This window comes from Mauremys reevesii, linkage group 5 (genome assembly GCF_016161935.1).
Source record: "Mauremys reevesii isolate NIE-2019 linkage group 5, ASM1616193v1, whole genome shotgun sequence".
Lineage (NCBI taxonomy): Eukaryota > Metazoa > Chordata > Testudines > Geoemydidae > Mauremys > Mauremys reevesii.
Genome location: NC_052627.1, coordinates 39,697,755 through 39,964,773, shown reverse-complemented (window position 1 = coordinate 39,964,773; position 267,019 = coordinate 39,697,755). Strand labels below are relative to the sequence as shown.

At 41.3% G+C, this 267,019-nt stretch overlaps 4 protein-coding genes and 2 long non-coding RNA genes across 16 annotated transcripts; 3 read left to right on the top strand and 3 right to left on the bottom strand.

The window, feature by feature from the left end:
* The first annotated feature begins 42,310 nt into the window (after positions 1-42,310).
* On the top strand, positions 42,311-136,690 carry PDE5A (phosphodiesterase 5A). Of its 5 annotated transcripts, none has more exons than XM_039540006.1 (21): positions 42,311-42,530; positions 58,002-58,590; positions 61,506-61,595; positions 76,096-76,167; positions 78,806-78,895; positions 81,012-81,149; positions 82,542-82,609; positions 87,901-88,009; positions 91,312-91,396; positions 99,246-99,421; positions 100,875-100,925; positions 109,618-109,764; positions 111,167-111,292; positions 113,391-113,485; positions 116,589-116,676; positions 117,869-117,969; positions 118,067-118,144; positions 119,167-119,230; positions 120,444-120,518; positions 127,052-127,135; positions 130,946-136,690. In XM_039540006.1, the coding sequence occupies exons 1-21, from the start codon at positions 42,427-42,429 to the stop codon at positions 131,081-131,083; spliced, it is 2,568 nt and encodes an 855-aa protein (XP_039395940.1). In that variant the 5' UTR covers positions 42,311-42,426; the 3' UTR covers positions 131,084-136,690. The 5 variants fall into 5 exon arrangements, with proteins under 5 accessions (XP_039395940.1, XP_039395939.1, XP_039395942.1 ...); XM_039540005.1 differs by having other exon boundaries at positions 100,875-100,934; XM_039540008.1 differs by lacking the exon at positions 130,946-136,690 and adding an exon at positions 128,827-129,408 and having other exon boundaries at positions 100,875-100,934.
* LOC120405971 lies at positions 55,565-62,333 on the bottom strand. Of its 3 annotated transcripts, XR_005599019.1 has the most exons (5): positions 62,286-62,333; positions 60,864-61,015; positions 58,336-58,564; positions 57,982-58,049; positions 55,565-56,354 (listed from the first exon to the last, which is right to left on the bottom strand). It is a non-coding gene; the product is annotated as an uncharacterized LOC120405971 (long non-coding RNA). The 3 variants fall into 3 exon arrangements; XR_005599022.1 differs by lacking the exons at positions 60,864-61,015; positions 62,286-62,333 and adding an exon at positions 60,198-60,242; XR_005599021.1 differs by lacking the exons at positions 60,864-61,015; positions 62,286-62,333 and adding an exon at positions 59,987-60,184.
* Positions 136,691-142,953: 6,263 nt separating the features above from the next.
* On the top strand, positions 142,954-152,052 carry FABP2 (fatty acid binding protein 2). Of its 2 annotated transcripts, none has more exons than XM_039540014.1 (5): positions 142,954-143,025; positions 146,638-146,766; positions 147,740-147,912; positions 149,614-149,721; positions 151,873-152,052. In XM_039540014.1, the coding sequence occupies exons 2-5, from the start codon at positions 146,700-146,702 to the stop codon at positions 151,921-151,923; spliced, it is 399 nt and encodes a 132-aa protein (XP_039395948.1). In that variant the 5' UTR covers positions 142,954-143,025; positions 146,638-146,699; the 3' UTR covers positions 151,924-152,052. The 2 variants fall into 2 exon arrangements, with proteins under 2 accessions (XP_039395948.1, XP_039395949.1); XM_039540015.1 differs by lacking the exon at positions 142,954-143,025 and adding an exon at positions 143,628-143,715.
* A 9,225-nt stretch (positions 152,053-161,277) lies between these two features.
* Positions 161,278-166,536, top strand: LOC120405970. The gene is made up of 2 exons (XR_005599018.1): positions 161,278-161,553; positions 166,211-166,536. It is a non-coding gene; the product is annotated as an uncharacterized LOC120405970 (long non-coding RNA).
* Positions 166,537-168,806: 2,270 nt separating this feature from the next.
* Positions 168,807-221,759, bottom strand: USP53 (ubiquitin specific peptidase 53). 2 transcript variants are annotated; one of them, XM_039540003.1, is made up of 16 exons: positions 221,641-221,759; positions 212,934-213,678; positions 209,961-210,053; positions 207,394-207,528; positions 203,725-203,838; positions 203,558-203,640; positions 199,599-199,704; positions 198,383-198,529; positions 196,669-196,818; positions 195,768-195,933; positions 194,298-194,447; positions 192,874-193,020; positions 191,816-192,542; positions 187,551-187,627; positions 173,904-174,003; positions 168,807-172,894 (listed from the first exon to the last, which is right to left on the bottom strand). In XM_039540003.1, the coding sequence occupies exons 2-16, from the start codon at positions 213,075-213,077 to the stop codon at positions 171,898-171,900; spliced, it is 3,336 nt and encodes a 1,111-aa protein (XP_039395937.1). In that variant the 5' UTR covers positions 213,078-213,678; positions 221,641-221,759; the 3' UTR covers positions 168,807-171,897. The 2 variants fall into 2 exon arrangements, with proteins under 2 accessions (XP_039395937.1, XP_039395938.1); XM_039540004.1 differs by lacking the exon at positions 221,641-221,759 and adding an exon at positions 210,685-210,790 and having other exon boundaries at positions 212,934-213,060.
* Positions 221,760-235,364: 13,605 nt separating this feature from the next.
* On the bottom strand, positions 235,365-263,705 carry MYOZ2 (myozenin 2). Of its 3 annotated transcripts, none has more exons than XM_039540011.1 (6): positions 263,543-263,705; positions 262,866-262,968; positions 251,066-251,235; positions 247,417-247,546; positions 245,268-245,451; positions 235,365-236,696 (listed from the first exon to the last, which is right to left on the bottom strand). In XM_039540011.1, exons 2-6 carry the CDS (start codon positions 262,939-262,941, stop codon positions 236,465-236,467), a joined length of 792 nt encoding a protein of 263 aa, XP_039395945.1. In that variant the 5' UTR covers positions 262,942-262,968; positions 263,543-263,705; the 3' UTR covers positions 235,365-236,464. The 3 variants fall into 3 exon arrangements, with proteins under 3 accessions (XP_039395945.1, XP_039395947.1, XP_039395946.1); XM_039540013.1 differs by lacking the exon at positions 263,543-263,705 and adding an exon at positions 258,028-258,139 and having other exon boundaries at positions 262,866-262,897; XM_039540012.1 differs by lacking the exon at positions 263,543-263,705 and having other exon boundaries at positions 262,843-262,921.
* Between the last annotated feature and the right edge of the window lie 3,314 nt (positions 263,706-267,019).

Below are 267,019 nucleotides of genomic sequence, written 5' to 3'. Positions count from 1 at the left end.
TGTTGTTTTATCTGTTAGTTTTGTGAGAGAGAGAGGGAGAGAGAGAGAGAGCAAACGCATGCACAGTGATTCTTGGGGAATTGTAGGGCTGGTAGGAATGTTGAGAGGTCATCTTGTCCAGACACCCCATGCTGAGGCAGAACCAAGTATGACCATCCCTGAAAGGTGTTTGTCTAACCTGTTGTTAAAAACCTACAGAGACTGAGATTCCACATCTCTTAGTAACCTATTTTAATGCTTAATTATCCCTATAGTTCAAAAGTTTTTCTTCATATCTAACCTAAATCTCCCTTGCTGCAGATTAAGCCAATTACTTCTTGTCCTACCACCAGTGGACATGGAGAACAATTGATTTCTATCCTCTTTAAAACAGCCCTTAACATGTTGGAAGACTATCATTATATTCCTCCCTCAACCATCTCTTCTCAAGATCAAACATACCCACTTTTTTTTTAACCTTTCCTCATAGGTCAGGTTTTCTAAGCCTTTTACATTTTTGTTGGTCTTCTCCAGACTCTAATTTGTCCACATCTTTCTTATAATGTGGCACCCAAAACTGGACACAATATTCTAGCTGAGGCCTCACCTGTGCTGAGTAGAGTGGAACAATTACCTCCCGTGCCTTAGATATGACACCTTTATTAATTCACCACCGAATGATATTAGCCTGTTTTGCAACTACATCTGATTTTGCTTATTCAATTTGTGATTTGTTATAACCCCCAGATCCTCTTTAGTAATACTACCCTCTAGCCAGTTATTCCCCATTTTGTAGTTGTACATTTGATTTTTCCTTCGTAAGTGTAGTACTTTGCACTTACCGTTATTGAATTTCATCTTGTTGATTTCAGACCAATTCTCCAATTTATCAAGGTCATTTTGAATGATGATCCTGTCCTCCAGAGTGCTTGCAACCCCTCCCAGCTGGTGTCGTCTGCAAATTTTATAAGCATATTCTCCACCCCATTAGCCAAGTCATTAATTAAAATATTGAATAGCAACAGCCCCCTGTGGGACCCCACTAGATATGCCCATCCAATTTGACCATTGATAACTACTCTTTAAGTACATTTTGTCAACCAAATGTGCACTCACTTTATAGTAATTTCATCTGGACCACACTTCCCAAGTTTGCTTATAAGAATGTCATGTGAGGCAGTGTCAAAAGCTATCCTAAAATCAAGATAAATCAGATCTATTGCTTTTCCCTATCCATTAGGTAAGTAATCCTGTCAAAGGAGATTAGTTTCAGAGTAGCAGCCGTGTTAGTCTGTATCCGCAAAAAGAACAGGAGTTCTTGTGGCACCTTAGATTTATTTCAGCATGAGCTTTCGTGAACATCCGAAGAAGTGAGCTGTAGCTCACGAAAGCTCATGCTGAAATAAATTTGTTAGTCTCTAAGGTGCCACAAGTACTCCTGTTCTTTTTAAAGGAGGTTAGGTTAGTTTGGCAGGATTTGTTCTTGACAAATTGGCTGTTCCTTATCACCCTATTGTTCTCTTGGATGGCTTAGTCATGAATGAGGCCTTGTAGTTCTATCTGCCCTATCCCAGAGCAGCCTGTAAGCACAGCTGAGCCACAGCAGGGCCACCTGGTTGACCACTCTACCTGACTAAGTCAGCAAACCTGCTCTTAAACCCAGCAGCATCAACTGATCTCTGGCTGCTCAATACACGTGCCTGCCTTATTTCTAGTCTGCTCCAGCCCTGCTTAGTGCCTGATACTGGCTATGACCACCCTTGTCCCAGTTCATGACAGCTATATAGAAAAGGAGTGTTCTACACTATGATATAAAGGCTGTTTGGTTTGGGCTTAGCTTGATTTTTTGGGCAAGCTACATTGCACAGCTGGAGTACTGCAGCTTAGAATGCTCAATTCCCAGTTCCTAATAGCTGGAACCTGCATCTATCCAGCTGCAAAATCCATATGGTACACAGTTGTCTTGGGGTATTGTGCATGGTAAGGCAGTCATGTCTCTGAGCATTAAGTATCCTGTGGATTAAAACCTGAGCAGATCCTCTATTGGTGCAAATTTTCAGAGCGAACATTATGTCAACTGAGCTATACAAATTTATACTAGCTGAGGACCTGCCACCTGGGCTTTAAAATACTTTTCTGAAGTGACTGGGCAGCCAGCAGTGTTTGCAAAGCACAGATGAGACATTATTGTACTTCATTGTTAAAGAGCTGTTCTATTATGTGCTCTCCCTCCGTTAAAGTTAATGGAGTTACTGCAGATTTACACTAGTATAGCTGAGTGTAGATCCACGCTGTAGTCTTTGTCCTAATTCCTGAATGGCTGACTTCACTTTTTTCAAAGTGTTGTAATTAGTAAACCACATGTCTATTTTATAGTGAAGATTAAGCTTAGAATTTACATTTTTAATGCCTACATATTCCAGTTTTAATATTAAATGTCAAAATTTAACAGACTTCTCTCTTTAGCTGTAAAACAAAAAAAATTGCTCTTTTTTATTTTGTTTAGGTACAGTATAAACAGGCCTTGGAATGTAGACACCAATCTGTACTAGGGGCAAATGAACTCTGAGCATGTTTTCTTAAATGTGTCAGAGTTAAAAAGCATCTGTAACTAGCACCATATGATAAATCTACCATAAGCTAGAACATTTCAGTAACTCTGGGACACCAAAAGTACTGTATATTGGAGTCAGGGTGGGGAGGGGACTAACTGTTTACTCACATGCAGAGTATTAGACCGATCACCAAATTTGGAGGAAGTTACCCCCTAGCATACTGTAAAGGACTTTTGGGGCTATTTTATTATGGTATTTCTTTTCCCCAGCTCAGGGTGAGTGAACTGAGGGGGGTCTTCTTTTGGTGGGCTGGATAGAGTACTGGGGACATTGGATCTATTTGTACTTCAGTATTTATTTTATTAAATTGTGCCTTGATCTTCACATAGGCACTCTTTAGTAGATTTTTTTTTTTTTTACAATATATAGAAAATATCTGGCAAAACCTTCTTAGAGAAATATTCACATTATGGCAAGTTTGAAAATAAAAGGAAAATTACACTATATTTCATACACTTGTTGGCCCGTATTTCTTCTTTTTCCACTAGTGACTTCAAAGCATTTGTATTTTGGTTAAAATCAGTCTGAGATTAATATTATTTTATGTATAAGAGCAGTGATGGCTCAGTGGGGAGCTGCTCTTGTGATCTCTCCCCCACCAGGCACTCTTTCCAAGTGACAGGCCTTGACCTGAACTCTCTCCAGTGTGGAACTCTGCATTCATCCCACTTTAGACTGGATCAGTAGGCTACACCTCTTCCCACCGACCTGACATAGTTACAGGGCAGTGCCTGATATCCCCTTCCAGCCCCTCATGGGTGCACCCTCAGGTTTTGCTAGCTTCACCTGTCTCAAGTGGAGTGGAACCCCAGAGCTCTACCACACTGGACTCTAAGGTGGCACCCTCTTGTTGCCAACAATGTTATTGTGGCAGCTTCTGTGTTAACAGAAGTTCTTTCTAGGAGCAAAGAGGAAGGACAGTGTTCTAATCTCTTAGGTAGAAAAGTGAGGCCTTGTAATCAGCATGTCAATGATTAGAAATGAAAGAGGGAGCTAAACATGGGATTTGAAGGAGACCAGTGAATGTTTAAAGGATTTATCATCCTTTTTACACAAAGATATACATCAGAAAGAAACAGAAAGGTAAGAATAGACCCTTTAAAACAAAAAAGGGATGTATCCATGACCTACATTTGCTGTGCTTGCCTGTGTAGTGCAGGGCACAAAGAAGTGGGGTAGTAATTAATGGTATAAAGGCATATAAATCTGTTGGCATTGATAGGTTAGAGCAGCGGTTCTCAAACTTTAGCAACTCAAGGACCCCAATTTTTATTTAAACATTTTTACAGACCCCCAAGGCCCCCGATCAGCTCCAGGCCCTGCCCCCACTCCACTCCTTCCCCCAAGGCCCCATCTCTGCCCCTCCTCTTCTCTCCCTTTCCCCAAGTGCACCCCGTCCCTGCTCCTCCTGCATGCTGGGGAACAGCTGTTCACCAGTGTGCAGGAGGGACTGGGACGGCAGGGGAGGAGTTGATCCACAGACCCCAGTTTGAGAAATGCTGGGTTAGAGTTTTTAAAATAGTTTAAGGAGCAATTACTCCCCCCCACCCCCATCTAAAATCTGAATGACATAATACCAGTTTTGAGAGAGGAGCTCTCTCTGATAGAATGCAAGATGCTTCTCTTTAACTGATTTTACTGATGGAAAGGCATTACAGAGCCAGTTCAGACAGCACTATCAAATCTAGAGCTGCAGGAGACACCCAGCAGGTCCTCTTGGGGAACAGGGAGCCAACCAAGGACAGATTGAAAGGATGTGTGCTATTTATTGTTCACTTTCCAGTACCATGTGGTGTGGACTGTGGAATGTGACCTTCTTCATTATGGAAGAAAATGCTGTGACAATAATTTGAGCTCTCTGGGGAATCAGGATGTTTCTTCTTTATCAGGAGTTCTGGGAGGGCACATCACAGGTTCCTGGGGCACCTAGAATTGGCTATTGTCAAAAGACAGGATACTGGGCTAGATGGACCTTTGGTACCGTCTGACCCAGTACGGTCATTCTTATGGTCACCATCCTCTTCTCTGACAGAAATTCTTCACCCACTCTTCTCCCCAGCTGGTTAAAGATTAGGAATCAATTCAGTAAATTTACCAGACTGAGTCAGATTAAAACATTTTTTTTTGAGCCGGATGTTGATTCCTGACTGACACTAATGATGCTGTAGCTTTAAGGTTAGTACAGAGACTTCAAGTGTCAGAATCACCAGGCAGCCAGCTGAGGCAGGAGCAGATGCAAGCTGGAGCAGGGACTAGTTAGTGTGGAAATGAGCATGGTCTAGAGTGGGAGCCGGGGCAATCTGTCAGAATTACCAGGTAATGGGAATGCTTCCAGCCAGACAGTGATGTTGAGTGGATAAGAGAGACTGATTCCTTTAGGAGCCTATATACTTGCGTTGGGATCATTTGGATGGGTCCTTGTCTGTGGATGTGCTGAACCCTGGTTGAATGGGATGGGGCCTATTACAAGACCTGAGGTACTTGCTTCTGACTCATCATGCTCTCTGGCTCAGGGATGACTTATCACACCAAGTTTCCATTTTTTCTTCTTTCAGTTAAGTGTCTATGAATAATTAAAATACAGGCAGATTTTTTTTTCATTGTTTTAGGGCAGCTGCATGTCAGGCCACAGAGTCAGTATTTTAAGTCTGGTATATTTCCTTGACTTCACTCTATGAATTAGATTGTATGAAAGGAATGCAAACAGGTGTACTCTGTAGAAAAAGTCTTTGATGGAATTACACAGAATTATACCAGCTGGAGATCTGACCCATATATCAACCTGATTTTCTTCTTTCTTACTCTAGTGTAAATTATAAGTCATTGAACTAACAGTGATGTAGAACTAATTAAGTTGAGAAAGTACATGATGGTATATAGTGGTATAAAGGCTTTATAGGCATAGATAGCAAATGGTTGTATTATTTGCATAGTGAGTGGTTTGAATTAATCCATAAACTCAGAGCACAATGCTGCAAATATATCAAAAAATTTTGTTTAGCCTCAGTACTGAACCATAAATCTCTCTCTGGTAACCTAGGTCTCTGAACTGTAAATGTGCCTGAAACGCAATCCATTTTCACTCATGGCTCAATCCAATCTTAAATGAAACAGTCTAGGTTTATTGAAAGGTTTTGGTATGGTAACAATCCTGAATTTCATCTGGTTTGCGGGGGTGCTCTAGAAATTTTGGCAAGCTCCAAGAATACTGTATGTACTATCTAGCAAAAATAATTGCAATGTTTTCTGTACTCAGGGAAGATGGTTTGGTGTTTTATGTATTCACAGGAAGTACCACTAGTCGAATCTTGGGAAAAAACCCACAAGATGTCACTGCATTCATTTAAACAAGAAATACAAGAGTTCAAGGACACCATCATGGTGCATAATTTAAGGAAAAGACTAATGTAAACACGACTTGCAATTGCATTAAAAATGCTTGCTCTTGCTTCACTGAAGCATGTATAATGTAATATGGCAGCACATAATATACTCCCTTTCCTCTCTTCTCTCAGATTCCCTTTGCTGATTAACAAAAACATATCGTAGATTTAAAAAAATAAAAACGATAATCTAAATTGCGCTCTTACTGCTCTTATGAGTTATAGAATGTGTAGCTCATTCTCTACAAACCACAATCTGTGCCCACAAACATCTTGCAAATGCAGTTTAAGGGGGTGTCTGTACTGCATCTGGAGGTATAATATTCAGCTCAAGTAGACATACCCGAACTAGCTCTGATCAAGTTAGTGTGCTAAAAATAGAAGTATAGCCTCACTAGTGAGAGCAGTGGGACTGGTTAACAATCCTGTCTGAGACCCTAGGTATGTACTTGGGAGGCTAGCTCCTCCTACAGCTCATGCTGCAGCAGCTACACTTCTACTTTTAGCATGCTAACTGGATCAGAGCTAGTATGGGTATGTCTGCTCAAGCTGGAAATTACACTTTCCAGCTCCAGTGTAAATATACCCTGAGAAGCCAGATTTGAAAATATGTCCCTCAGAGTCCTGGTAGACACTCCATCTTATTCTTCATCCCATTCCTTATGCATGCTAACAGCTTGTTAGGTTTCTTTTATTGCAGCTGCACACTGAACAGAGGCTTTCATTAGCTTTCTACTATGATACCCAGCTCCCTGTACCTTAGCAGTACAAGTAGTTTAAATTTTTCCCCTCCATGTGCATTACTTTGTATTTGTTGACACTGAACTTCATTTGCCATCATATTGCTGATTCTATTAGCTAGTTTAAGTTTCTCAGAAATTCCTCAAAGTCCTGTCTAGTCTTGACAAACCTAAAAAACTTTGCATCATCTACAAATTTTGCTACCTCACTACCCTCGCTTTTAAGATGATTAATAACTATATTAATCAACACAGGAACTCGTACAGAACTTTGAGACACCCTGCTGTTGACCTTTTGCCATGATGAAAATTGAACATTTAATCTTATTTTGCTTTCTGTCTCCTAACCATTATTTTGATCCATGATAATACTTTGCATCTCACCACACAATTACTTAGCTTCTTTAGTAGCCTCTTGTACGGGATGTTGTCAAAGGCCTTTTGGAAGTCTAAATAAAGGATAACTGGTTGATATAATGTATTTATTATTTTATTGACCGAATTCTTTGAATATGAGAGACACTTTTCTTTTTCAGAAACAACACTGGTTAAAACCTATTATCTCATGATCTTCCAAGTTTTGTTGTTATATTTCAAATTTTTGCTTCAACCTATTTGCCAGGTACAGGTGTAAGACTTATTGGAGTAAGATGCATCTAAACTCTTAAATATCCTCCAAATCGCTGAACTAATGGCTGTTTTTAATAAGCGGTTGCATATTTTTGTTATCAGCTCAAACCAGAGTTCCTTCAGAATTCCTGGGTGAATGACATCTGGCCTGGTATGCAGTATTGTTGTAGTCGTCTTGGTCCCAGGATATTAGAGGCAAGGTGGGTGAGGTAATATCTTTTGTTGGACCAACTTCTGTTGATGAGGGAAGCAAGCTTCGAGCTTACACAGAGCTCTTCTTCAGGTCTGGAAAATGTACTCAGGGTCTAACAGCTAAATACAAAGTGGAACAGATTGTTAAGCATAAATAGTTAACATATATTTCAAGGGGCTATTCAAGATGAAGTGCCTGTTAACACCCTTTCAGGCAGTAACGTACTGCATTTAAATTATTGTATGCAGTGTAGTTGTAGCCATGTCAGTCCCAGGATAGAGACAAGGTGGGTGAGGTAATATCTTTATGGTCCAATAAAAGATATTACTTCACCCACCTGTTCTCCGCTTTTTAATTATCAGTTTGCTCTAGCATCAACTTTTGTGACCCCCAACCTCTGACACTACTTTGTTACTAGAAAAAAAAAAGCAGAATTACTATTGTGTAACAGTCACCTCAAAGGAAGGAACAATAGGCATTCGGATAGCTAACCTTACCTCTACCTATGCTGCAGATCTGATCATGCAAAGGTACTGGAAATACTCACTTTACCTGATGGAGTATTTTCAGCTTCTCTTTATTCACAGTAACACGAAGCCCTTTGCAAATGCTAACTGAGCCTCACAATACTCCTGTAAGGAAGCAACCTCTACCATGCTATTTTACAAATGGGTACGTGGAAATAGAGAGGATGAGGAGCTTGCCTCAACCACAGAGAAATCAGTGTCAGAGACATATTAGCGTTCAGGCCTTCCTGGCATGCAGACCTATGCTGAAATCATTAGATCACCTTTTTTTTCTCACCACTTTTAAATAAAAATGGTATCTGCTGTAGCATTCTGGAATGTGCCTTGGAGCTTGAAAGTCCTTGGGAAAGTTTTTTGCAATATATCGCAGATAAACAGAGTGGCAAAAATTTGCAGAAGGGTTTTATGCTTCTATCTATGCGTGTTCAATTTGTGTCAGCTTATACCTGATTCTCAGTGGTCCTGAAGACCCATATCCTCCGGAGATGCAGATCTTCACTGCCTCTGAGAATCAGATACAAGGTATCTCAAGTTGGGCCCCCAAAATTTGAGGACAACAAAATGAGTGAACCCTTCTGAAAATGTATCTGTATGTTTATTGTTTGTTTGTACTAAATAGGGTGTAATCTCCATGGCCTGACATTCTCTCTCATTTATTTGAGCATTCTGCAGCAAGGTTATATTTCCATGAGCGCTCACTGTGCATATATTTCCCTTGAGTCAATTCTTAAGACAGCTCTTCTAATATGGTTTTGAGTTCAGCGTGTTTGCCACCTTCTTTGCAGAGTTATAGTATCAAATTAACAATCACTGGTCATTGTGCTAAAAATGAGCTTTTCCTAAAGGAAAATCTATTCAGTATTGTTAGGGAGAGTAATGTTTAGTAAGTGCTTGAGAGGCAGATTGACTGGAGACAAGGCACAGCACCTATAAACTCTACTCAACTCAGAGTTCAGCCTCTGGAAGCTTCTGGCTCGTAGTGGGCATTTAAAACACAGTAATTACAGTTTAAACACAATTTTCAAACGCAATTCCATGCTAACATTACATCACTTCATTAGCATAGTCATTTCCTTGCTAGTAACACAATACTTATCCTTAAAGGGGGGATTTTTAAAAAAGATTTTATTTAAAAACAAATATTGTTTTATCTTTATATATAACCTTTAGCTGTACAGTGTAATGTATACACCAATGTGTTCGAATAATCCTGTCAAACTAATCATTTAGTCAAAGAATCATTTTATTAAGGTAATGTAACACATAAAATATCAAGGCATGTGGCTGATTGGCTGAAAAGAGGAGAAGGCCCTTGATCAAATCCTTTAAGCTGTTCACTGAGGACTGATCGTGAAAAGGGCCGGCTGGGCACCTTCAACTCCCAGAACATTTCAGGGTCAGGGTTAAACAGTCAAAGGAATAAAGGTCCAATAGAACAAAGTGCTGTGCACATTCTGGGCTGTGTGTGCTGAGATCTCCCAGTTCTCCTCAATGTAAATGGGAATTGAGGATGCTCAGCATCTTGCAGAACCAGGCTGTAACTGCACTACATTCAATTGCATAATCTCAAGTGGAAGAGAACATCCGTCCCCCAATAGCTGCAGGCACAATCTGGTTTTGTGTCACTATATGCCAACAGACTGGAGCAAGAGAAGCTCCAGTGACATCAAATGTTGCTTCAAAGAGAAAATGAAGTGTATTTAACCATGTTGGTTTTGCCTTTCTGCACACGTTGAACAGCTACAATTAAAGGGCCTTTGACCACAACAATTTTTATTAGAATAGCTTCTCTCACAGCTGCTGTCTTCTCAGACTTTACATCGTTTTCACTTACCAGCTTCTTTGGGGCATATTCCAAACTGGTTATGGGAAGAAAAAGTACCTCTAATCCTCCTGATTGCTATTAACCAGTCACCTTATTCCTTTTTGTTAATTTTAACAATAACAACAAGGATGTTTCTTGGGTGGTTTTCAGCTTCTGTCCCCAGGATGAATGGCTAGGTGCAGCTATACTGCCCTCTGCTTTACCAGCAACTATTTCTATTCATCTTTCAAAGCATTTTTTTCAGCACACTCTCGCTGAGAATCATGAACTAGCTCTCTACTTGATAAAGATTTCTATCTTTTTTGGTGCGGAAACAAAAGGTCTGGAACATAGCATCTGGCCCAGGATCTTTTTAGTAAATCTAACCTAAAAATCTGGAGTTTTTACCAAGTGGAAATGACCATTGAGCAATTTTGCACTGTTTATAATTCAGAGTGACTTCTTATTAACATTTCTAGTGCTTGTTGGAAAATAAAATGGTGCTGTGCAGCATTGCTGGGGCAATAGTTAATTTTAAACAACTTCAAATTTGTCTGTCTACTTAATTTTTCCTCTTGTGACTTTCAATTAAGGTTGTTCCTTCTGACACTTGATTAAATGGCTAGCAGAGCATGTGCCCTCTTCTAAAGAAGCAAATGGTTACTTAGAATGCTTTAGGAAATCTATCATGTAGTGCAGAGGCGGGAAAACTTTTTGGTCTGAGGGCCGCATTGGGTTTCGTAAATTGTATGGAAGGCTGCTTAGGGGAGGAGGTCATGGCCCAACCCCCACCTCCTATCCTCCCCGTGAACTCCTGCCCCTGTTCCCTGACAGCCCCTCTGGGACCCCTGTCCCATCCACACACCCCCGCTCCCTGTCCCCCACAGCCCCAGACTCTCACCCGCCCATCCAACCCCTCCTCCCTTGATCCAGGACCGCAGCCCCATCCAACCACCCCGTCTCCCTGTCCCCTGACAGCCCCCAGACTCTCACCGCCCCATCCAACCCCTCCTCTCATTCCTGATAGCCTCCCCCAGGACTCCAGCCCCATCCAACCACCCCTTCTCCCTGTCCCCTGACTGCCCCCGGAACCCCTGCCCCTGACTGCCCCCTGCCACCCCATCCAACCCCCTTCCTTCCTGACTGCCCCCCTGGGACCCCTGCCCCCATTCAACGCCCTAATCCCCCCCCGACCACCCCAACCCCTATCCACACCCCGCCCCTGACCACCACCTTGAACTCCCCTGTCCTCTATCCAACCCCCCCGCCACTCCCTTCCCCCTTACCATGCTGCCTGGAGCACTGGTGGCTGGTGGCGCTACAGCCGTGCTGCCCAGCTGGAGCTGGGCCATGCTGCCACCACCGCCGCCAACACCACACAGCTCAGAGCACCGGGTCAGGCCAGGCTCTGCAGCGGCGCTGCCCCAGGAGCTCACAGCCACGCCACCCAGACTACCATTGAGCTGGCGGCGGAGCGAGTAAGCTGAGGCTGCAGGCAAGGGGGAACAGTGGGGTAGGGGCCGGGGGCTAGCTCGGGGGCCAGGCAGGATGGTCCCGTGGGCCGCAGGCCATAGTTTGCCCACCCCGATGTAGTGGAACTATGTAAATTCACTGATACAGTGTACATTGAAGAAAGTTAATCAAAACAACTTCTGTTATGATTTGCAAAGGCAGCTCTCAGGAGACAGATGCTCTGAGGGCTCAAAGAAGGGCATCCAAGTCAAAAATCAAACTCAGGAACTAGTGGTAGAAAAAAATGCTAAAGTAAGACAAATGAACAAAAGAATAAACACAACCCTTCTGAGATCTAAGCGGGGAACTGACAGAGAAGGAAAACAGGTTATACAAATCCAGAATGACACAAATATGTTTCCATGGGATCCTGGAATTCAAAGCAGATATGTTTCTAGAGTTTGATGAACTCAATAAGTGGGTAAGAATCTCTTGTTTCTTTATACTAGTTATAAATGTCAGTATAGTTTGTAGGAAAGTCTGTCTGCCTCCACCTATATACATGTGTACACATGCATACACTCTCTCTTTCTCCTTTAAGGAATAAAACACGTTTGGAATTCCTGGAAATTCAAAGTTAAGGTTACACTTAAAAAAAAAGACAAAGATTAGAAAGCATGGAAGTGCAGTCATCTAAGCATCTGAACACTGCACCTGTTTCCATCCACAGCGCAGTCTAAAACTCCAACTTCAAAACTCACAAACTCACTGGACTACTATTTATATTACAGCAGTCCTCAACCACTATCCAGGTCCCATTGTGCTAGGAATTGTGAAACTTGTATACTAAAAGATAGAACTAACAGTCTAAATTTACAAGAAAGACAAATTGTAAGAGGGGAAACAGAGGCATGAAGAGGTAAAGTGTCACACAGCAGGGCAGTGGCATAGCTGGAAACAGAACCCACCTCTCCTGACTCTCAGACCAGTGCACTGCCAGTGTCATCTTAACTGCATCTCAGATCATAATTTCTTTTCCCACTAAAGCAGCATTTGAAGCATTCTATCACTCCCAGAAAAGTACTTATGCTTTCTTTAAGACAAAGTTGCTAGTAAAAGACTTACCAATTCAGAACAATGATTTGTGATGATTCCCCAAAAGCATATATTATGGATTCCAGTGTCAAATGTTGTGATCTAGGCCTGGTTGATACCTAACTCCTAGTTATGTTGCTCGGCGAAGGGGGGGGGGGGAATTCACGCACCTGAGCAATGTAGTTAAGCTGACCTAAGTCTCAGTGTAGACAGCACAAAGGTGATGGAAGTATTCGTCCATCGATCATGCTACTGCCTCTTGGAGGGTTGGATTAATTACATAAATGGCAAAACACCTTCTGTCACTGTAGCAAGTGTCTATGTTACAGTACTTTAGTGATACTTTGTATCAGCTGTAGTATAGACATAGCCTCATAAGTCTACACATGCAGATACTATAAATCTGATCCCAGAGTCTATGCCAACTGCTTTGCACTGTTCACATCCAGTGTGTGTAAGAGAAATAGCTGGAAGGCATAGAACTGATACCCACCCCTGGGTGGAAGGGTGGTCCTAGGAGATTGGGTAGGTGACCATACCATCCTTATGCCTCAGCAATCCCTGGCCATTAGAATGGCCTTTTGGGGATATAGGCAGCAGAATGTAATTTAGAGCAGCACTGAGGATGCTCTAAATGACAATGGGGACAAGACCGGCCCCAACCCAGGCCTCACACTGGAAGATTGCAGTTGTAATTTTATCCAGCTTCCCTTCTTTACCCTAATTGTACCAAACATAATGTGACTGCAGTTGAGAATATGACCCATATCGGGATCTACAAACCTCCTAAAGGGCCCAAATCACAAGATGTTAAGCACATTCAACTCTCAATGTTTGTCCTTTGAAAGTATCTCACTACTCTGACTGCAGAGACAATGCTTGCTGCTAATCTGTATACCTCTAAAAACCACTGGTTTCCTAGAGGAGTTGACTGAGATGTCTGATATAGTGATGAAATTCCCAATTCTTATTTTCCTGAGAAGCATCAACACCCATGGTGACAACTTCCTTGATGCAATGGCCCCAAATCTCTTCTCCACACTTTCTGAAGATAATCTTAGAGAACCCCCACATACAGCTATTTATGTCCTGGAACTTATTCTGGACTGCCTGTGGCTCCAGAGAAGCCCCCTGTGATGGAGTAACCACCACTTCCTCTAGACAGAAATTAAAACCTTCCTGGTCTTCAAGTAAGAAGAAGCAACCATAGTGGACTGCTGCTGGAAGCTCAAAACATCCTTCCAGATAACTCCACCTTTCCAAAAAGCTTTGGGATAGAATATTTAGTAAATCTGGTAAATTTAGTAATGATTTGGTTAATCATTAGCCACAGCCATTAACTCTCTGGGACTCAAGAAACGCCTCCCTCTCCATCACCCCAATAGATCTCCATGGTTCTCTGGTGACCTGTGACAGAAGCAGAAAGGAAGAAAACCCAAGCATCAGTGATGCCCTGGCTGTGGAATAAGCAAAGAAATTCTTCTTCTCCTTCACCATAGCAGCTCACTAGAACATCTCCACTGAACTATTCTGGACCATTAACCACATTGTTAGCCCCAATGCCTCCATTTAACTCCAGAACCCAGCACATCCTACTGTGAATTATCAACCCACTTCTCAGAGGAAATCATTTTAATCTGAGATGGCCTTTCAGGACACCAAGAACCATTCAACAAATGAAGGCTTGATGACATGGTGCCTTCCCCTATAGCCCCTTCACAAAGCAGGACAACATCCTAGAAGCACTACAGGAAAACTGAGCCATCACCTGCAACTCAGATCCATGCTGTTCTTGGCTAGTGAAAGAGTCAAGAATATCTCAGAACCACTACTAGCTGAGATCACCACTACCTTCTTTAGAGGGAGGAAACCTACCTCACACTTTAGAATGCCATATTCTGACCAACATTTAAGTTTAAGAGATCATCACTTGGCAAAATTGACCTCTCTAACTAATTCCCAGTAACCGCCCAATCCTGATCAGGGCCCTAGAGTGTTAAGTAATGACAAATGCCTTGTTTGGCTGGAGTTGATATAATCAAAGCTAAACAATGACTGCTCTGTTTTGTCTTGCAAAAGAATATACTCAAATGCACTCATCAGTATAAAATGACTGCTGTGTAATCATATGTTAAGTCTGTAGAAAGTGGAGATTTTTAAGGAAGATTTTTTTTTTGCTAGCCCAAGTTTGTTTGTTTGTTGTTTACAGAGAAGACAATTTTGTCTGAAAACATTTCCGGATGGATTTCTTGGAAAGAATTAGAATTCTTTTCTTTTAACAACAGACAAGACTTGAGTTGACAATTTGATCCTTGAAGAGTTCAACTGAACATGAAGTTTGCCTAATATTTGAAGCCTTTTGACATATGTGTATTTTTTTTTCTGTTTGAATGGAAAAACTGGCTTTAGGCACATTGCAGAGACCACATTTAATAGCCTCTAATGGAGGACCAGAGTGAAGCAACAACCTTTCTTTCTCCATTGTCTGTAACTGATACAAACCAGAATCCTCTGTCTCTTTCTCTCTGATCTCCCTTACACTGATGAAGCCATAGAATTGTCTGAAATTGCTTAAAATATACAGCATTCGAAAAGAGATAGAGAGAGAGAACTTCGTTCACTGTGATGTGCGTGCGGAGGGTATCCTCTTAGTTATTCTGCCCTTCTGCTGTTGAATCATCAAATCTGGATTTAAAAGCAGGCAACACACTGTTACAGACTGTGGTAGTGGGAGTATAGCTCTCATTTGGCAACTTGCTGTTATCTGGATGTTCCCTAGAAAAGCTTAGATAAATTGGCAAAACCTTCTCCATTTCCTGTCACCAACATAATTTCATAGGCTGAATAGATTAATTATCACCATATGGGCTAATGGTAATTAAAACTCAGAGACGTGCGTATTTGAAAGGAGATGAAAAAACACAGTCATTAGATCAGGGGGCAGGTGAAGTGTGGCCTACAGATGGTTTCAGCCTACAGTGATACAATGCAACTCATTGCCAAGGCAAATTAGATCAAGCAGGGTAATCTCATGCTGGGATTTGCAGTGTGTGATGACTGCACTTCTGTGTATGGGCTTCTGAATAGATATGCTTTATTAGGGTGGGCCCATTGCCTTATTAATAATAGTTTGTTGAAATATAGCATGATTTATACAAGTATCTCAAACCACTTTATCAACATTAATGGTTTAAGTCTAACAGGGAGGAAAATATTAGTATACCTGTTCTCCAGCTGATTAAACTGAGGCACATCATTAAAAACTCCATGTCTGTGCTGTGAGAGAACTGCAGTATAGAGATCCCTGTGTGTGAAACTGTCTATGGGTGTGTTAAATACTGCTTTCGCTTGGGCCATTAGCCTCTCTTAATATCATCCCTGCTCCAGGACACCAACTCTTGCTTCTTGTCTTTTTGTAAGTATTATATTCCTGATCCTTGTACCACATCCTGAAGTTGATCTGTGAGATGTAAAATCTTCCTTACCATCAGCAGGGCCATTCAGACACACAGGAATGTGGTCTCTAAGTGAGAATGATCCCCCATATCCGGGATGAAGTCTTCATGCATCTCATAGGTCTGGCTACGCATGATCACTCTTTTACAATGGATATCAGAGAACAACAATTGTCAGATCTGGCTTCACTTCCAAGTCGTGCATGACCTTTGCTGGTGCATGGTATTTGCTTTCTGTGTTCTCAGACTGTCATTTCAGTACAGACCCTGACTACGAGAATAGTGCTGGCAGCTGGAATAGTGTAGGGTGAAGTGCTTTTTCAGTATTTCCTATCTATTACCTACACTTCACTCTATAACCTGACTTTGTGTGAGTGAGTGAGTGTGTGCAAAACAAAATCTCAAAATACTGTTTTCCTTTCTAAAGTGACTGCTTGTTGTTTTTCTCTCATATTTTGAGTCCATCTGTGTCTCCCTGGCTATGGATGTGCAGAGATGTCTGCCTAATTTTGTAAGAGTGTGTGTTTACATTGAAGGGGAAGTTGGAACCTGCCAAGGAATAATTGTCAAGGCCCTTTTTTGTTTTCATTTTTGTATCTGTTATTTTTGAACTAAAAGGGTTTGGCTCTCCTGTCTCACCAGTGTAAATCTGGATTAAATTCATGGAGTTACTGGTGTAGACACCAGTATAAACAGAATCAGGCACTTAAAGCATGAGACAAATGTGCCCCTGCGCAGCATATCCATGTACTTTATTTGATCATACACAAAGACTGGGTCTACACTAATTTTTTTCTTCCTCCCTTCCTCCCCCACCTCAACATATTTCTAACAGTACTGCAGCTCCACACATGATAGCAATTTCAAAGGGCTACATTAGACAAGTCCCCTGGGTACAGCCAGTCTTTTAACCAATGTGTCTTCTAGACCTGGTCAGGGCACAGCAAGATGAAACAGATGTCGTGTCTCGTATACTAGCTCTTCCACTAGAGCAAGTACCAGTGGAGCTGCCCTGGTATTAGAGTAATGGCTGAGCAAGTCCTGCACCCTGCCTGTGTAGACAAGGCCTAGAAAATTCTTTTTGTGCAAGCTGAATCTTTGTATAAAGAAAAACACAAATAATATTTCAGTAAATTTTTCAATCTGAAATAAAAAGAGTGGCATTATCAGCCAGAGTTGTCACTTATTGAGGGTATTGATCTTGGCATGATCTAGGGGCAGAATACCCAATGAAGTCAAATAGGCATTGAGTCAACGTCTGTGTTCTGCTATACTGGTGTAATTCTGGGGTAACCCTGATAAAATCAAAGCAATTACTCCAAATTTACACCAGGTCAACGGAGAGTAGAATTTGACCCATTGTGTGCAGATGATTACAGGGTCCGGTTCCTTTAGCTGTGACTGGACAGTAATTGAAAGGATAATTGTAAAGTTGATTGCAGTGATTAGTCCTGGTGTTTTTGAGGCCATTTCTTTTCCTAATCCAGGATGTGGTATATAATAGCTTTTGAAAAGTTACTGATAGCAAGGAAATTAGGCATCATATCCAGCTGTTATTCTTAATGTCTGACACAGTATGATGTGTGCTGTTCACAAAGCAGGACAGGTAGATGCCTAAACGACAACTAAAAGCAGGATTCTAATTAAGTTACAAGATTTTGAAAATGACAAACTCCCATTGGCTTCAATAAGAACAAGATCAGACACCAGATTTTGACATATACAAGCTTGCTCTTGTGATATTTCCAACCCAATTTTGTAGACCAGGAGGTTTAGGACTTGACATAGTTCAGATAAAGTTCAGATAAGTAACCAAACTTTGATGTGTTTATCAGAGCTCAAGCTCTGAAATTTTAGAGGGTCACTCCTCGGTACAAATTACCCAACTGACTTTTGGTTCTTTGCTTTGTCAGTTCAGTTCTATTGATCTCACTTATCACAAGGCAGCCAATAGTATTAAAAAGCAATACATTTTATGTTCCAACTCTGCAAGAGATGTGGAGCATTTCCTGAGAGAAGGGGCTTGCTTAATACCTATAGAAAACCATGTCACATACTGACAACACTACATGCTAAAAATTTTGCAAGGCCTGGCAGGCAACTCAATATGTGACTTAGCTGCTTTGTAGCAGGGAGGTCTGTTACTGTGATAATTAGGATTATGAGGTCTTGATGGAAGGCAAAATCTTTCATCCAAATCTCTCAGCTGTGTTTTTTTAAAAAAGAAATATTGCTCTTGGTTACATTTCCGCCCCCCCTTTTGTTTTGAAATTTGCATCTAGAAGCTGCCATTCACTCTTAACAAGTGAAAGTACAGTGAAACCCCGCTATAACGCGATGTTTGGGGTCCAAAAAATTCCATCGAGATAAATGCGGGGTCGCGGTATCGCGGGGTTTCAAGCCGGTCAGTTTAAGTCAGTGGTCCCCAACACGGTGCATTGATGTGAGCCGCCTAGTGCCCCTAGTGCCTAGTGCCCAGCAGGGGAGAGAAGCTGTGGCCCCGCGCCTGCCGGGGACAGAGAACTCCGAGGCTGTGGGTGCTGGTGCTCTCTGTCCCCAGTGGGCGCAGGGCCGTGGCTTCTCTCCGGCTTCTCTGGGGCTGCGGGCTCCGGTGCTCTCTGTCCCCCAGCAGGTGCAGGGCTGCAGCTTCTCTCTGGCCTGCTAGGGACAGAGAGCACCGGCACCCGCAGTCGCGGAGAAGCCGGAGAGAAGCTGCGGCCCCGCACCTGCCGGGGACAGAGAGCACCGGCGCCCGCAGCCTCAGAGTTCTCTGTGCCTGGCAGACGCCGGGCCACAGCTTCTCTCCCCTGCCATGGTGTTGGGGACCACTGGTATTAGGCCTTAAAGGGGAGCCAACTTATGATTGCGTTATATGCGATTTTGGGTTATGGTGGGGCGCGTAATTGCGAGGTTTGACTGTAGTTTATTTGAAATAAAAGGGCACTGTGACATGAGATGCTCAAGCTGAATAAAATGCAAATAGTAAACTAACAACATAAATGTTTTTGCTCTCTCAGGACCAAATTCTATTCTCAGTCACACCAATATAACATCTGGTTTAAATTCCCAGTGAGAGAACTTTGTGTATAGCACTAGAAATACAGAATCATGTGATTTAACTAAAACACTGGGGTAGATTCTTATCACAGTTATACTGGTGCATAGCTAGAGTAACTTGCAGATTTACATTCATCTAAATGTGATCACAGTTTGACCCAATATGTTTAAAATGCAAAGCTATCGCATCTTAGCTACCAATCGTATGCAACTGAGCATTACACAAGCAGGTTAGTATCTAGTAGTGTATCCTATATATAGCCCTTTCTAAGATTCCTTTCTGGATGAAATGGCAAGTCTTCTTCCTAGAGGTGTATTCCTTGGGTTTGCAAGAGCCCCTTCTTAAAGTCCCACCACCAAATGGAAGGCAAGGTTTCCTATGAAGGTGTCAGACTCTCTCTCAGTACTGTTAGATCATTCCTACCAGATAAAACTAATCTGCAGGATTCATGCTTTGAAGAGCACTGTTTTTGCTTTGGAACATACCTATGGCAGGTATTTTCGATACAAAATTAGCTTTCCATAAAAGGTTAAAAATATTCACTAGGCCCTCTCCTGTGTCAAACTACAAAGCTGAATACTGCCATGTTATCAATACAGCTAGTATATTTTTCAGAAACAAAGTATAAACATGTAGCTAATGCACTTAATATAACTTTGCTGAGGACATTTGCTTCCTTTCTTGGTTATGGTTATGAGAAAGTGTTTGTTTAAATGGGGGGAAAAATAGATTCCCCAGACTCCTTTCCTCTGCCAGCACACACATGCTTCTCTGCATGTTGTGTAACACAGAGTGAAAAGGAAAACAAATGTGGATCCTCTTTTAAAATATTTGCAGCATACCACTGCTTCTCCCTCCTGTAAATATACACTTAAGGCATGATCAATAGGAGTTTTACCACTGACTTCAAGAGAAGTCCGGTTTAGTCTCCCAGAATAATCAGAAAAATCTTTGATCTTAATTTTGCTTTCACACTGGCATGAATCCAAAGTAACTCGACTGTGTCTCTCCTAGTGCTTTCATGTAAATGTTGAATAGGATGGTGGAAGAGACAGTAATCTGTGGAACTCCACAGGTGAGAGCTCTGAAGGTAGAGGTACAGTTTCCCACCACAAGCCACTGGCATTATTAAGAATGGAATGGTTTGAACGATTCAAGTGGGCCACTGATACCCACTGTTTGGTCTCTGATATGCCCCAGCAGGAACTGATGATTGGCAGTATCAGATGCTATAGAATGATTCACTACAGTGAGTATGGATGTTGTCCATTGTCCATGGCTCATGGGAGATCATTCAACAGTGGGAACAGCACCATCTCTTTGATGCCTCTATGTTTCCAGTGTGAATCCAGGTTGATAGTACACTGCTATCTCGATATAACGCCACCTGATATAACATGAATTTGGATATAACGCGGTAAAGCAGTGCTCGGGGGAGGGAGGGAGCCTGCGCACTCCGGTGGATCAAAGCAAGTTCAATATAACACGGTTTCACCTACAACACATTAAGATTTTTTGGCTCCCAAGGACAGCGTTATATCAAGGTAGAGGTGTAATTAAAACTTGTTACTGTCTGAAGACTGTTTGGTAGCATATGGGAAATGAGTTTTGTGATCACTCTCCAGTGGATAAGTGCCACATAAAAAAGCTACTACCATAAATCTCATGAATTGGAAAACTTGTTGATAGTCCTTAGGGACACCGAGGATTTGGATAGGCCTGGACATTGAGCACTCCTTTCAATAATATAATTAGTACATCCAAGCCATTGTTGCGGCATGTTGGATACACCTACACTGCAACAAAATCCCTGTGACAGTGAGTCTCAGAGCCCGATTCAACTAACACAGGCTAATGGGGCTCAGGCTAGGGGCTAAAAGTAAGAGTGTAGATGGGCTCTGAGACCTACTCCCCGCCTCCAGATTTATGAACCAGAGCACCACCCCAAGCAGAATGTCCACACTTCTATTTTTAGCCCTGTAAGCCCAAATCAGTTGACCCAGGCTCAGAGACTCACTGCCACAGGTTGGTTGGTTGGTTGGTAGGTTTGCAGTGCAGACATCCCCACTCACACTACCGTGCACTGTGGAGAGGGACCCACAGAACTTGCTGTATCTGGTTTGAGGGTAAGTAGAGTGCTTCAGTCTTTAGCCATGTCAAACCAGCATCCTTCACAAGCACCAAAAATTCACACACAAATAAAACAGCAGGCTTGATGTTGATCTACTGCTTTTCCTTTTGTCTCCAATTTCCAGCCCTGGTGTCTCTCACGAAAGGTCTTCTAGTTACACCAGAGAGCGCAAAATAGACAAATTACTTTCTAACAGCCACATGGGTACTATCACCAGGTCCTCAGGAGTCTGATTCAGAAGACAATAAGACAACTATATTTATTAGCTCTGGATCCCTTTGAACTGAACTTCTATTTCATCTCTGTATGTCAAACATCTGTGGATGATGATCCCTTAAAAACTCTGGCAGCTGGCTAGAAAGCAGATGCAAGTGAATGCATCTGCATTCCAGATAGCTCAGCTGTATGAGTGACTCTGCTGATGTGTCTGAGGAACACACTACCTGTCAGCTGTTTGACAGGATGAATTTTAAAGAAGATCCAGGAGAGACTATTCGAGAAAGGCCATGGCACAATTCAAAAGCATTTTTTTCTTGCCACTCCTCTCTTTTTATATATTTACTCATACGGCTTGAGTTAATGCTCCTCCATCATATAAGGTCAGAGTTGGTGAAAATTAACAAAACAGCAGGTACAGCCCCAAGTATTGATTTTTTAATAATTTCTTTGGGTACTGAATATACAATCACACACTTTTTCAGATTATCTAACTACCTCTGTGTATTAATCCAGGAGTACTCATGCAGATAAAGCAGCAAAGAGTCTTGTGGCACCTTATAGACTAACAGACGTATTGGATCATGAGCTTTCGTGGGTGAATACCCACTTTGTCAGATGCATGCAGATAAAGTATTTCTATTCTGCTCTGCTCTGCTACTAATTTATAAGCAATATGATCTGCACTGCAACAAGCTTGTCTATGACCAATTATGTATTTTCCAGAAGATAACATTATTGTTTATTTTAGAGATGTTCTTTTCCTGGATTGTTTTCTTTAAGCTGTTTTGTTTCATTTTATTATACAGAGTTTTATTCCTATTGAGGAATAAAACATCAGCAATAGTTTTCTTTCCATTTTTGGGCTAAATCCAGGTTAACCTGAAACCCAATTGCCTTTTTAGACAACAACAAAGAAGGGCAAATAATGAGAATTATTTGTCACTGTATCTAAGGCTCTTGCATTTGAGTTTGCGGATATTTTTATTTCACTTTCATGGATGTTTGTGTGAACAAAGTTTTGTTGGCACAAATGGAAGTGTAAGAGTGAATTTCAGGCTCATAGCAGAGATTCATCTCCAAATTTGTTTCTTGATTAACTAAATTCATTCTGGCAGAATCAGCGATTTTTTTTAAAGGTCAAGTTATTCAGGCAGTGAACAGAAACACTACTATGTATATAATAAAAAGGCACAGTCCCTGCCCCAAGGATCTTACAATATCTGACAAGAACACACTGAGTTCAAGAGACTGGTGATAACTACTAGCCTTTTTATTAGGATGCTGATGGCATTATATTGATGTTAGTGTTTGTGAGCCTAATGGAAGTAGTATTTTTTTCAAGAGGAATTTGAATGAGAGAAGTTAGGATCTGGTATACAGGAATACAAGACTTTTTCAGGCCTCGGTAGTAAATAATGAATTAGAATAGGAAAAGGAAGTGAAGATGTTGAAGCTGGCATCAAGCAACAATAGAGATATAATGGGATGGAGTAGTGCAAAACCTTCAAGAGGTAGACAAGAACTTTAATCTTAATTTAGTAAGGGCTTCGAAGGGTGGGAGTTACATGATAGGAGTGTTGGACAAGAAGAAAAATTTGGCTACTTCTTTCTGGTAGGGACCAAGCTGGGGAACAAGGAGGCCAGTTAGATATCTGGATTCTAAGATATGGAGCTATGGGAGTGATTTTGGAGTGGCAGGTGTAAAATAGTTGAGAACAGTATTAGCAGAGGGAGAGAACAACTGAACTTCACCTTGACAAAAAAAGGCATTTTACTCCTATTTCTTTTTGCTACAGTATCAGCATCTTCCAGGAACTATTGTACTGCTCCATTCACTAGCATAGCTCTTCAAAAGCAGCAGGAATCTCGAGGAGCTCAAATAAAAGCTTTATTTTTGTGTAGGAGAGGTTGCTGTGATCTGACGTTTCCCTGCTGTGACAGAAAGGAATCCAACTGTCCTAATGCCTTGAGCCACTTTCAGTGAGAAACAGCTGAACCCCCAGGCAGAAACATAGTAAAGAAAAAACAGCACTGTATTTCAGCTGAGAGCTCAGCTGAAAGGTATCTGTGCCCAATCCATATTCTAAAATAAGGAGTGAGCGCAGCTCAGCTTCCTTGTAGTTTTCACTTCAACTTTACTGACAGGTCAAAAAACGGCTCTTTTTCTTTACTTTCCCTCGTCCCCTAGCCTTTTTCTTTTGGTTTCTGAAATAGTCTAAAAAGGATCAGGAAATGGAATTACTGTGTATAAACAGTAATACATCTTTCAGATAAATTACTCTCCGTTAGTTTAACTGCAGCCATCAATAGGGCTGCAGTTTTGTAACTAAGAGGAGAATTTGATTCAGTCACTTTAAAAGTGCTATGACTCAAGGTAACATGAAGGTTTATAACTCATTTAAACTAGGGATGGACAACAAAGTGGACTGACTAAAATAAGAGACCATCTTTCACCTTCATTCAAATTTTGGATTGTTCCTTTTCAGAACTTTCAATGAAGTCTGGTTGTTTTTTTCTTTCTTTTGCCATTTTTCATTTTCAGATCCCTCTGTGCTTGTGCTTCCAGACAGGCTGCTCTTGTGATATTTTTGGAAGTAGCAAGTACTGGAAAGGTAAGGGGGGAAATTCTGTTCTCGTGAGATTTTTCAGCTCATTTGGCCAAGCCCAGAGGTTCAGATTAGCATTGTTTTGTGTTAAGGCACACTGTGAGATGCAAGAAATTCAGGTACATTTCCTAGCTCTGCTATGAACTTCTGATATGAGCTTGAGAAAGTTAGATTTCTCTGTGCATCAGTTTTCCCTATCTATAAACTGGGGATAATATTTATCTCCTCACAGGAGTGTGAGAAGATAAATTCATTTATGTTTGCTAGGCACTCAAATATACAGTTATGGAGGCCATAAAAGTTAGGCTTTAATTGCACTAAAAGAATGTGCTCTAGTGACTGCTTGCTGGTTTATCTAGTGCCACTGGGTGCTTCAAGCAAGGCCTGAGGAAGAGTTGTGGCCCAGGCTGGCCTATAGTACAGCTTATGGTAGTCTTCTTCTTCCTGTACATACAGAGTGAGGACAAACCTGATCAACTGCAGATTTTTACTGCCAAGTTATTTATTTCCAGCTGTCAAGAAAGAGATGAGTTCAATCAAATATTTTGGTGGTGGTAACCTATTTTTAAAAAAATTAATAAACTTCAGTGCAAACTAAGTAGCTTTTGAAAAGTTACCAAAAAAGTCCTGTGCATTGCACATTTCAATCACATATTGTAAATCTGCCTAAAATCTATGTTTCCAACCCTTCTCTGTATGCTCTTAATCATTCATTTATATCAATGTATATGAATGTAAAGTGTCTATCTGGAACTCCAGAGGCCATAAAATCTTAATTAAACACATAGACATATCCATCTGGATCTATAGTTTTTTTGTGGTACTTTTTAATATATTTTTAAAAGTACCACAAAAAAATCTCACAACCCTCGACAAATAAAACCCTCCCTTTAGCCCACCCTCTATCTCAAACACCCCATGCCCTAAAGCAGTGTTTCCCAAACTTGGGATGCCACTTGTGTAGGGAAAGCCCCTGGAGGGCCAATCCAGTTTGTTTACCTGCCATGTCTGCAGGTCCGGCTGATTCCTGGACCACTGGCCACGGCTCACTGCTCCAAGCCAATGGGAGCTGCCGGATGCGGCAGCCAGTACGTCCCTTGGCCCACGCCGCTTCCTGCAGCTCCCATTGGCCTGGAGCAGCGAACCGCGGCCAGTGGGAGCCGCGATTGGCCGGACCTGCGGACGAGGCAGGTAAACAAACTGGCCCAGCCCTCCAGGCGCTTTCCCTACACGAGCAGCATCCCAAGTTTGGGAAACACTGCCCTAAAGGAAAGGGTGGGGAGAACTAGAGTGTATGAGTTACTCAGCTGTTCAGTGGCTGGAGAACTGATTAGTTAGGTCTTAGGTTTGTAAATACTATGCTGAAATCAGTTCATTCTGTGAATTGTGACATATTGTGTCATATTTTATTTTTTCAGTCTGCTCATGAAACTACTGGACCAAGTTAGGCACAACAAGCACTCCTGTCTGCAAGGGACTCTCAGACTCCTTCTTGCTTAAGATTTAGTTAAAACAAAAATTAAATTGTTTTTTTTTTCCAATCACATTTCTGGCTAAAAGGGAAGAAAACTCTGCAGAGTTTTCCTACAAACAATTGTCTGACATAGCCAGCATCTTTGGCACAGCTGGGGGGAATTCCAGGCTTCTGAAGAGTCTTTTTGACATTCCTAACTGATTCAAAACACCAGCTTCAACTAAAGTATATGCTTCTTGTGTATCACTGTCCAAGTGTATCCGTGGGTCTGATTCAGCTCATATTATTAGCATTATCATGATTTACTATTTGTAGCACAGTAGTGGCTAGAGGTGCCATCTGAGATTGGGGCCCCAGTGTGTGCTAGGCGCTGTACATGCACATGGTAAGAGACAGTTCCACTAGTAATACACGTGTGTGAGTCCATTGATTTCAGTGGAATTACTCCTGATTAATACCGGAATTATGGTCTTTCAGTCTTTGGTGACTTTGGCACTGGGTCCATTTTTATTTTATTTTTTTTTTAGCCATAGAACAAACCCTTTGCATGCACATTTATCCAATCTGCACATACAAGTACATGTTTCTGTGTAGATCCGGGACTTTAAGGGGAAAAAAACAAAACTTGTCCCCATATTCATTTTGTTAAGGGTATGAAAACATGACTCCTGGAGTGCAAGATTCAAAGCACAAAACTCCACCTGTAGACCCAACTGCAGCTCTTCTTCTCTGCCCTTCCTAAAAAACGGTTGTGCCGTGTTTCTCCTGCAGAACGGCAGCTCTATTTTCTTGGAAAAGGCAGCTTTCTGTCACGTCAGTGAATGATTTCTATATATTGGAGACCTGGATGCCCTCAACCCCTGCTGAAGTGAATGAGATCTGAGGGAGTCCAGTATTTCCCTTAACATCTGGCAAGATCCGGTCCACAGTCTGGGGAGTCTTTTGGGGTCCTGTGGACACTATGGCCCAGTCCTCAAAGGTATTTAGGTAACTAATTCCCATTTATTTAAAATCAATGGGAATTAGCAGCCTAAATACGTTTGAGGATTTGGCCCTATATAAATATCAATTGTTAAAGTAATTTATTGTTATTGGTCTAATGATAGCTTCTAGGTAACTTCATTTCTGCTTTATTCTTGAATGGACTTTGCCCTTCTGAGCTTTGCTGCTTGTGGATGTGTGCTGTTCATGTTAAATAACATTTTACTATCAATTGCTTCCTGTGTTGGATACTATGCTGGCCTATTCATCAAAAGTGTTTTCAGCCCAAATGAAAGGCTTCTTCACAGGACTCTGACATAACAGCTCTCCACATGTTTTTCTACACATGATTCTGCTACATTTCTTGCAGGCTTTATTGGTTTGCTTTAATGCAGCCATGCCAAACTGGGCCCTTTAAGCCATTTATTGCTAGTGACTGCTAAACTTGTGCCCATCTGATAAAGTTGCAGAGCTATCAACAGTGACAAAATCAAATTAAAAAAGGAAATGTTTTCAGCTTTCAGCACTCCTCTGAGAATCCCATCTGATCAATGTATAAAACAAGTTGTTATAATATATAAACCATTAGAGTATTTCACTTAACAAATACATCTTTGTGCCAGATTTCAAATCAGTTGTAATACTTCATAGTGAGGAAGTGTTTTACATTAAATAATATATTATATGATAATGTTAAGAAGCAGGGCCAGATTTTTAGCTGGTGCAAATCACTATAGCTTCATTGTAGTTAATGAAGCAATGGTGATTTACACCAGTTGAAGTGTGGCTAGTAATGTGCTAGGAAGAAAATTTGTAGTTATCTACATTATAACAGTTGATTTCACCATTGTAAGAGATGGCTAATTTATCTTCTTATAGATCCAAGTCTCATAGAGACAATTCTGAAAGGTGTTGAGTTCTCTCAATTTCCAGTGCAGCTAGTGGGAGTTGAGCATGCTTTGCATCTGACAAGATCAGGCCCTAAACAGCAGCACTAGTCATAAGTTCCCTTGAATCCCACGTATCATTTTATAGATAATCAATTGTTAATTCTGTATTGGGTACATGTTAATTGTTTCTTCAAGCTACCACTGTTGTATGTAGTGTTGTTGTAGCCATGTTGGTGCCAGAAGAGTAGAGAGACGAAATGGGTGAGGTAATATTTTTATTGGACCAATTTCTGAAGTTGGTCCAATAAAAGATATTACCTCACCCATCTATCTCTCTTCAAATTCAGACCTATGGAGCTGTCAGTCGCTTGATTTCTACTGAATCAAGTTGACCTAATTTGAACTGATCAGTATTTCATCTCTAAACAACCAGAAGTTGACATAAAAATGTCTACGGCGTACATCAGTCTAATACAGTCAACTCAGATTTTAGATGGAGACTAAGTATATTAAGCCATTGGTACAGTCCCTTCCTTTTATTAGTGCTTGCAGTTAACTGGAAAGGTGTACTTAAAAGTCTTGTCTCATGCGTCTATTTAAGTGAGATGGGACACAGGATCTGGCATAGAAGGATTATCCTGTCATCCAGCTGTTTCACAGCGTCAAGTGTTGCAAGCGAGGGGGGAAGAGGGGGAATGGGGCAGGCTCAGGGGTGGAGGTGGAGTAGAGGTGAGCTGGGGTGGGGGATAGAGTGGGGAGCTGCAGCCCCAGAGCACCCACGGAGTCGGCGCCTATGGTGTAGGGTATTAAGCAGGACTGGCAGCAAGTGACTTCTGTGTTATAATTCCACCTCTGACAGATTCTTTCTGTAGCCTTGGTCTAATCACTTAACATTTCTGCTTTAATTCACCCATCTGTAAAATAGGACTAATAATAACTACTTACTTACCTTTCTCATAGAGATATTATTATGATTAACATGGTTAACATAAGAGCTTTTTGAAAGCACAAATGACATTTAGGTGCCTAACTCCCAGTGAAAATCATTTTATCTTGCAATCTGTAAGTATATATATTACAACGGCATTCAAAGGCCCCAATTAGACTGGGGCCTCGTTGTGCTATACACTGTAGAAACACACATCAAGAAACAGCCCTTGCCCCAAAGAGCTAACAATCTAGAATGGGTCAGAGATGGAAGGTAAGTAGGAAATCAAAGAATGGACGAAGAGAATAAGCATGGAAAGACACACACAACCTTTAGGTAAATTTATATAATGTATCTCTATGTCTTTATTTGATGATATTTCCCTGGCAGACATCTTACATCTCTATTATGGCTAGGAGATGGCTGTCTTGAGCACTTACACTGTAATATTGCTGGCTTCTCTAGATTCTATACCAATATAACTGCAGAAAAATTAAAGACGGCCAAAGTCAGCATGGACTGCAGGTGTTCCGCACTTACTGAATTTGTCCCAAAGAATATGACCTGAAATTACAAACATATTTAGAAAACTCCCTACAACTGGAGCCTGTTTGCCCCCAAAACTCTGCCCTAATTGGAGAATTATTCTTTGAAAAATATTTCTAAATGTCAGTAACTATGCACGGATCCCAGCAAAGCACCTCAGTTTCAATACTTCTGCAGCAAGGGAGGCTGGTGGTGGCCCAAATTATTTGATGGGAGGGGCCAAAGAGTCACCTCACTAACCCTCTCCAAAATCATAATGCCAGCAACTTTTGCCCCCTGATCTGGAGTGGATTTAATTAGTAACCTAATAGTGAAAGGCTCTGTAGTCCACTATGATGTCCTGAACCAGGGGTAGTCAATAGCCAGATTGTGGGCCAAATACAGATCACTAAACGCTTTTGAACAGACCTAAACATATTTTTATTTACTTATTATTATCATTATTGTTATTATTATTTTCTCTGGAGTCTGAACCTTGACTATACGTTGACCAAGAAATTTGGAGCTTGACTAAAAAAAAAATTGAATTCTCCTGCTGGAACCATTCAGGCTCTAGATTCCCACTCAGCTAAAGCTGGGGTCAGCTAAAGCTGCGGGGGGGAGGGAAAACTGAGGCGGCAGAATGCACAGCCACTGTGGGGAACACCTCTCATCAGCTTGCAGTTGATCTAATAACAGCAATGGTGGGCTCTGAATAGTCCCTTTCAGACTCCCTTGGCTGAACAAATGTCTACACCACAGAAGTCTTTAGGGATGGGACATGAAAGCTGAAGGGGAAAATGGAAGGATCCTGAAAGGAGTACGCCATACCCTTCCAAAAAAAATCAAATAGGATCCAGAAATAGACACATATTAGTAGGTAACAACCTCTTTCCATCTTAACTGTTCTTGTACATTTTTTTGTTGAGTATAATTAAATGCCACACAACCCCACTATATACAGTTAGCAGTGCTGTGGCTAGTATTAGCTGCAAACTAATTTCTAAAACCTTTTGCCTATACTTCTTCAGAAGAGTGGAGATTTAAGTTCAAAACCAGTCATTCTTTTAATTTATCCATCAGAACATTATGATTAAGTAATCTGGCTCTTCACTTTGTTTACTGTTTTATTTCTGTTGTTAAGGGATTGGTAACTGGAAGTGTTTTCACTGACCTTTCAGAATCACAGATTAGTATATTACTTACTTATCTGAGTCTGTCACTCCATGCTGTAAAGTAACTTGATAACAATTTTCATCTCCACTGCATCGTACTTGTGTGGTGTACTGTGTGTTTAATTTTAAGCTCCATGTGGTTTTTTCCCACTTTGATTAAGAAGGTGCTTGAGTATTTGATAATGTGCCCAGATCAGCAAGAGGTATTTCATGGTGCAGCTTCCAGCATAATGGGTCCCTGATTGGAGCCTTTACACAGAACTGTCATAATTATTAAAAATTATGATTTTCCAAGAATCAGTGCAGCAGCATCACTTTAATGACCTTACCAAACCTGAATGTCATTTTACTGAAGTATATGTACTCCCAATGGTTTAGCCAAATAAACTGAAACCTTTTTAAAATTTAAGTATAGTGCGGGTTTGGTAAAGGGAACATTTCATCATTCAAAACTGTCTTCTAGATATATCTATAGAACATGTTCAATAGTTGATTACTTAGGAATTTGGACAAGATCAAGTCTGAGTTCTGAGTACCAGAGTAATCCCATAAGTCAGCAGTTCTCAAACTTTAGCAACCTGAGGACCCCCATTTTGATTTAAAATTTTTCGTGGAGCCCCAAATCCCCAGCTCAGCCCCAGATCCCACCCCTCACTTTATACCTTCACCCAAGGTCCCACCCCACCTCTTCCAGCCCTGGCTCCACCCCGTCCCTCCTCTTCCCTGCCTCTTTCCACACCCTCCCATAGGCACGCCCCGTCACCGCTCCACCCCCTCCCTCCCAGTGCCTCCTGCACGCTGGTGAACCGAGGGTACTCCGGGGGTCCGCTGGCCCCGCTGATCAACTCCTCCCTCTCTCTCCCTCCCGCAACTCCTCCCCCACCCTCCCAGTGCCTCCTGCATGTCGCTGAACGGCTATTCCCCGGTGTGCAGGAGGCACTGGGAGCAGGGGAAGGACTTGAGGGAGAAAGGGGGAGGAGTTGATCAGTGGGACCATCTGACTCCCTGGAGTCTGCGGGCCCCAGTTTGAGAAATGCTGCCACAAGTAAATAAAATCAGTCAAAGGGTATACTTTTAGATTCAGAATTGTTTAAAAACTAGGACACTGACTAAGTGTCTGTTTTTGCTATCAGTGGTGGACTACAGTATAATACAGTGAGTAGGATGACATCTACAAATCCTCCAGGCAAGTTGACAAGTGCACAGCAATATGCTTTACAATACATGTTTATTTTACAATGCAATCATTAGGTAGCACTTCACTCCACATGGTAATAGGGAAGAAACCAAACCAAATGTATACAAACATTTAGGCACCTTGTGTCTTTTATTATGAAGATTTCAAATTAATTTTAAGCTAGAGATAGGGCAGCCTTGAAATTTTTCCCTCACCTGGTAGTACATCTCAGGTAATCCACCAAAGTGTAGATTTGGAAGTTTGTTGCAAATCCCAAAAGTGCCAATGGGTGGATTAATTACCTGTTTATTAGCCCAAGCTTAAGTACAATAAAATTAAAGGGAACAGAAAGCTCAAAGTCAGAGAAACATTGCTTTGAGCAGACACTTAGAATACTGGAGAAGTTCCACAGGTCTGGATAAAAAGCTAATGAAAGTATATAAAAATGGGTAAATGGCATGACTCGGGTAACTTTAAGCTAATTAGCTGACATATGTCTCTGGCAAAATGATGGGAAGGGTGATATAGGACGCAATCAGCAAAGAATTAAAGGATGGTAGCATAATTAATGCCAATCAACATGGTTATATAGAAAATAGGTCTTGTGAAGCAAAGTTTGTATCCTTGTGGTAGCAAGTTGGTCCCAGGATATTAGAGAGACAAGGTAGGTGGACCAACTTCTGTTGGTGGAAGATAAGCTTTTGAGCTTATGCAGCCCTCTTCTTCAGGTCTGGGTAAGGCACTCAGGGTATGTCTACACTTAAAATGCTACAGCAGCATAGCTGCACCTCTGCAGCTGCCCCACTATAGCACTTCAGTATAGACACTACATACACTGATCCTCCTCTCAGTGTAGGTAATCCACCTCCCCGAGAGGTGGTAGCTGGGTTGATGGAAGAATTCTTTCACCAACTAAGTGCTGTCTACATGGGGATTTAGGTCAAATTAACTACGCCACTCTGCGATGTGGATTTTTCACACCCCTAATTTTCTAGTGTAGACCAGACCTCAGGGTGTTTCCCCGCAATACAAGATGGACCATTGGTTAGCAAAAGGAGTGAACACATATTGTAAAAGACCACTCAAGGTAAAGTGGGCAGTTAACACCAGAGGACAAAAGAGGGTTAATGGGTTATAGATTTTTGTAATGAGCCATAATCCAGTTTGTTTATGGAGTCCATGATTTTTAGTGTCTAACAAAGTTATTAATTTAAGCTCCTAGGCTCGTCTTTTGAAAGCGTTGTTTAGGTTTCCTTTGAGGATGAGAACTGACTGGTCAAATATGGTGAGATAATTTTATGAGAAGTGTTCATCCATGGGTGATACGGTGATTTTGTCTTTTATCATTTTTCTGTGAGAGTTCATTCGGGAACATAGTGATTGTCTCATTTCACCCACACAGTTGTTACCGGGGCATTTAATGCACTGGATGATATATACCACATGTTGTGACAGGCATTTGTACCATCCATGGATCTTGAAAGATGTGTGGTAAGGAGTACTGATCATGGTAGCAGTAGAGATATGTCTGCATGTTTTGCGTCTGTTATGGCAGGGTCTGGTGTCACTTTGAGTTGGTGTGTTCTGGTCTGAGGGGAGCTTGCTTTTGATGATGATCTTGATGAGGTTGGGGGTTGTTTGAAGGCCAGAAATGCGGTTCAGGAAAGATTTCTTTCAGGATGTGGTCCTCATCAATATGGGTTTTAATTGCTTGATGCCCCATATGGATTCCAGTGTGGGGTGGTAGGTGACAACTAGGAGTGTGCAGTCCATGTCCCCATTCCTCCAGACACACATTTTGAGTGAAATTTCATCTCATTGAGTCCATGGGAGTTTTTCCATTGATTTCAAGGGACTCGGTATTTCACCCCTTATTTATATCCAGCGCAATCCTGATTCCATATTCAACATGATCTAAATTGCAACAGTACCCAGTGGAGTCAGTGCATACTGACTATAATCTTTCAACAGAGATATTAACCTTCTGTATCTCTGACCCACATCAGAATGACTAGGACCAGGAGATAAAGAACAGTTTCTCTTGCCAGAACTCCTGTGCATCATACAGTGGAATGGCTGGGTTATTTGCCTCATTGCATTGGTTCAGTAGTGTGGAAGGTGACAATTGTGTGGAGGGCATAAGTCCTTGTTGGGTTCCCAGAGTAAAGGACTGAATCTATGACAGTGTTGACACAAAAAGTCAGGGGCTATTTCAGACATAATGTCAAGCCTTTTTAAAAAAATAAATCCTAACAAGTGCTTCAAGGGGTCAACAACATGCCAGATCTCATCTTGATTATGTGAATTAAGAATTCTCCCACACTTGGAGCCATGTGAATGATGGGAATTGCATGGAGCTGAGCATGCATCTGCACAGCAAAAAAGGAAGCTGAGAAAAGGTTGGCATTGCATTGGTTGGTGCACTCCTGAGTGATTTCTGATCACCAGTTTGACAGCCTTGTTATATCTACATTAAATGACTTCAAAACAATTATACAAGGCAAATCAGGTAATTACAAAAGTTTCTGAGAAAAAGCCACATATTATTGTTATCGCATACGCTAAGCTTCTGTGTGAATTTGATGCAAGGAGCCATATACATCATGTGCCAGCTTTGGGCTGGCCAGAATCTCACTGGGGAGTGCAGTGTCTGCTGCCTCGTGGCACCTTTGTAAGGAGCTGCTTGTTCAAAGGCAGTGGGAAGAGGAAGTCCTTCCCCTGTACCTCTCTACAACAGCCCAACAGGCCTCACTGGTTCTGGCATACAGGGGCGGCTCTATGTATTTTGCTGCCCCAAGCATGGCAGTCAGGCTGCCTTCGGTGGCGCGTCTGCGGGTAGCAGCAGCTCCAGGCACCAGCGTTCCAAGCGCATGCATGGGGCAGCAAGCCGTGGGGGGTGCCCTGCCAGATTCGGCGGCAATTCGGCGGCAGGTACGCCGAAGCCAGGGACCGGGGACCTCCCGCAGGCATGCCGCCGAAGGCAGCCTGCCTGACATGGTTGGGGCAGCAAAAAAGCTAGAGCCGCCCCTGCCTGCGGGAGGTCTGCCAGTCCCGCGCCTTCGGCGTACCCGCCGCCGAATTGCCGCCAAAGCCGCGGGACCAGCGCGGCCTCACAGCAGGGGCAGGCCTCACAGCAACCGGCAGGTGCCCCCCTGCGGCTTGCCACCCCAGGCACACGCTTGGTGCGCTGGTGCCGGGTGCCGCCCCTGCTGGCAGACATTCCCCAGGAAGAATTCTGGCTGACTAAACTAGAATTCCTCCTGGAGATGACATCTACAACCTGCCCCCTACATACACCATTCAGAACTCCCAAGTGAACCAAGGGCAGTATCTTGCCCTTTGACAGTCTCATAACATAAATGTATGGAGCTCTATATAAACAAGGAGCTTAATTCAGACCCAAGTTAAACTTCCATGGAGTTGTGCTCAGCTTCATCAAGTCTTAATTTAGCCTCAAAGTCACTTTTAAATGCTTTATCTGAGTCTGGCCACATTTCCATTGCACATTCTGTACTGGGTTGGAAATATTGGTGAAATTCCTTTACTAGCTTCATCCTTCATGAGTTTACAAAGATCAGAGGATTAGAACTGTTCCCTGCCCCCAATGAATTTACAATCTTGCTTTAAACAACCCAGCAAGATCTTCAACTCCCATGGGACAAAATATTTTTCTTAAGATTTTCAGTGGAAAGCAGAAGAGATAAAAACTAAACAGTAGCCATCAACTAATAAATTAAACTTTGAGCCCAAAGTCTAAGCCAAGGGTTCTCAGACTTCATTGCACAGCGACTCCCTTCTGACAACAAAAATTGCTGCACGACCCCTGGGCGCGGGGGGGGGGGAGGAGGGAGGAGGGCGGCGGGCAGTGTCAAAGCCAAAGCCCCACTGCCCAGGCTTCAGCCCCAGGCAGGGGGCCTGTAATATGAGCCCCACTGCCCAAGACTGAAGCCCTCAGGCTTCAGCCCCAGAGAGTGGGGCTCAGGCTTTGGCCCCTGGTGACCCCATTAAAACGGGGTCATGACCCACTTTGAGGTCCCGACCCACAGTTTGAGAACCGCTGGTCTAAGTTATTCTTTCCAGACAATGAAATAGGAGAGACAATTATGATCCAGTTGATAATCTGTATATTACAAACAATTTGAGAAGCTGCTAATTTCCTGAGGGTGAGAAAAATGTTGGCTGCTGCTTTGATGGAGGCAAAATACTGTATCATGTTCAAATCAAAATAGGAGGAAGCCACTACTTTGCATGGCTTCCTGTAAGATATATGCAATGTTATCCCAAAGGAGAAAGCAGTGTAGGTAGTGCGGTAGCAGCTCTGTGAAGTTGTGTTTATTTGGGAAGCATTTCCAGTCATTATTAGAAAGGGGTTGGAGGAATAAACTTGCAAGAAATTCTCATGAGATTATAAAATTAAAAACGTGCTCTTTAATTGCAAGGAGTCAGATTCTGGCCCCTTTTATCACTCAAGAAATGCAAAGGGTCTGGAAAGCTTGTGTAAGTAGCCAGCTAGGAATTCCCCCAGTGTGTGGAAAACCTCCTGCTAGTGTAGAGCCAGCATAGCTTGCTGCACCATTTCATCCCAGTCCCTCTGGTAGTTTGGAACAGCCCTAAAGTTACTATTAGTTGTGCTAGGAGCCAAAGCAAACCAATCACTGGCTAGCCGCAGGATCAGGGGATGGCAGGAAGGTGGTGAAAATCTACCTTGCCCCCAACTCCCAGCCCTGCCAAACTGCTCCAGTGCATCTGTGGATGGAGTCCAGTAACACCATTGCTTCAGTGAAATGGATTTACTTCTGTAAAACAACTCTGTTTATGACTTTATAAACAGAAACACACAAATAATGACAATCTCTAAAGCAGTCTCTTTTCTCTCATAGCATTGGTATTCTGTTTCTTTCATTTGTATATGTGTGGGTAAGAAACACATATATAATAAAGGGTTTCAACAGTAGGTAGCTACTTTCATGTTTTCTGGTACACTAGGCTGAATATTTTGTGCATCTCAAAACGAACTCTTAAGTGTTTTATATGTTTTTAGCTGTATCTCCTTTACACATTTGAAATTGGGTTAGAAATAAAAACTTCATCATACACATTAAAAAAGTTTTTAGGTTAGTAAAATAAAAGTCCTTCATTTAAGACAAACTCCTTGCAGAATTCAAGGAATGTGGGTCTGTGTCCAAGCAACTTGACTGATGCACCAAATGTAAAATAGCACACAAAAAATGAAGCCTGAACAGTTCAGATTCTCAAAAACTTAAGGACGTTTCTGGGTTTTTAATTCTTGCCTGATTTTTAAGAGAATCAGTTTAATATGACTTAGTTCTGCTCTAATATTTTCCAGTTGTGTGGATGTGATGAGACTGTAGTGAGGATGTAGTGAGACAAGTTGGAGCAGCCATACAATTGCTATGACTTACAGCACTGGGAGAATGCCTTAGGGTTCCAACACCCATGACTGTCAGAATGCACTGTGTTCCAGCTCTCTCCCCTTGTGCCCCTCACATGTCCCTCCTTGCTCTGGAACACCCTCAATGTGGATAGGGAGATCATGAGTGACATAAAGTGGGATACATTGGCTTTATACAGCTGAGCAGCATTCCCTGCTCTTCATGATTAAAGCAGTTTTACATCTGTAATGCACCAGTGGAGCAATGCAAAGTGGGCTTATCTAGGGTTGAGGATATGGCTCAGTGTGAAGAGCAATATCAGTAATGGAGAATGGTGAAGAGGGGCAGCAGAGTGTTTTAGCAGCAGGTCTTTATGTGCTAAAATCAGACAATAACACTGTTTAAATGTTGATAAATGACTGCATGCTGTACTGTAGATGGAAGCAGAATTTCATTTTGGCAGTGACGTTGACAAGTGTACAGATCACCTCAGTACAAGGATTATAGATGGCAATTTTCTGCAATGGGAAAAGAATCCTGCAGGCACTACACACCGAGAACTAAGTTTGCTGACAGTGTACCCTTTAAACACCTATAGCTGCCTGTGCTACATTTCAGGTGGCAATCAGTTTTTGAGAAGCAGATTTTCAGAAAGTGAGGTCACTGGATGACTTGCCATTTCTGTAGCTAAAGTGAAAGACTACAATACGCAGAAGAAAATGTTTATTCCCTTTTATGGGGAAACATGTAGGAATGACTTATTATTTCAAATGAGAATGAATAAACATAGACTCTCTTTATGCATAACATAGCACATGAATAGATCAGTCTCTAAACTATATACTTTTCTATTTGTTGTTGCTGACAAAGATGAGTTATCACACTCTCTAATTTATATATGTCAGACTAGGCAAAATCATATTCTTATCTTCTAATTGTCTCCTGGCTTTGTGTTATTTGCAAAGCATACCATAAGCAAGAATTCAGTACATCTCAAAGCACTCCCAAACCCTACTCTGGCTCCAGAAATCAAGCATTAGCACTTCTCTACATGCTGGATCTTATACCGAATGTGACAGATATTGCAATCCCCACGTAATACCTTTGGGGACCATAGTATTACATTTATGAATAGTTTATGTATGATTGTGTTCTACTCCATGGAGTATGGTAGCCACAGCTCCTCTAGGAGCTAAAACAGTAGAGGGTTGATTACCTCGAAGATTGTAAGCAATTCCAGAGATGTTTCACCCCCTTGGGTGGTTTGCATAGACTGGCTCAGGATGAATTTCCTGGAGACTAAGAAACAAAGAAAGGGCTTGTGGTATAAAAAGATAAGCTTGAACTGCCTCTTGACCTTCTTCCTGATCCCGCAAACAGACAGGCCCTTCTGTCCAAGGGGAGACCCTCCCAACCATGTGGAAGGGTCAGAAAGACTTTGGCCTACTAGGACTGCAAAAGACTGATAGGTGGGTGACTCCTGGTATGTTAGTGTGTGTTTAAATCTGTTTATTTTTATTGTGTTTTCTCTGTAATACTTTTACCTTACGCATAAATGTGCTTGCTTAGAGAGAACTGCATGGTAACTTGTAACTGCTGGCAATACACACTTCATACCCCTTGGAGAGAAGGCAACACACAGGCACTGGCCATTAGGCAGGCTGGTTTGCTGGTCAGTATAAGGCAGGGAGCTGTGCAGTCCTTAAACCCCTGGTCAGAAGGGAGTGGGACATGGTCTGCTCCAGGAGTACCTGACTGGGGTACTCCTGGAGTAGACCATGAAGGGGGAATATAGGTGCAATTACCCTGAAACTGTGATACTGAACACACAAATGTCCTGCTTTGCCAGAAGTAGCTTTTGAACTTGAATAGGGTTTACTTATTCATAGATCATTACTCAGAATCCTTTCCAAGCTCACAGCTATTAGTGCTGTCATCTGAGCTCTGGGAACAAACTGAAAAGCCTCCGTGTGAGCTGAGATGCAGAGTTCTTTCCTGTATGCTTTGCAAGCCAGAGTTTTGGAAGGCTTTTTCCACTTTTAGCCTTCACATCTTTGTTGTGTTTGGCTTTTATATCCACTTGTCATCTTAAAAATGAAAATAGCATGTTCAGGATAGTACAAATAGTATATTCATGAAAATATACAGTGACAATCTCCTTCCCTACCCCCTAGCAGTTCCATTTATACTTGTTGTGGAAAAGGGTATTCTAATTTCTGTTTGTATAGCATGCTTCTCGGCCACTAATGTTTTACCACTGTGAATGCAGGAAGATAATCTCCTGTACTAGCTACATTGTCTCTTATCTATGGGCTAAATCATGGCATTGTGACAAGCCGGAACCAGAATCTGCCTCCTGGATTTCCCCTTTCTTTGCGTGTGGGAAAATGGTACGCTCTCCTACCTGGTGCAGGTACCCTGATCATTCCAGTTTATACCCCATTGCTCCTGTGTGTCTGTGCAAGCGGGGCCATGTTTTAGCTCTACATTTCCACAGTGCCCAGAGCAATGGTGACTCATTCTCAACTGGGACCTTTGTGGGGAGCTACTAGAATATAAATGTTATTCCTATCAGTGCTACTTCTACTAATAATAATCTGAGATGTGGGATAGCATGTGTTGCAACTGAGATATACAACACACTGAGTGGGAGGCCTTTTGATTTAGAGGCAGATTGTAAAGAACATTTCATATTAGAGAGTGAAACATCCATAGGAGACCTGTGACAGTCTCCATAAGTGTTTGTGTGTTGTCTATGATTATTTACAATCGCATTATATTTCCTTTGTAGTACTAACTTGATAGTCCTCCCAAATAAAGCAAACCAGCTAATACAAACACACCACAATCATGTTATCATATACGTGCTGAAATATCACCCTGGATTTGGGTCACCCAGAAAAAAAAAAGTCACTGTGAAGACCTGAGCCTGTAGTAGCCTTCAGAGGGAAATTTCCCCTAGATTTTAAAATCAGCAAAATTTGTGAAAAAGAATTTTTAAAAATCATTATTTGTACAGTGGGAAGAAAACTGAAGGAAAACTGAAGAAAAAAGATAAAAGAATATCAGTATTTTCATGTTTTTTTCAGTTTGTTTTGTGAAATAATCCAAAATATTTAAACAACTTAAATATAAGTGAATGCTCATATTTCTTATCAGATGACAGACTGGAAACATATGTGCAGACATCGAGAAACATAGGAATTTCCACACGGGTCCAGACCCAACGTCAAACTAGTCCAGTGTCCTGTCTCTGGCAGTAGCCATTGCCAGATGCTTCTCAAGCAAGTGTAAGAACCTCACAGCAGACAGATGTGAGACAATCTGCCCCCACATTAGGTCTCCTCCTGGTCTAATAGTTAGAGATTGGCTTAAACTTTGAAGCATTAGATTCCTTCCAAAATGTGTTAGCATTTACTATGACAACTCTGGATATACTTGTTACCCGTATAACTGTCTAATCCCCTTTTGAATCACATTAAGTTTTGGCTCAATTATTTCCTTTGGCAATGAATTCCACAGAATTTCACACAGTGAGTTGTGTGAAAAAGTATTTCTTTTTATCAGTTTTGAATTTGCTACCTTTTAATTGTTCTTGTGTTATGAGACTGGCAGCACAGAAGTTCCTGACCTATGTTTGTCATACTGTTCATTATTTTATTCTTTTTTTAATGTCCTCTCTTATTTGATTCCTTCCAATCCCCTGGACTAGTGGCTGTTTTTAATAAGATTACATATTTTTGTTAGCAACACTCAGCAGCTTCATACTTTAGCACCTTCAGAACTCTTGGGAATATGACACATGAGCCTGGTAACTTATTGCTTTTAAATTAGTTATTTGTTTCAGCACCTCTTCCTCCAGCACCTGAATCTCTGAGAGTACTTCATCTTTATTATCAGAAGACAGCAAGTGTTGGGTAAGTTTCTCCTTGCATCCCTGGTAGTGATGACTGGTGCAAAGTTATCTTTTAGCTTTTCAGCAATGTCTTTATTTTCCTTAATTGCGTCCTTTAACCCATGATAATACAGCAGACCTGCTGTTTCTGTCCCAAGCTTCCCACTTCTGATGTACTTAAAGAATCACTTGTTGTTCATTTTACACCATTAATTTGCTTAGTCCATTCTTGCCCTTCTAAATTCCCTCCTACTTATTGCCTGCTGTAATTTCTGCTCCTATTTATTGGCTTCACTAGGGTCAGATTTCCAAATTTTGAAGGAGTTCTGTTTAGGTCGAATAGCCTCTTGAATCTTCCCTTTTTCTGAAGCTGTAGACATGCTTTCTGAGACTATTCTAAAACAAATTAGGGAAGTTCTTGTTGTTTCCCTTTCTGTGTGCCTCGCTTTATTATAATTACAGTTGAAATTCATGAATCCTTCACAAAGCCCAAGCATTTGGATTTTCTGCAGACATTACCTGAGAATGATAGAAAATCTGTTCTCTCAGGCTGTGTAGTTGCAAAGCCATTTTATGAGCAGGGCCAGTCACCACTACCTCAGCCCACACTCCCAAATTCTGCATCAACCTGTTTGGAACTGCAGTGGAGTCCCCCTAAAGAGCACACAAGAACTACAGAGGCATTCATGGGTATCTGTTCTATTCACAGCCTTCATCACAAGTTTATGTGCAGCTGAAAATATTGTATTGGCCTTCTGCAATGAGATGATATACACCTGATATGAATATATCTCTACCTTACTTGATTACAAAGTAGGCTACTCATTTTAAATTCCTGTTTTCCAATTTCCATAGAAACTTGCTGTTATATGTGAGATGTTGCCATCAGAAATTGAAACTGAGGACAGACAACTACACGTTAATAATTGCGCTTGATCTCCAGTCTCCTGTGGTACAATATTTGAAGCTTCTCATTCCTGAGTCTTTGTCACAAATTTAAAGCCCCTAAATCTCACATTTACCTATCCCTGTTCAAAGGTCTAACCTTCAATATTATGAGGGCTCTCTAGATAGAGAATCTGGGATACGAGGGCTGTGTGATTCTTGTGCTTGGGTCATACTAGGGGCCAAGCACTTAGCCCACAATGTTCAAACCTGGGCACCTAAAATTAGAGAAAATAGGAGCTGAAAGTGCTCGGCACCTTTGAAAGCCAGGCTACTGCTGTTTTGGTATGGATCGAAGAACCTAACCTTAGGAAGGCAAGATGGAAAATGGGGGCTTTAGAACCCTATGGCTAGAGCTATGTTCCAGTGAGTCAGCCTGGAAAGGGATTTCAATCTGCCACCTTTTATAGAAGGGTTTAAACATACCACTCTTTAAAAAATAATACTGTGGAAAACCCAAGGCCCTGAAGGCACACTCAGGATTCATGGTTCTGTTTTTTCAACTTACTTTTCTCTCTTTCTAGGGCCTCCTCCTGGGGTATCTGCACCAGGCTTCACCTTCCAAACAAGGAGCAGCTCCAGCGTGTGGCACACAAACAAATGTCTCATTTTTTCCTTCAGTCACTTAATCAAGGGCTCTCCTGGCACTGCCCTGGGCTGCAGCTGGGGGGACGCTGTGCCCCACGGACAGTAGGCTCCCTCCTGGGCGCTTCCCCCTCCCCTAGCAGAGTGCTGCTGTAAAGCCAGGTCCCTCGCGCCTTTGCCCCCGTTTGAAGCGGGGCAATCCCCGACCCCTGCACGGGGAGGTAGAGGAGCAGCCGCAGCGAGATATTTTGCGGCCAGCAGCTCCTGGGGTGCTGGCGCTGCGGGACAGGACCGGGGCTGGAGTCGCTCCGGAGCTGGCTGGCTGGCTGCCCGCCGCCTGCCCCGGGCAAACACCTGGGAGCAGGAGAGAGGCAGAGCGCCGGGGGGTGGGGCTGGGTGGGGCGCTGGCTGAGCGCCAGGGTCCGGGCTGTGCGCGGAGGAGGAGGGTCTCCTGAGCTCTCCTGTCCCTGATTAGACAAGAGGCCGCAGGGGAGGGGGTGAAATCAACAACAACAAGAAGCCGCGCGCGGTGGCGGTGGCAGTCCAAGAGGCGGCGGGCAGCGAGCGGACCATGGAGCGCAGCTGCCTCCCGCTGCCGCAGCAGGAAGCGGTGGAAGCCTGGCTGGATGATCACTGGGACTTTACCCGCTCTTACTTTGTTAGGAAAGCGACCAGGTAAGAGCGGGGGGGGGAGGCGGCAGAGCCCCCTTCCCCACACCCGAGCCCTCGGATTTCCCCGGCGCTGCCTCTTTCCCAAGCACCGTCCCCTCCGCCGCTCCCCTCCCGACAGCTGCCAAAACTGAAACCAACACACAGCCGCTCTGTTCCGCTGCCACCCAAGTTCACAGGCAAGCGCTTCCCGGGGCTTTGCTCCGCAGCGGGCTCTGCCTGCCCTGCCCCAGCAGAGCCGCGCTGCGCATAGGTGCTGGGTGCAGGGGGGCTGCTGCACCCGAAGCGCGTTTCAGCCTGTGCAGGGTTTGCAGTTTGCTTGGGTGGCTCTCAGCGCCCCCACGCTACAGGCTGCCCCGGGCGCTGCGAGGCTCTGAGCCACGGGGCAGTGGGGACTAGACATGCCGTGCAAGGGGGACTGGCGGGTCTGGAAACCCTAGGCCTGACCTGGGTCTAAGGGTCGCCCTGTAAACCTACATCGTTCACTTGGCACGAGTAGCCACGGGGACATTCCCCCGCAGAAATAGGCCGATCCCCCCCTGCTTTTGGGGGGTTGTGTCACTGGTTAAGGGCCACACAAGGCGCTGCGCTCCGGGCTCCGCACCGCGGGCCGGTTTTGACATCTCCGCCGCGGGCGGCGGCCGCGCACAGCAAGGCGGGGCGAGGCGGGAGAGGGGGTGAGCGGGCGCAAGTGCCAAGTGGGTTGAGGCGCCTGGAACGGCTGGTCGTGAGCTGTCTCGGCGCTGCGTTTGGGCAGCGAGCTGGGGGTGTCTCCCCACTTAGGGGAGTGTGGCAGGAGTGGGGAGCAAGGGGACGGGACCCGGGGGTGCTTCTGCAGTTGGGGAGGGAAGTAGGGGCTAAGGGTTGAGTGGCGCTGTGTAGCTGGAGGAAGGGGGGTGCATGGCGCAGCATTTGGGGAGGGGAGCAAAGTCTGCACACGTGGTGGGGATCTGCAGGATGAGCAGAGGGAGCGGTGGGGACTGAAGGGGCTGGGGGGAGCTGCAGCAGTTAAGGAGGGCGGTGGGGATTCAGGGGGGCTGGCTGGTGTCGGGGTGGTGGTGTCTCCACGTGGACCAGCTCAGCGCGGGGAAGCGTCCGGGGAGGGGATTGATTAGGGGTGTCTCTCGGAGGAGCATAGCCGGGTGCAGGCGATGGAGAGAAGTTCCCAGTGAGGCTTAGACGCTGCAGGGAGCTCTCGGCAGGGATATTCCCCGCCAGGGGGCAGCGCTGCGCTGCACATCGCGAGAAGCAGCCCGGGGACAGCGCCAGTGCTAAGAAGTTTTCCTATGAACTACTGTTGACGGGTGGCTTGGATTTTATTTATTTATTTATTGCAAAGATTTAGTGTAGAGATCAGAGGCGCTCGTCTGAGCTGACGCCCCTCTGGCTTGTCATGCTGCCGTTTGGAGATAAGACGAGGTATATTTGCTCATCATTGTCACTGACACCTCAGCGGCGGGATTGCTGTTGAAAGGGAGTAAAAGCAACTATTTTTAGAAGTGGAGTCGGGTTTCCAGTTTGAATATTTTCCTATAAACAAAGCAGTGGGGATGCAAAGTGCAGGCGGTCTGCCGCTCCCACGGCATACGGAGTGCAGGGCTGGTTAGTAAGTTGTGTAATTCGGTCCTTTGAGTGCACGCACCATCTCTGCGGATTCACTCTTTCTTGTTGCTGAGCTGCTTGCACCATCTGCTATCGCTGCTGATTTACTTACCTCCCAAGTCACTTAAGAGGAAAGGATGGGTTCTGAATGAGTTTTGCTGCTGCCCCTCTCTGCATGGGATGGGGCGGTAAGAAGAGAGATCCCCATTAATTATTGACTTGCAGCGAGCGAGAAGGCTTCAGGGGTCAGTCACCTGCTTCCCTGTTACCATCTGTGCGAGATCCCTTCTCCTCCCCTCCTGCTGCTTCATAGCAGACAGGCTGTCAGATTCATCTCTCTGGAAAACAGCAATCAAAATGTGCTATCTTAAAAAAAACCACCCTAAAAATAAGTTAAATAGCTTTAAGAAAAGTAAGAGCTGGATGGGGATAATTGGCATGTGTGGTTAACCTTTATATTTTTACAGAATACTGGTGTATGGTATATGAGTGAAGGATACTTTGTTTATCCATGAAAAATAGGGTGGTAGCATTTTAACCAGCTTTGAGAAGTAGCATTTTATCAGGTCAGCTTGCCACACTTCCTTTGGAAACTGGAAGTAGCACTGAACAAATACAAATGCTAATTAATAGTAACCATTATGTCGATTTGTTTTCCCCATGGAGTAGGTTGGCTAGTCTTTTTTTTTTTTTAGCACTCAGAAACAGTTGTATTTTTGTAAAGGTCTGAAAAAGGCAGTGTTTTACAAAATACAAATTAATCGGGTACCTGTGACTAACTGAAATACCCTTATATTTTTTTTAAGATTTCTACAGAAAACTGTCAGCTTCAAATGCTTGTTTGGCAACAATCCTGTTGTTGTTTTTTTGTAGCAATGGAGATGTCACATTATTTTCAGAACTGTCTGCCAGTCTGACTTAAGTGTAACAGCTTGTTTCTTTTTTTATTTTGAATTTATTTTATAAGTAGGAGTCTATACAAAGAAAAGGCAAGTTTTCAGTTATTTGAGGGCCTATCTGGTTTTCTTTGTATACTCTCAAATTACGCTTCATAAACCTTTAAGAGTCTGAAGCAATCAGTGTATTTAGTAAAAACAACGAGGAGTTTGGTGGCGCCTTAAAGACTAACAGATTTATTTGGGCATAAGCTTTTGTGGGTAAAAAACCCACTTCTTCAGATGCATGGAGTGAAAATTACAGTGTATTTAGTAAAAGGTATAATTGTCTATGTTGTGGAGTTATTTTAGAATATGGCTTGATAGAGAACCTTGAACTTGATTCCATGTTTTGTTATTTTTTTAAAAATTGCATCATTTGTGCTACAGTAATAATTACACTGAACAGAGGTGATTGCAGTTTACTTTTCATGTTTTGATTGCTTAACATTGTACTTGTTCTGTCTGGTAAATGGGATTTCTCTGAGATTCTGAGATAGTTTTTAACCTATACTTTTAAAATCTAATTTAGTTTGCACTTTTTAGTTTGTTTCATCAGTTTTATATATATATATATATACACACACACACACACGCATCTTGAATTAATTTGGTAACTCATGGAATAGGCACATCATGTTTTAGTCTGAATTCATATTTCTGTGTATAATTAACTTTATTTTGCTGAAGGCATCAGAGCTTTTCTGTTACATTTTCAAATATGAATACAAATGAGCAGAAACAGAATTGAGCTCCATTATTTGTTGCAAGGTTAAGAATCAGAATTGAGAATAAACATTGAGTGTGTGATTCAAAACCCAATCATTGTAACTCTTTCCATTGATTTCAATGAGCTTTGGCTCGGGATCTTATGGAGCAAGTAAGTATCTTTGCAATATTAAAATCAATTATACAAAATATTCCTCTCTCCCTTCATGGTTTAATTTGTGCAATTCCTTAATCGTAGAGTAATCCCACTGACTTCAGTAGGAGTACTCACATGAGTAAATAAAAAAAAAAGAAAGAAAAGATTAGTTTAGGTGGTTTTATCCCAAGTATTTTATAAATTTAGAGCCACAGTATCATACATATTCTGTAAAATACAGGTGATATTTGTCTATTTTTTATAGATCACATCATCATTAATGGATTTCTGTGTATGGTTTATGGGGAGACATTTCCTAGAAAACAACACTTTAAAATAAAATATATATTTCAGTTAATTTATAATTATTTGTAATCTACACAGCTATGGAAGCGTTGCTAGTCAGTATTCTGGACCCATGTCAGTATGGGCTGCAAGACTGGACCACCTGTGTGTTAAATTTGCATAGCATTGTTATCCTTTTTATAATAGTTAATTGTATAAACAACAGTTTAAACCTTATATCCGTTATGGCTACAAGCTATGGATCTAACCCTGCAAGATGCTGAACCATCTCCTGTAGGCTGCTCAGCACTTTTTAGGAAGTGCTCAGTGTAGTCCGTATTACTTCTGTTCCACAGTTCGTACTGATTTTGTAGATGAATGAATTTTGTGATGCAGTATGTTCTGATATGAAAGTGTACAACCTGGGCCTGATCCTACAAAAACTTATTCAAATTTGAAGCTTTTATCCACATATTCATTTCCATTGACTACATGGGAGTAAGGACTAGTCACTTGGTAATGGTTTATAGTATCAGGTATCCACAGGTATTTTATTACTTTGTTTTGTACAAGGCTATATGGGAAGTGTATAAATAAATATTAAATGTGAGGTTTTTATGAAAGCTCTGATCAAGATGCAGAACAATGGTTCAAATTTGTCCCTGGCATACTAACTTAAGTTACACCAGCGCAAATATGGCTCCGTTTATTTAGGCCTGTTTAATTTTGGCTTACTCAGATACAAAATTTTTAGTGGTAATAGTTCAGACTGTACATCTGTTGGTTTGTTGTACCACTTCTTCAAGTTCCTATTTCCTACTAAAATTAAGCTATTTCTTTTTTAAAGCATCCCTCTACTAAAATTAATCTTCCTTTTTGATGTTTTTTCCCCTTTCAGAATTTTAGAATTTTATTTGTAAAAGTGGCTTTTTCAGAAAGGGGAGGAAATGGTTTTCAAATTAAATTTAAGTCTTCTCATTCTTGTACAGCATATGGACTTGATTTTAGAAAATATCTTTTGATTACCCATACTATTATTGTAGCCTTTTCATAATTAATGTTAAAAATCATTCTTCTGTTACAGTTAGGGATGAATCTGTTATCAGTATCAGATTACTGATGGTATACTCTTTGTATTTCTTTTGTAAAACTGTTATCCAGGCAGTTTGTCACATCACTTTCCTCTCCCAAGCTTCACCCTTACTTAAAGCTCTCTTCAAGAAACCAGTATACTGTATACAATATTTCTGGTTTCCTTTATTGTTCCTCTTAAAAATACTGGTGTGACTTTCTCTTAGTACCTTTTGTGCTCACAGACAAATTCACAGTTCACTATTGATTCACTCAGCTCAGGGGAAAATTGCGTTCCAGCTATAGGCAACTTCATTGTTCCATAGAGGTTTTTTTTTTCTGGCTTCCTAAATGTATGGTATGATAGATAAAAATTATTAAGCTAAGATTTGCTTTTGTCCTAGTGAAAATAAGATTCTTTGCAATAACTATCTTGGGTTATTATAACACAGGTTGACTATATCAGTGATACATGAAAGGGCAAGCATAGTTTATTTCTCTTAATGACAGTTCCAAGTATTCCATTTGGGCTGGTTTCTCAGTTCAGAGGTCTTCAGTCTCCATCTTCAGGGAGATATTGGAAAATGTCTTTCATCTTGAGCTATCTATTTAGTGTTTTAGCTTTGTAAGCTTATGTTAGTTATAGTTCTTGGGTGTTGTCTCATAGTATTATTCATAGCAATATGCCTATGCTTAGTTTTTCTATATAAGAGGAAGTTTATGCATTTTTATAATAAGTGTACAGAAGTTCGGACTGTCAAACAGATTCTGAATGTGTGTTTTGGAGAGTTATTTTTGAATGATCAAATTTGAAAATACTTTGGTAATCCCCTCTGAAAAAAATGAATCCTAAAAATATAGAACATTTTTACAGGAATGAGTCAAATCGATCCCTGGTGTAACTTTGTTGACATTAGTCATGTTACACCATTCTGGCCACAGTATATTTTCTCCCATTTGCACATTTTGTTCACGTCATATGTATTTACAGAGTTTTGCCTGAGAAAGGAGTGGAGGAGGATAGGGTTGTTGTTGGGTTTTTTTTTTTTTTCTGTAAAAACCATGAAATGTGTTTTACTTTTAAAACTAATTTTCTTAAAATCCTTTTCCTCCAAGTAGCCCACACATTCTTAAACACTTTTCTCAGGAACCTCAGCTCCCCAAAGAAATGTATACACTGTGCATTAAGATCACTGCAAAAATTTAAGGCCCAAATCCAACAAATGCTTAGGCATGTGTGGAAAGTTACTCATATGAGTCAAGTTACATATATAGGCAAGTAAGTTACACTTGTGCCTACTTATTTGCAAGAAAGGGGTCTAAAAGGAGAAGGGCAATGCAGCTGCAAAACTTCCATTGAATTCAGAGAAAGCAGGGTCGACAGGCTTTCTCCCCCACACACCTTTTGTACAAAATGGAGAGAGCATGATTCTGCAGTGCCAGTGCAGGCAGTTCCCTCTTGGATTTTACTGGGAGCTTTGTGTGCATCAGAGTGAGAGGATCAGACCCTAACTTTTTGGTACAAGAAAATAAAGTGTGGGAAGGGGAGTATAAATTCCATTTGAAGGAGGTAGGAAGGTGTGATGGATAGTCAGAGAATCTTTACCATTGGGTTAGTATTTCTTAGCCATAGGAATTCACAGACATTTTGGCTACTGGCATCTTGAAGAATCCGCCCAGATTTCAGCTGATCGTGAATGAAGTTATCTCCCTGTGCAGCAGGCTAGCACAAGGCTATATACTCCTTAAATCTCACTTAAGTCTGATTAAACTGGTGATCAGAATGTCTTCAGTCCAAAGAGTGCATGTTCATGTTTTCATAGTGTATTTGCATGTTTTTGAATGTTTGTCTAAAGGTGAATTGTGTGGAGAATGTAGGATCCAGGTCAAGTACTGCAAACAATGCAGCTCAACCTCCTACAACGTTTCCTGAGTCAGACTAATACTGTACAATCTATTTTCATTTTGAACATTAAATTAAAGAAAAGCTATTTTGCTTTGTCATAGACAAATATAATTACCAAAGTCACACAATGTAAGTCTCCCTCTTTTTTTCATGTCCAAGAAACATAAATAAATTTACATGGAATAATTTGTGATTTATATGTATTGCTCAAAAAACATCATTAGATGCAAAAGACTATTTACAGAGTGCCAAAAAAAACCCCTTGTTCAAATGGTCCTTGTGAGTAATTCAAGGGTTGTCATTTCACATTAGGCCTGGCACCAGCCACAAAATATATTTACTTAGTAAAAAAAAAAAAATATTTTCCCATTTATTTATGTGCTAAGGGTGAATTCACCCCTGTACAGAGGCTCAGCCCAAAGCCTCTTCACCACTTAAATCCTACTTAAGTCCTATTTTGGGAATTGAAGTGGGACTTTAGTAGTACATAGCGGTGAATTTCACCTTTAAGGCTTAAACCTTTTCCCACTAGAATCAATGGCAAAACTGCTATTGGCTTCATAGGAGAGTGAATGGGTCCCATAGTTATTTTGAGGCTGGGGCAAGAAACAAACATATTAGCAGGAAAAATAAAAGATCTCATTTATTATTATTATTTAAAACCTTGACCTTTGCATCGCTGTAGTTTTGCTGTGCCTTTTTTGTATTGTGAATGGAAAAACCCTTCTAGGGCCAGATTGCTGTTTTTGAAAAGAAAACAAAAAAGGTTGGGCCTACAGTTTAGTTGTAAAAGATGACTTGTAAATCGCCAAGAATAATAAATTATCATAAGGACATGCACTTTTTGGTATCCTCACTTCAACCAGCTTATCAAATTGTATGTCCTATTTAAAAAAAAAACACCAATATGAGGCAAGATTTAAATTATTGCATAGCATTGAAAAATCATTAATTTTAGCTCTAACAATACTATATCTGAATCAGGAGCCAGAGTTCTTCATTTACATTTATACTTGGCAAAGAACACGTTTAATTTGAAAACCATGAGTTGTCCCATTCATTACTCACGTGTTTAAAGTTAAGCATGTGCATAGGAACTTTGCTGATTTGGGCCCATAAATCATCTTTAAAATCACACTTCTATCTTTAAAAAAAAAAAAAAAAAAGCATTTACTGTTGTTACAAGTAACACATCAAGGGATTAGAACAAAATAGTTTTCTACGTGTTTTCAGTTATTTGCATTTGACAGCACTTTGAATATTGTTGTTTTTCATTATTTCCGCTATGTAGTCATACAATTTCTCCTGTTTGTTTAGGTCTTTCACAAAGCAAGAGGTGAGAGGAAAACATTTTAAAAAATGTGTGAAAATGGGAAACCTCAACTCTTGGCAAGGGAACACGGGGCAGTTTTAGTACCAGAAACAACCTTAAACTGTCTTGTTAAAAATCAACTAGATTTCAAGTTGATGATGATCCTTAAAATTATTTCCACATCTAAATTACATAAAAAAACTGAAAAGAAAATTGTTGACGGCTAGTGGCTATTCTAAGAAAAGCACATTGATAAGGACTAATTATTAGGCCTATCTTGAAAAACTGTTGACTTCAACAGCAGTAGGATCAGGCTCTAAAAATTAATGCAACTGAATGTTGGCATTCTATACCAGATGAATTCAGGCGTGAGTGTCTTTCTTCTAAGGATCTCAAAGTGCTTTATAGATGTTAAGGCGATCACTTTGTGACCCTTATTGACACAGGTAGTATCACTACTAATGTGAGGACGGCAATCCTAATTTCTCCTTAACTCATTAAATATCACCATAGGTTTTTTGGGGTAGATAAGGATAATATCTATTTTGCAGATGGGTAAAATTAAATGCATGGTGGTGAAGTCACTTATCTAAGGTCACAGTGAATTAGTTCCATAAGAGCAGTATCGTCTGTGGGATTGAACACTTGACCAGGAGTCAGGAGAGCTCAGCTCTACTCTCAGATCTCCCCCTGGCCTGCTGTATGACCTGGGGAAGTCACTTCTCCTCTGTGCCTCTGTTTCCCCTTCCACCCACTTTCTGTCCTTGTCTATTTAACTTGTATGCTCTTTATACAATTAATAAATAACAAGAGTTGGGGTTATGTAGCTCTGTACAAGGGAACATTTTATTCTCCATTTTCAAAAGTAATAACCCTCATTCTCCCTCCAATAACACCCCCCACCCCAATCCTCTCAAAAGGTTTTCTGTTGGAAGAGGTCACCTGGCAAATTCAGTTCTCACCATACTCTAACATTCAACATCTTATAAATGAGAGGGAAGAGTGGATGTGACTAAATGCAAATGACTGTAAAAATAGCCATCACCTACTCCCATTCATGAACTTTGGGCTCAGTTATGGTTGCCACAGTGCAGGCTCACTGGAAGAAAAGGATGCAGGCAGGCAGTAAGGAGGGCGTGTGGCTGTAGCTGCACACCAAGCAATGTTTAAAGGGCTACGCTGGGGTGAGAGAATATTACAGTTTTGAAAGAGTGAACAGATTTCTTGCAGCACCTGGATATTAGTATTTGCTCCTGTTTTATACGAAGCTAATCTCTACTGTCACTGCTGCGACTTCTCCCTCACAGCAGTTCTCTGGCCCTAAGAACCTTAGGGCCAAATCCCGCAAATACCTATGCCTCTTGAAGACAACTTGTGTGATTTAGGAGTGTTTGCAGGATTGACCCTTAATTTGGTCCTTTTCACATCCCATTTGTCTCATAAATAGTGATTTCTCATTTTTTTCCACTGAACTCTCTTGTAGTTCAATGGGTGTCTGGGACCGATAGACCTTACTTATACGGCCTATTGTATGCTGAGAAAATAATTGTTATACTTGTCATGCATGGCTAAATGGAAAATGGTACTGAAAAAGCAAAAACAAGTCAAGCCAATCCTCTGATTGATTTTTAAAATAGATTAAAACGACTATATTTTGCATTTCATCTAAATAAAACATTAGTTCTTCAACCCATGCATATAGCTGTGTGTGAGAAAACGGAGCTGAATAATTTCTTTATAAGAAGTGTTACTCAGAACAGGTCAATAAAATTGTTGTTATTCCAGCTGAATTTAAACATCTTTACTGTTGCCTTGTGCCATTTCAAAGTGCTTTACAAACATAGAGTCTAATAGTGCAAACTCTCTCTTTCCAATGAGGAGAAGGTCCTTATTCCAAGGCAGTGGGACTACTTGGATGAGAAAAGTCTTACACAGTCAGGTTCTAAATCCTCCCACCATCCCTGTGAAGCAGGTAGATAAGTTTTGAAATCCCTACTTTACAGATGGAGAAGATGAAATGGGAAGATTCAATTACTCTTGGTCCATGGAGTCAGAGCTGGGCAGGGCTGCCCAGAGGATTCAGGGGGCCTGGGGCAAAGCGGGGGAGCTGCGGCGCTTGCACTCACCCAGTGGCCGTCCGGGTCTAAGGCGGCATTTCGGTGGCAGGAGGCCCTTCAGTCGCTCCGCGTCTTCGGCAGCACTGAGGGGCCCCCCGCCGCCAAAGACCCAAGTGACTGAAGGGGCCCCCCACCGCCGAAATGCTGCCAAAGACCTGGACCGCCGCCGGGCCAGGACTCACGGAGCATTTTGGTGGCGGGGGGCCCTTCAGTTGCTCTGTGTCTTTGGCAGCACTGAAGGGCCCCCCGCCGCCAAAATGCCAGCCAAAAACCTGGACCAGGGCTCGTGGGGCCCCAGCGGGACCCGGGGAAAATTGTCCTACTTGCCCCTCCCCCCAGGCGGCCCTGGAGCTGGGTTTAGAGGTTTTTGTTGTTTGTTTGTAATTGTTATTACATTAGTAAACCTGTGCTATGGCACTTTACAAACAAAGTGGCAGGTCTCTTCTCTGAAAAACAAAGTCCATGCTGTAACCAGTACACTGTGCACCTGATTCTCCACTGCCTTATATTTTGTAGTCACTTACACCTGTACAAATTGAGTGTGAAACACTACCAGGACAGAATGATAGCATTTTACTCTTCCTTTCATCACATGTAAATGATCACGCAGATGCAAGGTAGCAGAGAATCAGGCTCCGTGTGCCTCTTCTAATAAACTGTGGTCGTTCAGTAGGTGGGTACAAATTTATCATAGACTTACAAATGATAAGTATGTGAGTACATTTGGCTGATTAATGAGCAGGTTAGGAAGGCTATTCCATCTTGTTCTTTGCTTGTATAAATGCGTTTAAATTTGATTTTACAGGATTTCTAACCCCAAATGTTCAAAAATTATGGAGTCAGGTTCCACACAATTTGAGACTGGATTAAAAATCACGAGTTTTTAACATAATAATAAATGGGTTTTTTAGTTGCCTTAGTTTCTGAGCCTTCAGAGTGCATTCAAATCACATTTTCAAGCTTTCTTTGCAACCAGGAGGGCTAGAAGCTTATTTTTGTTAATAAAAGCAGAGATTTTCAGGTAATTGCTTATCTCCAGAGTTAAGGCTTAAAGAAAAACGCCAAATATCGCAAGTCTCATGCTGAAATCACAAGAGTCAGGAACACTGATTTTAATCCAGGGATGCTTGCGGAATCTTCTTATACAACTATTTATTTAATAAATCACCTGTTTATTTCCTCAGGGGATATTTTTGGCCATTTTCATGATTTTTTTCCCCCCCTTTAATTTCCTCCTTCCATCAAGAGAATGATTAGATGTTGGCTTCTTATGTTGTCTCTTACTCAAACAGCTTGCAGCGTGAATTGAAAAGTATGATTTCATGTATTTTTATTGTACAAAGTCTTCTCTCCCACATTTTAACATCATCTGTGGAAGCTCAGCATATTAAGTGCTATAAAGACGTCCTTGTTAAAATCAGAGTTATGATAATATATTAATCATTCTTCCTGTTGATGTAGTTTTTCATATGAAAGTATCATTTCATAAGCCATTTGGGTGAAACCAGATCTCTTTTTCAAAGAGAAATTGATGACACTGTAAAGAAGACAGATAATTGAGAATATTTATTTATATTAAATAAACCCCGAATTTACTTCCTAATAATTTTTTTAAATAATTAACCATAACCCTCTCTTTTACAGCAATAGTAGTGTCATTTATTGGTCATTCTATTGCATTTTATTATCCAACATCATTTTCTAGTAATCAGACTGGTTTAATATTCATGGGTGCTTTGTAATAGATGTTGATGTACACAATAATAGTAATTATTATTATTATTTCACCCAAAAGTGTGCTAGGCGCCTCACAGAAGAAAGGGACAGGATTTCATCCCACGTGTTTCCCCACTGAACTCGATGGCAACACTCCCATTGACTTTAATGGGGCCAGCATTTTATCCAAGTTAGTTACCCAAAAGAGCATGCAGTCTAAGGCCCTGATTCTGCAAAAGACTTAGAATTGTGCTTAACTGTATGGACTGTAGTCCCATTGACCTTGACAGGATTATCTCACAGTGTGTGAATAATAAGCACATGTGTAAATCTTTGTAAGATCAGGACCAAAATACTGCAATTGGGAGCCCAGATAAAGATCAGATTCTATTTTCAGTTATGGTGTGATTAAGAGCAGAAATTGGTCCAGCAGCTCTGTTAGATAATTTTAACCACCCACTGCTCTGAGGGAAAAAATATTCTCTCATATATGACCCTGAAATCCTTACTGATGTGTAGTCTGCAGTTACATCACTTCTTTTCCTGAACAAGTATTCACTACATAGACTCACCACATTTTAAATCTATCCTCATTCAGTGAATCAGTTTTTAACACCACATCTGTGTATTTCTTAATCCCAGCCAAGGCTTCAAGTCATATGTCAGTGCTCAAATCTTCGCAAGGGAAGACAAATATGCTTCTTTTTCAGGTTATGGCTTACCGTAATATCTATTGTTTTGAAGTGTAGTTGAAATAAAAGACTTTAGAGACGAATCAATCCCTTTAACTTTGCTTTGCCAATCATTTTCAGCAGCCCCTCACTGCTTTGTATTTTACAATGCTGTGGAGACCATCCTTTAAATAAGGAATATATGTATACAGAGATGGTCTCTTGGTTCTCTTGTATTTGTTCATAAAAATGTTCAAAACCTCTTGTTTTCATTCTGATGTGGAACAAAACCATGTTCGGAAACCTCCAAAATGTTTTGAGGAACAGAATTCTTGTTTTCCAGCCAACCTTACTTGTAACAGACCACTGACCAACTAACAGGATTCACTGTGCTTCTCAGTCTGCTGCACCTTTGAAATTTGGTACGCTCATTCTATGGTATGCTGAGTAAAGAAAAAAAAATCCCAAATTTGAAATATGACCTCTGACTTTTCCATCATAAGCTACTAAAAGATCAGACATTTTTACTGGGTTTCAACTGTTCAGGTGCCCACGTTATGTGATTTGCAAAAATTAAATTAATTTATTCTATGATCTGGTCATATACAGTATGATGCTTCCACTTTAGAAAAATGATGATCAGCTGAGGTTACAAATTCTATGTTTCAGATTTTAGCCAAGAAAATGTCTATACATGTTTATTGGGTACATAAGAAAAATTACTTTAATTTCAGAGATGATGCATGTTTTCATAAGTAAAGGGGTCGGATGACTGTGTCTTACTGTTCACATACCTTGGGGATCCACTAAAGACAAAGGGCAGCTATGTGCTGGCCTTCCTGATGACCCTTCCATTAAAATGACAACTGTAAATAGTGTCACTGCATTTAAAAGTCAGAGCTTGCAAAGGGCAAGCAAGTGCACCACAATCACAGACTCTCATTGCCACATCTGCCTACAGATATACTGCACTCAGCTTGAGGTAAATACATTTTTTAAAGAATATTTTTGAACCAGCTCCTCTTTATAATATTATAGACCTTGTTTGATAATCCTCTTGTATGTAACTCTCGTTCATTACAAGAGTGGAAAAATCATTCAAGAGGAGCTATCTCAAGGCCAAGTCCTGCAACCTGGGAGTTTAGGTGCTTGGTTCCTTGCAGGATTGGGCCTTTGTGCAGTAATTCTGTTCTGAAGAGCTCCATGTTATCTATTCCAAGTTTTCATTGCTGTCTCTCAGTCCAGTACCCCAAGTTCTCTTTCCAGAATTCTGTTTGTTCTGTCAGATCTTCAGTCTCCAAGGAAGTATCACACTATAATCTGGCACGTTGGCAGTCATTGCTGTACCATCTGTATGGAATAAAGTTCTGTACAAATTGGACCTTGTAATACTGTTACTGAATTACAAAAGCAGAGTTTTTTTTTTTTTTAGAAACACAGACACTGTATACTGTGCCAACAGCTTAGTACCTCTCCACATTTAGAGGGTGGAGGGAGTGGAAACTCTAATTAAAATACCAACATGTATGGTCCATGTGTCCCAAAGTTTATACACTGACGCTGTTGCCCCATTAAGATCAATGGTACTAATCACGTGAGTAGAATCACACGTTTGTAAGATCCTGACTTTAGTGAGTGAATAGGAACATGCATGTATTGGAAGTTCATTAACTGCATATCCACATGTCACTCCTCAAATATATAAAGACTATATCAAAATGTATATGCTCAAGGGGCAAAATTAAGATGGCATGTTCAACCTAAACTTTGTCTGACTTTTGAGTATTTAACTGTGCAAGCTTCAGTGACAATACTTGGGTGAGTAAGGATCATTCAAGTGAGTAACAGTCTGAACATTTAGGATCTAATCTGGCATTGCTGAGATTGATAAGAGTTTTGACATTACTGTCAATAGGAGCTGGATTGGAGCCTTACTCCTTAAGGTTTTTTTGTTTTTGTTTTCCTTCACCATGACTTCCCCTTATTTTGGGATAAAAATAAATAAAATGGTCAAGCTCAATTTTTTGTATATTGATTAATCAACCAAAATTGGATGTGAAATGTTTAAATTTATTGGTCAGAATTACAGTTGGCAAAAAATGTTTGGTTGAAAACTTCTGTTGAAAAATGGCCTTTTCTTTAAATGAAAATTTTCAATGGTTGAATTTTTCTAATTTTCATTTTTACTATTACTATTTTTCTGTCAGTTTTTTGGTCTTTTTCCTCTGAACCATCAGAGGGATGGCCACGACTGGAGATGGGATTTTGGGCAGGGTGAGTAGGCCAGGTCTCGGAGGTTGCATTGAGCATTCTCTCTCTCGGGTGCTTGGATGGCTGGTGGTTCTTCACATGCTCAGGCTCTAGCTGATTGTCATATATGAGGTTGGGAAGGAATTTCCCCCCAGGTCCAATTTAGTGTGTGTGTGTGTGTGTGTGTGTGTGTGTGTGTGTGTGTGTGTGTGGCGGGGGGGTTGCCTTACATACCCTGGTGCCGCAGATGATCATTTGCCAGGATTATCTGGATAACTCTCACTTAATTCCCTACCATTTCAGGGGCTTTGGGCATTGGTACACCTCAGTCCCTCTTATTCCCTCCCAGTGGCACATAATAGTCTAGTCTCCTGTGATAGGAAATCAGATGATCTGGTGGTCCCTTGTGTCCTTAAACTCTATGACATGAAAAGGATGAAGTATTTGTGATTAGTATAGTCATAATTTTCAGCTTTTATGCACTGAAAGCTATGTCATGAGTAATTTTCTGCCTTACTCAGCATCATTTATTTAATCAGAAATACTGCTTTTTTTATAAGACACAAGATATTAGTGCTTAAGTCTCAGCATTGGCTGGAGATGAACAACACCGAGTTAAAGAGAAGCAGGTGTTTCACTAAATGTATTTTATGTAGTATTGTGTAAAAAGGGTTGGTCCCTTTAAATTATTATTGCTTGGGGATTGTTAACTCATAGTATTTATTACCTTTCACTTCTGTTTTGCAGAGAAATGGTCAATGCATGGTTTGCTGAGAGAGTTCATACCATCCCGGTCTGCAAGGAAGGAACCAAAAACCACAGTGAGGATTGCTCTTGTCCTGCTCATCAGACTACCCGAGCTGAGAGCCCCAACCCTGGGACACCAGCAAGGAAAATCTCTGCTTCTGAATTTGACAGGCCTCTAAGGCCCATCATTGTCAAGGATTCTGTTGGAACCGTGAGTTTCCTTTCTGGCTCTGGAAAAAAGGAACAGATGCCTCTGCAATCTACAAGGATTGGGACTGATGCAGGGGATCAGTGCTCAAGACTCTTAGAACTAGTGAAAGATATTTCCACTCACTTGGACGTCACAGCCCTTTGCCACAAAATTTTCCTGCACATCCATGAGCTCATAGCTGCTGACCGTTATTCCCTTTTCCTGGTCTGTGAGGATAGCTCCAATGAGAAGTTTCTTATCAGCAGGCTGTTTGATGTTGCAGAAGGTTCCACCTTGGAAGAAGCTTCAAACAACTGCATTCGCTTGGAATGGAACAAGGGGATTGTGGGACATGTAGCAGCTTTGGGCCAGCCTTTGAACATCAAGAATGCATATGAGGTAAATATGGTAATTTTGTTTAAATAAAAAGAGGCCAGATCCTCAGCTAGTGTAATACATGCACTTCATTGGAGCCAGATTGATTTACACTAACTGAGGATCTGACCTCAAATATCTCTCTATTAAATATATGCATATTGAGGAATGGATGTTTGAAAACAAGTGATGGACATTTGAGAGTAAGGGTCAAGATTTCATCCTGGCCTTAACCAGGTTTCTATTTCTCCACCCACAGTTATTTGCATGTGTAATTCAGGTCACTTAGAAATTTATGATTTTGATTGTACCAAGAAATTGGGTATTTAAAGTGGACTAAATTATGGGGGCAAATAACTGTTTGCATTTTTTAAAATAAACATAGGCCAATATATGAAAATCTACTTCTAGGAATTGTATACCAAGGCTGCATAACTTGGCACAATGGGATGAAACTGAGCAAAGGAAAATGTAGGCTGAATATCAGGAAAAAACCCTGATAATAAGATATATTGGGCTGTGGAAAAGTCTCCCAACTGAAGTGGTAGAACCCTTATTACTTGAATGATTTAAGCCTAGACTGGACAGCCTGGAGAATACCCCATAAGAAACAACCCTGCTTGATAGATAAAGCGGGTTTTGTGCATTCAAAGTTAGGGATAAGGGAAGAGAAGGGTTCCCAAGTGGAACAAACACTGGAATTTTGACTTGCAAATTAGCACTTCTAGTTGGTCATCTCTTCATCCTCCTGAGTGGATTTTTTTTAGGATGTGTGATATTGCCAAACAATGTTTTCCAGCAACAGTACATATAAGGGTGATATAATCTGCTTTAATGGTCATCGTTCATGAAGACTGAGTATTTTCTGGATTTGGGCCTAAGTATATATTTCGCTTTAAGCACGTGAGATCAGTGGGAGTATTCATGTGCTTAAAGCTAAGTACATACGTAAATGCTTTCCTGGCTCGGGGTCAGTGTACTGAGCTTGAAATCAAATATTGGTGAATTAATCTTCCTTTTAAGAACATTTTGCTGTATTTTAGTGAGATGATTAAATAAAAATCAATGTTCCAGAATGATACACCATTTAAACAAACCAAACAAACAACAAAACAACCCCAAAACCAAACTCAAAATGAAAAGGAAAGAAAATGAATCTTATTGCACAATTTATACCTGGAATTTTTTGACAGTCTATGCTAATTCTCATTGCGTTTTATGTAAATACAAGGGGAATGATTTTTCTTTTAAACTCATGGTACATAGTCACAGACCTATACCATCTTTTTGCAGTAATGATAAGGGATTTTATACATACACAATACAAATGAGACTTTATAGGGGGTGTTGCTTTTTCTTCTGGCCACCTGCCCTATGCCTCACACTCAAGACCATTCTTCCTGTACAAGTACTAGCTTACCCCAAAGTTGTGGTGGCAGAGGAGCCCAGAACCAAAAGCTCTTTCTTTTCAGTTCCTATTGTAGTATGTATTCCTACAAATGCCATAATGCTTAAAGTCTGCCAGCTCCCTATTGGGCTGATTGCACTGAATGACTCAAATTGGTGGTGAGAATTTATTCCGATTGTCAATGACTATTTTTAGGTACACTACTGTAGACAAGAGGACTCACCCCTGCAGCGCCTCCTGCTGGTGACTCCTGGGAATTAGCTCTTTTTCCAGCCAGGAGCACCCTTTGCAGGCCAGTGATCCTCCTGTCCTCTGGCCCCCATGTCCCTCCCTGGACCCCAGTGCCCCTTTTAACTGAGATGCTGCCCCCTGGCAGTACCCCACCAATCTGGGTCTCCCCTCCCTGGGGAACCCCCAACCCACTACCCCCACTTTGCCTCAGTTTTGGCTACTGCCCAGTCTCCATCTAGCCCCCATTCACTGAGGTAGACTGCAGTATCAGCCACTCATCATAGGCAAAGGGGTTTGGACCTGATGCCTCTGCCTACCTTTGGGCTGCCCCTTTGCAACCCCAGTACCCAGTTGGCCTTATTCTAGGCCTACAGGGTTTCAAGGCCAGAGCTCCCCAGCCCCTCTTGCCTTCTCCCAGCTCTGCTCCACCTTCAGTACCCAGGTACGCTCCCTAGCAGCCAGGCCCTTCTCCCTCTAAAGGCAGAGAGTGAGTGTTTACTTCTGGCTTCTCTGGCCTTCTTATAAGGCCCTGTTGCTCAGTTTGGGGCATGGCCCCAGCTGCAGCCACTTCCCCCAATCAGCCAGGGTTTAGAGCTGCAGCTTTTAAGCCCTCCCAGGCTGCTTTTTAAACCCTTCAGGGCAGGAATGGGTAACTAACCTGTTACAATTATGAATTATTCTTCCAGGAGCAACAGTCAGTTTTTAGAAAATGGTTATTTTTGCATTAAAGCTGCTTTCTGAAGCTCATGGGCTTGACTGTTCAGTGAGCATGGGAACTTGTCAGCCTCTTCCTGCAAACGCTCTTCAACACTGAAAAGGAAAAAAAGTACATTTCCAATGTTTTTGGTGTATATTCCATAAAAGCCCATTCGCTGACTTTTTTCTCAGATGGGGTGTTATTCATTTTAACCCCCAAATGGAAATCCTAATCCTATTAATAAAATGTAGCCATGCCTGCCTGTCTTTTGGAAATTTCCTCTGAGAACAAAAGACATACTAAAAATGGTTATGTGTGAATATCTAGCCTGGACAAACAGCTTTTCCTAAGCTTACTGCATTTTCTGACATTTGTATTTATCCACAAGTGTTTATATTCCTCATAAGCAGTTTGTTTTGTACAGTATTGCTAGAAATTCACTCAGTAATAACATATTTACATAGTCATTGTCTCATAATGGAAACGTGACACTGGGTAACAGTTAAGACAAATGCTATAATTCCTCTATGGGCCTATAAACTGGGGAATTAAACAAGACATTTTTTGAGGGGGTATTTAATTTCACTTTTTCCCCCCTGTCAGGATCCCCGATTCAATGCAGAAGTTGACCAAATCACAGGATACAAGACTCAGAGTATTCTTTGTATGCCAATAAAGAACCACAGGGAAGAGGTAAGCTGCGGTATCTGGATCATCTTATACAATAGCGTTTATAGCTCTGTTAATTCCTTTAAACACTTATCTCACAGTAGAGAAAAACTTTTTTTTTTTTAATGTCCTGTCTGCATATCATTCCATGGAGTCAAATTTTATCTTTTCCACTTCATTTATGTTAACCAGAGTTGTTGAGAAGAGCTTACACACAATTTTTGTTTTTTTAAACAATGTTGTTTCTATTTCCAGTTAAGAAAAGGATTCTGCATTTGTTATGCACCCAAAACTCCCCGTTCACTTCAGTAAAATCAATAGGAGCTTTGTGTGTGAAAGAAATGCAGGAACAAGTGGTAAAATAAATGAGCTTCTTTCAAACTATAGCTGCTTATCATGTATGTGCTACTATCTTTAAACATGTAAAATACATGCCAGTAGTGCCCAAATAACTTCAGACCTAATTACAGTCCCACTGATTGTTCCATGCATTGTAATAAGCCATGAGAAGGGACTTTTTCCTGCAGAAACCAGTGATTATCTTATTTTGAATGAAAGATGATCTTCCTTTTCTCTCTTTTCTGAATCAAAGATACTCCCCAAATGTTCTACTGTGGCTTTTCACAATGCATATAAATCTTATCTTTAGGTGACACTTTTCAGTTTTTACCACTATGTAAAATGGTGACCACAACAGTCTACCAAACAACTCACAAGTTTAAGATATCGAGCAGGGGCTCCCTTTCATAGACCCAGGGCAACATTTTCAAAGTTATGTACCTGAAGTTAGGCACCTGTATCCACATTTTAAGTACCTACATAAAAATGGCATGATTCAGAGAATCTGAGCACCCACAGCTCACATTACCCTTAATTGATTTACAGTGGAGTGCATGCAATCAGAATCAGGTCTTCTGGTTCTCTGCACAGCTCTCCCCTCCATTCCTGTGTCACTTCTCACAGCAATATTCCTTTAAGGTCTGACCCTGCTACAATTAGAGTCAAGGGAGTTTTGTCATGGACTTCAAAGCATAAACAAAGTAGGTCTCTGTTGGGTGGCAATAGCTAAAACATTATCAAGAGGAAATTAGAAAATGGGAAATTAAGTGAGGAATGACATGCTGAGTATTCACCATCAGCTATCTGAGTAGAGTGATCCTGGTTTCCTTCTGACACTGAAGTAATTCAGGAGTGACTCCAATTAAGCCAATGCAATTACACTGGTGTAAAATTAGTGTAAGTGAACAGAAAATCAGGCCCATTGTGTTTTTATGTATTGCCAGTAACTGAAAGAGCTTCTTGAAGCTGGAAAGAATAAGATTCAACTTCTCAGGATGTTGGCACAGCATAGGCTAACCAAGGAGTGCCCCAGAAATTTTCAGACAGTGATTTGCTGTCCACTAAATCTTCCTTTTTCAGCAGAGTTCATGGTGCATGTCTAATCAGTTCATACTGTTAAAAATTGCTCAAAAAATGATTTGAAAATACCATTTTCCCTTCTTTCTAACCTTTCCACTCTCCCAGTCCTGTTGTGTAAGACACCAATCTCTCATGTTTAACCCCAATTCTCATTTTTACTTTGATTTATTTCATTCATTTGGGTCTGATGGTCCTGGTTGACCCAGTGATTAAATGTGGGATCGCCTACATCTGACTTCTGTTTCAAAGTGTTTTTTCCCTGCTCCAGGTCTCATAAGGAAAGTGTTCAAAATTTACAACCCACTACCTCACACTGGTCATGAACATGATCACTGTTCTCCCAGTCAGACATTGCTCCCACTTCAACATGCCTCCCCATGTTAATTGGCAGTAGATGCAACTGGCCATGAGCTAATCAGTGAGCAAGAAGAATGTTGTGTGCAGTGACGTCTGGCTGGGAGAGTGGCACTTGAGATATGATTGATGCAAGATGGAGCGTCTATGTTTTGTCCAGGTCACATGCTTTATTTATGTGCATTGGAAAAAACACAAGAATGCTATAAGCTAAGAACTTGGAATCATAAATTCATGACAAAATTCAGCTGGCCACAATACATGGGTGCTTACTTCTTACTCTGGTCATACATGAGAAAGAATTAAGTAGAAGTATTCTCTGCTCATATATATCAGCACTGACTTGTTGGGCTGAATGAACCTGTAACTGGCAATTTGCAGATCCTTAGCTGGGTTTCCCCTCTAAGCACAACAGGGGTTCTAGATGAAATAAAGCAGGCACCTCTTTATTATGAACATAGAAAACAAAGTGACAGATTAACAAATTGGTGAAGGCTTAAGGAGGAGGGGGGAAAATGAAGTGTTACTCCTATATGCTGTAAACTGGAAGATCTAAATTATGGAATTTCTCATAGAGGACTCTTTTGTTATTTTAAAGTCTTTTACCAGAAGGTTCTCATCACCCTCACTGTAATGCTTTGACACTTTTCTGGAATGAGATTTAATTCCATTAATCAATCCCTCAATTACCATCTGCGTTCAGCTGGTTTTTCTACTAAAAGCATCTCCCACCCCAAACAAAGAAACCACTGTGGTTCCTCCATGCCTCCCCAACCTAAAAAACAAAAAACAGACCAAGCCGTTGTAATGATATTGTATTTAGCACAGAGGTGGGAAAACTTTTTGGCCTGAGGGTCACATCGGGGTGCTAAACTGTAGGGAAGACTGTGCGAGGTAGGGAAGACTGTGCCTCCCCAAACAGCCCTGCCCTCCCACTTCCTGCCCCCTGACTGCCTCCTTCAAAACCTCCCCATCCAACCCCCCCCCACTCCTTGTCCCCCGACCGCCCCCTCCTGGGACCCCTGCCCCCTAACCACCACCCCTGGACCCCACCCCCTATCCAAACCCCCTTGCTCCCTGTCCCCTGACTGCCCCAACCCCTATCCACATCCCTGCCCCCTGACAGGCCCCCCGGGACCACACCCTCTATCCAATCCCCCCTGTTCCCCGTCCCCGGCCCCCCCCGAACGTCTGCCCCATCCAACCGCCCCCGTCCCCTGACTGCCCCCCAAGACTCCCTGCCCTATATCCAACTCCTCACCCCGGCCCCCTTACCATGCAGCTCAGAGCAGCATGTCTGGAGCCGCACCTCCCGGCCAGAGCCAAACTGTCCTGCATGAGCGCGCCACCCAGAGCGCTGCCCGCATGGCAGGGTGGCTGCGGGGAAGGGGGGACAGCAGGGAAGGGGCCGGGGGCTAGCTGCCCAGCCAGGAGCTCAAGGGCCAGGCAGGAGGGTCCCATGGGCCAGGTGTGACCCGCGGGCCATAGTTTGCCCACGTCTGATCTAGCAACTAAGGAAAACTGCTTTAGTGCAAAATGTCACTAGTCACAGTCCAACTATGTAGCCAAAATATGTCTCTGAGACACACCTGAAAATAAATACTTAGAAAGAGAAGCAGGTCTTTTCTACCTTGAAATTTGGCCCCTGGAAAATACGTATGATACATTTGTTGTTTGTTTTATATTATTGGTATGTTTAAAACTAAAAGTCAGTGTTTGATCTGCAGAAATATCATGGTTGAATATCAAACCTCTGGGCCAGTTGGGGAATTAAGATTTTTCCAGTAGAGATGAAAAATAGGCTCAGATTAGTCTAAACTTCCATGTGGAGCCTGAGCTGAGGAGCCTACTTAAAAATAACACAAGATGAGGAATAAGCTCTTCAAGAAGCAGATCCCATGGAGAAGGACTAATGAAGGACTGTAGTGGTCTTACCAACAAAAAGCACCATATGCAAGAGCAAGAACCTCAGTACTTTATAGACACACAAAGAATGGAAGTAGCTATGTTAATAACAAAGTAAACTTTTGTATAAAGCTTTTTTTCTACTTATTAATTATAGCTGATAGGCCTAGTTTCTATTGGCTCTCTCAGGCCCTGGACTAGAAAACACTGCTGTATGTACTCTTCAGGCTCAGAGCAAAGGGAGATTTATATAGGAGCTTGTTACAAACAGAGCTAGCACTATTTTCTCCCATGAAGAATTACAGATGCAAGCCGGCCAAGCTTTGAGTTGGACTTAAAGGGTTTTGAAGCAAGTTCTGATATCTGCAAGCCACTCCTGCACAATCTCTGGTAACTAAATGGAGCCTCTGTCCCATCCTACACAACCACCATTGCCACATAGTTTGCTTTGGCATTCCAGAATATGCCATCTGATGTTTATAACTATTTAGAAAAATCAAGAGGGAAGAAAGATGAGAAACCTCACTTCTACGCTACAAAGGGGAAAACAAACAAACTGGCCATGAGTGAAACCATTTCAAACTATATCTGTTTAAAACTGTCTATACAGCAACTGCAAAACCATTTGAAACATGCCATTTGGTTCCTTCTGGGTTTTTCTTCTGGCAATTCTCTAATGACAATAGATAACTATAACCTGATACCCTCTTAGTTTATGAAATCAGCCACACTAACTATGAAATGTAAGAACACACACAACTCTAAAATTGACTGAATTCTTATCATCAATGGTACTGTGACCACTAGTAGAAAGTTGGTATTAGCCAGCTGTTACCATATAATTACCATGGTTATTTCTTGTTTTATTTATAAGGGGAAACTGTGGTGTCTGTTGGCCACAACTGTAGCTGTAGATCTTGACCAGTTCAGTGCTACAGTGCATTTTCAGGAAGCAGGATTGTTAAAAGTACCTTCCTTCTGTTGAGAAGGTAGCTCATTCATTTTGGTTAGGAGAGCCATAACACAGCCTTCCAACATTCTTAGTGCACCAAGAGTACTCTTCACTGCAGGAGAGATGCCTACACCTATATTCCCAGGGCTTAAATTCTTATTTTCTGGCACCCTCCACACTCCCTCCAACATGCTATAGAAACTCCAGGGGGTTGAAAATATCTACCGGAGCTCTGCTCCGGACAGCTCCAGCTGAATTTAAGCCCTTTGTATTCCTCTGTACATGTGCTGTTCTAGATCAGCCGTGATCCAGCAAATAACTTAAATACATGTTTAACTTTGAGGCCAATAAGACTACTCACGTGCTTAAAGTTTAGGATATGTTTAAGTGCTTTGTTAGACTGAAGGCCTGATGCTCAGCTCTATGCTCAGCAACCTTTAAGCAGTATCTTTCTCTGCAAGTTTAGTTCAGTGGGAGTAAGGTACTACCCAACATGAGAAAGGATGGCAGAATCAGACTCTTAATGTTCTGTCCCAGGAACGGGAGTATGGGATAACTGCACATTTCATATGTGACCTTGGACCAAGTCACTTCTCCTTTTTGATCCTCAGCTGTAAAATGGGTTTAATAACACTTCTTTACGTCAGAAGGATGTTGTAAGTTATTTAATTTATTAATATTTGTAAAGTGCTTTGACAGCTTCGGATCAAAGGCATCGTATATATGATACATGCAAAGTATTGCTTATCATAAGCTAACTGTAGTGGACAGGCAAGCAAATACCTTGTAGCCTAAGATTTCATGATTTATCAGCAAGAGAGACCAGTAGCAGGAGCCCTGGGATGGTGGCAGCTCAGTACTTTGATCTCTACTGACTGCATAGACTGAGTCTCAGAAGATTTTTTCCATCCCTGAGGTATACCTTTTGGTCCTCTAAAATGACTCATGGACGCCTAAGATCACAGGAGCGTCACTGATTTAGCCTCAGGCACCTTTATGCTTGAAGTGAGTGGGTTCCAATCGCATTTGGATTTGGATGGATTTATAGATCTGAAAATGGACTACAGAAATTGCTGTAAATCGTTATCTCCACTTCTAAGCACTTCTCCATCTAATTTTTCAGACTTGTATATGACCATTATAAAACCATCCTTTCAGCAACATCCCGTAGAACTGCATAGTAAATTATTTTTTTGTGTAGAATTTTGTGGCTAGAATTCTAAGTCAAATTCCTGGTTGGTTTAGAAAGGAGAATTCTCTCTTAAATTCTATAGACAGTCTACAGTAGCTTCTATAAAATCTTATTTTGGTTTCACCCCTATTAACTGTATATAGGATTTTCCCATATGGGAGCTTTGAGCTGAATTAACTCCTAAGCTCTGAGCAGAAGTACGCGAGATTCAACTTCCTGCTAGGTGAATGTTTCATTCTGGAAAAGATCACTACAGTTGTTTGGTTTATTTAATTTTGTTTTTATTTTTGCCTGGTCTTCTGTCACTGGGAAGTGCTTTGCTACAAATCAGGGGTGCTATGCTTTTTATAACAGCTTTTTTGTTGTTGTTGTTGTTTGTTGCTGTCTTGCTGATTTTTATTTTTATAAGGCTTAGCCAAGGGCATTAATGACAATCAGCCTGGGAAGGTGGTTCTTACCTCCCTCCCACAATGTAGACATAGTTGAATTATGCTTATGCCCTGATGTTGACGTTGCCTAATGAGCACCTGTACATCTTGGCACTCCAACAGTTAGCTAAGGCACATTATGGTGAAGAGCATTAGAAATGAAAGTGTTGTTAGTTAAAAGCTAGAGTCTGTAAGTAAATATCTGAGCAGGACTGCATACTTTTGTGGCCATGAATCATGCTCAGCCTCAGCAGGGATGAGGAAGCAGAATAAACCTAAAATCACACAGATCATAATTGCATATCAGTTGGGCCCCCCTTTTTTTAAAAGCAGATAGTGTTGAATTTCCTCTTTCTGTCACCATTATTTGGTTTAGTGAATCATCTTTCTTCTGGTGCTGGCTTTATTGAATCATTAAATCTTCTCAGGAAGCAAAAGAATGTTCTTAAAGTCAGTGAAAAGGAAGTGACTGTGAAAAAGGGCACTGGCTCTCTTTGAAGTAGCTTTCACAGAATTAGGCCTGAGAGTGGCGTGTACAAAAATGCAGCAAGAAGCCATCCAGATAAAATAAAATTCAGAACACAGCCATCAGCACTGAAGAAATGTCTGCTGTGTTCCATGAAATCCTGAGGGGGTGCACTGCCACTGGTAGGTATAGAAGTCAGCTATCCATTTCAAACAGTTAGTGACTGTGGTGGCCTCTGATAATTAAAGGAATATTTTTTCTCTCTCTCCCTTTTTCCCTTTATAAGTTGAATCAGGCCTTATGAAAGGGGATAACTGACATTCCTGGAGCCAAAAGCCTTCCATCTATTGAACAATTAGCAACAATAGAAGCTTCCCCATACTGTCAGCTATGCTTTGGTGGGAGGAAATGAGTATAAAGGGTGGTTATTCCTATTTATTTCTTGGTCTCCCTTCTGTGACTGGTGACAAGGGAGCCAGCTGAATTACTGCCAGTTGTGAAGTTGCATTTGTTTGTGGTGTTGGGTTGTCTCCTATAAACTGGAGAGACGCTACCAAAACAGGTAGCCTCTAATCCAATAGGAGTATTTCCATCGACTTTATTGATAGCTGGATCAGAACCTTAGGTCCTCCCCCCCACATACTCTCTCTCCCCTCTCCGCCTCTTTCCCTCCCTCTCTCTCTGGGCCAGATTCTGATCACTTCTCTAGTGATGTGCGAAGGGGCTGCAACAGCCTGGGGGATAATTCCCCTTATATAGGAGCTGCATAAGGTTGGCACATGCAATCCTCTGCTTCCCTTCCTCACCACCACAGCATAAGGGCTGTGCTGGGGCTGAAAAAGGGAATAATTAACACTCAGCATTGAAGCCTATTGGCAACCATAGAGTGGCTGTGATAAATTAGAGGTCTCCTGATTATGGAGATTTGTTGTTGGCGGCCCATACCCCGGTTGGGGTGACGGGCATGAATGATGATGAATGAATGATGATGTAGGTAGGTTGGCTGTTGTTTCGGTCCTTAACCCTCCCTGTGTCTCAGAGCTTCCAAACCTAAATTCTTCCCTGACAACTTCTGCCTGTCATTCCCCATCCCCGCTCTTTCTAAACCCTCACTACTGGGAATACAAGAACTATACGGGACGTTTTTGTGGGCACGTTACAAGAATAACAAGAAAATGAAAAATAGCTAACTTGGCTTCTGTTGCTAAACTATTCAGCTTTCAACCCAGTTCACACATCACCTGCTTATTAAAGAATTAAGGAAGGTAAAATATTGGGCCTAAGCAACAAGACATTGTCTAATAAAACATGTTTTCTTCTTGTTGCTGATTCTCTTACACCAATGCAGTGTCTTCACCAGCTAAAAAGTGCTTGAATGTCTGTGGATTGTTAGTGTTTGCAGCATCCTTCAGGGTTTACAGAGAGCAGTAGAGGAATTCTATAGAACCTAAATATGCTAAGTGCAGTGTGGATTCCACTCTTCCAACATACATGCAATTCAGGCAGGCTTCCCACATTTTTGTGTTCATAGATGCATAGATTTCAAGACCAGAAGGGACCGTTGTGATCATCTAGTCTGGCCTCTTGTATAACATGAGGTATAGAACTTTCCAAAATAATTTCTAGAGCAGATTTTTTAGCAGTATATCCAGCATCATTGTTACAATCACGTTGGGGCTAGATTTCCTTCAGGTGTAAACTAGCCTAGCTCCTTTTGAAGTCAACGGAGCTAAACCAAATTACACCAGCTGAAGATCTGACCTATTTTCATTTATGATTTGCTCGCACGAAAATTTTTTGAGGTGTTTTGGTTTTATAATAAGCTTAGATCTCTCTAATATACAGATCCTATAGTCTTCATGACCTGTGGGCTGTCATATGAAGCACATTTGTCCTAATTACCTAATTACTCCAGAGACTGGAACGGTTCCTCTTTAGTTTTATATGTCTCTTCCTAATTGCCTGCCTGTAGGAACATTTCCCATAGTTTGGCTAAGTAGCTTATCCACCTGAATTTTTTTTCTCATTATTGTCACTGGGCCAAATCTCACAGAAATCAGTACAGTTTGTTGGAATTTATACTGTTGTCAATGAGGTCACAATCCGTTTATCTTGTATGTAGAAATGGCAAACACCTCTAAAACACCTTTAAACATTTATAGTGTCACTGAACCAAAAATTGAACCAAAAATTGCTAAGGTTTGTCATCCACTTCGAATTTTTATCATCATAAGAAAAGCAATGAATTTCTAACTGTTTTATTCCTTTTTCTTTTTTTAAACACCTATTAATGAAGGGCTTTACAGGGATCTAAAAAGAGCACAAGTTCTCTTGGTATGCATCCTTCTCTCAGTAAAAGAGAAATCTGCAGTGCTAATGAGAAGAGACTAAATGGTCTTTTTAGTATATGCTAACATAGTCCTTTTACTGTTTCCTCGTGGCTCTTTAAGCACCACAAGCTTTCCTTTCATAGAGGAAAGGTGTTTACACAGGATAAAAGTGCTCACCTTTCGGATGCCTCAGAGAGCGTGTGAGCTCATTAAAATTGTCTTAGCTCCTGTGGTTCAAAGCTAATAAAAATACAAGAAGGCTAGTGGTGTGAATAAAGACCTGAGCATCAGCCAGTGTGCCTGTAGGTTACTGCAAGAGCATGTGAGGGGGCTAGACAATTTACTTACTGTTCAGAGGCTGCAGCTGTACTTAAGGAAAGCTGCACCTCAGTTCAGCAGTGTGAATGCTCATAGGATAAGAGGCATCGTTCATTGTGTATAAATAGGGTTGCCAATTTTGGTTGGATATATTCCTGGAGATTTCATCACATGACAATCTTTAATTAAAGATTAATCTTTTAATTCCTGGAGAGTCCAGGCCAATCCTGGAGGATTGGCAACCCTGTGTATAAATCATATGCACACTCCTGTTCCCATTGAAGTCAATGAGAGTTTTGCTGTATGGAGAAATGAACCGCATGGTCCTCACAATAAAGTCTTTATTTAAAATGGACATTTTTGAGTCTATAGCTGGTAGTGGCCCATCTTGCAAAACAATGACCTGACTTGTGACACTGATATTTTGGGAAGGCTCATATGAGAGACTTTAAATTGTCTTCTCTCCCATTAAGAGAAAACTATTTTTCCATCCGCCTTAAGTACTGGCTTAACAGTTATAACTTTAATGAATAACAGTTAAACACAATTCTTCAGACACGTGCACAGCAAAGTTCTTTTGATGTTGTCTGTACTAAAAGCAGGATGGAAAATACCATTGTTTTAACCATTCACTGAACTTTACACTGCTAAGGTCACAAATAATGCCGTTTCTCTGGAGCATGGCCAGGACTTGCTGCAAATGTGCCAAAAATTCTGAATTGAATTAAAAGCATAATTTCAAATAAACCGCCATGCTTCTCACTATGTAACTTTTCAGATTCTCATGCTCCTTCTACACTGGTGAGTTACATAATCATAATTTGCCACCAGTGCAGCTCCACTGCAAGTAGCAATGGAAAGGTAGGGCAAATGTGACTACCAGCTGCTTTTAGTGTGTCTCTGAATAGGATTTGACATAGTGATAAAGTTCCTGGATCCTATCCTATCCTCTTCTGCTTCCACTCTTGTTAAATTTGCTCTCATTGGTGGAGCTGTATCAATGTTGATTTACAGCTATAAAGTGTTCTTGTATAGCAAAGACTAGAGCAAATTTTACTTTTGCCAGCCCTTTTAGGTCACAATTCTTGGTTGGTGTCAATTGGCATAGCTGCCTTGAAGGCAGTGGATCTATGCCAACTTATACAAGCGAAGAACTCAGATTCCAACCTTATCTGTCTAATAAGTGCTCTATGAAAGAGACTGATTAATTGATTACAGTGGTATGTAAAATATGGGGAGGGTAAAAGGATGTAGGAAAGATCTATATTTATATTATTTGTAATAGTAATCAATATAATATGAATCAAAGTACTTTTTAAAAATGGAATGGCAGAAGCATTAAGTAGATTCTCCTCTCATTTACAGGCAAATCAGGAGAAATCCACTGAAACCCCACTGTTTGTCTTCAGAACCTCTTTCCTTCTTATTGGAGCCTGCTGTTAAATCACTAAGTTAAACTTATGACACTGCCATCTTTCATGTGGCAAAAGATCACGAGCTCATAAGCACAATAATAAGTGTAGGTTCAAGAAGAAGCTAAGCTAGTTTGTGGGATGGAGCACTCTGTCAGCACACAGATAGTTGTAATAGTTGCAAGGGGAGCACAGATAAATACTGTTCAAGTGAATAATTTCTTTGGACAAATATTCTCTATCCTCACATTTGCTCCTGTGAAAGTCTGTGTTTAAAATCCTTTGTTTTTGTTGGCTTCTATCACAGACCCCAGTTTCTAAAAAGGATGTCCATGGCCTTCATGAAAGGCCAGGCTCTAAATTGGTCACAAATTGAGGATTAAGCTTCAGAGCAGCCCTGCAATTTCATTTCTGCCCAGGCAGCAGAATCACACCCTGCCGTAGAGAGCTGGAGTCAATACTAAGCAGTGGTCTCATTTCCACCCTCATCTGCGTGAGTAGTTTAGCCAGTTGCTGGCCAGATGGACTTTTGGTGGATAGGAAGAGTTAGACAACTCATGTGCAGCTTACTGCAGCAGCTGAGAAACAGCTTTATATGATCAGAGGATACATACAGAGTGGGGAACAAATAAAGAGAAGCAAATAAAACCAGAGGGGGAGCTGTTACAGAATCCAGGCTCGGGGTAGGCAGTGGGCCTGGGCCAGAAGATTAAAACTCAAAGTGAATTGCTAAATTTTAAGGTGGGGATTGTATCTTGAGTTTCCTTGGGTACTAATCCATTTAGTGATTTATAGGTTGGTAAATGGAATTAAGTGAGAAATTTTTGAATGCACAGTTTTGAATTTTCCCTCCCTCTGCCTTTTGAATCCCCATCCTCTGTTCAAAAGTATGTGTGTATGTGGGAGGGGGAGAGGGGTTCCCGCCCAAAACCAAATAGAAATTTGAGCCTTGATATGTCAATTGCATGTGTAAAAGGTCTCCGTGATTAAATTTTGTTATCCTGAAAGTGCAGCTACATTGGAAAATTAGGCCCTCAAACCCTTGGGCATGGTAAGAAATAATAGATCAGATCCTGGCCACTTCAGTGTCTGCTTTGCTGCTAGTCTGTTGGTTCAAAGCAGCCAAAAGCCCAATTTAGCCTCTCTCTGAGAATTCCCTTGGCACAGGCCTCGGGATGGCGGACAGAGGGTGTCATCCTTCCGCCTTTCCCAGCCTCAGGCTCACAGCAAAGCTGTGCCAGATTATAGATCTAATCCAACAAGTATCCCATAGAGGCAAAACTGCAAAACTGAACTACTGTTCCTTTTCTTTTACCCTTCCTTTGAGGTAGTTTATTCAAGTGGGGTATTCCTGCATTGTCCCATACTGTGAGAAATACATCATGCAGTTTTCACTTGCAACCTGTATTAATTAATAAAAATTGCATTAGCATTTAGAAATAAATTCAATTTTCTTCAGCTTTAGTGCTGCCTACAGAATGCTGTTAGTCAAAGAGTGTCTGAACATGCCCCGGGAGGTATTTGTTGAGAGGTGAGAGCATACAGCACCCCCAGGAGGCACGCTGTGGCTTGTCAAATTACTTAAAATTTCCACCATGTTTTGAACAAACACATTGCTCTTCCAGGTCCATTCTGCACCTTTTATCTAAATAAGCAGACTGCATCAAAAGGTCACTCTTTGGGCCGATTTTCTTCTCTCCGGTAGGTCCCAAAAATATGAGAAATTCAGATCTTAATTGACCTCCCTGGAGGATTATTTTCTGTATTCTAAGAAGTAAAGTTTTAATGTCACCATAGAGAGAGTTATGTCAGGAAACTTGAAATCAGAAATTCCCCCAGAACTGTTTTGTATACAAAAAAGATTCAGTTAGGAATTTAAAGTAACTTGAAGTTAAACAAGCTTTTATAAGAGTTCATCCTAGCAGGAAATAGAGCTGGTCTGTTGATTTCTGTAATCATTTCAGAGATTACAACAGAAAGTATTTTTCTGGTTAAAGCAACAAGGAGTTTTTACTATCTAGGGAGTGACATGATATATGCAGATTATATAATATGTAGAGGATCTCTGTTATGTGAGGCCAGTTGGATGTTCATTCTAATGCCTTTGATGAGACATCAAAATATCTGAAAGTTAGGACATTGGTTATGTCCAGAGCTCTAGTGAATAAGGGCATCAAACATGGACTCAGATGACCTGGTTCAATTCCTAGATGAGTCATAGACTTTCTCTGTGACCTTAGGCCTGTCACTTATCTATCCTGTGCCTGAGTTCCCCATCTGCAAAATGGGGTACTTCCCATGGCAGCTGTGAGAATGTAATCCATTAATTGTGAGGTGCCCAGACACTGTGGTGGTGAGGTATGTGGATAGCGTGTAATATTCACAGTGTTAACAGAGGAAAGATACTTTTGTTATGGTGCCTGCTTAATATGCTTTTAGGAAAAGCCTAACTTTTAAAAAAATTCCTTTAGTTTGAAGAATAAATGTGAATCCGGTAAGAATATTACATGTGTATTATATTTATAATCCTTGTTTATCATCAACAAGAAAAAATCCACGATAGCAAATTATTTGGGTACAAATTGGTGAAAATACATTCAGATTCTAAGAACAAAATCCTGGACTCTAGCAACAGCCCCAGGAAACAGGGGCTCCACCTCACAAAAACAGCAGAGTTACTCCCAGGCCACTACTACAGGCTTGTGGTTGAAGAAGTGCCTGTAGCTGTTGCTACTCCCTGGGAATAGCTTGGTTCTATGTAATCATGGATCTACTCTCCTCCTCTTCCTCAGACCTATCTCTATCTCATCTCAACAAACCCTTTGTGTGCTGACCTATAAGAGGTCCTCACCGAGCACAGAGTGCAGACCCCCTGCACAGGCTACTTACCACCAGCATCTCAACCCCAAGTAGTAGATTCCATTGTATTCAGGGCTTCCATGGCTGCAGAGGATTTGGACTAGGGCCATGCTTCAGCAAGGTACTACACTATGTGCCTATCTTTCAGCACCTGAGCAGTCCCACGAAGTCACCAGGACTACTCACATACTTAAGCTATGCAGGTGCGAACGTATCTTGTTGAACTGGGGCCTAGGTCTAGTACAATTAAATCAGCTACATCAACACAATATTAGTCAGCCTCAAAGGTAAGTTAAAAAGTAGTTCTGAGTACTGCACCTGCCTCTGAATCCTATTGCTAATTTTTGTGGCGATCACATTTTCTTATTTTTAAAAATGTTTTTATTATTATTTATTATCATCATTTGTCTTGTGGTAGCACAGAGGAGCCCCAGCCATGGACCAAGGACCCCATTGTGCTAGGTGCTGTACAAACAGAACAAAAAGATGGTCCCACTCTCTTGTGTGAAAGACTCATACAATCAATCTGAGTGACTGAGTATGGAAAATGTCATCAAGTGCACAAAGTAAAGAAACTGGCAAATATGGGAAAAACGTCCACACTCTTTCTATTATAGCAATCTTAGGTGTCAGTAACAATAGTAGGTAAAAACATTCAATCCAGTAGTACAATTTTTTTAGTTGAGAACATCCAATTCTAAAGAGCTAGTCAGTAATTTGTAAAAATAAATAAATTAAAACCATAGACCCAACTCTCTAACTAGCCAAATGTTGAGTGTAAAAGTACCTGTAATCAATGCTTGTCATCTTCTGTAAATATTGCTTTCCAGACCGTGCAGAGGCAAACTCCTCTTAGTTACCTAACTCTTCTTTATTTTCATTGCATTAGGTTGTTGGCGTGGCTCAAGCTATCAATAAGAAATCTGGAATTGGTGGGATATTCACAGAGCAAGATGAAAAGGTATAAGGGATGTGGAGAGAGAGAGAGAGAGAGAGAGAGTGTGTGTATCATCAGTGGTTTTCTTTTATGATAGCTAGAAATCTTGAAGTTATCCAAACTGCACTCATCTTTGAATAAGTAAAAAATGGTTTGATGAAACTGTAATTCTTTCTGAGGCATTGCAGAAATGTCAGTGTGAATCAGTTTAATTTCTGGGTCAGTTTGGTTTCTCTCTTCTATTAGGATTCACAGTGTTTCCATGCTTTATTGAATGTATTATAAAAGGGTGTAGGCTTAACAGCTAGTAGTTGAAGTCACCTTATCTCAAAGGAATGTCACAATGGACACTCAGTAGCAGCTTAACATTAAAACTAAAGCTTGCCAAGCAACTTTCAAAATTACTACATAACTTAATTTCTGTGTACACTAGTTATAGAAAGAAATAAAGCACTGGATAAATTACAGTCATGTCTGACATAATCAGTAGTGCAGAAAGTGCATAGATTGTGAACTCTCACATTGCAGGCACTTTAAGAATGCTCTCAGACTTAACATGCAAACTGTGGTGCACCACGAAAGGCTGAAGTCAGGCCGAAGAAGTTGACTTAAGCCTTGGCAATAACAAAGTAAGAATTTACTCCTTCCCTGTTCCAATGGAATGCGTAATGAACATCTGCAGGACATCAGAATTAATCCCTTTCCTGAAGAGAAACAGCCCTTGGCTTTGCTACTTAAGCAAGATTCGATTTCCATTTGTAAAAATATTCAATTCCTTCTATACTAGATGCTCATTTTGTGTGTTCAGTTTTTAATGGTGAGATTTTAGTTGGGTTGGTTCCCCAAACTGCTTCTTATTCCAATACAGTTCTACCAGGATAAAACATGAAGCTCAATCATTTGTTTCTAAAAAAGATGGGAGATTCCTGCTGGCAATAAGAGATCAAGACCAACCAAAGAAAACATTTTATGTATGATTACTGAAAATAACCTTCAACGTACCAATTACTACCACAAAGTGAAAACAAAAAAAACTGCAATGTGTATATCTTTGTTTAGATTTCAAGGGTTTTTTGTTTTGTTTTTTTCCAATGCTTAAATTTAATTGGGAGTATTACTCCTGAGGGCATTCTGCACCAAAAAAATAAAAATTCTGTGTACTATATTTTAAAATTCTGCAAATTTTATTTGTCAAATAAATGTGGAGGCTCCAGCATGGCACTGGGGAGCACAGGCCACTGGCTGTACAGAAGTGGGAGATCATTGTCCAGTTCCCCCCGGGACACAGACTCAGCAGTGAGGCTGCACCCAACCCTGACATAGCACAAGGACCGGGCCTGCCCCAGAAATACCCCAGGGCCCCAAGATTCAAGTGTGGGGGGGATCCAGGTGTGTTTTGAGAGGGTTCTGTGTGGTGCAATCTGGGTGCAGGCAGCTCAGTGGGGGATCCGGGGAGAGGGGATCTGGATGTACAATGGCTTGTTGGGGGGGTTCTGGATGCAGTGGCAGTGGGACTCTGCAGGGGGTTCAGGTGAAGGTGGTTGGGGCTCAGCGGGGGAGGGGGAGAGATCTGGGTGTGGTGGGGATAGAGCTTGTCAGGCGGGTCTGGGTGTGGGAGGCTCAGTGCAGGGTCCACATGCTGGGGGAGTGGGGCTCCAGGTGCAGCTGGTAGGGGCTTGGTGGGGTGCAGATTCGGGTGCAGGTGGCTTGTCAGGGTAGTCCAGGTGCAGAGGGAGTGGGGCTCATCAGAGTGGGTTCTGAATGCCAGGGGGTGAGGCTTAGCAGGAGGGTCTGGGTATGAGCGGGTCTGGATGCACGGGGGTTGGGCAGATGGGAGAGCAGCTCCCTGTATAGGGATCCCTTCCTCTGCAGCTAAGGAGCTATAGGCGCAAGAAGCGGGGTGAGGGGGAAGTTTGCAGAGCTTCCTGCAGCCTGGGGAGAAATCTCGGGGTGGGTCTGACCCGGGCCCAGATGCCATGCAGGGGACGAGGAAGTCCTGTATTCACAAGCCCAGTCAGGACTAGCAGCAGGGGGCCAGTAGCTTGGCTTGGGCTCGGCCAGGAGAGGGCCTTCAGATGTGGGGGGTTGGAGGCTCGTCCCAGTGCTGGGGCCGGCCCGGCGGTGGGGGCCAGCAGCTCGGCCAGGAAAGGGCCTTCAGGGACTGGGATGCTGGGGGCTTGGCTCAGCCAGGGTGGGGAGGGCCCAGTGTGGCTGGGATGGGTGGGCTGGGGCTCCTCTGGTCATGGGGGACCCCTCAGGGCTTCTCCTGTGTGTGTGGGGGGCATTTCAGGGCTCTGTCGTGCGGGGGAGCGGGGCCTTGGGCAGAAGGGGTAGAGTCAGTGCGCTAACCTCCCCAAAGCAGGGGTTCACCCACCACCCAAGACGGGAGGGTTACTGCATAAGTTGCACAGATAATAACGCACATACCAAAGACCATTGTTTCTTTCTGTGTATTTACAGGTTGACCACAAAACTGTACTGCCAGAGTTCTGGCCATAGCCAGGATGATTTGATGAACTTTTATTAAAAGATGTAAACAAACATATTTATATTGAAGCTGAAAGCTTGGAAAGAGAAAATAATAAAAACCTAGTTCTTCAGACACATTAAGTGGATGTGAAAATACAGCCTTGTTAGGAACATTTAAGTATCTGTTTTTCAGGATTTTGCTGCTTATCTGGCATTTTGTGGAATCGTTCTTCACAATGCTCAGCTATATGAAACATCACTGCTTGAAAACAGGCGTAACCAGGTATGTCCAACAGGTTTATTCCAGCCTGGGATGTGGCATTTGTGATGGGCAGGTAGTAGTTAGTACTTGTTATCTACAGCTTCTGGCTTTCACCATATGGTAGATGTTCCTTGCATATGTTAATTATTTATTTGTCTCTTTGTGGGGCTTCCTGTGCCTCTCTATTAAACCCTAGTACCAGCTGTCCTGCATAATGGGCTGGCAACAGAATATTGAGTAAATTTCAGATTTTTTAAAAACTAATGCTTAAATTTAATTGGGAGCATGATGCTTTAATACTTCATCTAGAGAGTTATTCCTGGACTCTGTGCACGTTGTGGAGGGCTGTGCATAAATACCTATAAATTGCTTCCCCATAAGTATCCTGGGTTCTGCATAAAGTCAGAATGTGTCTTGCTGCATGTGCATGTTCCAGAGTGTGAGGCTTGTATAGCTCAAGCATTTCTGCCAAAGTTATTCTCATTTAGCCTGTTAGACTCCCTTACACCCACAAACAACCACTTACGGTATCTGCAGCAACAGTGGGAAGCAGAGCTGATCTTTCTGTGTGTTTCTAATTGTGCATCTGACAGCCATCCTCTTTGTTAAAGAGTTATTTATACCACTGCTATTTATTGAGGAAAGTATCTGGATCCACCACACACAATATGAAAAAAGGTGTTTAGAAGCAAATGGGCAGAAACTGTTCCAAAGCTTTCCAGCAGGGTAGAATTTCAAAGTTGTTCCTTGAGTTTACAGATCAATAAACGTGTCAGGCTAGATTCTCACACCCTGGTTCCATACCCTTTGTGCCACCTGAGTGGGGAGCAGGTGATATAATCCGGCCACATCTGGCTGGTTGAGAATTCTCCCAGCAGCATCTCCTAAATCTATCAGGCTGTAGTTGGATACTGTATCCAGGGCCGTCTCTAGCTTTTTTGCTGCCCCAAGCAAAAAAACCAAACCAAACAAAAAAAAAAACAAAACCAAAAAAAACCTGCACGGCGGCCGGAGCAGCAAAGAGGGAGGGGCGGGAAACCAACCTGCCGCCCGGCTGGAGCAGCGAAGGGGGGGAGGAACCAACCTGCCGGCTGGCTGGAGCAGCAAAGAGGGTGGGGTGGAAAACAACCTACCTGCCGCCCGGCTGGAGCAGCAAAAGGAGGGGGGGTCGGGAGCAAAGGGAGGAGGGGCAGGAATTCCAGGAAACCTGCCAGCCAGTCGGAGCAACGAAGGGGGGGAGGGGCGTGAAACAAACCGCCCGGAGCGGCAAAGGGAAGAAAAAACAAAAAACCAAAAAGAAAAAAAAAATACCTGCGGGGCGGCGGGAGCGCGAGTGCAGGGGAACTGCCAGCCCTGCAGACCCCGGGCAGCGGAGTGCACACCCCAGCTAGCGGTGGGGAGGGGGAGAGAGAGAAGGGGGGTGGCCAGGGCTGCCTTAAGCGGGGCGCTCGCCATGTGGCCCCCTCCTGCCGTGCCGCCTGCGGGGAGGGCTACGCGCCGCTCCAGTGGGCAGGCAGGGAGGGACGCGGGCTGCCGTGCCGGGCTTGCTGCAGACCTGGCATCGCTCCCAGCCGCTCCCCTCTTCTGCACCGCCGCCCCCTAGAGGGCAGCAGGAGCAGCAAACCAAAAGAAAAAATCCTGCAGGGGCAGCGAATCGCAAAAAAAAAAAAAATGGTTTGGACGGAAGCCGCCCCTTGGAATCTGCCATCCCAAGCACCAGCTTGCTCGGCTGGTGCCTGGAGCCGGCCCTGACTGTATCTAGCTAGCTACACTCTTCGCCTCTTTCATCAAAGGTGTTCACAATGGATGCTATTAATGACATCTCACATAGCCTGTTGCCCTGCAAAAACTTAAAAAAGATAGTTCAGTGGTTTGAGCATTGGCCTGCTAAACCTAGCTAGGATTGTGAGTTCAATCTTTGAGGGGGCCATTTAGGGATCTGAGGTAAAAATCGGTCTGGGGATTGGTCCTGTTTTGAGCAGGGGGTTGGTCTAGATGACCTCCTGAGGTCCCTTTCAACGCTGATATTCTGTGACCAAAGTTATCAGACTGGGGAAAAAATCCAAGAGGGTAATAAATATAATTATCATTTAACTCCTAGAATTAGAATTTTCACAAAGGGTTTCTTTTTGTCTAGGTGCTTCTTGATCTTGCTAGCTTGATTTTTGAAGAGCAACAATCTTTGGAAGTAATTTTGAAGAAGATAGCTGCAACTATAATCTCCTTCATGCAGGTGCAGAGGTGCACCATTTTCATAGTAGATGAAGATTGCACTGTGAGTATCAAGTGTGACTTCGTTTAAAGGGAGTAATGCTTTTGTTCTTTAGAGGCCCCTTGGGTCAGATTCTACATTTCCCTCCTCCCATTTTGATTTGGTCACATTTTACACCCACTTTGCACAATTCAAATTACTACATAAGTGCAAGGAACTGGAGAATCAGCCCTCCACTGTAAAGAAGAGGGAAGACAGAAAGGCAATGGTTGCAGTGTACTCTTCGGTTCACAGTAGCAGATTCCTTCTGTCCACACTTCTTTTACTAGCCTTCCATCACTGACCCACTACAACATTTTCTTCTCCCATTCTCATGCCTCCTCACCTCTGTTTGTATGACATCCTTTCAGTTTGGATGTCAATTCTCAGGGGCATGACCTCTCTCAGGGTTAGATTCTGTGGTTTGGTGCAGCCATTTTGCACTGCCGGTTAGTGTAATCTGTCCCTCAGGTCATCTGAATCATCCCAGAGAGGATCACCTCCAAGGTTAGTATACTCCTCCCATGACAGAGAGCTGACATGGGCTGTTGCATCACTCACTCTCTCTGCGGCTGGTGTAGAAGGGAAAAGGCGAGTGGCCAGAGGAAGAATGATGTGGCCAAAACCAGCTACTCTAAATGAGACCTTGGCTTCACTTTGGGCCCTTTGTGGCCATTGCAGCCCAACATTAATTAGAGCATGAAGCTCAGGAGAAATTGCTCAGAGCAGTACTAGCATCACAGGAATGCAAAAGAGAGATTTATGTCACCTATGCTCCCATTTGCATATACACACTCTCTCTCTCTCTGATTTATGCTCTGTGCAGTTTAGCCAAAACCCAGGGGTCTGGCCCGGTTCCTCTCTCTGCCTCAATTTCTCATCTATACAATGGGGATAATGATAATTCCCTGCCTCACAGGGGTATGTGAGAATAAATTCATTGGTGTTTGCAAAATGCTCAGATACTACAGTGATAAGAAGCCATAAGGAGATCTAGCAATACACTTATTATTACAATATATTGTTGCTCCTGTGACTCTCTACATCCAAGCAAAGTGACATGACTGAGGTTGATCACAAATACACTCTTAGTCTGGAGTTGGGTAAATGTTAAAATAGACTCTTAGCTCTGGAGCTAACTATTAGCAATTTGTAAACATGCCTGCCCTCACTGGCCAGTGAATGTTCTCTGGAGATGCAAGGGTTTTCAGTGACACAGGGAGGTTAAATTTCCCTGTTCATGGGGCAGGCAGGGGGGAGGGAGTGTAAAATACAAGGATTTCTCTCTTTCCACCTTAAGGCAGACTCAGTATAAATAATTGCAGCTGACTTTCTCTTTATTACTATTGTTACTGTTAATCAGGATTATGAATATTACTAGTTTCCATCCAATAAGAATCCTTTTTGTATTTGTAGGATTCATTTTCTAGTGTGTTTCACATGGAGTTTGAGGAATTAGACGATTCAGCTGATGTCCTGAAGAGGTAAAACAACTTGATCTGAATTTCTATTCATTACAGGCAAATGGAAATGACTGAAGAGACTTTGCTTTTAATAACTTTTCATGACAAATAACTTCAGTAAACAGAATTAGACAGTGCATTATTATCTACTGTAGGCTTTTACCCTGAGATATGCATGCACTGTTTCCATTGGTCTCAGCAGAGTTGGTCACACAGTTGTGTCTAAGGGCAGCTTTGTTTAATTTTCTTAATTTCATGCAGTGTTTTCAGTGTTAAAGACCCCTGGACAATGTGTGCTCTAAACCTTTTTCCTACACTGTGCTATTAACTATCTCCCCAAAAGCCTGTTCATGTTCATTTTAAATATAACTGTTTTCGATTTTGATAAGTTTTAACATCACAAGCATTTTCTTCCAAAGAAAGAGAAATTAAAGCAATAGAGAAAATTACACCACCCAGCACAACCAACTTTCAATGGCCCCTGGAGTATGGCTCCCATAGTCCCCTGAACATGGCTCTAAGCACAGAATGGGAAGTATGGCACATTAATGCAACCTTTTTCTGTTGATTTAGAAGGGATATGAACTGAGAGGAGTATACAGGGCTCTCCCATGCCACCCTTTACTTGTCCTGTCCTGCTCTGCAGAGACCAGCAGAAGGATCATTGGTAGTAAGCAGCAGTATGTGAGCCAGAGTACACCGTACCATTAGCTACTGTCCTAGCCTGCATGCATACAATGTCATTCTCCAGTTATAGAGCCTTAACAGAAATATTGCCACCCTGCCACTTAATGGAATGCCTTGCTAGCTTACATTTCAAGCAGGGCAGGTATCGGAACTTAGGAAAAACCTAAGATTTTTGGGCGTGGTTTTAAATGCTGAAAATAATCTAGAAAATGAAGTTAGAACATCACGTAAACAAAATATTTTCATATAGACTTTCAGTATTGCAGGGGGGGGAGTCCAATATTAAATCAGTTTCATTCCACTGCATAGTTTTTGTGAGTTCTTAATAATTTAGTATCCTAGGAGTTCTGGTTAGGCCTTAAATTCTGATTATATGGCTTTGTATAACAGCGACACCTACTGGCTGAACATGTATTATTACTATTTTATTAAAAAGCGACAGAGTCAAACAGATCCAGACTAACACGGCTACCCCGCTATTATTTTATTATTATTATTTATTATTTATTTAAAAAATTGCAATAGTACCCAGCGACCTCAATCAAGATTACACCCTACTGTGCTATCATCATCATCATGTTCCTATTACGCCTCCGGCATTTAGGACAGTGACGAAGCTCCTTCTTTCCTGTCTATTTCTGGCAAGTCTTTCAGTGGTTCCCCAGCTGTGCCCCAGGTTTTTCAGCTCAGCTTCCACAACTCTCTGCCATGTTGTTTTTGGGCGGCCTTGTTTTCACTTGCCTTGAGGTGTCCATCTTATTGCTACTCTGGTGATGGAATCAGTTTCCATCCGAAGCACATGACCAATCCATCTCCAATGCCTCCTGGCAATGATGGTGCTCAGATCCTCTTGGCTGCACTGTGTCAGTAGATCTTGGTTTGGGATTGTTCTGGGCCAAAAGATATGGAGGTGCTAGGCCAGAGGTAGGCAAACGACAGCCACATCCGGCCCGCGGGACCGTCCTGCCCAGCCCCCAAGCTCCTGGCCCGGGAGGCTCGCCCCTGGCCCCACCTCTCCCCCCCCCCCCCCACTCGCTCCACCACCGGCACAATGCTAGTCTGGGCAGCGGGGCTGCGAGCTCCTGGGGCAGCACCGCTGCAGAGCCCAGCCTGACCCAGTCTCTGTGCTGCACGGTGGCAGTGGTGGCGGTGTGGCCCGGCTCCAGCCGGGCGGCACGGCTGTACTGCTGCCAGCCATCAGTGCTCCAGGCAGCGCGGTAAGGGGGCTGGGAGCGGGGGGGAGGGAGGGTTGGATAGAGGGCAGGGAAGTTTGGGAGTGGTGGTCAGGGTCGGGGTGTGGATAGGGGTCGGGGTGATGGGGGAATTGAATGGGGGCAGGGGTGCCGGGGGGGCAGTCAGGAAGGAGGTGGGTTGGATGGGGTGGCAGGGGGCAGTCAGGGGCAGAGGTTCTGGGGGCAGTCAAGGACAGGGAGAAGGGGTGGTTGGATGGGGCAGGGGTCCTGGGGGAGGCTATCAGGAATGAGAGGAGGGGTTGGATGGGGCGGTGGGGGTCTGAGGGAGGTCAGGGGACAGGGAGCGGGGGGGTGTGGATGGGGCAGGGGGCCCAGGGGGAGGGGGAGGGCAGATAGGAGGTGGGGCCCGGGCCACGACCTCCTCCCCTAACCGGCCCACCATACAATTTATGAAACCTGATGCGGCCCTCAGGCCAAAAAGTTTGCCCGCCCCTGTGCGAGGCACTGTACAAATACGCAAGATAACATGATCCTTGCCACAACAAGCTTATAAATATGGCCCTGATCTTGCAAAGATTTAAGTGTGTGTGTGTGTGTAACTGTAGGCATATGAAAAGTCCCTTGAAATCAATTAGGGACTACTCATGCCTAAAGTTACATACATACTTACATCTTTGTAGGGTCACAGCCTAAGAAAGAGCTTGCAGCCTACGAATAGCTGTACCTAAAGAGTATCCTGTAGGTCTGTGCAGATGTACAAAAAACAGCTCAGGTAGGCACAAACCTCTAGTCTAGAATTTACCTGTGAGAACCATTCATGAGAAGTGTGAACAGCTCTGCTCAGTTGTAGAGCAGCCAATAATCATTGTATAAGCCGTCTGTATTTAATTGGTGCTGTACTTTTAATCCAGGATCTCAAAATACTTTACAAAGGTGGGTATTATTCCTATTTTATAGGTAGGGAAACTGAGGCACAAGGTGGTGATTGGCAGACTCAGGACTAGAATCCAGCATCCTGACTTCCAAGCCCCTTTTGCAATAACTCAGGACACCATTCACTTAATTATTCAATTTGGGTAAAAAGAAAAGACAGAGGCAATAACTGGATTAATGTGCCCACATGAAATAGATTCCGAATTTAACCTCAGTCAGAGAATCTGTACATAAAATGCTGGACTATCATCCATTCTCCAACTTTTTCTATTTATTACAAAAATATTATTTCATGTAGCACTGAGGGCTGACTTTTCAAAAGCGTGAGATTAAGTTGTACACAGGGCACACTATTGGATATGCAACGTACAGCATCCAGTTTGAGCACTGTGTGCTCGACTGACCTCTTTTTGCTGTTGACTGTTTCACATATGCAATTTTCGCACATATATTTGAAAATTCAGCTCAAAGATTCTGGCTCAAAGTGGCAAAAGGTTTTGGTCTATTTTGGGACTTGGACTTACATGCCAGCACAAGAGAGTGAAGGGGGAATGCTTGCTTACTCCCTCCTCTAGAGCAGGTGGATGGCAAATGGGCAGGCCTTGTCTCCTTCCATTCATACTTCCCTCCTGCTTGCTGGTGCATGCTTCTGCGAGTAGTTTATTGCTTGTAGAGGCCAGCAGTGAAGTCTTCTCTCAGGCTGAGAGCAAGGGAAGCAGGGAGGGAATTTTGGTTCTCTGAGTCATAATTCCTTCCCTGAAATATTCTTGGGGCAGCACAGTTATATGCCGCCTTTTATGGTGGGCTGCCTTGTGATCCATCCAGCCCATTGAAGGCTGATGCTCTAAGGTCACAGTTTCAGGGGACATAAAAGGCATTAGGTAGAATAAATTATTATACAAGATACTCTCTGATACTCATCACATAATCTGTGCGCTGAGTCGTGCCCAAAATCAGGCCAGTCTTCAGAAGTGCAGGGTTTGTCTCTAAATAACAGAATTTGTTACATAGAAAAGAATGCTTTCCTGTCTCCAATGTTGTGCATGGATTCTTTGGACATGTGCATTTACATATGAAAAATAGACTCCTACTCACAAGTCAAAGAGAAAATGCAGACGCTGATGGGAACAGGTATATCGATAGGAGATGGGCGCTCTCCCAGCATGGGTGGGGAAGGACTAGGACAAGAATCAAAGTGCCTTAATTAAATACATAAGCACTAAGCAATTAGAAAAGAGATGATTGATTTTTGTAAAGTTATTTTAGGCCCTGATTTGAGGGAAACAGATGTTCTGTGTCAATAACGCAATCCCCATGCAATTAATTGTTCATTCATTCTAAGAGCACATTTTACATGAACTTAAGGCAGAAAATTCATAAATGTTGCCATCTGTTCTCAGTTGAAAAATATGTGAATTTCATCTATTATTGATTTTCTAATGTGTCAGATTTCTAGATGCACATTATTTTTGAAGTGTTCTATTTCTGTGAACACGCATTCAGCTGGTTGAGGTAACATCTTTTACTGGACCAACATCACCCTCTAATATCTTGGGACTGACATGGCTACAACTACATTGCATGTATTCATCTGTCATTCATTTTTATCCTTCATTCTTGTAGACTACATTGATTTATTTCCTAAGTTTAGTATTTTTAATACATCTCTAACTATCCTAACATTTAAAGAGTATAATTTCTTCTGAATGCTTACACAAGACATAACTAGGTTTTACAGCTTATCTACATCAGAAAGTTGCACTGGTTTATCTTAAATAAGTTTTTAAACCAATTTAGTTAAATTGGTGCAAACCCCTGTGTGGATGCTTATATTTCAATTGAAATCAGGCTTATTTCAGCTGAGCTTAAGTCAGTTAGGGACAAGTTTAAACTAAACTGAAATAAGCCAAACTTAAACCAAAATGTCGTCAGAGCGATTTTGCACTAAAACAGTTAATTTTTAAACTTGAGTTATACTTGTGCATCTTTTTCATGTAGACCAGTCCTTAGCAGAACCACAAATATGTAGAGAGAACTTGTATGGATTTTAATAGAAGTCACTTGCGTGCATGGAGCGCTAAATACACCCACACATCTCCCGTGTTTCATTTGTAATCGATTAAACAAAATAAACACGTGCATCAGAGATAAGGCTTATAATGTTACTCTCAGAATATTGTTAATTGTTTGGTCTTTTGTAACCTTAGTGATGTGCACAGTATGGAATGGCTGGACATTATCATCTCTGTTAGTTTAATTTAAATGAGATGTGGATATGCAAAATTGGACTGTCTGAGTCATTATAACTGTAGCACAGCCTACGATTGTGTGTTGGGTTGGAGATGATGGTGGATCTGTGCTTGGGAATTGATCACACCTTTCCCTTTGATTTACACGTTGATATACTTTACATTTGCTTAGAATTATTGCATGTGCCAGTGTCATAGAAAGAACACCATGAATAATAATAATATCTGTCTGTCCTTGCTGTTCCATCAGGGACTATGATGCAAACAAAATAAATTATATGTATGCTCAGTATGTCAAGAATACCATGGAGCCTCTTAATATACCAGATGTCTGCAAAGACAGAAGATTTCCATGGACAGTAAGTAAAATGAAATTGGGTTTGGAATCCAATAATAAAAGACACAGATGATTTTTTGTTTACCTTTCATATATGACCTAGTCTTGTGTGTTCTACCCTTATTACTACTATCATTGCTGTATTTACTGACTGCTGATGCTCAGAACTGTTTAAACTTCAAGGAAGATACACAGTCCCTGACCCAAGGAGTTTACAGACAATACAATTCTGACACACAGTGGGGCAGGATGGCTAGAAGATGGATTAATCGCAAAGAAAATCAGTCTAAAAATAAATCTAATTATACTTATTTACTAGAGAATACATGTTCCTAGGCCAAGAGAAAGAAGTATGTTTTAAGGGAGGTTTTAATGAAGACAGGATGGAGGCTTTCCACATCAATCCTGAGGATTGGTCACCACAGTTTGCTGTAAGATTTGGGAGTAGACTCAGAAGTTCTTTCTCCCACTTTTGGTCTCGGAGAGGTTAGCCATGATACAGATGTGAATAGTTTGCTGTTCTGAGGAAGGCACAACTGCACTTCTCTTCAACACCTCATGCTTCCCAGTCCGCAGAGCAGCATCAGGAAGAGCCAGCTTGTGTCAGGGTATCCCAGAGACCACTTGGATAGAAGCTGGAGGTTTAGGAAGGAAGGGACAATTGGTAACAGACCAGTGTAGTGGAAAGCCCAAGCAACAGCTCTAGTGCCCTGGCGTCCCTGTCAGCAAAAAGCAAACCTGTGCCTCTTACTCCCAGAACAGTGCCTGGAAAGCTGTCTGGTCTTCTTGTTACACTTTTGAAAAAGCAGGTTGGTTTACTATAACCTAATAAATTTGTTGGAAGCCTCTTAGACAGTGGATGAGGGAGAGAGTGGGAAGGGGGAGTGAGTGTATTATTGTCAGCAGATGGGCTTCCACTATACTCTCTCCCTTCTGGGGTCAAGCAGCAGGCAGGGCAGAAGGTACAATAGCCAACAAGATTGTTCCAGTAACTGGATAATAGGGGCTGCTGGAGAGCTATGCAGTGCTTCCACTTTCAGCTGTGCACACTGGGAGCTGAGTGCTGTGCACTTTGCAGAGTAAAGCCCACGACTAGCCCCATTTAATGTCTCACTGGAGGGGGTGGGGGGACAAAATGGATGTCCTAGATTAGATAGACAAAATAGGTGACTTTGGCAGAAAATTTAAAATACATAAAAGAAACATTTGGGGACCAATTTCAAACAGGTGTTTGTTTAGGACAAGCCCTTTGACTTGGCAGCAGAATTTGAATTTTGTGCTTATGCAGAAATGCATTGTTCCCTGGGCTCTAAATGATTTATTATGCCTAAGAAAAATGTTGACATGCATTTACTTCTAGATACGTGTGCATACATGGGTAAAGAGGAAACAATTGTACTACTGGAGAGGAATTCTGGATAATCTGTTTCTTCAGCACAATGACACTGAGTCCACACCTTATACTCCTTTCATATCTATTCTCCCTCCCTCCATCTCTCCAAACGTCTACTTTCTGTAAGCAGGGTGCATTGTGGGGTGCTCCAAAGTCCACTCAAGTCAACGGAGAGACTCCATGGGCTTTGGATTAGGCCACATATGAACATTACGTTGGGGCCATTGTTTCCCCTCCTCCTCCAAGCACTTAACTAGCTTTCATGAAAGTCATCCTTCAGTGTCTTTCAGCTGCAATTGCTAGAGAGTTAGAAGGGAAGGAACATTTGGGACAAATAATGGTTGCAGCTTGGAGAAAAGGTTAATGGTTTAAACATTAAACAATAGGGAAATCAATGGAAGAGACAGGAGAAGAGGAAACAGAAGAGTGGCAAGAACAGAAGGAAATATCAGGGAGCGACAAAAGAGGAGAAAGTGGGAAGGAAAAATGGAGTGACAATGGACAGAAGGGAAGGACATGCATGAAAAGGGAAGAATAAGAGTAGAAAACAGATCTCCATGGAGTGGATAGGATAATGTTCACCACTGACTCAAGTTAATGGAAAAACTTGTCAGCTAACCAAGTAGAAACCTTGTGCACGGCTAACACATCTTAGAAGGGCAGCATGCAAGGTCGCACTCCAGTCCACAGTGGCATAGAAAATAACAGATGTCTATTTGTCATTTTGAGGAAAGCAAGCAAATCTTTGGTTGATTGCTGATGTTCAAAGAAGGAGAATTGGTGTATGGGGATGAGAGACGAATCATGAAATCAAGACTCCCTGCCAGTTTCTTTTCTTTCCATCCCAGTTTGGGCTTTAGGACTCTCGATAACCCCCAAAGCGTTATCAGCTCATTTCTCATCAGCACCCTGCACCTGTTGCAAATTGTTGCATTTATAATGATTAAGCTTACCCTTGAGTATTCAGACAGACATCCTCATACCTGTGTAACTAGACTATTGAGCAAGTGTATAAAGTGCAGCAGCAGATCTTTGAAGATATGTGTCTGTGCACCTGAGAGGAGAGTTGAGACAATAGTTGTTACCACCATAAATTAAAACATTGTAGACAAGAGCAACACAGTATAGGTCACTGTGTTCCAAACTGTGGCCTGTGAAGAGCTGGCTGGCTTCAAGGGGCTGGTGTTCCTGCTTATTTCCAGTTAATTTCACAGGTATCCAAGCTCTTAATTGCAAAGAAGTGCCTAGAGTCATATAAAGCATTACACATTACATCATCCCTTTGAAAGTTTTCTACAAAGAATAGCATATGCTCTCCTACACTGTAGGCAAAATGTTCCTTTATTTGTGCAGTGATCATGCCTGTAAGGCTAAAGAGAAACTAACTGAGGCAGCCAAGAATTGAAGAAAGTTCAGAGCTGAAATATTAGCATGCTGATATTTTTTCCTTCCCTTATATGGAATCAGACATTGGGCCATGCTTTGTTCTTGTACTAGGTGCAACAGAGCAGAATTAGGTCCATTTTCTTTCATTACTTAAGAATCCTCACAAGTGGGGAAGTGGAGAAGGTATCTTAGAGCCCCACTAATTTCTCCTCAGCTACCCTAAATTGAAAAATCTGTCCCAAGTGTACAGTAGAGTCATTTTCATTCTAATGAAAGGAACTATCATAAAATGAAAAAGTAGACCCAAAAGACTGTAAATTCATCTTGAAACTTTGTTATTACTCATTTATTTATTTATTATTCCCTAGTCCCCATTATGCTAGATGCTGCACAAACACATATGAAGACATGGTCCCTGCCCCCAAAGAATGTATAGTCTAAGAATTACAGTTTTATAATCTGCCTTCCTTGCATGGCCTGCCAATCAGGGCTCGTGAATAGATCTCTCTGTAAGTTTTTAACTGTATTCTTTATTTGCTTAACAGAATGAAAATGCAGAAAATGTAAACCAGCACATAAAAAGTTTGCTTTGTACACCAATAAAAAATGGGAAGAAGAATAAAGTGATAGGTATTACCATTTTGATTTGTTTACATTTCTACTTGCACACTGCATGCCCAGTCATTAAACAAAATATCATAACATACATCTAACTGTTGTCTTTATGTGAGATAAAATGTATTGATATTATACTGCTGGTATGTAACTATGTAGGATTTTTTTGGATACTTGTGTATAATTGCTATACAGAAGTATTTCTGTACTCCAGAGTAAAATCTCAGCAACATGAAATCTAAAATCACAAGAGAAAATCCTTAAGCACAATGAAATAGTCATCATGCTTTTAATTCAGGGCACCATCATACTCCTGTCTGTCATTTTTTTTACCTACTATAGGTGAAAAAATACCAATAACACCTCTATTATTTTTTTCTACTTTTTCTATTTATCTCCTTTGTGCGCCTGACAGTGCTCTGTTGCTAATTATTTCCATGGTATCCCCTGTAGACAGTCAGAGTTCCTTGTTCTTTTTATGGGTCTTTTGCCTGGCAGTAGGTAAGAGAAAAGCTTTTCTTTAAAAAATAAGAAAATATAAAAGCCTGAGACACCTGGCATATAGACTAAGGGGAAGAAGCACCTGAAACTACTTTTCTTTTATATTTTATTTAGATTTCATGTTGATAGTTACTTTTTAACATTTACACATGCTCCATTAATGTGACAAATTATTATGTTAAAATTCCAGTCTAATCAATATTGTATGGAGGAACAGGAAGGACAGTCTGTGGGATGTACTCTCTAATCATCCAGCTCATTTGTACCACTCAGCTGGTGCAAAGAGGCCAGAACTGATCACAACTGGTCAGCTGAAAATCCCCTTGTTGGAGGGGAATGTCCAGGAGATGTTAAGTGTGCTAGTGTTGAAATCTTCACCTGTCAACAACTCTTCTGGCATGGGGGCATTTTGGGGACAAGGTGGAGCTGCACCCATTAAGCATCCAGCATCAGTGGTGCAAGTTGGAGCTGCTCTAACACTCATCAGGGGTATGACAGACTGGCCTGATTACAGATCTGGAAATGATTCTGAGGAAGCCCCCACACCCAGAGCAGGAAGCAGAGCTCAACCACAAGAGTGAAACCCTAAGGGTCAGACATGAATTTCTTCTAAGTCCTTACACAGAAGAATTCTCACTGTCCTCAAAGGGAGTTTGGACTGATTGATTGGAATTCACTTGGGTAAAAGCTCAGCCAAACCTAAGGAAGGGCCTCAGGATCTCCTCCATAGGCATTTCACATAACGCTAGTCTAGATTGGGAGTAAAGATGTATTTTTAAAACAACTAACATTTTAAAACTTCAATGTGGAGATAGAAAGATTTATTGTAACAGGTCAAGGTGGACTCTAGTGGGTAGCCTGGGGTTCATCTCAACTAACATACCTGTTAAAATACAGCTGGCAATGCATATTGGGATTTAGGTAACTTGGAAGGCTTTGTATAGATTTTTGCATACAGCATACATGATTATGGGAAAATAATGGATGGGATTCTGGGTGGCACCTCTGAGAGGGGCAGCACCAAACTTGCAGCCCAAGGGATGTGGGACGCTATGGTGGTTTTAAGCCACAATGTGGGTCTTGATATAATGTAGACTGCCTTGGAGGTCTATATAAGTTATGACAGCCTCCCTATGGACTGAAGCCCTACATGTGGTGACCATGCCCCTGATGTGTCCCTCCTGTCTCCAGCCCCGCCCCCATCACACTCTCTACTACCAGGCTTACAAGGGAGTTCTCTGAGAGCTGTTTTCCTCAGCTGTTTTCCTCAGTTCCTGCATCAGGAGAATCCTCCTCATGCCAGATCTGGGTGTTTGATGTCCCTTTACATCACTCCAGACCTTTTAGCCAGAGTACAGGGCTCAGAGTCTGGGTGAGGACCTTACCTTAGGTATTCTTAGTCATTAAAGTCTCCGTACCATAGGCCTTTAAATATGTTTACAGTGTGAAAATTCTCTAAAAAGAAAAGTGAATCAAAGGAGGAAAAGCTAGAAAGGTAGAAAGTGCATCTAATGAATGATCCAGTGACTAGGTAGTGCCAAAAGTCACTCTTCACACTCAGTACAACTTCATGACGATCCGGCCAAGCAGCTAGATGTTACTTGTATGACTTATTTAGAGTAATTATTATGCAGAATAATTCAGCATCTATATCCTTTAGCTAGTGGAACAGGCCCAAGGTAATAAATGACACTTCGTCACGTTTTTCATTTTATGTTGATGTAATCTTTTACTATAGTCTGTAACGTCTTATTACAAGATCTTATTTGTTGTTTGAACAAAGCTGTAAAGAGAAAATCTACTTCTATTCCCCATTACACTTGTGTAAATCTAGAGTAACTCCACTGAAATCACTGGATTTCACTTACTGATGTAATTTACTGTAAGTAAGCGGTGAATCAGCCCCAAAGAACAGAAAAATGTCTGCAAGTGGGTGAATATAATAAATGTATGGTCTTGTGTAAAGTTACAACAGGTTTTATATTTCATGCAGTTATGAGATATTTCTTTAAGAAATCAGTGGTTTCAATCGTAAGGTGAGATGGTTGGTACTGTGTTTTGCTTGGTGAGTACAATTGTATAATCCTTTCATGGGATCCACATAGCTCCAGATTTTGTCTCACTTTCTGATGTTTCTCCCATTTAGTGTAAGCATCTCCATTATTGCTATAGGTCAACCACCCATTCTTCAAGTGAGCAGTTAGTTTTCTTTAAAAAAAACTGAAATAGGAACAAAAATAAGCAGGGTTTTATTTATAATTTTTGTTGCATCTGATGGTGGTCAGAATGTTTCTTTGTGTTAGTAAAGAAGCAAGCTCCAGGAAAAGTTGATTTGGGAGTTAAAATGAAAATATTTAAAACATGATCATTTATCTCCTGCCACTTTCTCATTTCCCTGATGAGTTTTTACCCTAAGATTAACAAGGGCAGCTCATGTTCTCATAGTTTTTTCCCTGTATCCTGCATATTACTTGTACAGCTCTTAGAGCACTGACCCACAGTGTCTGCCCCTACTTACTCTTTCTAGGATTCTATTGCTTCTGTGACAGCACAGTGGCAATGCTGTTATTGGTCCTATAGGGTAACATTTTCGAAAGCATCTAAGTCCCATTTCAAAAGAGACTAAAAGAGGCATCTAGGACCTTAAGGCCTGTTGACTGTCAAACAGGATTTCAGTTCCTATATGCAAGTCATTTTTTTGAAAGTGGAACTTCAGTTCATACAGTGTATCTTCACTTTGAGCTAGAAGTGTAATTTCCAGCTTCGGTAGACATACATATGTTAGCTTTGATTGAACTAGGGATCTAAAAATAACAGTTTAGCTGTAGCAGGATGGGCTAGCCACCTGAGTAAGTATATAGGGAACATACTCTGGACAGCTAGCCTGTCCCACCACCCACATTACCACAGCCACACTTCGGTTTTTGGCATGCTAATTTGATCAAAGTGAGTGCATGTACGCTACCCCAGCTGGACATTCCACCTCCAGCTTGAAGTGTGAATGTACCCTAAAGTCACTTTGGTGCTTTTTAAAATGTTATCCCTGGTCTGTAGATTTGCAGGGTTAGAAACCATTTATATGTGCCTTTTCCAGCAGCAAGAAGTTACCCAAGACTATATAATGGGGACAGTTTCTGTCTCATAGACTTAAGGTCAGAAGGGACCATTATGATCATCTAGTCTGACCCTCTGCACAATGCAGGCCACAGAACCTCACCCACCCGCTCCTGTAACAAACCCCTAACCTATGTCTGAGTTACTGAAGTCCTCAAATCATGGTTTAAAGACCTCAAGGTGCAGAGAATCCTCCAGCAAGTGACCTGTGCCCCATGCCGCAGAGAAAGGTGAAAAACCTCCATGGCCTCTGCCAATCTTCCCTGGAGGAAAATTCCTTCCCAACCCCAAATATGGCGATCAGTTAAACCCTGAGCATGTGGGCAAGACTCACCAGCCAGCACCCAGGAAAGAATTCTCTGTAGTAACTCAGATCCCACCCCATCTAACATGCTATCACAGACCATTGGGCATATTTACCTGCTAATAATCAAAGATCAATTAATTGCCAAAATTAGGCTATCCCATCATACCGTCCCCTCCATAAACTTATCAAGCTTAGTCTTGAAGCCAGATATGTCTTTTGCCCCCACTACTCCCCTTGGAAGGATGTTCCAGAACTTCACTCCTCTAATGGTTAGAAACTTTGTCTAATTTCAAGTCTAAACTTCCTAGTGTCCAGTTTATATCCATTTGTTCTTGTGTCCACATCGGTACTGAGCTTAAATAATTCCTCTCCCTCCCTGATATTTATCCCTCTGATATATTTATAGAGAGCAATCATATCTCCCCTCAGCCTTCTTTTGGTTAGGCTAAACAAGCCAAGCTCTTTGAATCTCCTTTCATAAGACAGGTTTTCCATTCCTCGGATCATCCTAGTAACCCTTCTCTGTACCTGTTCCAGTTTGAATTCATCCTTCTTAAACATGGGAGACCAGAACTACACACAATATGAGGTCTCACCAGTGCCTTGTATAATGGTACTAACACCTCCTTATCTTTACTGGAAATACCTTGCCTGATGCATCCCAAGACCGCATTAGCTTTTTTAACAGCCATATCACATTGGTGGCTCATAGTCATCCTGTGATCAACCAAACTGTCGTGTGTTGGTTTCTGACAGCAGTTGTCATCCAGCTTCCTATTTCTCAACCACCCACACCATTGAATTCTGCAGAATCCCAAGTGTGTGTTGTTTTGTAGAAGGGTTTCCAATTACTACATTTGGGAAATGGGAGAATACTTCATAGTCAGCGCTCCTACCTCCATATGTATTTTTGGGCTTCATTTCATGGAGACAGATTGTTCTTAGCCGTCAGCTCCATGTAGCTGATGGAAACAGAAGGTCCTCAGAGAGGAATTATCTTTAACTTGTCTAGTTCTCAGGATTTACATTTTATACCAGCTGCTTTTATGGGACTGTAGTGCACTGGATGATCTCTTGTTTTGAATACTCTACCGATGCCCAGAAGGTTGAGTTGAAGATTGAAATGATTTGGGCACAAGTAGGAATTTTTCACTTTGCTTGTTGTCTAGGACAGACTTTTAACTCCTCCGACAGGTTTTTCTATTGTTGTTTGCTGTTTAAATTCATGATTAAACATCTCAGGCAGGCTGCATTATGTAGGTATATTTTTATTTTTAAGCTAAACGTCTCTGATAAGAACAGTAAATTTTTCTGGGAGAGCAGCTTTCTCCATCTGCAACAAAGAAAGAAAACCTTTCTGTTTGGTCTCCTTTTGAGCTTGCATACCCTTTAAATATGTGCTGAGAGCATTATAGAAACCTTCTGTGGTTTTATAAGTATGCCCCAAAAAAGAATTTGGGCTCCTTTAATTCTGACGTGCATGGAACCATTGATGCCTCATGGGAAAACTTTTGAAAAACATTCTATTTAGAGAGTGCTTTGGCTTATATATCATGCAGTATATTTACTGTAATTCTCTCCCCGTTTTTATTAATAGAGTCATTTACATGAAAACAAAATCTATGTGTTTCAGAGTTCATCTGATCTTCTGGTTTAGTCACTGCTGGAAGTCATCATCCCCTATTCATTACATCACAGTTGCTATGGAAATGATTATAATGTCATAAACAGCACTAAACAGAGAGCCGAAAGTGAGATCCATGAGATTGTCCCACACCCTCAAAAGAGTCTAATGATAGATCAGTTCCTCTTCCACAGAGGGAAACCAATCCATTTCCCAGTGAATTCTTATTCGTTGTTGTGTATTATCTATATAGCTGTAGTGCTGAAAGGTCCCAATGAGGGATCAGTGAATCACTGTGCTAGACACCATACTCCTACATCACAAAAAGACAGATTTTGCCCCAAAAAGTTTATAATTCAATTGCAACATTCCTATTGATCTCTGTGAGAGCAGGATCTGGTTTGGGAGAATTTCCCATAATAGGGCATAATTTGGCAAAAAAAAGGGACACTGTTACTGTGCTATAAGTAGATTGGAAACTGTTCTGTGTACAGAATCTTTACATTTCAAAGAACTCATTCCATATGTAGGTGCAGCAATCATTTTGTACTCAGAGTTGCTATAGACTGTTACAGAGAAGACACGTCAAGACTTTGATCTTTCTTCTTGTTTTTCCTTAATGTAAAATGAGTAATTTTAGACCATAAGTGTAGATTGCTAGCAATGGTGGGAATTTTCTGTAAACATTCTGTAGTTTATATAAGGCCTTAAAAAGGTGCTGATTACACCCGCTCTCGATATAGTTGCAAAATCGTTTCCATTATAATTCCCACCCCACCCCCACTCCCCTTTTCAGAAGCTGAGAGCAGCTCTGGCATTGTTGAGACTCTGACCCTAGGACTGCATATTATAAGAAACAAAAATCCAGGGATCCAAATTCTGCTCCCATTTACAGTGGTGTAATTCCAGAAGCAAGAAAATGCAAAAGTTACAGTTCCAATAGCAGTGTTAGTTGGGTGTCACCCAAAATAGTGTTTTGTATTCCTATTTTATTGGTGAAATATATAGTTTAATATATTATTGTTTAAACTGTTAAACGTGAGGCATAAAAAGCACAGAATATGCAATATGACAAAACTATATCTTCAATCATAACTTTTGCATTTCCTAACTCATTATAATTTTTAATTGTTCATCTGTAACTTCCCAGTGGCATAATTATTTACATTTGATCAGGCAAGTGTTTGCCCTCATAGTAAAAAATGTTAGAGGCGTATACACAGAAAGTTCTGTGTGTATATTACTGAACAAAGTCAGTAGAACTTGGTGATAACATCTATAGCTGTTTATTTTTAATAATAAGCCATCTGCAGTTAGGGCTTGATCCAAACCCAACTGAAGTCAACAGGAGGCTTTTCAGTGACTTACATGGGCTTTGATCGGGCCCTTTATTGGAGAGACCACATCTCCATAGAACAGCGATGGGCAACCTGCGGTCCATGGGCCGCACGCAGCTCATCAGGGTAATCTTCTGGTGGGCCATGAGACAGTGTTTATTTTGACCGTCTGCAGGCATGGCTGCCCGCAGCTCCCAGTGGCCATGGTTCGCTGTTCCCAGCCAATGGGAGCTGCAGGAAGTGGCAGCCACCACGCCCCTGTGGCCCGCATTGCTTCCTGCAGCTCTCATTGGCTGGGAACGGCAAACTGCGGCCACTGGGAGCTGCGGGCGGCCGTGCCTATGGATGGTCAATGTAAACACTGTCTCGCGGCCCACCAACAGATTACCCTTGACGGGTCACAGTTTGCCCACCACTGCCGTAGATCATAGCAAGCACACTTGAACTTTGAGCCTGAACTTGAAATATTTTCAGTTTAGTTTTTTTTTTTAACTTTCCGGTCTTGTTTCAAATAAGGAAGTGAAAACTTTATGTGCCACTATCCTGACATTCAAAACTGTTCTTTTGGCATGGTTACAAAAATCTAATTAGCCTCTGACTTAATCCCTAAAGACAATTTGTCCTTCAATCTTTTAACAATAAGTCAAGAAGAAAACTGCCCTGTAGAATTTTGCAAGATAATGCAGGCTATACAGAGCTACATATCTGCATTGTAGATCTTAATGAATACTTGTAAATCCACAGAACAACATATAGTAGTGTAGTTTTTATTCTTTGGCATATGAAAATAAATCTAGTAAAGTCCTTTTATAGCATTCTGATTTGTGTCCTGTATATATTTGTTTTAAAAATACATTGATTATTTGTTTTATAGACTATAAGAATTCAGAGAGCTAATATCTTGTTCTGTTTTGTTTCACATAAGTGTGGTATTTTAGCAATTGCTATATTACGTCTTTTCATTCCTGTGACCTGATGTAGGGGTTTGTCAGCTTGTAAATAAGATGGAAGAAAACTTGGGCAAAATCAAGGCTTTCAACAGAAATGATGAACAGTTTCTGGAAGCCTTTGTCATCTTTTGTGGCTTGGGGATCCAGAATACACAGATGTATGAAGTTGTGGAGAGAGCCATGGCCAAGCAGATGGTGACATTAGAGGTGAGCTCAAAATCTAGGCAATCCTTATTTGGCTCAGTATATAATCTAATTTTGGTCCAAATTCTGCTTTCCCTACTCACAACCTAAAACTACTCAGATGAGTAAAGTGAGCAGAATTTGGCCCCCTGCATTAACAGGAGCTACACTTATTTGCTGCTTGTTTCCATATTTGAATGCATCATATTTTATGTGGTGTTGTATTTTAACTACACTCATGGGATCCAGTGAGTCTGCCTTCCCTAAACACCAGGCTGCACACTGACTACAGTGATCAACACAGTTGGTTTGTCCAATTACACAGAAAGAGGAAATGGTGTGGAGGATTAGGGGTGTCCTCTTTGTTTGAGGTTTTCTGTGATGATTTTGGCTCAGTTCTTTAGACAAACCAGCATATACAATAACAGCAGGATTACTGTAGGCTTTCTGCAACTTCCTCGAACTCCATCAAAGTATATTAAGCATGAATGTCATCTGGTCCTAGCCTTTGAATTGTTTACTGTTAGGTTTAATGACCGTGGTGTTAAAGGAGGTTCTAGCATGATATGCTGAATTACTTAGAAGATAACTGTAAGCCTGAAACTTACATTTTGTAGACTTTGGATCTGTCCAATATGTAAATAAGAGTGTTTGCAAAATTTCTAAAATGTGGATTATGTACCCAATAACTTCTAAAGGAAACATTACAACTCTCATTTAAACATGTAGTTAGTCGCTTCAAGTGGGGCACATGATAACCGTACTGTCAAGTAATTTCAGTGCTTTTTAAAAATAAGGTTGGGTGGTTTATTTACAGGTCATATTAGTGACTCTGCTGGTTTATCATTTAAAAAATAAAATTCTGTAGAGGCTGTAAAAAATGTCTTTTTAAAAAAAAGCCAGAGCTGGTCTCTTAGTTGCACATATGTTTAAACGAACTCAACACAGTAGCATTCTCCTCTCTTTTATTCTCACAAATAAAAAATATATGGGTTGTTGGGTTTTTTTGTTTTTGTTTTGTTTTGTTAATTTAAAACAAAAATATTTTCTCCTGGACTGAAACACCTTCTTCCAAATTTTATCCAGGATGGATTTTTCTTTAATGTCTGAGTTATACAACCATGAAAGAAAGGGACTTATTTTGGGAACAGTGTCATCCCATAGTTTATAGCTGTGCTGTGAGATATTTGTCTTTGAAATGAGATATGAAAGCTTTCCCAAGAGAAGGGGTTTTGGTGGTTTATTTTTTTTTGTTTTGTTTTAAATCAGAGCTCTTTGCTCATTTATAGATTTTCTTGGCCTGGCTATATCAAGAAGCCGCTATGATGAGCACTCCGATGCTCATGCAGAGCTTCATTAAAGTCAGTACATTGCAGGCATAATCTCAACCTTTATCTCTTAAAAAAAAAAAGATTCAGTTGCTTTTACATTGTATGCTTTTATTTGTACTTAGGTTTCTTCATTCCTTATCCCATAGGTCCTCTCATATCATGCTTCAGCCACTGAGGAGGAAACAAGGGAGCTGCAGGTAACAGCGGTAATAGCATTTTTTAAATAATAGTAAAAATGCATTAATATATTGAGCAATGAAAGATGGTCCAATGTGCAGGGTAACGTTTTCAAAAGTGCTTATGTTAATTAGATGTCTTAAGTTACAATGAAAATAAATCTGTTGCTGAGTTTCGTTGGTGTATCATGGGCAAGGCTATGTTTTAGTCACAGGTATTTTTAGTGAAAGTCATGGACAGGTCACGGGCAGTAAACAGAAATTCATGGCCCATGACCTGTCCATGACTTTTACTATATACCCCTAACTAAAACTTGGGCGAGGGGGCTATGGGTGGTGGGGAGGCTGGCCTGGGACCCCTGTTGGTGCTGGGGGGGAAGTGGGTGACACGCAGCCCGGGACCCCCCCGCTCGTGTTGTGGGGAGCATGCAGTGGCATGCAGCCCAGGACTGGCCCCTTCACCTAGAAGCTGCAGGGACATGCCGGTGGGAGCTGGGGAGCCCCTCTACCCTGAGGTGAGTGCCACCCCGCACCCCAATCCCCTGCCCCTAGCCCTGAGCCCCCTCCCACACACCCAAACTGCTGCTGGTGGCTGCTGCGGAAGTCATGGAGATAATGGAAAGTCATGGTATCCATGACCTCTTTGGCAGACACGCAGCCTTAATCATGGGACATGAAAAGACCGCAGTGCATCATGGGAGATGTAGTCTAGCCAGGGAGCTAGGCCCATAGGGAGAATGGGGGCATTGGGGTCTGATACTACAACTACCATGAGGCACCATGGCAGCTCAGGCAGACGCAGAGTTTAACATTATCCCAAAATGAAATTTTTTATATTTCTGGATCAAAATTTTTGATAACTTTTTATTCCACAAAATGTTTTCTATTTCAAGTTTCCATCTGCTTTGGGATGAAAACAAATGTTGAAATATCAGAATTTACACAGGACAGAAATTTTGTTTTTCTATCAACTCCTATCTAAATAGTAATCCTGGGATATTATAATTAATTCCCCTCCTTTGCTCATTCTGTACTTCTGCAGTTAACATCTACTACCCCAAGCATCTAGTAGGTCAAGACATGTTTCAGTCTCACTCCTCCTGTTCTGGGACATATTGCTGATGCCCACTGTTTGTTCTTCCTTGTAGATCTCAGTCACCACATTTTCATTATAAAATTGAAGCTTGTTATCATTAGGTATACTTCTAACTTATCTAAGGCCATCCATCTATCTCTTTTCCCTTCTTATCTCTTCTGTGTCTGATACAGTACTCCTGGCTTTGACACCTATTGTCCTAGTCCCTAGAAGGCAACAATTGTGTTTTCTTTATTGGGCACACTTTCTTGGGCCACTTTTCTCCAACAGAGATACCACCCAGGAGAACATTCCTCTTCTTTCTAGTGGCTTCCATTTAGGGCTTGCCTCTTGATCACTGATTGGACTGCTGATCTCTGCTGGGTTCTTAGTCTGAGGACAGAATACCAACTGCAGGCACAACTGTTAAAACAGTTCTTTTGTACATTATCTTTTCTTCTTACAGCTTTTAGCTTTCATTTAAGCCACATTCCTCCATCTTTCTTCAGTTCTCATAGCCTCTGCTATGCTCTGCATTCTCTCAAATTGCCTTATCTTTCTTGAAGATCCCTTTTGTCTCTTTCCAGTTTGTCTCTTTTTGTGACTTTCTTCTCATTGACTTCATCTGCCACTCAAACCTTTCCATCCTTCCTCCAAATCAGAGAGGGCAGATTATATTTCAAGATGGGTATCCCTTATGTTTTTTCATTCGTTGCGTATGTCCCCCCACACCAGACTGATTTTGATCCTTCGTTTGCCATTCTTTTTAGTTCATCATTGATTGTAAAGTGCTTTGAGAGCCTCCGATTGAAAGTGCTATAGAAGTGCAGAGTATTATTATTGTTATGGCAAATGGTGTTTCATACTTTGGAATGTCTCTTCATTTCTTGGAAACTCTTAGTGTCAAAGGACTCTACTACCCTAACAGCTCCCATGCTGCACTCTCCTGTTTGCTTCTCAGCTAACTTTTTCTGTGCTCTATATTTTGCTCCCAACTCAGCTATTGCCTTGTTTATGGCTTGGTTTACCACTCAGTACTTAACTCCTACACATGCCAGACTTTTGTTTGGATTCACTCTGTTGCTGGCTCTTCTCTCTGAGACCAAAGATAAGCTTGAGATCGGTGGTGGTAACTGAAGTCAAAAGTTTTAAAACGAAAGGCAAATTTTGCTAAATTTGGAAATGCTTTCTAGATTTGTTTATTAAAACAATGTCAGGGGCGAATTTGGCCTTCAGACTGAGGCTAACAGTGGAAGCTTGCTTTTTCCACTTTCTTTGAACTTGGCACTTATGCTGTTCAAGTCTCATGTGTACATCTAGAGAATGTAAAATAATAACACATTGGTGGCTTAACAAGCTACACCACAGATCTTCTGGGGAGGCTGCCAGTGGCCAATTTCCTCCCAACCATCTGGTGGCTCTCTCAGGATTCAGAGACCACTAGTGAACTGTTTTCCTTTTGTAGAAATTGTAGGACCATGAAGGGCCTCTGGTTGCTAGCCTGCTCCACTTTCCTATTGCAGAAAACAATAGGCCTTTGTCAGTCTTGCTACTTTGTGAAACAGATCTTTATTTACAGTGAGCCTCCTTTAAGTGAATAAAAGAATTAAACTGCACATGATAGTGATAGATGACATCAAAAAGAAAACTTGCATTCTGTTTTGCATTTCATCATTCAGAGTTTGAATAATATTCTAAAGAATCATTCTTTTTTACTGCCTATAACATCTTTGTGGAGGAACTATTATTTTTTTAAGAGAAAACCCAAGCCAAATCAATAGACCTTCTGCTGGTCATAATTCACAATGTGATGAGCACTACTGAGCATGCCAATGTTTGTTTATTTATTTATGTTGATTTGTCGAAAAGAATGGAGCGTTTTCTATTCTGTTTTTATATACCAAGGCTCTGGTGCTTCTGCCATATGTTAAAAATACAATCAAACCAATACACACAAAAATAACTGCAGCCTCCCTGAAACCACAAATGGAAAAACATAAGACACACCAACCACAGACTCCAGCCCACAGCGCATTCACCTTCCCTCTCCAAAAGCCTGGAAAAGTGATTGGATTTGTAACATGTGTTGAAGGTCAGCAGGTTTGTGCTATTGTGATCAAGGATGGGGGTTGACTCCAGAGTGCAGGGTTCCTGACAGGGAAGGCCCTGCCAGCAGCTTCCTTTTTTTTTTTTAAAGCTGGCCAGGGGGAGTGTCTCTTCTGTACCACTGGGAGCCTTACCTTAAGAGATGTGGTTTCTCACCTAAGCTGATCCCAAAAGCTTTAGATCTTTATAGATTAAAACTGGCATTAGCCTAAAAATGGGGAGAAATTATTGGAATATTTTTTCCTTCAAATTTTGAAATTTCATCAAAGTTCAAAACATTCTGATTAGTTCTATAGCTGGGTGAAAAATGGGGCAAATATACATTATGAATAATTTCTCAATGTTTCCAGTTTATTTTTTGAATTTCATCATTTCAGATTGTGACCTGTGCTGGTCAATGGTAGGACGTTAGGTTTTAAGGGTATGTCTACACTGCAGCTGGGAGTGAGCACTCCATCCTGGGTAGACAGACTCACAATAGTAGGGCTCGAGCTAGCATGCTAAAAATAGAAGGGTGAATGTTGTGGCTCCATCAGAGACTCAGACTAGCCACCTGAGCTCAAGCCTCGGGGGCTGGGTGCCCCCATACAGCAGGAAAGCCCATTTGCCAAAGAGGCTGCCACTTCCTGCCCTAGCATCATTTTCTGAGTTGATTTAGAGTGCAGCCTCTTGTTGAGCGCATTGCAGGAGTCTAATCTCAAGGAGACAATGGCCTGGATCCTGGTAGCAAGGTTCATAACCAAAAGAAATGATCTCAGTCTCCTGGCCAGGTATGTATGAGCAAAGAAGCTCTCCCAGTCACTGCTGCTACATGATCATCTAACTGCAGCTGGGGATCTAGTAATGCCCCAGATCTTTAACTGGAGTAACAAATGGTGGGCTCACAGTGTCTGTTAAAGGGCCAGATAAGATCTCTGCAATACCTTCAGTTGCTTACCCCATCTCACCAGCATCACTTCTATCTTAATACCGTCTGGAGGCATATTAAACCCAGCAATATGAGTCACCTTCAGTCAGCTAGTCCTCATCCAGGCTTATATTCCTATCAAACACCAGGTAAGGCATTTGGGTCAGATGAAATTCAGAAAAAGAACTGGGTGTCACCATCATACTGAAAACACTGCCAGCTCAAGCCTCATCACTAATTCTTCCAATGACTGAATATACATGTTGAACAAAAGGGGGTACAAGATAAGAGCTCTACGAAACACCACGAGAAAATCCTAGTATTTCCTTCTCAGCCCCACGGTCTCTGCTGGCAAACAACGGGCGCACACCAACCCCTGAACCCTCCGAGTGTCCCTGTGGAGTGCCAGCCTCTGTTCCACTGCACTCACAGGACTCACAGATTTTACCACTCTTGAAGGAATAGTACACCCCAGCTTATTCGTTTTAACTCCAAATAATCACTCCACTTAACACACAGCACTTAGATACTTTTATAGTGAAAACAAGAATAAGTTTATCATCAAAGAACAGAGATTCAAGTGATGGAAAGCAAGAATATTAGAAACAAATGGTCATATATAAAACGAAATCATAAAATTTTTTAGAGCCTAAACTTAACTCCTACAGAATAGTTTACCCTAACTCCTTTTCCCAGTATTTTCAATCAGGTTATTTGAGATCTCTCTTTCATAAGATCAAGCCTGCTGGTGGCTTGTCCTCACAGACTGAAAGAATACTGGGGATTCATCTGCACCCCAGGTATAGTTCCAAACGTTCATTAGCTTTTCTCCTAAACAGGCCCTGCTTTTCTTGTTAGTTCTTAAAGTCCCCACAATCTACTGGTTAGCATTTTGTTCAGACTGTAAATGGGCATCCCTGGGACCCATATAATACTCAGTTTCACATGACCAGCTAGGGAGAGATCTCTTTCCTCCCTCCTTACAGGAGTATATGGGTCACCATTTGGTGACCTGCCTTTACATACAGACCTAGAGAACATAATTTGTAGTATCTATCCATAGCTCCTCACATATTGTCCATACATGCATCTTACTATGATGAGTGTGGCACAGGCTTTCATTAGAGAACTTACATGGCATTCTTTGGCAGACTAGTATGTAGATACCAGACCCAGAGAATCTCTGTAATCCATATGTACCCCAGTTGGCATCAAGAGGTCCTTGGGTCACACACTCACTGGGGCTTCTCCTCCACACTGGGCCAGGATAGAGAGAGTGATCCATACGCACACACTGGAGAGCAGGGCCTGACCGTTTCACTTAGCTCCCCTCAAAGAATATTTTCACCAGGTGACTATGATTGGAGTCCCTAATTGGGGGCTCCTAACACCATCAAAATACATACAATAAGCAACAGTAATTATAGGCCAGCTCATTGCACCACAGTTATGCAGAGAAAGGTAGCGGTAGCTCCTCTTCTTTCCTTCCCTATGCTGTGCCAGTTTGTAATTTTGCTGAGGTTGAAAAAGTGAACATTTTGGATGAAAGAAGTGGTTGTTTGGGAGGTTAATACTACATTTAGAAGGTACGGAGTATTTCAATAGTACAGGCTGGGAACAATAGTTAAAATGGCTTTCTATCTCTCGGTTGGGGAGAAGCTTGTTGCTTTTCTTCCCACGTGGGCATCAAAGGCAGGAGATCAGTGAATAGAAAGAGATAAATTATAGAAGAGGTCAGAATGCAGGCATGAGAAAATGTCCTGCTGAGCTCCTGCTGTGTTACCTCATGAAAGATCTGGTTGCAAAGGCCTTGTGCTTGCTTCACTTTGTATAGCTGGGGGAGAGTTGATACGCCACTAAAAGGATGGTGATGATATAGCAAGCCATTGCACTCTGCATTATTAAAGTCCTGCGAGTTCCACCCCCCAACAGAGCCGGCTCATATGCTCTGTGTTTAATATGCCTCAAGACAGTTGAAATCTCTCACTGGAGGGGATGTTAATTTATTGGGGAAAAGATCAGAATCTCCCATATTGAGAATCACAAAATTACTCTGACTGCAGTGTGACGGGTTCCCCCTGGAACTGGGGTACCACTGAGCCCTCTGACCCACCAGCCTGGGCTCCCTCTCACACTGTGCTGCTGTGACAAGCTGCAAAGCCTCCCAAGCTTGCACTTTCACCAGCATTCACACAGGTAGGGACACACCCAGCTGCAGTTACAGGCAAGCTCTCTAACCACCAGCCTAGGACCCCAGAGCAGTATCGTCCTGCCTTGGTCAAATCTGGCCAGTGTATGGGTTTAATACCTGGTCTGCCTCTCCCTCAATGTGAAGAGGACCATGCACACTTGTGGTAACAAAGCAGAGATTTTTCCCAGACATCTTAGTCAAATGCACACTGTTTGGATTAAAACATAAAATAAGTTTATTACTACAATAGATAGATTTTAACTGACTATAAGTGATAGCAAACACATCAAAGCAGATTACCTAGTAAATAAACAAAAACCTCAAACTGATCTTAACATACTAGAGGAATTAGCAAATTCTCACCCTGAGTGATAAGCTGGCTGGCAGATTCTTAAGGCACAAGCTGCCTTGGCTTTGCAGCTTGGGTTTGCCAGATTTTCATACACAGGCTAGAAATCCCTATAGCCTGGGACCATCACTTCCCCCAGTTCAGTCTTTGTTCCTCAGGTGTTTCAGGTGTGCTGTAGGGAGAGTGAGGTGCCATCATGATGACATTTCCCCCTTGTATTTCTTCTTCCCACTTACTGGAAAGCTCTTTTGCTGTGACCTGGGTCAAACAGTTCCCATTGTGTAGTGCTGTCTCTGAGAGATCTATCGTACACAGTCCCTGGGGTAGTCCTTGTGTTTGTATGCATTTCCTCAATAAGCCATTAACATTGTTTGGCCTTTTTGCTGTTGTACCCGAAAGGCTGCTTGTGGGTGTTTTCAACCTCACAACATGTTTCAGTAACACATACATAGCCAAACTTCATAACTTCACATACGATGATAGCACATACAATTCAACAAGATATTAATGTCTAGCAGATGAAGACTTTTAGAATGATACCTCTCAAGGCACACTTTGTGCAAAACGTATCCTAATGACATGACCGTGATGAATAAGGGGTGCCAGGGTGTCACATACAGAACTACTTCCCCCCCCTTTTAACTATTTTGAATGAGGTGCAATAAATGTTGTGATATAATGTATTTATTATCACCATTTTATAAGTGGAAGAGGTTGGGAATTCCAGGAAAGCAAAGTAAAACAGTAGTCCTCGTTCACTAAATCATTCTTTTTGCACTGGGAAACAATGTGAAAAAGCTGTAGCATTTGGAGTTATGTTTTGAGTGGCCATTAGGTTTCCCAATATTCTCCATTATTTCCTATGGAGAATATTGGCAGCATGGCCCCTTCACCTACCAAGGCAGTTTATAGTAATGTAAGATTCCTTCTTAAATGTCAGTTTCCATAACCTCAGTTTCATGATTCTACATTTCTGATTTAAGTAATACACAGCAATAAAAGTGAGAAGAAAGTAAATGCGGTTATGAAAGAAGGATGTAATTTCTACCAAGAGAGAGCTGAGCAGCATTATTACAATATTAGTGTTAATAGAAATATTCCTGGACTTCAATAAGGCTAAAGGTGAAAGATAAAACACAGGCCTCCTTTTTATCTTTCACTGTCTTGATTTTTATCTGATTTTTTAAAAAACACATCAATAGATACATAGTTGAAACAGCTGTAAGGGAACTGCACTGGAAAAATCCTGTCTTTTTTTATTTGATACAAAAAAAACGGTATGAGCTTTTGGATCATAGTGCCAGATTCTGCTTCATTTATCTTGATATTTATTTCTAACATCCTTAATGTAAAGGCCCTGAAGATGCTGCAAAGGGGCTTATATCGTGAATTTCACTGCTGTATAAAGAAACTGAAAATGTTTGGAGACATTGGAATAGTTTGTGCTAAATGTAGTGCCAGATTTTGAAAGTTAAGTTGCCATGGGTGGAGCTGAAATTTTCCATGCCAAGAGTCGGCCTCGCTGTGATTTTTTTTTTTTTAAACATTTCAGCAGTAAAATTTCAGCCATTTCTGAGAATGAGGTTAGAAGAAAATGGGTAGTTTGATCCACTTTAAAACAGTTTCCAGCTGTTTCTTTGTTTAGGTCTAGCGCTTCCAGGGTTTAGAGCAGGAACTTGAAATTTGGCAGTCTTATGGTCAGAGAAGTGCCTTTTGTGTCCCTAATTCACAAGCCTCTGAACATTTTCAGTAGAGCATGTTAGAAGATTGCAGCTAAAACCTGCTTAAAAATCAATGGCATGATAGTGCCATGGGTAATTTAGGTGACAGAAGGATGGTCCAGGTAACCCTTTTAATAATTTTGGCTTATTGATAAATGTACATTAATTCTAAGAACCAAATAAGATTAACATTGAACAAATAAGGATCAGGAGAGATAATCAAGGGAATGTAGTCACCAGCTTTCAGTACAATGCAAAGGTAAACTTTATCAGAATATTGCTGTTCTCCTGATGCAAAAAGATGCGATTATTCCTGACTTTCTAACTGCTACTGCTCAGTTTGTTCTCTTTTATTTTTCCCAAGACGGCTGTTGTACCATCTGCACAATCTCTCAAGCTAACTGACTTCTACTTCAGTGACTTTGAGCTTTCCGATATGGAGACAACACTGTGTTCAATTCGAATGTTCACTGATCTCAACCTGGTGCAGAATTTCCAAATGAAACATGAGGTATGAAAGCTGCAGAATGCTATTTACATGTGGAGGGAAAACATCAGACAACTTCACTTAAAAAAATGTGTGTGTGTCCTCAACACACTGCCAAGACCAATTTTAGGATGAAAGACTCATTTGGGGGACTGGATAGCTGGGGCAATTGGTAGTGAGATACAGAGCCTTTCAACTAGACCATCAATTCATAGACTTGTATATTTTAAGATTATTAGAATTTAAGATTAGAAGGGACCACTAGATCATTTAATCTGATTTTTAGGGCAATTCCCTCCCTCCCCCCCCGAGCGCTGCAAGTTTCAGCGCTGTAAAGTGCCAATGTAGACAGTTCCTAATGTACAGGTGTCTGCATCATAAAAAAGCACCCCCACAATTGGCTCCTGTGTTGGAACCCTCACCAGAAACACCAAGCCATTAATGGACGTGGAAAATGGAACTATCTTTTCCCACCAGCCCTGATCCCTCCAGTCTCAGATTAAAGCATATTGACAGGAGTAGCAGCTTATATTGCTCTTGCCTGTTGCTCGTCGCTCTTTTTTGCGAATGGATGATGTTAATTTTCCATTGCTGTCAATGTGACAGCTTTTGCAAGAGCACTAAAATTCCCTTAAACAAAATGATATCAAGATCCTTAGCTGGCATTAATCAGCATAGCTCCATTTAAGCCAACAGATTCAGACCAATTTACACCATGTGAAGATCTGGCCTTTATACCTTTCACTTTCATAAAACTACGGTAAAATCTGTGTCTTTTCGTTCTGTAAAACACCTAGCAGGGATCTGCATAAATAATAACAACAAACAATATGATAAGCATTAAAAGCCTTTATATCATACTTACATGATTTACAAGGTCCATCTGTCTCTTCTTATGCTTTGATTCCATCTGGTGTAAAGCAGGAGCTCATGTTCACTTTCCAATCCACTTTTCCAGAAAACCTTTAGGATTCCCTCTAATTCAAAATGAAACAGGTTCTGGTGAATACATAAATACCGTGAACAAATTCTTCATTCAGTTAAATCAGCATAACTCCAAATTCTAGGTCTGCACTAGTGTACCTGGAACCATAATTTAGCTGTTGGTTCATGTCATGGATTGGTAACTTTAGGAATATGGGTGTCCACATAATAAATAAAACAAAGCTGTAGTTGCCTATTAACTGGTTAGCAAACTCTAGGTTTTGGAAGTGAGGAAGCTAAACTAAGAGATTACACAGATTTTCCTTATCCATATTTTTACATAAAAGTGCATCAATATTAAACGCTACTGAAGACAAGTAAAAACAAAAATTTTCCCACATTAAATCTACAATAATTAGAATTTGCTTTATTTTATTTTTGTGTGTGAAAAGACTAAAGTCGTAGTGTTTTGCATTTAACTGAATGATGCTGTTTGTTAAAGGTTCTTTGCAGATGGATTTTGAGTGTGAAGAAAAATTATCGAAAAAATGTTGCATATCACAATTGGAGACATGCCTTTAACACAGCCCAATGTATGTTTGCTGCTTTAAAATCGGGTAAACTTCAGGTATGTTTGACTGTTTTCACCCTAGGAGCCTTTTAATTAACTAAGTACTGTAAACTTGCACAGACCCAATTTTGATCTCAGTAAGACCTATGTCAGTTTGGAATATCTTCACTGAACTCAGTGCATCTTCTCTGAAGACTTCAGAACCTGATCTTAGAATCATAGAAATGCAGGGCTGGAAGAGATCTTGAGAGGTCATATAGTCCAGCCCCTTGTGCTGAGGCAGGACCAAGTATACCTAGACCAGGGGTCGGCAACCTTTCAGAAGTGGTGTGCTGAGACTTCATTTATTCACTGTAATTTAAGGTTTCGTGTGCCAGTAATACATTTTAACGTTTTTAGAAGGTCTCTATAAGTCTATAAACTATTGTTGTATGTAAAGTAAACAAGTTTTTTAAATTGTTTAAGAAGCTTCATTTAAAATTAAATTAAAATGCAGATCTTATCAGTTTAGTGCAGTGGTTCTTAACCTGGGGTGCACGCACCCCCTGGGGCAGGGCTGGTGCAAGGATATTTTGCGCCCTAGGCGAAACTTCCACCTTGCACCCCACCCAGGACCCTATTCCCTACCTGTCCCCTGACTGCCCCAACCCTTATCCACACCCCTGCCCCCAGACAGACCCTCGGGACTCCCATGCCCCATCCAATCACTCCCTGCCCCCTGACAGGACCCCCAGAACTCCTGACCCATCCAGCCCTGCCCTGCTCCCTGACTGCCCCCTTGAATTCCCCTTACCATGCCTATACCGGTCAGACGCTGGCTCCACGTGGAGGCAAAACATGCTACCGGGCTGCTGCGCGCACAGCCCCTCCCCCGCAGAGTGCTGAGGCAGCGGGAGGGGGGGAGCTGCGGGAGGGGCAGCGATGGCAGCGGCGGCTCACACTTACAGGAGTGAGGAGGGAGCCGGGGGGCGCGCCTGCCGCCAGTCTGGGGTCCTGCCCGCCGGCTCCGCTCAGCCTCCTGCCGGCCTGGGGTTCCGTTCACTCAGCCAGTACCGGGCTGAGTGGGGCCGGCGGCTGGAACCCTGGCTGGCAGCCGCATGCCAGTCAAAATCGGCTCATGCCGTAGGTTGCCGACCCCTGACCTAGATCATCCCTGACAGACGTTTGTCTAACCTGTTCTTAAAAACCTCCAATGACAGGGACTCCACAAACTCAACTACCCTTATAATTAGAAAGCTTTTCCTAATATCTAACCTAAATCTCTCTTGCTGCAGATTAAGTTGATTATGTCTTATCCTACCTTCAGTGGACGAGTGATCGCCATCCTCTTTATAACAGCCCTTAACATATTTGAAGACTTTTTATTAGGTCCTCCCTCAGTCTTCTTTTCTCAAGACTAAATATGCCTAGTTTTTTTAACCTTTCCTAATAGGTCAGGTTTTTTAAACCTTTTGTTTTTGTTGCTGTCTTCTGGACTCTCTCCAGTTTGTCCACTTCTTTCTTAGAGAGTGGCGCCCAGAACTGGATACAGTACTCCAGGTGAGGCCTCACCAGTGCCGAGTAGAATGGGACAATTATCTCCTGTGACTTACATATGACATTTTTTGTTAATACACCCTAGAATATTAGCCTTTTTCACGACTGCATCACATTGTTGATTCATATACAATTTGTGATCCATTATAATCCCCCAAATCCTTTTCAGCAGTACTAGTACCTAGTCAGTTATTCCCCATTTTGTAGTTGTACATTTGATTTTTTTTTCTTCCTAAGTGCAGTATTTTGCATTGTCTTTATTGAATTTCATGTGATTGATTTCAGACCAATTCTACAACTTGTCAAGATCGTTTTGAATACTAATCCTGGAATCCTCCATAAATTTTATAAGCATTCTCTCCCCACTCCATTATCCAAGTCATTAATGAAAATATTGAATAGTACCAGACCCAGGACAGACCCCTGGAGATCCTATTAGATATGTCCTCCAGTTTTACAGTGAACCATTGGTAACTGCTTTTCTTTTAGGAAACTAATTGTCCTATTCTGACTAAAACCATCAAAGTTCTAGAAGGCATATGTTGACAATACTAATGCATTTAATATCAAATCTGTATTGCAAAGTTAACAGACATCTTGTATTTCCTGTTACATACAGAACAAGCTGACTGACCTAGAGATACTTGCTTTGCTGATAGCAGCCCTAAGCCATGATTTGGATCACAGAGGGGTGAATAACTCTTATATACAGAGGTAAGCAAGTCTGTCAGGAGGGGAAGGAAAAGCACAGATATATTTTCTTATTTCACTGAAATTAATTAAAAAAACAAAACAGAAAATTAGAAAGAGTAGAATCTTGCTAATGTGCACTAATGACAGGGGGAGCCTTTGTGAATTGAGTTTTGCAAATCAATAAATCTGAGAACATTAGGATAAACACACCATGACTAAGTAATTTTAACTGATCAGCTACTCATGTTTCTCATGAATTCATTGAATGCTGGGTTTTTTAGGCTAAAATACAGATGTAAGACTTCTTAAAAATGTATGTAGAGTTGGTGGCATATGTATGCAGAGTTATGGTGGCATAGGTATGGTGCTGTAGCTATGCCACTGTATTCCCTGTAGTGTAGACGTGGCCTGAGCCACTTTTCAAAAGTGACTTAGACACTTAGGAACATAAGTCTCCTTGAAAGTCAATTACACTTATGCTCCAAAGTGACTTAAGTGATTTTGAAAATGTTTCCCACTGATATTTAACATTTAATGCTTGATTCAGCGCCACCAAAGTCAGAGGGAGTTTTGCCATTATGTTGAATGGGGGCAGATGAGACCTTTATTTACTGCTTTGATTAAATTAATAGTTTGATTAGACACTGTAGTTATAAAAGAATTACTGTGATATTGCAGCAGTGTCTGGTTCTGACCAGGTTTGAGGAAGAGATACAGTATGCATTTCTCAGCATCTCTTTCTGACGGAGTTGGAGAGTAATGTTGAAGCTAACTTTGGAGGAAGTGGCTTTCTTTATACTTGGCGGGCACAGTAAGGTGCTGTCAAGATAGCCCATAGAGGAGGAAAAGTATATGCATGTGAGGGAGGGAAGACTGGGAGTAATGGGAGGAAATATAGGAAAATAAGTAAAAAGTGAGCAAATTCCTGCCTCTCAGGTCTATTGATCCACACTCAAACTTTGGGGCTCAGAATTGTTCCAAGTATGGTGTGTAAGACCCAAAAAAAAGCTAAAAAGCTGAACTGATGGCAGTCCTTTGACCCAAAAATGGGGAATCCAGTAACCCACAAACAAACAGTGATTGGAACCAGTTAGCTATGTTTTTCCTTTATTATTTAAAAATAAATTTCCTGGAAAACATCTGGATATGCGTCATCTGCTCTTCAAAAATGTCCTGGGAAAAAGTCATAGACAGCAAAACCCAACATTCACACATGCCACAAATGTGAGTCGATTACAACTTTACATTTTTTTCATTAACAGTTCCAGGGATTTTGTTTTTAAATCTCTCAGGCTAGTAGAAACTAAATTAAAAGTAAGAGTTTTCCAGAGATGAATTCTTTTTTTTCAGTTGGGGGAGGGGGAGTAATACTTGGCACAAGATTCTTTTCTTGAGCAATAGGTTTAAAAAAAAAAATAAGGGAACTATCCCTCTAGCACATATTACAGGAAATGGACTCAGTTTTAGGATCTCTTGGCAGATGCACAGTTTTTCCCAAACGTGTGTGTAAAGAAGGCAAGAGCAATGAGAGAAGGTTATATAATCAAATCACTGTATTCAGAAAGAATGGTGACCTTTGGCCTGGCCTGTGGGCCTAACGGAAACGCCATGCATGGATCATGTTAGGAACTTGAGTTTATTCCCACCACTGGTATCTTCCTTCCCAGAATAGCAGGGGCTGCAAATGCTGAGGAGGCAACACTCTTGGCCCCAGTTTGGTACAGTAGATGGGAACATAAGTTGTGTCCTTCCTTAGTTATGTGGCTCTCTGATCAGGATGAAATCCTCACCCCGCTGATGTCAATGGGAGTTTTGCCAGTGACTTCACTGGAGGCAGAATTGCACCCTAGGTGTACTGGCAGCCATCCTAGGATACACACACACTCTTGCACTTCGCCCAATAATCCTTTGCACTTGTCTCCTAGGAGGGGCACAATCCTGCAGTTCCAGTTACTCATGGAGTAAACTGTCCTCATGCAAGTAGCCCCATAGGACTGTATGTTTAAGTAAGGATTATTCACATGGGTAAGGATTTGCAGGATCAGGTTATAGGTGACTACAGTGCCTGATACAGGGTCAGCGGTGAAACAAGTTTCAGAGGGAATCCCAACTAGTCCTTAGCTGAGGGGATCAGGGCAATGATGTGGAGATGAAGTTCAAATGGTTAAAAATAGGAGATTTGTCAGGCTCAGTAATAAAAGCAAAGAACACCATTATGCAATGGAGAAGAGGGAGAAAATGGAGAAATCTTCAGAGAAGAAGTTTCCCTATTTTATCCAAAATTAAGCAAGCACAATGAGCTCAATATCCTTAAATTAACTTTGCATCCATACAGTTAGTTTCATAATGTTTGTTCTATCAGTGGTATAATAAAGGCTGCACAACTCACATGCCATTTTTTTTTGTATTTTTTATTGATCACAGGAGAAATGCTAGCTCAGTAATGCTTGTTCATTATAAATCAAAGCATTTATTCTGGAACAGAATGAGAAAGATGACTGGTGTGCAGTCACTAGGGTCACAAGCTAAGGAAGGCATGGCTGGCATTGACTCCTACAGGACCTGATCCAAAGCCTACTGAATTCACTAGGAGCTTTTTCACTGACTTTAGTGGGCTTTGGATTGAGTTACTATTGCCATTTGCTACTTGCAAGCTCAGTAGTTGCAGAAAAGCCACCTGCCTAGATTGCTTATTCAAGAAGTCACCTGATAGGTAAACGTAGGTGTATTTTAAAAAAAAATTCTCCTCTTTTGAAGTTTTCTGTCTGTGTCCTTTTTTTTTCCTTTTTTTCATTTTTAGACTCTTGCCACTTAAAGAATCTTAAATTATTTTTTCATTGCTTGTGTGTTAGTGACCTTTACAGGCACCAGTTTAAAACCAGAACTTTGGAGCTGTCAGTATTTTGAAAAAGTAATCACATTGTTTCTGCATTTGTGCTCCCCTATACACGTCTCTACATGCATTCATTCTGTTTGCCCAGTCACATGGAAGAAGAGGAGAAGAGAACCAACGGGGAATGAAGTGATGGGGGGAGGAGAATAAGTTGTGTGGCTACTGCTGCTAGGTGATTGGTACCTTTAAGTTGCTTTCTCATTTTCTCCAAGTGATGTTTTTACTCCTCAGAAGCGAACATCCACTGGCTCAACTCTATTGCCACTCAATTATGGAGCATCACCATTTTGATCAGTGCCTGATGATCCTGAATAGTCCGGTAAATGCCTCGCTTCTGTGTGTGCATTGAAGGAAGCCCTAGCCTATTTCACTTATATTTTTAGTTTCTGGATAGATTCCCAGTATTATATATTCCTAAATGATCTTTATTCCTTTTTGGGTGAAGAAGGCAAATACATAGCCTCCCTTCTGAGAGTCACCAAATCTTTCCAAATGTTTCCTGATAAGGGAAGCCTTGCAACTCTCATTTTGAGTATCTGCTTCCTTGGACCAATGAAAATAAGCAGCTTTGTTGCCACTTCTGTGACCTCTAATGAACCCTTGTTTGAATTGTCAGTGTTGCTTGCCTTGTAAGGTATATCCCTGCTTACACATGCACACAACAGTTCTGAAAAATAAATTAAAAACCCTTTGGCTACAAACGGGCCTGAATCAAACCCCAGGAGCCAAACATTGACATTCAGCAGTGACTCCAAACCTAAGTGAAATAAATATGTAAATAAAATGACTGCATTCTTAATCTCCTGCTACATTATATATTAATTTTGAAGACCAGTTATTCAGCATGCACAATAATTTAGAAATAGCACATTTACACTATTCATTTCATATCAGAGGCTTGGTAATGTTGGCTTACCTAATAGTAAAAGTGATTCACCTGACAGAAGCTAGGAAACACTGTAGATGTCCTCACATCATCCCCAGTATGCTTTGGTTTTGCAGTGGGTCACTGCAATGACTTATTTGTAATGCTGTTTTGTAATTGAATGAGTCTTATATGTTGTTTACAGTATGTTAGGTAAGTTGGCAAGTTCCTAAGCAATATATTTGTCTGTTACAGTCTCTTTACTGGAGGAAAAAAGAAGCAGGTCCAGGATGTGGGTTTGTGGAAAACGAACTTTTTGGGATGAAATAAAGACTTGGAAGGGTCTTTGCTTCCTGACTGCTCTGTCTCTTGTGTATACCCTCATAAAAAATACTATAGTATTCTAATGTACAGTCATTTACTCTGGCGCTGCTACAGAGCTTTGGGCCATTATTCAAGAATATTGCAGTATGTTTTTATGCAGGAGCATGGGTGGGAGAATGTGAGAGAACGCAGAGTAGGAAGAAACCATCAATTACAAGAAAACAACATCCAGTGATTTAGAATCTAGGAGGGGATGTAATAATTTGGTGATGTTCCAAGTTTTATTGTTAACACTGCTTTTTTTGTTGTTGTTGGTTGACAGGGAAACCAGATTCTCAGCAACCTTTCCATTGAAGAATACAAGGCCACACTGAAAATGATAAAACAAGCCATTCTTGCCACAGATTTAGCACTGTACTTTAAGTAAGTTAGAGATACATTTGGCTGAACAGCTGCTGAGAGGTGTTTGGATTGTGTCAGACTGACTGTGAATCTTTCTCTTGTTTTTACTGGTTTTAAGGAGAAGGGGAGAGTTTTTTGAACTTCTACGAAAGAAGCAATTTAACTGGGAAGATCCTCTGCAGAAGGAGCTATTTTTGTAAGTAAATGGCAGATGTTTAAAAAACAAACTGTACTACCAACTATCTGGTTTTCCACTACACACTGCTATTACTTTCAGTAGAGCCAACATAAATTTGTTTAATCTGGGCCTGTACAAGCTGACACAAGTCAAGTGGGTCAGTTAATAAACACCTGGATCTGAATATTGTTAAGAGAGCTGCAGGGGTTGCCTGATGAACTCTGATGAATGACTTCTTGTGGCCTTTCTCCTGAAATAGTCAACAAAATTGCTAGTTATTGTTAGTGATGACAGTGATTTTTATAATGCGGCATCTGTCCACTAGCATTTCTATTGTTCCTAAAGGGTGTAGGACTCCTGACAGAATGCTATGTTCTTCTTTTGCTGTAGATGCATTGTCTTAAAGCACTGAACTGTTGTGATCTGTAGCTGAAAGATTCAGGGAGGGCTGCTTGTTTTGAAGCAAATTCATTTCCCATGAAAGGAAAGAGATTTAAGGATAGAGACACAAGAGACAGAGAACAGCCACACCAACAGCACAGCAAGATTCCCCAGGCTGCCTCACCAGTGTGCTACCACTCTGTTTTGAAGGCACTGCCTCTATGGGCAGACTAGTTCAGTTAACGTCCATGCCCATGGCTCATTCAGTCCTCAGCCTTCTTCCTGAAGCAGCCAGCAAAGGTGCTAGTTATTGTCAATGATGACAGTCATTTTTGTAATGTGGTACCTGTCCATTAACAAACGGACTGAAGCCAGCTCTTTTCACATAGGCCTTTCCTGTGGTAATGGATTTAATCTCAACCGATCTGATCCAGATTTGCTCAGGTCATATGACACAAGAGAAAGGCACAGTACCTCGTTACCATTCCTCAGTCATCTAGTCCCCCATTAAAGGATATTTTTATCATCTTCTGTAATTTCATCAGTTAGCCTGGCTTTGATTTTGTTTGATGTTGGATACTGTATTTATTAGCTTCTAGACTGAATGGCTACATGAGTTTCATGTTACAACAAATCATGAATTTTCTTTGTTTTTACAGAGCAATGCTGATGACTGCTTGTGATTTGTCAGCAATAACAAAGCCATGGCCAATTCAACAACGGGTATAAGCTTAATTTAAGACTTTCTAAGGGTTTGGCTCTCCATTATAGCTTATGCTTCCTAAGCCTCACCTTCCACTTTGCAAAGGCATTGGTGGAAGGCACAGCCTTTGGGAGCAATCCTCAGATGGTAACTGACCTTTATTTATGTGTGTATTTATCATCATTTTGATTGTGAATGGCTAGCTAGATGCTCTTTCCAGTTTGCTTGTGCTGTTGTGGTAAATGCACATGTAAATGTGAGTGTACATTTGTGCCTAGGATCTCTCATTTTTGTGTCAAGTATCAGAGGGGTAGCCGTGTTAGTCTGGATCTGTAAAAGCAGCAGAGTCTTGTGGCACCTTATAGACTAACAGACGTTTTGGAGCATGAGCTTTCGTGGGTCAATACCCACTTCGTCGGATGCATTTTTGTGTGTGGTTCCAACTTAATACACTTTAAAGGGGGCTGATTTTCAAAGGATAGCTGGTAAACACTTTTTGAAAGCCAGAGATCAGGTATCTCAAGTTGGACACCCACTGACTGAAATGCCCAAAATCACTAGACACTTTTGAAAATCTTAGGTGTAACCTCTAGTTTAAAGATTTGTCTCTTATCATTTGTGCGCTTCACTTTACCCATCAGCAAATTAATGCTTACCTCACTGGATTGTTGTGAGTTGAGCTTATTAACATACATAGAGCAAATTTTGGAATAGGTTATGTACAAGTGCAATGCACTGTAATATCTTAAGAGCCTCTAGAACATACTGGGTCTGATTGGGCCCTGATTTCTAATCCAAGCAACTCCACTCAGGTCAGTGGAGTTAGACAGCTGAAATGCATGTACTAATAAGCTCTTTTTTTCGGAACTGATGTGTAACAAATGCTAGTTGTTTGCTATGTCTTCTTGTATAGTGAAGTCTTGGTGCTAAATAGTTAAAACATATACAATCTGGGTTTGTTTACTGCTAAAAATGTTTTGTTTGACATTGTGCTATTTGACTGAGACAGCTTAGTGGGCCTACCTCAATACTAGAGATTTTGCATTTAGGCACATGTAAACAGCTGGGACTTCATGCAGGCATACGGTTACAGAATTCTTTTCAGAATCAGGGCCTTATTTCTTTTTCATTCAGGGCAGACACCTAGCAATAACACTTTCTGTTTTGACCCTCAGTAGAAAGTGTAAATCCAGGCCTTTTAAACTAACAAACACCGTGTGACATTTCTTACAGATAGCTGAACTTGTAGCTACAGAATTTTTTGACCAAGGAGATAAGGAGAGAAAGGAACTCAACATAGAACCAACAGTAAGTAGGAAAGCCATATGTGGTAGCACCTTTTTCAAAATTCTTACTGCCAACAGGACTTCCCTTTCTTTTTTAAATGTTGTTTTTGGTGGTGGGTACCAGAGTATGGAACGAGCTTCTTCCCAGTCATTCTGACACCTGATGGTTAATTTCCTCTTGTTCCCAAACATCTGCAACGGACCATTTACCTTCCAGACAATAGTGTAAAGAGCATAAGTTCTTCTAGTGTTTGCTCATGTCAATTCCATTCTAAGTGTGTGCACGCCCACATTCGCGGTCATCAGAGATTTTTGCCCTAACGGTATCTGTAAGGTTGGCAGTGGCTGCACTCGTGTCGGTATATCACACGCTGCCGGCCCTACTCCCTCTCAGTTCTTAACATCTATGGTGGTTAGTCGGACCGCCTTTCCTTGCGTTGTAAGGGCTAGCAGTTTCGTTTCTAATGACTTCAAGCCTTAGGGCCCTGTAAATAGTTTGTTTATAGTAGTTAGTGTTAAGTAGTTGTTAAGTGTAGTTAGAAGTTAGAGTCCCAGTAAGAACATTGAGCCAGGCAGGGCATGCCCCGGTCAACCAGGTTTAAGCCCTGTGTGGACTGTAACAGGCCTATGCCTGTAACTGACTCCCATAGCAGCTGCCTCAAGTGCTTAGGGGAAATCACACGTGAAAGACAAGTGCCGTATTTGTAAAAACGTTCGGCCCAGGACTCTGAAGGATCGGGATATTCATTTGTGGGCTCTCCTCGTGGAGTCTGCCCTTCACCTGGCTTCCAAGCCATCCGCCAAGACTCGCCTAGTAGTACCTTGGCCTTGGTGCACCGTGCACCCCCAGCACAGGGCTCTGCCCGGCACTGCTCCCTGCCGCCAGTGCCCAAAAAGAAAACAAGGAAGCATGGCTTTCCGGCTCCAGACAAGAAGGGCCATGGGTCATCAGGCAAGGGACCCAACTCAGGCAGCCTGTCCACTCCAGAGCGGTGTGTGCATGCCTCTCCGGTCAGGGCCCTTAGCCCCTTAAAAGGTCCACCCACCACCGACTCCCGGGAGCAGTATGGGACCCAAACCCTTGATGGCACCAACGCCTTCTCAAGCTTCTACAGCACCAAGAGAGCAGAGGCCTCCACCTCCACCAAGAGGGCAAGCCAGCTGCTAAGACCCCTCAGGGGGCAGTGGAGCACTGCTGATCCCCTGAGACAAGACAGGGCTCTCCACCTCCACGCTGCAGATCCCTGGAGTCGCAGTCCAGATCCTCTGGGTCTTACTCTGGGTCACTGGCACTGCAATCACGGTCCCCACCATCTCAACACTGGTTGCCTAGAGGGAGGCACCAGTCTCCGTACTACCGGCACCATTTACCCTCCCACCTGTTGTCCTCTCGGCACATATCTCGATTGCCTGCCACGTCAGAGTGCTCCCCATCATGTCTCTGGTCCGCCCGGCTCTGGAACCTGTCCCCTTGATACCAGCACTGATCCTCCCATTCCGGGCACTGGTCTCCAGGGGCAACAGTCAGACTCAGGCATCAATGGGCCCACTGTGGCCCACCGTGGTCTCTGGAAGGGGATTCTTCCGGCACGGAAGGGCAGTTCAGCTCCTCGCCTTGACTCCATCAGCACGATTGGGCACCCGAGGCCGTGTCGGTGGCCTAAGTTGGTATCGGATGATTATAAAGAACAGCAGGCCCCGCTTCGACAGGTGGCCGAGAACTTGGGCCTAGAGGCGGAGGAGATGGTCGAGCAGGAGGAGACCCTTGTTCAGCGTCCTCTCAGCCTCTACCTCTGCCCGTGCTGCACTACCAGTGCATGACTGAGTTCTAAAAATTGCCAAGGCCCTCTGGCAAACCCGTCCATCCCTCCCATTTCCAAAAGGGCTGAAAAGAAGTATTTCGTCCCGGCCAAAGGGTTCGAGTATCTTTATATCCACCCTCCTCCGGGCTCACTGGTTGTCTCTGCAGCCAATGAAAAAAACAAGCAGGGGCACACCAACTCAACTCCCCAAAACAAGGCGTCTTTTGGAGGAAAATTTATTCAACTGCCAGCCTGCAATTCCAGGTGGCAAACCATCAGGCTCTCCTAGGCAGATACAATTTTAACTTATGGGACTCCCTCCGTAAGTTCAAGGAGTCCCTCCCACAGGGTTTGGCCAAAGAATTTGGCACCACGGCAGCTAGGTGCTCCCTCCAAATGGCGTGGGATGTGGCTGACTGGCAGCTAGGGTGGTCGCGTCAGCAGTGGTTATGAGGCGCAGCTCCTGGCTTCAGACTGCTGGCTTCTCACAGGAAATGTAGACCTCGATCCAGGACCTCCCATTCGATGGGAATGGTATTTTTTTGGAGCAGACAGATGCGAGGCTGCATGGATTATAGGACACTTGGTCCACCCTTCGCTCGCTGGGTATGCATACGCCACAGTCTGCACAGACGCAGTTCTGGCTGCCCCTGCCGCTAAGGCCTTGTCACCCTTGTACGGGGTCTGCAAGGAGAAGCGGTAGGACATAAGTTTCAACTGTTGCCATGCTTCCTCCTCCCGCTCATCTGCACAGCCTGGCCTGGCAAGGTGCGGTCAAGAACAAGTCAGCTCCCAGGATCCACCCCATTCTTTCCTCGACCGTCTTTATCCCTACAATTTGGCCTGGTCCCAGGTCACCTTGGACTGCTGGGTGCTGGACATAGTGTCACAAGGCTACACCCTGCAGTTTTTGACCATCCCTCCCTCCTCACTCCTCTTTCCCATCCCCCTTCAGGGATCCTCGTCATCATAGGTGCCAACTCCGTGGATGCTCCAGGGCTGGAGCACCCATGGGGAAAAATTGGTGGGTGTTCTGCATCCACTGGCAGCTCCCCGCCCTGCCCCCCTGCCCCAGCTCACCTCTGCCTCCTCCCCTTAGCATGCCGCTGCGTCCTGCTTCTCGCCCCACCTTCCCAGCGCTTGGCACTGTGAAACAGCCTGGCATGCTTGGAGGAGGTGGCGGGGCCGGGGTGGGGATTTGGGGGCGGATCCAATAGGGGCAGGGAGGGGTGGAGTTGGGGCGGGGACTTTGGGCAAGTGTGGAGTCAGGGCAGGGCTGGGGCAGGCAGGGGCGCCAGCACCCACTGGCATGGAAAAATGTTGGCACCTGTGCTCCTCATGAGCAACTCCTCATTCAAGAGGTAGAGAACCTCCTGCACCTGGGGGCGGTGGAAGAGGTCACTTGGGACATGACAGGAATGGGGTTCTACTCCTGTTATTTCCTAATCCTGAAAGCAAAAGAGGGCCTCAGACCCATTCTGGACCTGCAATGCTTCAACAAGTCTCTCAAGAAGTTGAAATTTCACATGGTCTTCCTGGCCTTCATCATTCCCTCCCTAGATCCAGGAGACTGGTACATCCTCGACTTGAAGGATGCTTATTTCCATATTCCAAGGTCACAGACATTTCCTCTGTTTCATAGTGGGTGATGCCATTTCCAATTCACGGTGTTCCCCTTTGGCCTCTCATCGGCTCCAAGGGTCTTCACAAAATGTATGGCACCAGTGACCACTTACCTGAGACATCGAGGGGTCCATGTCTTCCCAAATCTCAACAATTAGCTCATCACAGGCAGGTCTCAGGAACAAATGCAGAAAAGCCTCAATCTGGTGCCTCCGACCTTCTGTGACCTGGGCCTGTTAGTAAACGAGAAAATATCCACCTTAAGGCCAGTCCAACTAATAGAGTTATTTGGGGCGGTTCTCAACTCCACGCGAGCCAGAGCCTTCCTTCTTGAGGCGCGTTTTCAGGCCATGTCGGACCTGATCTGCCATCTGAAAACCACCCGCTCACCATGGTTCACACCTGCCTGCGGCTGTTGGGCCACATGGCCAACTGTACATGGTCAGTCAGGTCTGGCTCCATCTCTGGCCTCTGCAAGCGTGGCTGGCATTGGTTTACATCTGCAACAGGCACGACTTAGGGTAGTCAGAGTGCCGGACCACATCCTATCATCCCTGAATTGGTGGATGAACCCCAGGTTGGTGTTGCAAGGAGTTCCCTTCGCAGCCCCGTCCCCATCACTGACAATGGTCTCCAATGCTTCGGACCTGGGCTGGGGAGCCCACCTGGGCGAGCTCAGCATGCTAGGCTGCTGTTTGCGAGATGATCTGGCCCTTCATATCAACATCAGGGAGCTCAAAGCGATTAGCTTGGCCCGCCAGGCTTTCTTTCTCCACCTGAGGGGCAAGGTGGTGCAGGTCCTCATGGACAATACTGCCATGATGTATTACATCAACAAGCAAGGCAGAGCCAGGTCATTGGCCCTTTGCCAAGAAGCTCTCCGCCTTTGGGATTTTTGTGTGTGGCATGTCATTAATCTGGTAGCCACGCATCTGCCCGGGACCAAGAATGTGTTTGCAGATTATTCTCATCTCACCATGAGTGGTCGCTCCATGCAGAGGTGGTCAGTGTTATCTTCTGGAAGTGGGGGACTCCCCAGGTGGACTTGTTTGCGTGGTCCCTTCAGAACAGGAAATGCCACATGTTCTGTTCACTCCAGGGGATGGACAGGGGTTCCCTGTCAGCCACTTTCCTGCTCCTGTGGTCGGGGGCCCTGATGTATGCCTCCCCACCAGTGCCGTTGATCCACAGAATCCTCATGAAGATCAAACAGGACAGGGCAAAAGTTATTCTGACAGCCCCCGAGTGGCCTCACCAACAGTGGTTTGGCACACTGCTGGACCTTTCAGTAGCCACCCCGCTGCGGCTACCTCTTTGGCCAGACCTGCTGTCACAGAACCACAGTAGTCTTCTGCACCCGAACCTGGTGGCGTTGCACTTGACAGCATGGTTACTGCAAGGCTGAATGCAGAAGAGCGGGAATGCTCGGCCGGGTTCAACAGGTCTTGTTGGGTAGCAGAGAGCCCTCCATCAGAGCAACTTTCCTGGTTAAGTGGAAAAGTATCATGTGCTGGGCTTCAGAATGATGTATCCAGGCCGAGCAGGCCTTGCTGCAGGTGATCCTGGATTCTCTTCTGCAATTCAAGCTCCAGGATTTGTCCTTGTCATTGATCAGGATCCACCTAGCTGCTATTTTGCTTTCCACCCTCTGTTCCAAGGTAGGTTGGTCTTCACTCATGGCATGATGGCCTGGTTTTTGAAAGGCTTGGAGCATTTCTATCCTCATGTCTGGGACCCTGTCCCTCTCTCGGACTTGAATCTTTTGCTGTTGAGGCTCATGGGACCTCCCTTTGAACATCTGGCTTCCTGCTCTCTTCTCCTTCTGTCCTGGAAGGTTTTTGTTCCTGGTTGCAGTAACGTCTGCCCACAGGGTGTCTGAGACGGGCATTTCTTCAAAACTGCCTTATATGGTATCCTACGAGGATAAGGTCTAGCTGCGGCTGCACTCGGTGTTCCTGCCCAAGGTAGTTTCCCAGTTTCATACCAGCCAGGACATATACTTAACTGTCTTCTTCCCAAAGCCTCATAAATCGGAAGAGGAATGCAAGTTGCATGCCCTGGACATCAGGAGGGCGCTGGCCTTCTACATCAACAGGACAAAGCCATTTCACAAGTCAGAGCAACTGTTCATTGCGGGATGATAGGTCGCCCAGTGTCTGCTCAACAGATTTCGTCCTGGATCACGGCCTGCATCCACTACTGCTATGAGCTGGCGAAAGTGCCTCCACCAGCAATAGTCAAGGCACACTCAACTAGAGCACAAGCATCAGCAGCAGCCTTTCTGGCTCAGGTGCCGATCCAAGAGATCTGTAGAGCTGCTACCTGGTCGTCTGTCCACACGTTTACGTCTCCTTATGCACTTACTCAGGAGGCCCGGGACAATGCTGGCTTTGGCAGAGCAGTGCTGCATGCTGCAAGATTGGGAACTCTGAGCCCATTTTCATTGACACTGCTTGTGAGTCACCTTGAATGGAATCAACATGAACAAGCATTCAAAGAAGAAAAAACGGTTACCTGCCTTTTCTTAACTGTTGTTCTTCGAGATGTGTTGCTCATATCCATTCCATTACCTGCCCTCCTGCCCCTCTCTCGGAGTTGCCAGCAAGAAGGAACTGAGAGGATGTAGGGCCAGCAGCGCCTGATATACCGACGCGTGAGCGCAGCACTCCAGGGGGCACCACTGCTGACCCTACAGATATCGCTAAGGCAAAAATCTCTGACGACTGCGCACATGGGCACATGCACGCCTAGAATGGAATGGACATAAGCAACACATTTCGAAGAACAACAGTTATGAAAAGGTAGGTAACCGTTTTTTCCTTCAAGGTAGCTGGTAGTGCTGCTAAATTATTAAGGAAGGGAATTCTTAATGAGTAGTGCAAACTCATCTCACCCTCTTAAAGTGGGCTTCAGCCTGCCCTGATGCCCTGCGCACTGCCATTCCAGGAAAAAGACTCCAGAAATTGTTCATGCAGCCAAGTTATCTACTTGACAACATATTGTGCTGCTACGTTTCTTACTACATAGTTCCAGATTGACTCTTGGATTTTTTTTAAACTTATTTTAATATAGAGCTGACTCACCTTGCAAGTTTGCTGTGAAAACTGACTCATTCTTTTTGTGTTTTCAGGATCTAATGAACAGAGAAAAGAAAAATAAAATTCCCAGCATGCAAGTTGGATTCATAGATGCCATTTGTTTACAGCTCTATGAGGTACTCTATTTGAGAGGGGACTCTTTTCATGGATTGTACAACTAACTAAACCAGAACTAAGCATTGTAGCCTGCAACAATGCAGAGGCTGAAGTTAGAACCAAGTTAGCTGTTGTTCTATAGTTGAGTAAGATATAGAAATGCTTTATTGTTTGTTATTCAATATTCAATCTGGTCAAAAGACTATTTCAACATTTATCATTATTCGTTATTACTTATTCGATTGAAGTGGTTTGTTGTAATCATTGAAAAAACAGGTGGAGAGGCAGAAGTTGGATCCCTGAGTTCTATTCCTGGCTCTGCCACCAAGTTTCCAGGTGCTCTTGGAACAACCTCTCTGTGCCTCACTGTGCGCATCTATAAAATAGATAGTACGAGGCTTAATTAAGGATTGTAAAGTGCTTTGAAATCATTGGGTGAGAGATGCAGTACAAGTGCAAACCATTATTATGTTAACTAGGATATTCACCGAGTTTCAGATTATACACATGCAACACGACAGAACCCATTGAAACGTTTTGCATTCTAGCAACAAATTGCTGCTTAGCCAGGTACTTGATCAGATTATGTTGTGTATTAAAACTTAGTTAATTTTCTATCTTTGAGACTAGAGAAAAACCTCCTCAGGTTGTATCATGTATTCTGGGTGCAGTTATTGAGATCTGAAACTTGGGGAGCAAATGGGAACCTAACCCCCCAAATCTATCCATTGGAAATGGGAGCAAGATGATTTCATACATTCATCCCGCATTCTCTATGCCCACTTCAAAGCCACTTTACATGAATGCACATCTGCAGGTTGAGAGGCAGGCAGGGCTGGATGCTCTCTAATACCTCTGAAATCCACAGAACAAGTTATCAATTTACTGAGGACAGAATCAGCAGTCATGTGTGCACCTTCCCATTCCATGCTTTGGAAATCCAACATCAGGGGAATATAGTTGCAATTGTTATTGTAGAGCCCCACAAAGCTCCTTTCAGTGGAAGGTAGGCAGCTGTAGGAGACTGAGTGGCTGTGCACTACAGATCCTTCATGCAAAAGACCTGTTACTTCTGCAGATGCATTGTGATCCATGCAGATCTCAGGGTCCACAGGGCTGAATATCTGGCCTTTTCCAAAGGGGGAAGACAACCCAACCCCCACCACAAGAATTCTTGGGAAATCTCCCAGTCTGAAACTCCCAGAGGAGGACTGGGTCTCACGTGAACTGCTTATCAAAATATATTGGGCCAGATTGTGCCCAGCCCTTGTGTGGATATGCAAGGGAATGGGGAGTGAAAGACACTTCCTTCTTGAGCCCATGCTTCATAACAAAATTGCATTTGTTGAGCACTCCTGAGAACAAGGCCTGCTCCTGGCTAGTGGCAGTAGCCACCCAAATGATCTATGCAGCGACCTCCCCTGCACCGATCAAGATATAAGGGGAGTGCACACTCCACCCTTTATGAGGATGTGGCACTTCACAGGAGCTCTGGGAGACATTGTATCAGCAGGAGACACAATGCTACCTTGGGGCAGTGCTGCTCCATACTGTGCACAGTGGAGGGCTGTGCCTGAAATGTACAACTGAGCCACTAAACCTCATATGGTAGGAACTGAAACTCTGAAGCAGGGTGGCAGCTTCTAGGATCCTATATAGGAATGCAGGACCGTACAGGTGAAAAGTTATTTCTGCTGATTCATGCTGCCAGGTGGGTCCTGTTAGCTGCCGTCCCGGTAAAAAGAGGGTTTGGTGTATCTCTATGGAGAAAACGAGAGCACTAGGATCCTACAGGTAAATGCATGGAACAGCCCAGATCTGGAGAAAGCTTTGGCTGGGACATATGCTTTGTTGTTGTCATTCAAGTTAACAATACAGGCAAGCCCCATGAAAGAGCTAAGTTTGGAGCAGATCCATTGTACATTTATTCTATTTGGAGCAGGGTGGGGACTTCACCTGCTTTCTTTAATGAATAACATGTAATGAAACAATAAATCATTTCGTATAATGTCACTTGGAAAAAAACAAGGAACCAGTTCACTCTCCAGTGTTCTAACACTGTAAAAATGAACAATAAGCACAATTATAACTTTGGCCTGCCCACTCATTGGCCCTTTCATGAGTTTTCATCCTGTCCCTAGGAGTTTGTCTCTCATGCTGCAGGCAGCACTGAAAGTCTGGTTTACCATTTTACCAAAACTGACCAAGTCCATGTGAATGGGCTTGATGCAGGAATCACTGGGTGAAGTTCTATGGCCTGTGTTATGTAGAATGTCAGACTAGATCAGGGGTTCTCAAACTTCATTGCACCATGACCCCCTTCTGACTGGAGAAATTACTACACAACCCCAGGAAGGGGGACTGAAGCCTGAGCCCTCCAGAACCCCACTGCCCCAGGTGGGAGGGGAGGGGGGCAAAGTCCAAGCCCAAGGACTTCATCCCCAGGCGGCGGGGCGGAGGGGGCTGTAACCTGAGCCCTGCCGCTCAGGGCTGAAGCCGAAGCCCGAGCCCTCCACTCCCCAGGGCTGAAGTCTTTGGGCTTTCGCCCAAGGCGGCAGGGCTCTGGCTCTGAGCCCCAGGAAGTCTAAACCCCAGCACTGGTGACCCCATTAAAACAGGGTCCCGACCCACAGTTTGAGAACCGCTGGACTAGATGATCGTAATGCTCTTTTCAGACCTTAAAATCTATGAATCTATAAATAACAGCAAAAGTGTTTCACTCATTTCACTGACTTTAATGCTGACATTTGATTAAACTGTTCTAGTGTTTTTAAACCCATTTAAACCTATACAAAAAAAATTAAATGGTATAATTCCGGTGAATTGTGCCTAATGGGCCTGATTTTCCTCTCAATGGTGTAAATCGAGAATAATTCCTTTGAAGACAAAAGGCCAGTTCCTCAGTTCTATTGGTGGCAATGGACCTATGCTGATTTACACCAGGATATGGCCCAGTGGAGTTATACTGTTGTAAAACTATCATTAAGAAAAAGGAGAATCAGACATCACCATCTTTTATTGTTTGAATGAGAATTAAATTCCATGAGTGAAATCCTGACTGATTTCATCCCATACTCATTAACTTCAGACTTCACCCCCTGTGCTTTGTGTAGTAGTCAGTCACTTAATATGTCTAACTGACAGGGGGCCCAACCACAGGACCCTTACTCATTGCTTCTGTCCCACTGAATTCCAGAAGCTACTAGGAGTAAAGGGCTATATGGTCATCACATGTGATTGCGAATGAGGAAGAAAAAAAATCACAAAAATGTCCATGGATTTTACATTTTTCATCAAAATTTTGTTTCAGTGGAAATGTCTTGACCTTCCCTACTATTTATCCATCCTATTCTAACCCAAACATTAGAGTCCAGTTCTCTTTCCAAAACTTGTTCTCTGCTTCACTTTTATTAGTCCATTTTGGCCTAATACAGTAACTCTCTATTGCTTGGTCTACACCAGGAGATGAAAAGTAATTGAGAATGGCTATTAAACACAGCTCTTCTCTAGACCTTTCTTAATCAGTTGCTGAATACACTGGGGCCAAACATCCCCTGGGTAACTGATAAAATCAATAGTCGCATCAGCAATAAAGATGGCCAAATTAGCCTGGTCTGCATAGGTGAAATAATTGAGTTCTTATTGGAATTGGAGTGAGAGGGAGCCTTTCTTAAAATTAGTTTTCCAACACAGCTCCACTTTCTAGCAAAAACAAGCCCTATGTTTCAAACATATTCTAGTCTAGTGCCTCCAATGGGCACATCGTAAGGAGCAGGAAAACTGTGTTTTTTGTTATGCATTGCCAGCCTGATTTGTTTTATTTCTTGCAGGCCCTGACACATGTCTCAGAAGCCTGCTATCCTTTACTGGATGGCTGTAGAAAGAATAGGCAGAAGTGGCAATCCTTAGCTGAACAGCAGGAAAAGAATCTGATTAATGGAGAAAGCAATCAGCCCAAGCGGAACTGAGATTCTGATTTAGCAAATACAAGTTTGAGTTTACTCAGAAGATACAGTAATTTGGGGATACTATATTTTGCTATACACTGTAGGGATTTGGTTTATTCTTTGCCACTACTGTATTTAAAATATATATATATATATATATGTGTATTTCCCCTGCCATTAAAAGCATAGCATGACCATTTTTATGTGAATGATGTATAATGATTGTATATTTCTTAGATTTCATTTAGGTGAGGTAGAAAAATAGAACTGCAGAGTTAGTTTACTCTGCTCAGTTCTACACAGAGGTACAAGTACAGTTACTGGACTGCCTTTGAAAGCCTTTTACTTTACAGATGTACATAGTTGTTTAGTGTTTTGTGAGTGGCCAGTATCTTAAGGATTACCATATATGGCACTTTTCTTCCTCTTTTATTCTTTGTTATGTAACCATACGTAATAAGCAATGTTGTTTATTCTCTTGCAAGAAGCCTGGAGGCAAAAAGGAGCTTGGGGATTAAAATTCACTCTAAAGGCCTAACCCAACAATTGTTATGCAGACAAAACTCTCGTTGAAATCAATGAGAGTTTCATTTATATGGGAATGCAGGATTGGGCCCCAATTGACAAAGCACAGGGACTTGTGTGCTATACTGTACCAATGCCTTATGATTTTACAAGAATATCTCAACAAAATAGTCATACCTTTTTGAGAAGTTTAAAAAAAAATACTGTGAATTACTAAACAATCAGGGACCTAAGTGAGATTTGCAGTGGAAGTGCCAAGAAATTACACAGAGAGATGTGAAAGCTACTCAGTGAGATGATACCATAGCACAACTCACAAGGTAGCTAACAGGCTGTCTGGAAGAACTTGTAAGACACAGGGCTGGGAGAAACAGAGAATGGATGTGAAGAGAAGTAACTGAGCTAACCAGGATCACTACTGAGCTGCTGATAATATGTTCATACTGCAGATGAGTTGTGTCAGTCTGTTGGTTATGATGACATTAAAGAGAAGGAAAAGCACAGGAGAATGTGATTATGAAAGCGTGTGATGAAAAAACTGGCTCATCAAGAATACGATCTGGAAAAGAGGATGTTTCAGGAGATTGTTAGTGAGTCTCATTCATTAGACTAGTAGCACTAAAAAAATGACCATGACCACTTTGAAGGCTTGCTTGAGATTGCAGATGTTAACCTTGGAAACTAGAATGTTTTTGTTTTAAAAAGTGATTTTTAGCACTTATTCTACTAGGTACAGTTTTTAACCAGATGAAGTCTTAAAGCAATAAGTGAAAGGAAGACTGAAAGCAAAAGCAAGTGAGAATACTGCAGGGACTTCAATTTTTTATTTGAGGCATAAAAAGCATTCAGAGACAGTGGATTTGCAGCAGACATGGAGGAAATCATTTTTTTAACAGAGGAAATGCCTAATAAAAATTCTTTTTAATAGGCCACTTGGCATGAATTCAAGAAAGCGTATGGACAAGACAAACCCCAAAACACTAAAATAAAGAGAGCATAATTGCCATGTGTAGCCATGATCAGTAGATTAAAAATGAGACAGGGGCTCATAAGACTTCTCAGTAATGCAGATACAACATTTGCTGTGTAGAAACCCACAAAGATGATGATTTTCATATCTGTAACAGTATTTTGTACCAGCAGTAGTGATGGGCAAACCTCATATATTTCAGAGTGTGCATTCAGTTTGCCTGAACCATTTAAGCCCACGCAATTTTAGTTGGAAACTGCAAGAAATCTTTTTTCCTCATGAGATTTTCAGTACCATCTGCTTACAGTTAATCTGGAAACGCTGTGAAAACAGCCTCTGTTTATCATCCCTCCTGCTTCTGGTCTTAGAAGGAATCAAAAGAGACAGAGGCACTCAAATATGAAAAATAATAGAGGAAATGTTAAGTAAATATTTCAGAATCTTTCAAAATATTATTTGATTCTAGAAATAAGGAAATGTAGAGGAGGTTGTTCTTGTTGTTTTCTGCATCATTTCAATCAACCCAGTTAGTAGCAACTGATTTAACTCTAGTTTAAGATCCCCTGTGAATGTCACTACATTATTATTGCAGCCAAATTTGAAAACATTTGCCTATAAAAAAATATTTGTTCTAAGCTGTCACTCAAGTTTCCATAAGTCCGATGTATAATAATGAACAATTCTTGGGGTATTATGATATGCAGTGCTCTGTGTATCGATGCATATATAATACGAGGGGTGTGGGTGCATGTGTGTGTGTGTGTGTATGTATATAATATTTTATATATAGGCACAAACACAGTCATCACTATTAAAAACTTGTCATTGCTCCTTAGATAAATAAGATTACCTCAGGATGTGCATATTCCTGTATTCTTCTTTTTATTGTAGGAATTTGCATACTGCAGTTACTGAAGTAAAATTATTTTCTTATCTAAGCCATTTATTTTATATATAATATATGTGTGGATAAAATATTTATAGGTTTATTCTTGCTAGTATGATCGAGAGCAAAACTTATTTGGGGATGACACAACAAATCTACTATAGTGATAAAACTGTTAGTGATACAACATTAATATTAAGAACCCAACTATTATGTATCTTATTTGCTGAACTCTGTGTGTGTATAACATAGTTTTTTCATGGCCTGATTTATATTTTTAAATAATGCAAAAGAATGCTGGAGCCATATCTTTGGCATAACAAACATGTAAATAACACATAGCCATAATTTTTTTACTTCCACTGACAAATATACACAGTTATATAGTATTTGCATATAATTAAGGTATACATATATCCCCACAAAATCTCTCCCTGTAGAGGAAAGTATATGTTGAAACAAATGTAGACTTCTATTCTACCTAAGATTTTTATCAAAATATTGTCCTAACATACATGTATCTGTATTTATTTAAAAAAAAAACACATACAAACTCTTTAAAACTATTGGTTTAGGGCCTTATGTTTTATGTATTTTAGGCAAATTCAGAGAATGATCAGGGCATTATATTGCGTTTCAGTCTGCCTGATTGCAGTTTTTGTTTCAAGGCTCTAGCATGGTTGGTTTGTGTGCAGATAAGATATTTTTTCGTCTTTGGTAACATAGGTGACTATATAGGTAAAATAATGGTTCTCTGCCTGAAATACATTGCACATGAAGATGGAAATTTTCAAAGCCAACTAATGTATTTAGCTGCACAGCTATCATTATTTTCATCAGGAGTTGTGTCTAAATGCCTTAGTGATCTGTGTGCCAAATGCTGCCCTGATTTACACCCTGTGCACCCAGTGGAGTCAAAGGGAATTGTACAAGATGTAAATTGGGATAGAATTTAAGCCTCTGTTGGCCCAATCCTACTCCCATTGGAATTTTCAAGAATTTTGACATTGACATCTTTGGGAGCAGGATCGGGCCTTCTGTGTTCTTCATATTGCTTTGAACCAAGATACCAAGAAAGACCAGTGCTAATGTGAGGCCAAATTTTGCCCTCAGATGTGCATGCACACTTCCATTGAAATGAATGGAAAATGTGTTCTCAGATCCCAGAGCAAAATTTAGTCCCTTAATACAGACCTTTGTTTCTTCTTTTCTTCCCCTTTAAAAAAAATATTGTATCAGTTAACATTTACCTAAAGAGTGAGTGATCCTACTCTTCTCCTTAAAAAAAGAGGGAGGATCTTAAGCAGGAATAATAAAACCATCTATTCAGCCAGTTACCATCTCCGTAATACAGTATTGTAGAACAAACAGGCTTCCTATTATTTCGCATCCAGTAAAAGAGCTAAGGAAATCACGCAATATATTCTTAATAGCTACTTATATGTATTGTTGATTATAAATCAATAACATCTTGTCAACCAGTCAGTCTCTAATGTCTCCCAGCAGTCTGAAGTTAAGTGGGTCACCACATGCTGCTTTCAGATGGTGGGGATGCTGACAGGCTATTGATTGTGAGTTCTTTCTCTCTGTGAAACATTCAATAGTAGCAAGGCTCTCTCTCTTTACAACGAGTTTGATTTTTCAGAAGCCTGCTTTTGCCTTGTGCACATGCAGCCCAAGTGCATGCAAAAGTGAGTTTTTGAAAATCCAGCCCAATGTATTTCATTTGGGGATGGCTCTGAGATGCCACATTCAGGTGATCTAATCCAGGTCTAAGATTCTTTAGTTTCAGGGGCATTTGGTCCCAGTATTCTGGTTCAGCCCATTAGAGAAGCCTGAAGTCAGGTAGGTCAAATCTAAATCCTAAAAGTTTATGGGGCGCTGAATCAGTGTGTTGGTTGGATCTCATAGCAACTGTGAACCAGAATCAAAGCAGAGTGCTGACTCATGCAAATGATTCATAATAAATTATGAAGCTGTAATGGAGTATCTCTTAAAGGCCTGATCCTGTGGGTAGAAATTTCATTAGCTTTAACTGGGAGTTTGGCCTGTGTGAGGGTTGTAGAATAGTTCCCTCCATGACTAATCACATGCAGTCTACATTCCATAAGCACTCTGCTATTTCTACAATATCCCTGGTCTGGAACAATCACTCTCATAAGAACTCTCCAGACCCCTGCATTGCTTTAAAAGATGGGTCTGAGCCTTTTTGTTCGGACACTCATAGAAATGAGAGCCATCATCTGCGTCAGGTCTGAATATTCGTGACATTTTACTAGATACAGCAAATTATGAGATCAGGCTATTTCTATGTTCAGCATTGCTAGCTGAATGAAAATTGTGTGGAAAGGCTTGTTTTCCACAGAGAGAGGTTGGTTTCCATGAAGAAATTCATATCTAAGCACCATTTGTAAATGTATATTAATAAAGTGTGCTAACCAGTAGCTGGCTTCTGCTAACTGCTGCACCATGAGCTCGTCCATTCCATGATATAGGGTCTCTGATCAAATGCCCACTTGAAGTCAATGGAATGATTCCCATTAACTTCAGTGGAAGCTGGATTGGGCCCCATAGAGAGCTGCGGAGCGGGCCAAATTTATCTTTATTCTTGCCTATACCTATAAAGATCCTGGACCAAATTCTTGCCCTCAGTGACACCTGCACAGTCTATAGTTCATTCAGCCAGCCCCCACTGACTTCAATGGTACCACACAGGTGTAACTGAAGTTAGAATTTGAGCCTTCTGTGTATAAACATGATAGACACATGCACGTGTCTGTTAAAGAATGTAGTGTGAAAAGCACTGTACATAGTTTAAAAATAAATTTCTATTATAGTTTAATAAAAGGAATCGTAATGAACTGTCACTTGCCACTGAGTATGTCTATTTGTATTCTTCTACCTTTTCAAACATTTTAACAAATATATAGTTTCTGGGCACAGTATTTTTGTACTAGGCTAACAAGGTTACTATGTATATTATGTTCAGCTTTTAAGTAGTATTAAAGTCTTTTGAATGTTGATTTGTTCTTGCTTCTTCAATTTTCCCTACTACATAGTTATTCAGTACAACTCTCTTAAGTTAGTTAAGAGAATTGTTTGTCCTAGTTACTGTATAGTTGATAAAAGAAAGAATATACAGCTAGGTAATTTTCTATGATCAAACTGCTATTCAACTACTTATTTCCTCATTCTCTTTGTATTGTTTTTCATGCTTTGTAAAATAAAAAAAGGAAGATGTCAACTATGTTTTGCTGTTTGGTCATTAATTTTATTGTGGATAAATTTTCAAAGCAGTGTCATTGTCCTGATCCAAGAAATTGCCTCTAATTGTTTAGGTATTGTAATTAATTGTATCTGTTTATAAACCTCTGTTGATATTGGAGAGCCTGCTTTGGAGCATTAGAGAATTTTTGCCTTACTATCAAGAAATTCCCTAGGCATAAGGTTTGTCATAACTGAAAACCGGTGGCATAGTTTCCCGTTTAAAAAAAAAAAAAAAGAAAGAAAAAAGAAATTGGCTGTTTTTCCCACTAGAAAGCACTCCAATTACACATACCAGGACCCGACACAAGCTGTCTGGTTTTTTTAGAAAAGTAGGCTTGACAAATATAGCTGCTGTAAAAGGTGCTGTGTGAATAAAATTAGCCCCCAAAGGGCAAGTCATATAACAGAGGTTACAAGAGTTTAATCTGGTGAGTTTAAAAAATAAGGGGGGTAAATAAACTTTGATCTGACAGCATAAGCTTAAAAGTTACATCTTGTGCAGACTGCTGACCCTGGCGGCTGATTCAGGCCTCTCAGCACTTCTTATTCTTTGCCTTGTTAGGTTCTGAGCAGCAACATTTCTGGCTCTAGGAGTTTTGCAGCTCTAGGCTGCATGCAAGCAGCAGTAACTTCCAAATAGAGTCACTGAGAACCAGATTTTTTGAGTCTGCACACACACAACGTGTGCAGACTCTTGCCCATTTGCTTCAGCTAACCACCACTTGCATATGCACTTAAAAACCATGTAACTATATTCTAACAAGTGCACAGCCACTTAGGGTATGTCTACACATCCACAGCTGGCTCACGTCAGCTGACTTGGGCTCATGGCTAAGGCTATGAGTATGTCACAGAACTCACGGAATCTGTGACTTCCATTGACCTCCATTACATTTTCTGCTCTGGGGCTGGAGCTCCCAGCCAGCCCTGCCCTCGCAGCTCCCAGCCCCCAACCTGGTGGGCAGACCCTGCAGCTGGCCAGCCACGGCGGGGGGCTGGCAGAACTGCAGCTGCCCAGCTGTGACAGGCGGGCGGGGGGACTAACAGCTGCAGCGGGCGGCCGGCGGACCCCCCGCAGTTGCCCAGATGTGGCCAGCAGCTGGTGGACTCCCCACATCTGCCCAGATGTGGCCAGCAGCTAGTGGACTCCCCGCATCTGCCCAGCTGAAGCTGCAACCATGGCCAGCAGCTGGGCGACACCGCAGCTACCAGCTGCCCGGGGTGAGGGGACCCCACAGCAGCCCGGGGCAGGGGGACCAGAGCTCCCGCACACCGCATTGATGGGGGACCCGGGAGCCCCAGCAGCAGTGGGTGCTGAACCCACCTACCCCTTTTGTGAAGGCTATTTTTAGTGAAAGTCAGGGACGGGTCACGGGCTGCCATGAATTGTTTACTACCCGTGACCCGTCCCTGACTTTTACTAAAATTATCTATGACAAAACCTTAGCCTTACTCATGGGGCTCAGGCTACGGGGCTATTTAATTGAGGTGTAGATGCTCAGGTGCTGGGACCCTATGAGGAGGGAGGGTCCCAGGGCACAAGGCGCTACAGCCCTGCAGCCTGAGCCCTATGAGCCTGAGTCAGCTGACACAGGCCAGCCACTGGTGTTGAATTGCAGTGTACCTTTGGGAACGTCCCAGTCATCACCATGTGACACACTGTGGCCATGTAGAACTTCCCTGCCACTTACCAAAGAAACACCTTTAAATAGTAGTAGTATGACTCAGCATGGCCCCATTACTTTGAAAAGTGGGAGGACTATGCCCTCCTACTTTTTACTGACCATAAGGGGCCTGATGGGGAAGGGGGGATCTTGAGGGTAAGAGGTGGCATGGGGGCTGGGCCTCAGGGGAAGGGACAGCCCAGGGGTGGGAGCTCAGAGAGAAGGGGCAGCATGGGGGGGCACAGTTTGGATACCAGTGCCCCCCCCCCCCACACACACACACCTACACTTTTAGGGAGCTTCTGCCTTTCCTGGTTGTTGGGAAATAGGCTGCAGTTACTCTGTGGAAGGAGGGAGCTGTGAGGCTGGCAAACGGGGGTGGGAGAGCCAGGAATTAAGGAAAGGACTCAGGGAAAGGCAGTAAGGTCTAAGAGGGAAGATTTTGGCTATTGACTAGTGGGGCCCTGAGCCGGAACGTGGACTAGAGGGTGGGCCTGGGTTCCATTTCCAGGCACTGGGGAAGTAGCACCAGCTGGGCAGTGAATGGGAAGACTGCTCAAGCCTATTGTTAAGAGGGGACCTCAATACTCTGGAATTGGAAAAAATGCTGAGTGACCTGGCCAGAGGGCTGAGTTAGACAGAGGAAGCAGGAGCTCCTGGTGTGAGAGAGAGGCTTAAGACCTAGAGAGAAAGAGAGAGGTGGAGAGATGGCATGCAACCGTGGGGAGGAGTGTTGACCTCATGAAGCTAAGAACGGCCAGGAAGAGGCATCATCCTAGCAGTGAGTAGCACACCCTGTCACAACATGGTGGAGAATGTGGGCATGCAATTACCCTCAATACAAGAGGAGGGTGAAAGACTGCAGGTGATTACAACTGATAAAAGGGGAATGCAAGAGACTGTGATGTCTCTAAAGCGGTCATCCCTGATACATGGGAAAAGTGGAAGGCCATAACATAAAAAAAAAAGGAATGAAATAATGGAGCCGCAATATGTGGAGGCCTTTTTTGCAGAGGGCACTTATACAGAGGTGAAAGTGGGCTGGTACGGGCCAGTATGGCATACTGGTAAGAAGTGGTCACCGGTACCAGCCCATACACAGCCCATGTTAATATTGCTGCCCCTTCCCACCCGCCCAGGGCTGCCAACAGGGTGGGGGGGGAAGGGGCAGTTGCCCCAGGACCTGGCAATTTAAAAGGGCCCAGGGCTCCCAGCTGCTGCCACTGCAGGAGCGCTGGACCCTTTAAATCACTGCTGGAGCCCCGGGTGGCACAGGCTGGGCAGCATGGAAGGGCTGGCTGGGGGAGGTTGACCCCCCCCAGCCCAGCCCCTTCTGCCTGAGGGCCCGCAAGCCGAAACCCCATACCAGTAAGTCTTTTATCTTACTTTCACCCCTGTACTTATACCTTCCCAGGCTGGACCCCCGAGTCGCCACCCCTACAGAAGGGAACTGACAAACAGCAGGGAAGGATCCAAGCCCAGCAGAGGCAGGTGCTGAAGAACCAGCAGAAAAGAGGAGAATCAAACCCTGTGATACCACTATCAGCTGCTCTGATTAGCTTCTCTTAGTCATTTCTTTCTAGCTCACCTATAGTACTGGAGGGAATAAATCACATCGGGTTCAGTAGATGATTGCTAGAAAGATGTTCTCATTATCCCCACTCACCTGGGTTCTGCTTCTTAACAAAACAAATTTGAAACAAGTACTTTTGAAGTGGTTCTGGGAAAAAAAGAACCCTATGGAAGCAAAAAATATTGTGGTAGTAAACCAGATATAACTTATTAGCATTGATGCTGCCAATGGAAGTTGTAAAGTAAAAGCTTTCACATTTGCTATTTTGAAAGTAGAGGGAAAACAATACTTTTCCCCTCTGAAGAGTACTTTTATAAGCCATGTGCAGGAATAAAAGCCATGTAGAAGATAATTTACAGAATCGTTGTATAGAGACACAGCCTGAAAACTATGGAAATTCTTCTCAATAACAAGAGGAAATATATCCTACATTATCAATGCAAAAGACCTATACATTCATCAAACATATCCCTCTTATCAACAGAGAATTGCTCCTAGTTCTTGCAATGGTCCTTGTGAAAGTGTACTGCTGGGGGGGGAGGGGGGAGAGAGGAGGAGAGAGAGAGAAGGAAGGGTAGCAGGGTGTTCTGTTTAGTCTGTTTTGGCTTTTTTTCAATGAACAGATTAGTTGAGTGTATTCCTAAAAGATATGAAAGAAGGCAAGGCATTTTCTTTAGTCATGTGTAACATGTCGGTTTTTAATCTAACCACTATCTTGCTATCAGTAAAGTGCTCCCATGAAATCTTAGTCCTTAAGTGCAATATCAAGAGATTATTCTGGGTACTGGATGGATATTCCTCCTTTTATCTATAACCTTGAATTTTTTTTTTAAACTGAACTCCAACAAACTTCTAAGTACAATGCCCTACAGATGGAATATTTGGCTAGGTTAAATTTTATAGGCATCTAAAAAGAAATACAAGATGTGACTGTTATATATAGGTACAGAAGAGTGCTTCTCGGCCTTCTGGCTGGGAAAGCATTATCTAAATTGTATCTGCTGGGAATGAGCAAAGAGATACAATGTACCAACAGGACAAGCTTAATTTACTTCACTGGGAGAATGTAAGTCTGCTGAATTTGGGAGTCTTTGCTCCTGGCTCAGCCAGGGGTCCCAGGGCTTCTAAGCTTTTGACATTTCGAATTTTTTCAGAATTTCATTTAAACTCTTAGAAATTAAACATTTTTATTTTATTTTATTTTCAAAATTAATTTTTTTGGAGAATTTCTCTTTGTAGGAAATTTCTAATTTTAGTTCCAAAATGGACCTTTTTTATTTTTATTTTTATTTTTCTTTAATTTCAGAATCCCCACGGAAGGGAAATGCTAAGTTTTGACCAGTCAGTCTTCTCCTTCCAAAGTGCTGACTAAGGTAGTGACAATTTCTGGATGCTCTGGTGGGTCAAAGGGTTTTAAGCTCAGAACTTATCCTCACTATGTTCACAATGACCCAATTTCTGTGTCCACCTCTTAAATTTGCATGTGTTCTTACAGCACACATCTTAGGAATTTTAATTTTGATTCATGAAATAAGATGGTGGGTGGACAAGACATAACCTAGAGCCTTCCACACAAAACATGGATATCAGGGTTATGGACTATCATAGATTCATAGAATATCAGGGTTGGAAGGGACCTCAGGAGGTCATCTAGTCCAACCCTTTGCTCAAAGCAGGACCAATCCCCAACTAAATCATCCCAGCCAGGGCTTTGTCAGCCCCTGACTAAAAAAAACTAAGAGAAAGATCCACACACACTCACACTAGTATTCCATTCATTCAGTTCACCACCCTCCTCCAAAAAAAAGTTTGTCCTATATCAACCTAAACCTCCCCCCCCCTTGAGACCACCATTCCTTTGTTGTGTGTCATCTGCTACCACTGAGACAGTCAGTCTTTTTTTTCTCCCTTTTTCCTGCTGAGCAAGCAAAAGCAAATCCCTCCTCTTCTCTTCTTCTGCAGACTAAATAATCCCAGTTCCCTCAGCCTCTCCTCGTAAGTCATGCTCTAGCCCGCTAATAATTTTTGTTGCCCTCCGCTGGACTCTTTCCAATTTTTCCACATCCTTCTTGTAGTGTGGGGTCCAAAACTGGAAACAGTACTCCAGATGAGGCCTCACCAATGTCAAATAGAGGGTAATGATCGCATCCTCGATCAGCTGGCAATGCCCCTAGTTATACAGCCCAAAATACCATTAGCCTTCTTGGCAACAAGGGCACACTGTTGACTCATATCCAGCTTCTCGTCCACTGTAATCCCTAGGTCCTTTTCTGCAGAACTGCTGCCTAGCCATTCAGTCCCTAGTCTGTAGCAGTGCATGGGATTTTTCTGTCCTAAATGCAGGACTCTGCACTTGTCCTTGTTGAACCTCATCAGATTTTTTTTGGCCCAATCCTCTAAATTGTCCTTTAATTTGACTATCTGGGTAAGAATAGCCAAATCTCCCTTAGAAACAGAGATGCAGTATACACTCCTAGACAGAAATTAAAAGTAGGCTTTTAAATGACTTAAGTGTCCAACTCCCCTTGAACATCTACCTAAAAGAGAATAACATCCAGAAGAACCAGCCAGTTTAATAGCAGAAGGAACCTTGTGTTTAACCCCCAAGCAAGTCCACAGCCATCAGTTTATCCAAGTAGCTCTAACAGTCACAGGTTCTTAGACCTACTTGCTAGAAAAGTGGCATTGCAGATCTACTCTTAACTTTCTCTGTGTACCTTGGGTTCTGCAATGGTGGAAAATTATAGGACTGACAAGGCAAGAAGGAGAGAGATGCCCATCAGTGGGTTATAGCAGACTGTCAGCTCTTGTAAACACATGCATGCCCCCCTGATCTTTGGAATGTCATTCAATTTCTATAGTACAGCTTTATGTGATATGTTCTTGATTATCAGTGATGGCATGATTAGATGGCTGTGCTAGTTAATAATTTATTTCCACCCACCTCAATTAGAGGTCAGTTCCTGGCAATACAGATCAAACTTCAAATGTTAAAATGTTGTGTAGTCTATTTTCTGCACTTTAAAACTAATACAGATGGGCGAGGAGGCCTCACCCAGAAGCCTCGAATTCAATCAGGTAGGACTCCATGCTACACAATGTCATGTAAGGAGCAATGCTAAGGGACAGATTTTTCAATAGTATCCTCAAAAACTGAAGACATGGTTTTCACATGCAAAAACTGTGGTGTCAAAAATTGCACAGGCAACCTCTTAGATGAGAAAAAAGGCATGTGAAACAAAAGCATGCACAACACCTCAGCCATGGGGAAAAAATGACTACAGGCATAATTAGAAAGGCCAGGTCAAGGCCTCTTTCGGGAGGAAACAAACAAACAAAAACCAGCTTTTATTACAAGAGCCATAGTAGAAAAGATTTTAAGATGAATAAAGCTGGTATAATTTTTACCTGTTAGAAAATCAAGATCAGATTTTACTGTATGAACTGCACAGGTAAATTGTGAGGGTGGAAAAGTACAGAATGTTCTATCATTAAAAGACCACTAGTCCTCAGAGCAACAGTGAATGTCTATGTGGAGACGTGGTGGGGGGAGGGGGCAGAAGGGTCCCATGCTCCTCCCCAAATGCCAGGGGGCAAGGAACCAGCAACCGCCAGAGCCAGAAGGGAAGAGGCAGGGCCAGAGCCTCTCCTCTTTCGGCCACGCTGCCCGGTGCAGCGCAGCGGCTGCACTCTCCCAGGCAGCCTCCAGCCATGCTGCCTGGGAGGGGACACTGCCTGGTACAGCGCAGCAGGACGGAGCTCTGACAGGTAATGTGGAATGGGGAGAGGATGGGATGGGGAGACCGTGGGGGCCCCGGGCTCAGGGTGAGTAGGGGTCACGTGAGGAGGGCACGTGCCTCCCCTTTAGCTGGTGCCCCCCCCCTTTGTGTCCCTCCAACGTGTCACTGAACATCACAAATACAGGTCCTATGGCAGATCTTCTCATTTATCTGCCAGATCTTCAGAGGCAGATTAAAGCAGCATCCTTGGGATTCAGATCCCTGGGAAGAGAGGTCAGCATAGAGAAATGAGGTAGAGCCAAAGCAACAAGTTGTAATGGAGAGTACAGAATACAGATAACTGCACACATGGCAAGGTGGACTTGAGCTGGCTAGTCAGTCTGACCTGGGAGAAAGACCAAAGACCCATGAATGAAAGACAGACAACAGCCAAGCTGTGGGATGAGTGTGTGGAGGAAGATTTACCCAAGAGTGGGAGCTGTTGCGTGGAAGAGACTATCGGGGTATCACAGAAGTTTTGGTTAATCGAGGACTCCTTTTAATTAGCATCTGCAAGCCCCCTAAACATAGAAGTAATTTTCTTTAAATGTTTGGAGGAATTGTGGGAATAAGCTGGATGGAGAAACCCTTCCTGGCCCACCACTACTCAGAGTCCTTTTGTCAGTAGGAATAGTTTAAGGTGGTACTTTACAGAGTGAGTGGTGATTAATAATAATGAGGCAGTAATAATTTATTTAAGCAAAAACTGAACAATGGCATGATTTTTATCACGCTCGGCTCAGTATTTCCTGATAGATTTTTTCCAGTGGCTACTTGGGAAAGAGGAGAAGTTTTGAAAGGGGACTGAGGCAAATTCGGTAGGGTAGCCCTCGAGCAATTCAGTCAAGTGCTCAGTGATCTGAGTTGAGCAGGCTTTTGCCAAAGTGAACTCCCGTTAGAGGTAGCTCAAGTTACAACCTCGTGTGATATCAATATTTAGGTCCTCCAAAGATACCAGCAAGTCCTTATAGAAAGAAAAGGAAAAGGAGAACCTGACAGATACCTCTGATGTGAAAAAAATAAGTATTAAAACCTTTAAAAGCGTAGGAGGCCATCTTTATCCAGCACAAAGGAGCACTAAAAGGCAAAACAAATGTTTTTTTATTTTGTTTTAGCTTCACAGTTCACTTCCCTGAGAGACTGGGACACTGTGAAATCAGCGAGCAGCTTTTCACAAACAAAGCAGGGTAAAACCAAGAAGTAAATTGCCTCTCTCAGAATGCTCTGAAGAAATGCTAATAGTATGCCTATTTGCTGGACTTCATATGCTTCCAAATAATGTAAACTAAAGGTTTCCACTGTTTCCATAGAACATTTTCAATTTTCCTTGTTGCTGACAATAGAGGAGCATAGGCAGCTAATTTTCTACAGCTGTAAAGTGTTATGAGTGCTAGGTATTATGATGGACTTGAATTTAAGGTTGCAGAAGAAGCATTGCACAGGCTTTCTATTTTATTGGATTGAATAGAAAAAATACATTATTCAGAAGTTTCATGGGGCCAGTGGCAATACGCTCACCTATAAAAACCATGAAGAAAATAAAGTTAATAATTTATTAACTGTCAATAAACTGCTATGAACTATAATCGGACATGAAGCATCTATAAACTTAACCTATAGCATCTAGTATATATGGAGATTGATAATTTTGGAGGTCAAAGGAAAATTCCAGTATAATAAAAAAGATAATTAGTATATCTGCTTGCAAAAGAAGAGTAATTGATCACTGAGGGCTTGATTATGTCTTGTAGACACAGCACATAGTAAGTTTCTAACCCCAGTGCTCCAGGCAGCACAACAGAGCCAACATGGGGGCAAGTGATCCCCATCTGCTAAGATCCAGTAGATTACTTCCCTCCTCACCCCCACTCACCCCTAAGCAAACAGGACAGGCAGGGAAGGAATTGTCACTCTCCAAGTCACACTTCCTTTCCACGGTTGCACACTGCACCTTACTCAGGGCAAGACGTAGTCTTAATTTTGCCCTTAATGCAAAAGGGATGCAGTGCTCAGTGCTGGAAATGATGTTTAATGTCTGATATTTTAACCATCAAAACAATCTTTTATTTTTCTACCAAATAAAATTGCCTGCTTTTTTTGTGTGTGCAAAGTTTGCCTTTTGCAAATTTGTTTTGGAATTTTTCCATAAGCGCTACAAATGTTAACCTGCATTTAGACATTACTATAGAGATTTAAATGTTGTTAAGGTGCCCCTCACCCCCCGCCGCCGCCCCTTATATATATAGGATTGTGCAATTTTGCTCCATACTTTGTATTTCTTTTACTCAGAGTGTTTCACATTTTATTTTTTAGGGTAGAAGAAGGGGCATGTTAGTCGTGCTACTTTATTTTGCTTCTCTTGTATGTTAGCTGAATAAATACCACTGAAACTGGCTGGAGTGAAAAGCCATTCTACATTATCTGATATAACAGTCCAAAGAGTTATCTTAATTGATTTTGAAGTTACACTTTTAATTAAAACTTACCTTCTGTCTTGCAATCTGCAAAGGTAGAGAAGCTCGAACTATTGCAATAATATCTGGCACTGTTATAATTCTATGTGTAGGGAGCAATCACTCAATCATACAGTGTATCAGCCAAAGTCCAATCTAGCAAGTCCTGGAACTAACAGTCAGCTAGCACTATTTACGTGAGCAGTAGAGTAACTTCAGTGAATTGCCACTTTTCACCACCATTGTTACTGTGTTCATTGTGTAACGTGAACACAGTAACTATTATATCTTTTAAGACAGAGTATTCAAGCATTTCATAGTTTGACAAGGTGGAGAGAAAAGACGGGTCACTTGATTATCCAGTAACTTGACCTTGAAGAGTTCACATGATGAGCTGAGCTTTAGCCAGCCACATCATCCTGTGAAGATAAGACAGATCATAAATTCCCTTTTTAAAGCTGAGCTGCATCTCAAGTTGACTAGAAGCTGCCTCAAGGAAACTACTGCTTCAGTCAGAAAAATGGCATTTGATGGCAACTGGAAGGTAGACAGAAGTGAAAACTATGAAAAGTTCATGGAGCAGATGGGTAAGCTTTACTTTTCCAGTGCCTCATTTTTGTCTAAGAGCAATCACTGAATGCTAGTGCTGCCCTTGGTCCTCCTCCTCTTAGATCATTCTCTCTTAATATTCAGGTTTTAGACTAATTTCTAGAGAACCTATTTATTTTCTATAGACTGCATTTGGGTCCATCCCCATTAAATTCTATAGCACTTTTCCATAAAGTTCAGAAAGAGAGCAAGGTAGATTACTGCAGAAATATTCATTGAAATGTAAAGTTCTTCAGGCAACATGCCAACTGGTAAAGAGCTGTAATTTAGGTGCCTAAAACTGGGCACCCCATCTTAGAAGCTGCTTTTGAGAATGTCCCCTATTATGCCTGATGGGCTTCAATGTCTAGAAGGGTGAGGGGGAATTTTCATGTGCAGTTTTAAAAATAGGGACGACAATATACAGCTAAGCAATCGTTTATGTCTTGTGATATTTAATTAATTTCTGATTAGTTTAATTGCTTGGGGTGGGGGAGAGAGAGAGAGAGTGGGAATTTCCTGCTTTTTTGGCCACAGGACTAAATCATCAATGGGAAAAATCACATTGAAATGAGTTGGGTTCAGTCAAAGTGCACCCACAAACACAAGGCATCATACTGAAAGATTAGGAACCTGGAGCTAAAACAGAAAAAGAAAAATAGAGATTAAGTTCTGCACACATGACCAGTCCAACAAAGGAGCTGATTCACACTGCCTTGCACCCTGTGTAGTCATTTAAACCTGTGCAAAGTGGGTTGGAAATGCAATCATTCTCTTTGGCAGTGTCTTGCACCAACTTTGCACAGGTGAAAACAGCTACATAAAGTGAAAGATGATGGTGAAGAACCTGGAACAGAGAGCTCCAGTAAGGCCCATAATTTATTAAATTCACTTGCCCAAAAAAGGTCATTGGAAAATATACAAATCTGATGCTGCAATATAAGTTGCTTGATGTCCAATTGTTTTTTCTAGGTATTAATGTAATGAAGAGAAAGCTAGGAGCCCATGACAACCTGAAAATCACTATTCAGCAGGAAGGAAACAAATTCACTGTGAAGGAATCAAGTACTTTCCGCAGCATTGAAATAATATTCATGCTGGGAGTCAATTTTGAATACAGCCTGGCTGATGGAACTGAGCTCAGTGTAAGAAATCCACTTTTATACAAGAAGCCTGTATTTAATAAAGTTATCGCTGGGATGTTTTATTCATCTTTCTGATTTTATTTTAAATTTGACTCTGTCTAGGGAACGTGAACCCATGTAGCAGAGAGCAGAATCTGTCTCTTTAGGCATAAGGCCAGCGCAATGAAACATTTATTCACTTGCTCTATGTAAAAATCAAATCCCTCACAATGAACAAGGATATCAATGTGGTGTGAGCTAACAGGAGTGTATTACACGTGCCCTTTAGCAGCTGCATTGGTTTCATGTTTGCTTGAGCAATGTCCAAGTGTTGACATTACTGTAGGAAATTCAATGTGGCATGGGACTGGCTACCTGAGAGACAATCTCCTGCCACATGAACCACGATGGCAGCTGAAATCAGTTAGAGGGCTTGACCAAAAAGGCTCTAGGTGAAATGCTGGTACCACTGAAGTCAAGGAGAGTTTTTTCACTGACTCTAATTGAGCCAGAATTTCATCCCCTTGCTTTAAACATGATAGGGTTGTAGGCAGAGCCTACTTACAAGGCCCCTAATTCTGCAATTCATTGCCTGAGCTGGTCTGGTGAAGCTAGGGTCTTTTGGCTCTTTGAGTGCAATGAAACACCCACTGTCTCTCGCAGACATTTGTCTGAGAAGTAGGAAGGGTCAGAGTCCATAGTAGGGTGTGATAGAGAATGAAATAGAATTGGTTATTTGTGAGGGACCATTCTTTCTATGTCAGAGAAAGAGGCAGGTTAATGTATTCATTTAATTATGTGTATGGTCCCTGAGCTCTGTGGGAAGGAGAATTGTACTCACCCAATAAATATTATATTATTATAATTATATTATTATTATTATTATTATTTGTATTACTGTAGCAGCTAGAAGCCTTAGTCCTGGATCAGGGCCCCATTGTGCTAGAGGCTCTACAAACACAGAACAAAAAGATGTCCCCTGCCCCAAGAGGCTTACATTCTAACTATAATACAAGAGACAACAGATGGATACAGAGAGGTTGGGGGAAGGGAAAGGAAACAATGAGACAATATTGGTCTGCATGATAGGCAGTGGTCTGAGCAGACTAGCAGCCTGACCGTTATCAAGCTTTATCTATGCATCATGGCAAAACAATTTTGAGCAGGGATTTGAAGGTGGATAATGGAGCAGCTTTGTGGTGGTTTATGGAGCGCAAGTCCCAAGCACGTGGGATAGCCTGGGAGAAAGCAGACAAGTGTTTGTCTGGAAATTTAACAAGTGGGCAGTGGAGGCTGGCATCACGGGCTGATCAGAGGTGAGCACAGACAGCTCAATAGTGAATAAGAGATGATATATAGGGTGGATATTGACTGTGAAGGGCCTTGAAAGTGAAGATAAGCAGCTATATTTGATATAAAGGAGAAGGGGGAGTCAGTGGAGGGATGCAAAGAGCGGGGTGACATGGTCAAAGTGACAAAATAAAAGAATGCTTATATATATGTGTGTGTGTATGTGTTTATAAACTTTTATATACATAATCAAAACTAGGAGTGCTTTGGTTGTTGTGGAGGGGGTAAAACTCCTTTACTGCACCTGCCGTTTTGCAAAAACCTGGTAGTCAATTGCTTTACTTCTTTGGTGCTTTTTTAACATCCAGAGAATACATATACAAGATCAACATTGTCATGAATTCCTTGGATTTTTTTATTTTTACACTGTAGGGTACTTGGAACCTGGAAGGAAATAAGCTTGTGGGAAAATTCAACCGGAAAGATAACGGGAAAGAGCTCCAGGCATTCAGAGAAATCGTAGGAGATGAATTAATTCAGGTGAGTTAAGTTATTTTTTTTCCTTTATGCACAGCATCAGACTATAAAGAACTGAGCCCTCTCTTAAAGCTGCATGAAACTGGGAAGTATCATTAATTTATTTTGTTAAAATCCAATTTTTATTCAAAATGTGAAATTCAAAAACCATTGAATTTCAAATATTGAACTTTTTTTACTTACTCTAATCTTTCTATTTTCCTACCCACTTGCATTCATTTAAATTATCTGAGTGCAGCCTGAGCTAACTCTAAAGGAGCCCACTGCTGAGTCCATGCTCATTCTGACCAAAGGTCCTGAATCTGTTAGTTTCTAATAAGGCCATTCTCACATTAGAATCTGCGTTCCTCACAACCGGCAATGAATATGTCTTCACATGCCCCTGTGAGATAGAAAAGGCACATTATCCCCATATTTTAGAGATGGGGAGTTGAGGCACTGTTATATTAAATGGCATCGCAAATCACACAAGATTCCTATGGCAGAGCTGCACACTGAAATCTGATATCTTGAGATCCACTCCTGTGTCATAACCACAAAACTTGTATCCTCCCTTAATGAGCCAGCCTTAATCTTCAAGCCTGGAATAAGGGCTTGTACACACTTGAAATGCTACAGCGGCACAGCTGCAGTGCAGGATGGACAGGGGCGGTGAGTTATATGGGCCTCTGGTGCCGTGCGCCAGCAAATTCAGGGCCCGGGGGGCCAGCTCCACCAATGTTTTGGGCCGGGTATCTTCCCCAGCCCTGCCTGCCACCCTGGGCCTTCCCCCGGAGCGTCCCTGCCTGCGCCTTGGGCAGCTGCCCTGCCGCTCCGCGCTGTGCTCCCTCGCCGGCCACTGCCAGCTATAAAAGGGAGCGGCACCGGCAGCAGGCTGAGGTGGCAGCACAGCCACCGCCTGCAGAGGGAGGAGGCACACACACGATGGCAGCCCTCCCCTCCCCCCAGCACCCACCACAGGGGAGGCAAGGGGGTTTCCTGGACCTGAGAGGGGCTCGGCCCCTAGGAGTATGTGCAGTGACACTGCCGGGTGAGTGTGCTGCCGTGGGGGAGAGGCCTGGGGAGACTGTGAAGTCCTCCTCTCTGGCCCCAGCCCCAGGACAGCCTGCGTGCACCCCAAACTCCTCATTCCAGGCCCTGCCCCACCCCAGACCCCTCACCCCCCCCCGCACTCCAACCCTCTGCCCTAGCCCTGAGCCCCTCCCACACCCCAAACTCCAGAGTCCCCACCCCCAGCCAGAGCCCTCATCTTCCCCCCTACATTGTGCAATATAGGGAAATTGTTAAACCCTTACTGTTTCTAGTCCATTTAAACATTATTTAAAAATATATATATCAGCTTACAAGGCAGGTGTGTGTGTGTGTGGCGGGAGGGGGACTTGGACCAGTTCAGGCACCACCAAAAATTATACAAACCTGCCACCCCTGAGGAGGGGTTCTCCTGTCAGTGTAGGTAATCTACCTCTCTGAGGGCTTGTCTACATTACCCGCTGGATCGATGGGCAGCGATCGATCCAGTGGGGGGTCAATTTATCGTGTCTAGTCTAGACGCAATAAATTGACCGCTGAGCGCTCTCCCATCGACTCTGGTACTCCACCAGAGCGAGAGGCACAGGCAGAGTCGACAGGGGAGCATCAGTTGTTGACTTACCACAGTGAAGACTCCGCAGTAAGTAGGTCTAAGTACATCGACTTCAGCTATGTTATTCACATAGTTGAAGATGCATAACTTAGATCGATCCCCTAGTGTAGACCAGGCCTTAGAGGCAGTAGCTAGGTTGATGGAAGAATTCTTCTGTCGATCTAGCACTGTCTATGCTGGGAGTTAAATTAGTTTACCTGTGTTGCTCAGGGCTGTGGATCTTTCACACCCCTGAGCAACATAGCTGGGGTAAGCTAACTTTTTAGTGTAGACCAGGCCTAAGTAAGGGAGTGCAGGTCTAGGTCCACAGTCCTGAACTATAGTCTTCCTCTTTGATTTTGATCGAACTACTCCTATGAGTATGGGTTACTGATGTAGTGGTAGCTGGACGGAGCCCTTAGGTTGTAAACCTGTGATGGATAATAAAGACTCTCTTGATGGGAACTGTAAAATAAATCTCAATGGAAATAGTCAGTGACGAAAGCCTTTTCCTCTTCATTAATCTCTTTCAGACTTACATATATGAAGGAGTTGAAGCCAAGAGAATCTTTAAAAGGGTTTAAACCTCATGTCCAGAAAGAAATCTGATGGTAGAAGAATCATGTTGTATATGGCAACTGTTTCCTTTTCCCAACAAGCACCAAGTTACTGATTGATCAGTCTTGATTTAAACACAGGCCAACATTTTGCATTTCCAGTCCTGCCAATATTACGTATTTGTATTATATATCAATAACTGTTTTGATATATGACATTGTTAAGGGCTGTGAAAACTATTTACATTTTGTAAATGAAAATAAATATTGTTTCTGCACTGATTTTTCAAGTGGCAATTTGCTTTTATCACCATAAAAGGTGTTTGTTGTTGTAATGTTTCTCCATGTACTGTATATTGAATCACATTGGCTGTATATTTTAAACAAACAAAAAACAAATAGCCTCCCCCTCAACAAAACAAATCCCCAAGATCCTGCAGCCCTTCCATGTACATAACTCCTGGAAGTTTGTGTGTCTGTAGCTGTAAAGATTGTGACTCTGATAATATAGTTCATCTCCAAGAAAGGGGAGGTGGGATGTAAATGGGAGTTGGATCAGGGCCTTACTGTACATTTACTGGTTTGTTTTTTTCAATTAAGGTGTGCAATAACAAAGGCTTTCTAGGACAGAAAATCCAATTATCAATTTTAAATTAATAGAGATATATGTGGCCCATGCCCTTATCTCGTTTCTTTTCTAATATTTTTACTGTAACATTTTGGAGCAGGTTGTAGATACCATAGCTGTAATCTAATCTAATTACCTATTATTTTATGTGATCTGTGTATTGGGCCAATTCAGAAGAAATTTGGCCTTCTGTGTTTTTCCTTCTATATTCACTAGCTCACTAGCCTTTTTCATAGTAATTTTTTCCAATGGGATTATCATGAAACTTTGCTAAATAAGATAAGAAAGTAAAACCGAAGTCTCTTACCAACACAGCACAGGAAATGGAGATACATTCAGTGATATTAACAAACTTAGAGAACTGGTAGGTAAGATCTCATGGGAAGAAAAGGTAAGGGAAAAAGTAGTTCAGGAGAGGTGGCATTTTCTCAAAGAGGCAATATTAAAGCCACAACAGTAAACTATCTTGATGCAAAAGAAAAATAAGAAGAATCATGAGAGCTGTTTAGTGACCTGAAAAAAACAAAAAGGAATGCAAAAACTGGAAACATGGACAAATTGCTAAGGATAAATACAAAAGAGTAGCATATAAACATAGGGACAAAATCAGAAAAGCTAAGGCACAAAATGAGCTACACCTTGGGACATAACCGTCAATAAGAAGCAGATCTATAAATGCATTGAGGCCTCACCTGGAGTAGTGCCTCCAGATAAAGAAAGAGAGGCCAGAGGAGAGCAACAAAAATGATAAAATCTGACCTACAAAGAAAGGTTAAAAAAACTGGACATGTTAATTTAGTTTTAAGAAAAGAGGGGGGACCTGGCCATTTTCAAATATGGTAAAGGCGGTTATAAAGAGAATGGTGATCAATTATTCCCTGTGTCCACCAAAGCTAGGATAAGAAATAATAGGGCTTAATCTGCGGCAAGAGAGATTTAGGTTGGATATTGGGAAAAACTTTCTAACTATAAGGCTTGTTAAGCACTGGAATAGGCTTCCAGGAGAGGTTGTGGAATCCCCATCATTGGAGGTTTTTAAGAACAGGCTAGACAATCATCTGCCAGGCTGATCTAAGTTTGCTTGGTCCTGCCTCAGCACAGGGGGTCGGACTAGATGACCTCTCGAGGTCCCTTCCAACCCTACATTTCTGTGATTCTATTACATGCATGCCAGATATTGCAGTGGCAAGTATGGATGAGGTGGCCAAATAGCCCATTTTTCAAAAGAGATTCATATTTAGTGGTCCTGATATTTGGAAACACTCACACCTGAATATGATTATTATTTGAGCTGACTTTCTATTTTCCCATTGCAGGGCTGGAGTCCCTTTGTTTACCTTATATTGACTTCTGGAGGAAAGGGGTGGGGTGGGGCTGGGGGGTAAGACACAATGGTCCCCACTACAAAACCTAGAGGTTAGCTCTGTGTCCTGCTGCAGAAGAACTCAGTGAAAGGGAGGCTGTCCCCATTCAGGAAATGCTGGAACCTAGTGTCTGAAGAAAGCAGCCATACCAGACTGGCTCCCTAAAGAATCAGGATAGGGGAAACATGTCCACTCGTTGACCCCTAGAGAAGTTTATAGGAGAAGGTTGTGTCCTAGCAAAAGTCAACTCTTTCTTCCCCTGGGCTGTCTAGGAATCATATATCCAAGCAGTCCTGGGAAATTGATGCACCAGAAATCATCTTCCTTACCCTCCAAGAGCCCTAAGGAATTAGATCTGACTGAAGACAACCTTTGTTTTCCTCAGCCTGAGGCCAGTGGAGGAGAGAGCTGGGATATGTCCTCTCCTCCAGCAGGACTTGGAGGAAAGGGATTGAGGTTTCTGCTGGCCAGGCTGTAAAGATAGCTGTACTGCTTAACTCTTCTAGCTCAGGTCTGTCAGCACTTCCCGCAGCAGCAGATGTGGGATGGCTGGTTAAATGCTCAAAGAACATGAATACGGATAAATAGGGCAACTATCTGCAATGTTTATGGATTCTTAGATTTTAAGGCCAGAAGAGAACACTATGATCATGGCCTTCTGTATAACACGGGCCATGGCATTTAACCTAGTAATTCCTGCAGTGGAGAAATTATTCTTCCTCACTATTTAAGTTAACACTACCAAGCACAGTAACTTGTGGTTGAGATAGAGCACTTCTTTCAGAAAGACATACAAAGTCCACAAAAAGATTCCAAGTTGTTATGAATTTACCATAGCCTTTGATATGCAGTTCCAATGGTTTCCTCTCATTGCTTAAAAAGTTGCATCTAACATCCAATTTTAATTTTTCTAATTTCAGCTTCCATCCATTGGATCTTGTTATGCCTCTGTTTGGTATATTAAAAGCCCCCTAGTGGTAGATATCTATCTTCTCCTCGTGTAGGTGTTTATATATCACGATCAAGAACCCTCTTAACTTTTTCTCTTTAATAACACATTTATTGAAGGCAATCTCTCATCTTTTAGGCAGACCTCAAATCATTCTGGTAGCCCTTCTCTGAATCCTCTCAAATTTTTCTACATCTTTCTTAAAGTGTTGACACCTGAACTGGACTTGGTATTCCAGTATTTCAGTCTAACCAATGCAATATACAAATGCATATGCAAATGTAAGTAAAAGAATTCCCTAATTCTGTTTGCTATTCCCCTGTTTACACATTTAAAGATCACATTAGTCTTTCTTGACACAACATTACACCAAGAATTCGTGTTCAAAATTACATACAAAATTACTAAAGATAGTTAAGTCCAGGCAGACTGTGAAGAGCTACAAAAGGATCTCTCAAAACTGGGTGATGGGGCAACACAATGGCAGATGAAATTTAATGTTGATAAATGCAAAGTAATTCACATTGGAAAGCATAATCCCAACTATACATATAAAATATTGGTGTCTAAATTAGCTGTTACCACTCAAGGAAGAGATCTTGGAATCATTATGGATAGTTCTCTGAAAACATCCACTCAATGTTAAGCGGCAGTCAAAAAAGTGAACAGAATGCTGGGAATAATTATGAAAGTGATAGATAATAGGACAGAAAATATCATGTTGCCTCTATATAAATCCATGGTATGCCTACATCTTGAATACTGTGTGCAGATGTGGTCGCCTCATCTCAAAAAAGATATATTGGAATTGGAAAAGGTTCAAAAAAGGGCAACAAAAATAATTAGGGGTATGGAACAGCTTCCATATGAGGAGAGATTAATAAGACTGGGACTCTTCAGCTTGGAAAAGAGATCGCTAAGGGGAGATATGATTGAGGTCTATAAAATCATGACTGGTGTAGAGAAAGTAGATAAGGAAATGTTGTTTACTACTTCTCATAACACCAGAACTAGGGGTCGCCAAATGAAATTAATAGGCAGCAGGTTTAAAACAAGGAAGTATTTCTTCACACAACACACAGTCAGCCTGTGGAACTCCTTGCCAGAGGATGTTGTGAAGGCCAAGACCATAACAAGGTTCAAAAAAGAACAAGATAAATTCACGGAGGATAGGTCTATCAATGGCTATTAGCCAGGATGGGCAGGAATGGTGTCCCGAGCCTCTGTTTGCCAGAAGCTGGGAATGAGCGACAGGAGATGGATCACTTGATGATTACCTGTTCTGTTCATTCCCTCTGTGGCACCTGACATTAGCCACTGTCAGAGGACAGAATTCTGGGATAGATGGACCTTTTTGTCTGACCCAGTAGGGCCACTCTTATGTTCAGTTGGTCATCTACACGTATTATACTGCTTGCAGCTTCTAATCTCTAGGATCCTCCAAATCCCAAGGCTCCTCCATGAATCTTTTCCAGAAAGGATACATTTAAATAACTTATGGTGATATTAATGGCTTTGGAGCAGCTATTACACAGTAATTATTCTGGCTATTTCTTTCTTAATCTTCCTGTACTTTCTTTCTTCTGAGCATTTAAAAAATTTCATTAAGTGAATTTTTTTGGCAGTTTCTGTAACTTCACCTACCAGAGCTATTATTTTCCACAGAGTCTAAGAGCTCCATCTACTGGTTAGATGCTATCATGAAACACTTTTTAAAATAGTTTGATTCACCAAGTAATATTCCAGTTGAATGTGCCATAAAGAATAGGACACACAATCCTACATTAAGGATTAGCTAAATTTATTTTCATATACTGACATATATAACTTATTTTAATATACTTATGTATATAAATTTATTTCATCATATATATCTATATATCTATATAGATATACAGCCTGCCCCTTTAAGTACCTGTGAAACCAGTGAGCAGCAAGCCCTGGCCTAAGGAGAACTCCAGCAGGCAGGTGTTGGAAAGCAGCTGATTTAGCTAGGCAGTAGCTAGTGATTGGCTCTGATTCCCAGCTGGAAGATATAAATGAGGCCCCAGCTCCCCAAGAGAGAGTGGGAAAGAAAACTTTTCTGAGAAGTAATAGAGGGTTAGTCTGCAATGAGGTTAAAGAAGAACTGTAAAACTTAAGCAACTAGGAAGTGAAGGACCCTGCAGTCTCAGTCCAGGTCAGGACTACCACTTTTGTTACTTTTTCATATTTCTTACATTTGTGTGGCAGAGGAATAAAAGAGCCTCTGTAGGCTAATACAGAGTTGGGCTTGGCTGACTGTTTTGTCATCAGACAATAACATATTTTTGGAGCTAGCATACACTATGAAGATGACAATGTTAACTTAAATGGGACTAATCACATGAATAAAAGATGTGTAAAACTGGATACTGAATGTATATGTAAAAGTAAACATTCATTCCTGGTTTAAATCCAACTACAAGACCAAAACTGAATGTGATTGAACGCCGTACACACATTGGTGAGATAACGGCCTTTAATGAAAAAAAGGGAGAGAATTAAAGCCCTGACCCTGCAATGAGCTTCAGGTGAATAGATTGACCCCTGTGCCTGTATGAACCCTATTAACGTCAATGGGGCTCCATGCAGGTATGAGGGTCTACCTACCAATTTCAGGATTGGAATCCTAAGAACAAAAAACATGTTGCAGAGTTGAACCTGTGATGCATGGCATACTGTCAATATCATTACTATACTGTAAAGGACAGAACTGATGAGCAGGCTTCCAACTTTTCAAGGATTCAAACTAAATGTTTTTGAGCCCATGAACACTCTCTTCATTGACTAAGAGAAATACTGAGTCTCATGATATGCCTTTTCCTTTCCCCTTGAATTGAGCATGCTACCTCTGCAATCCTAGACCTTTCTAGCTAAGGAAGTGGGAGAAAAGCAATAGGACTCCAACCCATGTAGTCTACTGATCCAAGGTAGAAACCCAAGGTAGGTGAGGTAATATCTTTTACTGGACCAACTGCTGTTTGTGAAAGAGACTAACTTCTAGGTTACACAGAGCTCTCCTACTGATCTAGGTATCTGTACCACACCCAGGACTGTAACATAAGTATCTGCTACATGGTAGTGCAGAACATTATCACTAGGCTACAGGGCCTGTTTTGACTTGTTTGTTTTGAAATGTGTTTCTGCAAGTGTTGTCACATGAAGGTGTGATTGCTAGGGACACTACTGTATTGCTACTGAATACCAGAGAGAGGAGACTGTGTATCGTCGGATTTATACATAAAATCCTCAAGAAAGCGATACAGAATATGAGGTATTATTATAAATACTCACTGGAGACTATGTAACAAATCTAGTAGAGCAGTCAGACAGACATGCTTATCAGCTGTATATTTGTGGTATCAAAATAAAACCCCCACATCCTACAGCTTCAAAAACCCAAATCTCTAGTAGTTGAGCTAAATGAGACTCCCCATGAGCACAGAAAGGCATTTATGTCCTTTGTGAGCCAAGGACAACCTGATCACACGCTTAAACTAGTACATGACAATGGCAGTTCTCCCCATTTTCATAATTTCAACAGAATAAGTAACATCACTTGTTGTGCTATGAAACTTTATTTCCTTCTGGAGTGCTATGCAGAATAAAGCAGAGACCCATAATTTCAGACCCCTTCAGAAAATGATTTACCTCAGGAAAGGTGTTATCCACAACTAGGTGATGTATGTAGATCTACAGATTAATTTTTGAGTTACACTTATGTTGATGCTGCAGTTACTGTTTGTCTAGAACACATTCCATTTAATTAAGACATACTTAAGTGGAATTTTATTAAGGCCATCTCTACACTTACAAGCTTACAGTGGGACATCCGTCCGAGAGCTCATGTAGCCGCGTTATGCTGACAGGAGAGAGCTCTCACGCTGACATAATAAAACCAGCTCAGTGAGTGACAGCGCTGTGCACGAGCATTTATGCCAGCAAAACTTGTCACTCGGGTGTTTTAAGGACTAATTAAGCAGCTTTAGGTAGTAAGATAGCTGGAAACAGTACAAGCCACCATGTAATGTGACAAGTCACAGGGCAAGGCCTGATGAGAAGCCAGCCCTGTGGGCTCCAAAGTTCCCTGCTTGAAAAGCAGGGGCTAGGGTTTGGTTTTGGCAAGCTGTCTGTGTGTTAAAGGAGAAGGCCAGTGGACAGTGAGAGAAGCGGTTGTGAGCACAGCCCTGAGAAAGAACAGAGACAGAGCTCCATGTGGGACAGAAATTACTGGAGGGGCAGACTTGGAAATAGAGTGAGGAAACTGCTTGTGGGGTTGGGTTTTTTGTTTGTTTGTTTTTTTTCCTAGTGTGTTCAGGGAAAGAGGCTTTTGAGTACATTTCTTGTAAATAAATGGGATTTCATCAAAGAAATACCTGACTGATGTAACCAATTTCTCCTCCCAATGGAAACAACCTTTTAAGGCTCCAATACTGACTAACTACTTTCCCCAAAGAAGAAACACCAGCTATAAGCCTCTGCCAAAACTGATTTAACCTGCGTTCCAGGTCCATTGTTCAGAGTTCTCTCTACTGAGGGTTCCACTATTACTATTCAGAAATTTATTGGCACATTTCTCTAAAAGCCTTTCAGCACAATTTGGGGAAAAGTCACTTTGAGCCTTCTGTCACTGGTAGATCTGAGTTATCTTTAACTCTTTAGAGTTAGGACAATCCTAATTCCTAATCTTGTGGCAGGTTACTAAACAGTATGATGCCATCTCTTTCTCTTTTCTTTAAAGATCAGACACAGTTTCTCTTTGTCAGTTTCTGGTTAGAAGTCTGATTCCTGACATTTTGAACAAATATATACTCTTTTTCATACTAGAAGCAAGTATTTCTTTAACTCAGAATTCCTCTCTTGCATTGGCGGCACAGTCTCTCCTCTCTGGGTTTATTGTGCTTCGTATCTGCCTCTTTCCAACCTATAATCTGTGGTCACTGAGTCTGTATTTGGTGAGAGTGTACCTCAGGTTTGCATATTTCACTGTGGTGGGGTAGTTTGCTAGGTGACAACCAGGGTTTATGTCTAGTTTTAAACTGAACCTGACTTCATTCACATACAGTAGAACAGGTTGGATTATAGCCATCAAATAGTTTTAGCAGTAGTTTCACTAGACATCTAATAGTTTCTTTATGGAGTTGAAGACGCCCAGAGTTTCAGCTTCATGAACCTCTGCAGATACAAACATGTGCTTGATAGTTGAAATATTATGAAAGTTTGTTTCTCTAGAGTCCTATTTATGTCAGAAAAAATCTGTTAGTCACAACTGTTTATAAATATGACTCTTCCCAGAAATGTGCTGATACAGTTTCCTGGGCTAGACTAAAACAAAACTAAACCATATTTAAAAATATTTTGGACTAACCATTTCCATTTTAGTGTAAATGGGAACTAAGCATGGGCTGGGGATCATTTGTCCTTAAAGCCACTTTCCATCCTGGCATCTCTGCTGCCGTCTCTGGAAGGTTGGGCTGGATGGAACGGAAGAAGGAATGTTCCACTGTTACATATTTTAGGCAGCAATTTCTTTTTTTAAAAAAGATGGAAACATAAGAATGTATTTATCAGATAACAGCTGTGGTCCATCTAGTCATCTCTGCTGCAGGTAGGTTCTTCTTCACGCAGCGCACAGTCAACTTGTGGAACTCCTTACCTGAGGAGGTTGTGAAGGCTAGGACTATAACAATGTTTAAAAGGGAACTGGATAAATTCATGGTGGCTAAGTCCATAAATGGCTATTAGCTAGGATGGGTAAGAATGGTGTCCCTAGCCTCTGTTCGTCAGAGGATGGAGATGGATGGTAGGAGAGAGATCACGTGATCATTGCCTGTTAGGTTCACTCCCTCTGGGGCACCTGGCATTGGCCACTGTCGGTAGACAGGATACTGGGCTAGATGGACCTTTGGTCTGACCCGGTACGGCCTTTCTTATGTTCTTATGAGGGCAGTGCCAGTACACACTGTCCCACGGGAACATGCAAAATCATTGTAACAGGCAACTGTGGAATAACATGCTCATATAAGACAATTTGCTAAGCCCCCAGTTAGTGGATGCCTTATGCACGTGGGTTTGTGTTTTGGTGTCTGTTTTCTGAAGCTCGTGGGGGAGCTGGACTTACCCTGGCTATAGTACATTCTTTCTGTGGGCACTTCTCTGCTAGTGCTGACGGGCTCGGAGAGCGGGGCGCAGCTCTGAGGCACAGGCTGCCTCGGGCAGAGCGAGGCCTGCAGCGGCCCCACCCCCGCCCGGGGCTGGTAGCTAGGGCCGCGAGCGCAGCCAGCTGGGCAGATACGTTCCGTGAGTCACCCGCGGGGGCAGCCCTCCGCCCTTGCCCCGCTGTACAGTGGTCACGTGACCAGCCCGGCAGGCGCCCGCCCGCTGCTTTCATTGGTGCAAAGAGCCGCCCCGCCCCCGGAGCAAAGCGATGCGCGTGAGCGAGGGGGCCACGCCCCCCGGTCGCTTCCGCCTTGCGCTGGTAGCCGGAAGCAGGAGCTGCCGAGGAGGGGAGCGATGGAGGCAGAGGGGCGGGAGCCGCGGCAGCGCGGCCGGGAGCCGGCGCCGGCCCCAGCGAATGGCGACTGCAGCCGCCCCCTGTCGCTCTCCGGACAGTCCTACTGGCTCGACGTGTGGCTCTTCGTCCTCTTCGACCTGGCGCTGCTCGTCTTCGTCTATCTGCTGCCCTGAGCCCGCGGGTGAGTGAGACCCGCCCCCGGCTCCCCAGTCCGTGTCCTGCGGTAAAACCCCCGGGCTCTGCTCCGCTGCAGCCCCGGGATGGTCACTGTTACACGTGTGGGAAGCGGGGCCCAGCGCTGTTGGCAGTCGCGTGTGGTTGGGGTTGAAGTGCTCGGTGCCCCAGGCTGCCTTTCCAGGGGAAGTGGCCGCCAGAGTGGTTCAGGTGTGGCCGGGAAGGAGGCTAAGGGACACTATGTTGCTTTGCCCAGGTTAAAAATAATTCTGTTCCGGCTGTTCTCTCTTGGGGAAGCCCAGGCGCGGCCACGCTTTGGAGCAGGGACTCAAACGTTAGCACAGGGCAGCCTGGTGTCAGGGCTCTGCCTTTTGCTGTTTCTGTGAAAATTCACTCGTGTTATAAACTTTTGAAACACTAGTTTGCACACGCTCAGCAGAGGCTTATTAGCAGCTTGCAGCTAAGAACTGGGAAAGTTCTGAGCATGGGTCACCCTGGGGCTGACCAGGAGTTTCCTTGCAATGGTAGGTCTGGGCTGCCCCGCGCTAGTGTGGGCCCAGGTCCAGGCACCAGAACCGAGAGTTGGGAGCAGGGCCGGCTCCAGGCCCCGGCACGCCAAGCGCGGGCTCGGGGCGGCACGCCGGGAGGGCGGCAGGCAGCACGCCTGCGGAGGGTCCATCGGAGCCGCGGGACCGGCGACCGGCAGAGCGCCCCCCGCGGCATGCCACCGTGCTTGGGGCGGGGAAATGTCTAGAGCCGCCCCTGGTTGGGAGACTGCCTCTTTGTGCTCTCAGTGCCCTTCTGCTGTGCCCTGACAGCTGGGTCCTGGAGGCTACCTGATTTGGGAACAAGAGCCAGGTTTGCAGGGGTGGGAGCCAGTGGGGGAGGGATTAGGGAACACAGGCCAGGATTTGGAGAGGCTGGACAGGGTAACCAGTATGAGAAGCGTGAGCAGTGGAGACTGGGGCTAAGTGAAAAGGAGGAGTCTAAGAACCAGGATGGGGAACAGGTGGGACTAACGTTGAGAGGTTGGAGGGAAACAGGGCAGGAAGGGGTCAAGATTGCGTATGAGGGGGAAGTAGGGAAAGGTCTGTGCTCGAGCACACTCCTCTCCAAAGCCTCCAGTGGAGTCCAAAACTCTCCATTCTTCTGCTGTCAGTGTCTATGCAAGTGGCAAAGTCTGGTGCTTGTGGAAGTAGAGGATGACAGCCTATCAGTTACTCTGTTAGCTCAAGTGGCAGAGGCCTGTGCAGTGAATCTAAATGTCCCAACCCTGTTGATGACCCATGTGCATGTCAGTGTGAAGCCACATGATGGAAACTGCAATTTTTTGGATTGCTTTTTTAAATAAAACCTTGGAAATGACACACACCCTATATTAAGAGTATTACTGAGGATACAAAATCAAGCACTCAAAAGTTAGGAAATGCCAGAATGCCCATCCAATTGTAATGAGTGCCAAAGAAAAGCCCACGAGGAGGGTTTGATTAAGGTTCAGGAAATAAGGCATGGGGCTGCACACTGAACAATGGGAATGTAATATTAAATAGTTGCTCATTAAGTGAGCACTATCCAACCTGTGCACTGAATGAGCCAGGAATTCAGTGGGAAGAAATATGATTCATAGGCCCAAGGATTCTGAATTAAGGTTGTCTTAATTCTGGCATTTCCTAACTAGACTGCTTGGCTTTTCAACCTTTATGTTGAAACATATGTTTAAAACAAATAAAAGGAAGTTCTTCTTCATGCAGCGCACAGTCAACTTGTGGAACTCCTTACCTGAGGAGGCTGTGAAGGCTAGGACTATAACAGCATTTAAAAGAGAACTGGATAAATTCATGGTGGTGAAGTCCATAAATGGCTATTAGGGGTAAGGAATCGTGTCCTTAGCCTCTCTTTGTCAGAGGATGGAGATGGATGGCAGGAGAGAGATCACTTGATCATTGCCTGTTAGGTTCACTCTGGGGCTTGTGGCATTGGCCACTGTCGGTAGATGGACCTTTGGTCTGACCCAGTACGGCCGTTCTTATATTCTTCTAACATACATTTTGGTTGTGTGTATATACACTTATACCCACCATCATCCATCCCTTCTTTCCCAATAAAACCCCTTGCAGTTTCCATCTAGGCAATTGCTCATGAGATTCTCAAACTTGCACTACTATATATACCTGTGACAGGATGCTTAGTTTATCTTAAACTACAAAGCATCTACTTACATCTGTGGCTTTGTCAATACAGAGAGTGCCCTTAAAAGGGTAAGTGTAGAAGTTAACTTCCCATTAGGTATCAGTAATGATACTATAAAGAATCACACTAACAGCAAAGCTGTCTATTGCTAATATACTTTTCCTGAGTGGTTGTCTTGCTCAAATATCATTTCTATTTTAGATTTAGGAAGCATGTAGAAATTCATAAGCCCAAGATATCCAAAATGAGTACACAGCCTCTGATCATGGCTGGCATCTTGCATTAGAAGGTACAAGGTCAGAGTAGAAATGTCAGTTCTGTCTCTTCATTTCTGTGGGTGGGAAGTGACTAATAAGCCTTATTTAACAGTGTTGCTGACTAAAGGAAAGTCCTGTCACATCTTGCTTCTCTGTTAATGAGACTTGCAATATTTTATACATCTTGCAGGGCTTTTTTCAAATGGTATCCAACTGTACAAGCATAAAAAACACTACTTATTCCCTTTGCAAAAGGAATGCTGGCACACACAGAGCCGAACTCTGTGCTTGTGATCTCACTGGCATATTACTGGCTCTGTGCTACCCTACCTTCTGCACCCTTTTTCTAGAATGTGGGAGGACAGAATGAGGTGTGGCTGAAGTGTGCTCTGCTTTTGCAACCTGCTTGGTGTAAGGCTCCTTAGAGAGCTGTTAGAAGCAGTACAAGTTAGAGCAGCCCTGAATCTACCCTAATTTGTTCCAAGGTCCTAATCTGCTCCTAAAGCCCTAGGGCACAAGGTAGCCCAACTGGTTTAAAAGCACGCTTCCCTTTTTCAAGGAGAACTGTTGTTGAGCACAGCGCTTGCACAAGCAAGACTAAAGGTGACTAAACCCAGTAAGATATCTTAAAAGTGGAAATCTGCAACTAGAGCTCTGATTATTTTAAAAGGATGGTGAATAAAGTTCTGACAAACAACTGTTCTACCAAAAATAGATCTGAAAGCTTTTGAATTTAAAGAAAGGTCTGTCCAGGCAGTTTTCCCATTTACTTTCTCTCCCTCTTCTAGGTCTGTTTCTGTTGTGCTTCATACCTGGCAGAAATTAGAACAGTATTAACTCTGAAACTTGAACTTTCAAGCAGAGATGAGAAGGAAAAATCTATGAAAACAAACATGTCAAGCAGCCACACAGCAAATTTCAGATGTTTAAATTTCAAATAAATAGTGGTACTATTGACAGATCCTGATCTGGTTGGTAACAGATGTTAGTATTAAAGTCTTTTTTTAAATAGATACATTAGAAACTTTTTGATAGTTTTTAGCTCAAACAGCACTGGACTGGTATAAAGGTAATTAAGTCTGATGTTCCTTTCAGTATATTGAAGAAAACAGCACCTAATCTATGGATATATCCGTGCTACAGCAGTATCATACTATAGATCGGGGCAAACAAACTTTTTGGCCTGAGGCTGCATGGGGTTTCATAAATTGTATAGAGGGCTGGTTAGGGGAGGGGGTTGTGGCCTGGCCCCCACCTCCTATCTGCCCCCCTGGGACTCCTGCCCCATCCTACCACCCCTACTTCCTGACTGCCCCCACTCAACCCCATCCCCCCCACCCCTTAGCCACACCCCTACCCTCTGCCCTCTATCCAACCTTCCCTGCCCCCTTACTGTGCTGTGTGGAGCACTGGTGGCTGGCAGCACTACAGCTGGGCCACGCCCCTGCTGTCGCTGCACAGCACAGAGCACTAGGTCAGGCCGGGCTCTGCAGCTGTGCTGCCCCAGGAGCTCACAGCCCTGCCACCCAGAGCATTGTGCTGGCAGTGGGTGAGGGAGGACAGCAGGGTAGGGGCTGGGGGCTAGCCTCCTGGGCCAGGAGCTTGGGGGCCAGGCAGGATGGTCCTGCAGGCTGTAGTTTGCCCACCTCTGCTATAGATGCTTCCTATATTAATGGAAGAGGTTTTTCCCTCTATGTAGTTAATCCACCTCTCCAAGAGGCCATAGTTCTAGCCCCCTCTACACAGGAGATTAGGACCTACTGATGGTGCTCAGGAGTGCAACATTTTTCACAGCCTTGAGTGATGAAGTGAGGTTGATCTAATTTTTTTTTTTAAAGTGTAGACCAGGGGTAGGCATCCTATGGCACGTGCGCCGAAGGTGGCGCACAAGCTGATTTTCAGTGGCACTCTCACTGCCCAGGTCCTGGCCACTAATCCAGGGAACTCTGCATTTTATTTTAATTTTAAATGAAGCTTCTTAAACATTTTTAAAACCTTATTTAACTTTACATATAATAGTTTAGTTATATATTATAGACTTATAGAAAGAGACTATCTAAAAACGTTAATGTATTAGTGGCACGTGAAACCTTAAATTAGAGTGAATAAATGAAGACTCAGCACACCACTTTTGAAACATTGCTGACCCATGCTTATTTCCTTTCTTACTGACCTTATACCACTGAAAATGTAACCTGCCTTTTCCATTCCTCATAGTGACAGCTCCTAGTCAAGATGAGGAACCTTATTTATGAAAACATACTTCGGAAGAATATACATGCAACAGGACAACTGGAAAATGAGACTCTGAAACCTGTTAAGCCACTGAGTGCTAGTGATACACATCGATCCATTCATGGATGTACAGATTTGAGGGGGTCTGGTTCATCTGTAGCCTATTTACTTCAGTGACAATGTAAATTGTGCCTTAAGTTAAATTATTTCAAAAGTTTGAGGATACTCTCGTTTCCATAGCAGTAATATGGATTGCTCATTTGTCTTAATGTTTAGTTTTTGAATAAAGATCAATTGAAAAAATGGAATTTCAGAGTGGCTGGATAGCCCCCTCTGTAGAAGAGATGGGTTTAGGTAGGAAGATGTTGCCTGGTTTCTCCTCAGGTTACTTTATTGGTTATGACATCCTTTTCTGACCTGGCGAGATCAACTCCTTTTCAAACACTTCCATGCAGCTGTATCCCTCTGAGGCTTTTTATAGGAGCGCTGTCTAGAGACAAGGAGTAGCCCTAATAGTAAGTTTTTACTGGTGTCCTCTTAAATTACCCAGCATGACCCTGCATACTATGCTGGTTGCTTACTACCACTATCCTTCCCTACTGGAATAACCTGTAGTGCTGTGGGTACATGGGGCCACATTTTGAAAGGCATCCTCCTCTGTGCTAACCACTACTATTTTATCTCCTCTAAAATATCAAGCAGGTTTTGACATCAAAATCCCCTTGTAACTAAGTAAGGCACGTAAAAAGGCAAGCCTGGCTGCTGAAAGCTTGCCTACATTTAAAGGGCTGCCCTGGTGAAGATGTGACCTACCCCACTGGGAGGGCTTTTCCTGTTGGCACAGGTACTCCACCTTCCTGAGGCAGTACCCATGTTGATGGGAGAAGGTGGACATTGACATAGGGTAATTAGGTCAGTATAACTGTTGCTCAGGGGTGTTAATTTATACTAACCACCCAGCTACATACCCAGAGCCTCAGTGGTTTGTTAGTGCCACCCCAAGCATTGCTCCTCCCCTCTAGTTTGTGTGCTAATATATGTGTTTGTCCCCAGTAGGGAGCATGCTCCTGCCACCTTCACTGACATTATATCCCACCCCCTAAATGAACATGGAATGCAGCACTTTCCACCAAATGCATGACACACCTCTGCTCTAGCTGAAGTAGGTAGGTGAAGTGTTGCAGGATCACACTGGTCCTTTAACAACTGAGTTTTAAAAGAGGGCATGGGGCCTGAAGGGGAGCCATAGGAGGAGTGGAGAAAACAGACACAAGGCTCAAGAGAGCTAGGACTGCCAGAGTCCCCTGAGTGTGAGGGGAAACAGTGGGAAGTTTAGCTCACATAGTTGAACTATTTTTGACTAATAAAATTGCATGAAAGAGTCCAAGGGCATAGCCCAGGGTGCAAAAACTAGACTCCACTATAGAAAAATCACAAGTGCAGCTATGTGATAGCTAATTCAGTCATTGGTTACTAAACCTTTTAAAAAAATCTCCCACTTATAGATAAGCAAAATTGAAGTATTTGACTATGCATTAGGCAATTCCATTAGTGTCACCAGCAGCTATCATGCATTGAGGGAAGCTGTATAGATAGATGTCAACCACAGCACATCTTCATGAATGAAAATTTTACACAAATATGCTTCTTGCTAGTGTACTTGAGTAAGCTGTAACAGTGAACAGACATGGTTTAAACCACCTTACACTTGAAACCCCACTATAACATGATTAGGGTCCAAAAAATTCAATTATGATAAATGCACATTATAGCAGGGTTACAAAAATTTACCATTTCAAGCCAGTCAATTTCTCTTGGGCAGAAAATGACTTGCATTTGCAAACTGCCCCTAACAGTAACTGAAAGGGTGTAGCAATAATTAGTGACCGCATAAGCTAATCAACCTATAAAATGAGGCAGAACCAGCCTGAATTTTGGGACCTGGCAGACTGGGGCTGGAGCAGCTCTTCAGAGATCTGTACAAAGGCACTCAGCCAACTCTCCTCCATCTGGAGAGCCAATTGCAGCATTTGACACTGAGTTGCTGCTGATATTCAGAGTTCATGCCACTGTTTTTGTAGCATCCCTCCCAGCTGTCAGCCTGCTCCAGCAGCAGGGGCTCAGTCATGCACCAGAGAGGGGGGAAATACTTGGGCAGAGCAGGGGAGACATGCAAGGGGCAGAGGAAGAGTAAGGAGCTGCTGGGGAGAACAGCTGTTTTCACCAAAAGGGGAAGCAGGGCCATGGGGGAAGGCTTTTTTTTTTTTGCACTTCAGCAGCACTCAACCACCTTTTTTTCCTTTTGCACACTTGGGGTGGCTGGAGCTACCTCATGATTGTGTTATATCTGAATTCACATTATCACAGGGCATGTTATAACAGGGTTTCACTGTAGTATGTTAATGGTCATCTTAAAATCCACATTTAAAACAATTGGCCAAGAGCAAGTTCAGAATTTTGTCTGGAGAAAAACAAGGTGGTACATGGTGAGATCCTGAATGCAACTAGCAGAAGACAATCTTCAATTTTTTGCACATACAGCAGGACTGATGATTCAACCAAGACAGAATTGACTTTGCAGAGAATAAATACTGAAGTTTCCTACATCTAAGCTTTTTTTTTTTCCCCTGTTAAACACCAGGTATTTCTGCCAATATGTTTTATTTGAACAGTGATGCTCACAGCTTCACTTAGATAGCTGAGAACTACTCTCAAGCACCACAAATCTTCTTTCTGTTCTTAGATGACCAACCTAATTTGCAAATAGTTAGTTGGTGTTCCAGCATTTTGTTTCACCACTTTTAAACCACCTGTGTAAAATAATAGAGAATAGAGGTAGAAGCCACAAAAGTAGTTAGTTTTTATCTAAGTCTGAACATGCAGAAAAATGCAATTTTGCATGAAAATAAAATTTGAAAGACTGAAAGATATATTACAATACCTGTTAAATGCATTAAAACATTACAAAATGTCTATGTTTATACAAATCTATAACCAGGACATTTATAAAAAATAAATAGGCACTCTAGCTAAATCAATGTCAGATCGCACATTAGTTAAATTAAATAAACATAGGGCATGTAGAGTAAATATAAAAACTGAATGTGTCAATTATATAATAGTGTACATATAACTTATCTGGTAAACAGGTCACATACAAAAGGTTTTGCCTGGAAAGACAGCTTCAAGGAAAGATCAATGTTCATGTAAGTGACTTCAATGAAGATTGTTGCATTTCAGAACCCCAGAAGAATCTAAGCAGCTATTCTTGAATAAACTCACCAATTATGCTCACTAGCTTTCTGGAAACCAAATTCACTTGTTTGTGTTAGTAATAGGCATTCACACTGTTTCTTTGTATAGAAGTATGAATGTTTGCTATGAACCTTTAAGAACATTTTAAGTTTGCTCTTCTATAGTATTCAGTGTTGTTGCTGTGCTGTTTATACATTAAAATACTGCAATTCCAAATACAAGATTTCTGGAAAAGCTTGACAAGTTCATAGTACTATAAGTTTTTAAAATATGTAATTTTAATTAAGTAACTGCGTACGTTAAGTAATGCCTATCTGGTATGGGTTAAAAATTCATTTTTAAAAGCTATTTTTAACAAAAACAAAAAGATTAATGATGGGAATCTTCCATGCTGTCACACATCCAAGTGTTTTTAAATCAAGTTTTCTCCCCACCCAATTTTATCCCCTATACAGAATGTAAGGATTTCAGTAGGTTCAATTTCACTTGCATTCACAGCCATACATGTTGAATGTATTTGCTTTAGATGAAAGAATTAATTCTGGAATTGATAGTTACAAATGCTACTAGGTGATTGAAAAGTATAAAGGGACTGGTTTGAGATATTTGGTCTGAGGCATATCATGTTTGCATTATATTAAAAATGACAAATCTTAGGTTGAATTCATGTTAGGACATTGCCAAAGTAACCACAGCTTCTGTTTTATATTTTGGATAACTTAAAATACACATGACTGTCACCATTTGGTTGAAGCACTAATTCACAATGTACAAAAACATTTAAACCTGTCTCACCACAGGGCAAGTAGAACAGACATATGTAGCATTAAGCTCAGAACTAAAAGGCATTTTACACTTAACTGTAATCAGAACCAAGACGATTTTAAAAATCTAAGCACTTTCCTTTACATTTAAGAAAGCCATGAGCTTCAACTACTCCTTCTACACAGTCCTGATTTGGTAGTGTTCATTACAAGTTACGTTAGTTATTTCAATGGCCAACAAATGGTATAAAGCATTAACAGATTACAGTGAAGCTGAATTCTGAACCTCCCTCTAAAGGGTGCAGATTCAATTAAAAGCCTATCCAAAGGGGGACATCGATTCACCCATTCATTGAAAATACAGTCTAGAAGTGTTTTGGAGTGGGAGACTGCTACCTGGGGACAAAAAGTTCTGTAACAGTAAGTCAAACTGACTGATCCCATAAATTTGCTCAGGTTTATGTGAACCACAGTGATGTATTTTCAAGAGGGAAGGTGAAAAGACAGGTACATAGTAGGGTTGAATTTGATTTTGCAGCTGTATGCAATCTGATCTGAAGAGTAAGGTCTTGAAATATAAATGTACTGCTTCTTAAATTAATCTGTTGTAGCTATGTGACTACTTCATATCCTAAAATATTAGTTTCTACAGCACATTGCAGACTACTATATTAATTTGTAGCTTACATGCTAAATTAAATTTCAGTAATAAGTTAAAGTATTACAGCTTTGCTTGTGGAACACTGACTACAATTTAAGTTAAGGAGCAAACAGTTGGATAAAAAAGTGTACAAATATGCAACGAGTTTTAGGATAATTTAAAAATCTCAATTCCCTTGTAAAGTTCTGTTTGCAGTTCATGTAGACTACACTCATTTGTAAAATCGCTCATTAAGGCATCATTGAGTACTAAAAATCCAATTCTCCGGGTAAACTTGCATTAAAAAAAAAAGACACAAAGGAAATTAAATTAGACTTTCACAGAAGTCAGATGAAGAAATAGGTAACAAATTGTTACTCATTAGGAAAAATGGTTCCATAAAGCAGATATTGTTCTGATATGTACCGTGCTATGTATGGTACTGTGCTTATCAGCATATCACTAGCTAGTTTAAAGGATTACAGGTTAATTTACACCTTTTTTCAGTCTGTGAGCACTAAGCCACAAGTGTATTAAGTTCTCCAGTAAAATGAACAACTTTTTATTTAGTTAATCTCATATGCTGACCGATCTACCTAGGTATTAAATTACAAGCACACACTTTTAAGGGGGCCATTTGTAACAGACTTACAAACTCATTCAGCATCACCCCATAGAGGTAAACATTGTTAAGGCAAGAAAAATGACAAATCCATGGCCAAAACTTTAGCACCTTTTCCCCTGCTCACCCAGATTTGCGTAATCATTTAAACAGTCATCTCTCTTAAAAGCATGGCTGACAGGATACTTAAGTATGCAGTGTTGTAGCTGTGTCCGTCCCAGGATATTAGAGAGACAAAGTGGGTGAGGTAATTTTATTGGACCAACTTCTGTTGGTAAAGGAAACAAGCTTTTGAGCTCTGGATACCTGTCACCACACATTGAGAAGTCCATGCTTCCTGCCCCATAAGCAGACCATGTGAAATGCATAAGAAAATGGATTTAACAATCTACCTGTTGCAATGTATGCCTTCTATGCTAGGTTTGTATCTCTGTTCAGATGTGGGATGACTAGAATCAAGAGTACCATGGTATACAATGCCCAGGTCTATTCCAGTTGGTGGTAGATGCTTATCTTTGTGGAAGCCACTGTCTGCACAATACAGCTTGGGTCTCTGATGGTATTTCATCCTGTATGTATCTGTCATGCAGCTATCTACTGAAAAATAGGTTGTCAGAGATACACTATCATTTGCATCAGGAGAACTAACACTTTGTCCTGTGTGCTGAGATCCTTTATTAAATATACTGCCAGATACAGTCTGACAGTCATTAACTGATGACCTAGGTGTGGAATCCAGTTTGTGAATGGTGTGCTCATTCCCTTGAAATGTTTCTTTAAATCTTTCTTCATTTGTAAATGCACCTTCTGATGCAGATTTTGAAGCAATAGCTGTTTGCCTTTCAAAACCTGAAGGATTACTCTGTAACACTTCTGGCAATTTTACATCAGCTGTAGATTCATTTTTTGATCCTAGCGAAACATTCAGAGTATATTTCTTTGGAGGTAAAGGAGGAGGAAGATTTTGGTAAATCACTTCTGGAATCTGAAGATTATTAGTTCTACCAAATGACTGAACAGCACATTCACCAGATGAGGACAGCTCTGTGTGGGATTGTTCTAACAGAGTCTGCTGAACTAAAGATGCAAGCCCTGACTTTGAGCCAAGAGTTCTTGTATGAGGAGACTGTAGCTGAGATGATGAGAGAAATTCATTGTTGTTCACTCTCTTTCCACACACAACTAAGTGTTCAGTGTTATAAGGGTGGGCGGAGCTGTCAGCACTGTACACTGGCATATTGATCTTCTCAAATTTATCTGGATTAAGCCTCTCTGAAGAGCTCTGTTCATCTAACTCGCCGATCTTTGTTTCTCTCTTCATGTGGTCCTTAAAATTTGGCTGTAGAGTCGATGAAGGGAATATTTTCTTGTGTGGCATCTCTACTCTAAAATATAAACAGGCAGAGGTATTTAGGAACCGGTCACAAGAGATTTCTTCACAAACATTTACACATGCAGTTTTTTTAAAGCATATACCACACCCATAAATCCTAAATACTATGAATATGCATTTTTTTATAATGGTGTTCTTGGAGACACTATTTAAATATCGTTACCCTTGATCTGACTGGAGGATTCGGAGACTTATTTAACAAATATTCATTTAGCTCAAAGATATATCAAATCACGGCAGATTTTCTTTCATAAGACATTTGAAGAATTAACAAAGCTCTGCAAAAGCTTCATAGATTCACCTCCAAAAAGGAAAGCGAAATCTTGCTAAAGCACAGGATGGCGTCAGGTCTGGGTTCTTTTCCTGATCTTACCACACTGACTTTTAGGCAAGTCAGGTATGTCAAAAATTTGAAAAAATGTCCACTACTTTTGGTTGCCCAGTTTTACACTCCAGGTCCTGATTTTCAGAAATGTTAGACACCTGCAGCTCCCACTGACTTCAGTTGGAGCTGTGGATACACCACTTCAGAAAAGCAGATCAAGGTGGTAGGTAACTGGCTCCCTATTTTTAACTACAGTTGTCAGAAGAGAGTTTGACCAATCATTTGTTGTATGAATGTGCAAATTACATCACTTTAAACTCCTGACCTAGTTAAACTGGTTAATATCAGATAAAGGGCCAGATTATTAAATGCTAGTTAGGTGCCTATCTGAATCTTTAGGTGCCTAAATCCCTTTAAAAATCTAGCCTAAAATTTGGGTCTCTGTTGGCTGATCCTTATAAACATCAATCAGGTTTCCTTGTCTTTTCAAAAAGAAAATATGTCAGCCAACTCATTTTGACACACAAGGTACAGTATTAAAAGAATGTCTGAAAGCTATGTTTGAAATGCTTTTGGATCTATTATATATTCTCTTCCGATCAACAAATGGAGCTCCACATGGAGACTGCATTTCAGATAGGAAAGTTTCACAGTAAAGAAACAAAAAATTAATTACCTCTTCAGTGGAGGACTGTGCATCTGCAACTGAGATTCTGAAGGAAAGTTAGTGTGTGGTCTGTAATTAGCTTCCATATTCATTTGGTCTTTCCTCAAGTCTGGAAAACAAAATAGTCCAGTTTTACTTTACTTACACTAACAAAACACTGTTCATTATTTTCAAAATTACAATAAAAATAATATGGTCAACAAAACCATTTCCAGTAAAAACCTTCTATACCTTTTTTCATAAGTTCAATTTGTTACACTTCAAAAAAGATCTTTTTAATAAGAAAGGCCTACTAAAATATCTACATACTGAATAGCTTAATTACTAAAAATATACCTCTGATCTCTGTTAACATCACATGCTTAAACACCTAGCAAATGGACACAGTGCATTTGTAAGATTTCTAGATGATGTGGGTCCATGGAGGCACAAGGTTAACTTCAACTCCCAGAAAAGTCTGAAGAACAGATACTTAATCCTATAGTAGCTGTGTTCAAGATATATTGACTATATATATATATATATATATATATATATATACACACACACACACACACACACACACACACAATTGGTTTCCATGTCCCCCATGTGCATAAAGTCAGATTCTTTTCACCAGCAATGTCCATTCAGTCCATGCCTGTGCCCTAGATGTTCTCATGTCCCCACCATCCAAGGGCATAAAGGGGGCAGGGCAAGTGCAATTACCCTTAGTTCTTTCACCAATATAGAATCACAGAAAGGTGCACACCATAGTAGCAGAGAAAGGAGAGTTGTTGAATCCACATGGACAACACATTTTGAAGAATCACAATTACTTTAGGTAAGTAACCATTCTTTTGAGCAATTGTTTACATGGATTCTACTCTTGGTAACTAACAAACAGTTGTCTGTTTTCTTGGAGGTAGATACTAGAGTTCCTTCTTTAACAATGACTGCAGGACAGCCCTACCAAACTGGACATCCCAACTGGAAGCCTCTACACCAAGGCGCAGTGTCTTCTAAAGGGTGGGCCAAACTCCACATACCTGCATCCCAGATTGCAGGGAAAGGGACATTCTTCAAAAAGGCAACAGAGGATGCATGATTTCCAGTAGAATGATCTCTAATGAAGCAAGGTGAATCTAACCTGGTTAACGCATAACATGTCCTTATATGGCTGGAGACCCACTTACATAACCTGTGTGAGGGTATAAGTTCCCCCTTAACTATCAGCAAAGGCCATGACTAGATTGAGCATGTTCTTGAATGATTTTGCCTTGTTGATGTAGGAAGACAGTTCTCCTTACTACACTAATTGTGTGTGAAGTTTAGCTTCTCCCAGGGTTGAATGAGGTTTGAGACAGAAAACTAAGAAGCAAATACATTGGCTTATATGGAACTCAAACCACCTTGAGCAGAAACTTCAGTGATGCCTAAGAGACCTTGTTTTTATGAAACCCTGTATAAGGGGGACCTGACATGAAAGCACAAGTTTCCCCTACCCTTCTAGTTAACGTACCAGACACTAGAAAAGCAACTGAAAAGTAGCAACCTATTCCTTGTACCAAAGGTTAGGATGAGAAAAATCAATCCTGCTAATACTGTATTGAGGCCTTTAAGGAATGTTGGCACAGTAGTGTGAGAAAATGTAGTATGGCCCTGGACAGGAGGGTAATGCACGGATATTGCTACTAAATGAACCCTTATAGAACTGAAAAAGTTCAGATTGTTTCACAGCTAACAGTCTAATACTGCTGAAACTGGGGATGTCAAGAGAGAAAGCTGGTGCCGAGATGCCCTAATGGAAATCCTCTTCCATTTTGCTTGTAAGTCAGTCTGGTTGAAAGTTTCCTGCTGGAACAGCATGTTCTGAACTTCAGCTGAACAGCTTTTTTCAGTAGATGTCAACCAGCCAGTATCCAGGCTGTTAGATGTAATGAAGCTGTGTCCAGGGATAGGATTAAACATTGTTCTGCACAACAATATTGGGCAGGGCCAGTAGACCAATGGGGGACCTGTGAGGAGGACAGCTGTGTTGAAAGTTTCATCAGTTGTGAATACAGGAAGTGCCTATCCTATGCTAGGGCTATCAGAAATGCTCTGACCTGTGTCTTGATTCGCCCTCCTCAGAACTCTTAGTATCACAGTGAATCAGCAGAAAGGCATACATCAGTCCTGGCATCCAGGAGATGAGAAAGGCATCTGCCAAGGAGCCTGGGCTCAGATGCCTCTCCCCACCACCTCCCCAAACAAAGCATCTGACACTTTTTGGCCTGGTCTGTGGCAGACATGTTTCCAGGAATCCTCACTTGAAAAAGTTGTTCTGTAAAACTGAATATTTAACAGACCACTCCTGGTTGTCTGAGAGCTTCCAGCTGAATTGATCAGCTAAGGTCTTCTAAAGGCTGGTAAGGTGCTGATCCACTAGGTATATTCTGAATAAGATCCCACAATTCCAAAGCTACATAGCCTCCCAACAGAAGGGGGATGATCTTGTTCTTCCCTACCTGTTGACATGCATAGGTGTGAAGTTGTCTGTTAGCACTTGTACTGTGGAACCTTGAAGAAGCAGGAATATTTGCATGCCAGGCAGATGGCTCTGAGCTCTAGGACATTTATATGGGGACAGGCTTCTTGAGGAGACCATAGGGCCCTGAATCCAAAGGTGATCTAGAAGAGGTCACTGAATGGAAGAAGTCACCCAAGTCTTGGTAAGCAGAGGGTAGAAGAAGAGTACTTTCTTGCAGACCTGAAGGAGGGTCAGTCTTTCCACCAGTTTAACTAGATGACTTCTTCTGGGACCATGACCATCATATGCACATGTAGATACTGTAGATACACCGATTTGAACACTTGCATAGAGCATAGGTGAAGTCTGGCAAACCATGTCATACAGGTGCTTGAAGCCACATGTCCCAGAATTCAATCATGTTTTCACTGATTTTCTTGGGTGATCCTGAAGTTGGTTGGTAAAATCTATTATTGTTTGGAATCTTTCCTGTGGAAGGTAAACTGTTGGCCTAGATTCACTGCTCCTGCTCCAATAAAAGCTATGCTCTCAGCCATTGTGGATTTCTCTCTGACTGAGATCCAGGAAGGCAAAAAGCTGTAGGGTTACCTGAATTCAGTTGTTCACCTGGTTGGGGTGATCTTCCTTGAATTAGCTAGTTGAAGTATGGACAGACCTGGATTCCTGCATTTTTTTTTTTTTTTTTTTTTTTTTAAATATGAGCTGCCACAATTGCCAAGCCCTTGGTGGCATGGAAAGACTAAAAGGCAGGACCCTGTATTGGTAGTGTAGCAAGGTGGTGTGGTTCCCCATCACCCCAGAGAGGGACGAACCCCTCCTGACACCAGAGTGAGTGGAGCCAGCGAGTCCCATGCCTGCCCACCAGAGGTCAAGGCGCAGGAAAAAGCCCGACCCCAGCCACTGGAGAGGCCAGACGCCTCTGGCCTAGCTCCTGGTTGGGAGACCCCGGCAACCTATGGTGGACCCAAGGACTGGCCTGACCTGCCAACGCCCGACACCGACCAGAGCCCGAGGGAGCTGCCTAGCCTGCCCCATGCCAGTTACCCAGAGGACCCCAGGGTGCTTGACCCCACAGAGGAGCTACTCAGCCTGCCCCTCACCATTTACCCAGAGGACCCCAGGGTGCTTGACCCCCTGGAGGACACAGTCCAGACCAAGGTACCTCCAGAGGGGAAGTTCGGAAGTAGCCTGGGGGCAGCCGACCCTAGACTGGCTGCAGCACTGCCAGAGCTTATGTCAGTGTGTTGCGGCCAGGATCCCCACTGACTCCACAGCAAGCCTTCTGCCACTGCCAAGATTTCTGAAAATAAGAGGTGGTTGCTATCAGGAGACCAAGACATTAAAAAAAAATCTCTGGTGGTTCTATCAGGCTTTTGACACAGACATCAAATCTGTTGCCTGGGGAAAGCCTCAGACTGAAAAGCAAATGAGGAAACAGAATAGGATTGCCTATGGTAGAATCTCTCTCCTTCAGCTGATCTCAATTTCTCTTTTGTCTGATAGTAATACTGGGCAGAGGACTGCTGTCTAAAAGATGGCTACTAGCATTTGCACTTTCTTCTTGGAGCAGGAACCATGACTCCAAAGAGCAGAAGTCAGGAAAAAAAAGTTTCCTTTATCTTAAGAATCTCATACTCAAAGCCATTCTGCCAAAAATATCTTAAAATGTTGTTCAATAGAAAAAAGTAGAAATTTTGTCTTGAATTCCTTGAGTTTCCACCCCCGGTCAATATATTAAGTTTAGATCAAAAATTAGGATATGGGCATGGAAGAAGTTTAACTTTTTAAAATAAAAAAATAAGCTAACACACATTTTAGCCTAACAGTTGCTACTAGGTTTATTGTGATTATAGTTAAACTCTCAACATTCAAACTCTGAATTCATATCCTACATATCAATCATTTGGTTCTTATTTTTATCTAGTTATGTTTTCCACATAATTGCTCCTTACTCCCCATAAAATTACTAATGTGAACTGCAGTTCCTAGCTAAACAATTCAGTCAATGATTTTACTGAATTTTGTTTCAGGAGCTGTGAAGTCCCTCGGTGAAACAGTTATGTAAATTGGACACAAGGAGGCAGCAGCGATTTGCAGGCAATCACTAGAATGTCACCAGAGCAGGCGTTCAATCACAGCCGCTCACAGACACTGGGAGGTTTGTGCCTTTGGAATTCCAGCTAATTTAAAAATAGATGTGCTATTTTTCTCTTCTGCTGACATGGAGATCCATGCATGGTTAAAACCAGAGAGAGAGCGAGTCTACTGGGGAATTTTGGCTCCAGGTTCTTTGCTAACATCTGCCATATTTAGGTTTGCATACTGCACAGCAGAAGCCTCAACACCATCATAAAAACCTCAAACAATAAATTAAAGATAATTTTGACATTTCTCAAATACAAGCCAGTCAGATTTTTGGGACTCACCTTCTAACTTAAACGTGTGAATAGATAGCCTTGTTTTTAAAAGACTACAACAGCCATTCTTCTATCCACTGAATAATCTAACTCCACTCCACCCACCCCCGCCAAAAAGGTGAAGATTATATTTCCATGTTTTAGAAAATATTTTCTACTGTATTGTCAAAATATTGCTAACAAAATATACAAAACCCAACTGTAGTAAACAAAAGGAACTTCATTTTTAGAGTAGATGTAGAACTATTAGTAAGAAGCCAAAGTATAATGATTGGCAGTATTTTCTGTGTGACAAATGAAATGTTAAAGTTTGGGGGGTTATTTAGGTTACATTTGATGAATTTACAGAGGGATTAAAATTTGGGAATGAACCTTGGAAAAACTAGACTACAGTATTACTGTTATGGATGTTTTAATAACAGAAATGAAATGAAGGACCTTTGTAATTTACAGACATCCACTCTTGTTATATGCCCTCCCTTCACTAGGACATGCACATTGCACTTACGTACTTTCAGAAATCATTGTTTAAAAAAGATCTGATAAGGCTTAATTTGGTTGTCAGAATAAGTTTAATCTTGCCCCCTACCTGATCCATGTTAGGTTTCACAATGCTTTCACTCTACTCAACCCCCAATTAAAAAGGTTGAAGTATTCTTAATTTTACAAGTAATTCATCCGCACGCATTTCATGACTTCTCAGAAGCCTGCAAATTAAACGTTTCCTTACCTCCACTGCATATACACATTGATTTAATAACTAGAATCGCCTGCAATGATTTCTACCCTCCCCCGCCACTTTCTCCAGTGGGCACTAGATAGTGGGCAGCTTCTTCTCCCTCCCCCATCGTACTGCAAAATTAAGCACAAATTATTTTGGGATATATTTATTAATTGTTCCTTCGAAGTTAAAAAGAGTAACAAAAATCCTGAAAAAAAAAAATGGAGGGCCTGATCTTGAAACTGGCTATTGAGAGTGCAATTTTAAAATCTCCCTAAATAATTACAGTCCAGAACTTTCCTGTATTAGATTAAAATAGTTCCACTTAATTTGTGGGAGGGCAGGGGAAGGAATGGAGGAGAGGTAGAGACTATCACTTCTCTCTCCTGAGGCAAGCACCATATTCCACTTTTCTCTGCCTCCCATAGGAGAAGGAAGTAAGGGGAGCACTGGGCCTCATTCCATCCAGAGGAAGAAACATTGCTTCTTTATACCCCCAGGTTTACATACTCCTGAATGGTTTAATTGCCTCCTTTTCAAGGAAAGGCCAGTATGGGGCAGCGGGCCCTAGATTTTGCCCCTAGGGTTCATGAAAACTGTGTGTGGGTTTCAAATAGCAGCCTGGCTGAAAAAAAGGTCAGGACCAAAATAAGAAATTAAAGCACACATGTAGACAGAACAATGGATCAGTGTGTGTGTGGAGGGGTGTCTTGCAATAACTTTAAAAACTGGATTAAAATTGGTGTTTCTTGTAAATATTACCATTTTTTTTGTGAGGGGCATGGGGAGAAAGATTTAATTGAAGGGATAGATTAAAATCTTGTGCTCTTGTTATTCAAAATTAGAGATTGAGATGTCATTTCACACTTGCACTGACGTAATTGTTATAAAAACAGGCTTTTAAAAGAATCACATTTGTCATCACTAGACATTTTATCCTCTAACTACGTTTGACTAGAAGGAAGACTTTAGTCAATTAAATATGGAATAAGTCACAATTAAAGCCACTCTAAACAAATATCCTTGTTATTGTACATGTTTCACATTATGCGGATTAAATAGCTGTACATTTCAGTACACAGATCTGTGAATATAAAACAAGACAGACTGTCATATACATTTACTGTGCCTTTAAAGGCAGTGACTAAATTTCCTTAAAGAAACGGATTAGTATGTGAAGTTTATTTGGACAAAATTTAAAAGACATATTCCTATTTTTTCCTTTGTAAATGTATGTTTGGACTTTTCACTAGGGGAATGAGACATCACATCTCTCCTGAGTAAAAAGGGTGGAAACCCCCCTTTTTACTCAGATAAAGATGTGATGTGACACCTATCCTCAAATGAACTGAAACAATTTGAGCCTTGTGTTTGAATTCATTGGTTTTTTTTCCCCAGTTAATAATTCAACAAGATTTCAAACAAATGGTTGTCTGATGCTGTTAAAACAATTGTGTTTACAACAGATGAGACACTGTATTAGCAGAATGACAGAGCTAACGTTTTATTTAAAAAGCACTGCCGGCTTTAGTAATGCAAGAAATTAGTTGTTAATTCCTAAAGGGAAGAGAATCAGGAGTTGAGGACTAAAGATCTGTATTATCAGTTTTACCCTTAACTCACTTCACTCATTTGTAGAACATGCAGCATTTCTCTTCAAAATCCTTGAATAAGAAGGTGCTATGTAGATGGGGAAGTAGCCACGGAGAGCCGAGGAAGCTCTGATGCCCAGAGGTGCCAAAGAATAGGAGGAAGAAGTAGGACAGAGCTCAGGAAAATAGCAAGCACATAGCTGCAGAGCATACAGTCCCTGTGCTGGCACATGGAGTACAGGGTGGGCCTGGGTTCTCCTGCCAGCCACTTGGGAAGCAGCACCACCTTAGACATAGAATGGAGGACTGCCAGGAAAGGTATGGGGACAGTTAGTCTGGAGGGACTTTGACAGATCCTAGAAGGGAAGGTATTATGATCCAGCTAGAGGGCCAAGTCATGAAGGAGGAACAACCCAAGTCCCAAAGAAGATGGCTACCCTGAGTCCTGGAGGGTGAGACTACGACAACAGCTGAGTGACCGCAGGAAGGGGCGTCTGACTAGTGACGAGTTATTCCCCAGGTGAGCCACGAGGAGGCATGCCAGCAGTCAGTAATGAACCCTGTTACAACCTCAAAACCCCATTCTAAGGAGGGTAGCCTCAAGGGTGACAGGGTAATTCCATTCTCCTTTGGTCTTTAGCATTTGCAGTTTTGTGGACACTTATCCACCAGGATTCAGGTGAAGACAACTCCTTCTACATGTCACTAAAAACTTTATGATGGGAAAGGCTTTAGTCATTATGGAGCTTCACTAGCTACAAACATCCACGATACTCTCAAAATATTCCATAACCCTTTACCAATTCTCTAAAGTCCTAACATCCCTGCATGTTGATGACTAACAGAGCCCAAAGAGAGAAGTGTCTGAATATTTCCACATCACTACATTTAAAGGATAGTTAACTTTCTATAGACTCATTTCCAGTTCACCTTTTCCATCCCATTCACTAAGATGAAAAAGATATAGAACAAGAGTTGCTTTAATGTGTCATTCACACCTGACCCTGGCAAAATAAATTTGATTAAAATACTGTAATTGATATTTATAAATTTTGCTTATAATCCTCTTGCTTAGTAGATAAGTATGGAGTTTGAGACACAGTTATTGAAAGTTTACTGCCTCTGTCAGAAGATACAGAATGGATCTAAGGTCAATGAAGAATAACCATATTCAGTTTGGAAATAAACTATCATGATAACATAGGACTCGACAAAAATGTCGAAGTAGGGAGAGGAAAATCCCAATAATATAATGCAGTAGGTCTACATATTGTGTCAGAGAAGGAGTCATCATGAGTCAATTAATAAGTGCTCTCTCCATTAATTAGCATGGACAGGTGTCCACACTGCAAGAAATTCCATTAAATAGGCTTAGGTAACAAGCTGTCTGTAGGCAAAAGATGGGAGAGGAAAGTAAACTTTCCTCTTACCCCCGAAGAAGGTCCCTTCAGCTTAGAAGTCTGAGGAACACTGGCAGGGACAGCTGGAAAGCTTGTATTGCCACTGCTTATGCTATCTCTCCTTTGTAAAATAAAAGGACTTCAGTCTCTTGGGCAGTACAGCTGGTAGCTTTCATGAACACTACATTCACTAATAAATAACATGAATTACTATGCATGCATCCGACGAAGTGGGTATTCACCCACGAAAGCTCATGCTCCAATATGTCTGTTAGTCTATAAGGTGCCACAGGACTCTTTGCTGCTTTTACATGAATTACTATGTAAGTGCTGTATCAAAACTGATCAGAGTAAACAGCTTTCTGAATTAAGGGTAGGATTTTCAAAAGTACTCAGCACTTGTCTAACTGGTTTAATTCTGCTGTTAATGCCATGATAAAGATGAGGGCGGGGGAGGGAGAGAAACAAGACAAAACCTGATTTGTCCAAAATCAAATAAGTAGCCAGTGACAGCTGGAATCTGAACTAGACTGAATTCCATTTTTCTGTTCAGGGTATGTGTAACTTTCTAAAAGTACTATTTCTTGTACACCCCCATCTCCAAGAGGTTAATACAATAGCTGGTGGGGGACCTTGGTTGGTTTAGTTTGACTACTTATTTTCTTAACTTAATTCAAAAGGCACATGAAGTGCCAGACAGACATATTTTTGTATATTTTAAGGGACTCAAAATATAATCATTGACCCAATGCAAATTTAAAATTCACAAGTTTCTTTAAAAAGACAAAGGCATCTCTATTTTCCTCCGCCTCCAATCTGGTTTGTGGTTACACCTATGTATCTGAGCATATGCCAACCTGATTTGTTCCTTTAACTGCCCTTTATCCCAACATTACTCCCCCAATTGAACCGTTAGAATGCACTATACCCATTACTTACAATTTACACTAATTACACTTGCTTTAAAAAGGAACAAATTTGTTGCAACTTGTAAATAACCATTTTGATCTGGAAGGTATATAGATTCTGAATAGTTTAACAGTAAACATTTAGTTATTTAAGTGGAATATTTAGGATTCTATATACAAAGCTTTCAAATGATGCTGATCTTATGCATTTTTTGAGAAAATATTTGCCATACAAATATTTTTAAAATGTAGTATTTGAACACAGTTTATTCAGTAACCTCTGAACAATACTTCAGCAACTGAAAATTTCAAATATGGTTTGGTTACATCTAATTTGCATTAGTTACTGAGGTGTCCTTTGATACATTGTCACTAACTTATTCCTACTGCCAGTGAACAACAGTGTCCATTCTCCCACTGATACACAAAGACAATACAACAAATTTTTGTTGTAGCATAAATGTTAAGGGCAAATATATTCTAGGTAATCCACACAATACCTGGCAATTTAAGTTATTCACTTCATGTGACAAGAAAACCAGATTGAAGAAGAATTCATGTATATCCAATAAAGAATTAGAATAATGGCAGAGAAAAGATACTGTAGATTTGGATTTAAGGTTAAAAAACAGAAACCACACAAATCAAACAGAAGATTAAAAAAGCAGCTAGGTAATTATAAAATTACCTTAGTAAGTGGCCTTATGTTCATTGCCACCAGCTGACAGACTGCTTTGTACAAGTACAGAAAATGTAATTGCTTCACTGTCATTAGGTTGTGATTTTGGCTGACCTCATACTATTTCCTGTAATATTTATATGCTGAGGCACTTACCAGCTTTATAAAAATCCAGACATTTTAATATGTAAAGGAAGTTAATTTCCTTATTATAAGTATTTCCTCCTAATATTGCTACGTATCTGATGAAAAAATGAAAAGCTTCTGAGTGACGTGTACGGCTACTTAAGATCAGACTTAGTACTGAGTTTATACTCAGCCAGGGCCAGCTCTAGGCATCAGCAAACCAAGCATGTGCTTGGGGCGGTATAATTCCAGGGGTGGCATTCTGGGTGCTTGGGGCAGCATTCTGGGTTGTTTTTTTGCTTCAGCAGTTGCGCTCTGAGGTTGGGTTTTTTGTTTTGTTTTTTTTTGCTTTGGCAATTGCGCTCTTAGAGATTTTTTTTTCCCTTCTTCCCTCTACTTGGGGCAGCAAAAAACTTAGAGCCGGCCCAGTACCCAGCAGAAGACCTATAGTTCTAGAGAAAAAAATTCCTGAATGGAACCCAAGGAATTTAAAAAAGATTTAACAAAAAAAAGTTATACATTCTCATCCTCATAATAGAGAGACACTTACAATGGCTGTCGATTGTTGGCAAGCAGTAAAAATGGAGATTTCAATTTAATCAGTGTTAGAGAAAGTTTTGAAAGGAAAACAAAGGAGATGGAACTCTGGGAGTATTTCTAATAAGGGAATATAGTGTAGGCTTGGAAGGACTAGATTTTTATCGGTAAATGTTGATTTCACTTTTGTGATCCAGGGACCTCATGGTGCCAATTGGCAGGGAGCACAGGAGTGCATAAGGGTTACAGGGATCCCCTGGCTCTGGTATTTACTTTACTAGTTCACCAAAGTATATCATGTAAAGTTTCTAATGAAAGCTAGTATCATAAGAGTCCTCAATGATTATGAAATGCATACATGGATAGTATGCAAGGAGTTATGCATGTATTATACTGAAAATTATGTTCTTAGGTTCTCTGATTTGGGGCTGGTCACCAGTAGAGGTGAGAGACAGGTTTACATTTAGCCATCTGTCTACACATAAATTGAGTAATGCAAGATTCACAGTGGACAACCCATTTACAGTTTAAGCAGAATGTTAATTGATTGCAAAGTTTCCAGAGGAGAAAAAAATATATATGCAATGAAGGTTATCCTGTCTACAAGTGCAGACAATGAACTATAACTTTAGGGACAGAAAAAAAAAGAAACTTCTGAATCTTTCCACTGAGACGCCACGACAATGGCATGCTTGTTTCATGAAGGAAGATCACAGCCAAGCCTGGCTGTAATACCGTGGAAAGATTTTAGGTGAGCTTTTGCTCTGTCTTATGATAATATCATTTTAGTTAAGTTTAGCCTCTACTATGCATGTTATGATTTTATTTTATATCTAACCTTGGCTTCCAATATTTCTGCATGCTATCATTTGACTCTGCTCTATGTTACATAAACTTGCTTTCTCTACAAACAAACCTAAGTGCTGTGTGTGTTAAATGGAGCTGTCTTCTATGGTGTAACTGGTAAGCTGTGATGTACTGTTCCTTTAGATCTGGGAATTCTGAGTATCCAGTGGATCAGGGGCTGGGCACTCCAGGTAGACACCTGGAGGACTTGGGGGGTTGGACTGTGCCTATCATTAACCTGTAAAGAAAGAGCAAGGCCTGGAAGGCAGCTCTTGTACTGCCAGAGGATGGCAGCGTTGGGAAACTGATCCACAGCAGGTACAGACATGGCCTCTTCTTGCTAAGGGCGGGCAGTAGCAAGGTTCCTCACAACCCTGGGTAACCCCAGGAAGCATCCCCCACCCATCCACACCCAAATATTTCCATCAATAACTGAAATTTACAGATAAAGGTGCTGCTTGAGAACTTAGAGTTTGAATTAAGGATATTTCGTTTGACTATTTTGACACATGATGTTGACAATTTGTTTTTAACAGCTATGCAGCTTTAACTTGTTGAATTTCTCTCTCTAATGTCATTGGATAATTACTGTTCAGCCTCCACATTGTCTCCCCTCCCTCCCACCGCATGATTTTCCACAACTATGAACATTTACATCTATAGAAAGCGAAAAGCTCAAATTTATTTTAAAAAATTGAATTCTGTCATGCCTATGTCTAGCATACACAAGTAAGGACAAGTTATTTGTGTGACCTAGTGACTAGAGCACTGGACTGAGACTCAGGAGACCTGGGATCTATTTCCAGCTCTGCCACGGGTCTGCAGGCTGACCTTCTGCAAGTCACTTCCACTCTCTGTACCTCAGTTTCCCCATCTATAAAGTGCTTGGAGATCTACCAATGGAAAGCACTGTATGAGAGCTAAGTAAACTGTAGAAACAAATGCAGTCTAATCCAGCATGCTGAAAGACATGGGTAACCAAAAATTGCACTAGTGCACTGTAATCTGAATTATGTAACAGCCAACTCAGCTTTACAATGAAACATGATTTAAGTGATAATTCCAGGGTTCAACAAATACCAGTTAATTAACAGAGATTTTCTCCTACGTGGGTATGTGATGAGCCTCATGACCAGATTGGGATGATCGGGTCTCCCAAGCTTTTCTCTGTTGCACTAAGAGCTCACGGTATGGAGAAGACAAGAGCTACTGTTCCAACATACTTGAGCGGTTGGTTGGTTGTTTTTAAAATCACTTGGTGCGGTTTCTTAACAAATGAGGCTGCCTAATAAAGGAGCTCTCTAGTACAATTTATTAAAAATTATACATGTTCCTAGAAATACCAAATGGCATCAGTTTAGCCAGGGTTACCAAGTTGAGGTGAAGAACTCAAATTATTAAGATTAGTCAGAACACTGAGTAATGGTATTTGAAGAATGAATCAAAATATTAGTATTCATTGTGGAGAAAAAGAGAGCCAGCTTGCCACCAGGAAGACAAGGGAAGGCTATAAACACACAGGATATGTACAGAATGGAAGCAAGGCATCTCTCCATGGGAAAATGGTGGCCCAGTGGGACATATTCCCAGTACTATATAGATTCCGTTCAGATTCACCCAAATACAAATTAACTTCACATGTGAACTTGCCCATTTTGCCAATGCAAATCTAAGACTTGGTAATCTAGTACTAAGCAGCAACGGTTGGCATAGTAAGAGAAGGAGAAGTTCACTTTTATTGGGTGGTCAACTCTGCAAAATCTGAACTACCAGTAACTATGCAAAGTCTATCTGGAACCTTTTAACTTTTTACACAGTATTAAAATTTATTAATTGATAAAACAGCAATTTTGGACAACAGCACATCCAGAGGTTCTTTAGAAAACTTTATAGTAAATATGCAAGTTAAAATTCTCACCATCAAAATAGTTTCTGTTCTGCTGGGAGGTAGACTGCAACACACTTTCCGTATATTTGATCGACGGATTCTGGTCACTGAAAAACAAAACAGACCTTGTAGTTTAAAATTTAAATATTAGTGCACGATTACAGTTGCCCATATATGTAAGTATACTATAAAACATTTAATTCTGTGTGTGTACAACACATTACTTTGGCTTTACAAACACTAATTTAGGACCTAATCCTCCCTCTCCTTACAAAATTTACAAGTCTTTCTGTTTAAGCAGTATATTCTACAGATGAGCAGAATATATAGAGTTGGGTCTCAAAGTTATCAGTGATTGAAAAATGATGTGCTGGATGTGAATGGTGATTGACACCAACAACTTACATTATTTGGGAACAAAAATTGCTTAAAATTTGTCCTCAATGAAGGCCAGGGAGAAGGCAGGATATAGTTTTGAAAATTTCCCCTTAAATGATAAATAGTCCAAAGCATAAATGGGAGTTAGGTGCCCAACTCCCATTTTGCCTTTAAAAATCTTCCTCTCAGTTACCAGACTGAGAAAAAGCACACTTTTTAAAGGACAAGCTTTCAACTCCAAATATTTCCAAATGGGCACATGAAAAAATGTGCTCTTAAATATTTAACTTTTCAATTCCTCCTCTCCAGAAAGTTTTTTTTTATTATATGCAAACATATACACAGACAAAATTTTATGTTGTTGCCATTTTCTTCAAAGTTTAATTTTACCACACAGTTAGAACCTTCCTTATGCACTAAAAACTTAGTTTGATAGCTTCAGGGCACAAACACATTACCATGTCAGTTAGATTGTATTTGACCAATTTGCCTGTTTCAACCAATCAAACGTGCTGTTACAGAGCCAGAATTACATTCCCATCCCCTTCCCCTGTATATGCCTTAATGGAAAAAAATAGCACTTCGTTTTGATTTGAGCATCCTGAAAGATTCAGTAACACATACTACTGATTCAGCTTCAAAGATGTATCTTGTAGAAGTACATGAACATCCAGCTACAAAGAGTAGAAGAGTTACTGTTGCTCCCTCTCCCCCACGATTGTCAATTACTCAGACCAGGGGAAGGCAACATATGGCCCGGGTGCCGAAGGCAGCATGTGAGCTGATTTTCAGTGGCACTCACACTGCCCGGGTCCTGGCCACCAGTCTGAGCGGCTCTGCATTTTAATTTAATTTTAAATGAAAATTCTTAAACATTTTAAAAACATTATTTACTTTACATAAAACAATAGTTTAGTTATATATTATAGACTTATAGAAAGAGACCTTCTAAAAACATTAAAATGTATTACTGGCACGCGAAACCTTAAATTAGAGTGAATAAATGAAGACTCAGTGCACCACTTCCGAAAGGTTGCCGACCCCTGACTCGGACTGATCATCTAGAAAGCTTTTCAGCGCTGTGCAACATATAGAAGAAGGAAAAAACAGCTCTGCCCCAAACGACTTTTAACCAATATAAGGGAAAATAATGGATCAGACAGAATCTGTGAACCAGATAACATCAAACCTCAAAGCAATTAAACTGAAAGTTTGCTTAATTTTTGTTTAAATACCAACCATTGTAATGTTCTTCTTTGGAAATCTTTCCAGAAAAAGTCTGTTTTGAAGAGAGATCTCAGTGAAGAGAAGAATGTTGGGCTATGGGCTGTTTTATTATGCACTTTTCAGATTTACATTATTAGATCTGTGCTTATGCTGTGGTAAACAATAGATAGATTTACCATGACAGTCGTCACACAAAAACTTTGGTTAAACTCATCCTCCAACTACTACTACTGGCAGAGATTTTCAACCAGGGTACCTGGCTTTGGAATTTGTTCCTTCCTTATTTCAGAATATGCAAATTTTCAGGTCATGCTATAAGACCCATCTGTTTACCTTTTGGGGAAGGTGGAGGTTGATTGTGTGGAGTGAACAATTCATGGGACCATAATCTGGGAAAATATTGCACATCATCATTTTCCTTGAATGAAATATGGGCCCAAGTGAATGTTCCATGTCACTTTCATATAAAACTATTCCAGAAAAACCATTAAAATAAGTATGGCTTAATTTTTGTCACTCTTAACACAGGAGAAATGGATTTTAGGATTTTTCATCCAAAACAGTTATATTGTGACAGATATTTACCATCACATCCAACTAGATGCAAACAACTGAAAATACATCAAAGTGTTACAAGTTTAAACCCTAAAATGTTTGGGGGTTAAAACACGTCAGAGCCTTGCGCTGACCACAACCAGCTAAAATATTTTTTTAAAAGCATAAGACCTGTTTACACTAGGCATAACACATTTTAAACACAACCTATTTTCCTAATTTAGACATGCATTTACTCAGTAACATCTTGTTTGTATCAATATTAAAACTGCGATCTTCCCTCAATGAGTTGTGATTGCCACTTAGGCCCATTCATTTGTATCTAGTTGTGAAGCTTTTAAAATAAGTCTTTATCACAAAATTCAGCTAGAAAGTTATAACAGCAGGCTTGAAAGAAAAATTCAACAGATTAGGTACAGCAAGAGGATTGATCCCCTAAGCTCTCTTCCTAATACCTTTGGTAGGAGCCATGACTACTCTCTACCTTCCTTGTCTTGAGAAGGTAGGGAAAAAGAGGTACACATCACTAAAAGTATAGGAGAGATGTGTAGTAACTTGGCAGGAGAAGAAAACAAGGAATAATATTTGAGGGAAGTGAGGAAAAAAATGAAGGGTACATCTAACACTGAAATAAAAGACCCATGGCACAGCTATGTCTGGCCTCAGTCAGCTGACTCTGGCTTGCAGGGCTTGGGCTGCAAGGGTAAAAAAAGGCTGAAGCTTGATCTCTGGGACCCCATGAGGGAGGAGGGTGTCAGAGCTCAGGCCTGAACCGCTACACAGAAATTTTACAGCCCCACAGACTGAGCCTCGCAAGCCAGAGACAGTTGACCTGGGGGCCAACTGCAGCTGTTTAACTGCTGTGTAGATGTATCCTAAGAGCCTACTGGAATACACAGACATTGTGTATCTTTCAAGTTGTTTTTCCCCCTACATCCTGAAAGCAGTCTCAAGAAGTTCCCTCAGAAGGAGCTGTGTTAACCAAAAAATCACTGATAAACTGCTTTCCACTAGTCCATTAATGATTTAGGCTCAGTCTTCACTGCACTTCCGGTTCCACCTCCAACTTACAAAAGTTTTACCAATAAAAAGCGCCGTTGTGGGCAGTGCTTTGTCAGCGGGAGACGCTTTCCCACTGACAAAGCTACCGCCCCTCATTGGGGGTCATTTTATTTTGTCAGCAGGAGAGCTCTCTCCTGCCAACGAAGAGTGGCTATTCAGTCAGTGTACCTTACAGCGGCACAGCTGTACCAGCACAGCTGTACCACTGAAAGGTGTGCAGTGTAGACACAGCCTTAGAAAAGTACATATAAAAAATGGCATAAGCAACTTGTCACTGAAATTCAGTTATTTATCTGTAGTATTTCTACTACCAAAAATATTTATCGGCTAGGAAGGCAAGGACTATTTTAAGTGGCAGAGCTTGGTGTAATATATTAGCTTTTTAAAAAAAAAAAAACATGGTTCAAAGGAAGAGAAAATTTAGATGCCTAGCAGGTTGAAAACACTGCTTCAGGTCTTCAGTGTTAGAGAGCCATGAAAACACGCTGTTAAAGGTTTATATCATCTTATGTTCATTGTTTCTGTATATTACAGTTTGCAAAAAAGTTTAATAATGCTCAGGATTTGTTAAACTGGTGTGTTAATTGTACCAACGTGTGCATTTACATTATAAGTTCTGAGGCACAGATTTATTTGGCGCACTTTACCCACTGAACTGCAAGATGTACATCTAAAATCCTACATAAATGTTTCATTCTAGATTACATGCAACATTGCTTTCACACCACTCACAGATTTGTCCATCAGCCTTCCCATAAATTCTACTCACTAAGGGACCAATTCTGCAGCCCTTACATGTACAAGTCTCATAAGAGTTAATGAGAGTTTTGAATGGTGAGAGAGTGTTGGGCCATGATGATTATACAGAATTCATAATTAGTCTCACAGTTTATTTGACTTTGCATTTGTTTCCTACACAACCCCTCCCACTCTCTAGGACCCAATTTCAACCTTTCCTAGATTCTAAAACTGTTGCCTCCAATAAAAGATGGAATATTTCAGACAGTTAACTTTACCCACAATCCAGAAAACACTTCATTAAGACTCTTATTTAGAGTATTTGTTAGCATTACCTGCAGGAAACAGTTTCTTTAATACCACTGGACATCAAGGGGCTAGTTGCTTCAACAATAGGCGAATCCAGATTGGCAGATTCATTGCTGATATGATCACTACTTTCATATCCAGACTCAGTTCTTTGCATCTGCCAACTGTCAGCATGAACTTTTCTCTCCGTAAATCCTTTAATTTTCTCAGTATTTCCTTTTCCTTCTGAATCCAAGGAACTCCGACTTCCTGTCTCCTGTTTTGTTTCGTCTTCATAAATAGTCATTAACCCTTTCTGGGTTTGGTTCTCTTTTGGCCAATTGTTAAAGCTCTGTTCCTTTTCATGTTTAGGTTTACTGCTTGGATTTGCCTTATGCTGTGGGCTATGCTGCTGCTTCTCAGTCTCACTGAAAATGCTGTCCACATTTAGTGTCTCTCGCATAGGTTTCCAACCTCTGTTTCTGCTTCTGCTGATACTTCCTTTTTCCCTAGAGTCTTGGCTGCTGTCTGTATCATAGCCAGTGGCACTATCAGCCCTAACCCTGCTCATCATTTTCTCCCCAGTAGGAAAAACTTCTCTTTTATTTGACCCTAAGACACGTGCAGCAGGCCTGGTTTGGTTTGGTACTCTTTCATGTTTGTAGGGTCCTCTTCCCTGGCTACCATATAGGCGCTGATCAGTGTAGTGTCTAAATCCATTTCCAGCAGGAGGTGATCCTGACTTAAAATGAGAGTGGTCTTCCCCTATTAGATCTTGTAAAATGAAAGAAAAGGAAAAAAAAAAAAAAAAAGAAAAGAAGCTCCATTGAAGTTCTCCTTCAAGTACATTCTTTTAATAAAAATCTTCCCTGTCTGACATTGTTGTGCTATTTTATTCCTGCTATGCCATAACAATTTAAGGAAAGAAAGGGGGGTGGGGGGGGGGGGAGAGAGACTCAAATGGCACAAACTTTAAAGTCTCCACTTTTACAGACGTTTCTAATCTTGGGATTTTTTTCTTTATCTAAAGTAGCAAATAACATTTTTAATCTAGACAAATTGATATTTTAGCCATTTGTTTCTAAAGTTTGATTTTTAAATGTACCTCTTTGTCTCCCAGAGTCTCTTCTTGGTCCTCTGTCTGAATCTTTTCTTAGGTAGGATGAAAAGTTTCTCATATCAACTGCCTTCTGGGCACACTCTTTGGAGATGTCCTTTAATTTGTCCTTCTGATCACTGTGCCCTAACTTAACTACAAAAATATTTGTTATTGCATCTTATCTAAATAACCATGGCAAAAAGCACGTACAATTACACTTTCTATACCTTCACATTCTAGTGAAGGCTACACCACCACCTTCTATCTACCTCAAATTTTAAAAATTAAAAAAAACAGTCTGCACATAGCAAAATCCATTAAGGTTAATTAATACAATAATATATAATACTTACCTTAAAAGGATCCTTACAAATGTAAAGTTATAAATTTAACAAAATATGTACACTAACTGTGCTTCATGTAAGCAAGGTTTAATTGTAACTGTTGAACATACTACATGTTTTCCCTCTGGATCTAAAACTATTTGACCTGAATGAAAATTAACCTTTAGGGCTCATACTAAAACAAAGCAGAGAGTTAATACTAATTACTTCATCAAAAGCAAGGGCTTTGTTTTTGAGAATATAGTAGAGTTTCAAGTACAGAATCTAATCTGTTTTATTTAAACTGATGTTCCCAGTCAGGGAGCAGTGTTCATTTTTGGGTCACCATCGGTCCCAAGTGAGTTAATAGCAAGTTGAACATTTTTAAAATTTACAGTGAAAGAAAAAAGTACTTTAGCCATCAAGTCTGGCTTCAAGTGGTAAGAAGAAAATAATTTTAGCTAATTTTATCTCCCATCTAGACATTGGGAGACAGGAGGGGGTAATTAACAGAGAAAATAAATCTCAATTAAGCAGAATCAGTTTCTCTTGTCTAGGTCCTTCATTCCTTCTCTCTTACTGGTCTTTAAGGTGTAAACCACATTGGCAACCCAATGAGGGGGAGGGGCTGGAAGTGAGGGCAAGCTATGTCCTTCCTGCATCAGCGTCACCCAATTGTGATATCCTGATATGAGAATTTTGTAATTTGTCTTAACCTGAAAATCTGATTTACACATAAAAATAGACTGATGTTTTAACAAATATAGTAGAAGGCCACCATAAAAAGGAAGTGACTATTGCTACTTATGCTTTCCAAACATAGGACAAGGAAAGATCAATTTAAAAGCAAAGAATTACAGCTAACTACAGTCCAACACATTACAATAGTGGATTTTTATTGGGGCAGGAGGGCAGTGGAGAACTTAGTCATATAGTGACTAAGTTCAAATTAGTTTTTCACATGCCATTTAGTCAGTCTTCATGGTAGGTGGACTGAAAGTTCAGTACCAATGATGGAACTATTTCAGAACAAGCTTTGCAGCTAAAGAAAATGTATCCAAAATAACACTGCTGTAAAAAGAGTTAGGAAATTACATATTTTATTACCTGGCATCCTACCACCACTTGCTTGAATATGGCTTCTACTGAATGCTGAAGTGTCTGTCTGAAATTTTTTAATGCTCTTCTGACCAGCACATTCTCCAAATCCATTCTCTTTTGTGAGATCTGACTTTGGAACGGATGACTTCTCAAATCCTATAACATTATACATCATTAATCTTCAGAAATGAAATTCTTGCTCATTTACATCTTCACCACATTTATTTTTAATTTCAAGAATTAGAAAGTATAGTTTTGGATTACTTTAAGTTTTACTTAATAGTTCACTTAATAGTTTGTGGCATACAAGAAGATTTTTGTAATATGTTACATATTATACAATTTGCCAATATAAATATGGTGATGGCCTTCACTTCTGATTTTCTTCCTTGAGACTGTCACCATCAGGGAACAGTTCACGAAGTGAATGGGAACAGGCCAAATCCAATTTTCCTTTCATCATCACTTTCAAATTTTATAACAGATAGGTCCACTAGAAAATAGCCAAACATTGCACAGTCAAAGGGCTAGATTCTGACCAGGCAGGGAGACTATACTGCCCTTCCATAATGAATCCCTAAATAATATGTTTCCTGCAACCCTCAAGGCTTCAAGGTTCTGAACCGTCATCACTTGCTCACAGTTTTTCCTCAAAACCTTTTTTGCAGTTTATACTATTTTGAGGGTATCCAAAAAACCGATACATATATACCATCACCTAGCCACTCTCATGCAGACAAAACATGCCATGACTAATATTAAATACTATTTAACAATTAAATACTATTAGTTATACTATTTAGTCACAAACAAAACAGAACACCACACAATAGAAAAATCAAAGTTCTCTCTTTCTTGGTTAAGTGAGATCACTTGGTCAACATAAGGCCATAAGAACAGCCATACTGGGTCAGACCAATGGTCCATCTAGCCCATATCCTGTCTTCTGACAGTGGCCAATACCAGGTGCTTCAGAGGGAATGAACAGAACAGGTAATCATCAAGTGATCCATCCCCTGTCGCCCATTCCCAGCTTCTGGCAAACAGAGGCTCCCATCCTGGCTACAAGCCATTGATAGACATATCCTCCATGAGCTTATCTAGGTCTTTTTTGAACCCCAGTATAGTCTTTGCCTTCGCAACATCCTCTGGCAAAGAGTTCCGCAGGTTGACGGTACCAGCTTAGAGAAGTAAGATTTACCATATTCTTCCAATGTGTAATTTTAGTGTTTTAGCCATTTGTGTTTTTACAGTTAAAGAATGTTTCTAGTTAGGAATCCTTTAACTGTCTCAAGCCACATTCTAACATTTGAAACAAAACATTTTTGATAGTTCTAATGTTAAAGTATACACACACCAAATGTTATCAGGACATTTAGATAATTATTGATAAAGGCACTTAAGGTCAGGACAGTTAATTACCTCCAGACATTGGTCATATTCTATAAAAAATAGTGTTAGTCAAAACTTTATTACCCAAGTCATCTCCTGCAGCTGCTTTGTAATGAGACCAGTGAATTATATGCTTTGGGGCATCTTCTGTCGATACAGCTGTACCATCGGGGTTAGCATAAAATAGCAGCAATGGCTGAAAATGACATCGAATGCACTTGGAGACCACATCTTTCCATTTTGTTCCAACCTAATAAGAAAATGCCCATATTTTTGCAAATATAAAATTAACTAGTACTTAAATCCAATTATAAGCATACCTTAATAAACCAAATTGAATGTCTGATCATAGGGGAGGGATAGCTCAGTGGTTTAAGTGGTTTGAGCATTGGCCCTCTAAACCCAGGGTTGTGAATTCAATCCTTGAGGGGGCCACTTAGGAATCTGGGGCAAAATCAGTTCTTGGTCCAGCTAGTGAAGGCAGGGGGCTGAACTCAATGACCTTTCAGGGTCCCTTCCAGTTCTATGAGATAAGTATATCTCCATACATTTATTTTACTTTTTTTTATCCTAAAACACACAGCACAACTGCAGCTGTACTACTAATTTTAAATTTATGGAAGTTAGAGCAGAAAAGCAAATATTTACATACAAGTTAGCAAACTAAACATCAACACACTACAAACAAATACAGCCATCAACAGATTTTATCATATTCATTAAACCTATATTTTTAAGTAAAAATCACACTAACATCAACTATCCAATTATTGCACATTTAAGAACAGTGAAGTTGTGCTTTTTAAAAAAAATACTTAAAACTTGTCAAACTACTTTTCATGAAAATGAGGAAATCTGTTTGTTTTAAATCTGGTGTCAAAAGAATAAGTTATGTTCTAAAGCAGAAAAAATTATATTTGGGGCACAATGTACCATTAAAAAAAATAAAGGTCATTAAATCTAGCATTAATAATGGAAAGCCTACCTCTTTCACATTCGCATCATCAAACAGCACCCACTTGCAACTCTTGGTATGAAAGGCAAAGGCACAGTAATGTCGACTTGTGTAGCAAATCATCCCCACAAGAAAAAGTTCACTATTTTTGGCCTGTTCATCTGTAACCCTATAGAACAGCTGTAAAAATGATTATGTATAGATTAAAGAAAAAGCACGTCTGAGGTTGTAAAGTTAGATTAAGTCAAGGTTGCATGCATGTCTCCTTGTGTGTGTGTGTGTATCTGCAGGAGTTACATGAGCATGTAATTTCTAAAGTATCCCTGCCTCATTCCGTGTACAAGATGACGGATGCTCAGAGAACTAATCCATTGTGTGATGAGGGACACATGTTTGTAGGACTTTTGCTTCATTAATTGCAGAAGTTTGAAGGTATACAGCGAACGAGGTGAGGACGGCAGGAAAAGAAAGGATGGCCTCATGGTTAAGGCAACTGAATGTCACCCTGGAGAACTGATACTTTGGAGTCACTTAAACCAAGCTTTTCACAAGTGGCCACTCACTCTGTGTTTATGTTCTGGGTACTCAAGGTCAATTAGACCTGCCTCTTGAACACATAAAACATTAGAAAAATGCCATGAAGTCTGAAAATCAGGCCCTAGCAGTCTCAAGTTAGCAGACACTTGACAATTTTGCTATTACTCTCGATGCTTCAGTTCCCCAAACGTAAAATGAGGTTACCACCACTTTACTCCACAGATGTGTAGAGAAGATTATTAGTTCACACAAAATATACTCCCTGATCTATTTTTTAAATGTTAATTGTAATTCCAAAGCTAGTTACCGTATATACTCGTTCATAAGCCAAATTTTTTTAGTAAAAAAAGGGAAGCACCAGAGAAAGGGGGCGGCTTATGAACAGGTATAGTGAGGGAGAGGTGGGACACAGCCCCTCCCCCCAACAGGGGGAGCAAGGAGAGGCAGCACAGCCAGCAGAGACAGAAGGGAAGAGGCAGAGCCAGAGTCTCTCCACGCTGCTCTCCCCCGAGCCTCCGAAGCAACTGCAGCTCCAGGGCTGGCAGGCTGCAGCCCTGCCGCTCGGCCCGCCAGAGCCCGCTGAAACATGCTGCGGCCGCACTGCCGGGTCTAGCCCGCCGAAGGAGGCTGCGTCTGTGCTGCCCAGCCAGCCGGAGCAGCTCCAGCCAGGTAAGATACATCCTCCCCTGACCCTCCCCAGATAAGGTGGGAAGGAATGGAATGGGGAGAATGTGGGGGTCTCAGGGTGGGGTCATGTGGGGGGTGGTCACAGGGGTTACTCCTCCGACTCCCAGCTTCTCCCCCACAAAAAAATTTCCACACCAGTTGCTGCCCCGGCTTGTCAGGGTAAGCAACTGGCGCGCTGGGACACTTTGTTTACTTAGATTTACCTCTGTGCCTGCGGACACTCGAGGTAAACAAACTATCTCAGCCCACCAGTGGCTTATCCTGATGGCCCGGGAGCCAAAGTTTGCTGACCCCTGAATTATAGGGTCAGCTTCTGAATGGGTTATAAAAATTTTCCGTTTTTTACTTATCCATCTTGGGGGGGTTGGCTTATAAACGAACCGGCTTATGATCAAGTATATACGTATATATAAACTTATTTTAAGGAAAAAAAAAGATATGAGGAAAGGCATGAGCATGATGCATCAGCTTTTGGGACTGAAATTTAAAAAATAAGATAGATTAGTTTTAATTCAGATACCCCAGGAAGATAAAGTTGTGTTGCCAGATTCCGCATGACATCTTCGGTCAGGTCAGAATGTTCCGAATCCCAGACTAAACCGATTGTCACAATCTCAGGGCAGTTCATGAGAACACGACGGATTTTTATTTTTTGACCACAGTTACTCTAGAAGAAAAAAGTGAGACGGAAAAGATTGAACATGCCAACAACTAAGAAAATGAGAAAGTTATTGGATGACCAGAGTAAAAATAAAGAAGTTCCACACTTCTTTCCTAGCCTCTAGTTTAAAATTTATGACCTCTAAATTGTGAGTAGCAACCATGAAGATGTGAAGTATCAGAGTAGCCGCCGTGTTATTCTGGATCTGTAAAAGCACCAAAGAGAGTCTTGTGGCACCTTATAGACTAAAAGATGTTTTGGAGCATGAGCTTTCGTGGGTGAATACCCACTTCATTGGATGCATGTCATCCGACGAAGTGGGTATTCACCCACGAAAGCTCATACTCCAAAACGTCTGTTAGTCTATAAGGTGCCACAAGACTCTTTGCATGAAGATGTGTAATTTCATACTGTTATAAAACACTAGACACACATCCTGATCATGTCATCTTCAAAGTCAGCTAAGATTCATTCCCCCAGTCACTTATGGCAAACTTATGAGATGGAGGACACAGACTTTATTATTATTGTCTTCTCTTTGATCCCTGATTAGTATTTTTCGGGAATATTTCTCTGTGGCCCTGAAACAAACAGTATTAGAACACAAAGGCAGACAATTATAAGAGAGAGAATGACAGAGAGAGTGAAAGGCAGACACAAGCAAGAAAGAAGAGACTTGAGATGAACTAGATGGAAAAAAGTCTGTTTTATCAAGTCATAACACTACCAAAAATCAGACTAAAGGAAACTCCATTTAGTCAGCATTTATCATTCAGGTTCATCAAATCCAACCAAGTGATTTCTTAGTAAGTGAAGAGTTTCAACTAACAAAACATGGACTTAAGTACCTCATTTTCACAATGGCCATTTGGGTGTGCAAACCCTCACACAGATAATAGCTGCATGTGTAGGTAAGTACTGACAAACTGTCACTCAGGGAGTAGATGCAAGTGGTTGCATGTTCAAAGTTGGGCTGCACTCAAATGCAGTACAAAATATCAAATCTGAATCCTAGGAAGTAATTTCCTATGTCTAAACCACAGAAATGTAAGAATTGTTTATTCTGTCTACTTACAGGGCACTTCCTGAAGTCATCAGTAGTATTTGCTGCCTGTAGCAATTCTGCAAACATTTCTGGCTTGAGACGCTCATGCCTTTCCATCATTCTGTCAACTTCATTGCTGTAAACATGAAATAGAAACACATTTCACTAGAAATCATCCGCTTTAATAGTAAACAGATTTAAGCTACCTCAAAATTTAGTGTGGCAATGTATACCTAAGAATTAATGCAAGATTGCCTTGCTTTCTTAATGATATTTGCCAATATTTTTTCTTTAGTGAATTTAGTTCTCCTGAAATTGTAGATTATAATCCTCCTGATCTGGATAGAGGGCTTCAAGGCTGATAATGTGGACTGCAGACAAGCAAGTTTCCCTGCAATTGCACTGCAATGTGTCTCAAACCTGACCTGATTTTGTTTCAAGTGAGAGGGCAGTCCACTAGCAACTATACTAAGATCAACTAATTTTATGGCAAAGAGTCTGCTGAACAGCAGAATTTTTGTATGGAATAAGTTAACTTTAACCTCTTACTGAAATTATCAGCCTGAAAAAGTTTACAATTGATGGAAGCAAAAGATGACTTAGAGGTTAACTCTAATGTATAACTGTTTTCAACCTTAAGAACAGCCCCACTGGATCAGACCAAATGTCCATATAGGCCAGTATCCTGTCTTCCGGCAATGGCCAATGCCAGCTGCTTCAGAGGGAATGAACAGAACAGGTAATCATCAAGTGATCCATCCCCTATCACCCATTCCCAGCTTCTGGCAAACAGAGGCTAGGGATACCATCTCTGCCTATCCTCGCTAATAACCTATCCTCCATAAATTTATCTAGTTCTTTTTTGAACCCTGTTATAGTCTTGGCCTTCACAACATCCTCTGGCAAGGAGTTCCAGAGGTTGACTGTGCATTGTGTGAAAAAAATACTTCCTTTTGTTTTAAATCTGCCGCCTATTAATTTCATTTGGTGACTCCTAGTTCTTGTGTTAGGAGAAGGAGTAAATAGCACTTCCTTATTTACTTTCTTCACACTAGTCATGATTTTATGGACCTCTATCATATCCCCCCCGTCATCTTTTTTCCAGACTGAAAAGTCCCAGTCTTATTAATCTCGCCTCATATGGCAGCTGTTCCATACCCCTAATCATTTTCATTGCCCTTTTCTGAACGTTTTCCAATTCCAATATATCTTTTTTGAGATGGGGTGACCACATCTACATGCAATATTCAAGATGTAGGCGTACCATGATTTTATAAAGAGGCAATATGATATTTTCTATCCCTTTCTTAATGACTCCCAATGTTCTGCATTAGCTTTTTTGATTGCAGTTGCACTTTGAGTGGATGTGTTCAGAGAACTATCCACAATGACTCCAAGATCTCTTTGGTAACAGCTAATTTAGAACCCATCATTTTATACATATAGTTGGGATTATGTTTTCCAGTGTGCATTACTTTGCATTTATCAACATTGAATTTCATCTTCCATTTTGTTGCCTAAGCACCCAATTTTGAGAGATCCTTTTGTAGCTCTTCAGAGTCTGCCTGGGACGTCACTATCTTGTGATGTTTTGTTTCATCTGCATATTTTGCCACCTCACTGTTTACCCCTTTTTCCAAATCATTTATGAATGTGTTGAATAGGACCGGGTCCAATAGAGACCCCTGGGGGACAGCACTATTTACCTCTCTCCATTCTGAGAACTGACCATTTATTCCTGCCTGTTTGTTTCCTATCTTTTAACTGGTTACCAATCCATGAGAGGACCTTCCCTCTTATCCCATGACAGCTTACTTTGTTTAAGAGCCTTTGGTGAGGGACCTTGTTAAAGGCTTTCTGAAAATCTAAATACACTTTATCCACTGGATCCCCCTTGTCCACATGCTTGTTGACCCCCTCAAACAATTCTAGTAGATTGGTGAGGCATGATTTCCCTTTACAAAAACCATGTTGACACTTTCCCAACAAATTACGTTCATCTATGTGTCTGACAACTTTGTTCTTTACTATAGTTTCAACCAGTTTGCCTGGTACTGAAGTCAGGCATACTGGCCTGTAATTGCCGGGGTCACCTCTGGAGCTCTTTATAAAAATTGGTGTCACATTAGGTATTCTCCAGTCATTTGGTACAGAAGCTGATTTAAATGATAGGTTACAAACTACAGTTAGTAGTCCTGCAATTTCACATCTGAGTTCCTTCATATCTCTTGAGTGAATACCATCTGGTCCTTGTGACTTATTACTGTTTAATTTTATCTATTTGTTCCAAAACCTTGTCTAATGACACCTCATCTGGGACAGTTCCTTAGATGTGTGACCTAAAAAGAATGGCTCAGGTTTAGGAATCTCCCTCACATCCTCAACCGTGAAGACCGATGCAAAGAACTCATTTAGTTTCTCTGTAATGCCCTTATGGTCGGTGAGTGTTCTTTTAACATCTTGATCATCCATTGGCCCCACTGGTTAGTTAGCAGGCTTCCTGCTTCTGATGTACTTAAACTTTTTTTCTTTTTTTTTTTTTACTATTATTTGGAGTCTTTGGCTACCTGTTCTTCAAATTCTTTTTTGGCCTTCCTAGTTATATTTTTACTCTTCATTTGCCAGAGTTTATGTTCCTTTCTATTTTCCTCAATAGGATTTAACTTCCACTTTTTGAAGGATGACTTCAAAAACCATGAAAGGAAAATAGTGCCCATCAGTCAGGGAGTTTGCCCATCAGTTTTCATCTCACTTCCATACAAGAGTTCCCAATACACCAAGAGAACATTTAAAAAAATTATTTTGTGCCCTTCTCTATGATGTTTTATGGATATAAAGAAGACCTGAAGAGTTTATTTTCAGTGTTTGTGGAGGGATTTCTTATATTATAAAAACCTCAAGAAGGCCCTCTACTTAAAAATCAAACAGCTCCACTTTCAAGTAACACACAAAGTTCACAAAAAACAGACATGATGGAGATACTCCTGGAAAATGAAAGGAGACCAGAGATGACAACTTGTTGCTATTTCTAAAGGTAAATACAAAAAAAACCTCTCATACCTCAAGGAAAAGCAACAACAACAACAAAAATCAAGAATCCTTTGCATGCCACCTTTAACTATCTTAGGAACATTCAAGAGTTTTTCTAATAAGAGAAAACTTAAGACAAGCATTTGAATTGGCATGGAGACCATAAAAATCATAACTTCAAAAGATTCCACCATCTTTTGTCACCTGGGCTCATAACCTTGCTATTTTTCTCTGTTTTTGTTCACACCACTAAATCCTATTACTTTTCCCATCTATAACTTCTCAAAAATCCATCATTTCCTCTCTGTTATCACGACTAAAACCTTGTCTGGTCACTGCTCCTCTCACTCTTCAACTACTGAAACATACTTCTCTCATGCCACCTTCCTGCCTTTACCCCAGAGTACATCCAAATTATTGCCAGTAGTAGACCAGCTGGTATGCTGTTCCAAGAAATATACAGAAGTGTTTATTTCAAATTCCTTATTTATATTTGTAAAGATACAGTGGTTAGCAGTAGAGGAGAGGAATTATTTGCATTACTACTTTTATTTTAGTGACCATAATTTTCAATCCTTCTCAGAAGGCTAGCTCCAGTAGGTGTTTGATCCTCCTGCAGTCATCAATGACAGGTGAAATAAGCACTGCATGAAGTATTTTTTTAATACGTCAAATTAAAAAGCAGTCAATTTAGAGCACTTCCTTGTTCAGCGACAGGTTAAACAAAAGGAAAGGTCAGTTTTGCACCATACCTTTGATTTTGAATACCTCAATCAAGTCCTCTCCACCCTCTTCTTTACTATCTAAATTTTATTTTTTGGATCATTTATCATATATCAATTTTAGCAAAGAAAAAAATGTACAAAATATGAACATTTATAGGACTAATATGCATGGGACTTTGCATTTTGGGGGGGAAGAAGGAATTGGACAGGGGAATGAGGAGAAAAGGAACTTACCACAGGGCTGTTGTAGAAATGTAGCGCACAAATTCTGTAAAAGGCAAGGGATCGGATGACGCCCCACAACTACGGCATACACACTGCAAGTAAACCAGATGTTTTCATTTTTACAAATTTATAAATTTGGAAATAGAACAGATAAAGTTGTAACACAAAGATCTTACCTGTTCATATAGTGTCATAGCAAACTTCTGATGAGTGATGCAGGATTTAGAAGTGCACATGTCTGTTTCACAGCTTGGCACAATGTGGAAATGAATTCTCTCAAGTATATTTTCCTAAAGGAAATGACAACATCGTAAATAGATGGATTTTGAATATTACTAGTAGTGTTATTCTGACCACTGCTCCTGTTAGCTCCAGCAAATTTACCTCCTAACTGTTGGCAGGCAATTTGCATTGATCACTATCCTGGTTCATGACAGTCTATACCCAGTCAAAGTTTCTAGCATTAAGAATACAGAACTTCAAAATAGAATGAACGTTACCTGAGTGGCCTTACAGACATGTGGTCTCCTTTGTAGAAAGACAATTTCTAGGCTGGGACCAAAGTTCTTTCTGCAAGAAGTACTTTAAGGGTATGCCTACACTGCAACATAAGCCCGGGCTCAGACTCAGGCTTGAGTCCAAACCTCCAAATTGCTCCGATTCAGATCAAGAGTCCTAGGGCCCTGCACGGGTGGTGGGTCTGAGCCGAGTCAAGCCAGGATCCAAGCTCTATTGCTCTGCAGCATAGATGAAGCCCCCTTGACTTGGGTCCCAGAAGTCCACCAAAAGTATCCCACAATCATAGAAACGTAGGGCTGGAAGGGACCTTGAGAAATCATCAAGTCAGCTGTGACAAGGCCCAAATAAACCTAGACCAGCTTGATTGGTGTTTGTCCAACTTGTTTTTAAAAGCTTTGAACAATGGGGACTTAATGTCCATCCTTGGAAGCCTATTCCAGAGCTTAACTACCCTTATAGTTAGAAAAATCTTTTCCTAATAGCTAATCTAAATCTCCCTTGCTGCAGATTAAGCCCATGACTTCTTGTCCTACCTTCAGTGGACATGGAGAACAACTGATCATCATCCTCTTTATAATCCCTTGGGCCAACTGCCTTTGTCTTCTCTATCCCAAGAATCTCCAGCTGACTCCAGGGAAATGAAAGCAACCCTTCCCTTCCCCCACTAGTGTAGTTCATCAGTTTGGTGAGTCTGCCTTTAAACCATTGTCTCTTGGATGTGCACCAGTGCTACTGGAAGAATCCACGCCTGCCACCCAAGATAGGAAAGGGGGGATTTAACACTTATCTAGCTTGGCACACTCTACTGGCTTACTTTTGTTTCTGGGAGCCTTTGTTTGGATCTTTGGAAGAGAAACTTATAAAAGGATCTCTTGGGAAGTCAACAGGGATCAGCAAGATCCTGTTAAGGGAGGGAGAAAGAAGCAGATTTCTTCAGTTCTGGCAAGCCAGTTCTCAGTATGAACGTGCCACAGAGCGCCTTTCTGTCTTCAGAACCAGAGTTCTTCTGCCAGCAATATTACTTTGAGCAAGGAGGAAGCCAGAGCACTAGACTTTCCAACTCTTCCACTGAGTTTCCAGGTCTTCAACCTCAACCCCTTTCTTTGCTCTTGGATCAGGGAAGGGACTTCTCTTCAAGAAAACATTCACCGTTTTCCATCCACTGTCTCAGAATCCTTGAATGAGCTGCCTTCCATCAGAGTAAAGATGAGAATATCTGGCAGGCAGACCCAGTACAAAGCCCGTTGGTAGCCCTTCCTTCAGGATAATGACCACTCCAAACAGTGCTTGGGGAATAAGGTGGGGTGAGGAGGAAAGAGGAAGGAGGTTTAGGGTCTAATCTATTTAAATGATACCCTGTGATACCCAGACACTTCAAGCAGAGGAAAATACAGAGCTCTCCCGTCCATCCTGTAAACAGAGTAAAGAGGGGCAAAATATGATGTGAGGCCACTCTGGCCCCACTACATACTTCTCCAGGTCTCTGCCTCAGTCCTAGCACCTCCCATGCTGGACGAGGCCATGCATTTGGGGGAACAGAGTTATGTTTCTTGGGGTTTCCCTGGCTTCTCATGGCAGGATGAAGGTCCCACACAGCAGGTAATAAACACTGAAAAGTGTTGTTGCTTCATAGTGATGCTCTCTTCCAGTAAGGAGCTCACTAATCAGCTGCAAAGTATCTTGAAACTGAGGATACACCACAAACTGCAGCAAGAACGGTCAGTGCTATGTAGGCACAAGTTGTCTAACAGCTAGGGGGTGGAGCTAATCAAGCTAGAACCAAGAGGAACAGTGGCCTAGTTGCAGACGGAATGTTCCTTGCAGAAAATTAATCCCATGAATCAAAATGAAATACTATTAAGCTCGATACCAATCTTGTTAATCAATACAAACAGCATCTCAGCAACCAATTACTGTAATTAGTTACTAGATCACTTTAATGCAATCAGGTATCAAATCAGCGCATTGCTTAGAAAAGCTTTCTTGTATGTAATCTTTGCTTTTCAGAGCATGAGAAACAGGGCCAAATCCTCAGAATTCAATGGAGATGTGCCAATTTACACCAGTAAAGAACTTGCCTCGTATTTCAAAATGTCTTGTATCAGTAGTTTCATTATGAAATATGAAGGAGAGTAGTAATAACTTAAATGAAGTAATCAGTAATTTATTATAAAGCCTCTCTGAAAATCTTAACCATATTGGGACAGATAGTATGTTTACTTAACAGTCATGTAGTGCTACATGGACACAAGGTGATTCATTTTCACTAAGGAGCTTACAATCTAGATCAATTTACAAAAAACAAAAAGGAGAGAAAGTGTCAGCCATTCCCAAATTTGTGTGGGGAAAACATGAGTTGACATACAATGAAGATACAAATCATTCACTGAGTCACAAGCCATTAGAAACAATTTGAAGCTATTGGTACAACAGTGTGCCCATCAGGGATGACAGGAGCTGTATGAAAACTTAAGACTCTCTCTACATTAAACATTTTCAGGGATCTCTCACCAACACAATGAGGAGCCTTAGATGACACCATGGTAAAAAAGTCTCTCTTTGTCTATATTAGCATTCCCACCACTGGTCTTAGTACCGCTCTGGTGCTAAACAAACAATAGGAGGATTTCAGATAAATGCTCATGTAGGCCAATCTTAAGACAGATATATACTGTCATACTTTAAATCTATGATCAGCAGGCACCATTTTCATGTTATGTAATATTTTAAGTAATTACCTTTTGTGGACAACCCTCACATATTAAATGAGCCAAACACCAGGCAATTGAGTAGTTTACATGGCCAGTGAAATATTTCTTAGATGTGTGAACTATGTTTTACTACATGAAATACAAACAGAAATGGCTACCTCACATTTAGTAAATGTGATGAAAATGTTAGTTTCTTTCACTGTGTTAACCACATCTCATTGATCAAGAGGATACTTTATTTTATTACATTAAAATGGCAACTCAGTTGGATAATCTGAAGAGCACAGTTCTAGTCTCAACTGCTGACTGGGTTCAATGCTCTCTCTGTATTGAGCAGGTTACTTTGGAAATTTTTGTATAAGATGGTACTTTCAACTGGAGCAGAGAAAAATCACTAGTGAAAGCATAATATCCACCTGGTAAAAAAATAATCAAACACTGTGCTGTATTTATTTATTAAGGCCCTTGTACAATAAATCCTTCAGGACCTATTCCACCATTCTGCAAGAGTAAGCTGTCAGAGTTTAATGCAAGGAGCCAATTTGGCAACGTACCAAAAATAAACAAACAAGAAAAACTCTTAAGAAACAAATTAACACCACTGTAAATACTCACAAAGCATTCTGCTGCATCATCCATTAAGCCAAGCTGAAAACGATGTTCATCTTTAAAGCTTTCAGCCAAGGCATGCCTCATATTATCTGATGGGAGTGCCTTTTCTCGACTGTGTTGAAACTGTGCAAATATTGTCTAGAAGTGAAATGATTGATAACTTCACTGACATTTCTTTTTCATATAATATCAGAACAGGCCAACAATTCATAAATAGATGTTACTGCTGAAAGGAAATTATGCCACTGCACTTAATACAAAATTCTGTTTATCTATTTACCTGGGGCAAGTAAAAAAAAAATCTCAGTTTTTTTTTTAAACCTTTCCAATATTAAATGGATATAAAAACATATTATGGGGTAACTGTACATTTTGAAATTGATTGATTTGAAGGAAACGATCTATCCCATTTCTGTTTTCTTGCTGAGACGTGATCTATTACACAGTTTACTCTGACCGAGCTGAGCCATATCATTACGGAGCAGGCAAGCAGATTTTACGCTTGGCCTATAAAAATCATGAAAATGTATAGAACTATGATTAATACTTATTCACGGCTTTTACACTGTTCATAATTAGTAAGTTTACTTTATATCTTGGTCACTAAAATAGTTACCAAGCCATGCACAATCTATCAGTTTAACTTTACAGCTGGTGTGCATTCCACATGGATGAAATGTTAGAGTAACTTGAGCATTATTTAATGAATGACTGATTTTGTAAAAATAATGTAAAAAGGTAGATTTACACCTCTCTCTAAAATGGTAAAGATAAATACGCAAAACACTTGTTTGGAAATTACACACTTCCCCCGTTAAAGATGGTTATGATCAGCACCCAATTCGTTTTGTTTTTTAAATAGAAGTTTGTATAGGGAAACTGAAAAATACTATAATTAAGTCAGTTAACTGCAGAACCAGTGAAAGTTATAAGAAGCTGGGTCAGTTGACACTAGAGTTAAGTATACTGTGTGTGTTCTTGAAATAACTATGGGACAGACTTATTGAAGGTTACGTAAAGACTAAATAACTTTAGCCCAGCAGAGATATTTGTATTCACTGGTCTAGTTATTCAAAGCTAAAAAAGTCAATTGAGGGGACATGAAGTTAAGCAGTTGATATAATTTTTGGGACATTAAATAAGAGGCAAAAACTAAGGAAGTAGGTGAAGTCCATTCCCAAGAATTAGTTTTAGTCTTATAAGAAAGCCACATCAAGTCTAAATAGTGATATTCTCCACTTCTTTGGAGTCCACAGTGACAATGAGTGCTCTGTCCAACAGATCTTCAGATACAGCAGTTAAGCTAGTCTCAGATGTTCATGAAAAATGATGCTACATACTGTATTCCAGTTAATATCAAAATGGCAATACAATATCCAACTTCTCTCTTGCCCCCAAAACACCAATTACTATGTTATTAGTTTAATAAAAATTACAAGCAAGGCCTCCAAAAATGGAGGTTAAAATTTATAAAATCTAACAACATTCAGTTCACTTTGACTTATAAATATTTATCATGTGCCACCTCTCTGCTCTGCCTGCTGGTTCAGTTTTTGGTATCCATCAGAGTATTACACGTAAGAATCTTGAGGCCCTGTATGAGAACAGGATTTTTAATCATTTAAATGCCTTGCCACCTCAAGAAACACAAGCAGTAGGCAGGATTGTATAGATATTCACAATCATGAACCAAAACAAAGATTTTTAGGTCTACTTTCAAACCTACAAGCCTTTACAGAAGAACAGTTGTATAAATTCTGAGTGGAAAAAATTCTGAACAGAATACAGAAAAACTTTGCGAATTTCTCCCAAAACCCCCACACATAGGACAAAGTGTGTTCTTCCTAGTCCCTTATTTTTACCCCTCCCATTTTGTTTTATTTTAAAATCACCCTCCATACCTCTAAACCCAAATCTGTTGACTGAACTCCCTTTCATTCAGTCTTCACTTGCACCATTATAGTCCAGCTGTGCTGCATAGTATATAGTACTACTCGTTATAAGTCACTTTGAAACACATACAGCCCAAAGGAAATGCAGCTGACAACCAAGCTGTTCTGCTCCTTATCCGTGTCCTGTACACGCACCTCGGACCACAAATTCAGCCAGTACAACAATAGGTCTCTCCCAAAAAGCAGGGTTGTACTTACACCCAAAGAACTTATAAAACAGAATTACCGTTTGATAAGATATGGTCAACACACTTAAAACATAAAATTCCCAAACTGCAAACTGAAAGTTAATAATTAGCATAACACAAACTGTTTAAGTCATCTATATAAGGGACAAAAGTTGGAATTCACATTTTGTTTAAACATAAGTGTATGTGTCTCTGCTACATAGATGTGAACAAGATTTTGAAACATTGGTTGCAATTTCCATACACCTAAAGATCAACTCCTCATTAGTACGGTCTCTCTCCACTGCAGACTGAACATGTGTACCAATGATTAGTGTCTGAAAAGTACTACTTTATTCTGATGAAAATTAGTCTCCTCATTTCATTAAATGGATAGAAAAACTGGAAGTACAAATTGATTTAACTTCCATTTGAAATATTCAATATTTACCTTTAAAGCACAAAATATGCAGGCATCTCCCTGACAGATATGTCCAGTTAGACCTCTTAAGCTCCGTCGGAATATGTCAAGCTGCCATAAAACCTACAAGAAAAATAAAGTGGAATAGAAAATAAGGATTCCAGTCTAAGGATTTCTTACCTAAAAATAGAAGATTCATTTAACCACATGCATTAGACTATTTTTTAACTTTATGTGGCATGTACAATGTTAGCATGATAATTACTACAAGAATTGCAGTTTTTTCCCCATTAAGACCAGCATTTATGCCTCTCACACATGTATTTGCATGTGCAGAATTTTTAATTTTAAGAATAATGGTCCCTCGTATTGCAAAGATGAAGAAGGGTGTAAGAAATATTTATAATTTGCTGAACAAGTGAGAACATACAGTTATAAAGTGAGTGGCAACACAGATGGGGTTACAGGAATTATGGTAAATATACATGGCAAAATGTAGATGAATCTTATCAGGGAAAATGCACGAAGAAGTAGAAGTCTTCCTCTGACTTTTTACTTTACTCCACCCTCCCAATGTACTTTCAAATGGAGAACTAAGTGAAGACAATAAAACAATTGTTAGCTACAATTTTCATATACTCGCAGCCCATACTGTACTATGTATCTTATTACAATGGCTGTTGAAAAATATTTGTCTTAACAGGTTATAATAAAAACAATTCACTGAAACTTTTAAAGTTCTGAGGCTATCTACCTTTTATGTTATGAAAATTAAGTTTCAGTGCTTGTGCAATAGATCAGAGTTCACACACAGTTTCTGTAAGAGGAGTGGAAGTGGCAAGCAGTTTTCAGGCTGAAACCTAACCCAGCAATAATAAAAAGGAACAATAAAAATGCGGTCTATAAATATAGATGCAAAAATGAATAAAGTACATTTGAAAACAAAGTCAGAGTACAAAGTACTTTTAAAGGTGGGAGGAAGGGGAAGGAAAAAAACCAAAAACCTCCCACTCCTCATAAAAGGACATTGTTGCCAATTCTCTTTTCCAAATCATCTTTTAACATCTGTGGATTGGTGGGTGGTAGGACTGTCTAAAACAGTAACTAAAAAATGGACTTTGGGTTTAATTTTAGGGCACCCTAAGGGAAAAACAAAACTAAACTGAATATAGGTCAGGTTGTTCCCGTTAAAATGAAAGTAAAGCAGCATATTCATTCTGCTGTATCCATATTATTCCATATTGTTTTAAATACAAATACTATTTTTAAATTGTCTGGTTGTAACATTTTGACAGCTGGCATAGATCCATTGAGGCTGCAAACTCTTTGTCAAAGGACATAATTAGCACCATAATCTAACGAGTACTGCAATGTTGTTATGCTGGTATGATGTAAAAGGCTACACATTGTTTGTGTGTTTTAGCTTTTTACATGAAACTGTCCTACAACAGATCTCACTATAATGTAGTACAACAAGAGACAGATGTTACCCTTCATCCTTTTTAAAGCTAATGTAAATACTAAGAATAGGAAAGATGCCCTACAGCAGGATAATGAAGAATAAACAGAAAACACAGCAATATGCAATTTAAAAATTGAATTTCACTAAAAATTTTGTTTGACTTCAAAACCTTTTGAGATCCAACACTATTCTGAGACTGATTTTTGTTGGTGTTCTGCCCACTGGCAACATGGGAAAGGTTATCGTCTACTATGGAACTAGGTTTTCTCCCACGCTAACAAGGGCTTTTTATTGGGCTGGCATCACAGTTAGAAGAATAATATGCACTTGTGGTACTAACCTACAGAACATAAAAAATAACCCTATATTTAGGAACAAATAGCTGCCCTCTGAAAGGAAGTTTATCGCTATACAGCATCACAGGAGAATGCCTTTAAGCTTAATTTATGGTGGATTTTGAGACCGATGATGGTATTTAGAATATATTTTTTAGAACTATAATTCATCTATAAACATGGCAGTATGTAGCAACACATACACATGTAAGAATTAGCTTTTTAAAATATATGCTTTTATACAGTAAAAGCAAACCTATGTTTTATTTCCTTGATAAGAAGAGAACATGGAATAAGTTTCTGATCATAGATACTATATAGATTTGTTATATACACATGCCTGAGATTAGAATCAGGTCTTTGATCAAAAAATTCATAATAAAATAGAATTCAGTCCAAGATACTAACAAAAACAATTTGGATTAAGCACTATAGATTTATATACTAAATTCTCAAGTGATAGTTTAGGTAAAAAAGAAAACTCCCGGTCCAATTAAGAAAACTGTCTGGTACACTTTGTGAATTAATATGACTACAAACATTTCCTGCCCAACATATATGAAAGTTTTATAAATTCAATATGGACATTACAAGTGGCTTGCTACCAGATTTGAAGGGAAAGACAAGTGTCTGTTCCTGAAACTTGCAAATAAAATGGTAGACCAGATATTTAAGTGTCACTGTTCATTATAATTTGAAAAGTATATGCTAACTCCCTCGGACAAATCTAGCCCAATTAAGAGAAATCCATAAAACACCAGTACCATAGCTTCCCGTTTCTTTCATTTGCTCAATCTTCCACAATCTATTTTGTTAGCAAAGCAAAAGGATTTGTAACAGTCCTAATCCATTCTTCAAGGACAGATGCCAATTAAGCAGATTTTCAAAAATTTGCTAATTGTAAAATATGCATCATTTGTTCAGGAAATTAGTGCGTTCTTACAAATGAGAAAGCACTACTGTGGTTTTAGTAGGAGTGCACCTGGCATCGTTATCAACACAGATTAAGAAAAGTATGACCGCAGTCAAAACCATTAAATGAAAAACTTACTGTACTTCTACAGTGCAAGAAACATACATTACACAAAAGCTTTAATAGCCTTTCAAAAAGAACAGATATATGTTCATAATACAAATAAACTGCTTTAAACATCAACTTGTTTACCAAAAAAATAAAGTGTAAAAGTGGTGACAATCTTTTCTTACCTGTACAGCACTATTTAGAAAGCAACTGTTTTGTCCTGGCTCATTTAACAAGCCTTTGGTAGGGGCCAAGGACAACATACTTCCAGGCTGATATACTTTTCCAAGGTTACCTGCAGGTTTCCGCAAGAACTTTGCCCACGCCATTATTTTTTATAAAATGTATATAAAAATCAAGCTATTTGCACTTTCAATATTTTTAAGGATATGACAAGTACAAGGCAAAGAAGGACTTATGAGAAGTGCCTTAAAGTCATGGCATTCTGTTCAGATAGTACAATGGCATCCACTTAAAGAATTCGTCTTCTGCAGCTGTTGGCTATTTATCAGGAACCGTCTGTCAACTAAATTTGTAACCCCACAAAAAGTTTTGTAACTTTGGAGACTAAAAAAAAGAATGAAAACCCCATAAAAGTGATGATGTTAAAATAAAAATATTCTGAAGGTCCACCTTTGTTAGAATAAAAGTTCTTGCTGAGCATGTCACCCAGTATCTGACTTTTCCTTCTAGTGATGTCTTTGAAACAAAGTATTACTGCAAAACATGAGCTGGAAAAGAATTCTTAAACACTACGGCCTTAATATATTACAAAAATAGAAAATTCTTGTCTGGTATTATATTGCTGTTCTCTCATTTCCTGGAGTCTTCCTTTTCCTTTTAACAGCATAGGCTCTCTCCCCCATGGTCCATAAAATATATTCCAGTATAGAAAACTCCATATTTTATTTCATTATTTTCCCAGTAAATCTGTAACAGAGAAAAAAATGTTTTAAAGTAAGTCCTTTATATTGAGAACACGGATGAATAAAACAAAGTAACAATTAAAGGTAAATGGATTTTCATAGAGAGGAGTTAAAGACACTATTAAATGGAAAGATTGTTAAGATGGAAAAGTCAATTTGATGTGGTTCAGTATTCATCATAGTCCAGATATTGTTTATTCTATCAGAGACCATAATCAGATTAGTTTAAAGGGTGCTAACTTCTGTCAACGCTAAATGTCAGCTTATATGAAATCATACAGCACAGTTGCATGAAATCTGTTTTTTCTCACTTAGGAGCTCAAAGTTGAATTAATATTGGGTTGCCTTTGATAAACTGTACTTCAACACTACTCAGTAAAGGTTTTGATCCTAACATTTGTATGTGTGTGAAATATAAATATTTATATGTTTTTAAAGAAAAGTTAACTAAACAGATGATATGGATGGATTTACTTGATGCCAGGCTATGTATGTATTCTCATTATTTCATATTATTGTCTATGAACATCTTGAAAAACATTTATTTAATAATATAGCAATTGGGTTAGCTGAGTTTCTCCTAAAATTTTATACCAATATCAACAGAACTGGCCACCTGAGACCTCTTGTTGTCACACCTACTGAATCTTTGCATCAGTTCTGGCTTCTCAATTTACAGCCATGAAAGTTGTTAACCTTCTTACTGTCATATAATGTATATACAACAGTATCATTACATATTCAGAGCCAACATTTTAAGCTCAAAATACTGGATTATCCATTTAGGTCTGCATCACAAAAGTCACTGGCATACTTATGCCATACTATAACTTATTTCAGATAGTAGCCCAAAAAAAACCCCCAAGGATTAGCTGCTAGGCAAGAAAAGTTAAAAGTCATGTGTATAGAAAAGAGAAAAAGGAACCAGGGGTAAAAGTCCTTGATGGCAGTGAGGCCAGAAAGCCAGAATTTCGCCCCAGATCTTAAAATGCACATAAATAAGCTACTAAAAATTATACTAACGGTTTTGAAAGAGCAGCTTCATCCCTATAATCATCTTTTCCCCTGTACTGTGGCAACCTTAAAGGTCATGTAAATGCCAATTAAGGATTACAATTTTTGTTTAGAATGCTGTAAAGAAGAGATCATTGTTTCACCCAACTATATAGTCCCAACAAACATTGTCATGGCTAAACAATCCAACATCTTTTAAACTGTACAGAAATTGAGACCTCACGCAGAACCACAAATATTTGCCTTTCAAAAACATCCCCAATGAGAAAAATCTTTGCACCCCTAAAATCATCTCCCTTTTTATTCCTAGACTTCCTCCCACCCTGATGCCCCATCTTTAAAGAGCATATATTGGAACTCTGTGTTAGTAAGAATCAATAACTGGAACGTCACCAAAAGTCTGTGTTGACCAGTGCATAACCCCATGATTTTTGTTTACTGATGTTACTGTATCTCAGCCATAAGTAATTTGATCTTAAAGATGCAGGAAACAAGAAGCCTGAGCCACAACTGCATTGAAGAACTTAAGAGATTTAAATATCAAATTTAAATCTTTATTTAAAACCAACCTCAAAGTCCATGGTAATAGGTTATTACCAAAAAGTGATTATTTCATTTTCCTTAAGATTATTTAAATATACCCAGAAGAAAAAAAAGCTACAATTGAACAAAAATTGTGAATGCATACCAGTTTAAGAAAATCTCTCTTATAACCTTAACATTATTAAAACAAAACACCGGAAAGTGAGAAAATTTAAGGGGAGATTCTTATAGTGAAAAAGTATCCTTCATTACGTAACTGCCATTCTTCCAAAAATGTGCAAATGCAATTTAAGCAAAGGAATACAGAGGTGACGGTAACTGCATAGCACAGATCAACATGAAAAAGGACTTCTGAAGCCAAGGCAGGCAGAAGTGACAACAGATATGCACATCATCACTAAAGAAGATACAATTTCTAACAAGAATTTTTGCTACAGTTGGAAGCTTTACTGTGAAATATACATCGATGATAATGGAACACTGCACTGAGGATGAGTTCAGAGAGGATGTAAGAAGAGCTGTGCTGTGGAGGCCAATGTCACTACTCCAAGGAATCAGCACTTCAAGGGCTTTCCTAGTATACTGAGGCAGCAATGCTGTGGAAGACCCGTGGTGCACCAATACCTCAGCCCCAAGAGACTATTCCCATAGCACTGCTGCCTCTGTATGCTAGAGAGTGACTCAACAGTGCCAGGGAAGCCCTTCCAACACTGATGTTACCCTGCAGTACACACTTCACCATCTCACTTCCTATAGTCCTCTCCTGTATCCCTGTCACCTGTATCCTGTATGTTGCTTGGGTTCAGCTTCAATCAACTATTCTTCATCCACAAGCTAATCTTTTCCAAGCACTGGACCATCCTAGTGGTAGTAGTACGGTCACACATAGCAAAGCGTAAATCTCATCTGAATCTCATCAGTTTAGTGCTAAGCACTTGCCTTTGCAGTGTCCAGAATTTTGTGATGCATAAATGTACTGAGCTCCAGAAATGCAGGTGGGCATAGGTGGAGGAAGCTTGTGATGAGGTGACAATGAAGCCTCTTGTCTATGAAAGAAAAGTTGTGCCACTAACTTAATCAATTTAGAAACAGAGTTAATTAATTCAGTGCACCCATTTCAGTTCAAGAGTGACAAGTATCAATTTAGTTTTTATCAACTTAAGCTAAATTGAAATGACAGAAAAAAGTGTCAACACAAGAGGGTGCACTATATCAGTTTCTAAACTGATTCAGTTAAATAGGTCCATATTCTAAGATCTAAAATGACAAGGAATAAGAAAAGGCAACAACTAAATTCATTGTTAGGGAAAGAATAGAAGAGGAAAGAAATTAAATGGGTTTAATTTGGAGTGGAAATCTGGAATTTTGGCTAGTGATTTAATGATATCATTACAGATACTGTCACTTTTTTTGCTAGAAGCAAATGACAAATCCTGCAATCAAGACAAGCTGAATTTCAGTGTTCTCTGCAGCATTTAAGCTGCCATTAAAAAAAAAATTCTAGTCCTGGTTATTTGGTCTTTGTACTGTGGTAGTGGATCAAGGCCCCAATCTAATTTCTTTCCAAATGTGAAACAATCGAGTGATGCCTCTTCTTGAAACTACAGAAATGAGACAAACCATTTGCTCTGGAGGTGTGAACCTCATATTCATCTCAATAGGATCTTAACTCAAAAGTCAATTGAGAACAGTGACTAAAAGATTTAAAGTTTAATTTCAAGTGCAGATCCAGTCTACTTTGAACTACATTAAGTTTGTCATAACAACTGGTCTGATTTGTAACAGTAATAATATCCAAGTATTCTACTTAAGTGCAGTCACTAAGGGTATGTCTACAGCAGGGAGATGGGTTTTCCAGCTCAAGTAGACATACATATACTAACTCGGCTTAAACTAGCACCTAAGAATAATGGTGTGGCTGAGGCAGCATGGGTGGTAGCTTGGTTAGCTGCCCAAGTGCACACCCTGGGTGGGGGGGTCAGGTGGGATGATTGATTGTATACTGGCAGCTAGTCCAAGCTCCCGCCCTTGCTGCTGCAGCTGCCACACAACTATTCTTAAGCACTAGCTCGAACAGTTAGTGCATGTATGTGTACCTGAGTTGGGAATCCCATCTCCCAGCTGCTGTGCAGACATACCCTACGACAACTGTCACTCTTATGTTAGCTTTGAATAGGAAACCACACACTTTCAAGCTTTTGAGCAAAATATTGGCTTAGAATACCAATTCTGTTCTCCAAGTCCCTGCCAATGCAAAACAAAACTACCATTGAAATAGGGAATCAATAGCATGTTACATCTATTTAATGTACAGTTATTCTCACATAGAAGTTCCAATGTTCTACCCTAAACTGATTATGTAACACAAAGTAAACAAATGGAAAATTGGAACAGAAGTGAAGAATACAGTTCTATGATTTACAAAGTAGCATAACATGTTTCATTAAGGATCTACTTTAGAAATACCCATCACTGGAATGCTGAGCAAAATTTCCCCAAAGCAACAGAGAGAGACAAATTTCCACTTAATTCAAAATATCAGCATGCAATTTAGTACAACAGCTTTCACCGAAGTCTCTTAACCTCTTTCTGTTCAAGTCTCAGAATTGGTATTCTTTGCCTTCCTTGAACAAGTCAACTGTATTCAACACAGTTAACCATGCTCTCATTTGAAATTTTGTCCTGCCTGGGCTCTTATTCTATCTTCCTGCTTCTCTAATCATTCAGCATTTTGGTCTAAGGATCATTCTCATACCCATTCTAGTTTTCAGTGCAGGTCTAACAGGCTCCATTTTGGCCCCCTCCTCTATTCATACCACACCCTCTTTTGCAGATCTCATTCAAAGACATGCCTTAATAACGATCATCTTTACACTGATGATTCACAAGCCTATCTAAAATGTTGGCCTGTCTGACATATCCTTGTGGATACCCAGCCATATGATTAAGAGCTCAGTTTTGGCTATGTTGAGCATAATCTTCCCACTACAAGCTCTCCCCACTTACACCATCATCATCCCTCATGTTTGTAATCTAGGAATCCATCTTTGACACAGACCACTTTCTCAACATGTGGAAGGTGTCTAAATCTTGCCACTTCTTCCTGCACAACATATTTAAGGTACAGACTTTCCTCTCTGTCCATACAGCTAGAACTCTGGTTCAGATTCTCATTTTACAGCTTCAGTACTATAATATCCCCGCTTTTTGATCCTCACAAATGCCATCTTGCTCCCCATCCATTCAAACCACATCTGCAAAAAAACTGCGCTCCCCCTTACACACAGTTCATGTATCTCCACTGACTCCTCATTCCCACTACATCAAGCACAAACTACCTGTCTTCACTGTAAAACCCTACATCGCTTTTACCCGCTGTACGTATTATTTATATTGTACAGAGCCACCAAAACCCCCCTCTGTTCCACAAGTAATACTAGCCTTTGTTCTCCTTTAGTCAAGTTTTCCAACAAGCACCTTCTGCATTTTCCCATGCCACCCCATATACAGGCAGTTCCCTGTAATAATCCTCAAAGCCACTGCCTTATCCTCTTTAAAACTCACTTATGCTATGATGCTCACAAATATTTGGCATGACTAACCAGTTTGCTGCTTATTACCATAATCAGGACAGTCTCACTGTTATCTTGTGGTAACCCTGGCTATTTGTGATATCCACCTGTTATCTTTCATCATATTCTTTGGAGCATGGACTCCTTTTTTCATTATATGTTTGTACAATGCCTTGCTCAATGAAACCCCGATCCATTACTAGGGCCCTCTAGGCACTACCACAAGTAATAAAATAATCCTGAAATGAGGACATCAAGAGTTTTAGACTGAGATGATAGTGCAACATTGTTCCAAAGAAGCCAACACAATCTAATTTAAAAGTGACGTTATTGATCTCATATCTATAAATGAAGTTGGTCCAATATATTTTGCATGGAAATCACTGACCTCTACTATACATGCACAGATGCATGACATTTCCTCTCTGAAGAGATTTTTTAAAAAGTTATTTTTATGCAAGAGTTGTTAAATATTTAATCAAATGAAGCTGCTTAATCATGTTTAGTAGGACTCTTGAGAAATGTGTTATCTGTTCATGGTGTCATACAACCTTTAAAAGGCAAGTGCTACTTAGCTATTCCCTAACAGAAAGGTAAGGTCAGAAATGACTTATTCCTGTTTAAGCATCATTAGCATAATACATTTACTATACTATAAAAAAAGAGGGCACATTGACAAATATCTGTAAAAACAGGCTTCAGTGTCTAAGGCTAACTTAGCTGAGCACTAGTTGCTCAGCTACCATTCTCCAAGCCACAGAGATTTGTACATTTCAGTACATTTCAGTGTCATATGTAATTTGTAATGTATTTTGAGATTCTAAGGGGGAAAAAATATTTTTGCAAGACTACATGTAGTTCAACTAATCAGACAGATATTATCAGTACAAATGATCTCATATTTCCATAAGTAACATTGCAAAAGATTCTTCTTCACCAGGTACCATCAGTTGTTCAGAGTATTCTTGTGAAGCTTGAGATGCTTTCTGTGAATACTAATGTAATCTTTGTATTTAATACTGATTTTTTATATATGTATATGTATTTATACACACACACACACACACACACACCCCTACCTTATCAGGAGGCTTTCTACAGAATTCTGTTAAAAATGTTAATATATTTCATACATGTTCAAAAAGTGTGTATGACTGATTCAGTAAAGTATATCCTTAAAAGGGTTTTTATTACCTACAATACACATCTATAAACAAAAATAGTCGATACAAATGTTGTGACTTCAATAATATTGTTTACTTTTGTTATAGAAAACCTTATTGGTAACAAATAGCATCACTTTGGTTAATCAAGCTGTAAAACTTTACTTTTAAAAACATAAGTATGAAATTTCACCCTTTTAATACCTCAAATTATGCCTTCATTTCATAATAGGATAGTAAAACAGAAATGAGTCAACCATGTTTAGATTCACAAATGTACAGTAATTTCAATACATAATCCAAAGTAGCCTGTGGGGACCTAATCATGCAAAAGATTTATGCTTAATATTTTGCACTTGGAATGGTCCCATTGACTTCAAGTTAAGGAAGTGCGTAAATCTTTACAGGATTAGGATGTAAGTAAATATATTTAACAGATGCTGCATGTTTTCTTTTATGAAGCACACCAGGAAAAAGATGGTTTATACAGAGAATGGACAATACAACTAAATTTCCCATGTTTGTTCTTAAAGGGTCTGAAAAGCTTGTCAGACAATAAAAGTGCACAGAAAACCAAATATGTCCAATTAAGGAATAAATTTACATAACTTCTACATCTCAGGCACTGAGCATGCAATTCACACAGCTTCTGAAACATTCCTTGTATAAAGGAAGATATCTAGGAGCTGTATATTATGCTATAAGTGATCAAATGTCAAGCAGTGGAAATCCACCCCATTATACCTGTACTTGCATTTCCTGTTTTCAAAGAATGTTTACAACAGGTCCATAAAATACTACTTAATATTTAACCTAGCTGTCACATGCCTTTTAACTTTGCATTATACATTTACATACATAAACATGAGCTTGCATTGATTGAATATTACAGTCATTCACATTAGGAGGGGACATAAACCAGTAAGTTTGTTTATAGGCGTTGTAGTAACATGTAAACATCTTTTTTGAAATGTTTTAATGTAAAAACACCACTGTTCTCAGTTTAGAGGGCAGCGTAGCAATTAATCCCTCCTTGCACTACCAATGCAACAACACTATCTTCTCCCCCCGCCCCAATGTATGCCGTTTAACAAAACAGCCACTTGGAAACCAACGAATGACCAGAAGCATCGCCTGGGGAGGCTTTATATGAAAGATATTTACTCCGAGACGTTCGCATCTGTTTAGAGTCCGGGTGGCACCAGTGACTGATCCACCCGCGGTGGGAGAAGGGGATGGGTGGAAGGAAGCCTGAAGCCAAAGGGGGTTAGGAAACAGGTGGGGAGGTGCGCTCAGGGTCCACGAGGCTGGTTAGCACCACGACAGTCAGGGTCATGTAACTGTAACGTCCCCCCCCCACCCACCCACCGGACAGAGCGGGGGCAGGCGGCTGCGCTCGGCAGGTCCCTCTCCCCGCGGGCGGGCGGGCGCGCACAGCGCCGCGCACACTGCGCCGATCGCGGCCCCCCCTGTAGGGACAGGGCGAATTCCCGGAGCTAGCGGACCGCCCCCACCCCGCGCCAGGGCTGATCCCTCCCGCCGCCGCCCCAGCCCGGGGCCAGCGCTGCCCCCGCGGCTCCGGGCGCCGCAGCCTGGCCCCGGGACCCCCTGCCTGGACTGGCGGAGTTGCCGCTGGCCCGCGCTCCGGCTGCAGACCCGCCCCACCGGCCTCACCTCCAGCCCCGGAGGGCTCCGCACGCAGCACCCGCTTCTCCCGGCCCCGGCCCGGTCGCGACTCAGCTCCGCCCCGCCCTCGGCTGGTAACTTTCTTCCAATGCTCGGCGGCTGGCGCGTGACCGCTGAGGTGGTTTGGCGGCGCGCGCCCGAGAGCCGGCGGCGCAAGGGGAGGGGGGAGCGCGTCTCAATAGCCCGGATCTTCACAAACCACTGCGACCTCCAGCGCGCGCCGCGGGTGAGGTAGACGCGGTCTTCGCAACCGGGGAGAGGAGGGGAATTGAAAGCACCCTGACGGCGATTGGAAGAGCAGGGGAGTGACGTATAACACGCCAAACCAATCAAAACGTCGTGTCCCGCCTCAACCGGAGAGAGACTCATGGGTGGGTGTGTCGATCCGCGTGGAGCAGCGCATGCGTGGTTAGTACCCGTGACTAAAAATTACCAAATAAATAGTGTTGAAACCGCAAGACTTGGCCACATTCCCTCTGCTGCCCCCTATGTGTTAGGGCAGGTGGGGCCCAGAGGGTGGACTCTGCCCCCAACCATCAGGGCAAAGGACTCTGGCGTGGAGCGGGCTCTGTTACTTATTAATACTGCGCTAAAAGAGTCACTCACGATGGAGTGGTAGCAGAGAGAGACACACACACAGTGTGTCTAGACCAGAGCTGGTGATCCAGCCTTAAATCATTGATTGTCAATTAACTTGCGTTAACTAACACACTTGTAAATTCAAGCCTGGACAAACCCTGTCTATGTTCAAACGGGATCACAACTCTCCTCCAGATATAGTCACAAAGGCCTTTGTTGAGGAAGTTTTAGCACTTCTTTTTTCCTTTGATATATTTGTAAAAACACTTCTTATTCCACTTACCCCTTTAGCTGGCATCAGTTTAGTGCTCAATTCTGCATTACTTCACTAGGATGCCACAAAGATCTGTGGATCCCAAAGTAGGATTAGGGAGCTTATTCTGAGTTTTTGCTTACCTTTTCCCTTTTCTCTGTGTATTCTTATTTTGTTGCTTGTGATTTTTTCCAGTAAAATTTGCTTTTAACTTCTGATCTTTAAGAGGTCCCTCATGAAGCCATATTGGCTTATACCCATTTCTTCTCTAGTTTTTCTTCACAGAGGAAATTGGGCTTTAATTATGGTATATTTTAAGATTCCCTGCCAATCTGGAGAATTTTAATACAACTTTCACACTATTCAGACTGAGAATGACACAAGTGGCACAGGAACCCTGAAAGGAACTAAAAGGAGAGTTTTTTAAAACTAGAATAAGTGGTACAAACTCATAACAGTACTATAGGGGTTAAAAGATTTTCTGCTGTAGACATTGTCAAGACATGACCTGTAGCATACTTAGTCAAGGGCAGTGGAAGAATGTGACCATGTTATAGGAATTGATGTTTATTTCTGTAGAGTATAGGGATATTCACATCCTAGTAGAATGTTTAAAACAGTAGTAAAGTGATTGTTTTGTACAAAGGGAAAGTTAAAATAGGAGGCATAGTTCCAAACCAGATGACTATAGGGAGCAATTAGTTATGGCCCCAGTCTGGCAGATCATCAGCACCATGTACTCTTGGGAATCAGGAGAGCAGATGGGAGCTTAGAAATTAACAGCGAAAAAAAAAAAACCCACAAGACACAGGGCACAATACAAGTGTGGGGAGACCCTTAACACATCTGAGTGACTTTTCCATATATTAGGTACATTGGATGTTCAGAGAAGACCTGTTCAATCAAGGTTAATCAAGTTTGGAAAAGATGTGTACCAAAAAAAGACCCTGCCCTGGAAAGTTAGGTAGATACCAGGAGTTGTTCCTATGTCTATGTCTATTTCAACAGCGCCTATGTATTATTGCAACAACGTTTTTTGTTCAGCTATACAAATGAGTGTTTCTGTGCCTTTACATTCCTCCAATGTTATGCAACTTACACAGTGGACACACAAAATGTTTTCCCATGATGAAGACATATTGGCCAAGTTTTAACAGGAACTGGGCTAGATCTTCTAAAATTAAATAAGCCAAGCATGCCTCTCAATTACTACTTGTTTTTATTTAACCTCCAACCGTCAATATTTTAAACATCCTTTTTTCTTATGAAAATAGATACAAATAAACAATAACCAAAGTAGTTACAAATCTTTCCCCCTTTTCTATTGTGTAGAAGCCCTCTTGCGACAGAATTGGTGCATTTCCTCTGTGGTAGGAGGGGGTAAAGGAAAAAGCAGGACTTAAGGGGGCTGTTCAGTGCAGGAGAAATCCCCACATGGCACAGAGACCAGGACCCAGTGATCTCCCCGTGTTCTGCCACACCACAGCTGTGTATATTCAGTCCTTCCAAATACCATAGTGGAGATTACAGTGGCTGTGGAGTAGCCAGGAGACTCTTCTCCTTTCCCACTACAGATTTCCCCAGTACAGTTAATGTACCCTCACACCCAAAATTACTGGTAAACCACTATGAAAGATAGTTTCAAATGAGTAGAAATAATGTGCTAGCCATAAACAATGTTTGAAGTATGTCAGGGTCTTCCGAAGCTGGGCCACTGTAAGGCATGAAGGATCACAGGTGTTATCTCATTAGGGGAGCTTTCACAGAGCATAAACATTCATCCCTTTTTTCTTACTCCTCACTTCCCTCTAGACATAACAGCAAACACACAGTAAACTTTGCTTTTCCTTTATTTGTTTCATCTACACTAAACTGATTGTTAATGTTTCTCCAGTTTATTTATCAACAGTGCTAACTTCTCTGAAAATGCTAAGCATAGTGCCAGGAGTAGTTTCCCTGAAGTCATCTAAAATTTATTTATGTCCTATTTTTTAAGAAAAGTAGGCCAAGATTTTCAAAGATGGAATCCTAAATACATATTCCCGAAAGTTGGAATCCTAAATACATATTCAGGCCGCTAAATAAATGGCTTGATTTTCATAAGTTTTGAGCAACCAGCAGTACCATTGACTTCTGAGTACTCATCAGCCTCTTGTTTAGAAACCAAAATATAGAGTTGACAATCAAACCCTAGGGACCGATTCTTGAAAATCTTAGCCATAGGGTTTTCTTCAGGAAAATTTCACTATTCTCTTTTGTTTCAATAACCTGTGGTAAAATGCATGCACCCACTCATGGACACCAAATATACACTCACAGACCCAATCTCAAACTGATGTCAGATCTAGGAAGGGTTGATAGATACACTGTGCTGTAAGAAGAGGATATGAATGCCGCTGCCTTGTAGTACACAGAGGCTGCCAAACTTATAGCCAGTCCTGGATGATTTGTGTTCCCTCCTATCAGAGAAACACACTGGTATCTGGCTTGGGGGCAATTTCCTCCTGCTCATGTTTTCATTCTCAAACCAAAACTATGCTCCCTTTTCTATCCTGCTGCTTTCCACCTTCCTTCCCCTGCTGTTTCTTCCCTCACCATTGTTATTGTTCACAAAAGACTATCTGGCAGAAGGATAGACTGAAGTACCATGAAACATGATGAGCCTGTGATTTTTTTCCTCAGACTCTCTGTGTTTTCCCTCACATTCTAGCTTCAGCATCGCTTCCCCAGCCATCCCCCAGTCAGTGAAATATATTTCAAACATTGCAGAACTATAGCACAGAATAAGCACATTCCAGTTTAGTTCAGAAATAAACACCTGCAATAAGTGGTCAGTTTGGTCACCTTCTGCCTATTTGAACTAAATATTCTTGTTTTTCTGTTTCCCTGAAAATATCTAAAGTGCTCTGATTAAGAAGTCAAGGAATGACCTGGTGCTGGAATTTAGCTGTCAGAGTTAAGGAAGGGGAAAAATTTTCATTTAGGCCTGGTCTACACTACGCGTTTAAACCGGTTTAAGGAGCGTAAAACCGATTTAACGCCACACCCGTCCACACTAAGAGGCCCTTTATATCGATATAAAGGGCTCTTTAAACCGGTTTCTGTACTCCTCCCTAACGAGAGGAGTAGCGCTAGTATCGGAATTACCATATCGGATTAGGGTTAGTGTGGCTGCAGATCGACGGTATTGGCCTCCGGGTGGTATCCCACAGTGCACCACTGACCGCTCTGGACAGCAATCTGAACTCGGATGCAGTGGCCAGGTAGACAGGAAAAGCCCCGTGAACTTTTGAATATTTCCTGTTTGCCCAGCGTGGAGCTCCGATCAGCACGGGTGGCGATGCAGTCCGAAATCAAAATAAAAAAAGAGCTCCAGCATGGACCATGCGGATGTGATCGCAGTAAGGGCAGGCAAATCTGTTCTATCTGCGCTCCGTTACAGAAGACGAAATTCAAAATCATTTTTAAAAAATCTCCACACAGACACCATAGCAGGGACTCAGCGCACTGCTGCGTGACAAGCGTAACGGAAAGCCAAAGAATCAAATGGACGCTCACGGAGGGGGGACTGGAGCGGGGACTGGAGGACTCAAGCAATCCCACAGTGCCTGCAGTCTCCGAAAAGCATTTGCATTCTTGGCTGAGCTCCAAATGCTTCTAGGGTTAAACACAGTGTCCGCGGTGGTTCAGGGCATAGCTCGGCAATTTACGCACCCCCCCACCCACTCCCAGAAGTGAAAGGGAAAACAATCCTCTCTTGACTCTTTTACATGTCACCCTATCTTTACTGAATGCTGCAGATAGACGCGATGCTGCAGCAGTCAACACCAACATCCTCACACACACCCCCGCCCGCCCGCCATGGGTGGCTGATGGTACAATATGGCTGATATTCATCATCATCATCAGCCTATTGGCACATGGGGCAGTGCAAAAGGACTGATAACCATGCCGACTAGCATTCAGTGAGGTCAATCATGGGTGCCTGTATAAAAAGCTCCTGATTTTTCCTGGTAGATGGTGCAGTATGGCTGGTAACCGTCTTCATCATAGCAACAGGGGGCTGAGCTCCATCAGCCCCCACCCTTCATGTGTAAAGAAAAGATTCAATTGTCCCTAGACTAGCAGCGGGATGCTGGGCTCCTCTCCTCCACACTGCTTAATGTCCTGTCTGGACTATCATAGCAGCTGGAGGCTGCCTTCCACTCATTTCTCACTAACAAGTCACTATGTCTTATTCCTGCATTCTTTATTACTTCATCACACAAGTGGGGGGACACGGCTATGGTAGCCCAGGAAGGCTGGGGGAGAACAGAATCAACAGATGGGGTTGTTGCAGGAGCACCCCCTGTGAATAGCATACAGCTCATAATTTCTGTGGGATCTGACACAGAGCAGCTGTGCTCTCTGGTTCTATGATACAGTGGTTCTCTAGTACACTTGCCCATATTCTAGGCAGGACTGATTCTATTTTTAGATACCAAAAAGGAGGGATTGACTCAGGGAGTCATTCCCAATTTTGGCTTTTGCACCCCTGGCTGATCTCAGCCAGGGGCACTTATGACAGCTGCAAATGGTGCAGTGCAAAAGGACTGGTAACCATGATCATCTTATTACCAAGTTATGGTATGGTAGATGGTACAGTATGGCTGGTAACCATCTCTGCTGTCATGCAAAAGCAAAAGCATGCTGCTGTGTAGCGCTGCTGAATCGCCTCTGTCAGCGGCATCTAGTACACATACGGTGACAGTCACAAAAGGCAAAACAGGCTCCATGATTGCCATGCTATGGCATCTGCCAGGGCAATCCAGGGAAAAAAGGCGCAAAATGCTTGTCTGCCATTGCTTTCCCAGAGGAAGGAGTGACTGACGACATTTACCCAGAACCACCCGCGACAGGCACTGGGATCTCAACCTGGAAATTCCAAGGGGCGGGGGAGGCTGCAGGAACTATGGGATAGCTACAGAATAGCTACCCACAGTGCAACGCTCCAGAAGTCGACGCTAGCCTCGGACCGTGGACGCACACCACCGATTTAATGTGTTTAGTGTGGCCGCGTGCACTCGATTTTATACAATCTGTTTTGCTAATCCGGTTTATGTAAAATCGGAATAATCCCGTAGTGTAGACGTACCCTTAGTCTGACCTGAGATAACACCCGTGATCCTTCATGGCTTACAGTGGCCCAGCTTCGGAAGATCCTGACATACTTCAAACATTGTTCTGCTCATTTGAAACTGTCATTCATAGTGGTTTAGCAGGTAATCTTGAATGAGATGGTACATGAACTGTATTGGGGAAATTGGCAGTGAAAAAGGCAGAAGAGTCTCCCCGGCTACTCCACAGCCACTGGAATCTCCATTATGGTATTTGGAAGGGCTGAATATAAACAGATGTGGTGTGGTGGCACACAGGGAGATCTCTGGGACCTGGTCTCTGTGCCATGTAGGATTTCTCCTGCACTGCACAGCTCCCTTAAATCCTACTCTTTCCTTTCACCACTCCCACCTCAAAGGAAATACACTAATTCTATTGCAAGAGGATCTCTACACCCACAGAAAAGGGGGACAGATTTGTAGCTACTTTGGTTATTGTTTATTTGTATCTATTTTCATAAGAAAAAAGGATGTTTAAAATATTGACTATTGGAGGTTAAATAACTAATAACAAATAACTATTTTAGAAAATGCACAAAATTCTGTCCTTCAAAGACAGCAGCGTGAAAAAATTCCTGCATTAATAAGTCTGCTGGTACAACCATCTCCCAACTTGGCAGAGTTCAGAATGTTCTTTTGCAACCCTTATTAAACATTTTGATCTCTACTTGTTTTTGCAAGAATAGCTGGCTCACTTCGTTCTCTGCTACTTATACACTTACCGTGATTTAGGGATCTCAGTGTCTTTCACAAATATTATTGAATTTAGTCTCACAATATCCTTATGAGTTAGGGAAATATTATCCCTATATTACTAATGGGGGAACTGAGGCAGAAACAGATTAAATGTCTTGCCCAAAATCTGCCTGCGACAGAGCCCTGGTTTCCTGACTCCAAATCTTGTCCTTTAGTGACACAAGAGCAGCCTTTCTCCTGTTATTAGATCCAGTTTCTGTAAACTTTATGTAGTAAATGTAACTTTCATTTCGGTAAATAATGCCTGTGACTCATAGTGAGCTGATTTCTAACTTGATCTCTGTAGTATATAGTCATTAGGTCTGGACATTGAGAGTGGAATCCTATCCCATTTTAGTCAATGGGGGTGCGATTCACAAAGGTACTTAGGTTCCTAAGTCCTACTTTTAGGCATCACTGCAATCCACAAAACTGCTCAGATGCCACCTAATCCTATAGGTGCCTTAACTCGTTTGGTGCCCAAGTTTTTGCAGTAAAAGTTCCCTAGGCACTTATGTGAATGCCTCTGAGAATTCACACTGGTGCCTCACTCTAGATATCTGGACATGTATCTCCTGCCTAAGCCCCAGAGCAATTCACAAACCAGGGAAGACAGGCATTCAGCCACCTGATTAGTATACAGGGGTCCAGTCAAGTTGGAGTACTCAGAAAGACTACCTACCACATTTGACCCCACTGGTAAAGTCATTCAAAACAGACAGGAGTGGGGACAGGAGGAGAACCTCCTTTATCACATCTAACCTAGAGCACAGATTACTCAGAATGTGGAAACCTTCCAATTCAAGTTATCCTCCCCTCTACCTGATAGGAAGTGATTTGATGAGGAATCTTCACCTCACAAGTGAGTGCTGTAGTCATTAAGCAATGGAATATTCTGATGTGAGTCTCTCTCAATCTTTCTTATTGAAGTTGTTCCACTTTAATTAAATAATTAAATATCAATTTGGCCAAAGAAAGTGTTAGAATGACTCTATAGCCTCATGGTTAGGGCACTCATCTGAGAAGTGGCTGCTCCCTGTTCAAGTACCTTCTCCCTCAGGAGAAGGTGTGACTTGAACATAGGGTCTCCCACAATCTGGGTTAGTATCCTACCCACTAGGCTCAAGCTCAGGATCCTTTTTCCCTGGCTGTTTTGTTTCAGCATCACACATGACTGAATGCCTGTCTTCCCCTGGTTCATGGATCAGAAGCAGAAATAGGCACCTCCTTACAGCCCAGACATAGGCTTTATCTCCGTGAGAGCTATGGGACTTAGAAAACATCCCTCTGGTCAGCATCTTCCATTGGCTAGTTTTGGCAGCCCCCGCCTAGTATGCTGGCTTTGTGGACTGCATTCTAATGTGCCTATCTCTCCCCATTCATGGTATAGGAGTCTAGGCACCTTACTCAGGCTTTGTGGATTCCAGTGTTGTTTCTGTGATTTTTTTTTAGATGCCTAAAAGGTAGGTGCTGCAATTATCAGGGTTGCAATCCCTACATCCCTTTGTGGATCCTAACCTGGGAGTTTTGCTGTTGACTTTATATGGGTCAGACTCCCATCCAAAATGTAGAAGGGTCCTTAATACGATGTCCAAATTCCACATTTGGATGCTCATAGTAACACTTAGCTGTGTATGTTTATAATGTAAATTTCTCAGTACCCTCATCCAAATGAGGGATGTGGCTGTCTTATGGAGGAGTCCCCAATTGAAAATTGGACTCCTACTGTGTATTTCTTATGTGAGTTTGGTATAACAGAGTCTCTGATGTTAACAGCATTTAATTGACTGACCCATGACACTTTAACATCATGTTTCTCAAACTTTATCAGTGCTGAGTACATTTTAATACAGAAATTATCTTCTGGAGCACCTTCCGTCTCCCTCACAATCATATAATATCTCTGTGGCAACTACAACAACTACAGACACGGAAAGTAATATTAGGAAATAATTTAATGTATTGTAATTGCCTTTCAACAAAATGTAGCCTCTGGAAATAATAAGGAGGAACCAGCACCATGTGACCATCCAACTCTCTGGGAACCACCAAGAAGTGCTCCACAGGACTGCTTGTGATCTATGGACCACAATTTGAGTAGCTCTGCCTTAACTTATATAGTATTTCATTTTCCATATACAGCTTTTATTATCCATTTTAGAGGATAGTTTGTTATCTTCATGTCCCAAGTATGTCTCAGAACACTTTGTACAGGTTACTATGATGTCTCAGGAACGGCAGCAGCTGGTCATTAGGTTCTAGACTGTACAAGAGCTGAGCTGGAAAAAAATTATTTGGTACCAAGAAATTTCTATACTGGTTCAGACCCATTGTCCATCTAATCCATAGTTCTGTCTCTGACAGTGGCTGGTACTGGCTGCTTCAGAGGAAGGTGCAAAAAACACAAAAGTGGACAATTATGGAATATCCTGCCTATTAAGAAAATTTCTTCCTCACCTCTGTTGGTGAATTTGTCCCTGTCATAGCATATTCCTCTTTTTGTTGAAAAATTCTGTTTTTTATTGTAGTTTCAATCAATCTACCTGAATTTTGGAGGAAGAATCAGGACAGTTTCCATCTTTAGTAATGTACTACTCCAGTCCAACTTCCTGTATGGTTAGCCCTATTCCTTTATTCTCACAGCATTAATTCTGCTCTTGGGAGCATATTGGATGGAATAGTGGCATAAACTTCACTTACAAATATTTGTTTGACATACTTTGTGATCTGATAAAAATAAACTACATCCTGGCTCCACTGAAATCAATGGCAAAATTCCTCTTGCCTTCAGTGGGGCCAGGAGTTCAATCCTTCATGTTTTGGTCTATCTTCAGATTAACCAGTTAATTTCTGCCTCTGAGATTTGCTAAAAGCAAAATCCTATGAAATGAATTAAAGCACACATTATTGACTGACCCATGACACTTTAACATCATGTTTCTCAAACTTTATCAGTGCTGAGTACATTTTAATACAGAAATTATCTTCTGGAGTACCTTCCGTCTCCCTCACAATCATATAATATCTCTGTGGCAACTACAACAACTACAGACACGGAAAGTAATATTAGGAAATAATTTAATGTATTGTAATTGCCTTTCAACAAAATGTAGCCTCTGGAAATAATAAGGAGGAACCAGCACCATGTGACCATCCAACTCTCTGGGAACCACCAAGAAGTGCTGCACAGGACTGCTTGTGATCTATGGACCACAATTTGAGTAGCTCTGCCTTAACTTATATAGTATTTCATTTTCCATATACGGCTTTTATTATCCATTTTAGAGGATAGTTTGTTATCTTCATGTCCCAAGTATGTCTCAAAACACTTTGTACAGGTTACTATGATGTCTCAGGAACGGCAGCAGCTGGTCATTAGGTTCTAGACTGTACAAGAGCTGAGCTGGAAAAAAATTATTTGGTACCAAGAAATTTCTATACTGGTTCAGACCCATTGTCCATCTAATCCATAGTTCTGTCTCTGACAGTGGCTGGTACTGGCTGCTTCAGAGGAAGGTGCAAAAAACACAAAAGTGGACAATTATGGAATATCCTGCCTATTAAGAAAATTTCTTCCTCACCTCTGTTGGTGAATTTGTCCCTGTCATAGCATATTCCTCTTTTTGTTGAAAAATTCTGGTTTTTATTGTAGTTTCAATCAATCTACCTGAATTTTGGAGGAAGAATCAGGACAGTTTCCATCTTTAGTAATGTACTACTCCAGTCCAACTTCCTGTATGGTTAGCCCTATTCCTTTATTCTCACAGCATTAATTCTGCTCTTGGGAGCATATTGGATGGAATAGTGGCATAAACTTCACTTACAAATATTTGTTTGACATACTTTGTGATCTGATAAAAATAAACTACATCCTGGCTCCACTGAAATCAATGGCAAAATTCCTCTTGCCTTCAGTGGGGCCAGGAGTTATCCTTCATGTTTTGGTCTATCTTCAGATTAACCAGTTAATTTCTTCCTCTGAGATTTGCTAAAAGCAAAGTCCTATGAAATGAATTAAAGCACACATTATTGGAGTTAATATAATCTGAATTTATTTCCAAAAGAGTGAGATATTTGGATTATGAAGAACAGGAGCAGATATTTGGATTAGAAGACAGATTGACACAATCAGGACCTCTGAGAAGTATATATGTAATTAGGGAACTTTACATCAAAGTACAGGATAAACATGAGAACTTCAGTCTAACATTTCTTTCTAAAGGCAGATACTTGGTAACCTAAGACTGTAATATGGGAGGCACATTCTCATTTCCTGGAACCAGCTATCAAAGACACTCTTTATGCAGCAACGAGAAGAACAAATTGGCTAAAAATCTTGTTGAAACGGGGAGAAAGACCACCTGGATTTAAGACTAGCTTTCTTTCCAACACATAGCTGCTGACTACACCTCTGTACAAATAACATCATAGTTACAACTGATACCCGCATATCCTCAGCCTTCTATAGCCATTAGAGGCCATGAACCCTGACTTTTCATGACATTTGTTCTGGATAAATAGAAGTACGTTGCATTTATCTTTGAGGACTTTTACTCTATGGAGTTTTTCATTGAAGTACTCCCCCTCCACTTGATTTTGCATACTCTAGTAGGAGGAGACTATCACACAAAATATATTGCATAATTTGAAAAATGGAGGACTTGGTTCTCATGTATACTAAGGCTCCTTTACACACTCTGGCAATGGAAATGTTTACCAGAGTAGTGTAAAGGTGCCCTGCGTAAATGAGAACAAAGCACAGAAATTTTTAGGGACAAGAAACGACCTTTTAGCTCAGTATACATATAAAGGCCTGCTAGCCTTTTCAAAATGTGCCCTTACTTCCTCTACCTTCCTGCATTTTTATCATACTCTACTATCCTCTCCTTTTCTGGAAACAAAAGTGTCTCATGGACTCATTTGTACTCTGTACTTGCTGGCAAATTATTCCTTAAGGTTGTTTACCTATGCATAAATCAGCTGTACCTCAGTTCCCCATTTAATCCATTTTGTCAGTCATTTTCCTTAGTTTTAGAAGAATCAATGTTAAAAAAATGTTTCTCTTGACTTTGCCAGTCCCTGGAAACTTTTATTCTGTCACCTCCAGGCCATCTCTTTATCAGTAAGGATAAGCCCAAATCCTTACTCTTGAATCATGAATTAGACTCTTCAGCAATGCCCTTCTCTATGTATCCAAAGACAATAATATATTTCCAGTGGTATTGTAACTGCATGGAGTATCCCAATGGCATCTTGCAAGTGCCTCACAAAGTAAATAGCCAATCCAAAACACATTGAAGTCAATGGAAAGGCCCTAAATTTCCAATCCTGCAAATTGAAGCTCCCTGAGTGGACCTGTACACAGGTACAGAGTTTTGTTTACTTTAGTGGAACTCTGCACAGTAAAGGTGGATCAAGTGGATCATTTTGCACATTTGAGACCTAGCATACTATGATTTGGGGTGGGAGGGGGCTGCTGTGCCACTGTAATGCTTAGTGAAGAGTCTACTTATGCCAGTGGGAGAGCTTCTTCCATCAGCGTAGTTACACCATCTCCATGGGAGGTGGTAGCTATGTCAACAGGAGAAGCCACCGGGAGTTAGGTCAGTATACATCGCTCAGGGGTGTATACTGACATAAATTTGTAGTGTAGGCTAATCTGCTAATCCTTTTCCTGATCAAGATGCTGGATTATTCTTTTATTTAGCTCATATTCCCCTGACTTGATCTATGCTCACAGACTAGTTTTTTTGCAATTTCATGCATTGAAATATGTTTGTCATCTGCTGGCCCAATCATTAAACAATTCGGATTGTTTTGAATCTGGCTGTAATGCTCCTCATTATTCACTTTACTTCTAGTCTATTCGTGACACCTGCAGAATTGGGGAACTCATATTTAGTGTCATTGCTCATATCATTTTATATATTAACAACAATAAATTTCCTAAAACTGACTCCTGGGCTGGATGGGGTTAAATTTTCAAAACAGCTAAGGACTAGCCTCTGTTTGGTAGGTGCAATTGACACCTGTACAATTTATGTTCACCCTTGTGCCACAAAATCAATTGCAGGCTAGAAATCAGAATTTGTGCCCCTAACTACCTGACTTGAACCCACAATTGAAATGCCTGTGCAATTTTTGCAGGTACAAATTACAACCACAAAAGTGGAGGGTAGGCTTCAACTCATTTGGAAATGTACCTCCATGACCTCTTTCCAGTGTTAAAACTATTCATCCATGGTTGCTCTTTAACTCTCTTAAGCCTTCCGGTCTCCCCATTTTACTTCTTATTCTATGACTTTTTACCTCAGTCATATCTGATCCTCGCTGAATCACTCACTTTTGTAGATGAACCCATTATGGATCAACACCATCAGTTAGAGAAATGCCTTTGAAAAAGTAGTGTCTTGATGCATTTCATTTGTCTAGCCATTGCTACATCATATAGGCTATGGCTACACTACAGCTTAAGTCAACATAAGTTATGTTGCTCAGGGGTGTGTATTAGTCACCCTTGAGCGACATAACTGACTTAAGTGCTGGTGTGGATAGTGCTATGTTGGTGGGAGAGCTCCTCTGCTCGCAGGGACTAGGGTAATTAAACTGATGGGAGAGCTCTCTCCTGTTGGCTTAGAGTGGCAGCATCGGAGCAGCTGTGCTGCTGTAAACTCTCTATTGTAGCCATCGCCATAGGGTGGGGTTTAATTGTGATCTAAAGTTTGGGGTTGCATGTAGTTGTGAATCTTGTAAAACTTTATACACATCCACTCATTTCACAAGAAAAACAGGCATATGAACGTGTATATTTGTGATCAGAAAGTTAACATGAGTCACATGCATCATGAGTCCCTTAAGAATGGATGCTTAAAAGAGAGTTTTTACAGACAAAATTCACAACCTATTCTTCAAAACTGACATTCTTTATTCAAAATGTATTGTTACCATATTGTGTATTTAAAAATATAACATGAAATGTTGTATCCTTCCCAAACAAAAGATAAGATTAATGACAAATCAGTTATTAAATTGATGTTTTGCCTCTTATTAAAAATGAAGTTCTAATCTGAAAAAAGACATTAAAAATGGCACCTTTTTATTTCATTTATCTGCTTTGTGTGTGAATCTGAATCATATCAGCTTCTGTTCAGCCCAATCCTTCATTTTCCTAATACATCGGGGGTTACTACTGTACAACATGCAAGAAAATTCTTACACACTGTAGTAAACCCGAATCCTACTCTGTAACCTGGACAGAAAAGAAAAACCACTCATGCAAATTTACATTATGGCAATGGAAGGGCTAGAGAAGGATTTCTCAAGCAGGATATTCATTTGATATAAAGACCTAGCTCATTTTATTAGTATTTGTTTGGCATCAGTACTTCACTCATTCATGTCTTTGCAGTTGTGAATAACAGAACCACCTCAAACTCATGTAGGTATAACCTTTGTACCTCACCATATCATTCTGTAGTCTCTCTTTCTTATAACTATATCTACTATATACTTTCTACACATGTCTAGCTGAACTTACTGTTGGTGGTGATACAAGAGTCAGCAAAAACGTAAGTGATAAGCCTGTTCTCACTGAAGAGCTTTAACCTCATAGGGAGCAAGATTGGAGCCCAAGCTTCATTTCCAAATCCCAGAATAAGCAGGCAGTACTGACAGTATATTGAACAAATCTGACATGGTATCGAGAGGATTTGCTAGGACCAGAGTAGACATGGAATGCCATGATGTCAGAGTCATTTTTTCCTTATCACAACTGCTCTTAATGTGGCAATGCAAAGGTCTGAAACAACATTAAGTTTTCATTAAAGAATAAAAGTGAAAAAAATAAAATGTATAGACAGACAAAAGTCAAAAACGTGTCAATGAATAGTTGCCAAATTATTTTATTTATATTAGGTCTCTAGATGAAATTAAACTCATTAAAAGGGATACTATATCAGAAGTTATTAGACTCCAGCTACCAAGGGAGGTTGTTGCAAGGAGCATCTATTAAAAGTCAAAATAATTACACGCTGATTTTTATAGTCAGCTTTTAGCATTTTGTATCAAATATAAAACAACAGCTTCCTTTTCACAGGTCATCCGTTTCTGGAACAGTGTTGGAATCCGAAGGCTGGATGAACACTATGGGAATATTCTCTGACATCCATCCCTTAGGAGTCCTGTTGAAGGACCTCCTGGTAGAAAGAGGGTTAGCGAGGATCATGAACCTGGGATCATTTAGCAGCAGTAGATTAAAATCTGGTACCTTGAATTTAACCAGCTTTGATGCCCTCTCAAAACCACCAAATGGAGTGGCAACTCTGTAAAGATGGTGGGGGAAAAATAAAAGTGAAATGTGATTTTAACAATACCCATTTTTCTTTTGTCCCAAGAGCTGAAAAAGAATAATCTGTTTTTTTATTTAATTTGGTTTGATTTGGTATGACATTTTTTCAATACAGTAATATGATTCCTAGCTTTCTGAGATCTCTTGGAAAACTTTTGGAAAAGCGATATATTGATTATTTTTCTGGCAAATTCTCTTCAGTGCCCCTCTTTTGTTCCTGTACTATTTTTCTTTACATACATGTTTATTCTCAGCCTTTCTCATAGTCATAGTTACCCAATATTTGGATGGAAAAATGATTGAACAATAAGTTGTAACAAAGTGAGTGCCTGATGATTGATGATTTAGTCACTGAAGGTATTTTGCAAATGATACGTCTGCTATATGCTCCAGCCTCTTCTTCTCCTATTTTGAGAGTCAGAACATATTGTCTTCTAGACATATTAAGGACCAGGTTCTACTGTCTTATGTGCACTACAGACCTCAAGAAGGTGAATTATAGCAGTAAGAGCCTGATTCTGATCTTACACCGCTATAAATCAGAGGTAATGAAGCTGAAGTCAGTGGATTAACAATGTACGACCCTATCTACTCACAAGTGTTGTATTGGTTTAACTAAATTAGTTTAGAAACTGGCTAGTTAAATTGGTGAAAAACAATGTTGCAATTGAAACCTACTCTCTGAAGAAGACTTTGTGCCTCAAGAGCCCTTCCTGGGTTTCTTTTGGTAGAGGCTTGAATCTAGCCCATTATCTGCTGCCAGTATTTTTAATGTTATTTAAAGGTAAATGTTCCTGAGATGATTAGCCTGACAAAAGATAAGAAACACTTAGCAAGCATAGATGGTTAAATGAATTTGCAAATATTTTAAAACAACAATATTTCCACATACAATTTGTGATTCTTTTGTATTTGCAGACTTCTGGGCTGAGAGTTTTCCCTTAGCTGTTCCAGAACCAGGGCTGGCTCCAGTGTTTTTGCCGCCCCAGCGGCAAAAAAACCCAACCAAACAAAAGAAAGCCACCATCGGCGGCACTTTGGCAGCAGCTCTACTGCCGCCGCTTCATTCTTTGGCGACAATTCAATGTCAGGTCCTTCCCTCCAAGAGGGACTGAAGGACACGCCGCCAAATTGCCGCCAAAGAGCCAGACATGCCGCCCCTTTCCGTTGGCCGCCCCAGGCACCTGCTTGCTGCACTGGTGCCTGGAGCCGGCCCTGTCCAGAACCCCATGTGTAAACAAACCTAACCAAACGGAAATAAATTGTACCAAATGTGGCCATACCTGTTAGTCAATCAAATAGTTTTCCTGGAATATATCTAGATAATGGCCAGTAAAGAAGCAATTAAGATTTGTTAACTGGACCTTGATTCTTGGTTGCCACAAAACCACACAAGTAGTGGCACACCCAAGTGAATTCCAGCTGAAAATTGAGAGCTCTCAGTTGACCCACTTGGTTTTCTGGGTTTGATACAGAGTAATGGATCCATTGGTCTAGAGTTCCTGGGGCTACTGGTCCTCCAGTGCAGACCAAAACAAATAACTGAACACCAGCAGAAAACAAACAAGAACAATTGAAGATTTTACTGGAATGTTAGCAGGTTATACATGGTAAAACAATACCCACTGCCAGATAAGCAAACCCTAAGATTCCACAAAAAAATCAAAGGGAAGTATTTACTATAGACTAGACTACTCTATGTGGTGCATAGAGATTGCTCACTGAAATTTTGCAGTTAGGTACATAGAATTATAGTATCATAGAACTGGAAGGGACCTCGAGAGGTCATCTAGTCCAGCCTCCTGCACTCAAGGAAGGACTAAATATTATCTAGACCATTCCTGACACATTTGTCTAACGTGCTTTTAAAAATCTCCAGTGATGGAGATTCCACAACCTCTCTAGGCAATTTATTCCAGTGCTTAACCACTCTGACAGTTAGGAAGTTTTTCCTAATGTCCAACCTAAACCTCCCTTGCTGCAATTTAAGCCCATTGCTTCTTGTCCTATCCTCAGAGGGTAAGAAGAACAATTTTTCTTCTTCCTCCTTATAACAACCTTTTACATACTTGAAAACTGTTATCGTGTCCCCTCTCAGTCTTCTCTTTTCCAGACTAACAAACCCAATTTTTTCAATCTTGCCTCATAGGTCATGTTTTCTAGACCTTTAATCATTTTTGTTGCTCTTCTCTGGACTTCTTCCAATTTGTCCACATCCTTACTGAAATGTATATATCCCAGAAGGATGTTCACTTGACTCATAATTAGCTTGTGGTCCACTATGACCCCCAGATCCCTTTCCACAGTACTCCTTCCTAGGTAGTCATTTCCCATTTTATACGTGTGCAACTGATTGTTCCTTCCTTAAAGGAGTACTTTGCATTTGTCCGTATTGAATTTCATCCTATTTACTTCAGACCATTTCTCCAGTTTGGCCTGTTCATTTTGAATTTTAATCCTATCTTCCAAAGCACTTACAACCCCTCCCAGCTTGGTATCATCCGCAAACTTTATAAGTGTACTTTGTGTGCCATTATCTAAATAAGATATTGAACAGAACCGAACCCAGAACTGATCCCTGCGGGACCCCACTCGTCATGCCCTTCCAGCATGACTGTGAACCACTGATAATTAGTCTCTGGGAACAGTTTTCCAACCGGTTTTGCACCCACCTTATAGTAGCTCCATCGAGGTTGCATTTCCCTAGTTTGTTTATGAGAGGGTCAAGTGAGACAGTATCAAAAGCTTTACTAAAGTCAAGATATACCACATCTACCGCTTTCCCCCTATCCACCACAAGGCTTGTTACCCTGTCAAAGAAAGTTATCAGGTTGGTTTGACATGAGTTGTTTCTGAGAAATCCATGCTGACTGTTACTTATCACCTTATTATCTTCTAGATGTTTGCAAATTGATTGCTTAATTATTTGCTCCATTATCTTTCTGGGTACAGAAGTTAAGCTGACTGGTCTTTAATTCCCTGGGTTGTCCTTATTTCCCTTTTTATAGATTGGCACTATATTTGCCCTTTTCCAGTCTTCTGGAATCTCTCCCGTCTTCCATCACTTTTCAAAGATAATCGCTAATGGCTCAGATATCCCCTCAGTCAGCTCCTTGAGTATTCTAGGATACATTTCATCAGGCCCTGGTGAACTGAACATATCTGATTTGTCCAAGTCATTTTTAACTTGTTCTTTCCCTATTTTAGCCTTTTCTGAGTCTATCTCATTTTCACATCATCCCAAGAAGAGCCAACTCTGGTTCCAAAAATTGATCCTGGCAAGGTGGAAAATGCCTTGTGAAAGGTTCTGATCACACACAATCCATGAGAATGGAGGATGGTTTTTGGATAAGGCTCCAAAATGACATCTTTTGATACATAAAGGACCAAATTTTGTAGCAGCAGCCACTCTTCACACACAGTGACTGTCTAAGCGAGCCTGTAAATTTTCTTCCAGGTTACACATGACAAATTCTATACTGTACCTTACTGATTAAAAATAATTACTTTATAATCAGCACAGAGTGAGTGCAGTGACCTACATGTTATTGGAAAATAATGATCATTTTAATTGCTGCTCTAATTAAGATGTATATTCTCCTGGTAGTGTTCATGTAATCTTTAATGTTTATGGATTTGTAAGTTAACAAAAGGATAATCAATGTTAATTTTGTGTTTGTGCTTTGATATTATTATTATTATAGTATTTTATATTATGAAATAATTGCTTCCCTTTATAATTCTGTCTATATGTAGAGCACATAGGTGTAGATAACACATTCAAATTTGTGCGTTTTATGAAAATTCACTAACTATCTTTTGAACTTACAAAAAATGAATAACTGCTATACTAAAGCTGGCCTCACTGGATTATTCATTTACACATACCTGTGTGCTATGCAGAAATACATGATGATCTGCATGAAAGAGAGTGCAGTAATCAGCTAATAAATGTTAATATGTCCTTCATGGCATCAGTACATTTTCCTGTGAGCAATAACTTGTATGATGACAAGGTGCTGTAATATCCTGCACTGTTTGGAAATTAAGCAAATAATCTGAGTTCTGATTCATTGTCTGTAACCCAAAACTACTGCCTAAAAAATTCCAAATAATCATTGCACAATATAGGAGAAAAAATGCTGGTCTCAGGCAGTGGCAGCAGGAAGTCTAGGGAGTGGTTTAATATTCATTTTGCATATTCCTAAAATATTGATGCATGATTTAAAAATATCATGGCACATACATGTATTTTTTAGCCCCTGCTCTATATGTGCACATTATTTTTTTCCTCACTTTTAAAATCATTATTAAATTGTCCCTATAAAGGAGAGAATTTTTATCTGAATTTTTTGAAGGTTAACAGATTGAGAGAGAAAGTTGTTAATTATGCTGGTTTAGCTACTATAGTTATATAATAAAATAGTAAAAAAAAATCCTTCATTTGCCCAGATTTCTTTAAAAATGTGAATAACATTTCCTAAACATTCTGCTTAGAGCTGTGCAGTGGAGAACTGCCCCTGACACACCCACACACTCTGGAGAAAGGAGGACTCAGGTGATGTCCCCTCACCCACCAGGATGCCTTGGGGAAAAACTGCAGAGAGGATTGCAACCATGCAGAGACACTATTAAGTAGGACCATCTGAAGAAGCAGCCAAAGCAGGATCCTTTGGACATTCTAGAGACTTTTCTACAGTTTCCGCTGGACTTTTTATTGCATGTGCCGATTGGCTGTTTGTTCCAATCCTCTCCTTCCCTTCCCTCACAGTCTCTTCACCTCAGCTTCATTCCCTCTTCACTTCTGCTTCCAGTCCCTGCGCCCCTTCCCCTCACCTCATTCTCCTCAATGTCCCCCCTCCCTTTACTTTACTTTTAGTTTAACTGTTTCCCTCCTAACTAAATCCAGTCATAAAAAATAAATAAATCATGGCACTAACATGTTTGCTGCTGTCTGCTTGTGTGTTATACACTCTCCCCTGCCCTATGTCTTTCTTGTCTATTTAGACACGCTCTTTAGGAGACGGACTGCCTGCTAGACTGTGCTAAGATAGTGCCTGCCTCCTACAAGTTGAGGGCACTCAACACTTGGCAAGAGACACTTAGCATTTTGCAGGATCAGATCCAGAGTTATAAATCAGTAAAGCAAAGCACTAGCCAGATAGACTGGATTCCTTAGTGTTTTGGAAGCAATAGATTGGGAAGGGAGAGGCCTGAGCAAGGACTGATCTAGTTGGAGAGGAAGAACCAGTCAAACCTGCTTGTTGTCAGATGCAGGCATGCTGCAGTGCTTTGTCACCTATAATTCTATTTTTGACATTTTTCCTCACTGGAAAGAGAGTGGAAAGAAGGAGTTAAGTTAATTTCCTATTATAAACTAATTAGCAAAAATAATTCACACTGGCTTTTTCATACCGATTCTTGGATAGATTCTTCCAGGCTGACATTCTTACGTTTGTGCCAGTTAATTCTCCTTGTGTCCCCCAGGAGACTCATCTCTAAAGGAAAGCAAGTGGTTTTGCCATTTCCTATAGAATGTCCATTAGAGTAGGGTACCTCTAATTTTCACCAGGAGCTCCACAGGTTCCTTACCAGCAGAGTCTGCTCAAGGTATCCTCTGAGCCTGTGTATTCTGGTCACCCTGACCACGCGCTCTACTCCATACCACATATATTTTAGACTGCATTGGTTATCTATAAGCCCTTATCGGGGAGGCGACTTCAGCTGCTTTTTGCTACCACAACCTCCTCGTTGGTGGACTTACCAGTGCTGCCAGGCTCCTGTTGTGTAAACTCAACCCCAAATCAGACCATTAGACCTGAGATCTGATCCTGCTGGGAGTCAATTGTTAAACTCCCATTGACGTGGTCAAGATTCGGCCCTGTATTGCAGGAAGGGGCAAATGATACATTTCCACACAAAAAAGTTCTGAATCCTTTTCTAGCTTCCATACACTTCTAAAATAGTACTGATTTAAAGTCATCCTTGTCTGAGTCTTATTCAACAAACCTAACTCATTTCTTCAGGAAAAACTCCTAGTGAAGTCCCATTGATTTCATTAGTAGTTGTGCTTGAGCAAGCAGATCTGAAAGGATCCTAAATTTGTTCTCTAAAATGAAAGAATGTCATTTTAACAAATATAGCTGAATGTACTAAGAACAATCTGAACACTATGTTTGGAGTTCCATGCCAGGCATGCCATCAATCCCACTTCTTCTCTCCTTCTGCTGATTAATGGTGAATGTACCTGTGCGTTGCACTGTACTTGGAATTACCAAGTCCTGAAAGTGATTCTTCCTGGAATGACACTGTGGAACTGGAAACCCTGACTGAGACTAGCTAACACAGTGATGTCATTATGACATCACAACTCATCTGTTCAATTTTATCAATTGCATGTTTCCAGGATTGTAATTAAAGAAACCAATTAGCTAGACACTTTCTGCATTAATAGTGAGTAGAGGTCATAAATATAAAGGTACTGTACACATCAAATAGCCAATCTAGGCCTGACATAGTTTGGTTCTTTCTTCCAGATGGGGCAGGGTATGTTTTTATTTAAAATATGAAGGATTACATCATTCTGCCTTGTATTTTGAATTTACCAGTTCAATTTTAAAAACTTTCTGGATCAAAATAAGACCAAAACCTGAATTTCAGTAGCAGGTTTCAATTTGTTAGAGTAGTTAGTAGGGATGATATTGACCCTTCCCATGTTCAAATGCACAAAACAGAAATATGTACCCCCAAAAGATGCAGTTACACCACGTCATCCTCATGGAAAAACAAGACTGGTAACGATGAGAAATGGGCAATGGACAAAACTTAATCTCCTTGAGGAGGCTGAAAATCTACGGAAGACACCACTGGATATCAGCCAGACCTCAGCTCATATGTGTATAGCAATTCTGCTTCAGTGCAGCCCCTGGCTCTTCTCTTTCCCAGTAATGGCAGCATGTGTCTGACTCAGTTGCTATCTATAAGTGTCTATCAGGTTTTCTGTAGTGCTAGTAACCATAGTAGCTAAACTGTGCTGCTATTGTTTCCATGGTGGCAGTTGTGGTCACATGAGCTCTCCAGTCAGTATCTGTCCTGTCATTTTCTCAGGGGAACATGGCACATTGTTTCCCAGCTCTTCCTCCAGGTCAATAGCTACAACTACTTGTTCATCTGGTGATGCACATAATTGTTGTGAAGCAGATTTAGGGGAGGCTATGCAGTGCCAGGATGTGATAGCTGTATTTTGCCTCCTCATCCCCATAATTTAGGTGAACCTGCGTATCTCCATGGTCCTGAATGCAGATGCTGGTCTTGACAATTTCCTACAGATTTACATTCCCACTATCTCTCATTTTCTGTGGAAGTAGATTGCCACACAGCTGGGTTTGTTTATTTGTTTTTATTTTTTTGGCCAATTTCTTGGTTTGGCTTAGTCAGCGGGAGCTAAACAGGAGCCATTTAAAAAAAAAAGTTTGTGACTTTAATAAAAGAAGTTATTGTGCACAATATGAATAAAAGTGGGAGGCACAGTCTAGATGTTTTTTAAAGCTCCCAAAAATAGTTCCAAGTTCCAACCAATGTCAACATAACAAGAGGTTCAAATGAAAACCACACTATGCCAGCTACTGTGTAAATAAATTCTCATTCAGCTCCCTGCTGGCTCCACACTCAGTACTTTGTTTTTGGTGCCTAGTTTTTATTTTTGTGACCCTATTTTGCAGATTTAAAACTGAAATCTCTTAGTTTAAGATGTTACCAGAGATTGCAATGGCCTGTTAAACATAATGGAGGGTCTGATGCTTCAGATGATTGACCAGCTCCTGTGAGGGCTGAATGCTCTCAGCTTCTCCAGGGTTTTAAGGACAGCAGGTGAGAGTTGAGGGCACTCAGCTCATTGCTGGATCAGACCCTAAAACACAAATCTGTTGATTGTGGATTGTAACATAAAGAAACAAAAATTGATGGTTCCTATTATAGTGCTTATGAACCAAACTCTAACCAGAACTCTCCTTTGCACAGTGCTCTCTTAGGGCCTGATCCAGTGCCCATTGAAGTCATTGGAAAGATCTAATAAACTTTGGATCATGCCCTTGCTGTGTCCTATTTATTCCATCAAGTCAGGTGCACTGGAACAATTTGTATAGTAGGGGTGTTGAAAGCCACTGAACTAAACTGTAAACCCTGTATATGACGGAAATCACTTCAAGCCAGGGGGTGCGGTAACACCCCCAGCATCCCTAGTTCTAGCACCTATGCATCAAATTCCTCATTTAATTGGATATTGTGTTCTTCTCTTACTTTTCCTTCTTTATTTAATTATTTCTTAGTCTTTTACTATGACCTTCCTCTTGTGATGTTTATGCTAGAGCTTATTTTAGAATCCATTCTTTAGATTTAGACTAATTGTGCTTTCCCCTTTAAAGTCTTTGCTGTGTGTGCATGCGCACATGAACCAGTTTCTTTCCATATAGTTTGGTAAAAAAAAATTCCACTTCACATATGTATTTCTACCGTCCTGTAAAATTTATCTTCCTTCCTAAATTACCTGTTAAAGCTCCTGTAGTCAGGCAGTTCTGGCTTTGCTTCAGGCTTAAACAGTCTAGGGTATAAAGCCTCCAACAGCTCTGGGTCATTGCTGATGGCTTCTATCCAGGGGGACTGATAATATTTTGGCACAGAAGTAGTGTTGAACCTCTCAGGAGGAATTTCCTTTAGTGGTCCAGAATATCCTTCATGGAAATAAATGAAGGATAAATAATTATAATCAGGCATTGCATTTTATAGCACTTTTCACCCAAGTATCTAAAGGGGCAATTACACATATTAATTAATACTTACTCCAGTCCTATGTAGTAGATAAGAATTATTATATACCCATTTTATAGAAGGGTAAGCTGAATAACAGAGAGGGTTAAGTTACTTGTCCAAGACTACATAGGAGTAGGAAGCAAACATAGGGGATTTGTACCACTTTAGTTAAACCAGTGCAAAGGGCTTTGTAGATGCTCTTATTTAGGTTTAAGGGTTTATTTTGGTTTATCTTAAACCTGTTTCTTGTTGATTTAAGCTGGTTTAAACCAAAGTACCAGTATCCATATAGCCTCTTGCACTGGCTTACCTAATTGAGTTTAAAATCAAACCTTTAGTTAAAATAATTCAATTCTGCCTGTAGACTAGTCTTTGGGTGGGCTTTTTAAAAGCATTAAAAGGAGTTAGAAGCACAAGTCCAATTGCCTTTCAGTGAGACTTGTGCTCCTAATCCCTTAGGCACTTTTGAAAAACCATCCTGTATCCCTGGTTCTCCATTGTCTTGCACCATGCAAGCAAATGAAGAATCAGACCCATTCTCAACCTCACCAGTGAGGGATAGATTCTTACATCCTTACTCCTGTTGATCAGTACCTTACTACACAAGTAGTTCCATTGACTTTAGTGGGATTACTTCCATAATTAGGTGCTACACAACAGGTGTAAGGGTGCAGAATCTAGCCCTTAGTATATACCGTAGTTGAGAGTATTAAAAACAGGAGGGGGTTGTCCTAAGATCTGAGCCAAAATTATTTGTTGGAAGAAGAGGAGAAATTATTCCTAACTTTTTACCTCACTAGGTTTCTAATTCTCTAAATTAACTCTATTGCTCCATTTCAGCATAAAAAACACTGTTTTGTTTCCAAATCAGAAAAAATCAGAGTTCAGACAAATATTTTCTGCAGACAATGATCACACCTCAACTTTGGAAACAGAGACTGCACCATTCACATTGTATTGGGCTTATGGATACACAGTGTACTAAAGCTCTGAGTACTTTTAGCAATCACTGATAGAGTGGCATTGATCCAGTTCACACTGGCTGGAAAAAGTCTACACAAAACATGCATGCACTGAATAATGCTGAACAAAGAATGACTTTGTAAAAACCTCTGCCTGCTTATGGATAATTCAGAACCAGGAAAAAGAGCTATATTCACTGAACAAATTATTTGTCACAAATTATTTGGCCAGCTCTAATCTTTAGTCTTCCATGTAGCTCAGGGCTTTAAATAAAGAAAACAGGACCCTTGCAACCAAGGTCTTTAAAATAGAAAAATATCTCTGCAGCCAGAGAGACAAATTCTCCTCTCAGCTATTCCCACATAAAGGGCTCAATTAGAACCTGCAGTGACTTCAGAGTCACATTTAGAAGCTGTAATAAAATTAGTGATGCTGAAGCTCAGATGGCTGAAAATTTTAGTGCAGATAGACAATTAAGATTAGTAGGATCAGATCAATGGGGTTATGCAGATTTAGGGTCTGATGATCTGGCCCTAGATGTTTATTCAAACTTATCAAATATACTTTGGCCTAAATGTTTCCTGGGATTTCTAGTGTTTCATGGCATTAATTAGCTCATAGATATCATGAGAATAACCTCTCTCAATGTATCTATGTATTTCCACTTGTGTGTGAAACTAGACAATAGAGGTATGTGAAGATTTTTATAAACCATACTGAAGCAAGTTAACTACTCTGATTTGCATTTCAAATCAAAATTCATATAAATTCTTTACAGTACTTCTGACCTCATTTGAATCAATTTGCTGATCCCTAATAAATATCCCATTAATGATCATGTAAAAAAATGCTCTGCTGTTTTCTGTGCTGTGAAATAGCTGAGTACTCAGTACATGCACAAATTACAATAGTTTGTAGTTTACCTGGTGCAATATTTTCAGGATTTGGTGGGCTCCGTGGGTCAGGTGTATTAGGAGGTGTCATTGGTGCATGCTGTTGGCCAGCTTCGGCATTGCTAGTTTCCATTTTAAAACTCTGCATAGGTTCACTACGCTGCATTAGAAGAGAAACAAATACCATTGATATTACATGCATATCAAGAGATGATATGTGACTCTCTGAAGCAGGGAAGTATTATCCACATATTATAGATGGAAAACTGCATAGGGGATACAGTAAGTGACTTGCCCAAGGTCACACAGGAAGTCTGTGTTGAGCTGAGAACTGAACCCATCACCTAGTCAAAGACCCTATCTACTAGATTAGTGTATCTCAGCATTTTCATGTTGGTGACCCCTTATTCAAAGACAAAAATGTTTGTGAAACCCCCCACATGTACTATAAAAGTAAGAGCAAAAAATGTATTAATGATAACAATGATAAGCCTATATAATTTAGGTGTGTCTGTGTTTCAAGAGAAATTCAAGAGAATACTAGATCTTGAAGGGTAAGTGTGTATGGGGAGTGGGGGAGCAAGATTTTCTTTGGTTTATATTGCAATAAAAATTTCAATGTTTTAGGACCCCTACCCCCTTACTGTCTTTCATGACACCTCCCCTTCCCCACAGTTCACGACCCCACTGGATGAGAAATACTGTCCTAGACTGAACCTAGATCCTTCCTATTCTAGGATTCAAGCAATCTGGTGGGTTAATGTAAAAGCCATTGATTCTCTATAAATGCTTTTTGTATACCAATTGAAAATGCATCAGCCACACAAAAAGTCTATACACCTTTGTGGGATTGTTTTTTCTTGTTTTACAGTAGTCACAACAATCTTAGTGCAGGCCACTTCTTGGAGATTTTTGATAGGCTGGAGTTATCCCCACCTCTCATCAGGTCATTAGTTCTAAGGAAACATCCAAAGCCTTAATCATTGTTTCTTTAAATACAGAATCAGGGGCTTGTAAAAAAATAGGCAGTAACTTATTTTAGCAATGAGAGCCAGTCTAAAAGGAACTTAAATATAGAGTGTGTTGGAGTAGGATTTCCTTAAGATAGAAAAAAACAAACAAATACTTTTTTTTTAACTTGAAACAAAGGAAATATTTTTGATCAGGTCAGTACATTTTAGAATGCTCTTAAGGTATCTTGAAAATATCATTTTAATCATAGCAGGCAAAATCATCCACTCCAGAGTAAGCCACAGAGTGGATCAAGGCCACACAAGTGCTGGCCGAACATGTACTTAAGGGAGGTCAGTAGAAACTAAAAAGGCATCATTCTTTTCTTTCCCCAGTGTGTGTGTGTGTGAATATGAATGGCTCAGCTTGCTTTGTGGAGAATACCAAAGAGGGAACAGAACAAGGAACGGACTGCAGAAATCCTATGTGAGTTATAGTGCTAGTATCAGACTTAACTTTGGCTGCATAGCTTCTATTACCTATTGCATAAGGAGTTAACATGCAGCTGCGGGGGAGGGAGCTGTCAGCAGCATATTTCCTCAGGAACTGGCCAATTAAATCGGTTTTATGGCTGCTTTGCATTACCAGAGCAGTGCAAATCAGCCAGAGTGTATTGGTGAATCTGGCCCACAGGTTTTCAAAATCTCAGGCCCACATCCTCAGTAGTGTAAATCATTCGTTTCAATGGAGCCATGCTAACTTACTCCAGCCCTCAGATTTTTCAGCTTAAATAAATATTAAATCATAAGGTCAAAATGTTCAAACTTGGGTGCCTAAAAGTGGACTCTTTAGGATGGGATTTCTAAAAGTGCTCAGTTAACCGTTCTTTCTTGAATAGGTAACAAGGCAAGATATTGGAGAGTTTAGGTGTGATACTGAGGATTTCAATCCCTGTTTATGAATATAATCTTATACTATCTGATTGCCATGGACTCCCTCAGCATTCTGATTAGTATGGGCAGCGGGGAATAGGGAAGGCTCTTCTACTGGTCTGCTACCCAAAGCTCCTCATCACGAACTGGACCAAAAGCTTCCAGGAATCCAGCAGATGATACTGTTCTTTTATTGCATTTTTTTTCTGATGAATTATTAGTACTAATAATTCTGTTACTCTGAGACCAGTTCATAGTATCTTAGCCAACCTGGCTTCAGTATAGTACCCAACCCTCCCCACATGTTTACAATTGTAAAAGAGTTGCTAAAATGGCTTTTTCAGAGCAAAATACCCAATGCTGTGGTGCAACATATAGTTTTCCTTAACACCTGGTGCTTTGCCAGTCCTGAGTAATGTGCTGTTCATCCCATATTCATGCCAATAAAAATGTTATACTACATCACATCAATACCTTATCTGTATCTATATCTATATCTATATCTAATCTATCTATATATAATTTTTCTTGCCCCAAATGAAGAATCAGATCCAACTCCCATTGAAGTCAATGGAAGTCTTGATTCACTAGCAGTTGGACTGGACCCAAAAGCATTAGTACCACCATCTGAAACATCTTTGTAAGTTTTAAAAACTGTTGGGGATGGGAATTGCTATTTAGCAATAAATGTTTTCTAGCTTAATTAATAATAATTATACTTATATATACCGGTACAGCTCTCTTCATCTTCAAAGCAGTTTAAAGATGCTGGGACAAATTGTGCTCCTCAGTCACATGCTTTCATAACTGAAATCAGCGGGGAAGTATCCAGGGAATTGAAATGTAGACTTTAGTGCATCAAGAACCTGAACCAGCATTGAAGTCAATGGGGCTACTCACTCACTTACAGTTAAGTCTGTGTTTAATTGTTTTGCTAGACTGGGACTGAAATGCTCAGAACCTTGCAGGAGAGAGCCCTAACTAATTAAACTTCACAACACACCTCAGGGGTAGGTGAATCTGTAAATGTAATTATCGCTATTTCTACAAATGTAGAAAACGAGTCGGAGAGGTTAGGTGTATTACCCCAGGCCTCAGAAGGAATGAGTGTCAAAACGAGTATTAGAATATGGAAGCATCTGATTCCCAGTCAGCAATTCCTACTATCCCGCAAATGTGCCTCAACCGTATTCCTTAAGGGCCAGCTCAAGGGGCAGTTTTGTGCCCATGGCCCATTTAATTCCTTACTCCTTTCCTAAGAGTGCCAGCAAGGAAGACTATTAGTGCCAATTGCACAGGTGATGTTACTGACTAGGAACTGGAATAAGACCACCAATCTATTTTTAATAGTAATAATAACAATAATAATATTAATACTTGCTGTTTATATAGAACTTTGCATCTTCAAAGCCCTCAGCTGTTATTAACAAAGTAATACTTACACCGTTCCTAAATCACCAATCAGCTGTCACATGGTAATGACTTTTGGTCACTACTGACCTGAGTCATATTTGGATGTGAATACTTTCAGCCTGAGGCCCTGGAACCTTGTTGTTCCATTCTGTGGGACCTAAAAGTAGCACCCAGATCTGAGCCTTTTTTGATTTGTCTAGAAGACCCCAAAATGATACAACTCACTTTGTGTTTCACACTGGCCTTGTTCCAGGTCATGGTTCAGTTCACATCTTTTCCTAAAGCTATGGATAATTCTTGCAATCAGTACCATGCAAATCATAGTTAACTCCACACCGGTCTCATTGTACTGTATCTAGAAACTTGTAATACAAAACACTCACATTCCTTTGCTTATTTGCTAAATAATGATAGTTTTCATAGGTGTACTTGTCAGATCTCCTTTGACGCATCTTAAATAGCCTTGCACCTCTGTTGCTGAGTATTGATAGTTCCTCCACCATGATGTCTCTGGGGATGCTGATTTTCTTTCCAAGGTCTAGGCCATCTGACTCTGTAATACAACAGAAAAACATATGCCTTATGGAATATTCTTCTCTGCTTTCCTTAAATGCTGCTTTTTGCTAAATAATGCTTATTATTATATTCCCTATATCTGTAGTCCAACAAGAAATGTACCCCCATTCCCCAGTAACATCCTCATGCTTCATGCTGTATTATTGAAATCACTCATTTTTCGGGGAGTTATGAAGTACACCGTAGCCTGGAATGAGCTCCTAAACCACTGCACTGAGAGCCTGATTTACAAAGGTGCTGAGCACACACAACTCCTGTTCATTTCAGTTAGAATTGTAGGTGATCAGCTCTTCTGAAAATCAGGCCCTTGGTATATAATATAATTTCTTAGTGATCAGTAAAATCCTACTTTCACTGAAGTCAGTGCCAAAACTCCCTTTGACTCAGTCCTGGACCCTTCATAAATCAATATATATCCTGGACTGGAAAGAGAAAGAACTCCTCAGCCTATTTTACACATATCTTCCTATTTCTGATTGCTTGCAATAGTTTTTGTCTCAATGATTCACTCACATTCAGATTTTTTAGAAAAGTAAGGCTAGCTACCTACTGTAACAGGTTTGTATTAGCTGGGAGCCACTACTTAATAGTTTTATTTAGAGAATTTCAGAATAAAAGTCCAGTTTATGAAAATGAAAGATGTAACAATGAATTAAAATATGCTTTTAACAACTTTTACATGATTTCTGCAGAATAATTATCTATTTTTTCCATGCTGCAATTGTTTAACAATTCTCATTAATTGGAAAATTACAAGCAACCCTTTTCAAAAGATTAACAAATGCTGGAAATCTAATTACTGCTGTCAGTGTTACTTAGGTCCCTGCTTGGGAAAAAAGATCATTTCCGTGGCTTTACATAGTAACCCTGGGGCACTTTGATAATTAATATGCATGCATGGGTGGTGGTGGAGGGGGAAGAGTAAGCTTGCAGGCAGAGAGCCCTGTATGGCATAAACTTCATTGTCAGTCTTATGGAGAAGTTCTGGAAGTTGGGCTACTAGTGGCACTGAGTATGCTGACACTGCTTTGAAGAACTCTGTCATCTGGTGTCCTCAATTTTAAAGCCCTTTTTTACTCTTTACACCATGATAACTTCAATGCTTAGCAAACTATTTTGTTATTAATTTATTTCTGCCAGAGTTTGGAAAGTAGCCTTTGTCACATGTGGCTGTAATTATATCATCCAGTAAAAATAACATTGTTGAGAATCTTCTCCTACTTTGTCATTTACAATTACCCATGCTCATCATTTTAATAATTGAACTAGGGTATGTCTACTGTGATGAGGCAAGGCCAGATGGCTACAGTAAAGTAGTGAGGAATAGGTATGTTAGCCCCAGGCTAAACAAATCCCTGGTACCATGGTAACCAAATGGCAGTTGCTCCAGGTTAATCAAGACACCTGGGGCCAATTAAGATCCTTCTAGAAGGCAGTGAAGATAGCTACATTGATTGGGACACCTGAAGCCAATCAAGGGCTGGCTGGAACTAGTTAAAAGCCTTTCAGTTAGTCAGTGAGGTGCGTGTGAGGAGCTGAGAGTGAGAGTTGCTGGAGGAGTGAGGAGTACAAGCATTATCAGACACTAGGCGGAAGGTCCTGTGGTGAGGATAAAGAAGGTATTTGGAGGAGGCCGTGGGGAAGTAGCCCAGGGAGTTGTAGCTGTCATGCAGCGGTTACAGGAGGCACTATAGACAGCTGCAATCCACAGGGCCCTGGGCTGGAACCCGGAGTAGAGGGCAGGCCCGGGTTCCCCCCAAACCTCCCAACTCCTGATCAGACACAGGAGGAGTTGACCCAGACTGTGGGTTCCACCAGAGGGGAAGATCACTGAGGTGAGCAAATCTGCTAATAAGCGCAGGACCCACCAAGGTAGAGGAGGAACTTTGTCACACTACACTGGCAGAGTTACATTGCTGGCAGTTACATCGCTGCTCAGAGAGCGCTGAAGGGAAACCATTGTTGTGTGTTCATACTCTCTGCTGCCTGCGCAATAGTGTGTTCACACTTGTGGCCCTTGCATCGGTATTTGGAGCGGTGCACTCTGGGCAGCTATCCCACAGAGCATCTCTTTCTCTTCTGCCGCTAAGAGTTCCGGGAAGGTGGAGGGGGTCATGGGGCATCCTGAGTCCTGTCCCAATGCCCCGTGATGCACTGCTTCACATCTCAGCAGTCCCTGTGCTTCTATTCACATTTGGCACCATCTTTCAATTATTTGTGTACTGCGCGCTCTGCCTCTTCAGTCTGCAGGAATGGATCCCGCACTGTTGACCAATATGCTGCTCACTCTCACTAACACACCATGAGTGGCAGTGGAGTTATTCCTTAAAGTACAAAGGCAAGAGCAGTTTGACATTGATCTCCCCACGCATAGTAGCTACGGCATGAGATTGCTTGTGGCATTCACAGGGGTGCTGACCACAGTGGAACGCTGTTTCTGGGCTCGGAAAACAAGCACTGAGTGGTGGGATCACATCATCATGCATGTCTGGGATGATGAGCAGTGGCTGCAGAACTTTCGGATGAGGAAAGCCACATTCATGGGACTGTGATGAGCTCGCCCCAGCCTTGCGGTGCAAGGACACGAGAATGAGAGCTGCCCTGCCCATGGAGAAGTGTGTGGCGAGTGCACTGTGGAAGATGGCTACTCCAAACTGCTACTGATCGGTCGCTAACCAGTTTGGAGTGGGAAAGTCGACCGTTGGACTTGTGTTGATGGAAGTGTGCAGGGCCATTAATTGCATCCTGCTCCGAAAGACATGACGCTGGGCAATGTGCATGACATTATGGATGGCTTTGCACAAATGGGCTTCCCTAAATGCAGAGGGGCGATAGATGGCATGCATATTCCAATTCTGGCACCAGACCACCAAGCCACCGAGTACGTTAATTAGAAGGGGTATTTCTCTATGGTTCTCCAGGTGCTTGTGGATCACCTTGGGCGTTTCTGGCCTGTTCGGGAACCTGCAAACATTGACTTTCTTTCCAGACCACAAAATCACTGTAGGGAAAGTCGAAATGCCCATTCTGATCCTGGGAGACCCTGCCTACCCCTTAATGCCGTGGCTTATGAAGCCATACACAGGGAACTTTGACAGCAGCAAAGGGCGGTTCAACAACAGGCTGAGCAAGTGCAGAATGACTGTTGAGTGTGCTTTTGGCTGTTTAAAGGCCCACTGGCACTGCCCATATGGGAGGCTGGACCTGGCTGATGACAATATTCCTATGCTTATAGCCGTCTGCTGTACACACCATAGTATTTGTGAAGAGAAGGGTGAAAGCTTCACTCACGGCTGGACTGCTGAGGCTCAGTGCCTGGAGGCTGAATTTGAACAACCAGAGACCAGGGCTATTAGAGGGTGTGGGGCCAAAAGGATCAGGGAAAGCCACTAATATTTGTTGCTATGCTTGGGAGTGCAGTGCTTGTAATGCTAGGAGGTGATTGTGATTGGTGCAGACAACGCACTGTGAAGGCTTAAGAAAATTGCCTGTTTTGCAGGGTTTTGTTTGCTTTCAATTAATGGAATAAAGATTGCTTTCAAACAAAAACAATTATTTTATTAAAAAACAACAACCGGAGGAGAGAGACAAACAAATAAACACATCAGCACTGTGGGGGATGGGGGAAGGGAGGGTCCCAGGTGGAGGTGGGGTCCTGGGACGGTTAAAGATTTGTGGATGTCCAGGTATCATATGCAACCTTGTCCTTTGGAGTACAGTGCAGAGGGACAGGTGTTGAGTGCAGTGGGTACTTGGAGTCCACAGGGCTGGACTGTGTGACGGGGCAGGAGTGGAATGTAGCGGGTACAGACTGGAGCCAGGAGGGATTGATAAGAGTGTGTTGGCGGTGTCTGGGGAGGTGCATGTGAAAGAGTTTTGCGACAGTGGCTGCAGGGGAGGGCGGGTGCGGAGCTGCTTGGTTTGCAGTCCTAGTAGCACTTGGAGTGTGTCTGCTTCGTGCTCCATAACATTTAAGAGCCATTCCATGGCTTTGTTCTGATGCACTGCATTCTCCTTTTGGTTCCTCTTCTTGCTGTCCCGCCACTCCTTCAGTTCTTGTTTTTCAGCCGCGGAGTGCATCATGACAGAAAGTCCTCTTTAGTTCTTCAAGGCCACTTTCTAATTGTGCACAGCCGTTCAGCCAGTGATAACAAAGTGGGAGCCTGGGCTCCCAAGGTCAGATCTGTGAAATCAAAATGCAACATTTTACAGAAGCAGTATTGTTTGCAACACACAGACCACTGATTCAGTTATTTAAAACACAGCCAATATTCACATACCTGCCAATAACTGGTTGACCCCAGGCAAGCACACATGAGCCATAGGACCCCCAAAATGGTGAGTAACCACAGGGGCATGGGAAATCAGTGTTCCAGGACCTTGCTGTACACTGAGCACGTGGCTCTTGGGGAGAGCCAGCACTGTAAGAGGGGCCTGATAATCATTCCTGTCCCCACATTTTCTTAGGATGTGATCATAATGGAAGATATCTCATTGCTGAGGATGAGCAGGGAATCAAAGGAGGGTCTTCTCCAAGACCACGACTTCCGCCCTGGCCCTTATGTGGCTCGCTTGTGTGCAGCAATGGTCCCCCTTCCCTACCCCGTGATGGCAGAGTGGCGTGAGAAAGTTACCATTAATGGGGCAAGAAACAAAGCAGCTCTGCCAAAGAGCCTGCAGCAGTGGATTGCCCAGTGTCTCCATGAGAGTTTCCTGGAGATCTCTGTGGCAGATTCCAGTGAAGTTAGGGAGTCAATCAGCAGCCTGTTCCACCGCTCAGACTAGGCATGTGGTGGTACGCACATCATACAGACACAAGCCTGCTTTCTTCAACCCTCCTGCCCCCAACAACTCACTTCAGCAATTCCCAAAATCAATTCCACTTACCACGGGCCTCCTCTCCTGTTTGTGTTTCGCCAAGCTCCAACCCCTGTGACTGGCTAGCCTCCTCCGGGATAGAGAAGAGCTCCTGGCTGTATGCATCTCTGACCTCCAAGTCGTCCTCTGCCTTTGGGTCTCTCTCCCCCTCTACATCCTCATCCAAGATTCCCTCCTCCTGGCTTGGTCTTGACTGGCATGCGAGCCACCAAAGTATCCACAGTGGCCTTCGCAGTGGAGGTGGGGTCACCACCGAGTATCACATCCAGCTCTTTGTAGAACCGACAGCTCGAGGGGCAGCTCGTGGGCACAGCACTGGAGTGGCGGTTTGCCTCCCATGCCTTGTGGTAGGCATTCCGCAGCTCCTTCACTTTGACCTTGCACTGCAGCGTGTCCCACTCATGGCCCCTTTCTGTCATTCATTGTGAAATCTGCCCATAGGTATAATTCCTACGACTGGAGCACAGCTGGGACTGGACAGCTTCCTCTCCCCAAATGCTGGTGAGGTCTAACAGCTCGGCATTGCTCCAAGCAGGGGATCGCCTGGTGTGTGGAGCAGGCATGGTCACCTAGAAAGATGTGCTGAGACGACTGCAAGCATCACCGAGCAAACAGGAAGGGGACTTTACCCTCAGGAATTTAAGGAGTGGGGCTCACGGTTGGTCACCTGAGGGCAAGGCCAGTTCCAGGCACCAGCAAAGGAAGCAGGTGCCTGGGGCGGGCAATAGAAAGGGGCGGCACTCTGTCTGTTACTGGGGCGGCACGTTCGGGTCTCCAGTGGCAATTCAGTGGCGGGTCCTTCAGTCCCTCACTTCCTCTTCGGCGGCAACTCTATCGCTCCACTTCAGTCTTCGGCGGCACTTCGGCACTTCGGCAGCTCAATCGCTGTGCTTCAGTCTTCGGCGGCAATTCAGTAGCGGGTCCTTCACTCCCTCCTTCCTCTTCAGTGACACTTCAGCGGCAGCTCAATTGTTTTGTTTTTTTTTCTTCACCACTTGGGGCGGCAAAAAAGCTGGAGCCGGCCCTGCCTGAGGGTAAGGCAGTAGAGTTCAAACCGATGACCAGAGAGGTGAGAACACGAATTGTGGGACACCTCCTGGAGGCCAATTGCAGTGCTGTAATTGACCAGGGTGTCTACACTGGCACCGCAACACTGTAGCCCTGGCGCAGAAAGCTCTACACCTATCGCCAGTGTGGGTTTTTTTACAGCGCTGCCACTGCGCAGTTTCTGCGCACTAAGTGGCTTGGCAGTGTGTACACCTTGGGCGTTACACTGCAGAAAGCTGATTTACTGCGCAGAAACTTCCCATTGTTGACAAGGCCTTAATCTCTGTGGGTGTTTATAAGCTTCAGGACAAGATATGAAGTAACATCATGCTATGCAAAACTGCATTGAGGCTCCAATATGAATCTTTGCTCGCTTATTCAAGGTGACATTTTGGTATGTGTTTGATATAAGCCCTAATTCTTTAAATATTTTTATGCACTACAGAATATTCAGGCTTCAGTTAGCATGTAAATGTATGCAATATAGTAAAATGAACTGAAATCAAATTACATGTTGGAAACTATTTAATTTCTTCCAGGGCATCCACACAGAAGAGCAAAACTTAACTTTGCATTACAGATTACAGTAAGGGAGCAGTTGGTAGCGACAGTAACATCTGGTATTAAATAAGAACTGAAAAAAATAATGGGGATGTTAATATTTATTTTCAGAGTTTCTATAGTGTCTCATTTTTAATACATTGTGTAATATCTACTGGAAGCTTAGTGAACCTAAACAACATGAATTCTTGATTTCTGGCAAATATAAATCTCTTCTAAATGACACAGACACACTAAATACTTATCCCAGGCTGCTGAAATTTTGAATTTCCCTTTAACTCACAGAGAGAGAAGTTTGCAGGCACTGGACTTGCATCTGGATTGGCTCAGTTCTGCTCCTACTGATGTCATCCAAATTTTTGCAGTTGACTTCAACTGGAGCAGGATCAAGCCAGCTATGGATAATGCCAGGAACAGGAGAATGCACTTCTGCATTAAAAATAACATGAGCAAGAACCCTGATAGCCTCCTGTTATTTAAGAGAGAATAATAAAACTAAGAGTTCAGCATGAAAGGTGATGTCTCAGCTTGCCCACTGCCTAAACAATGCCAGATAGTGGTGATTTATAGGCATCATGATATAGTATGCACTAGGTATGGGCTAAAGCCGCAAAATTTTGATTCAGAACTTCATTTTGAACTCCCCCGACATCCAAAAGTCAGGGGTGTTTGAATCTGGTGCATATCGCAGCAGGCATCCTGGCTGGTTGGAGTTGACAATTTCACCTCTTAGTCCACCAATATTTTCATGTAAAGCAAAGCTTCTTTCACTCATGTTTTTCTCCATTGCCTAGAACTTGGCCCACAATGAAAGTTTGTGGGAATAGGGGGGAGAGAATTCAGTTCAGCCACACCTCTACTCCATACTGAATGTTAAATATTTTGGGCCCCCTGATTTGTCCTCAATCTGTATGCAGAGCTCTCATTTATGTTAATTCATAAATTAACATAAATTATAAAAGCTAGGATCCAAACACTTTGTAACTAATTGTGTGTTTTGTTGTGTATCTAGGCAGTTTCCCAGAAATGTAAATGTGAGATTTTACTCCAGTCTTCTGAAAATTAAAATCTAATCTGCTGCCTGTTTTAATGATGTGCATAGGGATTGCTATCGTGTCAGTGCAATGAGGGTGATGAGAAGCAAGAGAAGGTGGTATTTAGAGGAAGATAAAAAGATCATCTCCAAATGCAAAAGTTAATAATTCATAAATTGACACTTAAATTTGCAGGTCCATGCTTTAATCCTGATGTTAACCTTTTAGCCTCAGTTCTTTCTCTGTTCCTGCCAAGTCCTCCCTGCCCCTTAAAATGGTAACAGCTTTCATTTGAAATATGATTTATATATTTCCTCTCTTATCCAACCCCCTAATCTCTTTTAATCCTCCAGTTTAAAATCTTCTAAATATCATCTTGTAGATTATACATTTTAATCATGAATATTAGATAAGATATGTTTATCACATAATCAGAAATAAAAATCTATAAACCGCCACAAAAGGTAGTTAAATATGTAGCTGTTGAAGCATGCATTAATGATGTTATATAGAAACTAGATTTAAAGGTGAGCAAGGAGTAATTAACAGATATCAAGGACTTCCTTCACAAAAAAATACATGTAGTTTTAAAAAATGAATGAGCCAAGGATTTTCTCATATTTTTAAAAGTAAATTAGACTTCAGCCTATCTTAAAAAACATTTTGAGCTTATTTTCTACTTTCATTTAAACCTATTACAGTGAAATCAGCATTTGTGAAAGGTGAAGATTGCCAGGCCCAGAAAGTAAAGCTCTCTACAAAATAGGTTTATCCCAAGCAGGAATAGTCCAAGTCTTCCTTCACCATTCTACCAATCCACCTCCACTCTCAACTGTGGAGGTCAGAAAAGGTGAGAGATTATTACATTCACCCATTTAATACCTGGACTCTCTCTCGAGAAAACAAAAACATGCCTTTTTCTGATGCAAGCAGTTCCACTGCTTGCATCCGAAGAAGTGGGTATTCACCCACGAAAGCTCATGCTGCAAAACATCTGTCTGTTATAAGGTGTATGTGCTTTTCTTTGCTTGCAGAACAGAACTACTACTACCCTAACCCTCTCTGATACTTCTGATGTGGACTTTGCCCACTAGGGATGGGAATAACAACCCAAACTGATTTAACACAAACCACGAAAGAACTGGTGGAGAGTAACAACTTCTGGGCCAACCAGGCCCAGATTTGAAGCAGCGATGTAGAGCTAACAGGCTTTGTATTGAATCAGCAATTATAAGTCTCCTGGTATGAATCTGTTTACAGAGAGTTTGACTCTCTATACTTATCTTAAAATGTTATTGAAAACTGATTGAATAAAAATGAGTCCTCTTTATGCAATAGACCTGCTTCAAGCCATAAGTATTTACTTTACTCAGTAAAATACATTTTTACTGTTTTTTACTCCTGTTAACAATACAGAGCCAATGCCATTTTGCGAGAATGGGATTCTTTTGTGTGGCTCAAGCAATATAATTGAATTGTTAGCTAAATTCCAATTGCAGAATCATTATTACAGGTAATGATGCAAAAACCAAAAAGAAAACAGCTCAAATTTAAGATCTCAGGTTAAGTTTGCAGGCCAGCAATTAGGGGGAAAAGCATAGGCCAAATCAAAATCCCAGCTCCAAGCTTTTTTATCTCTTTTAAAGGGTCAGAACAAAACTGTGGTTCTGAACTTGAGGATTTAAAATCCACATTCCAACCCAAATTTCTCCAGATGGCTAGAAAATGTCCAGGATTGGGAAGTTTTCATTGATTTAAAGTATTGATCAGTGAGTCTCAAGAGGTTAAACACATCCAATAGTTTGACTGCTTCTCCAAGGCTTGTCTGAACATCAGTGGTTTGGATATCAGGTTGGAAATCTCATGACAGAAGACTTCACAAGATTTCTAGTATGACCAGGTTTGGGCTGAGCCAAAGACACCAAGAGGGCAGCTTTTCATAGTGTTTTGGTCTTTCAGTTTACATTCCCAGCTAAAAACAGGAAATGCAGAAGTGAGTAAAATAAGTTAACTAAACTTCTTTGAACCTCAAAAAAAGCCTGGATTCAGTTCAATCATACGAATGCTGACTAGGTTCAGATGCAGCAGCATTTTGTGCCCACTCCCCCAAAATCTTCAGGGCCTTCTAAAGAGGATCTTTCTCCTAGCCCATTCTTCCTTTGCACCGTCAGTGAGAAGGATGGACTGTCAATCCGAGATCCCCTCACAGACAGACTCCAGTTTTACTCCCACTCCTAAATCCTTGATCTTCCACTTTCACTTGCAATCAGGTAATAATCAATGTTTTGAGCTGCACTGCTGCCTGCTACTCTGCCTCTGCCCCATTCAGGCCTTCTCCTGTCATGGGTCCTATTTCCCAGTTCCAACAACATTGTCTTAATCCAGTTATGGAATCAATTCAGTTCCAGTTTCCGGTGAAGGCCGAGTTGTTTCTCATACCAGTTCCCTATGCCTAATCTAGAGTCAAATTTTTAAAAGAGAGGTCCAATTGTGTGTGTGAAAATGTGAGCAATTGTAAAGTGAGTGTTGAGGTTACCTTGACTACAATTGCAAAGTGGGTATTTACACATGCCTTTGCATGCATAAAGTTATGATCTGTACTCATAACTGCAAGAACTGTACATGCAAATGTAGGCACACACATTTTTGAGCATGGATCTTAAACCTCTACATTTAAAAATTTGACCCATTAACTAATTATGAATTAAAACTGGATGTGGCCAACAGCAAATGCCTAAATGATCCATTGGATGATTTAACTGATCACTGCAGTCAGCTTTAACAAATGAGTTAAATAAGATAAGATACTTCAGAGACAATTATGTCATATGTGGAACATCTAAATAATCCTAAATTGGCTTCAGTACAGCTTGGTTTACATAGTCTTTAAATACAAAGACATGGGATCCAGAAATGGCATCTACAAAAATATTGCAAATGTCACTCAGATATTAAACTGTTTAATAAAACTGCATTAAAAAAATCTAACAGGTATATTTACAACAAAATGTGAAAGGAATGGGCAGGCACTTACATGGGCAGATTCTTTTTTGTACATATACAAAGGGCTTGATCCTACTTTCCTTGGAATCAAATTTGTCAGTTAGTTATCTAAGTGGGTTATTTGTCAGTTAGTTATCTAAGTGGGTTATTTCTTAGTAAGTTATCTAAGTTATCACAATACATGTGAGCAGGAGAATAAAGCCCAGAGTTTCGTAAGTAGATTTAAAGTTAGGTCCTTAATTCATAGTTAGGCACCTAAACCAATGGCCTGATTTTCAAGATTGCTGAGTATTAAACAACTTCCACAGACTTCGAGGGGGACTGCTAGATGCTCAGCACTTTTGAAAATTAGGCCACATATTTAAGCACCTAAATAAGGTTCTATGGGTGGCATTTTCAAAAGCATCTGAGTTAGGAGCACAGTCCCAGTGAAAGTCAATGGGACATGTGCTCCTAAATCACAAAGCACTTTTGAAAGTCTCATGTTAGGAGGATAATCTTAAGCACCCACTTTTGAAAATCAAGCTAAGATTTTCATAGCTGTTTCTATTTCCCTCAAAATGGCAACAGAAAAGTTGAATTGTTGCTTAAAAGAACAGCCAGTGACTATGTATTGGAGAGAAATGACAAGAGTTAATAAGGTTTATTAATCCCAATAGCTAGCTTTGAGGGGAAGAAAGAGAATAATGATACAAATATTTTTGATCATAGATATTAAAAGAAATGGAAAACGGGAAAAAAGATATAGACAGATAATCATGTTTTGTATATGAATAGTCTTGTAAAATGGAATCCAGTCATGATATTAGCCCCAAATAATATTCTGAAAGGCTATCCAAGCAGAATGTACATCAGCTGTTAGATTACTTCATTCCTTCACAACAGTTGTTCATCTGAAAATAGCTTTCAAATGAAAAGAGACAACTACAAAAGGATTAGTTACCATAGGCAGCATGATACCCCCATCGGATTATTTATGGCAGAATACCCAGAGCTTTAAGAGTTAAACTGTAAGATTAAAAAGAAATGTTAGGAAGGGGCAAAAGGAACATAGGACATACAGTAACCAGTTTTAGCTCTATACCATTGCCGTGGATTTCCTTCATAATGGCTGATGCTTGTTGTTTCCTCTCTTTGACCATGGCAGAATGTGATAACATTGTGATTGTCTGGTGGGGTTTTCCTCACTGAAAAAAAAAAATCCACATTTTTACATTGTTAAGCCAGTGTGCAAAATCCAGTTGACTTTTTATTTCTAGCATTGTCTTCAGAATAATTAGTGAGTATACTTATTTCTCATTTGGCTAAGCTGTCTTTTTAACAATGCCAAAGACACTGGCAATCATTCTCATCAGAGACATGTTCTCCCACTCAAGGATAAGAAGTCCTGAGTGACATACTGTCCTTTGGCTACACAAATTCTGTAGCAAGATCTGTGGCAGTGGTCTGGGCCTTCTCATTTCCACACAGTATGTTTAAAAAAAATTGCAAATCTGTGATTTATTTCATATGCTGTCTTTTGTTAACCCTCTATCTACAGTCTCAAAAATAGGAAACATTCTGGCAAACTGCTTAAAGTGACAGCAAAAAGGTTGATGAGCTTGCTAAAGCATCTTTAAATAAGCAAAGAAAGTGGATTCCCCACTAGATAAAAATATACATCTTATTTTATTCCTGAGATAAGATGTTACTTAAATGTCTTCTATGCAACAGATTGTAGGAAAAACAATGTCAAAATATTTCAGGAAACAATACACTTACCCTATTGTTAGGCTTTGTTGTGCAGAAAAAAGCAATCCCAACCCCTTTTGGTGAAGTTTCTGGAGTTTGTTATGAATGGGGATGACCTGCCTGGTCCTGGATGGTTTCTATCCTTCTGGTTGGGTCTGCATGGTACCTAGTACAAAGACAAACAGGGGGCTGACCCTTTCCAAAGAGACTGGCATCCAGCTGACATCAGCCAGCTATATATAGAACCAAACACTTCAGCTAGTCATATCTTCCTGGCGAAAGAAGAGAACAGAAAGGATTCAGCTGTACCCACCACAAAGGGAGTGTATCTCTTCCAGAGCTTATTGGGAGATTTCATGGAATGCTCTCATCATACTTGTTCAGATCATCCCATCGTCACCTTGAAGAAGAAGAATCTCCATATTATAACCAGGGGAAAGACATTTAAAAATAAGGTGATAAATATATGATGAGGAAGACTATATGATGGGAATGGAATGGGCTAATCCTTCAGTGAAAGATAAAACCGTGCCTTTATAGTAGCTGATGACTAAAGTTAGTGGCAGACGGCTGATGGGGTACAAAGCCTACTCTTAAAAAGAAATCAGAAACCTGCATTGTTATTTGTGTTAAGACAACACTTTTACAATAGACTACAGTTTGTCTCAAGAAACAGTACAAGAATTTCTCATAATGATTTTTTAAAAGTGATTTCGGAAAACTGCAATAATTTAGAGTCCATTAATACCCAACATACGGTATCACTTTATGCTAGAAACTTGTTATATGTACGATCACAGGTATCCCAGGACAGTAGCTATCTTGTCCACCTGGCAAAGAAAACACTGAGGTTGTGCCCCCCTCCCTTTTATGTATAAAGGTACCCGAATGGTAGGGGAGAAGGAGATGAGAAGGCTGTTTTTCTGGTTTTGGTTTTGTTGGGTTTTTGTTCTAAAGAAGTTCTGTTTTCTGCTTTATTTTCCACATCAGAAATTGAGTTCTTGCCTCCCTGGAAGACTCAGTAGAGGACTGGTAGGATTGTGACATCACAGTACAAAAGAAGTGAAACCTGGATAATTGAGTTTGGATGTGAGTTTTATTCAGATTCTTTAAAACATATATATAATTGTTAATACCTTGTAAGCAAGAGGCGCCCTCCTCCTAAAAATAAATATATATATACATACACACACACTGTATAAAATTCAAACAAACATACTCATAAATATAAACCTCAGCCTAAGCTTTCTCCTCAAGTTTGGCTTTTCCTAAACCATCCCTGTAAAACCTCTCTGTTGCAGACCATAGTTTCCCCTGCCCATGAGTGAGGCTCATTTTTAATCCTTGTTAAGAGTCAACAGAAACCACTTACTAGTATACTTGACAGTAATTCCTCTGCTCTTTCAAGCATGGTTCAAGCATCTGATAAAAAGGATGCCTTAACAAACACTCGAGAAAAAACTATTTGTTAAAGATTCAATACTTTTCACCCATTCAGTAAAAGACCCAGAGAGCTCCCTGTTTCTCTGAGACCTTTAGCAAGTCCTCCAGCAAAAGCTGGGAAGACCAGACTTGATAAACCTGAGATTTCCAGGGTAAAAAACAAACTACAAAACCAACAGCAACCTCTCCACAAAACAAAACAAACAAAAAGCATATACACTTAAAAACCCTTTAAAACCATCTTTATACCCCATAAAAGAAGAAGGCGGGAAAGCTGGGGACCTAGGAAAGCAGGTGGAACGAGGGTGAAGTGTAGACACTGTGAAGGAGGTGTGACAGTGTGTGTGTGTGTAGCATAGCTTAGATCATATTATATCTCCTTAAACTCTGACTACATCACTTGTTTTTTCTCATTTCCTGACTACCCATAGTGCATATGGAGCAGACAGTCAATGTTTTTCTGTGACAGCCAGAATTTGGACAGATATCTCAGTGATAAAGATCCAGAGCTATGCCTCCACAGCAGGTAATTTACAGATTTTTTGCTCTGTGTATAGACAAAGGGAACATAAGAATTTCCCCCTTACAATTGTTTTGTCGTCTTGCTTCAAAAGCAGAAGCAGTTGTTAGGAAAGAAGATACAAAACAACAACAACAAAAACAAACAAAAATTCAAAAGAGTAATTGTTTCTAACAATCCAAAAGTTATTTTGATCACTTTAATCAGTGTTTTGTTCTTATGGGGTTAAGTATTGGGTCTGGTATTTATTTTTGTATTTGTCTTTTCAGTATTTAGTGCAGATACTGAAGTTTTGCTCAGTTTTCGTTCAGCCCTTGTACAGGTAGAAATCCCACTGATTTCAACTGGAGCTGTGTGTTTTGTTTGTATTTATGTTCGTCTGAGGCTTTTGCTTTAAAAATGCATCCAGGAGTCATTTCTGGGGCTGATACTCATGACATTTCAGTATCTGATTAGTGGAAATGCCATGAGAAGATCAGGTCTCACATTCTTTCAGCACTATAAATTGCCTCTAAAGCAAAAGTAAGTAAAACAAATATGGAGATATTTCATTTTATTTAAATTTACCCCCAACTATTTTTGTCTTAAAACAGGTAGCTATGGATTTTGTACAAGTCCAAATTTTTATGGGCCCAGTTCAGGTAAGCAGATGACTGGAAAGTAGCTAATGTAAAGCCAATTTTTAAAAAGGGCTTCAGAGGAGGTCATGGCAATTACAGGCCAGTAAGCCTATCTTTAGAACCAGGCAAATTTGTAAAAATTATAGTAAAGAAAAGAATTATCAGACACATAGATAAACATAATTTGTTGGTGAAGAATCACAGAACTTTTGTAAAGGGAAATCATCCTCACCAATCTATTAGAATTCTCTGAGGGAGTCAACAAGCATGTGGATAAGGCTGATCCAGTTGGTATAGTATACTTGAATTTTCAGAAAGCCTTTGACAACATCCATCCAACAAAGACTCATAAAGAAACTAAATAGCCATGGAATAAGACAAAAGTTTCCATCATGAGTCAATAATAGATTGAAAGATGGTCACGTCTTACCGTGAAGAGAGGGGAAAAGCAGGGTCTCCCAAGGATCTTACTGGAAGCAGTGCTGTTCAACATATTCATCAATGATCTGGAAAAGGGGGTGAAGTGACAAGTTTGTAGATGATACAAAATTATTCAAGGCTGTTGTGTCCAAAGCAGACTGTGAGGAGTTACAGGGGGATCTCACAATACTGGGTGACTGTTTGCTCCTTTCCCATTTGTTTATCTCTCTGGCTTCAGTGTCATATCTTACTCCGAGAAGAAAAGGATGGCATCAAATCACAAATTGAAACTTTATGTGCAGAACATTTAACTGTGAAATTTATGATTTGAAAGTTGAACATTAAACAGCTTCTTTGTGAAGATTATTCAAGGGCCCAATCCAACTCCCATTGAAGCCAGTGGGAATTTTCCCATTAATTTAAATAGGAACAGGATTGGTCATATAATGAGTTTCATCTGGGGTATCGATGAAACCAATAAACTTTAACTGTAACATTTGCAAA

Coding starts and splice junctions, on each gene's coding strand:
- PDE5A (XM_039540005.1), top strand. CDS start 42,427: ATGGAGCGCAGCTGCCTCCCGCTGCCGCAGCAGGAAGCGGTGGAAGCC. Junction 58,591..61,505: donor ACATCAAGAATGCATATGAG/GTAAATATGGTA, acceptor CCCCCCTGTCAG/GATCCCCGATTCAATGCAGA. Junction 116,677..117,868: donor TGATGATCCTGAATAGTCCG/GTAAATGCCTCG, acceptor GTTGGTTGACAG/GGAAACCAGATTCTCAGCAA.
- USP53 (XM_039540003.1), bottom strand. CDS start 213,077: ATGGCGTGGGCAAAGTTCTTGCGGAAACCTGCAGGTAACCTTGGAAAA. Junction 196,819..198,382: donor CACAACTTTATCTTCCTGGG/GTATCTGAATTA, acceptor TCATTTTTACAG/CTGTTCTATAGGGTTACAGA. Junction 172,895..173,903: donor CACAGTCCTCCACTGAAGAG/GTAATTAATTTT, acceptor TTTATATTTTAG/AGTAGAGATGCCACACAAGA.
- FABP2 (XM_039540014.1), top strand. CDS start 146,700: ATGGCATTTGATGGCAACTGGAAGGTAGACAGAAGTGAAAACTATGAA. Junction 146,767..147,739: donor AAAGTTCATGGAGCAGATGG/GTAAGCTTTACT, acceptor TGTTTTTTCTAG/GTATTAATGTAATGAAGAGA. Junction 147,913..149,613: donor CTGATGGAACTGAGCTCAGT/GTAAGAAATCCA, acceptor TTTACACTGTAG/GGTACTTGGAACCTGGAAGG.
- MYOZ2 (XM_039540011.1), bottom strand. CDS start 262,941: ATGTTATCACATTCTGCCATGGTCAAAGAGAGGAAACAACAAGCATCA. Junction 251,236..262,865: donor GAAGGAAATCCACGGCAATG/GTATAGAGCTAA, acceptor GTTGTATTACAG/AGTCAGATGGCCTAGACCTT. Junction 245,452..247,416: donor TCCTGAAAATATTGCACCAG/GTAAACTACAAA, acceptor ATTTCCATGAAG/GATATTCTGGACCACTAAAG.